Genomic DNA, 233293 nt, shown 5'->3' with positions numbered 1-233293 from the left:
GAGTTGCTAGGTTTCCAGGGAGCCCGTCTCCAAGCAGGGCTCACCTGTAAACACCCACAGCAGACAGAGCCGCCAGAGCCGCAAGAGCCGCAGCGAGGGGCACTGTGGCGTCTCCCTCCCCATGCCTCGGCACAGGGCTCCCAGAGTGTGAATGGGGACACGGGAGGCCCTGCCTACCTCCCACGCGTGCTGTCTTGGCTCACTGCTCCCTTTTCATTACTGTTTCCAGAGCCAGCAATGCCCTTTGTCCCTGCTGAGTCTCCCAGGGAAAGAAGGACTCCAAGCCCCGAGACCTGGGGGTAGGCAGCCACTGCCTTGAAAATTTCATGTCGTTGTGGGCAGTGGGGGAGGGAGAGCCCAGGAAGGGCCAGCAGACTTCAGCAGGGCTTGGAGCTGCACAGGGGCCTTCAGTGGGATCCACTCCATCATGCCCAGCCTGGAGTACTAAAGAGTGGAGGAAGTGCGAGAAGTCAGGTGGTGCACCCTTGGGTGTGCCCTGGGGACCAAGGCTTGCTGGGGACATTTGCCAGCTCCCTGCTCAGCACAGCTGACCCACAATCCTATATCCCCTTGTCAAAGCAGCCATGAGAGTCCCTGAAATCACTGCCATGCTTCAGACTTGTTCTGGCCTGAAGAATGCTGAGAACTGTGGCTGAACGTGGAAATCAAACCGTCAAGGCCAGCCCTGCTCTCCTGCTAGCTGGGATCCAGGGCCAACATACCCAGGAGTGGAGGACAACTCACTGTACAGAAAGCTGCAGCACTGCCAGACGTGGGCTCTGCTGGCATTGTGGGGCATGTCCCAGCCTTTCTTAGGAGCAAATGGGCCGGAATGATACAGTCACGTAGCTCAAAGTTGTCAGTGGGTGCTCCCCAAGTGGTATGGGTAACATATTCCAGTGGGGCATGGGTTAAGCATTTTAAAACATGTTTTGAGGGCCCAGCATGATAGCATTGTAGTTAAAATCCTCGCCTTGCACGTGCCGAGATCCCATATGGTCGCCGGTTCTAATCCCGGCAGCCCTGCTTCACATCCAGCTCTCTGCTTGTGGCCTGGGAAAGCAGTTGAGGACGGCCCAAAGCCTTGGGACCCTGCACCCACATGGGAGACCTGGAAGAGTTCCTGGCTCCTGGCTTCGCATTGGCTCAGCTCCAGCTATTGCGGTCACCTGGGGAGTGAACCATCGGATGAAAGATCTTCCTCTCTCTCTCCTCCTTTCTGTATATACGCCTTTCCAATAAAAATAAATAAATCTTTAAAAAAAGCATGTTTTAAGCAGTTTCAGATTGACAAAAAAACTAAGAAAAGTGTCCACATACAATGTCCTTGATTATAAACTGTAAGGAGTTATTCCAATATCCTTCCCTGGACGGTGCCATTCCTTCTTCCTCACAGCTCACGAAACTCCCGCCGGCCTAGCTACCCACCAATCAGATGTAACCTGGCATTCCACCTGAGAATCCACCCCAATCTTCCAGCCCCCTCCCCAACTCCGCCCACTCGCCAATCATCCCTAGGCATTCACCTGCAGGCACCAATCCCCTGGGGGCCGGGCCTCAATCCCTCCCAATCCCCACCCCCTACACCTGGAAGACAAAAAGGCCCCCCAGGTGCGGCTGGCTCTCTTATCCCTCCCTCTCTTACCCCGCTCTTATCCTGCTCTGGTCTCCCTCTTATCCCTCCTTCTCTGGTCTCTGTCTCTCTGCTCTCTCTCCTCTCCCCTCTTTTTCTCCTCCTGATTTTCACCACCTCTACCCGTTCCTGCCCCGTTGGAATAAACCTCCTAAGATACCTGGTTGCGTCTGGTGTGTTTCGGCTCACGGTAAAGAACCAGGTTGTGGGAATTAGCTGCGCGTAATAATATCGTAATATCGTATGAACTAGAACTCTGCAATCTTTTTAAATAACTAACATAACCATCTTTCATGACTTGGGGTCCTTTTGTCACTCTCCAGAAACCAATACAGAGACATTATTAACTCAAGTAGCATAGCCAGGATTCACTTTTTCCCCCAGTTGGCTTGGTTTGAAGCCTGCTGGAAGGCCTGTCCCACACACCACTAGGATTCTCCTCTGGGTCACCAAGCTGAGGTCTATGGATTGGGTTGCTTACTGCACAGCAATTCTCTTTGCCTCTTATTGTGCTTTTGGGGAGGAAGTTGCTGTGCACAACCACGTTTAAGAAATAAGGAGCTATGCTCCCTCTACATTTATTTTGAAAAAAATTTAAATTTACAAATAGATTGATTGAAACAAAACTCAGACCCAACATGTGTAGAACCTCTCTGTTTACAGATATGACTGGGGTCTGAGGGACTCCACTGAGGCAAATGGGACAATGAACCCTTCCACCCAAGGTCTAAATGCATTGTAACACAATCTAAGTTGACTGTCAAGCAAAATGTGATCCTGCAGTTGGCCAGTCCTGCTCAACTGTGTTGCCTTCCTGACCCTTGGCCTAAACATGTATTTGTCCAAACCACCCACTTCAGGAGACTCCACACAAAGAACTGTAATCTGAGAAGCAGTTAACACATGGACATGGAGATTTGTTAGGCTGTGGTTGCTTAGAATCACATGCTCTGTCCTGCTGGGCTGCAAGGTGAGCTCTGTCAGGAAGCTCTAATCCGGCAGCCTAATGGAAGGTGAGAGAGAGAGCCAAGAGAGGCACATCACTCCCTGTGATCTATCATATTCAAGAAAAGGCACAGAAATAGGTGAATGGAATAAGATCTAGAAACGCACTGTCACAAAATGAAGAACAGTTACATTGTGGGAGATTGTCCTGGATCTCTGCCTGCTACCTGGTGGGCGTGACTCACAGCTTACCTGCCCATGACCTGAGGTACGACCTGTGACATGACTAGAGAGTCTAAAGGGATAGGCGTGTCTTCCAGTGAATTAGTGTGTCACTGTTGGGAAATGCCATTCTGCCCTCCCATTTCCTAGTCTATGTAAGACTGACCCTGGTGGTTCTTTCAGGCCAATATGTGTTGCATATAAGAGTTGATCTGCATTAACTTTTCAGAAAAGGGCAAGGCCAACCTAGGCTATCTTGTCTCTTGTTATGGTCACTTGTAGACTGTCATCCTACCCAGCTTTGTATCTCAGAGCTGTGGCAGAACTTGTTTTTCTGGGCATTTGCCCTGTTTCACATGGGGAACTCAATGGAGGTGCAGCTTTTCAGTGGTTTCCTGGGTGTGTTCCTGGACGTGTAATTCCAACCATCCTCCATAATCCTGCCACTGAGATGAAGTACTCTCTATGCACAGACTGTCTGTGATCCTTTCTGTTATTTTTCAGCCACAGTTAAGTTCTTACACGCAGCTAATTTCTCGCAGCCAAGTCCCTTTCAGGATAAGTTCGCCACCATATGGCTTATGCCAGATGTAATATTTGCTGACCAGCAGAGAAGGAACACATTAGCCGAATACAGGAAGAATTTAGATGGTCTTTATTCCAGGGAATTTTGGTCACAGGCTGGCCCTCCGTGTCCAGCAGAAAGACAGATATGAAGGAGAGGGATATAGAGGAAGAGGAGCCAGGAAGAACATGCAAGGGGGTTTTAAAACCCCTTTGACAGGGAAGCTGAAGCGGGGGTCTTTTTGGCCCTTATTTGGTGGGGAGTATTGGTTTGCGTCCGTCATTGGCTCAACAGTGGCCCTGTTGCCTGAGGGGCCAGAGTTCTGCTGTCCCTTTCGGGTTGCAGCCTGAGATCAGAGTGACATACCAGGCTTGAAGTAAGCTCCAACGTCCTCCAGTAACCGGGCAACCAGGTACTTAGGAAGTCTTTTACTCTGGTAGGAACAAGAAAGGGGGTGGAGGGGGAGAGACCAGAAGAGAAATATCTGCCATGGTGGAAAGATGGGGGGACTTCTGGGGAAGGGGACAAGCCAGGTTTGGGAAGCTGCAGCAGGTACACAGAAGGAAGTGAGGGAGAAAGAGGAAGTGACTGGGAAGGCAGCCCTGAGGAATTGGTGGATGGGATTGCTGGAGCCACAGGAGAGCTGTAGCTGGATGGGAATTAGAGGGAGGGGCCACAAGACAACCAGAACAGTGAGAAATTTGCAAGTGGTGGGAAAGGGGAAGCAGATAGCTAAAATACCACAGAATCCAAGATGGTGGGGCCTTCAGGGCTGATGTGCAAGTCACTCCTAACAGTTTTTTTTTTTTTAATTGGAAAATCAGATATACAGAGAGGATCTTACCTCTACTGATTAACTCCCCAAGTGATCACAACAGTTGCGGCTGAGTCGGTCCAAAGCCAGAAGCCAGGAGCTTCTTGGTCTCCTATGCAGGTGCAGGGTCCCAAGGCTTTGGGCCGTCCTTGACTGCTTTCTCAGGCCACAAGCAGGGAGCTGGATGGGAAGCGGGGCTGCTAGTGTGAGAGGAGTTAGACTGGGTGGTAGGCAGTTAGAGTATTCTGGGTCCCCAAGTCATTTTTCTTCCCAAATATAAAGGGGTATTTTCCCCACCATGTCTTGGATTCACCAGAACACTTGTCCCAAGACAAATGCATATTTTATCAGGAGTGCTTCCCCCAGGAAACAAGGGTGACATTAACATATCTATTCCCCACCTGAAGCCTCCACCCAATTCTGTCTCCAGCCATTGCCAAGGGGGAGGGCTTCAGACTGGCCTCTTTATCATTAGAAAGGGACCAAGGAAGTTGGCCAGTGACACCTTTCTGGCCTTTTGTCCCAAGGCCAGGTACCATGGAAACCAGGAATTTCCTTTGTTTATGGAGAAACATCTTTGAGGGGAACCTTTAAAAGATGCTTTCCCCACCATTGATATGGGTTTTTTTCTCTCTAGCTTTTCCTCCTGCCACTATGGCAGGGGACTAGGGTCTTTTAGCTTTTCCTCCTGCCACTATGGCAGGGGATAAGGGTCTTTTCTATCTCAGAACCCCCTCTCGTCACTAGGACGGGAGTCTCCTTTCTCAGCTTTTCTAATAAATCTTACTTTAAAACTAAACTGCGTCCGCATGAAAATTCTTCTTTCCTGCAAGACAAGAATTTGAGGTTGCTGCAGTATTCGGGATTCAAAAACCCTACAACACTAGGACGTGAACTGGCACCCTTATGGGATCCCAGTGTGTGCAAGGACTTCAGCCACTAGGCCACCTTGCTAAACTCCACACTTTTACTTTAGTAGCGAATGGGATGCTGTTGATAAAGATAACAAAAGGCTAAAGAGGGCTGAGAAAATGAAACCCACCTAGATAAAACCCTAACAGCTACGAGCATGGTTGCTTCTGGCTGGTTCCCATGTGTGAGGAGTTAGACTGGGGGGTAGGCAGTTAGGGTATTCTGGGTCCCCAAGTCATTTTTCTTCCCAAATATAAAAGAGAATTTCCCCGCCATGTTTTAGATTCAGCAGAGCACGTCTCTTCCAAGGGACAAGAGTGCTATTAGCATATCAATTCCCCACCTGGAGCATCAGCCATTACCTCCGACCATTGTGTGGCAGGGTCTCAGCCTATCTCCTTATCGTTGAAAGGAGGGCAGGAGGAAGTAATATGTAGATGCCTAAGGCCTGGAATGTCCTGTCTAGCACCTCTCTGGTCTTTTTGTTGCAAAGGCAGATACCTGGAGACCAGGAAATTCCTTTGTCCTTGGAAAACCCCCTCTTTGAACTAAAGCTTTAAAGGGTCCCAACACCCCCCCCACCCAGGGGTCTTTTCTATCTCAGAAGCCCCTCCCGTCACTAGGACGGGAGTCTCCTTTCTTAGCTTTTCTAATAATTCTTACTTTAAAACTGTGTCCGCATGAAAATTCTTTCCTGCGAGACAAGAATTGAGGTTGCTGCCGTACTAAGGTTCAAAAACCCAACACCCACATCCAAAGGCACATCTACCCTGGCAGTCACTCTGAGAATAACTTGAGTACAAGCTGAGAATGCCGATTCGAACCCAGGAGCCTGAAACATGACTTTGCACCCACATGGGTGTGAGCAAGGTGACGGTTTAGCCACAAGTCATTGCGCTGGGCCCTTCTTTTCCTTTCTCTGAATTAGAATTTGGGTTTGTGTCCCAGCTGCTCTACTTCCCATCCAGCTCCCAGCCTGTGGCCTGGGAAGCAGTTGAGGATGGCCCACAGCTTTGGGGCCCTGCACCTGTGCGGGAGACCTGGAGGAGTCTCCTGGCTTTGGACTGGCTCAGCTCTGGCCTTTGTGACCACTTGGGGAGTGAACTAGCAGATGGAAGATCTTTCTGTGTGTGTCTCCTCCTCTTTGTGTATCTGCCTTTCCAATAAAAATAAATAAATTAAAAAAAAAGTCTGACAGACTCATAGAGGGAGATGGCCTTGGATCACTTCTACACAGCAGGGTGCCAAGTGAGGGAGATGGCCATGCAGAGGATACAGTACTGGGCCTTTATACTTTTGGGTTGACCTTTTGTGTAGACAAAGCCAGCTTGATAGCATTCCAAACATGCCTGGATGGGAGTGTCAGCAGGGTGGTAGTCACTTCTATTCTGCCCAACCTAACAGTGTGTGAACTCAAAAAAATAAAACTTAAAATATTTTATTTGAAAGGTAGAGTGACAAAGAGGGAGAGACAGACTTCATCATTTAGTTCACTTCTCATATGGCTGCAGGAAGGAGCCAAAACTTCTGGGCCTCCCACTTGAGTGTGTTGTGCTCTGATTTTGAGATTCCCAGAAATCACAGGTGTCTGATTCAAGAACACAAGGATGGTTTATTCAAGCTCAGCTCATCTGAGCCTGGGTTCTTGGTTGAGAGCAGGCAGCCGGCTGACCAACAGCCCTTATAGGAGTGTGGCCCTGAATAGCACCTTCATAGGGTTTTTATAGGGGCAGTCCAAAATAGCTTGAAAAGGGCAATTCACAATAGCCTGCAAGGTGAGGGGAAATACCACACATTCCCTACCTATCTCGGCCCAAGCCTCCAGCAAGTAAGTGAAGCATCCACTCACTTGCAGCCACCTGTGAGATAACCTGATTGTTAAGGTTTGGGTCCCATCAGTGCTAAAGGTCGCATAGGCCATTTGGTCTGCAAGCTCATAGTTTCTCAGTAGCAATCAGCCATGAGCAAATGGTTGGGATTTTGATACTGAGGTTTTTCAAGTGCAGGGGTCCAAGGACGTGGGCGTGCTCCATCACTCTCCTAGGTGCATTAGGAGGAAACTGGATCAGCAGTGGAGCAGCCAGGATTGTACTTTAGGCAACCTTAACCCATGGTGCCACTGCACCAGTTCCAAATTCTTTTTTTTTTGCCTGGCTCTTCCCAGGGAAGGAGCTGGCGTCTTTGTGACCCAGGGGGTCTCCCCTCCAGCTGCGGGCGCCCCAGGGGTTTGCTTTCCACTTCCAGGACAAGCTCCAAGAACACGTTGGAGATAAACACCATGCCAAGGGGCCCAGAGGTTAGTAAGGCTGATAAGCTATGGAGGCTCTGCCCAAGGCAGGAGTTCAGCTTCCTTCAGGGCGCTCCCCAGGCCAGCTCCATCTCAGGGCGCCCCAGGCCTGCTCCACCTCAGGGCGCGCTGCCCGCCTGCTCCACCTCAGGGTGCTCCCCAAGCCTGCTCCACCTCAGGGTGCTCCCCAGGCCTGCTCCACCTCAGGGTGCTCCCCAGGCCTGCTCCACCTCAGGGTGCTCCCCAGGCCTGCTCCACCTCAGGGTGCTCCCCAGGCCTGCTCCACCTCAGGGTGCTCCCCAGGCCTGCTCCACCTCAGGGTGCTCCCCAGGCCTGCTCCACCTCAGGGTGCTCCCCAGGCCTGCTCCACCTCAGGGCGTGCTGCCCGCCTGCTCCACCTCAGGGTGCTCCCCAGGCCAGCTCCATCTCAGGGCGCTCCAGGCCTGCTCCACCTCAGGGCGCGCTGCCCACCTGTTCCACCTCAGGGCGCCCCAGGCCTGCTCCACCTCAGGGTGCTCCCCAGGCCTGCTCCACCTCAGGGCGCCCCAGGCCTGCTCCACCTCAGGGTGCTCCCCAGGCCTGCTCCACCTCAGGGCGCTCCAGGCCTGCTCCACCTCAGGGTGCTCCCCAGGCCAGCTCCATCTCAGGGCGCTCCAGGCCTGCTCCACCCCAGGGTGCTCCCCAAGCCTGCTGCACCTCAGGGCGCCCCAGGCCTGCTCCACCTCAGGGTGCTCCCCAGGCCTGCTCCACCTCAGGGTGCTCCCCAGGCCTGCTCCACCTCAGGGTGCTCCCCAGGCCTGCTCCACCTCAGGGTGCTCCCCAGGCCAGCTCCATCTCAGGGCGCTCCAGGCCTGCTCCACCCCAGGGTGCTCCCCAAGCCTGCTGCACCTCAGGGCGCCCCAGGCCTGCTCCACCTCAGGGTGCTCCCCGAGCCAACTCCACCTCAGGGCGCCCCAGGCCTGCTCCACCTCAGGGTGCTCCCCAGGCCTGCTCCACCTCAGGGTGCTCCCCAGGCCTGCTCCACCTCAGGGTGCTCCCCAAGCCTGCTCCACCTCAGGGTGCTCCCCAAGCCTGCTGCACCTCAGGGCGCCCCAGGCCTGCTCCACCTCAGGGCGCGCTCCCCAGGCCTGCTCCACCTCAGGGCGCCCCAGGCCTGCTCCACCTCAGGGTGCTCCCCAGGCCTGCTCCACCTCAGGGTGCTCCCCAGGCCTGCTCCACCTCAGGGTGCTCCCCAAGCCTGCTCCACCTCAGGGCGCTCCCCAAGCCTGCTCCACCTCAGGGCGCCCCAGGCCTGCTCCACCTCAGGATGCTCCCCAAGCCTGCTCCACCTCAGGGTGCTCCCCAAGCCTGCTGCACCTCAGGGCGCCCCAGGCCTGCTCCACCTCAGGGTGCTCCCCGAGCCAACTCCACCTCAGGGCGCGCTCCCCACCTGCCCCACCTCGGGGAGTCCCAGGCCAGCTCGACCTGAGGGCGCGCTCCCCGACTGCCACACCTCAGGGCGGCACACCCGCCCCCGGCCGCTCACGCCTCACGCCGGAACGCAAGGCTGACCATGGAAGACCGCGCCTGGCGCCGCCGTCGGAAAGGGCGGCCACGCAGGCGCGCCAATCGGGGGGCCCCGCGCGCGGCGGGGGAGGAAGCTGTACTGACCCCGCCCCCCGCGGCCGCGCGTGCGCGGGCACGCCGCGTTCCGATTGGCGGCGCCCGGGCGGGCCCGACGTTGGGGCGGGCCCGCGTTGCGTGACAGTTGTGGCGGGGGAGGGAGTGTCAACAGAGGCGAGGCGGCGCCGCGTCTGCGCGAAGGACATGGAGGAGGACGCGCAGGAGCAGCGGCGTAGGAAGCTGGAGGCTGGCAGGGCCAAGGTAGGCAGCTGCCCCGCCGCTCCCTCGGCCCCGGCGCGGGGTCCTGCGGGCCGCATCGCGCGTTTGCCCGCGGCGGGCACCGTGAGACCGCAGCACCTGCCAGGCTTCGCCCTTCCCGCGTCTCTGTGGGAAACCGCCTCCTGGCCGCCGCCATCTTGAATCCGCCGCCCTCCGTCCGGGCCCGCCTCCGCAGCGGCTGGAGCCAATGAGCGACAGGGACGCGCGACGGCTGGCGGGTCGGCGCCACTCTGGGCGGGGCGGTGTGTGCGCCTGCGCGGTTAGGGCTGTGGGTGCTGGTTGGGCGTGGCGTGGGGCCGGTGTGCGCCTGCCCGGGGGCGTGGCGTGGGCAGGCGTGGGGCCTGTGTGCGCCTGCGCGGTAGGGTTGTGGGCGCTGGTGTGGCGTGGCGTGGGCAGTCGTGTGGCCGGTGTGCGCCTGCGCGATGTGGGTACCCGGGGGGCGCGGTCCCTCAAAGCCCCGAGTTCGTGTCTTCCTGGTGTCCCGACCGAACGTGGACGCTCCCGGCGGCGCTTCCGCGTGTTTGAAGCCCTGTCACGGCCACCATGCCGTTTTTTCCCTCACACGCACGGAAGGGTCTCGGGGACTTGCAGGCTGGGCTCAGCCTTGGAGCGCGACCGGCGATGGCCGGCCCTCACGCACTCAGGGGCACGAGTTCGAGAGCGGCGTGGGCAAAGTGGCACCGTCGGGGTTGGAGGCGCTCTGCCTGAGGCCGCTCTCGGGGCCTGCAAGGCCTCAGTCCTGCTGCCGTGGGCCTGCACTGGGTGGGCGTGCCCAGAGCTCCAGGGCGCCTTGCAGGCGGAGACCCTGCTGTGCTGCGGGACGTGGTGGAGGGCAGCCAGGGCAGCGCAGAAGGCAGCTGGGATTGGATCTGAGGCAGTCTTGGATGTTTTTCTTATGCAGTTGGCCCTGTGCAATCTTCCCGTGTCCGTAAGGTTGTTATCTCCTTCATTTATACAAGTGTTTCACTGTCACAGTTCTCATTTGAGGAAACACATCGCCTAGTGAAAGCTGGTGAGGTGTTGGTGGCAGCTGGAGGGGCAGCTTGCACGGAGACTCCGATCTGGGGCTGACAGAGCCTGTGCCTTCTGACGGACGACGTTCTCGGGAGGTCCCTGGTGCTTTAGCGAGCTGTGTCGTGAAAAATGGAACATCTGATTCCGCCAAGGAAGATGTTAGATTGACCTGGCTTAATTATTTTTTTGCTATTTCGGTATCTTGTCTCAGATTCCATTGCTAGAAGTTTTGGCTGGAATATTTCTTCAGTTGGGGGAAAAGAGCAAGGAGGGGATGAGTTAGCTTTTTATAATTTTGAACGTAAAACATGCCTTGATTAACCTGTCAGCCTTTTAAATAGATGTCTTTTGAAATATTTAATTTTTGGTAGGCTTCTGTGGGCCAGAATAGCTTTTGGGTTCTGCCCATCAGCCACATTGGTTCTTCTGTCCGTAAGGAGGCATAGTCGGTGTGCTCCTGGGTAGCCTCTGGGTGTGCGGTTCTGCACCTGGAAGGCAGTGCTTGGGGCACGGTGATCTGCCAGGCCAGGTGTGGCTGTGGGACCGAGCGCTCTAGAGCCCCATGTTCCCCAGCAGCCTGTTCACTTTGTGGTTCTGTTACTTTTTTCTCACTTACCTTTGCCTTTACTACTTCTCCACGTTTCTGCGCAGCTTGCTCACTTCCGACAGAGAAAAGCAGAAGGTGACTGTGCGTATTCGAAGAAAAAGACGGCGAAGAGGAAGGGCCCGGCTGTCGATGCGCCTGTGCAGGAGGAGAGGCCGGTAGCCGCCAAGGACAGTGGGCGTCTCGGAGGGAGGGATGATTGCAGACCCTGCGGCGATTTGCCCGTTGGGGCGACAGGCCCGTCCCAGGCTCAGGTGGGTGTCTTCAGGGCTGATTTTCTTGGTTGGCTCATCTGGTTGTCATCAGACTTTGCTTTTTGCCTTTCAAAAGTGTGGAAAGAGTTTGATTTAGTTTATGGAAGGTGAGTAAATTTCAATGACTTTACTCAATTAAGTGTTTCACCATTATGGTATGAATTTAAGACATTTTGGATTTATTTTTATTGGAAAGTCAGATTTACAGAGTGAAGGAGAGACAGAAAGATCTTCCATCTGTTGATTCACTCCCCAAGTAGTTGCAACAGCCAGAGCTCAGTCGATCTGAATCCAGGAGCCAGGAGCTTCCTTGGGGTCCCAAGGCCCTGGGCTGTCCTCCACTGCTTTCCCAGGCCACAAGCAGGGATCTGGAAGGGAAGTGGGGCAGCTGGGATACAAACTGGCATGGATATGGGATCTCAGGCGTGCAAGGCGAGGACTTTAGCCACTAGGTTGCCGCACTGGAACCTGTACCAGCGTTTTTAACAGGTGTTTATTTGGACACTGAGGATGCCCCTTCATCTACTCTCAAACCTACCTGCTTGTTAACTGTCCTTTACCTTCTGCTGGTGCACCAGGAAGGGATAGGTGTCGGTGTCAGACATGTCGTATGTCCAGAGGAGGCTTGCTGTTTCTGAGGCCTGCTGAGTAGCGGAGGTGCACCTGCCAAGGGCGGCTGTGGCAGCTGAGTGGGCACTGAGGGGGATGAGGGTGCTGGGTAGCATGACCACCCTTGTTCTCTGCACCTGCCCCTAGGTGGGCTCTATTCTCACAGGTTTCCTGTGTGAATTTGAAGTGATGACCTTGAATGTCCAGTGTCCTTGCCTTGTGCAGCAGCATGGGTGTTGCTTAGATCTTTGATAAGATGAATTGGAAGAGAATGTGGGGGATAGAATTTGGCTCAATTGGCCTGCCTTATTGCCTTATTGGCTTACTGCTTTATTGGTAAAAAAAAAAAAATAGTTCCAGGGCCTGCAATAGCCAAAGCTAAGCCTGACCAAAGCTGGGAGCTGGAAACTCCACGTGTGGCAGGAAGTGATGTTTGGTCATCTCCACGTGGACCTCCCGTGTGTGTGTGTGTGGCAGGAAGTGATGTTTGGTCATCTCCACGTGGACCTCCCGTGTGTGTGGCAGGAAGTGATGTTCGATCATCTCCACGTGGACTTCCCGTGTGTGTGTGTCAGGAAGTGATGTTCGGTCATCTCCACGTGGACCTCCTGTGTGTGTGTGTGTGGCAGGAAGTGATGTTCGGTCATCTCCATGTGGACCTCCCATGTGTGTGTGGCAGGAAGTGATGTTTGGTCATTACCTTGTGCCTGCCAAGGTACGTTCCTACGTTGTGGAATTGAAAGCACTTAGTAGCTGGGATTTACATTGGCGCTTGGACATGGCGCATGCGTGTCCCGAAGCAGTGTGCTGTGCCACAGTGCCTCCCTGCCAGTGACACTTTCTAAAAATACTAGCTTTTCTGTAGAGTACCTGTCAATTAGAGTTTATTGGATAATTTTTTGTGATTTTTTTTTTAAGATTTGTGTATTGTTTTTACTGGAAAGGCAGACATACAGAGAGAGGAGGAGATACACAGAGAGAGATCTGTCCACTGGCTCACTCTCCACTGTGTTCCGGCTCTAGGCCCAGTTTCCTGTGATTAAACTCGGGTCTTCCTCATTGTTTTGCAAGGAGTGCTGTGACAGTGCTGATGTTTTCTGTGAGTGCGTCCTGCGGGTTCTGGGGTGGATGTTTAATAATAGCTTGATCACTTAGTTACCGTGATGCCTGCTAAATTCTAGCTAACAGAAAAGTATATAGGTTCAGCGCGGTAGCCTAGTGGCTGAGGTCCTTGCCTTGCATACGCTGGGACCCCATATGGGTGCTGGTATGTGTCTTGGCAGTCCTGCTTTCCATCCAGCTCCCTGCCTCTTGCCTGGAAAAACAGTGGAGGACAGCACTGGGCCTTGGGACCTTGCACCCATGTGGGAGACCTGGAAGAAGCCCCTGACTCCTGGCTTCAGATTGGCTCAGCTCCGGCTGTTGCCCCACTTGGGGAGTGAATCAGAGAATGGGGAATCTTCCTCTCTCTCTCTCCTTCTCTGTGTATTTGATGTTCCAAGAAAAAAAAAAGGCCTTAAAAAAGTAAAAAGAACAGACGCCTTTAACAGGGGGTCTAGTTCTGATTCCTTAAAAAAAAAAAGTACAGGGCCTGACGTGGTGGCCTAGTGGCTAAAAGTCCTCACCTTGAACAAGCCGGGATCCCGTTTGGGTGCCGGTTCTAATCCCGGGAGCGCCAATTCCCATCCAGCTCCCTGCCTGTGGCCTGGGAAGGCAGTGGAGGACGGCCCAAAGACTTGGGACCCTGTACCCGTGTGGGAGACCCAGAAGAAGCTCCTGGCTCCTGGCTTCGGATCGGCACAGCACTGGCCGTTGGGCTCACCTGGGGAGTGAATCATTGGATGGAAGATCTTCCTCTCCGACTCTCCTCCTCTCTGCATGTCTGACTTTGCAATAAAAAAATAAATCTTTTAAAAAAAAGTACAGATACATTCGTGTTTCTCATATTTTGACTTTGATGAGTGATTGCTGCTTGAGGAATTGTCATGGTTGTATGGCAACTGCTGACTCGTGCTGTTGTTGCGGCCCCACGCAGTGATTGGCATTCCTTCTCTCCAGTGACTCAGTCACTGGATAACATGCACTCAGGCCGGACTCTGGCGTCTCCCTGGTTTCATTGAGACGTCCGTGCTCACTCTGTCCCTGAGACACATAGGTGTGGCCTGAGCGCTGGTTTGGATTGGCTTGTGTGTCCTGCCAGTGCTCCTTGGTTGTTTTGAAAACCGCCTTGCTTCCTAGCACAGAATCTCCGGGTTGGTTTTGCCCTTTCAGGGCTGTAGTTTTGGAGCCCACCATTTCGTGAAGCAGTCAAGCAGCCGTTCTGTTCCCTTGCATGGAGAATGGACCTAAGCAGCCAGTGTCTGGGTGTGTTTACTGTGGTCATCAGTGTACCAAAAGTTCCTTTGCTTGGTGCAGCAGTAGTCGCTCTCAAACCAGGACTGCTGCAGGCCAAAGTGGGAAGGTGTGAGTTCCTAAAGGCCTGCTTCCCAGAGCGGCTGTGGCCAGCGCTTTGCTGGCCAGGCTAGGGAGGCAGGAGCTGAGCAGCACACTTCCTGCACAGAGGGTGTCCAGAAATTCCATCCCTTGGGCATTTGGCTGGTCTTGCCCTCTTGGTAAACAGTGTGGCAAGAAAAAGGCTTTTGAATAAGGCATAAAAGCAACCAGTGAATTATTTCAGATTATTTGCTTGTTTCCAGGTTATTTGAACAGACAGAGCTAGGAAATACAAATATAAATAAATGTTATCTGCTACTTTGTCTGCATGTGTATAAAGACACTGAGTTGCTGCTGATACCTGTGATTCGACTCTGACATGGAGATCATTGCAGCTTTCCTGCTTTTTTTGAACTCCTTTTGGTGATAGAAATATAGCTGTTTTTTTTTTTTTTTTTAGATTTATTTATTTTTATGACAAAGTCAGATATACAGAGAGGAGTGCCGGAGACCAGCTCCAGCTGAGTCCGGAGCTCGAGAAGAGTGCGTGGATGAGGCGTGAAGAGAGAAAGAAAGGAGAGACGGACCACTAGGATTCTTTGATCATTGTGGACATTGCGAGAAAGCTGTCCGCTTTATTTATACAGAAGCAGTACAAGGTTTTCTTTTAGGGGCATTTTGACATAGCTTCGGGGGGCACAATTTACAGCTTCTTGAGAAATGATTGAGGAAGGATCCCACATTCCTTGCTTATCTTGGTTTGCCAGTCTTCATCCGCTCTCCTCAGGTCTGGGCTCTAACCTAGGCGCCGCCTGTGACAACCAGGCCCCTACCTTGAATTATGTATGGGTTAGTAAGTCTGGGGTCTTGGTCTGTGGGGATTACGGGCCATTGGCACTAAAGGCCATTAGGTCAGCAAGCTCACACAGTTTGTTATCTGAACAAGTAAAGCAAGAGTTATAATGGTGGAAAGAATTGTAATTAGCAATGAGCCAAGTTTACTCCATTTAAGTTTCAATTCTGCAATGGACAAGTGAGTGTTTCTAAAGACAATTCTACAAATTGTTTCACGTTAAGACAGGGCATTATCCATTCCAACGTTGCAGCCAAGAATTTCTCAGTAGACAACACATCTTATTCAGTAATACACTCTTACTACAATTCTTTTTTTTTTTTTTAAAGATTTATTCGTTTTATTACAGCCAGATATACAGAGAGGAGGAGAGACAGAGAGGAAGATCTTCCGTCCGATGTTTCACTCCCCAAGTGAGCCGCAACAGCCGGTGCTGTGCCGATCCGAAGCCAGAAACCAGGAACCTCTTCTGGGTCTCCCACGCGGGTGCAGGGTCCCAAGTCTTTGGGCCGTCCTCCACTGCCTTCCCAGGCCACAAGCAGGAAGCTGGATGGGAAGTGGAGCTGCCAGGATTAGAACTGGCACCCATATAGGATCCCAGCGAGTTCAAGGCGAGGACTTTTAGCCGCTAGGCCATGCTGCCGGGCCCAAATCTAGCTGTTTTTATAACATTCACTTGTTGTATCTCAGAGTGGCCAGTTTGGAGGTCAACGTTTTGCTTCAGCATTCCAGGGTGTCAGTAGTGGCCTTTGGTTTTTGGAATATGACCTTTCACAAGCTATCTCATCATTGCCTTTAGAGCAAGCTGTGCCCCAGACATCCTGCGGTCCCTCATTGACCCCTGTGGTGCACAAAACACAGCTGCAAACACAGTTCCTTTTCTGCCCTCTGCCTTGTTTCAACTTTTTTTTAAAAGGTTTATTTATTTTTATGACAAAGTCAGATATACAGAGAGGAGGAGAGACAGAGAGGAAGATCTTCCATCTGATGATTCACTCCCCAAGTGAGCCCAACGGCCAGTGCTGTGCCGGTCCAGAACCAGGAGCCAGGAACTTCCTCCAGGTCTCCCACACGGGTGTAGGATCCCAAAGCATTGGACCATCCTCTACTGCTTTCCCAGGCCACAGGCAGGGAGCTGGATGGAAATTGGAGCTGGCCGGGATTAGAACCAGTGCCCATATGGGATCCCGGCGCGTGCAAGGCGAAGACTTTAGCCGCTAGGCCACGCCGCCGAGCCCTCAACTTCTTTTGTTTTAAATTTTTCATAATCTGTTTTACTTTTGATGATGTGTGCACAATTGAGAAGAATACATGCCCATGTGGATCAGTGATTGGGGTGGAGAGGGCCCAGGAAGGGGGAAAGTGGATAAGACAACCTCTTTTAGTCTTCCTGTATGGGAGGGAGAGAAGGGGATAAGGCTGCTCCCAGTAACCTTATTGGACCAGTACCTGAGAATGTCATCCAAGGGACTGCACCGTGGAGCATGCTCTGAGGGTACTACTTAAGTGGTTTCAGTAGTTCTTAGATGCTGTTAATTTCGTTGCTCCAAGGTTGAGGAAATCTTTCCAAAGTCCATTGGCTAACGTAGTCTACTTCAGAGTCTTGACTTGTCCAGATACCTGTTGTTGAAGCTTGGCCAGGAGAGTTAAGTTTGTTCTGCTCTCCATGGTATTAGATGTCCTCCGAAGATCTCAGTGAGCTGCCATGTCCCCCATGTGCATCTGGGCGTGCTGTCCACTGTCTTGGACACAGGCTTCAGCGATTGAGGAGGCCCATTCTGACACGTGCTTTCCCCATGTTCGGGATTTTGAGTATAGCAGTCTAGGTGGGGACATCCCCAAAGAAACCCCACTGGAGGTGGCCCCAGGCCTGACTTCTGTGTATGCCAGCCAGTGCAGGGTCCAGCCAAGTCTGTACCCACATAAGCCTATACACAGACTGGTGGTTGCAGTTTTGTCACGAGCCCCATCTCATAAGTAAACCAGTGGGTGCGGTGGCCCAGCCTAACCCTGCCCACCACACACTTGGCCCTCATGCACACCAGTGGGAACTGCATCATATTTCGAGCCACCACCAGTAACTCCCACCGGGCCTGCCCCCAGCCATGGATCCTGCACATGCCACTATGTAACAGCAGGCTGGTCTGATCTGTCCCACATTCCACTCAGTTCTTCTGCATGTCAATGGGTATTGCAGCCTAGCTCAGCCTGACTAACCCTACTATCCAGCCCACACTTCTGTTGGTGGGTAGTGTCTTCTGTCCAGCCAATCCTGCCCCCAGCTTTGGTTCTTATGCTCAACAGTAGAGTTGCAGCCCGTCAGAGGGGTGCTCATAGTTTCCCTACTAGGCTTATTCCCAACTTCAGATGTTGCCATTTCTAGGTGGTTCTGCGGTCTAGCCTAATAGGACTTGCTCCCAGTGTTGGTATTTGCAAGCTGACATAACAGCTAAGCCAACTGGCTTGCACCTGCTCTGGCTCATACATGTACCAACATATATGGTTGCTTAACCCAGCCTGGCTCTCCCCTGATCCCAGCTCACATGCAGGCCAAGGAGTTTCGTTGTCCTATTGCCCACCTGGTCTGGTCTGTCCCCGTTCCCAGCTCTCATACTCACCAGTGGGAGCAATGGCGCAACAGGAGAGCCTCTGTGGCCCCCTTACCAGGTCTTGCGTGTGCTGGTGCGTGTGGTGGCCTAGTCTGGTACGGCATACCTCATCTCAGCATTTCCTGGTGGACTCTGCAGCCTAGCTCAGCCCAATCTGATCTCAGTTCCAGCTCATGCTGCCGGGTAATGAAGCCTGTCCCGGGCTGGACAGCCCCCAGGCTCGGCCCAAATGTTAACTGACTGGTGTTGTGTGTGGCCTAACCCAGTCTGTCCCTCAATGTCCTGGCTCTCATGTTTGCCAGTGAACGCTATGAATTGTCCTAGCCTGACCGCATGTATGTCAGTGGGTACTGTAACTGGCCTGGTCTGGGCTGCTCCTAGCCTTGGTTCTTGCGCTTAACAGTAGGGATTGTGTCCTGACAGAGGTGTTCCCCACGCTCTGTCTCAGGTCACCTCCTGGCCACAGATCTTATGCACACCAGCGGGTCCTTTGTCCAGCCTGATTTGGCCTACCTCCTGTCCCAACAGGTACAGGTGTCTTGCTTGACTGACCCACACTCATTCCGGCTCTTACCATTGGGTGCTATAGCCCAGCCCTGCCTGGCCCACACCCAGATCCAGCTCTCATGTGGTTCAATGAGTGCCAAGACCTAGCCCCACCTGTCCTGCATCCACTCTGGATCTTGTGAGTACCAGCGAGCGCTGGAGCCTTAGCTCAGTCTGGCATACCACAGACCCCGTCCACACATGCCAAGGGATGCTGCAACCGTGTCCAGTCCAGATTGCCACCTCCATTCTGGCTCTCATACTCACTAGTGGGAACTGTAGTCCAGCCAGGATGTCTGCTTAGCTCCCCAACCAGGCCTGCTGATAGTCACAGATCTTGCATGTGCTGGTGGTTGGTTGCTCATACCCAGCCTGGTATAGCCCATCCCCTGTCTTGGCCTTTGCCATTGGATACTGTAGTCTGGCTTGGCCCAGTCCACCCCCAGTCCGAATTCTTGCTGGTGGGTGCTACGGCCTAGCCCTGCCCAGTCTGCTTCCATACCCAACTTTCATGTGAACTGATAGGTGTGCGAGCCTAGCCCTGCGTGGCCCGCACCCCATCCTGCCTCCCACACATACCAGTGTACTGTGATTTGACCTGGCCCTGCCTGGTCCGCCCTTTCCTCCACACCCCTCAGAGCCAATGGACACGCCTGCCAACAGTTGGAGCAGCCTTTCCCGGCCTGACCATCACCCAGCCCTGACTCATTGTTATACCCATGGAAGTTACAGCCCACTAGGGAAGTTCCCCAGGTTCCCCAACCAGGCCCACTCCCAGACCCAGGTCTCATGTCTGCCAGCTGGTGCTAGGCCCCCCATCTTGGCTCTTGTGTGTGCTGGTGAATTGTGTGGCCTGGCCTGGCCCACACCCAAGTCTTGGGTGCGCCTGTGAATGCTGCACTCTGGACTAACAGCCTGTTTCCAACCCTGTACCCATGAGTGTTGGTGAGTTCTGTGGTCATGCCTAGTTCAGTGTGTCCTTACTTCCAGCTCTTGAGCAAGCCAGTGGATATTGCAGTCATACAGGGTGAGTCCACATGTCCCCTGTAGAATCTGCTCCCAGAGCTGGTTCTCATGTGTGCTGGTTAGTGTCATGGGCCAGCCTAACGTGATCCATCCCCTGTTCTGACACTCCCTGGCAGGTACTGTGTTCTAACCCTGCCGGCTAGGCCCTTAGCCATAGCTTTCATGGACACTGATGGTTGGTGGTTGGCAGAGGTTGATGCAGACTAGCCCAGCTCAGGCCTCCCATGTGGGCAGGTATGTCAGTTTGATTCAGAAAGGCCCTCCACCTTCCCTTTTCCAACTGCTTGGTCTCAGCCCTCTTTCTTACTGGCAAGTCTAGTGGCCTTGTTGGTGGAAGTCCCCCAGAAATCATTCTTCCCCTCAGAAATCGTACCTCCTCCTTCCCTGAGCAATCCACAATTCCCGTGTCTGTGGGCACATGGGTTTCCCAGCCTGATCTTCCAGTGGGATGGTGTGCTGGTCCTGAGCCCTGCCTGCTTGCTCAAACCCAGTCCTCCGATATGCATACTGGCCTGGGACCTTAACACTCTACCTGCCTAGGACCCAAGGATGTGCGTGAGTCCCCAGGCCCTGTCCACTACCAGCAGCAACCTTTGCATCTTACTCAGATGTTTATCAAACGCTGACTGGTTCTTGGCTACATCAGCATCAGGACCAGTTTGGTTGATCTGAGTACAGTCAGTAATCCCCACCCACTTCACCTTAAATACAAGCCATCAGAGAAGAGGATCTGCAGTCCAGAGCGTCGGGGCAGTGCACCTGTCAGTGTGGACCGCACCTCTCCCCGAGGACAGCACACCTGGTCAGTGTGGACTGCACCACTCCCCGAGGGCAGCACACCTGGTCGATGTGGACCGCACCACTGACACGTCTTGTGTGGATGATACTGGATGAAGTCACAGTGTCCCTTGATGGGCTCGTGGGTGGGGAAACAGGTTAGCACGGTGGAATGTTGCTTAGCACTGAGGAGAAATGAATGATCCAGCTGTGAAAAGGCAGAGAAACTGACTTAGGGGATTGCGCTGCCTCTTGTGATGCTGGCGTCCCAAACAGGAGCCTGTTCTAGTCCAGGCTGCTCTGCTTCTGGTCCAGCTCCCTGCTAATGTACCTGAGAACGTGTGGAGGATGGCACAGGTCCTTGGGGCCCTGCACCCATATAAGAGACACAGAGGAAGCTTCTGTCTGCTGACTTTAGCCTGGCTCAGCCCTGGCTGTTGCAGCTACCAGTGGATAGAAGTCTCTTTCTGTGGCTCTTTAAATAACAATAATAAAAAAAATGTATAGTGAGATGGCTGTGGTGGAGGGCTGGGGACTGGATTTGTGCAGCATAAGTTCCTTAAGGCATTCAGGCTGTCTCGTGGGATGTCACAGGGGTACGCACGTGTCAAAGCCTGTGGTGCGTCCCAGCACAGAGTGGGAGCGTAGGGTGGGATGCAGACTGACGGGCACTGTAAGGCATGAAGCAGCCTCTGTGAAGGAGCTGCGGGCCAAGGGCTGAACTAGGTGACTGTGGAGATGAGCTGTAAGGCCGAAGACAAACCTTATATAACACTGCTCTGGTGGGTCAATTTGCAGATGTAAGTTATAGTTACAATAAGAGTATGAGATTGGGCTCGGCGGCGTGGCCTGGTGGCTAAGGTCTTCGCCTTGATCCCATATGACCGCTGGTTCTAATCCCGGCAGCTCCACTTCCTCTCTATCTCTCCTCCTCTCAGTATATCTGACTTTGTAATAAAAATAAGATAAATCTTTAAAAAAAATGGCTAAGAGCATATTTTAAAAAAATCAATAAATGTTTAAAAAAAGATTTATTAAAAAATTAAAGTGAGAAGGGGGAGAAAGAGAAATGGCGGAGAGACGGGGAAGAGAGAGATGAGGGGAGCCGGGAGAGAAGGGGGTTAAAGTGAGTGTGTGAGTGAGCTGTGGTGTCTTCCTGCTCTTACAGGGGCATAACCTGTCACTGGGGATCCACCCTTATGTTCCTTCCAGAGACCCTACGTCCAGGGCACCATTCAAGGAATGCAGAAATGCAGTCCTTGGCAGGCTCCACAACAGGAGGGCAGGTGGGGTGGTTCTGGAGCTGTGTGCAGAGAAAGGTGTTGGCGTCTGTGTGCAGAGAAAGGTGTTGGCGTCTGTGTGCAGAGAAAGGTGTTGGCGCTGTGTGCAGAGAAAGGTGTTGGCGTCTGTGTGCAGAGAAAGGTGTTGGCGTCTGTGTGCAGAGAAAGGTGTTGGCGTCTGTGTGCAGAGAAAGGTGTTGGAGCTGTGTGCAGAGAAAGGTGTTGGAGCTGTGTGCAGAGAAAGGTGTTGGCGTCTGTGTGCAGAGAAAGGTGTTGGCGTCTGTGTGCAGAGAAAGGTGTTGGCGTCTGTGTGCAGAGAAAGGTGTTGGCGTCTGTGTGCAGAGAAAGGTGTTGGAGCTGTGTGCAGAGAAAGGTGTTGGAGCTGTGTGCAGAGAAAGGCATTGGCGTCTGTGTGCAGAGAAAGGTGTTGGAGCTGTGTGCAGAGGAAGTGGGAATGGGATGGAAGGGACTCTGAGCTCTGAGAATGTAAGTCCAACAATGACCTTTGTCTTTTTTTTCAAGGATTTGTCTATGGATCAGAATCAGCTTGAAATTAAGAAGGCTCAGGCCAGAATAACTGAATTAGAGGTGAAACTTCTGAATAGGCAAGAAACTATCAACAGGCTTGAACTGGAAGTGAAAGAATTGCAGGGTCAGCTGGCGCAGTGTCCTGGCTCTGTTCCCTGCCACCAGGTTTGTTCACACACAGCTTGTCTTGCTTGGAGGATGTGTTGACCTCTAGTGTGAGGGGTGAAAGCTGGCCGGCACCTTCTGAGTTGCCTCGTCTGAGCTGCGGCCTTTCCATCTTGCTGGACTGTGATTGTACTGTTTTATCTGTTTATTTGAAAGAGTTAGAGAGGTGGAAAAAGAACTGTTTTGTTTGGTGGTTTACTTTCCACCTCGGCTTGGACTGGGCCAGCTTGGGCCAAGCCAAAGCCAGGAGCGTGAAATTTCAGCCTGGTCTGCCCTGTGGGTGGCAGGGTCCCAAGATGTCGGGCCTCCACCCTTGCTTTTCCACCTGCCTTTGGAGGGAACTGGATCAGATGTGGAGCAGTGGGGTACTCACACTGGTGCTCACATGGGCTACTGGCATCACAGAGGCCACTTAACCCATCGTGCCATGCAGCCTCTTGTTCTGTCTGTTTAAAGGTGGGGCTGGATGGGGCTTGGCGTGGTAGCATAGCAGCTAAATTCCTCGCCTTGAATGTGCCAGGATCCCATATGGGCACAGGTTCTAAACCCAGCAGCCCAGGTTCCCATCCAGCTCCCTGCTTGTGGCCTGGGAAAGAAGTGGAGGATGGACCAAGGGGAACCTGCACCCTTGTGGGAGACCCAGTAGAGGCTCCTGGCTTTGAATTGGCTCAGCTCAGTTTTGGTCACTTGGGGAGTGATCCATCGGACGGATGATCTTCCTGTCTATGTCTCCGCCTCTCTGTATATCTGACTTTGTAATAAAAATAAATAAATCTTTAAGAAATTTTTTTTTAATTTATTTTTATTGCAAAGTCAGATATACAGAGAGGAAGATCAGTCCGCTGCTTCATTCCCCAAGTGGCGACCATGGCCAGAGTTGCACTGATCCAAATCCAGGAACCTGGAGTCTCTTCTGGTTCTCTCACATGGGTGCAGGATCTCAAGGCCATAGGCCATCCTTGACTGCTTTCCCAGGCCACAAGCAGGGAGCTGGGTGGGAAGCGGGGCTGCTGGGTTTAGAACCTGTGCCCATATGGGATCCTGGCATGTTGTAAGGTGTGGACTTTAGTGACTAGAGTACCATGCTGGGCCCTTTTTATTATTTTTTTAAAGATTCATTTTAGTTGTTTATTGGAAAGTCAGATACACAGAGAGGAGGAGAGACAGGGTGGAAGATCTTTATCCATTGATTCACTTCCCTAGTGGCCACAACAGCGGAAGCTGAGCCAATCTGAAGCCACCAGCCAGGAGCCTCTTCGAGGTCTCCCACGTGAGTGCAGGGTCCCAAGGCTTTGGCCGTCCTCGACTGCTTTTCCAGGCCACAAGCAGAGAGCTAGAAGGGAAGTGGAGTAGTCGGGATACGAACTGGTGCCCATATAGGTTCCCAGCACATGAAAGGTGAGGACTTTAGCCACTGGGTTACCATGCTGGGACACTCTGGTGAGTTTTGAAGTCTGGTACAGTTTGGGCAGATTGGGCTGTCTCCTCAGCCCAGCCCAGTTCAGCCTAGCTTTCTGTGCTTGCCAGACTGGTCAGGAGTGGGTCAGCTTCCAGTGCTGTTGGTGTCATTACAGAGCAAAGTCTGAGAGAGACAGCATTGTGGCACAGTGTGAGCTGCCCTGGCTCCTGATATTGTCAGCGTACACTGGAGCAGTGCTTAGGGCCTGCTCATCTGCTTGTACTGCAGCTTCTTGGGGCTGGAGAAGATGCCCCACGTCTCTGGGCCTCTGGTCCCATGGGGGACCTGGTCCCATGGGGCTCTGAACTTCGGCTGGCCAGGCCTTGTGAAGCCAGGAGCCAGGGACTCTGGAGCTTCCCCAGGGGTGGCAGAGGCCTCAGGGTTAGCAGGTTGCTCTGTCTAGGGGAGCAGTGAGGGCTTGAACTGGTGCTGTGATGTGGGATGCTAGTGTGAGCTGCAGTTTGATCCGCTGCATCCCAATGCCTACCTTATTCTGCTTCTTTCCTGGAGTGACTGTTCTGTGAGTTTTCTGGGCTACAGATGCCCTTTGCTTTGCTTTCCCAGGAATGTGAACATGAACAGCAGCACAAGCTTGAGGTTGCTGAGTCCATTAGCAGACAGAGAGATGAGGGAGGCTGGCAGCAGCAGACTCAGGTGACTCCTTTGTGGGGCCCTGGTGGGAAAGGCTTGTGCCAGGGTGGGGGTTTGTGTTCTGTGTGTGGGGCCCTGGTGGGAGAGGCTTGTGCCAGGGTGGGGGTTTGTGTTCTGTGTGTGGGGCCCTGGTGGGAGAGGCTTGTGCCAGGGTGGGGGTTTGTGTTCTGTGTGTGGGGCCCTGGTGGGAGAGGCTTGTGCCAGGGTGGGGGTTTGTGTTCTGTGTGTGGGGCCCTGGTGGGAGAGGCTTGTGCCAGGGTGGGGGTTTGTGTTCTGTGTGTGGGGCCCTGGTGGGAGAGGCTTGTGCCAGGGTGGGGGGCTCCGTTTTGTATGTGTTGGCTGTCCTGGGGCTGCTGGAGGGGACATGGGTGGATGCCCATGCTGAGGGCGAAGTTGTAGCAGGTAACAGACTGTGTGTGAGCCTCCCTCACGAGCTGGGAAGAGTCACACTTCAGGAGGGGATGGTTGTTGGCAGGAGCTACACCTGGGAGCCACAGAGCTCATGAGGGGAGAGGGCTAGGGGATGCCAGCTGGTGGGGGAGTGGGCAGCAGCCGGCTTACCATGTTCCTTCCTCCCATCAGGGACTCAGGCCGCTTCTCCCTCTCCTTCCTTTTCATTTTAAGCTTCTCAGCGTTCCCTTGTGTTGTTTCCGAGATCAGACGAGATCGGGCACATTCAGGGTGGTATGGCCGTAGACCCCTTGTGTTGTTGTACACGTGCGACTCATGAGAAATGCTCCTCCCACAGACGGTGCCCGGCCTGGAGCTGGAAGCATTGCGCCTCAGCCTGAGCAACATGCACACTGCGCAGCTGGAGCTGACGCAGGCCAACCTGCAGAGGGAGAAGGAGACGGCGCTGACAGAACTGCGGGAGATGCTGAACGGCCGGCGAGCCCAGGAGCTGGCGCTGCTGCAGAGCCGGCAGCAGCACGAGCTGGAGCTGATGCGAGAGCAGCATGCCCGGGAGAAGGAGGAGATGGCACTGAGGAGTGCCCAGGAGACAGGTGCTGACCGGGTGGACACGGCGCCTTGGGCTGCTGCTCATGTAGTGACCTCCGGAGAGCCAGCTGCCCACTTTCCAAGAAGCTCTTTTCAAAGAAATTTTAAAAATATTTGTTTTGTTTTTATTGGGAAGGTAGATACACAGAGAGAACAGACAGAGAGGAAGATCATCTGTCCCATGGTTCACTCTCCAAGTGGCCGCAGTGGCTGGAGCTGAGCCGATCTAAAGTGGGTACAACGTCCCAAGGCTTTGGGCCGTCCTCCACTGCTTTCCCAGGCCACGAGCAGGGAGCTGGATGGGAAGCGGGGCTTCCAGGACTAGAACTGGTGCCCATATGGGATCCTGGCACGTGCAAGGTGAGGACTTTAGCCACTAGGCTACCGTGCTGGGCCCCCAGATAGTGCTTTTCCTGCCTCTTCCCTTTGCCTCTGACCTGGATTGCAGGGAGTGCATGATGAGCTCCCTGACAGGTCTCCATGCTCAGCCCATCTCCCTGCACAAGGTGCCCAGCACCCTGAGCACAGCCTTCCTGCAATCAGTGCTGCCCAGGACCACACCCAGGCTCAGGTAGGCCAGTGTTTCTTTGCCCTGTTCTGCGAGACGTCTCCTGACAGATTCCCCCCTGGGCTTGTGCACCTGACTTTGTACCTTTGGTGCAGTTCTGTGTGTGTGGGCCATATGGAGGCATAACACACACTTGGAGGGTGATGCCCCTGCCTGACCTGGACACATTTACCTGGTGATTATCTGGCTTAATTTGAAGTTCTTATACATAATAGATAATTTTAAGAACTAATGAATTTATTTGAGAGTCAGAACTAATACAGACGAAGAGAGACAGGTTTTTCCTTTCATTTGTTTACTTCCCATATGTCTACAACTACCAGGCTGTGCCAGGAGCCAGGGGCTTCCTCTGGGCCTCCCACCTAGTGGTCGGGTCCAAGTACCTGGGCCCTCTGTTCCTGCTTTTTACGGTGATAGCAGGGAGCCGGATTAGACGTGGAGCTGCCTAGATAAGAACCAGTGCTCATATAGGATGCTGGCATTGTGGGTGGCCGCTTTACCTGCTGTGCTGCATGCAGTGCCAGCCCTTACTGGGTTTCTTCCTTCCTACCTGCCTGCCTTCCTGCCTTCCTTTCTATTTTAAAGAAAGGCTGATGGAGAAAGAGAGTCAGAAAGATCTTCTGTCTACTGGTTCACTCTCCAAGCAGTCACAACAGCTGGAGCTGAGCCAATAGCCTCCTCTGGGTTTCCCTTGAGGGTGCGGGGCCCCAAGGCTTTTGCCTGTCTCCTACTGCTTCCTCAGGCCACAAGCGGTGGAGCACAGTGGCACCCATATGGGATCCCAGTGGCTGCAGGATGAGGATTTAGCCACAGAGCCATCACAGGCCCTCAGTCTTTTTTGTTTGTTTGTTTTGGTTTCCCCCTCCTGTGTCCCGAGGAGAAGAGGAGGGGGATCTCTCCTTGCTGTCATTACATCAGCACTTGGGGAGAGGGGACAGTTCTTTGAAGATGCCCTAGAGACCCCAATGTGGGAGTAGTGTCCGAGGGAGTTCCTGGAGTGGTTTTGAGAGTCCTGAAACGTCATTTTCGTTGCTCCAGGGCTAAGAAAATCTTTCCAAGGTCCACTGGTTGACAAAGCCCACCTTAGTTCATCCACTGACCCAGCAGCATGCTGCCAGATTGGCCAAGAGCGTGGTCTAACCCGCTGTGCTCTCCATCCTCTGATGAAGCTGGCCTAGATGAGCTGGCCTCATGTCCCCATGTACAACTGGACATGCTGTCCACCACGCAGGCATCAGCAACTGAGGTGGTGATTTTTTTTACATTTATTGGAAACAGATTTACAGAGAAGAGAGACAGAAAGATCTTTCTTCCACTGGTTCATTTCCCAAGTGGCTGCAATGGCTGGAGCCAATCTGAGCCAATCTGAAGCCAGGAGCCTCTTCCGGGTCTCCCACACGGGTGCAGGGTCCCAAGGTTTTGGCCTGTTCTCGACTGCTTTCCCAGGCCACAGGCAGGGAACTGGATGGGAAGTGGCGCAGCTAGGACATGGTGCTCATATGGGATCCTGGTGGATGCAGGGCGAGAATTTAGCCATTAGGCCATTGTGCCAGGCCCTTTCCTAGTTTCCTTCACACCTTTTCTCTTGCTTCATACAGCTCCCAACAAACACAAGTGCAGCTCTTCCTTTCTTCTCTGTTTTGTTTCCAATATAACTTGTGGTCTGTTCTTTGTGCTTTCTGTGTTGTTTGTTTAGTGCAGCCCTGAGTCAAACTCCCCAGCTGTCCTGTGCTGGTGGCAGAGCCTGCTGCACACTTGCATGCTACCCTTGGAGGCTGGACCCCTGGTCCTTCTGCAGGCCTGCTCTGCTTATACTGAGGCCTCCTGTGCTTGACCAGATCTCCAGGTGTGTGCCTCCATCGCAGGGCCTCACACCTTCGTCCGCACCTGCTCTAGGTCTTGCTTTCCTGGCGCCTTCCCTTCCTTGGTCCCTGAGCCTTGACACTCACCATTCCTCAGGAGACTCTTGGACATCTGAGGGGCTGCCCATACTGTCCTTGTTAACTGCTTCTGGTGCAGCCTGTTGGAGCCTCAGACTGTCCCCTTTGCCTGGTGTCCAGCATAGTGGGGGCCTGAGCCAAAGGCCCTAGAGTTTGTTTGGGTTTCTGAGTTCTCTCACCTGCTTAGTGGCTGGGAGCTCTGAGTCCCATGTCCCATGTAAGTACAGTTAGTTAGTGAAACCAGACGTCATGGCAAGCATGTCCTTGGTGTGGTCAGTGAGTGCCAGAGCTGCCTCACCTGGCTGGGGTTCACGGAGATGCTGAGGCATAGTGTCTAAGCTGCCTTTTTTTCCCTCCTGCAGCTGAGCTGAAGGAGCAGTTACAGTCAGAAGTGGAAAAGAATGTCCAGATAATGGAGGTATGTGCTTGGTCAGAAAATGGATTTCTCCAAGCAACTTGCGTTTCTTTTCTTACTGTACACACAAAAAAGCCCTTCACTTTGATTCAAGCAAAATCCAGTTAAACCTTTTTCAGTCTGTGCTGGCAGGAAATGAATTGAATTCCTGTGTGTGTTAGAAGGCTTGTCTTGTTTCTTCCACATTGGTTTCTGTGATGAAAATGCTTGTCCCCCTTGGTGCTCACTCCCAGCCGTGCTCCGGGACACTGCACCTGCCTTTGTGGAGGGCAGGTGTCAGTCTGGGACCTGGGCTTGGACTCAGGCTCGTCCCCTAGCCCCGGACCGGAGGAACTTGTGTTTTGGGGCACTTGGGAGGGAGCCCAGTCTTTGGGCAGAGGTGGGGCAACGTTGGAAGTCTGTGACCCTTTGAGTGTCACTGGAGTTGGCTCTGATTCTATCCTCTGATTGCCGGCCTATTTGTGTTCTTTGCCTTCCTTGCAACAGCTGGGGAGGGGCCGGGTAGCCACCTGCAACCCGTGTCCTGTGTTGACCGTGTGTTGACTGTGTTCCCTAGGATGACAAGGGCCACTCCGGAGTCTGTCGTGGTTCAGATTTCTCCACCCCTTGTGATCAGCTGCTGACCACATTGTCCTCTTTCCTTTAAATTAGATGATGAAACAAGACTGCGAGTCTGAAAGAGCTTCATGCTTAGAAAATCTACGCAGAGAATTATCTGCAAAGCATCAGTTGGAGATGGAAGGTTTGCAAAGCCGGTTTCAGAAAGAATTGGCAGAGCAGAAAGCTGAGTTGCAGAAGATTTTTGAAGCCAAAGACCAGGCTGAATGTGAGCTGCTTGTTCTTCCTTTTTTAAGATTTATTTTATTGTTATTGGAAAGTCAGATATAACAGAGAGCAAACAGTCCCCAAGTGGCTGCCACGACCAGAGCTGTGCCAATCCAAAGCCAGGAGCCAGGAGCCTCCTCCAGGTCTCCCACGTGGGTACAGGGTCCCAAGTCTTTGGGCCGTCCTTGACTGCTTTCCCAGGCCACAGGCAGGGAGCTGGATGGGAAGCGAGGCTGCTGGAATTAGAACTGGTGCCCATGTGGTATCCCAGCGCATTCAAGGCAAGGACTTTAGCCACTAGGCAGGCCTCCATGCTGGGCCCTGAATGTGAGCTTCTCTCATGTGAATGACTACAGTTGGAAGGGGTCCTAGGGTTGCAGTGCAGCACTGGAATAAACACCCTTTTTCCCTCATGTTTAGATATATGTATGGTCTTCCCCTTACTTTTTAGACATTTTCTGTTATTTGAGAGATGGAGAGACCTTCTCTGCTGGTTCACTCCCCAGACATCAGGGTCAGGAACGTGGGTGGCAAGGACCCATCCATTTTTTACTCAAAGCATCCCTTTGGCCTTCCGAGTGCTCCTTAGCGGGGCCCTAGAGGACCAGAACCAAGTCTTGAAGCCTGGCCTCCACATGGCTTGGAACATCTTAAGTAGGGTCTGAGCTGTAGCACCAGAAGCCTTCCTTGTTTGCCCTGAAGTTGGCTCACTGCATGCCTGCGGCCTCTTGGCGACAAGGGCTGGGGTGCCCCTCCTTGACCTAGGGCTTGGTAGACCCTTGACCCTTTGTGACCTTGGTCCCTCACACATCCTAGTGCATCGCAAGAGCAGTTAAAGGACTTGCTCACTTCTGGGTGTCCATGGGGCTTCTCTGTGCGGTGCCTGAGCTTGTGTGGCTCTTGCTCCTCCCCAGGAGAACAGGCCATTTCCAAGAAGGAGATGTAGAGGCAGCCTGCGGGCCACACCCATGGCACGACGGCTCGAGCAGCCCCGGTTGCGGCGTGGAGCACTTTGTCCTCGTTGTCCAGGGTGATACGCTGGCCAGGGTGCCTGTGGAGGAGGACACGTGCTCTTGCCAGCAGCTGAGTGAGACCTGTGATGCCTTCTAGTTACCCTGAGGGATCTGGAGGCGCAGCATCAGGCCGCCATGGAGAAGCTGCGTGCTGACCTGCAGTTGGAGCACTGCCAGGACCTGCAGGACCTGGAGCTTGGCTTCAGGGAGAAGGAGAAAGAGAAGCAGCTGCAGGTAGGATGGAACCTGTGCGGCTTCCCTCAAGGGAAGCTTGGTAGTCTGTTATTTGCTAAAAGACAGACTGAAGTTTCTCTCAGTATTTGATAAAATGTAAGGGTAAAGCATCAGTGAATTCTGTTGGGTAATTATGCTCAGTCTTGCACTCCAAGCATGCATGTTCTTGAAAGTATCCCTGTGGCATCGTAGCATTGCGCATCCCAGGTGTGCACGGCCGTGTGCTGTGCCCGTGTCTGAGGAGGAGTGCCAGGTGTGCACGGCCGTGTGCTGTGCCCGTGTCTGAGGAGGAGTGCCAGGTGTGCACGGCCGTGTGCTGTGCCCGTGTCTGAGGAGGAGTGCCAGGTGTGCACGGCCGTGTGCTGTGCCCGTGTCTGAGGAGGAGTGCCAGGTGTGCACGGCCGTGTGCTGTGCCCGTGTCTGAGGAGGAGTGCCAGGTGTGCACGGCCGTGTGCTGTGCCCGTGTCTGAGGAGGAGCGCCAGGTGTGCACGGCCGTGTGCTGTGCCCGTGTCTGAGGAGGAGCGCCAGGCATCGTTAGCCAGCAGTGTTTGCACTGCTTTCCTGGGAGAGACATGGCCAGGATCACCTCGTAGACCAGGGCTGTCCTAAACTAGTAAGTCCAGGAATTGAAGGGAGATGAAGTAGTGCTGTGTGTGGAGATTCACAGATCTGAGGAGATTGTCTAGTCAGGGCCCCTTCTGGCTGCAGCCCCTGCACAGCCACGTCTCGCTCACTGTCCGTCCCTCACAGGAGCACTGCGAGTGTCTTGGGCCCCAGGGCCCATGATCACAGGCTGAAGGTGGGTTCCGTGCGGATGACAGGCTGCCCTCGCCACAGCTGCAGCTCGGGGCTGCACTGCTCTGTGCCTTCCTGGCTTGCCATGGCGCTGTGGTCCATGAGCACCTTGCTGCTCTGTCCAGGCACCTTTCCTGTTGGCAGTTGGAAGCTTGCATTCTTCCTCAGTGGGAGATGTGTCCAGTGCAGGGAGCAAGGCCCCTGACCTGAGTGGAAGGAAGAAATGCAGATTATTGGCAGTTGTTTTTTGTGTTGTTGCTGGTGGTGTTTTAAGAAGTCCCTTTGTTGCCAGATGCTGGGAAGTGGTGCCTGGGATTCCTGGTGGGGGTTGTTCCATAGCACCATCTGGAGATCCAGAGACCACCTTGGTATTGGTCCTCGCGCCAGGGCTGTGTCCTGAGGGTACTTGTTCTGATGTGGAGCATCTGAGACTCAGGCCCATGGCAGGGCCCAGGTCTTCAGGCTGTGCTGTGTGCTCTGTGGGCTTGTGATATGATGTCGAGTATGTAAGTATGTGATATGATGTTGAGCTGTAAAAGGGGCTGCTTCTGCTGTGTACAAGTGCAGACCCCAGCTGGTTGTGAGTGTGGCAAGGATGGTCCCTGGAGCTCCCATGTGAGCCTGTCCTGTGCTGGCTGCAGGCAGATCCTGGCTCCTGGAGCCAGGTGAGTGAGTGGAGTTGTGCTGGGAACCAGTCAGCCAGCACCTAAGTGATTGTGGTACTTTGGCTCTGACCCTGGCCTTCTTCGTGTCCAGCCCTCGTCCTGCTGTTGCTGCTGGTTCTCTGAGCTTTTACTGGTCCTGTGCTGATCTCCTGGAGGTGCTCGGCCCTGAGGGCTTCGCAGGTGCTGAAATGACGGCTGTGTGCTTTGCCTGGGGAGGGTCACACTCACAATGTTCTTTTTCAGCTGGAGACTCTCCAAGCTTCCTATGAGGACCTGAAGGCTCAGTCTCAGGAGGAAATCAGGCGTCTGTGGTCACAGCTTGATTGTGTGCAAGCCAACAGGCAGCTGGGTGGTGAGTTGCATGTGGAAATCCAGGTCCTCTGCATTTTCAGTTGCTGAAGCCCCAAACTAGTGTATAACCATGTAACCAGAACAGAAAAGAGACTCTGTGAAGACGGGTTTGTATAGCCTTCCAATGGAGATGTCTTCCTTCTTCAGCACTTTGGTGGAGTAATGACTCCATGTTGATGCTCTTAACAATTGAGATCGACTTGGGCACAGGTTTTGCTTTAGGGTGAGGTGAGAATTGACCAGAGGTGACCTAACTTGCTTTGGACGCTGCTATGAAGGTCCCATGTGATCCCCTCACAGAGGGTGCTGTTGGGTTCCTGTGGTCCTGAGTTGTTTGGGAGGCTGTCATGCAAGCCATTTTTCTGACGGTGTCCCTCTCCCAATCCTGGGGCAGCCCTGCGTGTCTGCCGCTGTGTTTCACTGAGGTCTCTTGAGTGTTGAGAGTGTAGTTGCTGCAGGGCAGCCCAGGCCTCCAGTGGACAGACAGAGTTGGTAAAACTGGAACAAACTAGAGCCTCCCCCTGTGGAACAGTGAGCTGGGGGCAGTGCTGCTGGGAGCGCCCTCTCTCTTGGGAGAATACAGCCTGAGTGCTATCCAGTGTAGGGTTCGTCTCCCTGGGGGGTCCGTCTTCACCAGAGGTTGTAGGGGAGAGAGCTTAGGAGGCCACAGGCAGAGCTGCTTCTGCCAACACTGTGGCCCTAGCCCACGTGCTGTGCACTGAGGACCTGCCCAGGGAGCACCGAGTCAGAATGGCTGGTGTGGTGCTGAGCTGGAGTCCACCGTGTCGTCGGTGCTGTAGGCCGGCTGGCAGCGTTCTCTGGCACAGAGTGGTGATGAGGAGAGGTGCTCCCGAGTGAGGCCTGCGTGACAAGTTAGCCTGTGTGTTGTCTCAGACAGCTTGACCTGGGTTCTGTGACTGGGATCTCCCCTGCCTGTGTGCTGACCTCAGCATCGCTAAGCTCACTCAGTTGATGGCAGAATTCCTTGGGTGCAGGAGTGATATCTTACTCCTTTCCAGCTGTCAGCAGGGGCTGCTCAGCAATGGAGGCTGTTGGTTCTCCCTGCCCCCCAAGTCTCACTCCCTGTGGCTCTGGGTCTCACTCAGCCTTTGGGAACTGTCCCTTGTTTTTAAGGTGCTCTTGGGATCCTAGGTGAGCCGTGGGATGGAGGGGCCGTCGTTTTCTCACAGGTTCTGGGATTCCACATCCTGCCCCTCGGGCGGTGGGTCTCGTCTGTCTGCTGTGTTTGTGTGGTCTCAGCTGCAGATGCCTGTGTTGGCTTCCAGAAGAGTTCCCCGAGCAGCTGCTGGGCCGGGCTGCTCGTGTGGAGGAGCTGGAGCACCTCCGGCAAGGCTTTGCACGGGAGCAGCAGAGGCAGAGAAGCCAGTACGAGTCTGAGCTGGAGCAGCTGAGGATTTATTTTGAGAAAAAATTAAGAGATGCTGAGAAAACTTACCAAGAGGACCTAACCCTGTTACAGCAACGGCTGCGAGAAGTGAAGGGAGATTGTCTTCTGGAGTCTGTGGAACTCAGGTAAAAGAGCATTCATTGCCTTCATTGTGTGTCTAAGATGTGGGGAGCTGAGCTGGCTTCAGGTCTGGTGCTGGTGGTGATTCCATGCCAGTGTGATCAGGATTTGCAACAAGATGACTAACCCCAGACTAGCACAGTCTTGTGCAGTGTTGTGTGGCCACCGTGCAGGTGGCTGGTGGGTGGCTCGTTGTCAGCCAGCGGTGCAGCCTGAATTCTCAGCCAGCAATGTCCAATCTTTGCATCTTTGCAAGGCTGTAGTAGGAGTGGACCTTCACGGTGTGCTGCTAGTCCTTGGGGACAGGAGTGCAGGTAGAGTGCTTTTCTTTTTAAGATGTATTTGAAAGGCAGAGTTACGTAGGAGGGATTGAAGAAGGGGGAATCATAAACGCTAGGTCCCATCCAGGAGCTTCATCATGTCTCCTGTGTGAGAACAGGCCCAGGTGCTTCACCCGTCTGCTGCTGCCTCCCAGGCATGTCAGCAGGAAGCTGAGCTAGAAATGAGGCAGCCAGGTCTTGAACTCGCGTTCATCTGGAATGTCGGGGTTGCAGTACTGATCCTGAGTGTGTATGCACTTAACACATGCTTTGCCTCTTAGTTCATCCTGTATATTTCTCGAAGAGATATCTGAAGAAGAAAGAAAAGACCACTTGGATCGACTTTACCTTCAGCCTGGACAATACGAGGTAATGGTTCAGTTGATCTTTCTTGAATCACTGAGAGAAAACTGAGTTTTCTCCATCTTCCATTGGAATTATGTGTCTTGTGTCATCAGGGCTGGGTATCTACCCTTTCCGTGATTCCTTCTTGACACATCAGGTGGAGGAGGGCCTGCTCCTGTGGCTCAGGGTACCCAAGGATTCCACAGGGGTTGGACTGTTGGGAGACATGTGGCTGGAGTCCTGCCTCTGTCCCAGGATCCTCCTGGCCCATGTCCTGCCAAGCATGCATGTTGTCAGACTGACTTTGACTGTTGTGTTGAAATTGTGTTTTTTTTTATGAGTTACACATTGGACTTTTTTTTTTAAGATTTATTTTTATTGGAAAGGCAGATTACAGAGAGGAGAGACAGAAAGATCTTTTCATCCACTGGTTCACTCCCCAAATGACTCAGCTGGAGCTGAGCCAAGCCAAAGCCAGGAGCCAGGAATTTCTTCCAGGTCTCCTACATGGGTGCAGGGTCCCAAGGCTTTAGCCCGTTCGTGACTGCTTTCCCAGGCCACTAGCAGGGAGCTGGATGGGAAGTAGGGCTGCCAGGACGTGAACTGGCACCCTTATGTGATCCCGGCACTTGCAAGGGGTGGATTCGCCAGTTGATCCATTGCGCTGGGCCTGGACATTGTTTCACTGCCTTTATCTTTTTTCTTTCTTCAGAAGGGTTGCTTGGTTGATTTGTAGGACAGGGCACTTATTTGGGCTGCTGGTGACAGTCTGTGGCTTAACTTGTGTTTTTTGTTGAACTGCCTATGTCCTGTCACTTTCTGTCACTTTCACCTTTGTGGAAAGTTCCAGACAGAACTTCCTGGAAAGAAGAAACATTCCAGATCTATCTATATGCTGTTGGCAGGGGCCATCAGCATTAGCACAGCTGCCAAAAGGCAGGTATTCACCTGCTCAGTGAGCCTCCTCTGTGCTCTGCTTCCTGTGGTTGCTTTACGGCTGCTGCAACGAAGGAACTGGCTCTCAGAAAGCCTTCGTGGCCGACATGGATGCTCTCAGGGCCAGCAGGGCTGCTGTGCTCCTCACGTCTGTCCCTCATTAGCAGTTATGGCTGCCCCTCAGCCATGTGTCGCCACTGGGTTTTTTAGTGTCCAGGTTTCTTGTCCCATGCTCTCCACCATCCTGTGATCTGTGATCTGCCTGCGCTGTCATTCCCACGGTGCTCTCCCCTCCAGCATGCCCTATGCCCCTTGTTTTGGGGGACAAGTCTCTGGTCTCCTATGCTTGCTGCTGCTGCTTCCTTATCTGACCGCCAGAGGGTGCCTGAGCAGCACACTGGCACTTACTGAGGCTGGTCAAGAAGGGTTCTGCGCCATGCCTCTTGCCTAGTGGTGTTGCAGATCTATCTTTCCCTGCCCTTCCATGCGCGCCCCCTCCATGTTTCCCTATGCTCCTTTCTTTGAGTGGACACTGAGCTGTCACAGTCATTGCATGTTTCCCGTGCTGGGGGTCAAGTAAGGCCTTTTGCTCTGAGACTCCTCTGCTGGCCTTGTTGACTGGGAGCATCTCTTTCCCCCTTGGTCCTCTCTGAGCCACTATGACAGCCATGTGGGTTTCCGGGGTGAAGTCAACAGCTGTCTCCTGTGTCCATCTTTTAACAGACAGCTCTTTAGTTATTCTCTATGATTGGGGTGAGGGATTCTCTTCCCTCTCTCCTTTAGCTGTGTTTCTTGCCCCAGGGCCGTTTTTAGTTCCTGGAATCTTTGTGTTTGTGTTCTGTACCCCTTGCTGTCCTGTCCCATGTTGGGAACACAGTGTAAGTGTTCTAGAGATGTAGGAGTGGGTCTGTGTGTGGTGTAGGAGTGGGTCTGTGTGGTATAAGAGTGGGGCTGTCTGTGATGCTGACTGGGTCTGTGTGTCGTGTGATTGGGTCTGTCTGTGGTGTAGGAGTGGGGCTGTCTGTGGTGCTTACTGGGTCTGTGGTGTGGCTGGATCTGTGTGTGGTGTAGGAGTGGGTCTGTGTGTGGTGTAGGAGTGGGTCTCTGGTGTAAGAGTGGGTCTGTCTGTGGTGTAGGAGTGGGGCTGTCTGTGGTGCTGACTGGGTCTGTGTGTGGTATGATTAGATCTGTGTGTGGTGTAGGAGTGGGTCTGTGTGGTGTGATTGGGTCTGTGTGTGGTGTAGGAGTGGGTCTGTGTGGTGTGATTGGGTCTGTGTGGTGTAGGAGTGGGTCTGTGTGGTGTGATTGGGTCTGTGTGGTGTAGGAGTAGGTCTGTGTGGTGTAGGAGTGGGTCTGTGTGTGGTGTAGGAGTGGGTCTGTGTGTGGTGTAGGAGTGGGTGTGTGGCATAGGAGTGGGTCTGTGTGGTGTGATTGGGTCTCTGTGGTGTAGGAGTGGGTCTGTGTGTGGTGTAGGAGTGGGTCTGTGTGGTGTGATTGGGTCTGTGTGGTGTAGGAGTGGGTCTGTGTGTGGTGTAGGAGTGGGTCTGTGGTGTGATTGGGTCTGTGTGTGGTGTAGGAGTGGGTCTGTGTGGTGTAGGAATGGGTCTGTGTGTGGTGTAGGAGTGGGTCTGTGTGTGGTGTAGGAGTGGGTCTGTGTGGTGTGATTGGGTCTGTGTGTGGTGTAGGAGTGGGTCTGTGTGGTGTGATTGGGTCTGTGTGGTGTAGGAGTGGGTCTGTGTGTGGTGTAGGAGTGGGTCTGTGTGGTGTGATTGGGTCTGTGTGTGGTGTAGGAGTGGGTCTGTGGTGTGATTGGGTCTGTGTGTGGTGTAGGAGTGGGTCTGTGTGGTGTAGGAATGGGTCTGTGTGTGGTGTAGGAGTGGGTCTGTGTGTGGTGTAGGAGTGGGTCTGTGTTGGTGTAGCAGTGGGTCTGTGTGTGGTGTAGGAGTGGGTCTGTGTGTGGTGTGATTGGGTCTTTGTGTGGTGTAGGAGTGGGTCTGTGTGTGGTGTAGGAGTGGGTCTGTGTTGGTGTAGCAGTGGGTCTGTGTGTGGTGTAGGAGTGGGTCTGTGTGTGGTGTAGGAGTGGGTCTGTGTGGTGTAGGAGTGGGTCTGTGCGGTGTGATTGGGTCTGTGTTGGTGTAGGAGTGGGTCTGTGTGTGGTGTAGGAGTGGGTCTGTGTGTGGTGTAGGAGTGGGTCTGTGTGGTGTAGGAGTGGGTCTGTGTGGTGTGATTGGGTCTCTGTGTGTGCTGACTGGAGGAGAGGTGGGCAGGAGCAACAGGGCTACCGCAGCTGCCTCTGCATACATCATTTCCTGGTGTGTACTGGCACTTAGTGAGGTGTCTGCCTTCTGCCTTCCAGTGTCCTGCTTAGAGCCCCACTCGCTCTGTTCCTGGTCTCCTTCAGCATCTGTGGGGCTTGCCTTCTTCCCCTTGTCAGCCTGGAAGCTTCCTGTCTTCTAGAAGTTGGTGGACATTGGCTTGTTGTAGCCTTGTCTGTATTTCTTGTTCTTGTAGGTTTACCAGTTAAATGTTTTTTTTCCTATAACTGTAGTTGAATTGTAAGAAGGTGAGATAACAAGAATGGATTGTGCATAGTTTCTTGAGGCTTTTGTGTGCCTCTGGGTGTGGGGCCTTGTCGGGGGCGTGCCAGACTCTCGGGATGACCACAGTTGACGTCTGCCCTGTCTGTGGGCTGCGGCTTCCCTCTGCTGAGTCTGTCCCCTGCCTTTGTTCTTTACATCTGGTGTCAGCTCTCTCGGGCCTCTGTGCGTCTCTGCCTCTCTGGGCTGTTTCCAGGATTTGCGCACTGGACCTGACCTCAGGCTTTATTTTATTGATTCGGAACTCAGACTTACAAGGAAGGACAGAGGCGGGTTAGGGAGAGGAGCATCTCCAGGGCTGCATCTGGGGTTCTCACTCATTCTGGGCCTCCATCTGGTGCTGGGAGCCCCATCTTCTTCTAGGGTCCCCATCTGGTTTGGGGGCTTCTGGGCTGAGGCATTTGGCCCGTTGGAAGCTGTATGGGGAGGTGGGGAAGGTCAGTCTAGTTTGAGCGCCTTGAGAAGGAGACATCTGTGACCAAGAGGTTTTGGGGAAATGGCAGAGCTGTGTCTCGGCCTCCTGGGCAGAGCTGGCCATCAGGGTGGCCTGTGGAGAGCCGCTCACTTCCCTTATGTGCTGTCTTGACCTGAGTGTGTGGGTGTGACAGGGCCGCACCTGTTAGTGGACAGCTTGGAAAGTACAGGCTTGAGTGGAAGGTGGGCTGCATGAAACCCTGAGGGGGAGGAACCCTGACCCTGAGAGTGGAAGAGGAGGAGCTGACAGCCAAGGCTGAGGGTTGGACTCTGGCTGTTGAGGGAGTACCTCTGTGTTGAGAGGCAACGGCCTTTGCTGCATGGGGTACAGGGGGTCTCTCTCAGAGCCACACCGTTGGCTTGGCACTGCCTGGGCCCTGCAGGCAGCATGAGTGTGAGGGTGGTTCGGGGAATGGACAGAAGGATGTACCTTTGGGGCAACGACAGAATCCTGCCCACGTTCCTGGTGCTGGTTTCCACAGGATAACCGGACACAGCTACATGTGGGGTTGGAAGAAGCCTGCAGGCACCAGCCAGCAGTGCTGAGTTCTTCACTGCACCTGCAGCGTGAGGATGGCACTGAAGACCTGGAGCCGGAGGAGCAGCATGAGGAGCCCCCTGAGGATGGCCACGGTGAGTGTCTGGCCAGCTCCCCTTGGCTCTCTGACCTATCAGCTGGAGTCAGTGCTGGCAGCTGTCCCTAGGCATGTGCGTCCTGTTGTGGCCAGGATGGAGCAAGAGCCCATGTGTCCTTGGGCCAGCCCTGTCTGTGGCAGTTCTGGGCTCATAGGAAATTGCTAGGTAGTGGGGGCCACTTAGCCTTGAGGGAGGACATGGGTCAGGTGGGCTGTTTTAGAAACCTGCTCTGCTCCTGGCAGGCCTAGTTGGCCCTGTGGTCACAGCTGGGCAGACTGACCGTGCCAGTGTTTCGGTTGAGCAGGATCTGGGTGGTCGAGGCAGTGTGATAGTACAGACCTCCCAGATGGGGACCCAGGAGTAGGGGCAGGTGTGGTGGCCGTGTGATGCTCTGGCTCAGCGTGACCCTGGGTGGGGAGAGCTGTGTCCATCCTGTGGTGGCAGTGAGGAGATGAGGTTGAGGGCCCCACCTGGAGAGTGGGAACCTGCTGCCTCCTGGGACGCTGTAGTGTGAGAAGCCATCTTGCTGAGTGCTTTTTGGGACTGCTTGGGGCGGGCTGAGAGGAGCCCACCTCACCTGGGAACAAGTGTCCTGCATGCATCACTGTGTGACTGGGGAGGTGGAGAGTTTGATGAGCCAGTTCACTGAACAACTCTGGGGGTGGGGACAGATGCTGTCTCCACAGGTGCTTTTAGGCCTCAAACGATAGGCGTGTGCTTATCTCCAAGGAGATGCATGAGGCTCGCTCTGGTGAGACTGATGGACATGCCATGTGGCACTTGACCTGATAGGGCAGCCTGAGTGGCCAGGTGGCTGCTATGTAGACCAGGCGTCTACAGTGACCCAGAATGAGCTGTGCCCTCCAGAGCACAAAGCTTCCCTGCCTCTGAATTTGCAGGGACTGTCCAGTTCGTGGAGTCCTGTTCTGTATGTGAGGTAGTTGCTGTCCTTCCTGTCTCCTTGCCCCCTGCAGGTCATGCTCCCTTCTGTCTCCAGACGACGCAGGACGTGGCCCTGCAGGTTGACCTGGAGGTGGCTGCCAGAGGCCTGGGTTTGGAAACGGAGAACAAGGTTGAGCTTACACTTGCTCAAGCTGATTTCAAGGAAGAAATTGAACTTTTAAAAATGGAGAACAGGAATTTACACGAGAAGCTGCAGCATGAAATCCGTCTGAAGGAGGACTTAGAGAAAGTAAGTCGTGAGTCGCAGTAAGCCACTGGGACCAGGGACAGCTCAGGATTGCACAGGACTCTGGCCCCAGCAGCAGAGTTCTTCTCACAGGGGCCCAGGAAGTGTACAGCCAGGGCAGGGAGGCACCTAGCTCCCTGTGGCACTCTTCCTTCCGGGTGCTCTGAGTTCTGCAGGCTCTTGCTGTGACAGCCTGTGAGTGTGACTGTGCTCTGTGGGCTGCAAGCACAGAGAAAGGTTTAAGACGTGAGTGTGCACAGCTTGTACTGGGCTGTCTTGTGCAGCAGGTGCCGTGGAAGATGATCAGGGCTGGGAAAATACGGTTCAAGTGGTCTGGTTTCTGACTCGTGTTTTGACTGAACTGTGTTCCCTGTGCTGTGTGACTGCACTCACCCTTTTTTTTTCCTGTGAAGGTCTTAGGTTTTTATCTCCATCAAACCAGAGTTTCACAGGGAGCGGTTACTGCCCACAGCTTGAATCACTGTGTTACGTCTTAAACAGAGGCTTTGGTGAGGACTTTGAGCAGGATCAGAGCTTTTGGAATGTGTGGGCAGTGTGAAGGCTGGCGGCTGGAACTCGCTGGCAGTCTGCCAATGAGAGCGGGCCAGACTGGGTATGAAAGCTCTGCTTTCTGCTGGTTTACTACGCAAAGGCTGCAGTGGCTGCAGCTGGGCCAGGCACAGCAACAGGCTCGAACTGTCGCGATCCTTTTTCCTGAGATCTGCTCACTCCATGAGTCTGGTTGTCCCAGCCTTCACAAACTTTTTTTTTTAAGACTTATTTATTTTTATTGCAAAGTCAGACATACAGAGGCGAGGAGAGACACAGAGGAATCTTCCGTCCAATGATTCACTCCCCAGGTGAGCACAATGGCCGGTGCTGTGCCCATCTGAAGCCAGGAGCCAGGAACTTCCTCTGGGTCTCCCACGCAGGTGCAGGTTCCCAAGGCTTTGGGCCGTCCTCGACTGCTTTCCCAGGCCACAAGCAGGGAGCTGGATGGGATCCCGGGGCTGCCAGGTTTAGAACCGGTGCCCATATGGGATCCCGGCACGTTCAAGGTGAGGATTTAACCACAAGGCTGTTATCCTAGGCCCAGAAAATGTTTTATGAGAAAACAATATATTATTTTAAAAGTTTTTGTACCAAAATTCATTCTCACTCTTGATGTTTCATATACATTTTGAAATATCTTCATGTGTGTCCTTGAGTATTGCTTTTAGTGGTCACTCTCGGGGTTAGAACGCGTATTCTGAGCGTCTCTCAGACAGTTCAGGTAAACCGCGAGGCCTTTGGTTGTGTGCGTGTGTGTTTGCTTCTCTTCACCATGCTGCTGCAGCTGTGGCCGCCCTGCTGTGGTCAGTGCTATCAGCATCCTGTGGAAGGACGTGAGGCTCGTGGTCTGGCCCTTGGCTGCTTCCTGGGCCTCAGGCTTGCTGTTGGGGCGGATTCCCTCCAGCTGAAGGAGTTCCTCACCGTTTCTCATGCACAAGCCTGCTTCTCAATCTCCTTTTTGTTCTTGAAGAACCTGTCTGAAGATGGCAGGAGATTTGGTTCAGGATTGAAAGTGTTTAAAGCCCCAGAGGTTGTTTTCATCATCTGTGTCGTCTCCAAGCAGTCTCTCTTGACCCTGTTTTCCCTTGTAGTGTGTCTTATTTCTGATTGTTTCGTATATCAGCTATTTCTCTTGAAGAGTGTTGGTGGTGGTTTGTTGTTTTGTAGGTCGTCAACTTGGGTGAACTGACGCCACATTCCATCTCCCCTGTCGTGACTGTGGTGGTGAATTAGTTGCTTTAGCCCTAACTGGCCTGCCATGTCAGTTCACCTCACCTGCGTAGATCAGAGGTCCGCTTGCACCTGGGGCAAGGTTTGTTCTTCCTTCTAGAGGCTCCCCACCACATCCCCCCTTCTACTTGTTCTGATCCATGCTAGGGTGATAGACTTCCTGTGTGTGACAGAGTTGAACTTGAGAGAAGGATGTGAGCCGCGCCACTTCATTGTTAGGCCAGTTTGTCCCCTATTTCAGGCTTTGCCTCCTTTGGCTTCTCTCCCGGGCCTCCAGTGGCTTCTTCAAGTTTATTCATCATCTGTGTCATTACTAGGTCATTTCTGCTCAGCCATTCCTGGGAGTGGATGGCCGGGCTGGACTTGAGGAGTGGGGCTGAGGCCTCTCCTACATGCCTGTTAATCACTATTAATGTTCGGTGGTTTGTAGACATATTTTCTTTTTTTTTTGAAGATACATATATTTAGTTTTTTATTGGAAAGGCAGATTTACACAGAGAAATTGACAGAGAGAGAGAAAGAGCTTCTGTCTGCTGGTTCTCTTCCCCAAGTGGCTACAACGGTTGGAGCTGAGCTGATCTGAAACCAGGAGCCAGGAGCCTCTTCTGGGTCTCCCATAGGGGTGCAGGGTCCCCAAGCTTTGAGCCATCCTCTACTGCTTTTCCATGCCATAAGCAGTGAGCAGGATGAGAAGTGGAGCAGCTGGGCACAAACAGCCACCCATACGGGATCCGAGTGGTTGCGAGGCGAGGTGCTCGGTGCTCGGCCGCTGGGCCAGACTCTCTAGCTTTCTTTGTAATAGTAAGGTACTTGCCAGCTTTTAGCATCCTTGTTTAGTTACCTTTTTATAAAATACCTTTAAAGTGACCAGTTTTCATTTATTCATCTTTTTGCTCAAGTTCCTGTGCATTTCATAGACTGGAGATGGAGACACATTACAATTGTGCTTTCCCCAGGGACGTCTGTTCTTGCTGCTGTGGGATGCGTTCCTTTCTATTGTAGGGCTTTTGGCAGAAGACCCAGAGTTCTCCTCGGTCAAGATCAGCACGCCTCCAACCCCACTTTATTGCTCCAGAGGAAAAAAGCAAATTGGTTCTAGGTGATGCGATGTGGAATTTAATGTATTTTAGCCATCTTAAGTTCCTTGCATTGCCGTTGATTTCATAATGCCCCTGTGTTGTGGACGTTTCCCTAACTTCTGAGCTGAATTGAGGTCCTTAGTTTATTTGAATGGTAGAGTTAGAGAAGAGGAAGATAGAGCCCACTGGATCACCCCCCAGATGGCCTGTCCGAAGCCAGGAGCTTCTTCCAGGTCTCCCAGACGGGTGATGGCCCAGTCACTTGGGCTGTCTTCCACTGTTCCTACAGGCCGTTAGCCAGGGAACGTGTTCAGAAAGTGGAGCAGCTGGGACGCGAACTGGCGCCCATATGCAGGCAGTGGCTTTGCTTAGTACACCATGGTGATGGCCCCCTTCAGTAATCTTTCCCATCTGTTTCTTTCCTCTTCAATGACCTTGTCATCTATAGGTAAAACATAATTTAGTTGTACACCACGAGGAAGAACTAAGTAAAGCTAAGGGGAAGATTGAACTAATGAAGGAAGAATTAAAAAAGAAAGAAACAGAATGGAAAATTACAAGTGAGCACATGGAAAGAGAAGCTGAAGCGAGATTAACACCGATGCTCCTTGAACTGAAGGAAAAGGCTGATTCTGAGAAACGCTTGCTGATGAAAACATTTGAGGTTCGAGAGGCAGAAATGAGGAGACTTCAGGATCTACAGGCAGCCCAGATTCTGGCCCTGGAGGGATCTGTGACGGAGCAGCAGGGCCGGCTGCAGCAGCTGGAGTGTGGGGTCCTGCCCGGGGAGGAGGCTGGACCATGCAGCCAGTGTAGCTGCGAGCCCGCTGTCGCCCAGGACCAGAGCCTTGTCCAGGATGGTGGGAGCGCCGTGATGTGCCGGCAAGAGGACCTCGCCCTTCAGTTGATGCTGGCCCAGAACCGGTGGGTGGCGTTGCTGCAGCAGCTGGGGTGCTGGGGCTGTCCTGGCTCCCGGCAGAGGCGGGCCTCTCAGGTGGAAAGATGTAGGAGACCTAGGTGGAGTGTGTGAGGTTGTGAGTTTCTGCCCTGAAGCCAGTATTGGACCACCTGCTTGCAGTCAAGGCCACCTTCGGCAGACGTAGGTGTGCGTGTCTCAGTTCACGTCTCCATTGCTGAAAGTTCTGCAGCAGAATCATCAGCCTCACTCCTCGTTTTTAAAACTCTTGTTCTGTGTGTGGAATCATCTCCTCACCTTCCTTCTGTTCTTCCTATTTGTGAGGAAGAAATCCTCTTCAGTTTTTTTTTTTAAACAAATTATTGTTAAAACAGACTCTCCCAACCCCCAGCAATAGACCCCTTATTTCCTGGAGCTGTAAACAGGTTTGTCCTTTGCCTGCCTCCGCCTGTGCTGGTGGCATCCCCTGCTGCACCTGCTCTGGGTTCTGCCCTTCCCAGTCCACAGGGAGGTGCAGCTAGTCCGTGCACATCTTGGTGCTCCCGCCCAGTTTGAATGTGAAGAGCTGTGGATTGCCTCTCTGCATGTGTGTGAGCTTACCCAGCACACTCCACGTACCCTCAGAGATGCAGTTCCTTGTCCTTCCTGGCTCTTCATGGGGTTTGGTCCTTCCACGGGAGTTGTCCATCTCCGCCGTGGTGTCTGATAACACCTGCAGCTCTCAGGCTGCTGGCTGCTCCCTGGGGTCACTTCCCTGCCTGGAGCTGACCTCACCTTTCCTTTTCTCTGGGCAGACAAGGGTTGTCCTCTTTGTGGTGAGAAGTTCAACCCGTGCTGCTGGGGTCCTCCTCAGTCAGTGACCCTGAGCTCCTACCTTCTTGTGGCACTTCATTCTCCCACTTAGAGCTGCCGGGGGATCTTGGACTGGGGCAGAGCGGAGAAGAATGACTAGAATCCAGAAAGGGGAGTCTAAGCCGGTTGGCAGTGCTGCTTGCTGGTTCTTCTTCTTCTTCTTTTTTTTTTGTAATTTATGTGTGTGTGTGTGTGTTTTAAATGTTTTTGTTGCTTTCTGGTTCTTTTAAAAAAGATTTATTTGTCTATTTGTGGGAGGGAGGGGGAAAGAGAGACATAGAGAGAATTTTCGGATCTTCCATTTGCTGGTTCACTCCCCAAATGACTGCAACAGCCAGAACTGGGATGGTCCAAAGCTGGAAGCTGGGAGCTTCTTCTGGGTCTTCCATGTGAGTGCAGGATTCCAAGGCTTTTGACCATCCTCCACTGCTTTCCAAAGCCATTACCAGGGAGCTGGATGCAAAGTGGAGCAGCTGAGACTCAGACTGCAGGGTCTCGGTGCAGGCCAGTGGGAGGTGGGTACGGGGTCTCAGTGAAGGCCAGTGTCCTTGGTTCCCAAGTGTCGTCTGTGTTCACTTTGGTTGTTGCCTCAGGCTGTTGGAGGAACGCAAGGAGATGATGGAGAAGTTCGCTGCCGAGCAGGATGCGTTGCTGTGTGAGGCCCAGGAGAAACACTCCCGTGAGCTCCAGGGCCTGCGGGACAGGTACCAGCAGCAGCTTCTGACTGTGCGGGCAGAGCTGGAGACCAGGCACCGGGCTGAGCTAGGCGAGCTGACGACCTCCTTGGAGAGCGAGCGGCGAGGGCTCCTAGAGGCACTTGGGGCTGAACTGCAGGCAAAACATGCTGCGGACATCAGTGCCTTGGAGACAAGACATCTGTCAAGCCTGGATTTGCTGGAGTCCCGTTACCTGTCTGAGGCGCAAGCCGTGCGGGCTGAGCACAGGAAGGCTCTGGAGCGGCTGCAGGTAGACCTGGAGGAACAGTTGCAGGACCAGGCAACTTTGACTCAGGAGTTGGAGAAGCTCCAGCTGAGGCATGACGAGGAGCTCCAGTCGGCCAAGGATAGCCTGAGGGACGAACTGAGTGCCGCCCATGCCCAGGACCTGAGAGCCCTGGCTGTGAGGCTGCAGGCAGCTCACCAGGTGAGGTGCCTCCCTCAGGACCTCTCCCTGTTGCTGTGTGTGCCACTAGTGTGTTGCAAATGCCCTTGTGTTAGTGTGCGTGTCTCAAACTGCTGCCGTCAGCCATGGCTTGATTGTGCTGTGAAGGACGCAAGCAGTGAGTGTGAAGGGCTTATTTCTTACATACTGTGACTGAGGCACTGGCCTCTGCCCACAGGCCTCCCCATCTGCTCAAGGCCCCCCCTAACTGGGTAAGCCATGGTTCTGGGGCCGTGGTAAGTGGGTCAGATTCTCCTGGGCACAGGGAGCCTCAGTCTCTCCATTAGTAATGTTTTCTGAGCAGGGATGGGTCTTGGGGCAGGTGCCAGTTTTGTGTAAGGGGCCTCTCGGGACAGTCTCTGTGCCCATCTGGAGAAGCTGCAGGCCCTGGGACTCTGATGTATTTGTCTTCCTTGACCCATTTCCCATGTTATCTTACCACAGTCTCTGGCATCTGATTTTTTCATGTGGCTTGGGCTCCTTTGTGTTGTCCAGGATGCAGCATTACAGGGTTTGGCCTTTGGGACAGGGCTGCGCCTTTGGGACAGGGCTGCCTGCTCCTGCGAGGAGGGGTGTGGCTGGGCTCGTGCCACTCCAGTAGCAGACCCTGGCTGAGGTGGGGATTGGAGCAGTGAACTGGCAGTTGGGAGGATCTCTTGTAGACATGTGTGCCTCACTTTGTCTTCTAAAGAAATAGAAGTGTGTGCACTGCCATTTACAGAAATGCTGTGTGGAGCTGTGCCCATGAGGGGTCCCTACTCTGCTGTATGGTTGGTGGTTGCTAGTTTATTCTTTATTTTCTTTCCTTTTTAAAAGATTTATTTATTGCAAAGTCAGATATGCAGAGATGAGGAGAGACCGAGAGGAAGAGTTTCAGTCCGATGGTTCACTCCCCAAGCGGCCACAGCTGGGGCTGAGCTGATCCGAAGCCAGGAGCCAGGAACTTCTTCCGGGTCTCCCATGTGGGTGCAGGGTCCCAAAGCTTTGGGCCGTCCTCAACTGCTTTCCCAGGCCACAAGCAGGGAGCTGGATGGGAAACATGGCAGCCAGGATTAGAACTGGTGCCCATATGCGATCCCGGTGCATTCAAGGTAAGGATTTTAGCTGCTAGGCCACCGTGCCGGGCCTCCCCCTTTTTTAAAAAAGATTTATTTATTTTTGTTGAAAAGTTAGATATACAGAGAGGAGAAGAGAAAGAGAGCTAGTTTATTCTTGTTCCCCATCAGCTTTGTTTGAGGTTGGAGACATAGTGACTGTGTGTGTTTTAAAGATGTATTTATTTAGAAAGAATTAAAGAGATGGAGAAACGGTGAGAGGGTAAGCTTCCACGCACTGGTTCACTCCCTAAGATGCTTGTCTTGGCTAGCGCTGGAGCAGGACAAAGCCAGGAGCTTCATCCACGTATGCCACATGGTGGCAGGCCTCTGGCCTTGGACCTTTGTCTGCTGTTATTCCGTAGTTGTTCTGATAGCTGTGAAGGCTTCACATTGTCTCCAAGGCCTCTTCTGTGGTCTGGATTCCATGCAGGCAGTCGTGTGGACCCTGATCGGGGCTGAGCAGGTGTGAGGTGAGGGTGCACACTGACCTGAGTGTTTTGACAGCTGAGAGGCCTCAGGCCACCGTCTTTGGGGTGTTTCCAGGCTCTTTCCCTGCCCAGCTGGTACACAGGCAAGCAGGGGCCCCGAGGAGTAGCAGCTGTTACCACATGGGGATTCAGACTTGTAGGTTTTCTTGGTTTACTTGATGTAAATAGAATGAAATTGCAGAAGCATGTTTAGAAAGGAGAAATTTGCGTCTCACATGGTGTAACTGTTAGTGGCAGAACTTGGTGAAAGAAGGAATGCTTACATCTTGCACACAGGGCGAGGCATGTGTGGACAGGCAGTGGTTGTGTGTGTGTGTGTGTGTGTGTGTGTGAGACATGTGGATGGGCAGTGGCGGGGTGTGTTTGTATGTGTGAGACATGTGGACGGGCAGTGGTGAGGTGTGTTTGTATGTATGTGAGACATGTGGACAGGCAGTGGTGAGGTGTGTTTGTATGTGTGTGAGACGTGTGATGTGTGCAAGGGCATGGTGAGGTGTGTGTGTGTGTGTGAGACATGTGGACGGGCAGTGGCGAGGTGTGTGTGTGTGATGTGTGCACGGGCAGTGGTGAGGTGTGTATTGTGTGTGTGATGTGTGCACGGGCAGTGGTGAGGTGTGTGTGTGTGTGTGAGACATGTGGACGGGCAGTGGCGAGGTGTGTGTGTGTGTGTGAGACGTGTGGACAGGCAGTGGTGAGGTGTGTGTGTGTGTGAGACGTGTGGACGGGCAGTGGTGAGGTGTGTGTGTGTGTGTGAGACGTGGATGGCAGTGGTGAGGTGCGTATTGTGTGTGTGAGACGTGGATGGGCAGTGGTGAGGTGTGTATTGTGTGTGTGAGACATGTGGACGGACAGTGGTGAGGTGTGTTTGTATGTGTGAGACGTGTGGACAGGCAGTGGTGAGGTGTGTATTGTGTGTGTGAGACGTGTGGACGGGCAGTGGTGAGGTGTGTGTGTGTGTGTGAGACGTGGATGGCAGTGGTGAGGTGTGTATTGTGTGTGTGAGACGTGGATGGGCAGTGGTGAGGTGTGTATTGTGTGTGTGAGACATGTGGACGGGCAGTGGTGAGGTGTGTGTGTGTGAGACATGTGGATGGCAGTGGTGAGGTGTGTATTGTGTGTGTGAGACATGTGGACGGGCAGTGGTGAGGTGTGTGTGTGTGAGACATGTGGATGGCAGTGGTGAGGTGTGTATTGTGTGTGTGAGACATGTGGATGGCAGTGGTGAGGTGTGTGTGTGTGAGACATGTGGACAGGCAGTGGTGAGGTGTGTATTGTGTGTGTGAGACATGTGGATGGCAGTGGTGAGGTGTGTGTGTGTGAGACATGTGGACAGGCAGTGGTGAGGTGTGTATTGTGTGTGTGATGTGTGCACAGGCAGTGGTGAGGTGTGTATTGTGTGTGTGAGACGTGTGGATGGGCAGTGGTGAGGTGTGTACTGTGAGTGTGAGACGTGTGGACGGGCAGTGGTGAGGTGTGTACTGTGAGTGTGAGACATGTGGATGGGCAGTGGTGAGGTGTGTATTGTGTGTGTGATGTGTGCACGGGCAGTGGTGAGGTGTGTATTGTGTGTGTGAGACATGTGGACAGGCAGTGGTGAGGTGCGTATTGTGTGTGTGAGACGTGTGGATGGGCAGTGGTGAGGTGTGTGTGTGTGTGTGAGACGTGTGGACGGGCAGTGGCGAGGTGTGTATGTATGTGAGACGTGTGGACAGGCAGTGGTGAGGTGCGTATTGTGTGTGTGATGTGTGCACGGGCAGTGGTGAGGTGTGTACTGTGAGTGTGAAGCGTGTGGACGTGCCGTGGCGAGGTGTGTGCACTGCATGAGTGGAGATGGTCACCTGCAGATGTTCTTTTGGCAGGAGGAACTGGCTACAGCCCTGCGTGATCAGAGGCGCCTGCTACAAGAGGAGTGGGTTGCAGCTCAGGACAGAATGGGCGCTGAGGTCCTGAGCCTGGATTGCCAGCACCAAGCTACTGTGCAGGAACCAGGAGCCAGGCCTGTGGCCAAGACACAGCCGCAGGAGCGAGCCGAGCAGGCTGAGTCCCAGGTGGTGCAGGCCCCGCGGGAGCAGGTTGTGAAGGTGAGCACTCGAGGCAGTGTGGTTCCCACAGTGGGGTCTGCTCTGTGGGTGCGAGGGTATGGTGGTGATGCTGGCCCAGTGAGACAAGCCAGAAGCAGGCTTCTATGACAGGAGCCACTGGCCTCCCTCGTGTGGAAGGTGGGCAGAGCCCCAGCCTTGCTTTTGGGAGATGTGTGCAGTAGATGGACCCTCAGAGCCCATCTGAACTGAGGGCAGCAAGCTGTGTCGTCCCTGTTCCTGTCCCTCCCTGCGTGACAACTACTCTCAGTGCCTGGAACATCTTGGGAGTATTTTTTTTTTATTATTATTATAAAGAATCATGGGCCCAGTGCGTTAGTCTAGTGGCTAAAGTCAATGCCATATGGGCATTGGTTCTAATCCTGGCAGCCCTGCTTCCCATCCAGCTCCCTGCTGGATGGCCTGGGAAAGCAGTCGAGAATAGCCCAAAACCTTGGGACCCTGCACCTGTGTGGGAGGCCCGGAAGAGGCTTCTGGCTCCTGTCTTCAGATCGGCTCAGCTCCGGCCATTGGGACTTCTTGGGGAGTGAATGAACAGATGGAAAATCTTCCTCTGTGTTTCTCCTCTTCTTTGTATGTCTGACTTTCCAATAAAAATATTCTTTTTTCAAAAGAAGTATTCATTTATTTATTAATTTTAAATATTTATTTATTTATTTGAGATTTGGAGCTACAGAGGGAGATGTTTCCTAATCTGATTCAATTCCCCGCATAGCTGCAATGGCCAGGGCTGGGCCTCTCAATTGGGTGATGGGCTCAAACACTGGGCCATTTTCTGCTACCTTTCCAGGCCATTAGGGAGCAGGTTCAGAGGGGAGCAAGTAGGACTAGAACTGGTGCCTATATGGGATGCCATTGCCTTAGGTGGAGGATGAGCTGGCTACACCACAGAGCTGGCCTCTCTCTTGTTAACGGCAACCCATTCTACCCAAAAGTTATATTGTTTATCTTCCGTCTGACTTGGGTTCCTGGCTTCCTGGCTGTGGTTCACATTCGGAAGCATATAGGGCCTGCTTGGCACCAGCTTACTCCTGGAAAAGATGCTGACTTGCCCCACCCACTGCCCTACTGGGCGTGTCCTGGGATGCGGGGTTAGTGTCCTGAAATAGCAGGGACAGGCAGTCCTGGGCCACAAATAGCCCGCACCTGTTGGGATCCAGTGTCGCGCATGCATGCGGAGAGGCCACCGGACACCTTCCAGGTCACTGCCCTTTGGAGTTTGGTTGTGGGAAAAGTTCTCTGAAACCGTAAGGTTGATTTTTTTTTTGATAGAAATGTTTATTCTATAAAGAATTCTTGGTGCTGTGGACGCTAAGTGAGGGTGTGGAGTGGCTGGTTTGTGTTGATTGCACAGGGAAACTTCATTTCACATTAAATAAGAAGACAGACTTGCTCATGGTTAATTTTTAAGACAGTTGAGCCTGCGGTTGGTTTGGATGGTCACCATTCTTCTGTTGCTCTCTTTCCTGTCCTGTCACTCTCTGCAGGTGGACCTGTTTCTTTTTCTGAATGATTGAAATAAATATGCCATTTCTATGTCATTCGGTGGCATTTTCTTTTAACAAAAATATTTATTTTATTTTTGTTGGAAAGTCCAATACACAGGGAGGAGGAAAGACAGAACCAAATCCTCCGTCCGCTGATTCACGACAGCTGGAACGGAGCCGATCCGAAGCCAGGAGCCTCTTCCGGGTCTCCCACGAGGGTGCAGGGTCCCAAGGCTTTGGGCCGTCCTCAACTGCTCTCCTAGGCCACAAGCAGGGAGCTGGATGGAAATGCGGCCGCCAGGATTAGAACCAATGCCCATATGGGATCCCGGCCTGTGCAAGGCAAGGAGTTTAGCCACTAGGCCATCATACCGGGGCCCCTATATTATTTTTATTTTAAAGGCGGTTACAGAGAGCAAGAAAGATAGAGGTTCTCTACCCGCTGGTTTACTCCCCAGATGGCCTCAGGGACTGAAGCCACGGTCAGGAGCTTCCTCCATGTCTCCTCTGTGGGTGCAGGGACCCAGAAACTTGAGCCATCTTCTGAAGCTGCCTTCCCAAGCCATACGAAGGGAGCTGAATTGGAAGTGGAATTGTTGGGATATGAACCAGCTCCCATATGGGGTGCTAGCACTGCAGGTGGAGGGTTAGTCTTCCGTGCCACAGTGCCAGCCCCAGGATTAACACTAACTGCATCTTAGTAATTCATAAAACTATTTGCTACAATATCTTTATTTCCTGCTCTCTCCTTTGTGCTGTAATTGCCCTTCAGAATGCGTCATTAAATAGGCAGGCACCACTTCATGACGAGAATCCCTTGTGGAATATAGTGTTGGGCAGTTTTGGTGTATGGTGATACACCTTAGTGCCGGTCCATGCCCTATGTGGCTTCTTACTGACCGGCAGACAAGCAGCCTAAGGTGCATCCTGGCAGGCTGTCCCAGCACAGTCTGCTAAGAAGTAGAGGGTGCACTTCAGACAGCCCTCAGCAGCAGGGACCATGACTCAGTGCACTGTCAAAGAGTGTCCTGGGTGCAGTGGCTGCACTTCTTACACACCTGGCAGTGCACCGCAGCAGAGTCACCCAGAGGTAGGCCCTTTTCAGCCTACGGCCAGCCCTGGGAGGCCAGCATGGTGTCCCTGGTCCTTCGTCCACTGAAGCAGCATCGCCATGTGGTGTCCAACTAGTTCATCATCATTTCTCTATGCAGCTGTCTTTTAAGTGTGTAGGAGACCAAATGTTATGAAAGCATTTATTTTGTCTGTTATTTTACATGCACAGTGGACTCACGCCGCCACATGGCATCCATTTCATTTTTATAGGAAACGGCTGCTTGTCCTCATTTTGCTTTGTTTCTTGTAGGGTCTGACTTTCACCTTTGTTTTGAGACCTAGTTCCTGCGTGTGGGGTTCTCGCTTTGGTCTTTCTCTTGGCACTTGGAGTGGCTGCTTCTCTCCATCTCAGCTGCTGGTTTGTGGGGGAGCATCAGTCTTGTCCAGTAACCCACTTGGTGGCTCTCAAGATTTAAAGTTTAATTATGATTCACGTAGATGTAGATTTCACAGTTTATCCTGTTTGGATTTCTTGAAATTCTTGAATGTGCAGATTGATGTTTTTCATCAAATTCAGGAAGTTTCTCGCTGTTCAATTCAGGTTTTTTTGCTGTCTGCTGACCTGCTGGGATTCCCGTATGTGTGTGTTGCTTTGCGTGGGAGTGGTCTACAAGACTTTGAGGCGTGGCCTGTTTTTCCTGTTTCTGTTGCCCAGACTCCCATCTCGGGTTTGGGTCTTGGCTCTGACTTAGACCTGTTGGTGGTTTGTGGGTGTCGCGGAGCAGCCAGTCCAGCTGCTGCTGTGATGCCAGTGCCATAGTGCCAGCCCTGCTCCCTGCTAGTGCTCTGGGAGAGCAACAGGCAGTGGCCACTCACGTGGGAAACCAGATTGGAATTCCAGGCTTCGGCTGGGCCCAGCTGCAGTCCTAGTAGCTGTCGGTCGTAACTGAACCAACAAATGGCGGTTTTTCTTTTCTCGCCCCCTTCCTTCTCTCTGTTGCTCTGCCTTTCGGTTCAGTAGGCAGATCTTGGGAACATTGTGCCGTCGGGTCCTTCTGCTGAGTCTTTCATGTCAGTGACATGATGATTTCTGTGTGTGTGCAGGACTGTGTTAGGGTGCCTTTGGCCTTCGGTGCTGTGGTGGGAAGTGTGTGGTTCTTGTGGGGCCTTCACTTCTTGTCTGAGGGAAGCACTAAGCACACTCAGCCCTGCACCTGCCTTGGCCTTCCGGAGTCCCAGAACATGTTGGATCTTTTCAGAGTTCCCAGGAACATGGTACATTGTCACTTTATCTGTTACGTCTGTTGCTGGAGACCAGCTCCAGCTGAGTTCGGAACTCGGGAAGGGTGCGTGGAGTCGGTGGCAAAGAAAGACACGGACACTGTCACTTGGTGCCCTCCCGCCACAACACAAGAGCCTGTCCTTTTTTATTTACTCAGACACCTCACAAGCTTCTACACAGCAACTAATTGTTCTAGTTTTACTTCAAGACTAAGGGGGCATGCACAGACATTTGATCATTCTGTCTGTGTTTCAGGGCTAAGCAGGTGCCCTTACAGAGAAGTCTGCAACATAATATATTCATATTCTTCAAAGCAAGCCTTTATTCATTCTTCAGTAGTAGCCATGGGGCGACAGCCAGGACTCCAAGGCCAAGGAACATGTAATTACCTGCTAATCAGTAATACATTCCTACCACATTTCTATTTCTACAGTTTTCCCATCATTAAATGGGAAAAATAGGTTACAAAGGAAAAAAACGTAAAAATCCAAGACAAAAGTTTCAAATGTTAAATCCCTCTACAACTATAGGCTCTACAACCCCATAAACAATGAAACAATAATTAAAAGCTTATTTCTTTAATAAAAGCATCCTTAATCCCGCTAGCTAAAAATTATAAAAGTGGCTAAAACAGTTATATTTTCTGTGCTTCAAAGAAATTGCAAAGACAGGCTAGCCTTTGAGATAACAATAACTATATTTATTGCCATAGACGTTTCAGCTCTTACTCCCCTCATTTGCATTAATATTTAGAATATTATCAAGCCCTTTCCCAGAAGGTGTGCTACATGTCTGGGCCAGATTCTGAGGCAATGGTTAATCACCCAATAAGGTGTCCAGAAATGGGATGGGCTTAATTGTGCTCCTGTGTGTAAATTGTCAGTGGCCCGTTCACCAAGACATGATCAGCAGCATTAACTCTCAAGCAAAAACCATCTCACGGGCAAACAACCATGCCTCAGTAGATTACAGAATTCTTAGTGGGGTGCTCGAGTGTCCATGCAGACGGGGTGAAACCGTGTCAAGCTGGTCAGAGAGACATCTGCTGGGCTCTGCCAAACAGCTGGAAGCTCCCCCAGACCCTGCCAAACAGCTGGAAGCTCCCCTGAGCCCTGCCAAACAGCTGGAAGCTCCCCCGGGCCCCGCCAAACAGCTGGAAGCTCCCCCGGGCCCTGCCAAACAGCTGGAAGCTCCCCGGGCCCTGCCAAACAGCGGAACTGTTCTCTTCACACCTTCGTGTCATCCACACCTACTGCATGGACCCTAGCAGTCTGTGGTTGCCCCCGTTGGAGCTATCTGACATCACAGCTTTGGCAGCTGTGCTGCTGAACAGTGGCCCCTGATTGTGTTGACATGGCCTGGGGTGGACTTGGTGCTCCGTGAGCTGTGATTCATGTTCTTGTGCATGGCTTTGCAGTGGGCTGCGTCCAGAACAGGCAGGTGGGCAACAGTTAGGGACTTGGTGCTTTGGGGGTGTTCTGTGTCCACTCTGCCCTTGTTTCCCTTCAGGGGAAACACAGTGACTGTTACTTTTTCAAGACTAACCTAGAGGAGTGGGCTAGGTCATTCCTCCTCTCATTGTCTTAGTGAAGGCTGGGCCTGTAAGGCTCTCATGGTGTCCATAGCTGTGAAAAGCGGGTTCATACGTTTTTACCATCATCGTGGTGCTATTTTGTTTTATTTTATTTATTTATTTTTTTAAGATTCATTTATTTTTATTACAAAGTCAGATATACAGAGAGGAGAGACAGAGAGGAAGATTTTCCGTCTGATGATTCACTCCCCAAGTGAGCGCAACGGCTGGTGCTGCGCCGATCTGAAGCCAGGAACCAGGAACCTCTTCCGGGTCTCCCACGCGTGTGCAGGGTCCCAAAGCTTTGAGCCGTCCTCCACTGCTTTCCCAGGCCACAAGCAGGGAGCTGGATGGGATGTGGGGCTGCCGGGATTAGAACTTGTGCCCATACGGGATCCCAGTGCTTTCAAGGTGAGGACTTTAGGCGCTAGGCAATGGCACTGGGCCCAGAAACTTTTTTTTGAAGCTTTATTTATTTTTATTGAGAAGTCAGATATACAAAGAGGAGGAGAGACAGAGAGGGAGAGCTTCAGTCCGATGGTTCACTCCCCAAGTGGCCACAGTTGGAACTGAGCCAATCAGAAGCCAAGAGTCTCTTCCAGGTCTCCCACAGGGTGCAGGGTCCCAAGGCTTTGGGCCGTCCTCTCCTGCTTTCCCAGGCCACAGGCAGGGAGCTGGATGGGAAGTGGAGCTGCCGGGATTAGAACCGGAGTCCATACGGGATCCCAGTGCTTTCAAGGCGAGGACTTTAGCCTCTAGGCCACGCCGTCGGGCCCAATTGTTCCTATATTTCAAAGCTGAAGCATTCTGGATTCTTGAGTGTCATGGATTCTCAGGACCCTGACCCCACAGTGATGGTGAACTCCTTTATAAACACGTCTTTGCTGGGGGGCGGGTTGTGCAGCAGAGGAAGCCTGGGGTGCCGCAGGCGTTGGAGGTGTTTCTCTGTCACTCTCTTTCAAGCAAATCAGTAAGTGTTCAAAAGAAAAAAAATGTTTGTGGGGCTGGTGTTGTGACACTGCAGGTTAGGTTGTTGCCTGAGCAATTTTGGGGGAGAAGGCAAACTTGCTCTTTCGTGAGGTGGACAGAGCCTTGCTCTTGGTGAGTTGAGGCTCAGTGAGTGAATGCACGCTGAATGTTTGTGCAGTGCCTGTGGTTTCCCAGCTTAATGACTTGTTGTTGTTGTTTTGGGCAGGAAGGATTTGAAGGTGAGAGGAACGCTGTTCCACATCAACCAGAGGAGGTGGGGAACTGCGACAGGGAGCAGGGCCAGCTATGCCCACAGGAGACCGCAGCATCTCTGTCGCTGCAGCTTCAGGAGAAAACCCACCAGGCCCAGCAGGTGAGTGCGAGGGTCCTTTCCTGGGTTCAGTGGCACCGGGAAGGCTGGCACGGCAGGTGTCATCATCCCACACCCCGTCTCAGCCTTGCTTCCTGTGTGAGGTCCCTCTTGCTGGGACCCTCTGGGACCCCGTACAGGTGGAGCTGTTTGCTCTTGTCCTGCCCGCTAGGTGGCAGCACACGTCAGCAGCACTCTGCCTGCCTGCCACAGCAGTCCCGTGTGTGCTTTGGGCGTGGGTTGCCGGTCCTCTGGGAGGATGCTCGGTGGTTACTGATGCTTGTTTGCAAGCGTCTGTTAGAGCTCTGCTTCCCATTGTTGGGAGAGCAGTGCCTTCTGGGTGGCTGCTCTGTTTTACCTCGACACATGCTGTTCTTTTTTTTTTTTTATTAAATATACATTTTATTGTTATTGCTATCATTTTATGATACAGCTCCATATCCCCTTATCCCCTCCCCAATTCCCTCCCCCCACCTAGTTCCGCTATATCGTTACTAAAGTATAGTTCTTCATACACAGTCTTATGTCCATCATTGCAGGCATGGACAATGGCAGAGAGTCCAGAATCCTATTGTCAAGATAGAGTAAACAGTTTCATTGTAAGTCCATTTTTGTCTGGAAACAGAAATGCATATTACACTACATCCTCACATCTGGATGTTAGTCTCCATTTCACCGCTACTGTACATCCCCTTAAATGAAAAGTCATGATACAAAATCAACAATACGAAGAAAAATAGAAATTTACGATGCCTGAAGTTAAATGACATGTTACTAGATATGACAGTCTCCATTACACAGCTACTATACATCCTGTTAAATGAAGAGCCACAAAACAAAATTAACATCAGGGAGAAAAAAGAAATTAACAACACCAAAAAGTTAAATAACATGCTACTAAATGACTAACATGTAGCTGAAGAAATGAAAATCAAGAACCTTCTTGAAGAAAATGATGCCACTGCATGATCTATGAGTCATTGAATGATTTAATCAGAAGAAAGTGTTTTGAAGAGATGAAACCAGCAGAAAACAACAAAACCCATGCGATATAGTTTCTTTTTTTTTTTTTTGGAATGATCACAGATGTCTTTATAAAGTGTTTTCATGACTTTATTCTAAATATACAGAATAAAAAATGGTGTCATGTCATTTGTGAGACACCAACCAGATTTTCCTTATACTGTCTCAAAATTTAAAGATCGCTTTCCCCAGAGGGTGTGCAATGAATCATAAAATGGCCCTTTTTGGAGAGTGGGAGAGGAAGGGTTGGGCAGGATGGCATATTAAATTGTATCATGATAGACATGCAAGGCTGTTTTCCAATCTAGACAATTTATATATATTTTATTTTATTTTATTTTATTTATTTATTTTTTTAAATGAAAGGTTTTTTTGGTTTTTTTTTAATTTTATTTTTATTACAAAGTCAGATATACTAAGAGGAGGAGAGACAGAGTGGAAGTGGAGCTGCCGGGATTAGAACCAGCGGCCATATGGGATCAAGGCGAGGACCTTAGCCACTAGGCCACGCTGCCAAGCCCAATTTATATATATTTTAATGACTTAGAAAAACGAAGCAATCATTTGTGACAAGCCTAAAAAGCTTGACATATTTAACATCTTTAGGAACTTTTTTGTGTATGGCGGGAATTCTCTAATTGTCCCCCATGGGCCTTTGGAAAGTAAGGAACAGAAGGCCAGTTACTGTTAAGTTTGAGGGTGACATCACATTTCACCCTGATAAAATACAACGTGGGCTGAATGGAGAGTGGATACCTTACCTTAACAAACCAACAACAAGCATGTCAGTGCAACATATGGGCTAAACTGCTTTCAGGAATTAAGATTTTAAAACTGATACAGGTTGGAAAAGGGAATTTTCCTTCCTGGTTTGGATTCTTCTCACTTTAAGACAGAACCCACCCATTCTACTTTCGGCAGGTAATAACTTTTTCTCTGCTTATTTAGTTTTCTCCTCTGAGTTCAAGCGTTGCTGAATTCGTTTGGCATAACTTTGTGCCATGGAATTAATGATAGGATGAAATAACACACCATCACAATGACCAACTTCTCAAACAGCCAGGACAACCAGTTTTCTCCCTGCGGTGTCCCCTCGTTGCTTCTATGGTGAAGCTTCTGCCGCTGGGCCTCCCGCTGCTCCTGGAACGGCTTCTGCAGAGACGGACCTGTGCCAGGGACAGCACCAATGAAAGCCACCATCTGTTCCACTATGTGCTTGCTGAATGTTACGATAACAAAAATTTTCTGGATATGCATTTTAATTATTGCTTTTCCAATAGGCGTTGCACCAAAGAAGGTCCAAAAAGGTACAAGAGAATGTCCACATGTTATTCCAGCCAGGTCAAATAAAGGGTTTGGAATTGAAGCACATGCCAAAATTCCAAAAAGTCCAACCTTCTGCACCAGGTTTTGAACTGCCAGTTTTGCTCGAGAGGCAAAGTCTTGTGCAGTCTCTGCATATTCCAGCATCTCTTCAAACTCCTGATTGTCTTCATCATCTGGTTCAGCACCTGAGAGGCGAGCTGCCCTTGCCATGAAATATGGCGGCAACTCTCTGATTGCTGTGCCGATTCCCCACATGCAGGCCTCAGTCCTAACTTTTGAGATGATACTCCACAAAGAAATTGTTCCTTCAATATTCTCTTTATCTGTACAAATAATCTGGTCAGGATAGGGTGGCTCAGGGAAATCAACATAATACGTAGCTATAAGCACAGCAAGCAGCAGTAAAAAAGACACCACAATGCTTTGACAATGCCATAATTTTGAGGTCCACTCCTTCAATATTATAAGGACTTCCAGAGAAAAATACTGCAAGGCAGTAAGTGGCTGTCTCCAAAGGACAATATTTTGCCTTTCTTCCCGATCCCTCCTCTTCTTTTCATTCATTGAAGAAAGATCTGTGAAATTTCCATTTTGCTGTTCCTTGCTCATTGCCACACGTCTCTGGTCACAATTTTTTCCATTCTCTGCCATTTCATATATCAGTCTTAAGGAGCCGCTCCGACCCCGGTTGCTCCGGTGATATAGTTTCTGCTGATCTTTGTTGAAGTGTCTCCTCCAGACAATAAACAGATGGGTTTTGTTTTTTAACCCAGTCTACTAATCTATGGCGTTTGATTGAGCTTAAGCCATTTACATTCAGAGTTTAATATACTTTGGTCCTGTCATTTTAGGAATGGGTTGTTCATTGGTTTAGTCTTCTGTTGTCATTTTACTGGGATGTTCTTCCCGTTTGGTTTTGGTAGGTGCTATTCCTCTTCTCTATGAAGAGAACATCTTGAAGTATCATTTGTAGGGCAGGTTTGGAAGAGGCAAATTCTTTTAGCTTTTCTTTACTGTGGAAGAATTTTATTTCATTTTGAAAAACAAAAGAAAGCTTTGCTGGATATGTTATCCTAGGCCGATAATTTTTTTCTTTTAGAATCTGGAATATGTCGCTCCATTCTCTTCTGGCCTGTAGAGTTTCCTGGGAGAGATCTCCTGTGAGCTTAATTGGCATTCCTTTCTATGTCAATTGATTTTTTTCACATGCACATTTAAGGATCTTTTCCTTATGTTCAATTGAAGAGAGCTTGATTATCATATGTTGTGGTGAAGATCGCTTTTGCTCAAGCCTGTTGGGAGTTCTGTGCCCCTCCTGGATGTTGTTTCCCAATTCTTTCTCCAGATTAGGGAAATTTTCTTTTATTATTTCATTAAGTACATTTGCAAACTCAGCTTCTCTTTCTGCACCTTCTGGGACTCCCATAACTCTTATATTTGGCCTCTTAATAGTGTCTTTCAATTCTTGAATACTGTTTTTGGCCTGATCCAGCTTCCAGCTTATTGTTTGCTTCCCCCTGGTGACAGGAAATATTTTCCAATTCTGAGATTCTTCCTTCTGTTTGCTTCATTCTATTTTGGAGACTCTCCACTGTACTTTTAATTTGCTCTACTGTGTTCTTAATTTCTGATATACCAGCCTTGATTTGCTTTGTTGCTTCCTTAAATTCTTTGAACTCTTGCATGAGCTTCTCATTTTTGATCAGAAGCTTTAAAATGAGTCTTATGGATTCTGTGTCCCCCATTTTCTCGATGTCTTCCTCAGTGAACTCTGAGGTTGGCATAGGGTTTTGCTCCTTTGCAGAGGAGTCTTCAGTAATATTCATTGTGCTTTTGTCTCTTCTTTTGCTCTTGATCATTGTATTTCTGGTTAGCAGAGTCTTCTCCTTGGGGCAGGTTTCTAAGCTGTGTCACCTACAGGTCTACAATGCAATTTTACTTATATTATATTCTTATGTTAGATTTCCACCATGGTCTCCACAGCCCAGCTCTTGGCTCACCAATCTCCACCTCCTGTGATACTGTGCTGAGGCTGCACTGTTGTCTCTGCAACCTTTCTCCCACTTCTGGTTGGAGCAGGTTCCAGGATTAGAGACTCCAGGTGTCCTCTGTAATTAGGTTGTTGGTGGCACTGATCTTGTCGGAACCTGTTGGACGTTAGGTCTGGGTGCCACACGGACCTATTTTGGCCGGCACGATGCCACAATCGGTATTATTTTCCTGTGGGACAGTGCAATCCACTGACGTCAGCAAATTCTCGCGAGCTCAACTGCACATTTCACTGTTGTCCCCTGCAGTCCTAAAGCTATTGCCACAGTGTACAAAATGGCGCCTGACGTACCACCATTACTGTTCTTGATCTGCTGGCCGTCATATCCGAGGGCTACCCAGACCTGCTCCGGGTAGAACCCGTGGAATACCATGTTGTTGCAGTTCACTGAGTCAGAAATGAGCTCACTCCCAGCTCAGTGCATGCTCCGTCCTTTCCCTTGCCCTTTGCCTCCGTAAGCAAAATGGCGCCCAATTCAGCTCTAGGGGGCTGACTGGGCTATGAAATCCACTCTGTTCTCACACTGCCCGTCTGAGATCTGCTGCTCTGCTCCTGGTCAAATCAAACAGACCAGCAGGATGGACAGGTCTTTGGGTTCACCTCCTGAGCTCCCAGTGAAAGTCCCTTCCCACCTGGTTGCTGGTGGAGTTCCGGCTTCTGTGGAGTTCAGATCGCCGTGCTGGAGTATCAGTTACTGCAACATCACACTGCTGTGACCGCTGCTTTCCTGTGTCTGTCAGTCTCCCGGTACCCCTCTGCTGTTGTTCTGTCCTTTCCTGTTTCCTGAAATATGTCCTCTCTGCTTCATACTAATTAAGTATTTTTCCATCCGTTTAAACGTGTCCTTACGCTATTCCGCAATCTTGATTGTCCGACACATGTTGTTCTGATTCTTTCCTTTTGATGGGCTCCTTGTAGTTGTGGTATGTGGTTTTGAGGGTCTCTTCATAGACCTGTTGGCTGTTGATGTGTCTTTGGAGAAACGTGTGTTTAGGTCCTTGGCTCTTTTTTTTTTATTTTGTTTTTTTTTGATTATTATTATTTTTTTTTTATTGGAAAGTCAGATTCATGGAGAGACAGAGAAAGATCCTGCATCTGCTGGCTCACTCCTTAAGTGACCACAATGACTGGAGCTGAGCTGATCGAAGCCAGGAGCTTCTTCCACGTCTCCCATGTGGCTGCAGGGTTCCAAGGCCTTGGGCTGTCCTCTACTGCTTTCCCCGGCTACAAGAAGGGGCCTAAATGGGAAGCGGGGCAGCTGAGACACGAGCAGGCACCCATATGGAATCCTGATGGTTGAATGGCAAGGATTTAGCCAGTAAGCTACTGTGCTGGGCCCAGCTATCTGTTTTTCTTAGGTCATTAACAGGGAGCTAGATCAGAAGTAGAGCAGTCAAGACTCAGATGGGAGCTGGTAAGGGCTGCTGGCCCCTGGTTGGTCTCTCTTTTCGCTCGTCACCAGCCATGTTGTGGTTCTGGTGTCTGTGTGCCTGGGGAGGCTGCACCCAGGTGCTCAGCTCTGTACCTTGTCTCCGAGAGAATGCACAGTCTTTTCTCGGCTGGGGGTACTGCTTGTTGGGTCGCAGCCATCTGCTGCAGCTTTCTCTTCTCTGCCCAGTTGTCCCGTGAGTACTGCTTTGCTGCTCGTCTCTGCCTTCTCTTTTTGCTGGTTCTCTGTCTTGTGATCATGAAGGAGATGTGGTGACAGGGAAAGCTTTGTTCACACCTGTCCTGAGCTGTTGCTTGAAGCTGCCGCGTCCACTGTTCCTGCATCGCCGAAGAATGAAGTTGTTCTGGATTGGTCAGGCTGTGTGCAGAGGAAGTGTTGATATGGGTCAGTCAGGGAACTGGCATGAGAGTACTCTATTAGTACAGAAGTTCACGGAGTGCCCACTGAGGTCTTTGTCAGACTCAGCAACTTGTGAAAATGACGTGTGTCCCCACCCTGTCTCCTCTCCCTTGGGCTCCTGGAGGGCTGTGTCGTGTGTGCTCTCTGCTGTGTTGTTCCCTGTTCAGGGACGCCCAGGGCAGCTGGTGCTGCTGAGACTCATTTTGGAGGGAATTTCTCAGAAGGGTCTCTGTCAGCTTGGCAGTGAGCAGATGCAGGGCATCAGGTGGCTCTGGGGGTCTATGCTGGCAACGCCCGCATCGCTGTGTACCCCGAGCCGAGTGGAGGGACTAGGGTTAAAAAGAAAAAAAAGAAAAAGAAAAGAAAATCACACATACACACACACTGGGTCATTCGTGTAAGAATGCCATTTATTAGAAATCCAGGCTGTCTTAATAAGCCCTGACTAGTTCCTCTTGGGGAGTTTTCCCAGCTCTTTGGGCTTTGTATGTCTCGCATGTATCAGGAAGCTTGCGGTTCGGCCTGCATGAACCCATCAGTCATGCGGGGGAACGTCGTGCCCTGTTGATGGGCCCACAGTTTCTCAAGCTTTCTCAAGCACAACTGGTATGAGAAAAAGCAAGATTAGTGCAGCAGGCATATCTGGCGAGGTTAACCCTTGGGGGCCGGGCCCTGCAGGTCTACCCATCCCCTGCCGTGGCAACGGGCAGGCTGCAGTGTCTGTCCAGTTTTCACCTTTGATTACAGGTTTTGTCCCTTTATGCCATATTTTACTCAGTGTAATCTGGGAGGTTCCTTCGAGTCGTTCACTTTTACCTCCATTGCTTTAACTCATTTCTCCCACAGCTGGAAGCCCAAGTCTTGTCCCTGAGGCAAGAGGTGGAGGGGCACCGTTCTGAGCTTGAGACACTGCGGCAGAGGCGCGAGAGGGAGAACACAGAGGGCGCACACCTCATCTCCATGCTCAGAGCTGACGTCGACCTGTGTCATAGCGAAAGGTCAGTGTGTCCTGCCCGCACTGCTAAGCTGCTGCTCCACCAGGCGCGTGGCCCTCATGGGTCTGCACACTGAAACCTGGTAGTAGGAGACCTGGGCCACGTTGTTCTCACGTAACCTGTTGGTGCCAGATCTTCGCATTTGAGCAGGAGCACACAAGCCTCCCTCATCTCCCTCAGAGCCCTGCCTTGCCCCAGGATCCCACCAGGTGTGTCAGGTGGACCCGCAGGAAGTGCATGCTTTTCTCCCTGCTCTGCACTGAGCTGCTTCATGGATCCCTCCATGGCTTGTGGAAGCAACAGAGTGTGGCAGTCTTGTCCACCCCGGGTGCCTTGGGTGCTGGGTGTGTTGTGCACCTGGCCTGTCGCAGAGCTCCGACTCCCGCTGGGTGCGGAGTGTGCTGTGCACCTGGCCTGTCGCAGAGCTCTGACTCCCCCTGGGTGCTGGGTGTGCTGCGCACCTGGCCTGTCACAGAGCTCTGACTTCCTGGGTGCTGGGTGTGTTGTGCACCTGGCCTGTCGCAGACCTCTGACTTCCTGGGTGCTGGGTGTGCTGCACACCTGGCCTGTCACAGAGCTCTGACTTCCTGGGTGCTGCCTGGCCTGTCACAGAGCTCTGACTTCCTGGGTGCTGGGTGTGCTGTGCACCTGGCCTGTCGCAGAGCTCTGACTCCCGCTGGGTGCTGGGTGTGCTGTACACCTGGCCTATTGCAGAGCTCTGACTTCCTGGGTGCTGGGTGTGCTGTACACCTAGCCTGTTGCAGAGCTCTGACTTCCTGGGTGCTGGGTGTGCTGCGCACCTGGCCTGTCACAGAGCTCTGACTTCCTGGGTGCTGGGTGTGCTGCTCACCTGGCCTGTCACAGAGCTCTGACTTCCTGGGTGCTGGGTGTGCTGTGCACCTGACCTATTGCAGAACTCTGACTCCCTCACTGGGTGCTGGGTGTGCTGTGCACCTGGCCTGTCACAGAGCTCTGACTCCCTCACTGGGTGCTGGGTGTGCTGCGCACCTGGCCTGTCGCAGAGCTCCGACTTCCTCCCAGCTGGAGGAGCAGCAGCTGCCAGTGCTGATACTCTAACATTTGGTGTGTGAAATTGTTCACTAGAGAAGCGATGGTGTGTATAAAGTTCTTTGCCTGATTGAAGAGGCAGAAGGGCAGAGGTCTGCCCTCCACTGGTTCACTCCCTGTGTGCCTGCCACAATCACGGCTGAACCAGGCGGAAGCCAGGAGCTGCCCTGTGGGAGCCATCATGCTGCCTCACAGTGTGTATGGGAATAGGAAGCTGGAGTCTCAAAGCCAGGCCATTCCACCCCAGATCCCCCTGTGTGTGGAAGTTCAGCAAGGGGGCCCTGGATGGGACTGGAGGAGGGCTGTAAGTGGGGCTTGGGTGGTTTCTGGGTGAAGCTCACTATCATTTTGCTAACATAATACCCTTGTAATGGAATCTGCTTGACCCCTTTTCCCTTCTCCATGTGTGCTGCTGTTCTGCCTTTGGTTCGGTAGCTCCTCACAGAATGGACTGTGGGTCAGGAGCAGCCGTGTGAGTGCCGACAGAGGGTAGGTCGGCTGCCACGCGCTCCTGGAGGAGTGTGGCTCAGAGGGCGAGATGGAGACTGACTTGGCCCCCTGAGCCCCTGCGTTACAGAAGCACTGCAGATGCATGTTCGTGTGGCCAGAGGGAGGCAAAGGCGACAGTCTATCCTGCCATGGGCTAGGGTAGATGCTCAGGTGGGTGTGGGCTGACCGAACAAACACCTCACAGGGTGAGGTTTATGCTGAGATGAGAGGTTGCAGGGGAGCTGGTGTGTGCTCTGCGTGGCACTGGGGGCTCGTGTCCAGGAACCAGCTTGCTTGCGTTATACAGCAGTTTGTCCTGCTGGCACCACAGTAGCTGCAGGGTTGCTCCCTTTGGAGAAAGCTGGCCTGCTCAAGTGGACTCCTCTTGGTTACCATGCTATCATCTCCATTTCCTGAACTCACCCAGGCCAGAGTGACCGCATGGCTGGATGTTTTCTAAGCACTGGGGTGCTTAGCAGTGTCCATCGCAGGGCTCCCCAGGCTGAGACTGACAGACGCATGTCGGTGTTCCTCCCAGGAGAGCCCTCCAGGATGCCCTCAGAAGACTGCTGGGATTGTTTGGAGAGACAGTGAAGGCAGCCATGGCTTTGAAGACCCGGATCAGTGAGCACGTGGGGCTGTGCCTGGATGATATGGTTACCGGAGATGGACAGGCCCTGTCAGCAGGTGTGTGGGGCTGGAGGTGCCAGGGGAGGCCTCGGGAGGTAGCAGTGCTGACCACATCCCCTGCTAGCTGGTGGGCCTCGTGCTGGCTCCTGTGTGGTGGGCCATGTGGAAGGAGCATCCGGCCAGGTCATGTGGTGGAGCCACTGGTGGCTGCAGGCTGCTCCTGAGCAGGCCACCTTTTGTTTCCAGCACTGGAAGATGAGAGCTGGCCAGACACAGTTCTGCTGGAGCTCGACCGGGCATTACCCGAGAGTGCAGACATGTCTTCTGTGGCTGACATCAGCAGCCATGTGTGCGAAAGCTTCTTCCTGAACCCAGAGAGCATGCTGGACTGTGAGCAGCCAGTGAGGCGCATCTATCAGAGTCTCCGCGTGGCTGTGGACAGCCTGCTAGAAATGACCCTGGACTCCACCCGGCAGGTGAGGACCACAGGTCAGGGCCTGGACCGAGTGGACAGAAACTGAGATGACCTGGAGCCTCACGTCAGTCCTCCAGGCACTGTGCCAGGCTCCACATGCAGCATTGCTGCTTCTTCCAGCTATTGTCTTCTGTGTGGAAGCATTTCAAGGATTTCATTCTTAAGAAACATTTAAATTTACTTTCACTTTATTTGGAAGGTAGACCTAGAGTTTGAGAGGTATGAAGAGAGCTTCCACCTGCTGTTTCTCTTCCCAGGTGCCTCTGGCAGCCAGGGTCCTGAAGCCAGGAGCCAGGCATCCCAGCGTCTCAAATGGGTGATGGGGTGCGAGCACTTGGTCATCTTTTGCCTTAAGGGAACACAGGTTTTAGAAGGACAGAGAGGAGAGACACGACAGGTCTTCCACCCATTGGTTCACCCCCCAGATGGCCACAACAGTTGGAGTTGGGCCGACATGAAGTCCAGAGCCAGCCCCTCTGCTCTGCTGTGTGGGTGGCAGGAGCTCCAGCCCTGGGTCATCTTCCCCTGCATTGGAAGCAGAGCCAGAACGCAAACATGGTCTTCCCAGGTTGGATGGCGTGTCCCAGGGCCATGTCACTGCTGCGTAAGGCTGTGCTCCTCAGGGCGTTGCCAACCCCAGCCAGACCCTGGAGCCCGAGGAGGGTAGAGAGCTGATTTCTAGGTCACCTTTGGTCTTTTCTGCTGGCTGTCTGGTTCTGCCCTATGGTTATCGGCATGTGGGGGTCCTGGGGAGGGCAGCCTTACTGTGAGCGACGAGTGGGGTGTCTGGTTATTGAGGTAGTGTGTGTATCTGCTGCCTTCACCTTGTGCACCGTGGCTCCACAGTGCATGATTTTCACCAAGATTATCACTGAGAAATGGGAGTTGCTTGTGTTAACTCTGTAGAGCTTTATAGACAGGTGAAGACATTAAATAGAATATGAGCAAAGAAGGGGTCTTGCTTTTCTCAAAGATTAAAAATAAATTTTTTGACTATTTGACAAAATTGATGTTTATCAGAACTGGCTGGCTTTTCAGAGGTGGAAATGTGGGTTTTCTCTTTCTGGCTCCTATGTGGCTGCTTGTTACTTTCTCCTTTCTTCCTTGGCCCACTGCCTTCCCTCCACCTCACCACTGCTTCTTTCAAGGCATCCTTCTGCACCAGGTGCTGTTGGTGGCCTGCCCCTGCGCCTGTGGGCACCTTGGCAGGACAGGGCCTGCCGTGACTTGGTGAGCAGGTACAGGGGACCAGAACAGAGTTTGTGTGAGTTAGAGGAGCTGTCAGAGCAGCTGGCAATGGATGGATGCTGGGATGGCAGGATGTGAGTGGAGTAGAGTCAGACGAGGTTTCCCTGGTGCCTCAGTGCTGGAAGTGACGGACAGACTGTGACCCAGGATCGTTGACAAGGAAGAATATGTTTCCTTTGAAGTCAGCCTGGACATTCCCAAGCCCCAGGAATATGAGGCTGGGCCCTGCGTGGGGTCACCCATCTCTTGGGAGCAGCTGGATGCTGGCCTCTTAATCCAGAGGGAGATCTGGACCCCAGCCTGTTGATGGTCTGAAGTTCCACACTGGACCTGCTTGCCAGGGAGTGCCAGGCCTGTGTCACCTGGAGGCTGTTGTCATCTTGGGATGCTGATAGCACTGGTGGCGGCTGAGATGTGCAGGGGGCCTTGGTCCTGCTGGGCATCCCTGGCCTAGGGTAAAGTGCAGTTCTTTGCATCAGCGTGAGCTTTGGTTGTTAATGTGCAGTTGTGATCTTTAAATGCCCCAACAGCTGGAAGAAGCACGTCAGATTCATTCTCGTTTTGAAAAAGAATTTAGTCATAAAAAGGAAGAGATGGCCCAGGCCATCAAGAAGCACAAGGAGGTGTTGGACTGCCTGCAGGAGGAGAGTGCTGCTAAGGCGTCCCTGGCCCTGGAGCTGCACAAGATGGAGGGTGAGCGGGTGCAGGTGTGGGAGGCTGGTGGCCCTGGAGCTGCACAAGATGGAGGGTGAGCGGGTGCAGGTGTGGGAGGCTGGTGGCCCTGGCCCTGGAGCTGCACAAGATGGAGGGTGAGCGGGTGCAGGTGTGGGAGGCTGGTGGCCCTGGCCCTGGGAGGAGGGTTGCACAGCAAGTGTAGAGGCGGAGTTACTGTCATTTCATTTAAAAAAAGACAAGCAGCTAAGAAGTCTTCCATCTGCTGGTTCACTCTTCCCAGGCCTGCAGCAGCTGGGGCTGGGCCAGGCCTGAGCTGGAAGCCTGGAACTCTATCGGGTCTCGCACAGGGGAGCTGTCTTCTGCATGGTGTGGATCTGGCCTGGGAGCTTACATGCTGTGGGTGTGATACCTGACCATGGACCCAGTGTGTACTTTCCTCATTTTCTACAGGCCTCCTGGAAGGGCTCAAGGTGGAGAAAGCAGGTCTTGAAGAGGCGCTGGGCCTCAGGGAGGACTCTGAGCAGCATCTCATCCTGGAGCTGGAAGGCCTGAGGCTGCAGCTGCAGCAGGAGGCCCAGGCGCATGCTGCACTGAAGGAGGGGTATGCAGTCCTGCAGGGCCTCAAGGAAGAAAGAGAAGCTGGTAAGAACAGTAGGGGCTTGGAGTGTGGCCACCACTGGCCCAGCTTCTGGGAGTGCAAGGAATCTGGGTGTGTGAAACACAGGCTGTGTTAGGATTGTGCTGGGCGCGTCCGGTAACTAGTCCTCCACTCTATGGATTCTAGTTGCATTGCTGACCTCACATCCTGAGCCCCTGTGAGGTCAGCCTGAGGACACGTGGCCCACATGAGAAATAAGCGCCTTCCACATTTTATTTGAATTAACGTGCCTAATATTAGTCCTAACTAAGGACGTTTTTATTAAATTACCTTTTCAATTCATTTTATTTTAAATTATGTTTCATTTTCAATTCAATTTAAAAGGCATAGAGACAGTTCTACCCTCTGGTTTATTTCCTGGAACTGGCTAAGCTGAATGCAGGAGTCCAGAACTCCATCTGCATCTCTCGGGGGTGGTGGGGCCCACGCCCTGTCTGCTCTTGTGCCAGCAGGAAGGTGGATTTGGAGCTGCGGGCAGGGCCACGACTTGACCCCAGGCTTTTCAGTTTAGGATGCAGGCTTCCCTCAGGGCGATGGGGCTGCCATGCCGAGTCCCCAACCCCCACCCCAGGACCATGTCTGGTTTTAGCAAGTTTGCTTGCAGAGTTTTAGGGTAATCAGCACGGTGCAGGTAGCTGGGAAACTGTGGTCTGACCCACCACAGCCTGCCCTCTTCTCCTCCCTGGGGCACTGTGGGATGTGACTGTGTGTGGCATGTGGTATAGCTGTCCAGCCAGCCAGGGAGAGAAGGGGCTCCTCTGGTTTTTCGTCCCCTTGTGTGGCTTCCCTCCAAGTCTGCATTTCATGTTGGAACTGGGTCGTCTGAGCCCCTTACAGTTCCAGAGTTTCTCTTTCAGAAGATTTTGGCCTCCTTTCTGCATGTCTGCCCCCTCTCTCCGAGGCTCACCCTCTTCTTCCTCTCCTGCTGCCATGTCTGTGAGCTCGTTACTGTGTGTGTTGGATGCTCATGGGGCGTGGGGCCCCTGGTTCGGCCAGCAGCTGTGTCGCTTGTGCTGGCTGGGCCGGCCTTAGTCTTACTGCTCTCCCACGTGCTCAGTTGTCACCTTTGTTCTGCTCTGTGATGTCCTTTGTCCTGTTTGCACTTTTTAACACTTTCTGAAGTTTGGAAGATGGAGTTACTGAGTAAGTCAGAGACAGAGGGGGCTGATGTGAGAACGCTCTTACCCACTGGTTCACTTCCCAAATGCCACCAAGACAGATTGGGCTGGGTTAAGCGAGGAGCTCCGTTCAGGTGTGATGGGTGAGTGGCAGGGACTGCCTTGGCAGGAAGCTGCAGCATCACCCTCACCCCCCGCCTCCCCAGGCAGGAGGGTGCCTTCATCACTGACTGTGGGCCTGCACTTTATTTCCAGTGTTTGGTCTGAATTTTTTTTTTTTTGAAGATTTATTGATTTTTATTACAAAGTCAGATATACATAGAGGAGGAGAGACAGAGAGGAAGATCTTCCGTCCGATGATTCATTCTCCAAGTGAGCGCAACGGCCGGTGCTGTGCCAATTCGAATCCGGGAATCAGGAACCTCTTCCGGGTCTCCCATGTGGGTGCAGGGTCCCAAAGGTTTGGCCCGTCCTCAACTGCTTTCCCAGGCTACAGGCAGGGAGTTGGATGGGAAGCAGAGCTGCAGGGATTAGAACCGGCGCCCATATGGGATCCCGGCGCATTCAAGGCGAGGACTTTAGCCTCTAGGCCACGCTGCCGGGCCCTGAATTTTGTTGTTTAGTAGCTCTGTTCTCCCTTTCTATATCTTCCATTCCTGCTCCTGTGGCTGCGTCCAGCTCTGTTGTCTCACATTGTGTGAGTCCTTCCTTTAGGCCCTCAGCACCCTCACGTCCACTGAGGTCTGTGCCTGCTCTCTTCTCCTTTCTCCTTGTGTGCATCCTCTTTCCTGCCCTGCCACAGCAGGTGCGACTTTCTGTGCTCATTCTCGGCCCCTGGCCTCTGCTGACTCGGTGCCTGCAAGAGGGAGGCCTCGTGTTTGGGTCTGGTGCTTTGTGTGGCCCCTGGCCTCTGCCGACTTGGTGCCTGCAAGAGACCTCATAAGCCTTGTCTTCAGCACCCTCATCTTTGCATGTCGTGGAGTCAGATATTCAAGATTCTGTCTCTTTTATGCTAATGCCTGCCCATTCACTGCCTTGGAGTGTTGGGATTTCAGGGTGGGAAAATGGGACCAAAGAAAGGGCTGCAGGAGCTGCTGAGCTGTGCAACAGCCTTGAGGGACTTCCAGGCTGTTCCTCTAGGTTAGGTGCTTGTGCTGGGCCTGACTGCTGCTGCTCCTGCTGGTAGTGGTATGATTTTTTTTCATGACTTATTTATTTATTTGCAAATTACAGTTGGATAGAGAGAGAGAGAGAATTTTCTGTCTGCTGATTCATTCTCTAGGTGGCTGTAACAGCCAGGGCTAGGCCGAAGCCAGGAACCAGGAACTTTATCCAGGTTTTCCATGTGGGTGACAGGCCCAGACACTTAGGCCACCCTCCCCACTGCTTTCCCAGGCCATTAGAGGGAGCAGCTGGGACACGAACTGGTGCCCACATGGGATGACACCGTGACCTACAGTGGCTCTGTCCACTAGGTCCTGGCAGTGGACCCTGGGCCTCTCCTCTGGCTGTGTCTGACCTTCCTCTTGGCCTCACGCTCACTCCTGTGGTAAGAACTGGCTCAGGGAAGTAGAGCTGGGGGTCTAACCCAAGTCTCAGGGAGCCTTCTCCCACTCTCAGACCACTGTCCTCCTTTGCTGTATTTTGTCCCTCTAAGGTTCTTTTTTCTCTGGGCTCACATTGTTTTGCGTTTGTTGTGATGCTCCTCACTGTGTCGGTCTCACCCTGGCCTCTCTCCCAGCCCTGGCCCTGCAGTGTGGTGCTGCCTTTCAGTGTTTGTGCTGCGTTTTGTCCTCTGGGCAGCCTCAGCTGTGCCAGCACTGCATCTCCCTGAAGGCCTGACCCTCCTCCAAGTCCTTGGGCTGGCTGCCTGTCCTGTTGGTGTCCTCTAGCCCCTGGGAACGAGGCAGGCTTGCAGGCAGGCGTGAGCTTGGACATGACTCGGGGCCAGTGCTGATGCTGCCTTGCACTTGTTCGTGGCTGCTGTTGCACACTGGCTGTTTCTTCTCAGTAAATGTGCACATTCTCATTGTAGGGGCTCCTGTCACTGGAGCACACGAGGACCCAGGTTTGTGGCTTCTGTGTGCTATGCTGTGGTTTCCAGCAGGTTTGGCAGGTGACATACTCAAGTGGAAAAGCACTTTAGAGCTTTTGTGCCAAAGCATAAACACAGTGACTATTTAATACCCAGGGTTTGTTCCTCGAAGTGGACAAAGGTGTCTCATTTCAGAGCTCCAGCGAGAAGCAGACACTTCTGTGGTGATGGCTGCCGCTCCTGAGCCGTCAGCACTTGTGGCAGAAATCATGTCAGTGACTGCTGTGACAGTCCTTACCCTGGTGCCGGCCTGTGTCCTCCGTGGGCGAGGGCTGGGTCTTCCCACGTGTCTGAAGGAGTCCCAGCAGGCCTTCACTCAGCACGGCTCTTGGCCCCTGTGGGCCTCGGTCCTGCTCGCAGCGACTTGTCCCCCAGAATCAGGGAGGTGCATGTCTGTCGCTGGGATGAGGGTGTGGGGTGCACGGCTGCAACAGTCACACTTGGGCCTGCTCTGTATCTTAGGGATTGTGATGGATGTTGATCAACTGCATGTTACAGCCCGTTGACTGGCGTGAAAACTTACTGAGAATGTTGTATTCATAATAATAGTTCGTCATAAAACAAGTCATAGATTTTATGACTAAAGCTTGGAAAACATGTGTGATGTAAATTAAAATGTACAAATTCATTATGTCAGTTTTTGGCTAGTTCAAATGCTCAGGAGTTTGTTAGTGAGCCCCATTTTTTCAAAGCGGTAATTGATTTTGTAGTTTCAGGCTTGTCACTCAGTGTCACAGTCCCTTTGTGCTCCTGTCCCAGGTTACCTGAGATAGGGTTCAAGGTTGAGTGCCAACAAGCTCTGTGTTCTCTAGAACACTCATGCCCCCACCGTGGCACCCTGCAGGCCCTGGCAGGAGGAAGGGCCAGCAGGAAGACCTGGACGAGCTTGGGGTCCTCGTGGCCTTTGCCTCCCCCGTTGAACTGCAGTTACAGTTCGGCCTGGATTTTGAGGGGACAGACGCTCAGATAGTTTGACATTGACCTCTGCTATTGCTGTTTTCACACGTGTTTCTTCCCTGGGACATATCAGCATTACACACTCCACACTGCAAGTAGGTGTGTTGGGAGCCTTCCCCTCCTCCTCTGAGACAGTGCCTGTGTGTGGTTTTAATTCAAGTTACATTTGAATTCCAGAAAGTTACTTGAAGTATCATCCAAGAATATCAAGATATTCTCACTTGGTTTTTTTTTTTTTTTTTTTATCCATTTTATTGTATTGTTGTTGACAATCTTTACATAGTTAACTATAGTTGAAGGAAAAACAAGAAAAAGAAAAAAAGGTTCAGGGGGATAGGGAGGTGGGCAATGCTATTATGTCAATATTGTTTCCATCATGTATCTGAGGTAGAGGGGGACAATGAGGGAGAAGCCCCACCTGGTTTCCCGCCCACCCCAAGTCCCAGATGTGGGGCATGCTCTGAGATATGTGCTCAAGTGGTGTTAATAGTTCTCCAGTTATGAATCGCTGCCAGTTTCGCTCGATGAGGTCGTCCACTGATTGATATGGTCCATCATGAAGTCTCCATTTGTCCCATATTTCGCTGCCAACATGTAGCTGAGATGAATGATTGTCCTATTCTGTCTTCTGTCTTTTCTTGGTTAGAATTCTGAGTCCAGCAGTTCAAGTGGGGAGAGCTCCAAAGATACTTTGAGGTATTCCCAGATTAGTTTCTTGTATGTTCTAGCAAGCACAGGGCCCGGCACAGTCCATCACCCTGATCAGCTGGTGGTTGCAATTGCTGTGTTGGTTCTGTTTTCAGTCCCGAGTTGCACTGGAACCAATGGGTGTTGCAGTCCAGTCTGGTTCGGCCCTTACATCAACCAGTGGGAGCTGCAGCCTAGTTGGGGCGACCCACAATAACCCCCACCAGACCGCCCCCTACCCTGGTTTGCCAGTATGTGTAGCTGAAGACCAATCTGTCCCCCATCCCATTTGGCTCTGGTACTTGTCAATGGGTATTAAAGCTTAGTTTTATCTAACCAACTCAACCATCCAGCCCTCACAGATATTGTTGAGTACCTCTCTATCTAGCCATCCCAGCCCCCGTCCTAGTTTTCATGCCCTCTCACGGGAATAGTGACCCAAGAAGGGGGAACCCACTTTTTCCCTCCCAGGTCTCTCTGTCCCGGTTTATGCACTCTTTAGGTGGTCCTGTGATTTGACTCGACAGAATTAGTCCCCAGTGCCAGCTTTTGCCAGCTGATGCTGTGGCCCTGATCTAGTCCACATGCAGCGCACAGGTGTTGTAGCCTTGCTTAGTCGTGTCTGTCTCTATCCCAGCCCACACTCTCCAGTGGGAGTGGCTGTCCAGCGAGGGGACCAGCCCCTTAACCCCCCCCGCCAGCTCTGCCCCTCCCTTCCTGGATCTCACGTGTGCTGGATGGGTGCTGCATTCATATCCAGTACAGGCAACCACGCCCTGGCGTTCCATAATGTGTACTGGTTTTGTCGCAACCAAACCTGGCCCATTCTCACTTGTTTTTGGTTATTCTGATTTTTTTCAAGATTTATTTATTTATTAACGGAAAGATTTACAGAGAGGAGAGACAGAGAGAAAGATCTTCCATCTGCTGATTTACTCTCCAAGTGGATGCAACAGCTGGAGCTGAGCCGATCCAAAGCCAGCAGCCAGGAGTCCTCTCCGGGCCTCTCATGCGAGTGCAGGGTCCCACGGCTTTGGTCCACCCTCCTGTGCCTTTTCAGGCCTCATGCAGGGAGCTGGGAGGGAAGTGGAGCAGCCTGGACATGAACTGGTACCCACATGGGATCCTGGCGCATGCAAAGTGAGGACTTCACCCACTAGGCTACCGCACCGTGCCCTCACACTTGCTTTTTAAAAATATGTTTATTGGGGCAAGCATTGTGGTGTAGCAGGTAAGACTGCTGCCTGCAGTACCAGCAGACTGCTCCATTTCTGATTCAGCTCCCCCCTGATAGTAGCCTGGGAAAGTGGTAAAGTATGACCTAGCTCTTGGACCTCTGCCCCATGGGGGAGACCTGGAAGAAGCTCCTAGCAACTGGCTTTGGCCTGGCCCAGAGGGACATTGTTTTCATCTGCAGAGTGAACCAGCAGATAAAAGATCTCTTTGTACCTTCCCTCTTTCTCTGTAACTCTGTCAAATCAATAAATTAGTGTTTCAAAGCTATGTGTGTGTGTGTGTGTGTGTGTGTGTGTATAAAATTAAATATCTTTTGAAAGGTAGAGACAGAGACCTTCCATCCAGTCTGAGTGTATACAATAGGCAAGGCTGAGCCAGGCTCAAGCCAAGAATTCACCCAGCGGGTAGTGGGGGCCCATGCAGTGTGCACGTTTGCGGGAGCTGCGTGGCGGCAGAGGTGGGGCTTGGCCCCAGGCAGTGTGCAGTGGGGTATATTGAGTGCTGTCCAGGCGTGCGCACTCTGGTGTCTAACTGAACCGTGGTGCTGGGGTGTGGGCTGGGAGTCTCCTGGGGACATGGAGAGTAGGGAGCCTGCAACGGCACCGCTGAGGTCTTCCCTGCTGCACGTGCCCCTGGCCTCTGCGGGCCATGCTGAGTCGCCCGTGTGCCCTCATGTGTTTGTGGTTTGCCTCCTCAGCTCTGCGGCAAGAGGTGGAGAATCTAAACAGGGAGCAGTTGGAGAGCAGGAGGCAGTCTGAGAAGGACCGTGCCGCCATGCTGGCCCAGATGGGGGTGCTGGAGCTGGAGCTCGAGGAGCAGCTTGCTCAGCACCGCGGCTGTGCCCGGCAGGCCGAGGAGGTGGCCGCCCTGAAGCAGGAGATGGCTGCTCTGGACAAGCATCTGCGCAGCCAACGGCAGTTCATGGATGTGAGAGTTCCGTGTGTCCCCCTCTCCTCCCGTTCTGTGTTCCCATCTGCTCTCCCCTCCTCCCTGGACCATTGGGCCAGCTCGCCTGCGTGGACTGCTGTGTCTGCTTGTCTGGTGGGGCACACTTCTTGCTTGTGGCCGGGTCTGGGGGAGTGTGTGTCGATGGCACCACTGTACTTGTTTTGTCCAGAACCGCCCACATGGCATGGAGTTTCACAAGCCTCCCATTTGGGAACTCTCAGAGTTGGCCTTTTCCCTGAATCCCATCCTGTAGAGGAGGTTGTATGTGGGTATCTGGAGCCCTCCCTGCTAGCTGCTGGAGGCGTGTGCAGGGACAGCTGCAGCCTTGCTGTGGGGGCCCTCGAGGCCAGTGAGACCAGGCTCAGCAGGCTGGTGCTGACATCCTGCCTCTGCCCTCAGGAGCAGGCCGCAGAGCGGGAGCATGAGCGTGAAGACTTCCAGCAAGAGATCAACAAGCTGCAGGAGCAGCTGCGCCAGGCTACTAGGCTGCAGCCCCAGAGCCCCCCCGGCAGCTGGGTAGGTCAGCCGTTGTGTGCCCTGCCTGTGGGTGGTCAGCCCCAGAGCCCCCCCGGCAGCTGGGTAGGTCAGCCGTTGTGTGCCCTGCCTGTGGGTGGTCAGCCCCAGAGCTCCCCCGGACAGCTGAGTAGGGCAGTCATGGTGTGCCCTACCCGTGGGTGGTCAGCCCCAGAGCTCCCCACCCCGGGTGGCTGGGTAGGTTAGCTGTGGTGTGTCTGCCTGCGGGTGGTCAGCCCCGGAGCCCCCTGGACAGCTGGGTCGATCAGCCGTTGTGTGCCCTGCCTGAGGGTGGTCAGCCCCAGAGCCCCCAGACATCTGGATCGATCAGTTATGGTATGCCTGCCTGTGGGTGGTCAGCCCCAGAGCCCCCAGACAGTTGGGTAGGTCAGCTGTGGTGTGTCCTGCCTGTGAGTGGTCAGCCCTAGAGCCCCCCCGTACTGCTGGGTAGGTCATCCGTAGTGTGTCCTGCCTGTGGATGGTCAGCCCCAGAGCCCCCTGGACAGCTGGGTAGGTCAGCCATAGTATGTCCTGCCTGTGGGTGGTCAGCCCTAGAGCCCCCCCACAGCTGGGTAGGTCATCCGTAGTGTGCCCTGCCTGTGGGTGGTTAGCTCCAGAGACCCCAAGACAGCTGGGTGGGTCAGTCATGGTTTGCCCTGCCTGTGGGTGGTCAGCCCTAGACCCCCCTGGACAGCTGGGTAGGTCATCCGTAGTGTGCGCTGCCTGTGGGTGGTCAGCCCCTGCCATGTGTCTAATTTCCTGGTTCTCTAAATTTTGCCTTCCATGCCGGTGAAAACAACCAGCGCACACGGCTGGACGAGGAGGTATGTGTGGATGGACAGCCCCGCAGTGCTCTGGCCCTCCATGCCTTCGGTGCTTGGTGCTTGCTGTGTGGCTGTGTCCCCTTACTCTGCTGGTCAGATGGGCTGTGCATGGTGCTGCCCCTTCCCCGTGTCCTGCTGGAGTTGTAGCTCTTTGCTGTTCCTTGTGTAGTTGCTTATTTTCTTTCTGAGTTAAACCTTCTGGAAGTAACATTGGGACAAGAGCCTGGGACCCCTGTGGCCCCACCATAAAGAGCTGCCAGCAGCAGACACCACCCCAATGTGTGGGGATCCCTGCATGTCCTGGGTACCCAGCCCTATGTCCCTCAGCTGTGGTCTTGCAGGAACACCTGTCCTCTTCCATCCTGGCAGCCTGCCCTCTGTGTGAGTGATGTTTTATGAGTTTATGTGATGACAAAGTGATGTTTCTTTTTTTTCTTTAAAGATGTATTTATTTTTAGTTGAAAGGCAGAATTTACAAAGAGGAGAAGAGACGGAGAGTCTCTTCCATCTGCTAGTTCACTCCTCAAACGGCTGTAATAGCTGGAGCTGAGCTGTTCTAAAACCAGGAGCCTGGAGCTTCCTCCCGGTCTCCCACATGGGTGCGTGGTCCCAAGGACCCGGGTCATCCTTTGCTGCTCTCCCAGGCCGTTAGCAGGATGTTGGATTGTAAGAGTAGCTGTCAGGACAAGAACTGGTGCCCAGTGGGATGCTGATGTTACAGGTGGAGCACGATCCCAGCCTTGCAAATGACATCTTTTCACTCGGTCCGATTCTCAGTGGGGATTCACCCGGATTCTTGCCCGTATTCATGGTTCTCTTTTTCTTTAATTGCTGTGTTCTGTTGACTCCTGTCAACGTTTTACTGACAACTTTTGCATGATTGTTATGCATGTGAGAGAAGGCCCTTCTCAGTACCTGGTCCTCGCGTGTCCCTTGCTTCCTTGTTCACTGCCAGTTGCAGTGTGCCCGGTCCTCGCGTGTCCTTCCTTGTTCACTGCCAGTTGCAGTGTACCCGGTCCTCGCGTGTCCTTCCTTGTTCACTGCCAGTTGCAGTGTGCCCGGTCCTGGCGTGTCCTTCCTTGTTCAATGCCAGTTGCAGTGTGCCCGGTCCTGGCGTGTCCTTCCTTGTTCACTGCCAGTTGCAGTGTGCCCGGTCCTCGTGTGTCCTTCCTTGTTCACTGCCAGTTGCAGTGTGCCCGGTCCTCGCGTGTCCTTCCTTGTTCACTGCCAGTTGCAGTGTGCCCGGTCCTCGCGTGTCCCTTGCTTCCTTATTCACTGCCAGTTGCAGTGTGCCCGGTCCTCGCGTGTCCCTTGCTTCCTTATTCACTGCCAGTTGCAGTGTGCACTTTCTAACTCGGAAGGTAGGTTTTCTGTTGTATTTCTCAAGCATATTTTGTTGTTCTAGGTTGAATCGTTATTAGAACAATTGAGAGAAAAATGCGATGGATTTAATGAGTTGGCTCTAAAGAAGGAGTCGGCAGACAGACAAGTGTTGATCCAGGGAGAAGAAATTAGGCGTCTGGAGGAGGTGAACGCCGGCAGCAGGAGGGAGGTCCTGCAGCTCCAGGAAGAGCTGGAGAGGCACAAGAGAGCCATCAAAGAGCTGGAGCAGGTCAGGGCCACAGCGCTGGTGCCCGTGGGTGGGGCGTGGGCAGATGGGGGCCCCCAGCCTGACTGAACACCCCGCGGGGTGGAGCAGGTCAGGGCCACAGCGCTGGTGCCCGTGGGTGGGGCGTGGGCAGATGGGGGCCCCCAACCTGTACTGAATACCCCGCGGGGTTCAGCAGGACCCCCAGCTCAGTGGCAGCTCCTTTGGGACCACTCTCTGGGAATGTGTGTGAAGACTTTATGCAAGTTTTGATACTTCTTAATCTCTTAAATACTCTGAATTAATCCTTAATAATTGCATGAATGAGCTAGTTAGGATTGTTTTGCCTTTGTACTTAGGGGCTGTGTCAGCTGCCCCGTGATAGTGTGTCACATTGCAGTGTGGAATTAGGCATCTGAGGTGTTTTGTGTATTTGCCTTTGAAGTTTAGGGATGAATGGGAGGGGACCTGCTGAGCTAGGAGAGGCTGCTGCTTTCCTGGAAAATCCTGGAAAATCCATTGAAAAGCAAGGCTCTGTGAGAGGCTCCACTTCACAGTGGTGGTTTGGCCTCAGAGGAGTCCTGCGTCAGGGGCAGACGTCCTGGATTGCTGCCCGTGCTGATGAGCTCTGTCTCTGCACAGCGTGATATGTTGTGCCCCTCCCTGAGCAGGCACCACAGCACCTGCTGTGTCTCCCCCAGCCTCGTCTGACCTCTGGAGGACCATGCCCTCCCTGCCTTCGCTCAGTAGCATGTGCTCAGCTGAACAGTGCCCACCTGAGAGTTGATTGAGTCTGGGGAACCCTCCTGCATGGAACAGCTACTATGGTTGAGTTTCTGAGGTGGAGTCAGGGACATGCACCATGGTGGTTTTCTGTGGAGAGGCTGCCTGTGCCCTCATGTGCTCGCAGTGACTGGCGTCAGAAGGACTGGGCCTCGCAAAAGTTTGAGGTACCTAATGCCTTAAATACTGATGCCTATTGTTCTTCAAAGGATAAAGAGGCACTAAAGAACCAGCAGATGAATAGCCACCTGCATCTGTCTGCGTTGCATTCTGAGCCAACTGAGGGCTGTGGTCCTGTGCCTCCTCTGGACAACCCTTCCGAAGGTCCGGGAATGCAGCTGCAGGCAGCACAGCAGGGACTCTTGCAACGTGAGAGCGAGGTGAGCGTGTAGCAGTTCATGTCTGCCGATGGCCTGGTGCACCATGGACATGGCCCACTGTGCGGGTGATTCATTCACTGTGTAGTGTTTGTAACTTTATCATTTATTGTGAGTGTAAATATAGGTCAATCCTGGTTTCAGCTTTTCATTTGTGTGTTTGTGAAATTTTAATTGGAAAGGCAGATGCAGAGAGAGGGAGATACAGAGAGAAATATCTTCTGTCCACTGGTTCACTCCTTAAGTGGCTTCAATGGCCAGAGCTGAGCTGAACCAAAGCCAGCAGCCAGGAGCCTCTTCCAGGTCTCCCATGCGGGTGCAGGGTCCCAAGGCTTTGGACTATCCTTGACAGCTTTCCCAGGCCACAGGCAGGGAGCTGGATGGGAAGTGGAGCAGCTGGGATTAGAACCGGTGTCCATGTGGGATCCCAGTGCATGCAAGACGAGGACTTTAGCCATTAGGCTACTGCTCCAGGCCTAACCTTTTTCATTCTTCCAATGTTATTTTAATAACTGTTGAGTCACTTAGAACATTTGATAATTTTTAATACTTCCCTTCTATTTTTTAACAAGGTTTTAGAATTAAAAGCACAGCTAGAGGAGATTAAAGAAGACTTAGTGAGTAAAAATGAAGAAATTCTGCATCTGAACTTACAGTTAAGTGTGCAGAATGACCGTCTTCCTGCCAGCACTGGAGAGCGTCAAGAGGAGAATTGCGACTCACAGGTAAACCACCTTGTGGAGCATAAGACTGCTGGGACCCCCAGGAGACACTTGGGGTGGCAGGCGGGTTGGTGGGTCCCCGGAAGACACTTGGGGCGGCAGGCGGGATGGTGGGTCCCCGGGAGACACTTGGGGCGGCAGGCGGGATGGTGGGTCCCCGGGAGACACTTGGGGTGGCAGGCGGGATGGTGGGTCCCCGGGAGACACTTGGGGTGGCAGGCGGGATGGTGGGTGCCCGGGAGACAATTGGGGCGTCAGGCAGGATGGTGGGCCTCCAGAGACACTTGGGTTGGCAGGTGGGATGATGGTCCCCCAGGAGACACTTGGGCATCGGGTGGGATGTTGGGCCCCTGGGAGACACTCAGGGTGGCAGGTGGGATGATCCCGGGCCATCCTCCACAGCTTTTCTAGGCCACATGCGGGCAGCAGTTGGGACATGAGCAGGCACCCATATGAGATCCTGGCAATTACAAGGCAAGGATTTAGCTGCTGGGCTACCGTGCTGGGCCTGTTTGTTTCTTATTTATTTGAAAGTCAGAGAGACATAGAGAGGTATTGCTGATGCTGACACACTCTGCAAATGGTATCAGGGAGTTGGTCTGGGCCAGACTAAAGCCCAGATCCCAGAACTTGGTTTTCCAAGAGAGTGGCAGTGGCCCAGAGCCTGGAACTTGGTCTCCCAGAAGAGTGGCTGTGGCCCAGGTGTTTCAGCCACCTTTTGTTACTTCTCAGAGTGTTCGTTAGCAGAACTTCAGGCACTGTTGTATGGGCTGCTGGCATTTTAAATGGCATCAGAACCTTTCAAAAATAGATTCATTTAGGGAGAACTAGATCTTCCTTTTGGTCCTGATGGCTGGGCTAAAGCCCAGAGCCAGTTCCCTCTGTGGGTGGCAGCGGCCCAGAGTATGGAGTTGGATGGGAAGTGGAATAGCAGTACTGGAACAAGTGCTCATATGCATGGCAGTGTTGCTCAAGTGGTTTTGACAGTTCAGCAGTATTGTTGATCTAGCCACTCCAGTCATGATGAAATCTCTCTAGACTCCACTGGCTGACATAGTCCACCTTAGAGTCTCTGTTCAGGTATTTACTGCCAACATTTGGCAGGGGTAGTTGATTAGCTTTGTCCTCCATCCCCTGTTATGGTACCAGGTGTCCTCTACAGGCTCCAATGGACTGCTATATTCTCCATGGGCTTCTGGATATGCTGTCCACTACTCCTTCCAAGCCACTGAGGAGGCCCAGCTCTGACACGTTCACTCCATGGTCAGACCGTGGAACCTGCAATTTCCTCCATGATTGGAGTTTTGAGTCCAGTGGTTCAGTTGAGTGAATTCCCAAAGAAACTTCATCTAAGGTGATCCCTGAGCTGATACTTGTATGTGCATGCCAGTACAGGGTCCAGCACAGTCTGTCCCCCAAATTGGCCTTCACACACACTGTTAGTTGCAACTGCTGTGTCAGTTGTCTCCAGCCCTATTTTCTGCATAAACTAATGGGGGCTGCAGTCCAGTCCAATCCTGCCCACTGCACACTGGGCCCCCACGCAAACCAGTGAGAGTGAGCCACAGTAACTCCCACCTGGCCCGCCCCCTGTCCTGGTTCCCATGCTTGCCAGTATGTACATGAGACTGGTCTAGTCCCACATCCTATTCAGCTCTCATACATGTCAGTGGGCACTGAAGCCTAATTCAACTCAACCAGCCCCACTGTACAACACACATGTGCTGGCAGGTACCACTCTCTTTCTAGCCATGCCTATCCCAGTCCTGGTTCTCATTCTCACCAGTCAGAGTGGCAATGGAGGTGCCCATTGTTTCCCTAATGGGCTCACTTCCATTCCTGGATTTTCTACTTTCCAGGTGGTTCTGCAGTTGAGCTCGACAGAGTTTTCCCCCCATGCCAGCATCTGCCAGCTGATGCTGTGGCAAAGCCCAATCAACCTACACCCTCTCTGGCTTATGCATGTACCAGTAGGTGTAGTTCACCTAGCCTGGCTTGTCCGTGATCCAGCTTACATGCAGGCCAATAGATGTTGTAACCCTGCCTGGTCTGGTCTGCCCCCATTCCAGCTCTCATACTCAGCAGTGGGATTAGTGGCCCAGCAGAGGAGCTCCCTGCAGCTCCCCGACCAAGTTTGCCTGCTCTCCCGGGTCTCACATGTGCTGGTTGGGCACTATGGCCCAGTCTGGCATGGTCTGCCTCACCTTGGCATTTGCCAGTGGGTGCTGTAGCCTGGCCAAGTCTGGCCCATCCCCAGTTCCAGCTCATGCTGGTGGGGACTACATCCTAGCCCAGCCCTGCCAACCCCCAGTCCCGGCCCTAGTGTGAACTGGCTGGTATTGCGGTCCGACCTGGCATGACCCACATACCATTTTGGCTCTCAGGTTTGCCAGCAGGTGATATGAATTGGCCCAGCCTGTCTCACCCCCAACCTGAGCCAGAGGTAAGCCCATGGGTGCCATAGCCTCTCCTGGTCCAGGCTGCTCCCTTTCTTAGTTCTTGTGCTCACCTGAAGGGACTGTGTCCCAACAGAGAAGTTTCCCAAATTTTTCCATCAGAAGCTCTCCCAGTGCCAGATCTTGCACACACTGGTGGGTCCATGGGCCAGCCCTACGTGGTCCACCTCCTGTCCTAGCAGGCCTTTCCTGACTGGCCCTCATCTATTCCGGTTCTTACTGCTGGGTGCTATAGTCCAGCCAAACATGTCCACACAGCTCACACATGGCTCAGCAGGGGCAGACACCTAGCCCAGCCCACCCTATACCCGCCTTAGTTCTCACAACTACCAATTGGTGCTGGAGTCTAGCCCAGTCTGGCACACTCCAGACCCATTCCACACTTGTGCCAGGGAGACTGCAGCCATGTGAGATAACCTTTTAGTTTGGATTATATTCATTGTATTAGTTTCTTAGGAGAATATGTGTCACCTTATATGTGTACTTTGTTTTTAGCCATGTGTGTCTATTTGTTGTAACAGGTTATTGGACAGTGTAGTCTTTTTCCTTGTCTGCATGCCTTTCTTGACAGGATTTATTTCTGTACTGTTTATTTGTATGTTTCTCTCTTTCCTTAATGTCATACTTGCTCTAATGTGTCTGGGAAAGCAGCGAAAGATAACCAAAGCTCTCGAGCCCCTGCACTCACCTGGGAGACCGAGGTGAAGCTCCAGGCCGTGGTCTTGCCTGGCAGTTGTCATTGGGGGAGTGAAATGGCAGGTGGAAGAGCTGTCTCTGTCTTTCCTTCTCTATAAGAGAGCAAATGAAATGGAACAGAATACTGGAGTTTAGGCATCGGTTTTGTGGCGCATGAGTTCAGCTAGCCCTTGTAGCGCTGGCATTCTATATTGCAGAATAGTCTGATCCCTGCTGCTGTATTTCCAAACCAGCTGCCTACAGATGTGCCTGGGAGAGCACTCATTCAGGCCTTCAGACCAAGCCAGCTTCTGGCAGGTGGCAGTGGTGATCGTCTGCACGCCCTTGACTGAATGTGGCCCAGTTGGTGCTTCCTAGTGTGGGCAGACAGTGAGTGAGGAGGGTGTCCTGGCGCTGTCGTGGCGCTGCTGCCTCATTTCTTCTTTAGGCTGCAAGTCCTCCGTGACAGCATGGATCCAGGCTGGACTGTTGCAAGGAAGATTGTGACGCTGCCGTATGTGAGTGACCTCTGAAATGTGCTTTATCTTCAGGTTACGTACGACAGAAGCTATGAAATTGAGGAGCTGAAGGCTGTTATTGAAAATCTGCGTGAGAACCAAGAGCGGCTGCAGAAGGATAAAGCAGAGGAAATTGAGCAGCTGCATGAAGTCATTGAGAAGCTGCAGAGAGAGCTGTCCCTCATGGGGCCTGTGGTGCATGAGGTCAGCGACAGTCAGACTGATAGTCTCCAGCGTGAGCTGCTGTGCTGTCAGGTCCAGGGTCCGCCTGGGCTCCAGGGAGAGCTGGAAGCCTCACATGCAGCCAAGGAGGCCCTGGGCCAGCTCCTGACTGAGCAGGAGCAAAGCCACAGCCAGGCCCTGGAGGCCTTGCAGCAGCATCTGCGCAGTGCGGAGGAGGCTGCCGCACGGCAGCTGGAGGAGCTTGAGTGTAGAGTGGCGCTCAGAGAAGCTGAGGCCCAGAGCATGGCCTCCCGGATCCAGGAGTTCGAGACTGTTCTCAAAGCAAAGGAGGCCACAATTGCGGAGAAGAATTCAGAGATTGAGGCCATGAGCAAGTGGAAGATGTTCCACTGCACAGAGCTGCAGGCCATCCTGCTGGCTGTGGCCCGTTTCCGTCATGCTCTGGAGCAACAACCCCTGGTGGTCCTGGATGAGCCCCTCGAGCTGCAGCGCCTGCGGGCACAGTGTGCCCGCCTCAGCCGACAGCTGCAAGTACTGAACCAGCGCTTCCTGAGGTGCCAGCGGGAGCTGGACAAGCACCATGCCCATGGCACTGGGGCCCACCCTGATTCTCATGTGAACACAGAGGCTGTATGTGATGCCATCTCCAAGCAGATAACTTCTGGCAGCCAAGGCCCAGACCATGATGCCCAGGTAGGCCTCATGTGCATGCTGGGACAGGGGATGTGGGTGTTGGTAAAGCATACAGACATTCCCTCACTTTTCCCCTGTCACTTTCAGTTTCTGTGCTGGGAAAGAGGGGAAGTGAGTAACCAACAGGGAAAGAAAACAGCCTGACTGTGTGTGCCAGTGGAGGAAGGTCTGCACCGCTCACCCCTGGCTTTCTGTAGCTCTGCTTTTCAAAGAAATGACTCTTTACATGCCAGAGGCCAGCTCCAGCCGAGTTCGGGACTCGCGAAGGGTGCGTGGATTAGGCGTAGAAAAGAATTGGACCACTACAATTTCAGGATCATAAAGGACCATGCAAGGAAGCTGTCCCCTTTACTTATACAGAAGCAGTCACAGTTCAGGCAGACATTGTGCGTCATGGTGCTGCACCCACTGGACCGCCTGGTGCGGGCCCCGAGCAGCACAACTACAAAGTTTTCTTTAGGGGCGGTTTGACACAGCTTCAAGGGGGGCACCATTTACAACAGGTGAGTGAGGAAGGATCATGCATTCCCTGCTTGTCTCGGCTTGCCAGCCCCTGCCTGCTCTCCTCAGGTCTGGGCTCCAACCTTGGCGCCACCTGTGACAACCAGACCCCGATCTTGAATTCTGTATGGGTTAATAAGGCTGGAGCCTTGATTTATGGGGATTGGGGCCATTGGCACTAAGGTCGTGTTGGCCATTAGGCCTGCAAGCTCACAGTTTGTTAGCCTGGCAAGTAAAGCAGGAGTTACAAAGGCAAAAAGAATTGCAGTTAGCAATGAACCATGTTTACTCCATTTTGATTTCAACTCTACAATGGACAAGTGGGTGCTTCCAAAGATAATTCTGCAAATTGTTTCACCTTAAGGCAAGGCGTTATCCATTCGATGTTGCAGCCAGGAATTCCTCAGTAGACAACACATATTAATCAGTAATACACTCCTATTACAATTCTCATTCTACGACTTATCAGTTAGAGGGGAAATGTATCACAGAAGGAGAAACCTAAAGATTAAGGACAGAAAACCCTAAACATAGATTCCCAACTACGGACTCAATAACCCTAAGTTAGTTTGAAAGCATGTATTACGATGTTAGTACAGACGTTCTTGAGCTCTTCCAGCCCAAGGGCCATCAGAGCACCCGGGACAGCATACATTGTTAAAGGCCCGTTCACCACGACGTTGTCGGCAGCATTACCTCCCAAGCTCACATTGGTTGTAGAAACGGTCTCGCAGGGGCAAACAACAATGCCTCAATAGATTACAGAATTAGCAGGGTGGCGGGGTGGCAGGTGTCCTTGCAAAGAGGGGTGGAATTATGTTCATTGGTTGTAGAGACATCTGCCAGGCCCTGCCGTGCAGCGGGAAGCTCCCCTGGGCCCTGCCAAACAGGGGAGCTATTCTCTTCACACCTTCGTGTCGTCCACACTACTGCATGGACACCAGCATTTACAAAAAGATAAAAGAGGAGCCCCAGCCCCTCCTAACCAAGAATGTGCTTGTGCATATGTGAGCCTCATCCTTGTTCTCCCTGTGCAGAGTGATTTGCAGCGTGCCAAAGTCCTGGTGACTTTGAAGGACACAGGCCTGTGCAGACCGGACAGCGTCATATCGGTGCTCGCCGTGTGCCAGAGGCAGCTGGAGTCAGAGCTGCTGCTGCTGAGGAACGAGATGTGCCTCGGTGGGAATGATGGCAGCCAGCTATTGGAAAGGCTGAAGGTATTTGCACCTGCAAGCTGTGGCAGAGCCACTTGTTGTGCTCGGAGCAGTGCTGAGATGCTGTGGGCACTGGGTCTTGTAAATATCCCTTATACTACATACTACGTTTCCCATGGCCACATGGCTTATGAGAGTAAACATGTAACGTTCCCCTAGAACGGGAGCAGGCGGAGGCTCTCCCTGTCTGGTTCCCCTAGAACGGGAGCAGGCGGAGGCTCTCCCTGTCTGGTTCCCCTAGAACGGGAGCAGGCGGAGGCTCTCCCTGTCTGGTTCCCCTAGAACGGGAGCAGGCGGAGGCTCTCCCTGTCTGGTTCCCCAAGAACGGGAGCAGGCGGAGGCTCTCCCTGTCTGGTTTCCCCTAGAACAGGAGCAGGCGGCGGCTCTCCCTGTCTGGTTCCCCTAGAACAGGAGCAGGCGGAGGCTCTCCCTTCTCTTCAAGGCTGCAGATTGGGTTTATGAGCTTCACTTGGTTATTCCTCTGTATTTTCACTTCTCTGTTGGGGGAATGGGTTGCGCTTTGGCAACCTCAGATCTGCGTAAGCTGGTGCTCCTGGGAACTATGTACACTGGCCCATCCCCAGGTTAGTGGAGTGCTCTGTCCAAGGGCATGACTTCCTTTTTTCTAGTTTTAACCTAGTTGAAAATCAGAATGACAGAGAAACATCTTTATCTGCTGACTCTCCAGGCAGGTGAGAGGAGCCTGACGTTTGAGCCTCCCCGCATGCACTAGCAGGGAGCTTGGTCAGGAGTAGAGCAGGTGGGATGTGGTGGACGAGGGGCAGCTTTGCCCACTGCAACTCAGGTGCTGGCCCCTCTTAGTCGGTCTCATGGCCCCCCACTGCTGTGGACACTAAGCTGTCCATGCTTCCTTCAGGTCGCCTGTAGGGTAGGGTCCACAGCTCCTTGTCTCAGATGGAGTTGTGGGTCCTAGTGTTGGCTGGCTGAGCACTGGGTTAGGCCCTGCCCCTCTCCATTTTACCCCTACCTTCAATAAGTAAAAATTAAATAGTTTTTAAAAAACCCCAAAGATGTGAGCACATTGCTTAAGTACCTAGAAGAATGGTCAGTAAGGGGGTGCAGGCAGAATAAACTCTGGCGGGAAACACAAGGCTTTCAGTTGTCTCGACTCTTCACCCCAAAAGGCTTTTAACAGAAAACTGATTGTTACTTTGTTTTCCCAACTCTGGTGTCGGCTGGTGGCAGCTGTGGCTCCCTAGTGGCCTCTCGGGCGTGAATGCTGTGCATGTTACTGGGATGTGTGAGGAGAGGGCCTACCCCAGCCCCGTGGTAACACTCCTGTCCATGCCCTGGGCCCCTCGTGCGAGATTCCGAATTGTGCAGTGCACTGGCCCATATGCTGTGAGCAAAGGCTGGGATCTGGCTCGAGGGTCCAGAGGACGTGCACTGAGTTCAGGGATCCCTTCCGCCATCTGTGCTGTAAGGGAGGCATCCCCCTCTGGCAAAGGGTGTTTGTGGTGAATTCTTCTGAATGACTCATTAACTCCTCAGCTTTGACTTATGGGCGGAAAGACAGAGTGTTGTGTCAGCTGATTGACTTCCTAGGTGTCCGTCACAGTGGTAGCTGGACCAGGCTGAAGCCAGGAGCCTGGACTCAGCATCGGAGTGTCCTCCCGAGGCTGGGCGCCATCCTTTGCCTGCTGTCTCCCAGTGCGTTGTTAAGGGGGGCTGGGTTGCTGGTGCAGCCGGGACTTGCACAAGCTTGCTGAGTGGGGTGCAGCTGTCTACGTGCTGCCTCAGCTGCTGAGCTGTGTCTGCCCAGGTCCGGAGGAGCCTGTGGCGTCATGATCTGGTACAGGCAAGCTGCTCATAGGGAAATGAGCTTCCAGTCCATTTTTTTTCACACAGTGCAAGTTTCCCTGGAATAGGTAGGTCAGTGGCATTTGTAATGAAGGGGTTTTAAGCCTTGACTGTGCTTTTCTTCTGTGAGATGGACTAAGCTTGGACTCTTAAGAGACCACAGGCTCCTGGTGCCCGAGTACCCTGGCAGCTCGGCTGCCCTGTGACACTGTGCTTCAGGCAGCTAACTCCGCCTCCCTGCTTCTTTTTGCAGGGCAAGGAAAGACGACTGGATGGCTGCCAGCTGTGGAAAGTCGACCTTGTAGCCCAGGTCAAACAGCTTCAGGAAAAATTGAACCATCTGGTGTATTCCATGGTGTTCCAGAATGTCGACGCTGAAGCTTTCAGACTTCAGCGGATGTTGACAGTGACGTGTGCGCCTGAGGACGGTTTGGGTGGTGGTTCCCACAGCCCTGAAGAAGCTGACAGATTACTCCCTGTTGATACACTTGATTTTGACAAAAACACGTGGGATCTGGTTGATGTGACTAAAGATCAGGATTCTTGGGCAGCGAATGAGATGCTAAATGGTTCCATCCATGAAAACTCCCAGGTTGGGTCCCTTGGCTTCCAAACCAGCACGCACAGTGACTGTCATGGCCCGACTCCCGTGGAGGAGGCCAAGCCCCTGACTGAGACTTCTGGAATGTTGGACTTGTCTTTCTGGAGCTCTCCCGAGGTCCTCAGGAAGGATTCAACCCTTGAGACCCAACTCCACCTCCCCCTGACGCCATGCTCAGGCACCCTGAGCCTCTGTGGTGCCGATGCCTCTCTGCTGCCTGGGCTGCTGAGCCCTCCAGGGGAGCTGGCAGGGCAGTCCCTGCGCTGGGTAGAGTCTCCACTAGCTGATCAGAGCCCTGTGCAGAGGATGGCTGCGGTAGGTGCCTCCACTCCCCTGTAAAGCGTCCGGGGTGTGTGGGCCCAAGGGGATGTGTCCACAAGGTCTGCCTGGGGTCACAGCAGCAGCCATTGTTGGCTCACCTGGCCCTGCCTGGGGACTCCCAGCCTGGAGGAGCGGCGGTCAGCAGGGCAGCTCCAGGTGACATTAGGTCATTCCAGCTACCTCTGCTGTGAGAGACACCTTGCCTCCTCCAAACCCACCTGGGCTTGCTTCTGGCTGATGCCCACTGTGAGGGGTCACCTTCTTGTGTAATTTGCATAAGTATTCTTTTCTTTGTCTTGAATATGTTTTCTTAGTTGTATTTCCAGCGATAGTTTGTATTTAATAATTTTCAGAAGTCATGATTTTTGAGTACTGATTAGTTTTGAGTGAGATGGTTGTTTTTTGTGCTAATAGGTTTTGCAGATGCTGAATAAGCTAAGTTAAGGGAATGTAGAGTGTATGTTGGCTGAGGTATCTGTGTAGAAGCATTTTGTGCAAAGCATTTTAACACCTGCAGAACCTGCAAAGTGCTGCTTAAAGATGTTCCTCAGGAGCTGTGGGTGACTGATGGAATTTGGAAGCACAGGCCTCTGGCAGTTCATTTGGAGACTCATCTGGCATCTTGGTGGGCCAGTGAAATCTCTAGCCTCGGCCAGAACTCCGGCTGGCAGGTTTTGCCTGGTGATGTGGGGATTTGCTTTTTCATGATCTTTTAAAGCTTTCCCTGTCTGGACAGGAGAAGGATGTTGAAGATTTCATCGTAACGTCTTTGGATGCTCAAGATCTTTTGAGATCACCTCCTCTTGGGTTGGAAGGGAAAAGCAGTGGAAGTGAGAACTGTGAGTCACTTAGCCTCTTGAGGCTTTCACTCCTTGGTTTGGGGATATAGAGAAGCACGTAGGATTCCTGTGTGTCCTGCCCCACCAGGTTCCCTGTGTGCTGGGTGTGAGCTGCAAATGTGAAGCTGGGCACTTCCTTATTTTCTTCTTGAAACTGGGGTTTCAGGGGACTGGCAGTTCCAACTGGCCACTAAAGCCAGGGCTATGCCAGGCCAAAGCCAGGAGCATGTCCTACATAGGTGTAGGTGCTCAAGTTATTGGGCCCGCCTCTACTGCTTTTAGCAGGGAGCTGGATTTGAAGTTGGTCAGCTGAAACTTGAACTAGCGTTCATGGGGGATGCTGGTAGGCTGCAACACTAGACCCTGAATTACATTTTATCAATGAAATAAAAACATGGCTGTATGTTTCTTTTGTGTAGGGGGTGCCTTGGCTGCTGCAACTCTGTACACCTCCCCCGTGACGCTTGCTCTGCCCTTTGGTCTGTTTAGGTGACAGCTCAGCTTCTGGAGCTATGTTGAGCACAGGACCTGGAGGGCCTGAGGCATCTGCTGCTGGCCCTGGAGCGTCTCAACCATCTCTAGGTGCCATGAGGAAGGAAGTCCACCCGAAGCAGGTGAAGGTAAGGCCTGGCAGACCAGGGACATCCTGGCCTGTGACTGCCTACGTCAGGGTCCTGAGCTCCACGCTGGCTGCTGTGTATCTCTTGTCATGCTGCTGCTGGAGGGCATTGACCATGTGGTCTAGGTGAGGCCTTGGTGTGGGCTCGCTCTGGTGCAGTCCTTGCTAGGCTGCCTGAGTGTGTTTGCTCCAGGCCCCAGAGAGACAGCAGGACTCCACTTCTTGTCGCTCGTCAGCAAGTATTATCTGTTGGATAGTGGGTGTATTCTCATCTACTGGCGTTAGGGATGCTGTCTGGGATACCCGTGGCAGGAACTGCTGGCCTGTGGGAGCACAGCTGGTGGTCCTGACTCCAACTGAGAGCTTTAGCTAAGTGGTGAGGTGTGCAACTGCCTGGGTGTGGGCCACTAGCACCGGCCAGCTTGCTCTTGGAGTACAGGGTGCACAGCAGCTTCAGGGAGGTGTGGTCCCTGTCAGGTGTCCCCACTCTGTGCCCTCTGTCTGCCCTCCCTCTGTCCTCTCTGTCCTCCCTCTGTCCTCTCTCTGTCTTCCCTCTGTCCTCCCTCTACCCTCCCTCTGTCCTCTCTCTGTCCTCTCTCTGTTTTCCCTCTGTCTTCCCTCTACCCTCCCTCTGTCCTCTCTGTCCTCCCTCTGTCCTCTCTGTCCTCCCTCTGTCCTCCCTCTACCCTCCCTCTGTCCTCCCTCTGTCCTCTCTCTGTCCTCCCTCTGTCCTCTCTGTCCTCCCTCTGTCCTCCCTCTACCCTCCCTCTGTCCTCTCTCTGTCCTCCCTCTGTCCTCTCTGTCCTCCCTCTGTCCTCCCTCTACCCTCCCTCTGTCCTCCCTCTGTCCTCTCTCTGTCCTCCCTCTGTCCTCTCTGTCCTCCCTCTGTCCTCTCTGTCCTCCCTCTGTCCTCCCTCTACCCTCCCTCTGTCCTCCCTCTACCCTCCCTCTGTCCTCCCTCTGTCCTCTCTCTGTCCTCCCTCTGTCCTCTCTGTCCTCCCTCTGTCCTCCCTCTACCCTCCCTCTGTCCTCCCTCTGTCCTCTCTCTGTCCTCCCTCTGTCCTCTCTGTCCTCTCTCTGTCCTCTCTCTGTTATCCCTCTGTCCTCCCTCTACCCTCCCTCTGTCCTCCCTCTACCCTCCCTCTGTCCTCCCTCTGTCCTCCCTCTGTCCTCCCTCTGTCCTCCCTCTACCCTCCCTCTGTCCTCTCTCTGTCCTCCCTCTGTCTTCCCTCTGTCCTCCCTCTACCCTCCCTCTGTCCTCCCTCTGTCCTCCCTCTGTCCTCTCTCTGTCCTCTCTGTCCTCTCTGTCCTCTCTCTGTCCTCCCTCTGTCCTCTCTGTCCTCTCTGTCCTCCCTCTACCCTCCCTCTGTCCTCTCTCTGTCCTCCCTCTGTCCTCCCTCTGTCCTCCCTCTGTCCTCTCTCTGTCCTCTCTGTCCTCTCTGTCCTCTCTCTGTCCTCCCTCTACCCTCCCTCTGTCCTCCCTCTGTCCTCTCTCTGTCCTCTCTGTCCTCTCTCTGTTTTCCCTCTGTCCTCCCTCTGTCCTCTCTGTCCTCCTTTTGTCCTCTCTGTCCTCCCTCTGTCCTCCCTCTACCCTCCCTCTGTCCTCCCTCTGTCCTCCCTCTACCCTCCCTCTGTCCTCTCTCTGTCCTCTCTCTGTTTTCCCTCTGTCCTCCCTCTGTCCTCTCTGTCCTCCTTTTGTCCTCTCTGTCCTCCCTCTGTCCTCCCTCTACCCTCCCTCTGTCCTCCCTCTACCCTCCCTCTACCCTCCCTCTGTCCTCCCTCTGTCCTCTCTCTGTCCTCTCTGTCCTCTCTGTCCTCCCTCTGTCCTCCCTCTGTCCTCCCTCTGTCCTCTCTCTGTCCTCCCTCTGTCTTCCCTCTGTCCTCCCTCTACCCTCCCTCTGTCCTCCCTCTGTCCTCTCTGTCCTCTCTCTGTCCTCTCTGTCCTCTCTGTCCTCTCTGTCCTCCCTCTGTCCTCCCTCTACCCTCCCTCTGTCCTCCCTCTGTCCTCTCTGTCCTCTCTCTGTTTTCCCTCTGTCCTCCCTCTGTCCTCTCTGTCCTCTCTCTGTCCTCCCTCTGTCCTCCCTCTGTCCTCTCTGTCCTCCTTTTGTCCTCTCTGTCCTCCCTCTGTCCTCCCTCTACCCTCCCTCTACCCTCCCTCTGTCCTCCCTCTGTCCTCTCTCTGTCCTCTCTGTCCTCCCTCTGTCCTCCCTCTGTCTTCCCTCTGTCCTCTCTGTCCTCCCTCTGTCCTCTCTCTGTCCTCCCTCTGTCCTCCCTCTGTCCTCCCTCTGTCCTCTCTGTCCTCCTTTTGTCCTCTCTGTCCTCCCTCTGTCCTCCCTCTACCCTCCCTCTGTCCTCCCTCTGTCCTCTCTCTGTCCTCCCTCTGTCCTCTCTCTGTCCTCTCTGTCCTCTCTGTCCTCCCTCTACCCTCTCTCTGTCCTCCCTCTGTCCTCCCTCTGTCCTCTCTCTGTCCTCCCTCTGTCCTCCCTCTACCCTCTCTCTGTCCTCTCTCTGCCCTCTCTCTGCCTTCCCTCTGTGTCTTGCTGTTGTTTCCCTTGAGGATTCTGTCGTACAACTTGGACGTTTTCTTTTGGGTGGGCTCTCCCCTCCACAGTCAGTGACACAGACAGGGAATACTGTCTGCTTCTGTCACAGTATCATGATGAAGTGGAATGCCCTCCACTTGCCTAGGCCCTCAGCCGTGTTTGCTGTTGCAGCTGTATGCCATGGCTGGCTCTGCTTTCTATAAGGAGGGCTGTGGCTCTGCTAGGACTTTGATGGGAAAGAGGTTGACGAAAGGCCCTTGATATGCACTTGCCCTGGGCTGCTCACTGATTACTGGGATAGATCCAGCACTGCCCGACTGTGTGCCATGCTGGCCCACAAGCAGCATCCTTCACCCGGAAGGTCTCGGAACCCAGTGCTGCCCAATCTGGGTCACACTCTGCCAGGCCCACCTCTCCTGTCCACTTTTGGACGGGGGAGCCAAGATTCATGTGTTTTGTTCAGAGCCAGCAGTGAAGGTACATGGAAATCATTTTATGGCAAAACATTTCACATAAACCTGCCTGGGCAGATCAGTAAATATTCTTTATTTCCCACTATTTCATTTTATTTTTAATATTATTTACATAATTGAGAGGGATGCACACCCTTGTGGGTCTCTGATTAGGGTGGGGAGAGTTAAGGGATGGAGAAGGGTGGGTGGGACAAATGTTTCAGGTTTTTTTTTTTCCTTTCCCTTGTTCACAGGGGTGAGGGGACACTCCTTGCTGTCACACTACATCAGCACCCAGGGATGGCCAACGGTCACTTGATGGCCTTAGAAGACCCCATGTGGGGATAGTGTCACCTGAGTGGTTTGCTGGTTCTGAGACATTGTCAGCTTCATTGCTCCAGGGTTGAGAAAATCTTTCTAAGGTCTATTGGCTGACCAGGTCCACCTTAGTGCGTCTCAGTCCCAAGAAGAAAGCTTGGGCAAGAGAGCTGTTGACCTGTTGTGCTTTCCATCCTCTGACGTGACATTCAGCATCCCTGCCAACCTAGATGAGCTGGCGTCATTACTTCTATGTGCATCTAGGCTTATTGTCCGGACTAATACATGCATTCCAAGGTCAGACCACATATATTGTGATTTTCCTTGTGGTTGGAGTTTGAGTCTAGTGGTCTAGCTGGGGAGCCCTGCAAGAAGCCTGTCTTTCGGTGGCTGCAGGCGATGTTTGTGTGTGTGCTGGTAGTGTAGGGTCAGGTTCAGTTCATCACCTGCACCAGCCAGCTCATATACAGGTGGATACAGTTGCTTGGGCAGTTGGGCCTCTAGCCCCATCTCTCACGCAAACTGGACTGGTGCTGCTGCTTGGCTCAGCCCAGCCCACCACAGGTGCAGTCTTCATGCACACCCCTGGGTGCTGCGGCCTAGTCCAGGGTGATCACCAGTAGCCTCCACTGGGCATGTATGGGCATGTGCTGTGGCCTAACCGAGTTCCCCTGCCAGGCCTACTCTCAGCCCTGGGTCTCACATGTGCCCCTAAGTACTGGCCCAAACTGAATGCCCAGCACTCACCAACAGGTGCTCTAGCCTAGCCCAGCATGGCCCGCCTTCAGACCCAGTTGCCACGGGAACCAGTGGGTGCCTAACTTTCCTTGTCCCATTCTGGTTTTTCTCAAGTGCTAGTGTGTACAAGAGCCTAGGCTGGTCTGGCTCATCCCTAAACCCAGCCCACATGCATGCTGATGGGTGCTGTGATCTTGCCCAGCCTGGTCTGCCCCAGCCCAGGCTTTCACACTTACCAATGGGAGCTGCTGCCCATAGGAAGGTCCCTAAAGTTCCCCTGCTAGGCCATTCCCAACCCTGGGTTTTGGACATGCTGGTGGGTTCTTCAGTCTAGCCTGGGATGGCTCACCTGCAATCTCAGCTTTCGCTGGCAGGTGTTGCATCCTAGCCCAGCCAGGCATGGCCCACACCCTGTCCTGGCTCTTATGCTTGCCTGTGGGTACAGTGGCCTGGCCCTGGCCCAGCCAAGCATACCCCTTTCCCCAACTTTGGCATGCTTCAGTGAGTAATGGGTGATACTGTTAGCCTAGCCCAATCTTCCATGTGTGCAGGTGCCTTGGTCTGACCCAGACATGCCCTCTGGATTCTCCGTCTAAACTATCTGTATCAGCTCTCTCACCTACCTGCAAGTGTCGTGGTCAGTTCCGTGAAAGCCCCTAGAAATCCATCCTTCCCTGCCAAACGTGCCCTCAGTTGTTCCCACTCCAATGTATCTCCTGACCCCCTGCTCCGGGTGGTCTGGAGCCCTCCCACCTAGGGGCCAGGGTGGTGTATCCTGTTCCAGCATTTCCTGCCTTCCCCATGTTTCTTAAAAAAACAAAAACAAAAACCGGAATAGATAACTATGCTGGCCTGCTGGGCTAGTTAGCACCAGTTTGGCCCGAAGCAGGCCCAGAATGCCCACCAGCTGTTGGCTGCCGGAGTCTAGCTCCAGCCGAGAGTTCGGAGCTCGAGAAGGGTGCGTGAGATAGGCGTAGGAAGAAGAAGAGAGAAAGAAAGGAGAGACGGACCACTAGGATTCCTTGATCATTGTGGACCCTGCAAGAAAGCTGTCCGCTTTATTTATACAGAAGCAGTACAAGGTTTTCTTTTAGGGGCATTTTGACATAGCTTCAGGGGGGCACAATTTACAGCTTCTTGAGAAATGATTGAGGAAGGATCCCACATTCCTTGCTTATCTTGGTTTGCCAGTCTTCATCCACTCTCCTCAGGTCTGGGCTCTAACCTAGGCGCCGCCTGTGACAACCAGGCCCCTACCTTGAATTATGTATGGGTTAGTAAGTCTGGGGTCTTGGTCTGTGGGGATTACGGGCCATTGGCACTAAAGGCCATTAGGTCAGCAAGCTCACACAGTTTGTTATCTGAACAAGTAAAGCAAGAGTTATAACGGTGGAAAGAATTGTAATTAGCAATGAGCCAAGTTTACTCCATTTATGTTTCAATTCTACAATTGACAAGTGAGTGTTTCCAAAGACAATTCTACAAATTGTTTCACCTCAAGACAGGGCATTATCCATTCCAACGTTGCAGCCAAGAATTTCTCAGTAGACAACACATCTTATTCAGTAATACACTCTTACTACAATTCTTATTCTGCAACTATCCATCACTTAATGTGAGGAATACATCAAAAGAGAAAAAAACAAAGATCTAAGACAAAAGGTTCCAAACATTAAGTTCCTCTACAACTGCAGGTTCTACAACCTCATAAGTGATCAAACAATAATCAAAAGTATATCTTTATGATGTTAGTGAAATCAGCCTATATTTCCTCTAGTTAGAAATTATGAAAGCAGCTAAAGCAACTACAGTTTCTATGTTCTAAAGAGTTGCAAGGACAGGCTAACCCTTAAGGTCACAGTAACTATATTTTTTGCCTTAGCAGGATAGCCTTTAGGGTCCCAGTAACAGGATAGCCTTTAGGGTCACAGTAACAAAATAACTTTTAGGGTCCCAGTAACAAGATAGCTTTTAGGGTCCCAGTAGCTATATTTTTTGTCCTGACGGTCTTAACCCATACTCCCATCATTTCCATTAGTTTGTAAAATTGTTATCAAGCCATTTCCCAGAAAGCATGCTAAATGTGCGGGCCAGATTTTATGGCAATGGGTAGGTACACAATAAGGTGTCTGGAAACAGCATGGGCTTGATTGTACTCCTGTGTGCAGTTAAAGGCCCACTCACCAAGACATTATCAGTAACATTAACTCTCAAGCTGATATTATTTGCCAAAGCCATCTCACAGGGGCAAACAATGCCTCAATAGATTACAGGATTCTTAGTGGGGTGCTTGAGTGTCCATGCAAAAGGGTGGTGAGACTGCATCAAGGTGGTCAGAGAGAAATCCGCCGGGCCCTGCCAAGTAGCTGGAAGCTCCCTGGGCCCTGCCATGCAGGGAGCTGTTCTCTTCACACCTTTGTGTCATTCACACCTACTGCACGGACCCTGGCAGTTGGCTGCTTTTCTCCCAGCTGTCTAACACTTGCCCAGGTACAGGGAGTCAATATGTAATACCACTCGAATGTCTTACTCAAATAGTAGGAGTATCCCTGAGCATAGCAATGTTGACCTTGATAAACCTCTGTCCATCTTCTCCTTTAAGAATAGAACTTGGAATATAGGGTTCCCCCAAGTGTTGCATAAAACATGAGGTACTGCAGTTAATGCTTGCTGTCCAAGAAGCCTTTGTTGGGAGCAGGTGGTGAGTGTGGCAGTTCCTCTCGATGGGGCCTAGCGCTCAGAGGAGGAGCAGCAAAGTCAGGGAAGAGCCTGGAGCCTGGGAGGAAGCTGCTGGGCAGGCTGACAACCACACATGGGCGTTTTCTGCCCCAATGTTCTCCTTTGTAGTTTGAAATTCCTGGACTGTGCTTCTTGAATGAGGGACAGTGAGGACAGCTGCGTGAATGGGCATCACTGCCAGTTCTGGGTGGAGGTGGCTGTGCCTCAGCTGTCAGTTGAAAGGAGCATGGGTGTCAGGAGGAGCCTGTGTGGTTGCCCACATGGTCAGTCTCCTGTGTGTAGTTGCATCCGCAACCCTCTGTGGTCATCTGAGTGGCCACCTTTAGGGTCACCTGTGTGAGAGTCCTCCACAGATGGCCCCCCGCCAACTTGTCTGGGAACCCATGAGCCAAGTGCGATCTATGGCTGAAGGGAGGCTACAGCAGGAAGTGCTTCCCAGGCACCCCCGGGCAGGGGGGCAGGCCACAGCAGAGACAGAGTAACCTGCTCCTTCATGCCAGCATCTTCTGTGACTGGCACCTGGTGGGCATCAGATGCCCGAGTGCTCAGGGATTTGGCTCTGCATGTATGACTCACCTGGTAGGAAGCTGAGGCACAGGGCTTCATGTCACATGATTCCCTTTTGGACACAGACTTACTTCCACATTGTTCATGAAGGACTTGGGCAGCCAGGGACTCGGCTGTGGGTAGTCCTTGGTGGCTGGTATGGAGCCACATCCCTCAGGGTCTCGGGACTATGCTGGCACCTGCACTGTGTCATGTCAAATAACGTATGTTAAAAGTAAAGTTGTTTTAATTGTTAATGATCTCTAAACCTAAGATACAGGTAGGTTTTAGCCCTTTTTTGGGTCCCACTGTTAGAATTATAGTAAAACATGTTTCAGATTAACTCAGTTATTCTCCATCACAGGCTTTGGCCTTGCTTAGTTCTGCATTCCATACTTTTGAATTTTGTTAGTTTCTAGACATAAAGTGTCCAGAGTGTGCATCTGTGTCACGCTTGGGGTAAGGCTGTCTTGGCAGCACGACCCCCTCCAGTCCTGACACCCACCTTTCCTGAGGGGCTCCCCCAGGTCCTTCTGCTGTGTCTCCAGTGTGTAGGCTGGGTGGTATGAGATCTGTGTGTGTCACTGTGACTGTCCCTGCTCCCCATGTTTGACTCGCACCTTTGGGCGGTACTGGCTGCCAGATGTGCGGAGTTCAGATTTCTGAGTAGCCCTGCATGCTTCATCACAGTGTTGTAGGAAGGCTGGTGGACATGGCCTGTTGCTGGTGGGAGCAGGGTGCAGGTGCCAAGGAGGGATGGCGTCCTGTGAGGGATCGGGGCAGATCCCTTTGGGCCTTCACTGTGGGTAGCTGACACAGAAGCCCACCCTCTGACACCCTACTCCTGTGACTGGAGGAGCTGACTGGTCAGGGTCTGCCTCCATCTGCTGTGGGATGGTGTGTGTGGGATGGTGTGTGTGGGGTGGTGTGTGTGGGATGGTGTGTGTGGGGTGGTGTGTGTGGGGTGGTGTGCTGTGGGATGGTGTGTGTGGGATGGTGTGTTTGTGGGATGGTGTGTTTGTGGGATGGTGTGCTGTGGGATGGTGTGTTTGTGGGATGGTGTGCTGTGGGATGGTGTGTGTGGGATGGTGTGTGTGGGGTGGTGTGTGTGGGGTGGTGTGTGTGGGGTGGTGTGTGTGGGGTGGTGTGTTTGTGGGATGGTGTGTTTGTGGGATGGTGTGCGTGGGGTGGTGTGCGTGGGATGGTGTGCGTGGGGTGGTGTGCGTGGGGTGGTGTGTGTGGGGTGGTATGTGTGGGATGGTGTGTGTGGGTGGTGTGTATGGGATGGTGTGTGTGGGATGGTGTGTGTGGGGTGGTGTGTGTGGGATGGTGTGTGTGGGGTGGTGTGTGTGGGATGGTGTGTGTGGGATGGTGTGTTTGTGGGATGGTGTGTTTGTGGGATGGTGTGCTGTGGGATGGTGTGTTTGTGGGATGGTGTGCTGTGGGATGGTGTGTGCGTGGGATGGTGTGCGTGGGATGGTGTGCGTGGGGTGGTGTGTGGGGGGTGGTGTGTGTGGGATGGTGTGTGTGGGATGGTGTGTTTGTGGGATGGTGTGCTGTGGGATGGTGTGTTTGTGGGATGGTGTGCTGTGGGATGGTGTGTGTGTGGGGTGGTGTGTGTGGGGTGGTGTGTGTGGGGTGGTATGTGTGGGATGGTGTGTGTGGGTGGTGTGTATGGGATGGTGTGTATGGGATGGTGTGTGTGTGGGATGGGGGGCAGTTGCCAGCTAACACTGCTTCTCTCTGACGTGATCTTCCTGCTCCAGGCTTTGCTTCAGATGGTGTGTGATGAGAGCCACCAGATCCTGGCCTTGTCGGAGAATCGTGACCCCCCCAATGCTCTAAGCAGGGGTGAGCCACGTGACCCCCTGCACCACTTGCGAAGTGATGGGCAGGGTCTGTTGGAGGTGGCCCCCGACACAGGCGAGAAGGTACAGTCTTGAGGGTTCAGTAAGTGGGAAAATGCAGCTTTCTTTCACACTTCCTCTGCCACTGAAACACTGAATGTAAGAGCCACAGAGGTCACTGCACTCGTTGGGGGACTGTACATGGAGAGTGAGCCCTGTAGGGGCCTCTAAAGCTGGCCGCATGGCAGGTCCTCAGCGTGTGCTGTGGCGGCACTCAGGAGTCTGCAGGAGATGTCCCAGGCTCTGGAGGTGATCACGTGGCCTGAGGACCTCCCTGCTGGGCCTGGGATGCCCATGGCGCTGCCTCCTGCTCCACTGACTAGCACTGCACCTCCTTCCTCCCACACTGTGCTCAAGAGGCTGATCGTTCTGGATTTGGCTTCCCTTGCCTTCCTGCCAGTCTCCTCCCAGTACCCAGGGCTATAGGCCAGGTCCCTTGCCCTCCTCCCTGGGCCTGCCAGTTCCCAGAGTTGCAAGCCAATTCCCTTGCCTATCTCCCTCAGCCCCACTCCTCACACTCGTTAATTCATGCTGAGACAGCTGTGTCTTGGCATCTCAGACTTGCTGGCATTTGGCTGGTGCCCACTGAGTTCACATGTTTCTCAACCCTGGTGTAGCATGGGCTGTAGTTGGTCATGGAGGCTCATCAGCTGTCCACAAGTGTCCACAGGGCCTGGCTCACCGCAGGGAGGGGCATGGGCTACGCCTGTGTTGTGCTTCGTTCCGTGCTGTTCATGCTTCACGGAGGTAACTCTGCATCCTGGCTGTGCCCCTGCTCAGCAGCCACAGTGAAGAGGGACTGCTGTCCAGGAGTCCTGGCATTGGGTGTGGCATGGTCAGGTTGTGATCAGGGACCTGGCCCTGGGCTTCTCGCTGTCCTCGACAAGAGAGAGGGCTCTGGTGCCAAAGACACAGAGTCCATCTCAGGGGTTCTACCCTCATGGCCTTGCAAAACTCTCACACTGAGGGGAGGCAGAGCCCCAGCACGGGCCTTTTGGGGATACACATGTTCAGCCCTCACGGCACCTGTAGCCCATGTGGGCAAAGGCACTGAACTTATCCCACACTGCAGGAATCTCTTGACTCGAGCTTTGGCTGGCGAGGAGCATTTCTTCACGCTGTCCGGGAGGTGTTGGCTGGTGAGCTGCCGCCCAGGCTTTGTGGCACAGACCCTGGGGACCACAGCTCTGTGCTGCAGAGGCTGGAGAAGGTCATCCAAGAGCAGGTGCGTGCTCGCCATGATGGGGCTGTTTCATCCTTGTTTTTCCTAGTCTTGGGGCGGTGGTGTCTGTGATCTGAGTTCTGGCAGGACAGTGATCTGAATGCAGCTGCTGCTGGGCGGGGATGCTGAGTGCCCTGGGTCAGATCAGAGGGACCTTGCTGTGGGGACACTGGAAGCCCTATTTTTCCCCTGCACTGAGGGACGCAGGCCCCGGAGCCAGGCCTTCCTCATAGAGTCAGCAGGCTCTGCCCAGGGGCTGGTCACTTGGGTGGCACAGGGTGGGCTGCAGGGAGGCCTACCTCCTGTGCTGAGTCTGCTCTTTTTGCTTCCCTCCTGTCAGGGAGACTTGCAGGAAAGGTCCTTGGAGCACCTGCGCCTTGCTGACAGGAGCAGCCTGCTGTCTGAGATCCAGGCCCTGCGTGCCCAGCTGCGCATGACGCACCTGCAGAACCAGGAGAAGCTGCAGCAGCTGTGCACAGCCCTGACAAGTGCTGAAGCCCGTGGGAGTCGGCAGGAGCACCAGCTGCGCAGGCAGGGTGGGTGTGGGCTCACTCACCTCATGCTCACCTGTGTGGGCAGTGGGCTGCAAAGCCCCTGGCTGCTCAGGGCTTGCTCTGGTCAAGCCTGAGTGCTGCACACCAGGACCACCATCCTGCGCTCATCAGCCTGAGCACGGATGGGGTAGGACTGATACCTGAAGCTCCCTCTAGCGAGGAGCTAGGTATTGCAGCTCCTGGATAGGTTTGTTGGTTTGTGAGAGGAACATAGAGACTGGTTCGCTCCCCACATCGCACCACCACCAGGGCTAGGCTGAGGCTGCAGCCAGGAGCTCCGTCCAGCCGTCGGACGTCAGTCCAGTGCTCTCCATTCTCCCCAGTGGCAGAGACCCAGTTGCTGGAGTCGTTCTTCCCCCAGGGTCTGTGTGGGCAGGAAGCTGAGTCAGGAGTGGGAGGCAGGAGTTGAACTCCAGGCCGACGGAGGAGGCAGTGTTCCAGCTGCCGGACTGAGGGTCCACCCCAGGGAGGTGCTCGCCTTCCTCATTCTCGTAAAGGACCCTTGCCTTCTGTCAGGTTCTGTTCTGGATGTGGTAACCCCAGGCCCTGGGCACATGCCCCTCCTTGTTCCCTGGCCACCAGTGCCTGTGGGGTTGGACAGGTAAAACATAAACAGAGAGAAAGATCCCCTGTCTACTGGTTCACTCCTCAAGTGGCCACAATGACTGGAGCTGAGGTGACCTGAAGCTAGGATCCAGGAGTGTGTTCTGGGTCTCCCACGCGGGTGCAGGGTCTCAAGGCCTTGGGCCGTCCTCGACTGCTTTCCTAGGCCACAGGCAGGGAGCTGGATGGGAGGGGAGCAGCGCAGCTGGGACATGAACTGGTGCCCTTATGGTATCCCAGTTCATGCAAGGTGAGGATTCAACCACTGAGTGAGCCATCGTCCTGGGCCTTCTTCCTTTGGTTTTGGGAGAATTTTCTAGTGTAAGAGGCCACAGGGATAGTCACTGATAGGCTTTGTGCTCCCAGCCAGGAGGGCAAGGGCTGACACAGAGGCAGATCAGGGAGCACTTAGGTGGGCAATGCCGTGTGAGGCTGTGTCCTGGCCCTGTGTGTGGGTGTTTCCATGATTAGCATCATTTCTAAACTAGCCATGCACAGCTCACTTTGGACTCATGAGTAACGCTATGTTTTGGTTTCTCATGTTTGTCAGTTGAATTGTTGGCGTACAAAGTGGAGCAGGAGAAGTGTATAGCCAGTGACTTACAGAAGACCCTGAGCGAGGAGCAGGAGAAAGCAAACGATGTGCGGAAACTCCTGGTGACGGAGCAGAACACGGTGACGGACCTGAAATCCGAGCTGTGTGAGTGCAAGCAGGAGAACGAGAGGCTGCTGAAATCCCTTGACGACGTGCAGAAGGACGTTGTCAAGCTCAGGTACAGCACATGGAGCTGGCCACCCTCCTGAGATGCAGTGTAGACCTAGCCAGAGTTAGCAGTCCCTGTTGCCTTGCCCTGGCTGTGACGTTTGAGGGGCAGGTCCTGGCCCCAGATGCTGGCCTGAGTCCTGGTGCCGCCTGTTGTCCCCACGCAGGTCTGCGTTGGACAGCAAGGAGAAGGACCTACAGGCTCTGCTTCAGGAGCTGGAGCGTGAGCACGCCAGGGAGCAGGCCCTGCAGACCCAGCTGGAGGAGGAGCAGCAGCAGCACCTGCAGAGGGAGGCCCAGAGCTCCAAGTCCCTGGAGGTACCCGAGCAGCTCCCAGGGCCCTGGGCGTGAAGGGTGCTCCCCTTTCCCCGCCTCTTTTTACAGCTTATGTTGGCATTTCCCGTGGGGCGGTTTTGGAGGCAGAAGTAACGGAAATGGCTGGTTTGCCACAGGATCACTGTGGCGTTCTCAAGGCCCACCGATGGCCCCAGTAGCTTGGGGTCTGCGCCCAGATCAGATGCAGGCTGGGCATGTTACCATTGTGTTCAGTAACAGATGCTCTTGAGTTCAGCCCCAAGGTAGGGTGAGCACTGTTTACCGGCGCAGTACATGGGGTCAGAGCAGGCGGGCGCTGCGTGTCTGCGTGTCCTGGGTGCTGTGATTTGGGGGAAGGGACGGAGGATGCCCCTGGATCCTTGTGCACGCTCATGTGTGTTTGCTCATTGCCACTTGTATATGCTTAGGAAAATGAGTTAGTGTGCGATGTTTGTACCTATTTGTATCTGTGGGATCCATCTCTGAAGCAGTAATTGCCGGGTCAAGATGTATATGCAGAACTTTGGGGATGAAAACGCTGAGTATCTTCCTAATGCTTGCTGTCTCACGTGCTCCCCGACACAGGAGCTGAGGCTGGCGCTGGAGAAGCAGTCTGCTCGGAACAGCCGACTGTGTGTCGCACTGAAGCATGAGCAGGCCGCCAAGGACAATCTTCAGAAGGAGTTGCAGATTGAGTCTTCCCGCTGCGAGGCCCTGCTGGCTCAGGAACGTGGCCAGCTCTGTGAGCTCCAGAAGAGCCTGGGGGCTGAGAAGAGCCGCTCGCGGGAGCTGTCGGAGGCCTTACAGCATGAGCGGCTCCTGACGGAGCAGCTGAGCCGCCGGGTGCAGGAGGGACCGGCGCAGCACGCTCTGCTGTGGAAGCTGAAGGAAGAGAAGTCGCGTGCAAGCGAGCTGCAGGCCGTGTTGGACAGAGTGCAGCAGCAGGCTGTGCAGGCGCAGCACCAGCTGCAGGCTGAGGCCCAGAAGCGCTGTGAGGAGCTCAGGCGGGAGAAGGAGGTGGGAGAACCAACCCTCTTCAGGCAGGGCCAGAGTTGAGGGTGCAAGAAGGGCACAGGGATGCTCGGGCGAGTAGGGAGGACCAAGGGGCAGAGCCCTCCCAGAGCTGTTGTGGCGGCCTGGGCAAGGCCCGGGTGTGCTCCCAAGGCCCTCAGCATGCTGGGTGTGTGTGGCTTTGCCTCTGGACTTGGACTTCCCGCAGAGCTGTAGAGTTGTCTGCCTGCCTGTGCTGCTGTGCAAGCCCCCTTGTGCAATGTCACACATGTCCATCACACACAAAGCCCGGCCTGTTTAGTAGGGATCTCATCCAGTCTGTGGCTAAGTCTTCTGACCCATGGGGAGGAGCGACCTCCCATTTCTTTAGGACTTCCTTCATTTCTTCCAGAGCACAAGCTTTGTACTTCTGATGACTTTATTACATTTTGATTGAGTTGCTTTGTTTTTACTGACACTATTCTGCTGTGATCTTGTCTCCTGTGAGCCTGCTGAACTTACTGGGTCCTGCATTTCAGTGGGATTTTCTGCCTGTGAGGTCTGGCTGCCTCCAGGTAGACAGGCCTCATTTCTGGCCTCTTGTCCGGCCTGCTTCCTCTGGCCAGTACCTTGCTGGCTAGAAGTGGTGAGAGGGGACGTCCTTGGCGTCACCTGGCATGGCGAGTGGATGTTCAGCTGCTTTCTGCTCAGGGTGGCATTAGCTGTGGGCTTGTTTTAGGTGCTGTTAGAGGCAGTTCCCTTCTGTTGCTTGTTCTTTTGCTCTTGTTGTTTTAAAATCATGAATGAGTGTTAGGTTTTATTAAGTGTTTTTTCTGGGTCTGTTGGGGCCTGTGACTTTTATCTGTTGTTGCATTGTGCATGTGTGTATTTATGTGTGGGTGTGCACATGTGTATGTGATGTAGGTGTGATGTGTGTGCATGGAGGCTTGCACATTTGGTTACATGCATACATAGTGTGCGTGCGTGTGCAGAGTTACACATGTGTACGTGCTGTGTGCATTGGTATCCACCACGTATGTGCATGCTGAATGTTTGGGTGTACATGCTGTGTCTCTCTCTTGTGGAGTATTATGTGGCATATGTCCGTATACGTGGGTACCTGTGCTGTTTGTATGATTTTTCTTTTGCTCTGAGGAGCAGGTCTCTAGCTGCCTGTCATATGATTCCTTTCTGAGAACTTCCTCAAACCTTATCTAACGATTCCAGCCAATCTTTATCATTTAATTGTGATTTTGTAAAAATAGAATTGATGACACCATGATAGCTTAAAAATAACCATGTTTAAAAATGACTGGCTATTGCTCACGATGCCCCTGGTGGGAACTGTTGGTCCTGTCGGTGATGCGGGGGGTCAGACTGTCCAGGCCACAGCTGCTGAAGCCCCCCAGGATGGGAACTGCCAGCCTCAGGTGGAAAACATGCAGCTCGTCGTCTCTGCTTGTGTGAGCTGGGGATCCTGAGGAGTGCCTGGATGCAGTGGTTTGGATCTGGTTGTGGGAGAGGGTGGGATCTTTGAAGCTGACTCCTCTGGGTCTGAGTTCAGTTCTGGGGTTATCCACCGAGAGGGAGGGGCCAGCCTAGCCATCGCATCTTACTTTCCCCACAGACAGAGCCGTCTGCATTGCTGGGGGGTACTGGGTGTCCTTGCTGAGGCCTTGCCTCTCCATGCAGCACCTCTGTGCCCGCTCACTTCTGACAAGGTCAGCTCTCTGTCTCTGCCCACTGGGCACTCCTGTACAGAGGGGCAGGCCAGGACCTGTGAGCTGGGGAATCCAGAAGGCCTGGCTCCAACAGCAAGTGCTTGGCCTGCCTGTGTCTGTTGGCACAGTGTGTGTGCGGAGGATGTGTATGTGTGTGCTTGGGGCTGCTGGCTGTATGGCTTGCTTCAGTCATGCCGGCCTGACTGACACCTTAGGAAGCACCCTGTGGATCTGAGCCGTGTGGAAGAGGCCCTTGGGCTACTGTGTGCCCAGTATGCACTTTTCCTGCCTTGCTCTGTGGGGCCTTTGGTGAGGACCGTGTGCAGAACACTGACTTACTGTTAAGGCTCCTGGTGCTGGTGTGGAGGGCCTGCCCTGGTATGTGACTGTCCTTGGGTTTCTTGGAAAACTCACGAAGGGCTCTTGTGTGTTTTACATCAATGACAGCGAGAACTGGAGCTGCAGCGGCAGCGTGATGAGCATAAGATCAGGCAGCTTCAGCAGACGGTGAGAGCCCTGGAGGCCAGAGAGGCGCCACCGCGGGCTGGGGGCCCCCGCGCGGCCGACAGCTCCGAGTTGGACCAGCTGCAGGAGCGGCACCAGAAGCTGGAGAAGATAAGGCAGCAGCTGCTCGGGGCTGCTGGGCTGCTGACCGGATTCATCAACCAGACCATGGACAGGTGGGGGCTGGCCTCTTGGCCACTTTCTGGGATCTGGGCCTCTGTCCCATTTTTCTGTAGGTTTTGTGCAGTGGTGAACAGGACTGCGGAAAGACTGGCAGGTTAGGGTGAAGGGGTGAGCAAAGCGGCCTGGGTCAGCGTCGTCCTTTTCTCCGTGTGTAGGCTTCTGGCTGAGACAGTTTTCCTGGCTGCACCCGGACTTTTTTTCTTTTTAAAGATTTATTTGTTTTTATTGGAAAGTCAGATATACAGAGAGGAGTAGAGACAGAGAGAAAGATCTTCCATCCAATGATTTAATCCCCAAGTGACTGTAACGGCCAGAGCTGAGCCAGTTCGAAGCAAGGAGGCAGGAGCTCCTCCAGGTCTTCCACACAGGTGCAGGGTCCCAAGGCTTTGGGCCATCCTCGACTGCTTTCCCAGGCCACAAGCAGGGAGCTGGATGGGAAGTGGAGCTGCCGGGATCAGAACCGGCACCCACATGGGATCCCAGCGTATTGAAGGCAGGAACTTTAGCCACTAGGCCATGCTGCCGGCCCGTGCAGTTGAACTTTGTAGGAGAGCACATGGGGAAGTGAGCATTTGTAGCACAAAGCAGCTGAGTGTGGGTGTGTAGCCACGCTCCTTGTCCCGGGGGTAAGTGGGAGGTTCTTGATTTGCACAGAAATATGTGCCCACAGGCTCTGCCACCGTGCTTTGGTTGCCAGTCCCCCATCCCCTTTTATGGAGAAAATATATCTGAGTGAAACAGTTCATGAACATGCACTGATAACCCGCACAAAATGTTCTGGAACCTAAAGAGTTATGCTAGGTAAACTATTTTTCTCTAAAACAAACAAACAAACAAACAAATTTATTTATTTGAAAGAGTGATGGGGATTTTTTTCCTCTGCTGGTTCAACTCCCCAAGTGCCTGCAACAGCTAAATTGGGCCAGTCTGAAGCCAGGAGCCTGGAACACCATCCTGCCCCCTGATGTGGATGGTAGGGTATAGCGTTTGAGCTGTCACTGGTAGGCTACCTTCCTAGGTGAAACAGCTGGGAGCTGGATCAGAAACAGTGTCAGCCTGAGCCAGCCCTCGGGCACGGAGTACCGTCGCAGGGGCAGCTGCTTGGTGCCTGCAGCTGAGCTCATTTTCTTGGCTTGTCAGCAGGGTTCTTTAGAGCTCTGTGCAGTGGTCGCTTGGGAAGTGTACCAACTTTCCTGACTCCTGGTGACTTTTCAGGACTATTAAGGACTGGACCTCCTCCAACGAGAAGGCTGTGACGTCTTTACTGCACACACTGGAAGACCTGAAGTCTGAGTTGAGCACAGCCCCTGCCTCCCAGGTAGGGCTGAGCCTCCTTCCCAGATGGGGCAGGAGCTGAGTGAAGGGCGGCCCCCTGTCTCGGGAGGTTGTTGTGGCAGCTCGGAGGCTTTATCCTGTGCATCTTGCATGGGGGGGAATACGCAAGAGCGAGCATTCTGGGCCTGGCTTCTTTTACTCGCTGTCATGTCCTCCAGTTCTGTCCATCTGATGCAGAACACGGCTTCCAATCTTTTATGGCTGAATACTAATCCCTGGTGTTTACATACCACACTGCGCTTACCCATTCGTCTGATGAAGGACATGATTGTGGTGAACGTGGTGAAACACGTGCTGTTTGATGTGATAATCTCTTGTCTTCCGGCTGTACACCCGCTTGCCCCTCTGCCCGCAGGCTCCAGGCTGATCTGCCTTGTTGGAGTAGTAGTGGACTACTCTGGTAGGAGTGGGCAGGAGTGGACTTCCTGGATCGTGCGGCAGCCCTAAAGAGCTCTGTGCTGTTGTCCAAGGTGACTGTGCATTCCCACCAGCACTGCCCGAGTCCCCCTTTCTGCACCCCCTCAACAGCACAGCCACAATCACGGGTGAATCTCATTGTGGGTTTTTTTTTTTTTTTTAAGATTATTTTTATTACAAAGTCAGATATACAGAGAGAAGGAGAAACAGAGAGGAAGATCTTCCACCTATGATTCACTCCCCAAGTGAGCTGCAACATCCGGTGCTGTGCCTATCCGATGCCGGGAACCAAGAACCTCTTCCAGGTCTCCCACAAGGGTGCAGGGTCCCAATGCATTGGGCCGTCCTCGACTGCTTTCCCAGGCCACAAGCAGGGAGCTGGATGGGAAGTGGAGCTGCCGGGATTAGAACCGGCGCCCATATGGGATCCTGGCATGTTCAAGGCAAGGACTTTAGCCACTAGGCCATGGCGCCAGGCCCCTCATTGTGGTTTTGATGGCGTTTCACTGAGGGCACTTTTTCGTATCTGTTGGCTGTTTGTGTTTCTTCTTTTGAGCTGTCTGTTCGGGTCCTTTGTCTTTTCTGAGCCGCACTGGCTTTTGGAGTCTGATATTGTGATATGATCTGTTTGTGTGATATTAGCTTGCTCATACTTCACTCTGTTGGTTGGATCTAGTATGATCTCTTGTGTCTAATTTGACTGTTGTCGTCTATGCTTTGGGGTCGTTCTGAGGAGTCTGAGACTAATGTAAGTCTTGGAGCATTATCACCTTGCAAGGTGAGAGACAGCTGTGTTGGGGAGTGTTGCCTGGCAGCTAGCGGCAGACAGGGTTCTCCACAAACTGCAGGTGAAGGCCTGTTGTTCCAGGGGTCACACACCCACAGTGGTTGTTCAAGGTGGGCAGGGCACAGGGGAGCTGCCCTCACCTCCCACAGGGCATGCCAATGTGATGATGCTGGGGCTTGTGCCCTGAAGACCAGGTCCTGCGCTAGGCGATGCAGGATCTGCTGGTGGTGCTGAGCCCCTCCAAGTTGAGAGCAGGCGGCTGGATGGTGCAGAGCAGGCGAGCATGGCTCTAGGCCACAGCTGTGGGCACAGAGACCTGCTCTCTGCCCAGCAAGGGCCCTGACTCTGGTAGCTCCTGGCAGTGGCAGGGCTGCTTGCTGTCCCTGAGTCAATATAGTTCAGCAGATACTCCTACATGGCAGATCAGCCTGGAGCCTGCAGGCAGAGGAGGCAATGTACACTCTGTTTTGAGAACAGAGTAGCTTGGTGGGATCCCAGTGTTCCCTCTAGGCTGGATTTAAAGTCAATGCGGGAAGGCTGGGGCTGTGCGTTAGTGGGTAAAGCTGAAGATTTCTTTCTGTATTTGAAATGCAGAGTTAAGCGAGAAAGGGAAAGCTTCTGCTTACTGGTTCACTGCCCAAGTGGTTGCAACAGCCATTGCAGGGCCAGGCTAGAGTCGGGCTTCATCTGGTCTCCCATGTGGGTGCAGGAGCCCAAGGAGTTGAATCATCCTTCACTGCTTTCCTAGGCCATTATCAGGGAGCTGGATCAGAAGTGGAGCTGTTGGGACTTGAACCAGCACTCGTGTGGGATGCTAACATTGTAGGTGGTGGCTTACATTGTTACATCTCAACTCTGGTCCCAGTTTTTTTTGTTACAGAGAAAGAGGGAGAGACAGAAAAAGCTCCTCCATCAGCGGGTTCATTCCCCAGGTATGCTAGGAACCTGGAACTGTATCCACGCCTCCCTCAGTGGTAGCAGGAGGCCAGGTATATTAGCAGGAAGCTGGATCGGAACTGAAGCAGCTATAATTCAAACTGGTGCATCATATGGGATGCTGGCACCACAAGAGGTGGCTTAACATGCTTTGCCACAACGCTGGCTGTTCCCCTTTTTATTGTTGATCACTTATCTTCCCCGCCCCCCATTCTCACTGCTTCATCTTACCTGGGTGAGCGCGGGGGCACTGGTCCTATGACGTGATGCCTGGTGCCCTGCACATCCTGTTGCATGTTATGTTCCCTGTGGGTTCTCAGCTCTGCTGCTAGTGGCATGTGCTGGTTGTCTGCACTCCCTTCCTCCCGGTCATTCACGCTGCATGGCCTGGGTTGTGACCTGGGTTGCTGGTCTGTAGGAGTTGTGGCTCTGCTCTGTGAGTACTGATATCCTGGTTCTGCTGGCTCTGTGGCTCCACGTCCCTGAGGGGCTGCAGGGGAAGTAGGGTGCAGCACTAGTCCACCATTCCCTGAGCCACCTGCCCTCTGACCTCACGGGGTGTTGTTGGCTGACGTGGTTGACAGAGGAGTTGTATCCTGTAGCCAGTTTGTTCCTGACTGTAGAAATAGAAGTGCTGGGTTTTAGGGGGCTTAAACATCTGCGCTTCACATCTTCATTGGAACAAGTCAGAGTCTGGACCACAGGCCTGCGTCACTGGTGTCGTGTGCTCTGGTGTGAAGCCTGTTTCCAGACTGTCGCTGGACTGCTCTGCCCAGCGTGGCAGTGTCCAGTCCCGCCCCGCTGTGCCCATGAGAGTTGGGAACAGAGCACACTCTTGCCTCGCAGCAGACGCTTCTTAGAGATTGGGGTCGTGACTTTGCTTTTTCCAGAAGAAATCGGCAGCAGAGCTCCAGGTGCAACTTGTGGACGTCCTCCTGAAAGACAACGATTCTCTGACCAAAGCCCTCAGCACCCTGACCCGGGAGAAGGCGGAGCTGTGCAGGGCCGTGTCCAGGCTGGAGAAGACCCTGAAGCAGCATCTGCACAGGGGCTGCGCCCTCAGCGTACGTACTGCCTCCTCCAGGCTGGCCCTCGGTGTCCTGCTCCGCCTCGTGTGAAGTGTGGTGTTATCTGCTGTCTTCCTTCTCAGTGTTGATATTTTACAAAGCATCTGTTTTTGATGAAGTCCATTGTCTCATGTGTTTTACTTTGCACATTTAATTCTACGATGCATTTTTTAAAAGATGTATTTATTTTTATTGGAAAATCAGATATACAAAATGGAGGAGAGACAGAGAGGAAGGTCCTCTGTCCAGTGATTCACTCCTGAAGTGACTGCAGCAGTCGGAGCTGAGCCGATCCTAAAAGTTGATTTTCATATACCTGAAAGGCAGAAAGAGTAGTCTTTTTGTTAGTTTGCCCGTCAAATGTTTGCAGTGACAGATTGTTTCAAGCCATAACTGGGAACTCTGAGCTTCATCCAGATCTCCACTGGGGAGTCAGGGACCCCAGCACAACCTCTGGATCTACACCTGAGGGTCAGGGACCCCGGGACAACCTCTGGATCTCCCACATGGTTGCAGGAGCAAAAGCACCTTGGCCGTCTCCCGCACCTTCCCAAGCACATTAGCAGGGAACTGGACTTGAAGTGGAGCAACCGGGGTTTAAACTGCTGCCCAGATGGGATGCTGGCCCTGCAGGTAGCAGCTTTACCCCACTTTCCAGTGCTGGCCCGCTGAATGTTTTTATGGTTTTAGGAGCTAAGTTGTGGCTTGTGTTGTGACACACTTGGAAGACTTCCTTTCTCCATGGAGTTGTCTGTTTCAGGTCAGCCATGTTTGTGTTTGCTTCTGTCCCGTAGCCCTGTGCTTTACTTTGGAGAGGTCAGCCATCTTCCCATATTGATGAGTGAGAATCCTCTAACTGCTCCTTTCAAATTATCTGGCTGTACTTCCTGTAACTTTTTAGAATCCTGCTTGTTTTTACACTGTGATTGTTTTAAATCGAACAAATGGTACAGTTGCTTTGAAAGTTGTTGGCACTTCCTTCAAAGGTTGGACAGTTACTGTGTTATCTGACAGTTGTAAATCTTGATCCTAGAGATATGTTTACATTAAAACTGAGATGCTGCTTCACATAGTTGTCGCTCATAATAACCAAAACATGGAAATAATCAGAATGCGATAACGTATCTACAAATAGAAGATTACATGGGAATAAGAAAATACTTGCACTTCTACACCATGTGTGAGCCCCCAAAATGTGGTGCTCAGTGCGAGATGCCAGGCACTGAGGACTCCAGTCTGTCCACTCCATGTGCAAGGGATCCAGTTAGGCAGATCTGCAGGCAGACAGACGGTACATGCAGAGTGCCTTAGGGTTGGCTGCAGAGATGGCTGCACAGCCTGGGCAGATTTGGTAGTATGTGAATTGTATGCCCATAAAGCTATTTCTTTAGAGGGCCTGGAGCAGCGGTAGCCTAGTGGCTGAAGTCCTCACCTTGGGATCCCATATGACGCTGGTTTGTATCTCAGCTGAGCCACTTCCCATCCAGCTCCCTGCTTGTGGCCTGGGAAAGTAGTGGAGGACGGCCCAAAGCTTTGGGACCCTGCACCTGCGTAGGAGAGCAGGAAGCAGTTCCTGGCTTCAGATCGACTCAGCTCCGCTCCGGCCATTGCGGCCACTTGGGGAGTGAATCAGTAGGTGGAAGATCTTCCTCTCTGTCTCTCCTCCTCTCTGTATATCTGACTTTCGAATAAAAATAAATAAATCTTAAAAAATAAATATTTTAACATAATTCCTTTTAAAAATATTTTTGGAAGAACTGTGCTGTCTTCGATACATAAACTTAACATATTTCTTCTTGTGTTTATATCTGAGTTTTTTGCTTTAGTGTTGTAAGTGAGGGAGGCAGAGTCTTAAAATGCTTCGCCCACTTACATATTGCATTTTCAGGATGCTACCATTAGTTAAAAATTCCTGGTGGCTGTTCATGACTGCTAATAGAGATACACTTAATTTTGAAAATGTATTTATTTGTTTGTTTGAAAGCCATAGTTACAAACAAAGGGAAGAGACAGGCAGAGAAGCGATTAGGCGAGCTGTGGTTGGTGAATGCAATGGATGCAAGAGACCCCTTTTCTTCCTACTTGGTAGACTTTTTATTGTGATGAACTTCATTGCATTTTTTTTTTATATATAGTCACAGGATTTTTCTTGTTCTATTAGTGGAGTGGGTTGTATTGGTTTTTGAATGTTGGGTTTACCTGGTCACTCACAACCACATCCTGGCTTGATGTGTGTTTCCAGTGTGGGTATCGCTGGGTTTGATGTGTTAGTGTGCTGTTCAGCACTTCCTGCCAGCTTTCTTGAGCCATGTGGGTTGTGTTTCCTTTCGTTGTATTGTCTTTGTAGTGATTCTGGCCTTAGAAAGAGATTGTGTAGAGCTGATGTGGTTTTTAATGTCAACAGTTATTGAAACTTAGCAGTTAAATCTTCTGGGCCTAGTATTTTTTTTGCTGGGAAGATGCTAATGAGAGATATGCTATGTGCTAGCAGGTGGAGGACAGTTAGAGTTACTTTTTCTGCTCTCTGAAATGTGAGGATTTTCCAGCCACAAGCAGTCTCTGGCAGACAGCAGTGGTGAGCCCACAGGTGAACGGCTCACTGCGCACAGCCTCCCCCACTCCAGGTGCTCCCAGGAAGTCCCGGCTGTGACCTGTGCTGCTCTGATTGGTGAGCTGTTAAGTTGGGGTTGTTGTGATCCCTTCCCAAGGAGCTGTTTGTTGGAAGAGACATTTAGGGTCAGGCAGGTGAAGAACCAGATGGAAGAGGGCGATAGGGCCAGGTCTAGTGAAGGGGCGGAGCTTCCATATGTACCCCATTACCCAAGGCCCATGTCTGGTGAAGGGGCGGAGCTTCCATATGTACGCCATTACCCAAGGCTCATGTCTGGTGAAGTGGCAGAGCTTCCATATGTACCCCATTACCCAAGGCCCATGTCTGGTGAAGGGGCGGAGCTTCCATATGTACCCCATTACCCAAGGCCCTCTCTGTAACTGCAGCTTGTGCAGACCTGGCCCTGCAGCCTGGCTGAGAAGTACGGTGTCACTCATGGAAGCGTGATCCATGGTTGGCTCCCCTGGAAGCCAACCTCTTACCCTGAGCAGGAACGTGCTTGGAGGTGCAGAAGATGCTCCTGCTTTGAGGAAATCCCAGGACCTGGAAATGAGCCCCATGTCACTCAGGAAATGACACAGCAGCTGAGGTTGAGGTGTCCTCTTGGGCCCTGTTCACAGGGTTCCAGGAGATGGACGAGAACCACAGGTCCCAGGGGTGCTGAGTTGTGGCCTCTTTGAGTGGCAGGTTGGTCAGTCTGGCTGGAATCTTCTAAATCCGGATCCTACATCCCAAACAATGAGCTTTGGTGTCAGTGAAATTCTCCCTAGATTTTCTATTTCCAAGTATCTTGATAATTATTTTTAAAATTCTTACTTAATTAGAAGGTATCCACTGGTTCCCTCTCTCAGTGCACATGAGGCTCAGGGCAGGACGAAGCCCAGAGTTCCACACCGTTCTCCCGAGACCTTGGCTCAGGGGATGCCTTAGTAGAGAGCTGGATCAGAGCTGCAGTGAGACTCCACCCCAGTGCTCCAGTATGGGCTGCAGACACCAGTGATGGCTTCACCCCACCTCACATGCCTACATACTGTTCCTCCCCCCACCCCTGCATTGATTCTTCTGCTGTAGTTACTTAAAGTGAAGCTTAAATAGTAAATTTGAGACTTCTCACATGTAAGCATTTAATACTAAAGATCGCCCTTTTAATAAGATTTATTTCATTCATGTATTTGAAAGGCTAGTTCACTTTCAGATGGTCACAGTGGCCAGAGGGTTGGGACTCGAGTGGTCTCCCACCAGGGAAGCGAGCATCACAACTTTCTCTTTTCTCTTAGGGCAACCTGTTAACCCTGGCTCATTATTAGAATGTTCAGTTTCTAGATGTCCAGGGATTCCGTCTTGCCTTTGACTTGTGTTTTAAATCCGTCACCGTGAGAAAACATTCTCTGAATAACTTCAGTACTTTTACATTTGCCAAGGTTGTTCTCACCCACTATCTAGTATGTTCTGCACACACATGTGAATGCAACTATGCAAGCCTTTAAGCTTTTGAATTTGAAGGTATTTACAAATAGTTGGATGTTCAGTTTTTATACTAAAAGGCACTTTTGGTGCAGTCCTACATTAATAAATGGCAGTAATAAGACCCTGGAGGTTAAGTAACAGGCAGACTGAGGCTCGTTTAGCTACCTGGCCCCACTTTAAGACATGCTGCGGCTGTTGAGGATGTGGCATGGTACGCAGTCCGGACAGCCCAGCCTCTCCAAGTTCTGCAGGAGTCCTGGAAGAAGACCAGGGAAGAGAGCAGGGATTTGTGTAGGCTGCAGGGCAGAGGCTGTGAATCCTAGCCTACTCTGCTCTTTGTCATTCTTCCCACAGAGTTCTTGTTGAAGTATGGCTCTGTTGTGATTCTTTACAGAGGTCAGATCGCTCTACATGGAAGCCAGAGAGGGCAGCTCTGCAGAGTTCAGCGGGACAGCCGGTGCCAGCTGCAAGCGAGGAAGCAAATACCTACAGCATTAGAGTAAGAGTTGGGGGTGGGGCGAGGAGACAGGCCTGCTATATCAGTGAGCAGGAGTGGGCAGGGCTGGGGCGAGGACACACCTGCTACATCAGTGAGCAGGAGTGGGAAGGGGTGGGGCGAGGAGACAGGCCTGCTACATCAGTGAGAGCAGGAGTGGGCAGGGCTGGGGCGAGGAGACACACCTGCTACATCAGTGAGAGCTGGAGTGGGCAGGGGTGGGGCGAGGAGACACGCCTGCTACATCAGTGAGAACAGGAGTGGGCAGGGGTGGGGCGAGGAGACACGCCTGCTACATCAGTGAGAGCTGGAGTGGGCAGGGCTGGGGCGAGGAGACAGGCCTGCTACATCAGTGAGAGCAGGAGTGGGCAGGGGTGGAGCTTGCAGGACTGTTCCTGGAACCATCCAGTTCTGAGTAGGACTTACTGTCGCCATGTATTGCAGCCGCGTTGCTGCTGTTTGTGGTGCAGCATCTTAGTCTGGTGGGATGCTGGCTCTGTACTGAGGGGCCGGGCTTGTGACCTCTCGGGCAGTGTGAATGGTCTCTAGCCTTATAACACCCTCAACATTGTTTGTTGGTCATGGGAGAAGCTGGGGAGAAGCCTGTTGGGAGTTGGACACAGATTTCCTGGCTGCACACCACCACCCCAGCTCCCATAGTGATGTCTGCTGGGGCTGAGACCTCACCCACCTCAACTAGTTGCGACTTTATTGAAGTATGTGGGCCCAGACCCAGTGCTGACTGGCACTGCTGTGGAGGAGGGGCCGGTGCTTGTGCATGTCATCGCGGAACGCAGTTCTTAGATGTGCAAAAGGATCTTTGCAGTCCTGAAGTGACGTTGGCTTCTGAATATGCTCAATTGTGCAACATCGAAATGAAACATTATCACTTCTCAACCCAGAGTCATTTCTGGCTGCAGATAGCGCTGGGAGGTTTTTCAGAGGGTCAGCCAGAGCCTTCTGTGAGAAGAGTAACCAGAGCCGTGCTCTGGGAGCCGGCCGTCAAGATGTCTGTGTTTCCTTTTTGTTTTCAGATGGAAAAGTTGTACCTGCATTATTTGAGGGCAGAGAGCTTTAGAAAAGCCCTCATCTATCAGAAGAAGTACCTGCTGCTGTTGATCGGTGGGTTCCAGGACTCGGAGCAGGAGACGCTCTCCATGATCGCACACCTCGGCGTGTTTCCCTCCAAAGCAGATAAGAAGGCGAGCGGGTCGCGCCCCTTCACCAAGTTCCGCACGGCTGTCAGGGTGGTCATCGCGGTGTCACGGTAAATCCAACTACCAGCTCAGCCAGCAGCACACTTGGGGTTCCCAGGTGATCTCACTCCTGAACCCCACTGTTTCCCATTCTGAGTGGCCTTAAAGTTATGTTGTGTCAAATTGGAAATTTTTGTTACAGAGGAATCTCCTGTCCCTTGCTGGCTTCACACAAGCGCCTTGGTCACAGAGGTGCAAACGTTTAGTAATGTGCAAACTGGCTTTCAGTCTGAATTCTGTTGGCTGTGTTTTAGGTTTGTGTTCTGGGCATGAATGTGGAGGGTGGTGATCTTGAGCCTGTGAACATGGTGGCCACACTGACTTCACGCTGTCCTGCGACTCTGTTGGGACCTGCCTGCCACCAGTGCCCCACAGTGTGTCCACCTGTATGGGTCCCAGGACCCCGTCTGTGACTCTGCTCCATTCTTTCTGTTTCTTTCTGAGCTGTTGGGAGTTTAGTTATTTCAGAATTCACAGTGATGAAAGTTCATTTCATCGTGCAGTTTTAAAATCTGTTTTTAAGATTTATTGATTGATTTGAAAGAGAGGAAGAGAGAGAGAGAGAGAGAGATCTGTCTGCTGTTTGCTCCCCAGATGGCCGCAGTGGCCCAGGCCTGAGCTAGACTGCACAACCTGGCTTTCTGCACAGGTGCTGGAGCCCAGCCACCTGGGGGCTGTTTTCTGCTTTTTCCCGGCCATCAGCTGGGAGTTGGATCAGAAGTGGAGCAGCCCAGAGTTGAATTAGCTCCCATATGGGATGTGTCTAGGTTGTCGCTTTGCCTGCTGGACTACCATTCTGTCTTCTAAAATTTGCTGAATTTGAAGATTGCACGTCCACTAAGGTGCAGCCGTGTCTGCTCAGCCCTGTCTGAGGCATGTGCTGCTTGGGTGCTGTTGTCCACTTGTGCAGTGCAGGGTGCCAGGCAGAAGATGGGGTCACCAGGACCCTTGCCCTCCCCTAGGCTCAGGGCCCTGGTCTCCACACATCCCTTTCTTGAGCCAGTTAGGTGGCACCAGTGGTGGGATGGAGACAGGGAAGAGTCATGAAAAGTTGAGGATCAGCGTTGTGTTCCCCGACACTGGTGTGTGCCTGACGTGTCTTGGGGTGTGTGGGCAGGGTGAGGGCTGGCTCACTTGGGGTCAGAGGTGCTGAGCTTGGGAGAGGTCCACGCCATGTGGGTGCTCAGAGGGCTCTCCAGGGGAGCCTGATTCTCCAGCCTGCAGCCAAGCTCAGCTGCCACAGGGCACGATGAATCTGGCAGCACAGTCCTGCTACTTCAGTCATGTTGGGATTTTACCTGTTCCTTTGGTTCCTGCTTTTCTCTGGTTTCAAATAGATGTTGTCTTCTTTTTTGTAGATTACGTTTTTTGGTCAGGAAATGGCAAGAAGTTGATCGGAAAGGAGCCCTGGCCCAAGGCAAAGCTTCCCGTCCAGGTATGCCCTCAGTTGCCCCTGCTCAGTCCTGCTCTCCTTAGGGCTTTCCTGCAAGGTTTTGGCCATCTCTGCCTTCAGTGGTTGGTTCCAGCAGTGCAGCTGGCACAGACAGGTGGAATAAGCACAGGAGGACTGAGAGTCACTGGGCACCATTGCTCGGTAGCATTGGCCCTGGAAGTGCTACTCTGGCTGTGTAGAATGGCCCTGTTACTCTCGAGAACTGGGTGGAAGTGCTGCCTTACACTGCTGCACCTGTGCCTTCAGGGCCGACCTTGAACTGACTGTAGTGCAGGGTCTGTGCCCAGAGTGCACACCGGCCACAGTGTGGCAGCAGAGGAGCCCTGTCCCAGCTGCTGGGGTGGCAGCCGGGACTGTCCTTCCCATCTGGATTGGGCACCAGGGTTCCTGTTGGCAGCCCTAAAGATGGGCTTTAAAGTTCCTCCTTCTCCTGAATCTGTTCCGTTGAATACTTTAACACGTCTGGAACCTGTTTTGTAGACTTGTTAAAGCTCATCGTTTTAAACTTTGGATTAATTGGTTCTTTTCATTATCCTTTTGGCATTGATAACTGGGAGAAGGACACCGAGCCTCCCGGCAGCAGCACTCCATCCCTGAGACCAGAGGGTTTCCTCCTGGCCACGCCAGAGACCTGGAGCCAGGCCCTGGACCTGCAGCAGCCCTTCCGGGAGGAAGGGGGAGGTAGTTGTGATGCTCTCGGGCTGTGGTTGCACCCATGTGAATGACTGCCCACCAGCCTTTGTGTTCCTCATGGAGCCACTTGAAGTGCCGGGTTGCCCAGGCTCAGCACAAACCAATATGGTTCCTTGAGGGGCCATGGAAGTCCAGTGATGGCCAGGGAGGTCAGGGGCTGTGGTGCCCCAGAGTACAGGGTGGGTGACTTAGGGCCCCTTTTACTTGTGGTGGTGTGGGTGAGCAAGGGGTGCTCCTTGCCCTGGGAGAGCCACACCACCAACACTGCTGGGCTTGACAGAGGACTAGGTGGGCATGCTGGCCGGCTGAGGGCTGATGGGGCAGGTTTACCCCAAGAGGAAAGACAGACCATTCCCACCCGGAACTGTGCTACACAGTGAGATAACAAGCACTGGTGGACTTGGAGGTCAGGGGTTTGTAGGCATTTCCCCCAGTTTTGAAAGCACTGTGTTCTTGTACCAGCCCCACAGTTTTCCCGTTCCCACATGTCCTTGCTCTGGCTCTCACCGTGGTACCGGCTGCTGACTGACCTCTTCCCCTTCTTTCTTGGTGTGGTGCTTTGTTTGAAGATGTACTCCATCTCCAAATGCAAGACTGGAAACAACCCCGAGTGCATCCCAAGATCCAGAACATTCCTTAACAGAGTATATTCAGCATTTAGAAATGATCCAGAGAAGACTGGAGGGAGTCCAGCCAGGTAAGCAGGCCCTTGGAAATCTTACTAGTGGAGGATAGATGGCTGCTCTTGAGCTTAGCAGTTCCAGCTTCCATTTCGATCTCCAGCATCATGACAGGGCGAGAATAGGTCCCTAAGGTCAGACACCCCCTGGTACGTGAGCCCATGTCCTTGCGGTCCGAGCTGGGTGCTTGCACTGACCAGACAGAAGCAGCATTTTGGCCAGGATGTTACTGACCCCCCTGTAAACTGAGTAATTCGAACTACTGTATGTTGGAACTGTGTTTCACATGTTTATCAAAGTTTAGGTGAATGCAGTAAAATATTTTAAAATTACTAAATTTCTGAAAGAGATGTGAAGCCTTATAACAAACTGCTATTTCATATTTCTTCATATTTAGATTCCACTTCAAAAGAATCCTGCTGCCAGAAGATTAAACACTGAATAAACTCCTGTGGCTCTTACCTGTAGCAGTTCTATCTGAGGAAAAGATGCTTTTCTTTCCTAAGAAGAGCTTGTGAAGTGGCACGGGGTGCTCGTCCCATGCTGTGGCAGAAGTGCCCGCATGTCACAACGTGGCTGCAAGGCCCAGGAGAGCGAGCCTTTTCTCTGACATCTCGGTGTCTCCTGGCCCCATGTGAGGAGGTAACGCCGGGCGCACACAACCACGGGCATGCTGCTATATGCATGTTGGCTGTTGGCAAAGCGGCCCTCCGCAGGAGTGGCTGCTCCTGAAAGGGTAAGCGGACATGGCTTCCTGATTATTTTTAAAGGTGTACAGATGGGAAGTTTGTCCAGAAATGAAAACACACACACAAAAAGAAGTAATAAATTTGAAGCACTGTTTTATTATTTGTTTGTAGACCATGTGTTGTATTCTGTTTATTTTTATTAGTTTGCTTTTCTTACAGGAAAAAAAGAAAAACCTTGGAGTTTATATTAAAAACTCTTAAGATTTTCAGCAGAACTGGACTCACTCTTTTTTTTTTTTAAGATTTATTTTTATTTTTATTTATTTATTTGTTTTTTTAAAGATTTATTCATTTTATTACAGCCAGATATACACAGAGGAGAGACAGAGAGGAAGATCTTCTGTCCGATGATTCACTCCCCAAGTGAGCCACAACGGCCGGTGCGCACTGATCCGAAGCCGGGAACGTGGAACCTCTTCCGGGTCTCCCACGCGGGTGCAGGGTCCCATTGGGCCGTCCTCAACTGCTTTCCCAGGCCACAAGCAGGGAGCTGGATGGGAAGTGGAGCAGCCGGGATTAGAACTGGCGCCCATATGGGATCCCAGTGTGTTCAAGGCAAGGACTTTAGCCGCTAGGCCACCAGGCTGGGCCCTGGACTCACTCTTATACCAGCAGCCACTGGACTGTTGTGAAAGTTCCTTGGTGTTGTCACACCCCATGTGCTGCTGCCAGTGACGGGCAGAACTCCCATATCTCCTCACGCACAGCACTGTGCAGCTCGCTCGCTCTCTTTCCCTCTCCCTCTCTCCCTCTCCTTCCCTCTCTCTCTCTCCCTCCCTCTCTCCTTGCTCACAGCATTGTGCGGCGCTTGCTCACTCGCTCTGCCTCCCTCCCTCTCTCCTCGCCCACAGCACTGTGCTGCTCCCTCTTAGCTCCTACCATGTCTTGGATCATCACTGTGAGCTCCTCAGCACGTGCCACCTGCCAGCACTGTGCTTGTCTGCCGCCTACCAGCTCACGGTGAGCGGCCGCTCCTGTTTAGCCAGAAGTCTGCTGTTCATTTGGAAGAGAGTCCTGTTTAGAAGGTTGAGCTAATCTCCCCGCTTGTGGCCTGGGAAAGCAGGAGAGGACGGCCCAAAGCTTTGGGACCCTGCACCCGCATGGGAGACCCGGAAGAGGTTCCTGGTCCCAGCATCGGATTGGCGCGTACTGGTCCGTTGCGGCTCACTTGGGGAGTGAAACATCGGATGGAAGATCTTCCTCTCTGTCTCTCCTCCTCTCTGTATATCCGGCTTTCCAATAATAATAAAATCTTAAAAAAAAAAAAAGAAGGTTGAGCTAATCATGAGGAGGGCTCATGTAAGGCCCACAGTGGAGGTGACTGCACAAACAGCTTGTTGCCACGGAAGCCTTTTACAGCAAGGAGGGGTAGGAGGCCATCTTCGTCAGTGAAGGAAAATTCTTCGCAGAAAAACAGCATATAAAACTCATATATACTGAATGAGTGATGGATCCGAGAGGCAGCATCTGCCACGCAGTTGAAGAAAGCATTCTGTGTTGGAGTTTCCCTTGTGCTTGGCAGTGGTGGAGGTGGTGTTCTCACAGCAGAGATACAGCTGTCTGCACCCTAACTGGGCATCCCATAGCTAATCTGCCTCCCGCTGAGGTCGCCAAGTGTAGCAGCAGCGGCTGGGGGGCAGGAGAGTTAGGTGTTTCTCACCTGGCCTCAGTTTCAAGTCAAACAAAGAAAAAGGAGCAGGAAGCACACCGGTACAGGGCTCCATGCCATCAGGTGCATGGTATCCATGGAAACAGTGGAGGGCTTGGCATGGGTCAGAGGATTGAGGAGCCAGCTGTACAGACCTGGCTTCTGAAGTGGGGCCAACTGCTGTCAGTCCACTATGTATGTCACAGTGTAGCAGGCTTAGAGAAATTACTATCAATGTTCTAGGATGTGCTAGTGGATATGGCGTCTGTATGCCGATGCTGCAACACAACTTGCTTTGAAATGGTCCCGTGTAAGTACACACGCACTATGTGTATATACACTGTACACACACACACACAGATGAATTTAGAAAACATGAGCAGTAGTTAGGAAGCATGGGGCTGCAGTGACCAGTTGCGTAGGTACATCATGATCACTCACTCTGACCCTGAGATACCTAGTAAAATACGGAATATTGCGTCAGAGTTCACCCTGGGAAAGATTTGGCTGCTGTGTTAAGATTTTTACGCTGTAGACTGCTCAAAGGAGGTCACCTGGTGAAGGAAGTGGGTGTCCACAGAGCACAGCTGGATGGCAACAGCCATGGGCGTGGCTTCTGGAGAAGCTGGGCGTGGCGGCCAGTCTCTGGAGAACAAATGACCCTGGGAGCCAGGAAGCAGAGACAGACCAGGTGTTCACAACCCAGCTCTGAGTGACCGGGTATTTACAACCCACAGCAACCCTAGAGAGCTCCCTCCTGTACAAGTGAACCTGATCGAACTATCTGCACTTTTTTTTTTAAGTTATACTTATTTTACTTGAAAGAGAAACATCATCCATCTGCTTCCAGTCCCCAAAGGGCTACAATGGCCAGAGCTGGACCATTCTGAAGTTAGGAGCCAAACCAGAAGTTTCTTCTGAGTTTGCTGTGTAGGTGCAGGGACCCAAGCACTTCGGCCATTCTCCACTGCTTCTCCAGGCCAGTAGCAGGGAGCTGGATGGGAAGTGGAGAAGTTGGGATGGAACCCTGATGCTGGCGCCTCAGATGGAGAACTAGCTGGATACACCATGGCGAAAGCTCCAACTTGTGGGTTTCTAACTATTGGCATAAATTTGGGAGTCGAAATCCAGCCCAACGAAAGCAGTTCCTCTGAGAGTGGATGTGTTTTATACAAGGTGGTATACAGGGCACCCAGGGATGGGCAGCAACTGAAACTCCCTTGAGACTGCAGAAACCATGACATTGTTGCTGGAATACCAAGGCCAGCATCCCTCCGGTGGGAGCTCAGCCTGGCAGAGGCTGCCTGTGGCCGAGGGACAAGGAGCAAAATGCACACCTTTTCCCTTCTGCTCTCCCTTCTCCCTACAACTGGAGAAGGCCTAGGACAGTGGCATTTCAGTAGGGCGGTCACGCTATCCTGCTTGTTTAGGCAGGAGTCTGGAGTACCTGTTGAGTGTGTCATGTGTGATGGGCGGGCAGTCACAGGCCAGGAGGCAAGGGCTCCTTTTGGAGCTGACCTGACCTAACAGGTGTCTCCTGTCCATTTTCTGGTGTCAGGAACAATATTGCAGCCTGAGCGAGTTGTAGAGTTTTAGGTGTGGGTGTTTGACCTGGTAGTTAGGACAGCCCTTGGTACATCAGTGTCCCTATAATGGAGGGCCTGGATTCAACTTCCCAATTTTGCTATCAAAACAAACCCTGGGAGGGCAGGTGGTGCGCCAGCCACGCGGGAGACCCAGGAGCCTGGGAGGGCAGGTGGTGCACCAGCCACGCGGGAGATCCAGATTGAGTTCTTGGTGGTTGGTTTTGGTCTGGCCCAGCCCTAGCTGTTGCAGGCTTTTGGGGGAGAGAATTAGCAGATGAGCGGTCTCCATAATGTATCTCTGCCTTTCAAACTGATTAAATGGAGAACAAAATCCAGAGGTTTCTTTTATTTTTTTTAAGATTTATTTTTATTACAAAGTCAGATATACAGAGAGAGGAGGAGAGACAGACAGGAAGATCCTCCGTTCGATGATTCATTCCTCAAGTGACCGCAACGGCCGGTGCTGCACTGATCCGAACCCGGGAACCAGGAACCTCTTTCCAGGTCTCTCACACGGGTTCAGGGTACCAATGCATTGGACCATCCTCGACTGCCTTCCCAGGCCACAAGCAGGGAGCTGGATGGGAAGTAGAGCTGCCAGGATTAGAACCGGCGCCCATATGGGATCCCAGCGAGTTCAAGGCAAGGACTTTAGCCACTAGACCACGCCGGGCCCAACCCAGAGGTTTCTTTTGGCTCATGGGTCTGACTCAGGTCTGAAAAACGGCATCCGTGGTTTCTCAGTAGTGGAGCTCTGAAGTGGTATCGGGCATTGCAATGTGAGACAGAAGAGGCTCTTGAGTGCGCTTTGGCCTCTCTTATGAAGCCACCAGGGTTTGATCATGGGGCCACACCAATGACCCTATATCTACTCCTAATCCTTTCAGGGAAACCTCACCTCTACAGACCACCTTTGGATTAAGTTTCTACTGTCATACCTCATAATGGAAATGAAACTCCACTGTGAGTTTTGGAGGGGACAGACCACAGAAGCGGCCATTCCTGCCTTCAGCTCCGGCATCACAGTCTGGATCTGCTCCCACGACTGCTCCTGTCTAGACCCAGCAGTTTTTCCAATCCCAATACTGAGGCCGGAATTGTATTCCCAGGTGTGGCATATGTTGCAGCCAGAGCCAGCTCAAAAACTGCTCCCTCTTGGTATAGGACGTACAAGACACACAATTCTTTGAATTATGAAAGGGGTTTTGTGGAGCTGTCTGACCACTGAGCCCTTGAACATCCCCAGTATCTCCAGGGTCTCCTGCATCAATTCTCACGCTGCTGTTCAGTTCAGTCTAATGCCACTGGTGCAAAGGAGCAATACTGATATCCCCAGGATTGGGCTACGACAGAGGACAGACAGGTAACCACACACAGTAAAAATGGGTTTTGTTCCGTGTCAGTATTTCTGACCTTTTCTGAAAGGAACAAATGAGTAACTGCACTTTGACTTTGGGAAAGAAACCACCAGTTTTGTCTCCGGGGTTCTGGTACGGTATGTAGCCACTGGTACCAGGTGATGCTTCAGGTGGCCCCAGTCAGCCTAGACTCCGTATCCATTCCTCTTCAAAGTGTTTGGGTAACTACTTTTCTGGGGTGCGGTCCTTGGAAGAGAACTTCAGTTCTGTGTAAACTGTAGGATGTGTGGGCCCTTCAAGGCATTTGCCTGCTGCTTCAGTAAACAGTTTGTTCTGAAAACTGGTTCGCTTGCAGAAGCCTAGGTGTTTTAATTTCAAACTCGTCTTCAGTTATCCATGCTTGATGGTTTTTCTTCTTTGCAATAACCATTCAGCCTTGAGGGCTGTAAAGGTAAGTCTGGCTTGGCTGCCCCTCAGACCTCTCGGCCTTTGTCAGTAGGTGCCGCCTCTTGGAATCACTGTCCCCGCTCAAGTTCTGGAGCAACTTTTCCTACTGTTCCTGCCCACAGGTGAACCATCACTGAGCACCTGTGTGGCACCCGCCTGTGACTCTCAGCTGTGGTGAACGATTTTATCGATGCCTTCACGCAGAACATCATTGCCTAGCCAGTCTTTACAGTTGGGAGCCTCTTACTGCCTTCCACCAGCCCACCACTCGACCCTTCCAACCTTGCCGTGATGTTTTACAGATACCTCTGTACATTGACAGTAGGCTTTAAAACTTGAACTTAAAATTTTCCCCCTTGAATATGGATGATTTTAAAACTAATTTGTAACGACCAGGGATGCTCAAAGTGCTGGTATATGACACCTGGGGCTAGTTCACAAAAGTCCCTGTCCCTGGACTTCGGGATCCAGCCATCATACTGCGAGGAGGCTGAGGCCCAGGGACATGACCACAGAGGGATGTGCTGACTGTGGAGGAGTAAATGAACCTTCACGGTTCTCTAGCCTCCATGGACACATGAGCTGTCCTTACTGATCCCTGATCTGTGCCTACAGAGATGATGCTTATGGTTTTAAGACACTAGGTGTGTAATGATTCGTGTTAAATACACGCTCATTCTTTGAGCCATCCTCGCGTGTGTAGCTGGCCAGCCAGCATTTTGCACACGGGGTCTTGCAAGCCTGCTCAAATAACTCAATTTTAGATTCCAGATGCCTTTGTGAAGCATGTATCTTGTGTGTGTGTACAGATTAGACGGTATGGCTTGCTACTGGCCAGATTGTCCCCTCTCTGACAAAGATGCTGGAGGCCTAATCCGCAGTACCTGTTGGTGTGACCTCATTCCACGTAGGTCTTTACAGATGATCAAGTTAGTGCTAGCTCTGGAACAGCTGGTAACCTTGTAAAAGGGGAGAATTTGGGTAAACAGGCACACAGGACCATGAATGTAGACACTGGGGTGACACATCTATCTGCCAAGGGACACTGAATGTTGCTTACAAAGTTGCACTTTTTTTTTTCCTGGTGAAGTTTTAGAAATGTTGCGGCTCTTTCTGTCCAGCTGGTTGTCTCCCGTCCAGAAAGATTTAGGCATATGGACAAGAAAGTGTGAGCCATGAAAGGTTAGCCGCTCGCTGGTGGAGGCCCAGCTGACGAAGCTGAAGAACAGGGCTGGAGTTTGTATAAGCTTTCCTGCCTGGTGGCTGTGTGTGCTAACAAGGTGAGAGCCTATGAATCACCTGTGAGGGAAAAAGGGCTCTTGGACTGGTCAGAGCTCTCAGGTCCCTGGCGGTCAGGAAGTGGCCTCCTCCAGTGACTGGCTTATGCTTCCTCAACACCTGGGAAGGAGACATGGTGCAGATTCTCTGCCCAGCACCCTGATCACATTCAGCTTCTGGGACCTCGAGACAATAAATCCCAAGCACTTTTGTTACTTTAGTACACAGGCCTTGAGGTGGGGAACACAGTCTCTCTCTCTTTTAAACTGTTTCCAGCTGAATTATGCTGAAAAGTAAATGTGGCTGGTGTCCAGCGGGTGAGGGGAAAGTCAGGCCCCAAAGGGTCGAGGAAGCTGGGAGGTCACAGGTTTTCAGAGCGTCCACCCAGGTATCTATTAACCACGGCCGCAGACTCAGCCTTTCCCAAGCACCATGAAGTAACATGCTGGGGTTTTACTGGATGGAGTTTGGTACCTGGTCTGTGTTAGGTTTGTGAGTGTGTGTGGTTTTTTTGATTTATTTTTATTGGGAAGTCAGACATACAGAGAGGAAAAACAAAAGAAGATCTTCCGTCCATTGAATCATTTCTCTAGTGTCCGCAAAGGCCAGAGCTGCACCCATCCGAAGCCAGGAGCCTGGAGCCCCCTTTGGATTTCCCACGGGGGTGTAGGGTCCTCGACTGCCGTCCTCGACTGCCTTCCCAGGCCACAATGTGCAAGGCGAGGATTTTAGCTGACAGGTTACCACACCGGGCCTTCCAGGATTTGCCTGTATGGCGCAACCCAAGAGAGTTACCTTTCATTTTTGAAAATTCTTACGCATTTTGAGAAAAAAAGATCTCATCACTCTTCAAACACTAGACTGAAGTGGGGGTCTGAAATTACATCCTGTGGTTCCCCAGTGGGCAGGTGAGATCTGCTGTCTGCGTCACAGCCACTGTGGTATCCTAAAGGGATCCGGGCTGCTGGGCGACCAAAGCCACCCGGTGCTGCTCCCCGCCACACGTGAAATGTCTGGCTGTCATGCTCGCAGGTGCATTCCGCTTCAGTGGTCCACCCTGCAGACCACTGGCTCACTGACGGCCACAAGCCAGTCTTCATTACCTGTTTAACTGTGGCAGGGCGGGTTCCAGCGGCAAACGCCCCAGACAGGAGGGTGCCAACACCCGTGAGAGGAAGGAGGGGACGGGGCCGGGCAGAGGACGCAGGCCACACGGCTCAAGCGTCGGGCGGCCCACGGACACACTTCGCCCACTAAGGCTGGACGCGCCCTCCGCACCACGCCGGAGCCCCTCGCCGTGGCCACCTCGCCCCGCGCTGCCCCCGGGGCCCGAGGTCCACCGGCACACCCAGGAGGCCGCGAGGGGCCGGACGCGCACGGCCAAGGACACGCCGCCCGCTGGCGGGGAGGGGCCGCGCGGAAGTGCCTCGGCGTCCACGTCGCCAAGCCGGCGGCGCCCGAGGTCAGCCAGCTGGCCGCGCGCCGGGCGCGCCGTGCAGGAAGCTCTCCGCCTTCCCCAATGAGAGCGCGCGGCGGGCCCGCTGGCCAATAGGAGCGGCGCTCCGGTGTTGCTGGGCGGGCCCGGGCGCGCTCCCGCGCAGGCCTGCGGGTCGGCGGGGGCGCGCTCGGGAGCCGGGACGGCGGGAGCCGCGGCGCAGCCTTCCCGGGCCGCCCGCACGCGCCGGCCATGGCCGAGCACGGCTGCCCGCTGGAGGAGGCGCCGCTGCCCGCCGAGGTGCGGGAGAGCCTGGCCGAGCTGGAGCTGGAGCTGTCGGAAGGTGAGCGGCCTCAGCCGCGGGCCTCCTGTCAGGGACCGGGCCCGCCGCCCCCCGGTTCCGGGGCTTGGGGTGGCCGTGGCGGGGTGACAGCATCCTGAGGAGAGGCGAGCTGCATGCTGCGTCGTGGCGACCCGGGCTGTGAGGCCGACGCTTCGGTCCGTGCAGGCGCTGACCGCGCACAGGGGTCAGGTCCTTGGCGGTAGCTGTGCAAGTGGGAAAAAGTCGTCGGTGATGGCTGGGCTGTGGGAAGCCCACGGTGAGCGGGCAGGTTGCCTTCCAGGGCCCGGCAGCCCTTGGGGAAACGCGTGTGAGCTTGCGTTTTCCTGCGGCAGGATCCAGCTTTCCTGGTCTTGGGCTGGAAGTGTGAATTCCTGAGGCGGCAGCCAGCAGCAGTGGCGCTGGTCTGCACTAGCTGGGTCAGTCCGTGCGTCCTGAGGGACGTGCATGCTGTGGTTGTGCTTGATTTACGCCATGTGCAACATCTTGCAGCTTTTGAAGCCCACCTTCCGCTTTTACAAGTCCTGTGGTGGGGCAGGGGTTGTGTTCAGTGGGTAGCACATCTGACTTGGGATGCCTGAGCTGAAGTCCTGGGGCCCCTTCTGGACTCCTGCTCCTGCACACCCAGGTGGCTCAGGGGTTGAGTCCTGCCTGGTGATGGGCCTGGGTGTGTCCCAGCCCCTACCTTGCAAGCAGTGAATCAGCGGGTGGTGTCTTTCTCTAGCCCGCCTCCTATCTCCCTTGAGAATTAGAAAAGGATTCTGTGGTACCTGGCACATTTCTAAAAATGGAGGTGAAATGAGCAGTGGAAGCCTTGGCGATCCTTGGTGACTGAGAGGCTCCTGGGAAGTTGAGCAGCTCAGTTAGGCCTGGTTCTCACGGGCCTCCCAGGACTGCGCGGAGGTTCACATTCCTTGCTGTGGTTTTGCAGATTGCTGTTAAGGTCTGTTCCCATGTGCACACAAGGTCGTGTGTGCAGGTGCTTGCTGGGAGTTGGCAAGTTGGGTCCTTAGAGAACTCCAGGATTTGAATGACACGCCTCAGGTACTTCGTTCTGGACATGGACGGGATGGATAAGTCAGGAGAGGGTGCCGGATCGTAAGCATGAAGAAGAAATGGAAGCTGGGGCTCTGAGAAGGAGATGCAGCAAGTCCAGCGGCTGGGAGCCGGGCCTCACTCAGGCACCTCTCCCGTGGGTGTGGCCCTGTTCCCAGGGACCTCCACACCTTGGATGCTGGGCGTGTGCACGTGAGCCTCCTGTTGGATTCAGAAGACTGTTCCTTGGACAAGTTTTTGGCAGCTTGCAGCAGGTTGTACCTGATACCTGAATCTACTGAAGGGTGACATCGCCAAACGTGGCTTTGGTCAGCTGCCCGAGGAGGGCTATGCCAGCCATGTCGACGTTCTAGAAATCTTGTAAAGATTCGGACAGAGTGTCTGAAAGTGCTTTCAAACTGACAAGTGACTTATTTATGTAATCAGAGGCAGCGATTACCGATGAATCATCGGCACAGAACAACTAAAGTCAGTGCTGTATGGTCTGTGTGTTGATCGACAGGTTGTATTCAGTGTGTGTGTGTGTGAGAGAGACAGGTTGTATTCAGTGTGTGTGTGAGAGAGAGAGAAAGAGAGAGAGAGAGAGAGAGAGAGAGGTTGTATTCAGTGAGCCTCTCTTGAGTTCCACTCCCCAGTGTGTGTGTATATGTGTGTGAGTGAGACAGGTTGTATTGAGTGAGCCTCTCCGAGCTCCACTCCCCAGTGTATGTGTGTGTGTGTGTGAGAGAGAGAGAGAATAAAGTGATGTCAAAATACAGCTTCCTGGATGTGAAACTCTGTAACATTTTGGAGTTGACGCTGTGCTGGGCGGCCGGAAGGAATGGGAGGTGTATGGCATGCTGGGTGCAGCCTTCATGGAAACTACTGGCCAATGTTGATGCGGCTGCGGCAGCAGTGCCTGCTCTAGGTGCCCCAGCCTTTGTGCCTGACACACCCGACCTTTCCTGGAGTCTCATGGGAGTGCCTGCAGTGCTGCTTGGCCCCCAGACACGGGCTCAGACCCTCAGATCTGCTGAAATCCCGTCCTGGATACCCAAGAGGAAATAAGGCAAAGTGGTGTTGCTCCTCAGCTTTCCCAGCTGTTCTGCCCTTGATTTATGGGTCTCATTCAGGCTAAGATGAGGGTGAAAGGTAAGGCTACATGGTTAGACCCACGTCCCCAGCATACAGAGAAAGTCACCCATGTGGCTTCTACAAGTTTGTCAGATTGTTCATGGATGAAAGTGAGACTGTTAGAGATAGAAGGGACTCCCACCTTTGTGTTTATGTGTTATTGAAGCTGGTTATCTAGGACACACCTCACAGCTGTGTGGAGACACCAGGGCTGTCCCTTATCTTGAAGTACGGCTCCTGAGCTGTTCTGGAAGCGTGGACAATGATGTGGGGATTGGCTTTTGTTTTAGCGGCCTGCAGTGAGTCTGGGAGGAAGTTTGCACAATTGGTTACGTGCGTCCCTCTGCTGTTTATGCTGGTCCATTCCATAGTCCTTAGGGTCAGTCTGTTTCTTGTTTTCTTTACTGTGGCTGCAGGCCCCTGCCTGGGGGAGCCAAATGAAAAGGTGTTGAAAAGCCCATTTTGTGTGTGGACAGGAAGGGACTTCTTTCGCAAAGCTGTTTTCCTGTTAAATTAATGCCTTTAATTTAAAATTTCTTAATTTTCATAATAGCCTGAGATTGCTTGCCTGTCAATAATTCTTTTTTGTTCTTCCTAAATATTTTGTGTTATATTAAGAAAAATTTCTCTGGTACAAATTCTCCTGCTTGTCCAAGCTTAGGCCAAATGTTGTCACTTTGAGTTTTCCCTGGTAATTTCTGATACAACCACCTTCTTGGCACTTCCCTCGCAACTTGTTCTCTCTTTTGGAGTTCTTGCAACTTTTTATAAAGTTATTTCCATTTTGTTTGAAAGACACAGAGACATCTTTCATGTTCACTCTGCAAATGCCTGCAGTGAGCTGGGCTAGGCCAGGCAGAAGGCAGGAGCCCAGAACTCTTTCTAGGCCTCCTGTGTGGCTGGCAGGGTCCCCAGTGCTTGAGCCACGAGCTTCTGCCTTCCAGGGCGTGCAGTGAGCTGGGAGCTGGAGTGAGCAATGGAGTCAGGCACTGTCCAGTGGTGCCCTGGTCATCCCAAGTGGTGCCTTGACTACCATTTTGTGCTTACATTCGCTGTGTCGATTCAGCTGTTCCTGGGTGAGGGCCTGCTGGGGTGCGCTCAGGTTAGCTTTGGCTTCGTGTTTCTGGTGATCATGGGGCTTTGCCCAGAAAGCTGTATTGACAGAGAGAGTGCATGCATACAAGACAGAGAAGAGGAGATATTCAACCAACGGGCCGTCGCGTGGCTCACCCTCACAGGGTCACCAGGAGCACCTCTTGAGTCAGTTTTTTATTTCCGTCCAACAGTTATTTGCTAGTGGTTCCCAAACTGCCTGTCAGGGACCTTTCTCAGTCCCTGAGATCCATTCTAGAAGGAAGGCGTTTTCATTAGCACTTCATGCTGCTTCTACCTTCCCTGATGGCCCAGAAGCAGACACACTGAACATACACTGTGGGGGCACTGGTGGCACACACTGTGGGGGGCCCTGGGTAGCACACTATGGGCCCCAGGTGGCACGCTATGGCAGGGCCCCAGGTGGCACACTGCAGTGGGGTTCTGGGTGGCACACTATGGTAGGGCCCCAGGTAGCACAATGCAGTGGGGGTTCTGGGTGGCACACTATGGCTGGGCCCTGGGTGGCACGCTATGGCAGGGCCCCAGGTGGCACACTGCAGCAGGGGTTCTGGGTGGCACACTGCGGCCGGTCCGTGGGGTACTTGTAGCCATGGTGTTATGATTTTCCCGCCCATAGTGAGCACATGCTGCTTTCTCGTCAATACCCTTTGTGAAGCAGTGCTTGTCTTTTTGGTGACAGTGTGTGTCAGGAGACTGGAGGTTTGCACAAAACCGTGCTCACAGGGGCAGCGTCTGCTCTGAGGAACAGCAGTCCTGCAGCTGGAGCTAGAATATCACTCTCCACTGTTGTGAAATGCCATTTTTACCTGAAGCAGGAGGTGCCTGACACACTACGGCGATTCGGACTTGGTGTGTAATGGGTGTATTTCTGGAAAATTAGTGAAAAGTTACAGCCTTCACTTAACTATCATCAGCTCCAGTTTCCCAGTAGTAAATAGATTTTTAAATAATTTTTTCTTTTTATTTATTTATTTAAAGATTGTACTTATTTTTGTTGGAAAGTCAGATATACAGAGAAGAGGAGGAGAGAGAGGAAGATCTTCCGTCCGATGATTCACTCCCCAAGTGGCCACAACTGTGGAGCTGAGCCGATCTGAAGCCAGGAGCCCAGAGCTTCCTCCAGGTCTCCCACACGGGCGCAGGATACCAAAGCTTTGGGCCGTCTTCCACTGCTTTCCCAGGCCACAAGCAGGGAGCTGGATGGGAAGTGGGATGTCTATATGGGATCCCAGCGCATTCAAAGCGAGGACTTGAGCCACTGGGCTACCGCGCTGGGCAGTTTGTTTTTCTTTTTCTTTTTTTTAAATTTAAGTTTGTTCCTTCAGTAACAGTGTGTTTGTGTTTAGGAGATGCGTGCGAGCTGCTCCAGTCAGGGCCAGACGTTTCTTTATGTCTGGAGGCTTTGAGCTTTTCTGATTATCCGTGAGAGATCATTGTGAACTGGAGTCTATCCTGTGCCATGGAATGCAACAGAATCTACCCCTCCTGCTTAACTCTGTTTTGGTAATGAAGGACTTTTGATGAGATTGGTGGCAGTATTAATGGATATTTTTCATATTAATTATGTGTCAACATTTGGAGGAGCTGAGGAGGAACCAGTATTTCCCAGTTGGCCAGTCAACCATGTTGCAAAATCCTGTGAAAGACAGATGGAGTTGAGTTCACCAGGGTGGAGAGTTCGTGCTGTGGTTGGCTTGGTGTGGTGTCTGAAGAGGCTGGAAGTGCTGCCTGTCCAGGCCCACACACCGCGAGGCTGCTTTCCCTTTCCCAGGTTAGTTAGGGGATGCACCCTATGATGGCAGTGGTTGAGCAGACGGGGCCGCTGCCTTCTGTAAGGCCAGACATTAAAGGGGCTTTCGAAGATGCGAAACAGCGTTGGCCTTCATTGGGTGTTTTTAGAAATCTACTTTTTATTTGAAAGTATTACTTTATATTAATATCTGGTAGGCTTGTTTTAAAAATTAAATGAATATTTTAAAAGATTTATTTATTTATTTTTGTTTCAATGGCAAAGTTAAAGAGAGTTAAACAGAATTCATTTGTTGGCTAATCCCCCATTTGGCTGCAAGGACTGGAGATGGGCTAGTCCTAAACCAGGAACTTCTGGGTCTCTCAGGTGGGTTCAGGGACCCAAGCACTAGGGTCATTCTCTGCTATTTTTCCAGGCTATTAACAGGGAGCTGGATTGGAAATGGAACAGCCAGAACTTGAACTAGTGCCCATATGGGATGCTGGTGCCGCAGGCAGTGACTTTACCTGCTGTGTCACAGTGCCAGCCCCAATGAATTACATATTTTTTTTAGGATTTTAAAGTTTGGGCCCAGCGTAATAGCTCAGTGATTAAATTCTGCTCTTGCATGCGCTGGGATTCTGTATGGGTGCCAGTTCGTGTCCCGGCTGCTGCATTTTCCATTCAGCTCCCTGCTTGTGGCCTGGGAAAGCAATGGAGGACGGCCCAAAGCCTTGGGACCCTGCACCTGCATGGAAGACTGGAGGAGCCTCCTGGCTCCTGACGTTGGATTGGCGCAGCTCTGGCCTTTGCGGCCGCTTGGGGATTCAGTCAACAGACGGAAGATCTTCTTCCCTGTCTTTCCTCCTCTCTGTAAATCTGACTTTTCAATAAAAAGTAAATTATTTTAAAAAAATTAAATTTAAGGTTTTTTTTTTCAATTTCATTGTTTAAGAACCCATATAAACAAAAGCTGTTTGTAGTCTTCAGTGGCTTTGTTTATTTAATATAAGGAGAACAGATGTAATGTAGTTTGTAGATCTAATCCTGATAATGTGATGTTACTTTCCTCCTTCTCCCTTTGTTTCACTTTTGATTTTTGTGATAACAGGATTTTAATTCACTAAACTTACAGTCAAAGTCTTGGCTGGATAAAGAGTGAAACAAGTACAGTGTGAAAAGGCACAGCTCAGCAGAAGTGTGGACAAGGTCTGCAGTGGGCGCCCCCGTTCACTCACAGGCGTCACGGCTTCAATGACGCTCACTTCCCTGAGCATCTGTGTTGCGTTGCATCCACTTTGACGCCCCAGTCAGGATTCCGTTCCTGTTCTGTTGTGTCTTTCTTCAGCCATCTGTGGAGGGACATCTTGGTTGCTTCCAGGTCTTGGCTTTTGTGGATTGTGCCGATTTCCTGTCTTCTGGGTGTGTTCCCAGAGGTGGGATTGCTGATCCTAAGAAAGATCTATTTTCAGTTTTCTGAGCAACCGCTGTACTGCCCTCCGTACTGTGTGCCAGCTTCCAGCCCACTGCCTTGTCCTCCACATCCTTGCCAACACTTGTTACTTTGCAATCTTGGCATGATACCGTTCTCTCTGAAGTGAGGCAATATCTCATTGTGGTTTGTATTTGCATATCTCAGATGGCTAAGTTACTGAGCATTTTTTCATTTGTCTTTGGCCATTTATATTTTATCCTTTTTGCATCTGTGTTCTTGTGGGGGAGAAAGGGGAGATGTTACACCGCTCCCTGCTGCCAGATCGCATCAGCACCAGGAGACAGGGACCCTGCTGGAGGAAGAATGTCCTGAGGGTGTGACTTGAGCAGCTCTGCCCATGCTTGCTGGCTGTCTGTCTTAAGTATGTCCATGGCCTTAGATGCTTGGAGAATTTGGCCTGTGGTGGTGTTGTACCCTCTCTTCTTTCCATCTTTTGGTGAGGCACTTAAGGCCCTCTGTCCTGTGTCTTCTGTGCTTGCCAGCCTGCCTGCTTACACAGAGTCAGCAACAGAGGCCTTTCCAACCCCCCAACCCAGACCTCCATGTGGTCTCTGAGGTTGGGGAGCAGATGGAGCAGACCCATTGACTCCTAGGCGCTCCTACTGAGTTGGTCCCCATATTTGGCTCTTGCCTGCGCCAGTGGGCACTCTTTAGCCCTGGTTCCTGTGTGAACTGGCAGGTTCTATGACTTGGCCTAGTTTGCCCGTACATCTAGCACCTACTTGTACCAGTGGGTGTTACAGCCTAGCTGTGGAGACCCCTGAAGACCTCTTGCAGGCTTGTCCCAAAACTTAGCCTCGTAGGTACTGGCAGATGCTGGCAGATATTGTCCCCTGGTCAAGGTGACCCAACTACAACCCCAACCAGCCTTTGCACCCAGATCTGCCTCCTGTGTGTGCCAGCAGGTGCTGCAGACTAGCCTGGCCTGCCCCCAGACCTGGCTCTTTCTCGTACCAGTAGATGCTGAGGCCTAGTCAGAGGGACCCCTGATGACCCCTTGTAGGCCTGCCCTCTCACATGTTCTGATGGGTGCTGCAGCCTAGCCTGCCCAACCCACCTGTAACCCCAGCTCTCGTGTGCACTGATTGGTGCTGTAGTTTGGCACACCTGCCCTCAGTCCCAGCTCTTATGCACACCAGTAGATATTGTGACCTAGCCAAGCTCACATCCAGACTTGGCTCTTTCTTGTTCTGGTGAGTGCTATGGGCTACTCAGGGAGACCCCGGTGCCCCCTTGAGAGACCTGGCTCTCATGTTTGCCAACAGGTGCTATAGCCTGGCCTGTGTGCACCAGTTGGTGCTGCAGTCTGTCCTGTGTGCCCATCCTCAGACCTGGCTGGTGTATACACCAATGGGTGCTGCATTCTCGCGGCCTGTGTGCATCAGTGGGTGCTACAGCCTGGCGTGGCCCAGTCAACCCTCAGAACTGGCTCTCATACTTTTTGTAATTCATTTCGTCTGGTATAGTAAATATTTTTCCTGTTGATATGAGTAAGGATATTCAAGTGTTTCAGTTCATCAGATATATTTGAGAAACTTTGCTTATATGTACTACTTAAGCAAAATTTGTTTATCTGCTGTTCAGAAATACTTTGGAATTTTTCCTGTAGTGAATTAACCCAGTTAGTCTCTTTTAGAATTTTGACTTACCATTTTCTGAAGAACATTGATTCTAGGATAAGTACTACATGAGACCACTTATTCGCAGAATCTAAAACAGTAAAGTTCATGGAAATAGGGAGTATCATGGTGGTTACCAGGGGCAATGAGATATTGATGGTATGGGCCAAAGGATGTACCTTTTCACTCTAGGATGAGTGGCTGCTGGAGAGCTGTAACACTAAGTGGCACATATCATTGTTTACAGTTTTCTGAAGAGATTAGATCTTATGTTATTTATAATATTGTCATTAAAAAAGGGAAGAACCTTTGTGAGGTGCTGGGTGTGTTTATGATGTTACGTTGCTGGTTTCATGGGTGTGTGCTCCACCTGTAGGCTCATCAGGATGTATGTGTTAAACATGTAGGTCAGTCTACCTCAGTATTAAAAGAATGTCAGTGGTAGGATATCAACCTTCAGATCATAAAGCTTTGCACACTCTTGTTTGCCAACTGTTCTGTACCGGTTCCAGTCCTGCCTTTGTTTTGGTGTGAACTACTTTATTTTTAGAGCTTTTGCTAACACACACTTGTACAAGTTTGTGCACACAGTGTGATCCCTGGATGCATGCATGCCGTGTGCAGTTTTAACAGGGTGGTTGGGGTCTCCATCCTCTCAAACGTCAGTCATTTCTGTGTGTTGGGGCCCTGGGCCTCATCCTTTCAAGTCATTTTGACATACGTGATAGAATGTGGTAGGTGATGGTTCCACACCAGGCGATGGACACTAGAACGACTGCCTCCTGTTTAACTCTGTTCTGGAAGCTGATCTAATTTGTCTGGGCCTGCCCTCACTCCCTCAGGCTGGCTGTCATCTCTGTTCTGCTAACCTAGTGAGATTGTTCACCAGTGAACGGGAACATGCCGTGTTTGTCTTTCTCTTAGCGTGTCGTCCTTCAGCTCTGTCTGCTTTCATTCATTACTGTTCATGACTTTCTACATTGTTATAGATATGTGCATCTATGTTTATCATATTTTCTTTATCCATTCATTTGTTGATTGATTCCTGTCTTCGTTGCTGTGAACGGACATGGTAGTGTAGGGATCCATTGGATAAAATGGCTTTATTTTCTTTAGGTGCATATCCACTTTTGTGGGATTGCTGGATCACATAGGAATTGTTTTTAATGTCCTAAAAATCACCATATCCTTTTCCGTAGTGGCTCCACTAATTTACATTCCCACCAACAGTCTGTGAGGGCTTTCTCTCCTCACAAGCATTTACAATTTTTGTCTTTCCAGTTGGAGTCACTAACAGGTGAAAAGATACCTCACCACGATTGTGACTTGTGCCCGTGTTCCTTCCTTTGACAGCGCAGCACAGAAGCTTCCTTAGTTTCATATAATCTCATTTGTCAGTTGTTACTTTGTTGCCTATGATTTTGGGGTCTTAACCAAAATCTCTGTGTATTCAGTGCCTCACAATGTCTTGTTTCTGCTTATGTTTCCTTCTGGTAGTTCCATGGTTTCATGTTTTATGCTTAGACAGTGATTAATCTTTAGGTTTTTTTTTTTTTCTGTATGGTGAAATGTAAATATTTACTTTCATTCTTTTACTGTGGTTTACTCACACCATTTTAAAAAGATTGTCTGTTCAAAGATTTATTTTATTTTTATTGCAAAGTAAGATATACAGAGAGGAGGAGAGACAGAGAGGAAGATCTTCCACCTACTGATTCACTCCCCAAGTGAGCGCAACAGCTGATGCTGCGCCATTCTGAAGCCAGGAGCCAGGAGATTCTTCCAGGTCTCCCACGCGGCTGCAGGTTCCCAAGGCCTTGGCCCGTCCTCGACTGTTTCCCCAGGCCACAAACAGGGAGCTGGATGGGAAGCAGGGCTGCCAGGATTAGAACCAGCGCGCATATGGGATCCTGGCACGTTAAAGGCAAGGACTTTATCCGCTAGGCCACGGCGCCAGGCCCAAGATGATTTGTTTTAAAGGCACAAAGGATTCAACTGTCACCTGGTTCATTATGATAACCTTAGCCCTGGTCCTCACTCCATAGGTGTGACTGCTGTGTGACTGGTCGCTCTGTAGGTGTGACTGGTCCTCACTCTGTAGGTGTGGCTGGTCCTCACTCTGTGGGTGTGACTGGTCACTCTGTAGGTGTGACTGGTTCTCACTCCGTAGGTGTGACTGGTCCTCACTCTGTGGGTGTGACTGGTCCTCACTCCGTAGGTGTGACTGGTCCTCACTCCGTAGGTGTGACTGGTCATTCTGTAGGTGTGACTGGTCCTCACTGTGTGGTTGTATCCAGATCTTATAAGATGTTTTTGAGTCATTTTGCGTAGCCCAATCTATGCTTCTCATATCAAAGAGATCAAAGAGCTTCCTCAGTACTTAACTGTGAGTGCTTCATGCAGATTCTAGCATTAATTTGACAATGTCAAGTATTATATCTAGTCAACATCCCTGTTTTTGAAATGTGACCCCTTGTATGGGTACAGTTCTGCGAAGTGTTCTGACAGTTATCATCAACAATCACAGCTAGCAACCCCTCCTTCGTAACCTCTTGGCTTTAATCACTTTGGTTTAGGGTTGACAACAGTGACTCCATCTCGATTTTCATGTCCTCCTTGCAGTTATAACCATTTTCCAAACCAGTTGTCCCTCGTTGCCAGATTGGATTTGATCTGGTTGTTGGTTCAGTACCACGTTGGGTGGGAAATACGACAAGGAGTTGGTGTCAGATACCCTTTTAGGTCACACTTAGCCACAAAAAGGTTTTAGAAGTTGTGGGCCTCATGCCAAACTCACCTGATGCTTATTGTCATCTATTCTATTGGCATGGGTTACCAGAAAGTGCCAGGCCACACTTACCTTGCTAGTAATTATGGTTCTGTATAATTCTGACAGGCAGCAGGCACAGAGCCCAAACGGAAAAAGATATACACTAAAGCCAAGAAAACAGAGTAAGTCAAGTTTGCATCTTAAAAACAAGGAGCAGGTTTACAGTCTAGTAAGTGACATAGATTGACTGTTCATGTAGGTATGGCATGGACAGTTGACTCACCATCCATAATGGGACCCAGAAAATCCTCAAGGTTAGCAAAGCTAAAAGCAACGGACAGAGTTAAATCTAAAATCAGGTGCACTGTTAATCCCAGATCTACAAACCCTCAAAGCTAAAATGTAAATCTAAGGCAGATAGGGTTTTGAATTGCAGTGTGCAGGGAATTTACAAAAGCCACCTTGGTTCTTGTCTCTCACCATTTTCATGTGGACAGTGTCAATAAACACAGAGACCATAAACCTTCTGACTCAGCTAGTTGTGAATTGCCGGGTAATTCTGATTTCAGTAAGGTTCCACTGACCATTTAGCAGCTCCTGTGGTAAGACAAGGAGCCAGGAAAGCCGAAATGGAGAGGAGAAGCAAGGTTTCACTCCTTGAGAGGAGACTCCAGGGACCAGAGACCAACAAGCTCCACGGCTTTGCTAACCTGAGCAGTGACGTCTCATCCTCTTATTGCAAGTCCAGGAACCCTGGAAGCCGGCATTCTGTGCATAATTTCAGATATGCCGATATGGCTAATTCTATCCTGCTATGACAAAGGCAAACAATCGCATTGCCAAACACACCGTCAGTCCTCAGAAAAGCAGGAGAACCAAATGGGGAGAAGGCGGACACATTCACTCACCACAGAATGTCCCAAAGTACTAAAAAAGCAACCATACAAGTTTTCCTGAAGTTTTAGGGAACATTACGTACGGAACCAGCAATATTTTCATGTATAAGATCCAACAATATTGTAAATAAAATACAAATTCAAAAATTTCATTCATTCAGTTTCATGTGACTAATTTTTTCGTCTCCATTAGCAGGTCTATGGATATCATAGTTTTCCTTGGAGTTGTAGAATTTCTTATCTAGTCCACCAACCATAAAGCTGTTAGAAACCTGGATTCAGGAACACTTGTCTCCATAAATCTGACTACAAATATTTTAGAGAATACAACACTGCAGATAACAAAAGACTTTAAATTGCTTAAACTCATTAATTGGCAAGGAAACCCGGTTTGTGCTCATTCCACACCTGAAGGATTTTGCAAAACTTTCGTCTTTTTTAGGCCTTGGGGGCTGCTTTTTATCAAGACAACCATCGTGGCTGATAGCAACACAACAGGGCCATTAAACTTGTCCAATTTTGGGGCACATTTGTGTCAGTAACATTTCTATATTCACATAATTACAACTTAGCATAATCTTATGTCTTGGCAATACTTTACATATAATCCAAATTAGTTACTAAGATGTTTTCTGACTTGTTCATTCTTCTCACTTTGAGACCACCAAGGTCCTGCCTGCATATCTCAAAGCCAGAGGAACTAAATCTATCAAATATGCCAGAAGACCTTAAAAATATCTGATCAAAACAAGATTCCTCAGCATTACAAAATAATACCTATCTATTCAGTCAGGTGATCAGATGTTCACACTTACAAAGTGATCACTTAAATATTTCTTTACTCTTTTAAAACTCAGCTCTGCCCGATCAGAACTTGACAGTTTTATCTTACTGCTTTTAATACTGTAACAAATTTAAAAGTCAGGACAAGAATACAGTTTACTGGAGCTGGCTGGGAAATCAGCAGTCACTAATTAAACTATCAAATGGAGACTTTTTTTTCTAACAGATTTACTATTTTCAGTTACTAACTGGCCTACATATTTGCATTTCAAAAACTTTGTTGCAAACAGATTTCAAAATTAGACATCAACTAATGCAGACACTTATTCTCAGGTCGTCTGTGATTTCCTGTCCTTTCCATTCCAAGGTAATGTAGCCCTTTTCTTCTAGAAAGGAAAAAGTACTTTACAAGCAATCCAACACTTTTCTTTCCTAACCTTTTTATTTTCAGGCTTGCAACCATATTGCATCTGCCAGTTTCCTGGATTTACAATTTGAAACATCCTTCCAAATAAAGAACATGCCAAATTTAACATAGTATTTGAACAATTTGTGGAAGCATAGCTCTTAACAAATCCAGATATTCTTTTCATAGAATTTAAGGGGCTAGGATTTAACATTTGCCTTATTCACCTTTGTCCAATTTATACTGATTAACTGTGCCAAGATGACCTAGGAAACATACATCAGACAAGCACATCTACCTTTTAAATAATTCCCTGTTACAGAAAACTCTGAAAGTTAGTTCACAGTAAGTAAAAGGTCTAACATTCCCCACCAGCAAATACAGGCAGTAATGCTTGCTAACAATTTTGAAATCGGGAAAAGAGTGGCAGACATCTAAGATGTATTACGATTCCATTCCTCATTCAGTATCAAGGGTCGCTGAGGCCAAGCAGTGTTAGTATAAGCAACACTTTTCCTTAATTGTGCAAAATATTCCCGAGGGGAGTAGGAGTCAGGTGCTCTGAGCACCATTGTCACCTTGGCCCTGTGCCTGTGTAACCAAATAGCTTTAAGAGGAGGAGCAGAATCAGCACTGACCCTAAGACTGACAAATAGCCACCATACTCTTACAGAAACCTGAGGGGGAAGCCAAACCTGGCAGGCACAATCCAGAAACCTGACAGGAACCCCAAGTCAATTAACTGGAGTGGCCCACGGAAGGATGCAGGAGGGATGGAGACATGCAGAGCCTCCGGAGCCCATGTCCGGAGCCGTGGTAACCCAGCAAGCCTGCCCACGGCCAGGGAGTGCTAGCTGTCACTCAGCTGCACTCCATCGCGTTGGGACCAGCATATAGGATGCCGGTGTGGCAGGGACCAGCTTACTCACTATGCCACAGTGCAGGCCCCAATTATGGTCTTTCTATAATCACTTCTTTTTTTTTTTCTTTTTTTTTAATTTCAAAGTCTAATTTTAATTCAGACTGAACAAGCAAGCAGAAAAGTGAGAAAGCTAACTATATTAGCAGACACAGATGTACCAAAGGTAAAACAGTGGGTTATTAACAGAACTATTTACATGCATATTTACAAGCAATCCTTTTTTACAGAAGTTGCCTTTAGTTGGAAAAAGATTTGACAGTCAGTTAAAATATTAAATAGAGTTGAGGTGGTACCACATTCTAGTAAAGTGTATTAGAAAAGTGATCTTCAGCGTGTCTGAAAGTGAAAATTTGAATGATCAATATCTAGTAAAATTCTCTAGTACAAAAGTTAATGCAACCCATGCTACAAAGTGCAAGTGAGAAAACCATATCGATAAAGTGGAACAATGTTCCTGGCCTTAGGGTAAGGAGTGAACATAGGTAGAGAAACAGCAATCCTGGAATTGCAATTAACCCTCGGCAGAGTGTTGGTTGCTGAGCTAGGAGGTCTCTAAGCTTTTTATTTAGTATTTTTATATTTATTATTTATTTTTAAATGACAGTTTGAAAGCCCTTGGTTATCCAACAGCATGTACAGATGTAAATCAGTTGTCAAGGATGTATTCCAAGACTTAATGAAGATTTGCATAGTTGTAATCCACACTGGAAACTCAATTACTGATACACTAAACGTCAGACTTACTATCAATCACTGATACACTAAACGTCAGACTTACTATCAATCACTGACACACTAAACGTCAGACTTACTATCAATCACTGACACACTAAACGTCAGACTTACTATCAATCACTGACACACTAAACGTCAGACTTACTATCAATCACTGACACACTAAACGTCAGACTTACTATCAATCACTGACACACTAAACGTCAGACTTACTATCAATCACTGACACACTAAACGTCAGACTTACTATCAATCACTGACACACTAAACGTCAGACTTACTATCACTGACACACTAAACGTCAGACTTACTATCAATCACTGACACACTAAACGTCAGACTTACTATCAATCACTGATACACTAAACGTCAGACTTACTATCAATCACTGATACACTAAATGTCAGACTTACTAGCTGTAATACTTGTATCTTGAGGAAAAAAAGAAAAAAGAAGGTTGCTAGGTTGCTACATTTTTGCGATTATATGTATTTCCAAGGCTAAGATTCTTTTCTCAAGAAACTAGGTTTAAGGTGTCTAATCAGCTAGCAAAATTTACTTTCAACGTTTATTTCAAAATCGATTTTATTGCAGCCAAAACAGAATTAACTGTACATAATAATCTATTTTATATATATACACATTTTAAGTTATAGGGAATAAAGTTTATTTTGGCAGATAAGTGTTAAACAAAATTAAAGTTGCATACATTAGTAACGTAACTCAAGATCCTTAATTTGATATAACAAATTTTCTTGCTGTCCTGCATTCTGCTAAATCACCATACCTAAACTGTTTTATAAAACTGATACACTGAAATTTACTTTATTGCTTTCGCTTACACTCTGATTTCAAACGAAACTTTTCATAAGCTTCTTCTATCTCTGGGTCCATCTCATCATCAATATCACCCAAGTATGGATCACCAGCCCCGGATAAATCTGTTCCATTTTCTTCATAATCTGGGAAAAAATCTTCTCGTTCAAGTAATTCTTGATATTTCTCTTGGTAATCTGGATCAGCTGCGGTGAAAGGAACACCATCGGATGTATAAAATGTTGGTTCGTTCATGAAGTAGTTAGGATCATTCTCAGGTGTTGCTTCTCTGTAGGCTGAAATTGCATGGACTCTACCCCAGCTACTTGACCAGAGCTCCACCAGCTTCGGGAGCTTTACGTCTCTGCTGCAGTTAGCATCAAGGACAACATTTTCAATTCTCTGAATAATTTCTTCCATATCAGTCTTGGCTTTTTCCTTCCAGGCATCTTCCAAAACGGATCCTGTCAACTTCAGTAATTTCACTGCACAGATTAAGTTGTCATCCATAGGATTAGAAAAAAGCGCATTCAGCAACCCTCGAAGACCAACTGGAAGAATATCTGCTCTCATAGCCTGTCCATTTGTTCCCTTGATCTCCAGGTTAAGGAAGCGCTCTCCGAGGAAGAGGACAAATGCATGAACCGTTTCCGAGTCACTTCATCCCCTTTCGCAGCTTGATCTTTCACTTCATACTCAGTCCGACACCTTTGAAGTAGCAATTGACGAAAGTTGCCACTCTGTGGGCTAATTGTCAGATGATGGGACAAGTAATTACACAGGCGAGCTCCCATGTAAGAGAAGTTTGGGATAGACGTAGCCTGTTGATAGATGAGTTCGACAAGTTCTTGCAAAGCATCATCTGTTGTAACCCAACCGTTCAGGGTCTCTGCAAACTGTTCAATTTCAGTTTCAAAACTGCCAGGCTGTTCTGTGAGATGATTCAAAAAGTCCTGAACATACTCTGATAGAGTGGGATATTCCTCACACCCATCTTCATAGGAGTCCTGATGGGTAGAATTCAGGGGCATTCGCAGACAGCTTGGACATTAACACGGGCGCTACAACCACCTGGGGTTTAGCCATTGCTGACTCCGAGTTCTGCTGTGGGATTTTCTCCTGTGAAGTAGGTGGAGCTCTCAGGGGTCTTGCTTGTTCCCTTGCGGGCCCGACCTACTTGATGGTGATTCTCCAGAGAGAAGTGCGAGCTATAATCACTTCTTGAGGTTTTGGACATAGCTGATTGCAGCTCTGTGTGCCCTGTTTACTGCTCACCGATTCCCAGACATTGTGTTTTGCTGGTGCATTGTGATGGAGGTGATGCTTGCTTCCTCGGTGGAGGGGTGACTTCCTTGAGCTAGGGTACGTGGTCCCTTTAAGCACAGGTGGAGAAAGTGATTTGCAGCTTGCTCTAGTCTTGGAAGGGCCACCCCAGGGTGCGGTGGTTCCTCACAGGACTCCGGCCTCCAGAACTCTGCTCCACTGCATGCCCTTGGCTGAGCTGCCCAGGGATGCCAACTCGAGCCCTTCACCGCACTGCTGGTTTGATAAACTTTTCTCAGTGCAGCTTATTCCCAGTGGGAGAGTTCCTCTGAGCCCCCGAATTCAGCTATTGCCACAAGTGGAATTCCATTTTGTGTGTGTTGAGTTTAAGGAATGTATTTTCCATGTTTTACTGAAAACACCAAGATCAAAGAAAGTGTTGATATTTAGAAAGTCTGTTTGCAGTTGTATGTAGTGACATGGTTTCTGTGCAGGCATCATTGGTGAGTGTGAAAACTTGCTGTGTGTTTTCCAGGATGGCCGTGGCATTTTGCCTGCCCACCAGCAGTGTGTAGAGTGGTGGCCCATGGACCTGGTCTGCACACAGTACGCTCCGTGCTTTTCGCTTTGCTTTGTTAAAACAGTCATTCTAAGAGATGTGCTGTGAATTCTCAGCATGGTTCAAATAGGACACCGGTGAGAGCAAAGCTCACCGTGGGAAACCTTCCAACGTGGGCACCGTGACTCCTGCTGCTGGCCTGCGATGGCTTAGGTGTGAGGAGGGTGCAGGAGCCCTAAGAGTAATCTGTCCCTGCATTAGAAACAACTTAGAGAAATGGACAGATTCCTTGAACACCAAGTGCTAAAATGCATCCACGATGAAGCAGGTAGCCTGACTAGTCTCATTAAAGAAAATTAACTTGTACTTTAAAAACCTTCTAGGAAAAAAAATCTACAAGCCCATAGGGTTTCACTGACACATTTTACCACTTAAAAACAAAATAACAGCAATTTTATGTAATCTCTCCCATGTATATTTAAGCCTTCTACTTTGAAATAATTTTAGATTCCTGAGAGGTTGCAAAAATGGCACACATAATTCATCACTTTCCCTGTAGTCACATCTGAGGTCATCGTGGTGTATTTTGAAGTTGCCTTGCCTCTAGTCACATCTGAGGTCGCCATGGTGTATTTTGAAGTTGCCTTGCCTCTAGTCACATCTGAGGTCGCCATGGTGTATTTTGAAACTGCCTTCCACCTGACTGATGCTGAGGATGTGTGCCGAGTGTCCTGTGATGTCTGAAGTCAAGTGCACGAAGTATGACGTGGGATGTGTCACGATCTACCAAGGCCTGACCAGCAAGAAGGCCATTGCTGGTGGTTTGCCGTGCGTCCCTCCTGGAGCTTTCCACACATACACGCGTGTACACGTGTTTTTCCCTTCACCACGTGCACGTGGCTTTCTGTCCTGTACTTAACGCTGTAGACAGGCATCCGAGTGATTGACAGTGTTGTGTGGCCAGAATGCATGGCCGCATGTTTACTGTCTTCTGATGGGCAGTCGGGCTGTTTCCTGTTCTGTGGTAGTCTGCGATGTTCCCTAGAGGGTACACTCAGTATCCTGAGAGATGGTTGAGTGCTTGGTGAGCAAGTTTTTATAGACTGTGATGGTATGCTAGGTTTTGGCTTCTGGAACCTAAGTGAGATTGTTCTGTGGCAGTGGGGTCACCCGGGGCCGTGTGCCACACCTCGACCTGGGAGCTTGGAAAAGCCCCCGAGCGTCCTGAGGAATGCGGGTATTTTCTCCCTGTCTCGAGGGGCCTTGGTTCCCAGCCAGAGCAGCCGTGGCCGAGGCTCCTGCAGGTGAGGGCTGGGGGCCGACCAGCCTCGCACTGGGAGCTTCTGATGCTAGTCTCATCATGTCAGAGAGAGGGCTGAATCCAGGGCCAACAAAACTGAGTGGACTTCCTTCTTCACTGAGTGCTGTGTGTTAGGATTCCACCTGTGCTGTTCATGCAGCTGGAGGCATCACCAATGTTCAGGTTGTTGTCTGTAGAGTTCCAAGTGTAAGGGCATGTCAGAGTCCCTGCCTGTTGCTGGCTCAGCTTGAGATGTTCAGCTTTGCAGTGGTAGAGAAGTGAGCCCCATTTGGGGGAAACGTCCCTGGTGGGCAGTCTGCGGTGGGAGTTCTCTTGTTGCACCTGCCGGTAGGGCAGATGCTTGTTCTGGGCACTGAAAGTTAGCTAGGTGCAGCCAAGATGTGTGGCAGTCATCGTGTGCACTTCCACCTGGGGTGATTTTGTCTCGGGGCGGTTGAATTGGGAGGTAACATCCCTGTAAATTGGGGGCCTGTGGAGCCGTTGACATGCAGTTTTGTTGCAGGGTGCGAGCAAGATCACACCAGACATGTCTAAGGCTTATTAAGGAGTCTTTATTAACCAAGCTTGGTGATAATAGAGCACAATAGCAAATCACAAGTCCATACAGTAATCCACCCAATCATAATCCAACCAATCATAATCCCAAAAGAAACAAATGGTCATTATCCTTAAATCCATCTGTTAAGCTGAAGACCTATTTCCCAGCTTCCCCAGCAATATAAGTTATCCTAAGAGACATGCAACAAAGAACCTGGACACACTCACAAAGAACCTGGACACACTCACAAAGAACCTGGACACTCTTACAAAGCTGCAGACATTCACCTTTGCCTGGCTTCTCTGCCCACATTCCACTACTGCTAGGCCTCACCTCTCCTGGAGCTCCTGATAGCACACAAAGCAGAAACAACATTGTAATAACCATTGCCTCATTTAAGCAGTACACACGGACCATGCTCAGGGGATTACCTGTCCTGGGTCAGCCAAGAGTCGAGGTGCTAGCGTAATGGAAGCACCTGGCCAGAAAGAGAGTGAGAGCCCCTGCTTCCTGGGCCTTTTTAAAGGGGCTTGTGAGGGGAGTGGTTACACGACAATGCAATACTGTCCCCTCTCAGTTGATAGGTGAGTCACAGGTGGGCAGGAGCGAATACCTAAGTGTTGTGGGCTAAAGAGTTGATTAGTGCTGGTTGGGATGGCAGGAACAGGAACTGGGCTGGTAGCTAAAAACACCTAGACTAACTGGACTTCCAATATTCTGGCTCATTTAGGATGTGAGGGAAGTGGTTGAGGATGGAATTAACATTCCATTGCTGTTAGGACCCACCTTCAGGACAGAGGTTGGGGGACACAGCCAAATTTCATTTGCCCACTGTCAATGGGTGTTGGCTATTACTGGCTGCACCCCATAACAGTTTCAGTTAAAATAAGACAACTTTGGAGATACTGTGAGCATCAGAAAACACACTTCCTTTCTCAGTGCTCTATGAATTCCTTCACCATCTTAACATCTACCTGAAACGGGAACTGAAGGGTTCATGTTTTTAGGAAATGAATCCTTATCTTTCAACTCTTCTAGAAAATTGACCACTCTAATCCCCACCCCACCCCCACTGCACAGAGAGAGAACATGGGATTAACTTTACATCCTGCTGGTTCACTCCCCAGCTGTTGCAACAGCAAGGGCCAGGCCGGGCTAAGGCCGGGAGCCGGGAGCTCCACCCATGCCTTGCTGATGGGTGGCAGCGTGGGTGCCAGGGGCCCAGACAGTTACCAGGGGGCTGAGTCAGGAATCAGAACTGGAACCGCAGTTGCTCCTCTGATCTTAGATGCAGCCATGCCAAGCAGCCACTCAACCCTTGATGCCACTTAACATATTTTCATGTATTTGACAAGAAATCATTTTTAAAATTGATAATACTTTAAAGAAAATGTGTGTTTTGGAACAGTTTTTGCTGTACAGAAGGTTTAGCTGCAGATTGGGGCGTCCACCGCATATCAAAGTGCCATTTCAAGTCCCAGCCACTGTATTTCCAATCCAGCTCCCTGCTAATGAGCCCAGGAAGCAGTGAGAATGGCTCAGGTTATTGGGGTCCTGTCACCCATCTGGGAGACCCCCACGTGGGGTTTCTGACCCTTGGGTTCAGCCTGGCCCAGCCCTGGCCATCTTTGTCCATTTGGAGAATGAACCAATGGATGGATGACCTCTGTTTAGATCTCTGTCATGCTACCTTCCAAATAAATGATAAATAAATAATCCTTTAAAAAATGTGTGTCTTCACGGGCCTGCTACCACGTACCTGTGGTGAGCGACTCCCAGACTTGCCGGAGCCTCAGCGGCTACCCTTTTTAGGATGAGTCCCAGGGGTCTGTGTAGCGAGTCTGGGCCTCCCCTAATGCTCGCCATGTGGCTGGAGCTGTGGGGAGGAGTCAGGAGGGGCGGGACTGGGGCCTAAAGAGTTGAACCTCCAGCAGGCAGCCACCTTGCTGCCTGCCGGGGGGCCTTGGGATGGCCACACCTCAAGCCTGGGACACATGGGCCTGCTACCACGTACCTGTGGTGAGCGGCCCCCGGGCGGCCAGTGCACCATTTGGTGCCAGGCTCCGCCTGCTGGCCGCCCGGCCGGGGAGTTGTTAAATTTTGGTTCTTTGATATGCTGCTTGGGTAGTTCGATCCTGAACCCACAGTGCTTTGGGGACGTGAACAAGTCCTAAAGATTCTCAATGGCAGTAGATCTTCCTCTGAAGAACCTGTAATCACTTTATAATGCAGATTACCGAACACCAATTCATTCAAGAGCCAAAATCTGGACTTGTCCAGCAGGATGTCTCCATTGCCTAACAGGATGAGGGATCAGCAGAGGGATCACAGTAGGCAGGATCATGACATTGACTGGCATTCGAAAACCATACCCGGGGGTAGAAGGTGTCGGGAATGTGTGGACCAAACCCTGTGGGAACTCTGACCCCACTGGATGGCTTAGGAGGGCCATTGGAGACAAAGCAGGAGACGCAACAGACTATGGGATGTGCTAAGCTGACCCAGACCAACCACTGGTATGCTTAATACTGGCTGGGAACTGGCCTGGTTGGGAAACTAGGGGGAGGCCCTGGCTGGGTGGAGTTTCCCAATAAGGGGTGCAGGAGCTGGAAGGGGGCTGAGTTCTGGCTGGGTCACAGTTGTAGTCTCCCTTGGCATAAGTGTGGACTGGGACAAGCCGCACCGTGCCAGGTTAAACCTCAGCACAGTTTGGTGCTCCAGAGGACCAGGGTGGATGCGGGACGGACCTGGCTAGGTTTCAGCCCCAACTGAGCCATATATGAGCTATATGTGGGTATGGACGAGCCGTGGCTGGGCTGAAACTTCCAACAGCAGGAACCAGAATGGGTTGAAGACGAGTTAAGAAAGGCCGCTGCTCGTACTGGGGCAAGAGATGGAATGAGTGGTGCTGGCCCATGGACCTGCTGGTATGCATGAAACATGACTCCAGGAGGGGTCTGATGGAGGAACCTGAACAGTTCCTCTGACAGGACACTGGCCCTACAAATAAGCGCAGGAAGCATGGAGGTAAACAACCCAGAAGAGGCTATGGAAAGTGTCCCACTGGCATACATCTGGCTCGGGTTGAGGGCGGACCTAGCTGAGTCAGTTCGCGTCATCCACTGGCAAGTCCGAGCGCTGGAGCTGTGTGGGGGTCTGGCCAGGTTCGGTTGTGATAAAACAGTACACAACACAAAATGCCAAGGTGAGGCTGCCTGTGCCTGTTAGGAACGCAGCACCCAACCAGCACACTTCCCACTGGTTTAGGTGAGGTTCGAGTGTGTGATGGGCAGAGCCGGGATGGACTGCAATACTCATTGGTTCCAGTGGAGGTCGGTGCTGAGAATAGAACCAACCCAGCGGTTGCAACCACCAGCTGATCGGGGTGATGGACTGAGGCGGGCACTGTGTTTGCTAATACATATAGGAACCTGATCTGGAAACACCTCAAAGTTTCTTTGGGGATCCCTTCAATCAAAATGGAGGAATCAGAACATTAACCAAGAAAAGATAGAAGATGGAGTAGATCAACCAACCACCTCAGCTATATGTTGACAGCGAAATACTGGACAAAGGGAGACTCTCTGATGGACTATGTCAATCAGTGGACTCTGCACCAGCCTCATTGTAGCCGGATTGTTGCTGATGGTATGTTGGAGCTTCTAACTGAGCGGGATGATACTCTGCTGGCTCTGCCTTCAGACCAGAGAGGGTCTCCCTAAGAAGGTGTTGAACTTGCCTGGACAATAGGACGCTGGACTATATGTTTGTTATATGCTTGCAATGAGCGAATCCCAAATGAACTTGAGCTGTGGTTATGCAACAAGGTGGAGGAATCCACCATGGGGGGAGGGTTTTGGGAGGGGTGGGGAGAATCCCAGTACCTATGAAACTGTGTCACATAATACAATGTAATTAATGAATAAATTAATTTTAAAAAATGTGTGTCTTACAATCCACAATAGCAAAGACATGGAAACAATCTAGATATGCATCCAAAGAAGAGTGGTTAAAGAAACTGTGGTACATCCACTCCAGGGAATATTACTCAGCTGTTAAGAAGAATGAAATTATGCTATTTACAATTAGGTGGTCCCAACTAGAGACCATTATGCTCAGTGAAATAGGTCAATCACAAAAGAACAAATACCATATGTTCTCTCTTATATAAGGAAACCAGCATGGAAAGAGTAACTTCAGTAATCCGACCCATACTGATTTGTTTTGTTTTGGCTGCATCCCATGTGTTGTGATGTTTTTTATTTCAGTTTTATTTATTCCAAATACTTTTTTTTCCTCTTGTTGAATTCATTGCTGGCTCATGGATTATATGGTGGCATCATTTTTCCCAAGAGATTTTTGTATCTCCTTTTTGTCACCCATGTGTTGGTTACTCAGTGGCGTGTTTTTTCATGGAGCTGTAATTTATTGTTGTTGTTGTTGAGGCTGTTTTTCTAACTCATATTAGTGGTTGACCTTATTTCATGGTTTCTCAATTATGGAAATGTATAGTGATGGAGTACTGGGGTCTACCATATCCAGATGTGGGCATATAATGCAACATGCATCCCTGATTCCAGACAAAAGATGGATTCCCAATGAAACTGTTGGACATGTGTAGACAATGGGATGCTGGACTGTCTGACTTTGTACCAGCAGTGTTGGAGTACATGTAAATAAGAGACTGATGGAATTATAATTCTTTATGAAGGATTATACCACTGTAGTAAAATGGGGAAAATCTGTCAGGAGGTAAGAGTTTGGGGGGACATCCCAGTCTATATGAAATCGTAACACATAATTCAAAAATTCAAAATAAAAAATATATATATCAAAAAACCCCTCTGTGCTTTAAAGCTATGTACCTTGAAATCTTGTAAGGGAGCTGGTGTAGTCTGGTGGTGTGTGGAGTGTAGCCTGTGTGCCTGCGGGGGGGAATGGGCTGGCCGGGGTTCTCCCTCCTTGGGGCATTGGGATCAGAGCAGTGAACTGTACTTGTGTTGAGGGTGAAGAAAACAGGAAGCTATGATTCTAGTGTGATGCCATCGAGATCAAGTGCAGATGGCTGGGCCCAAGCTTCACGTGTTCTTCACACACACTCACAGGACATGGCAGGTTGCAGAGTGTGTGTGTGTGTGTGTGTGTGTGTGTGTGTGTGTGTGAATGTGGTGGACATGAATTCCTGGGAGGCTTGGCAGGGAGAGGCCTGGCTGCCTGAGCGGTGTCAGAGCTGAGTCTGCAGGCACTGCATGGCCAAGGGCCTTGGATTGGATTTTATGGTATCCCAACTGGGAGGGGGTGGACTGGGAGCAGCGGCCCATCTGCCTGCAGGCCTGACTTCCTCTGACTTTAGGCTGCTCTGCATGTAGCATGTTGATGCCCACCCAGAATCTTCCATTCAAGGTGCTGGACACTCGGTAGTATCTCTTATGCAAGAATCCCACAGCCCAGCATCTGTTCTGGAGGAACGCTTGGTTGGGCACTCAGGGGGCAGCCCTCACTGTCAGATGCTCTGTGTGTCTGTGTGGTGTGGGACAGGCAGCCTTACACCTGATGGACAGGCTGGTAGTGGAGCTTACTGAGTTGTGTATTAGAACATCATGAATCTGCCATTAGCACTTCCACTTCCAGTCATGGGGCTGGTGCCCTGCTGGCTGGCATTCCAGTCTGCGGGCCATGTGTTACTAACTAATAATTTAAAAACTTGGAATTTGAAACAAATGTAATTTGTTGTTGTTGTTGTAGGTGACATCACTCAGAAAGGATATGAAAAGAAAAGGGCAAAATTGCTTGCCCGTTACATGCCACTTGTTGCAGGTAAGTTGGTGCTCGGCTTCCTTGATGCCAACCTGAGAACTGATTTGGGAGGCTAGCATTGGTTACGAACATTGGTTCACATTTAAACATTGGTGTCTGTTGGATGTTTTAGTCAGTACTGGTGTTTGATAATAAAATCTGCAGGTGTAGATCATAACTGTACATGGAACTTGGTTCCAGACTCATTACCTGGAAGAGCTTGTTTTATGTTTGAGCTGTGGGGTAGCTGGGACTAGAACAAGGGCTATCAGAAGGCAGTGCCTCCTACACCACACTGAAGAGTGAACGGAGCCCACTCCTCATTTCAGCACTTTCTTGTGAAACAAGCTAATTATGAAATTTATGCCAAGAGAGATGGGTGAGGAGGTCAAACTATGTTCAAAATAGAGGAGTTGGAGGGATTTCCCCGAACTTGATGCAAAGAAAAGTCCCTGGGGAGCTCTCATTGTTGGACTGGGGAATGGAGGGCTGTGTAGAGCTCGGCCAGTGGGGTAAGAGAGCAACCAAACTCAGAGGCACACACACGGGCTTGGCATGTGCAGGGCAGAGGTGCACAGGTGAGCTCGGTGTGTGCAGAGAGAAGTGTAGACTTGCACACGCAGGGCAGACATACATGTGGGCTCAGTGTGTGCATAGGGAGGTATGTACACGTGAGGATATGCACACTAAGACGTGCACACATGAGTGAACTTCACCATACCTACATCAGAAGTAGCATCATGGCATGGTACAGATGAGTTCATTTTCCTTTTTTTACTGTGTGCTTATCTGTTGATTCTCTCATATATAAACATTGCTATTATTTTTTTGAACATTTTATTATTATTGCTGTCATTTTATGATACAGTTCCATATTCCCTTATCCCCTCCCCAGTTCCCTCCCCCCCCCACCTAGTTCCTCTATATCATTACTAACATATAGTTCTTCATACACAGTCATATGTCCATCATTGCGGGCATGGACAATGGCAGAGAGTCCAGAATCCTATTGTCAAGATATACTAGACAGTTTCATTGTAAGTCCATCTTTGTCTGGAAACAGAAATGCATACTACACTACATCCTCACATCTGGATGTTAGTCTCCATTTCACAGCTACTGTACATACCCTCAAATGAAAAGTCATGATACAAAATCAACAATAGAGAGAAAAATAGAAATTTACAATGCCATGAAGTTAAATGACATGTTACTAGGCATGACAGTCTCTATTACACAACTACTGTACATCCTGTTAAATGAAGAGCCACAAAAAAAATCAACATCCGGGAGAAAAAAGAAATTAACAACACCAAGAAATTAAATAACATGCTATTAAATGTCTAAGGTGTAGCTGAAGAAATGAAAATCAAGAACCTTCTTGAAGAAAATGATGCCACTGCATGATCTACGAGTCATTGAATGATTTAATCAGAAGAAAGTGTTTTGAAGAGATGAAACCAGCAGAAAACAACAAAACCCATGTGATATCGTTTCCACTGGTCTTTGTTGAAGTGTGTCTCCTCCAGACAATAAACAGATGGGTTTTGTTTTTTAATCCAGTCTACTGATCTAGGACGTTTGATTGAGCTTAAGCCATTTACATTCAGAGTTTAATGTACATGGGTGGTACTTCGGTCTTCTCATTTTAGGAATGGGTTGTTCATTGGTTTAGTCGTCTGTTGTCATTTTACTGGGATGTACTTCCCGTTTGCCTTTGGCTTTGGTAGGTGGCAATAGCTTTGGGACTGCAGGGAACAACAGTGAACTGTGCATGTGCTGAGCTCGCGAGAACTCGCTGATGTCAGCGGATTGCACTGGTCCCGCAGGAAAATAATACTGACTGTGAAATCATACGGGTCAAAATAGGTCCGTGTGGCACCCAGACCTAACGTCCAACAGGTTCCGACAAGATCAGTGCCACCAACAACCTAATCATATAGGACAGCTGGTGTCTCTCTAATCCTGGAACCTGCTCCAACCAAAAGTGGGAGAAAGGTTGCAGAGATAATGGTGCAGCCTCAGCATGGTATCACAGGAGGTGGAGAGTGGTGAGCCAAGAGCTGGGCTGTGGAGACCATGGTGGAAATCTAACATAAGAACCCAGACCTGGAACTCACTGGAGGTTGTGTCACAAGTGGCTGCAAGCAGAGTTGTGTACCAACTGCAATAAGTAAAATCGCATTGTAGACCTGTGGGTAACACAGCTGAGAAATCTGCCCCAAGGAGAAGACTCTGCTAAATAGAAGTACAATGATCAAGAGCAAAAGAAGAGACAAAGGTACAATGAATATTACTGAAAACTCTCCTGCAAAGGAGCAAAACCCTATGCAAACCTCAGAGTTAACTGAGGAAGACATTGAGAAAATGGGACACAGAATCCATAAGACTCATTTTAAAGATTCTGATCCACAATGAGAAGCTCATGCAAGAGTTCAAAGAATTTAAGGAAGCAATAAAGCAAATCAAGGCTGGTATATCAGAAATTAAGAACACAGTAGAGCAAATTAAAAGTACAGTGGAGAGTCTCCAAAATAGAATGAAGCAAACAGAAGAAAGAATCTCAGAATTGGAAAATATTTCCTGTCATCAGGGAGAAGCAAACAAAAAGCTGGAAGCAGAGCTGGATCAGGCCAAAAACAGTATTCAAGAATTGAAAGACACTATTAAGAGGCCAAATATAAGAGTTATGGGAGTCCCAGAAGGTGCAGAAAGAGAAGCTGAGTTTGCAAATTTATTTAATGAAATAATAAAGGAAAATTTCCCTAATCTGGAGAAAGAATTGGGAAACAACATCCAGGAGGAGCACAGAACTCCCAACAGGCTTGAGCAAAAGCGATCTTCACCACGGCATATGATCATCAAGCTCTCTTCAATTGAACATAAGGAAAAGATCCTTAAATGTGCATGTGAAAAAAATCAATTGACATATAAAGGAGTGCCAATTAAGCTCACAGGAGATCTCTCACAGGAAACTCTACAGGCAAGAAGAGAATGGAGTGACATATTCCAGATTCTAAAAGAAAAAAATTGTCGGCCTAGGATAACATATCCAGCAAAGCTTTTTTTTGTGTGTGTGTTTGAAAAGGAAATAAAATTCTTCCAACGTGAAGAAAAGCTAAAAGAATTTGCCTCTTTCAAACCTGCCCTACAAATGATACTTCAAGATGTTCTCTTGGCGGAGAAGAGGAATAGCACCTACCAAAACCAAAGGCAAACGGGAAGAACATCCCAGTAAAATGATATTATTTTTGATGTTGTTTATGTAGTTGAGAAGGATATATGCCCATGTGACCACTGATTAGGGTGGGGAGAGTTGAGGTATGGGGGAAAGTGGTTGAGACAAATGATTCCTTTTTTTTTTTTCTTCTTGTATCTAGGGTAAGAGGAGAGAGAGGGAAGAGGGCCACTCCCAGCATCCTAATTGCATCAGTACTTAGTGATGTCGGACAGTCACTTCGATACCATCCTAGGGTCCCCGATGTGAGGCATTTTCTGAGGGGGCTGCTTAAGTGATGTCCATAGTTCTGAGATGCTGATGATTTCATTGCTCCAAGGTGGAGGGAATTCTTCCGAGGTCCTTTGGCTGACAGTTTACCCTAGAGTCTCAATTTGCCCAGATACTTGTTGTCAAAGCTTGGCTGGGAGAATTGTCCAATCTATTCTGCCCTCCATCTTCTCACATGATACTAGATGTCCTCTGCTGGCCTCAGTGAGCTACTATGCCCCCCATGTGCATCTGGGCATGCTGTCCACTGCCTTGGACACGGACTTCAGCAACCAAGGAGGCCCATGCTGACATGTTCACTCCATGATCAGACCCTGTGATTTTTCCCATAGTCAGAAGGCAGAATTTTGAGTCTGGTGGTCCAGTTAGGAGGATCCCCAAAGAAACCTCACCAGAGGTTACCCCAGACCTGATCCTGTATGTGCCTTCCAGTGCAGGGTCTGGCTCAGTCCATCACCCACATCAGCCCACACACACACTGGTGGTTGCAGTTGCTGGGTCAGTCCTGTCACTAGCCCCATCTCATACTCAAATCAGTGGGTGCTGTAGCCCAACCTTACCCTGCCCCCACACACTATATCCTAACGCACACCGGTTGGAACTGAAGCCTAGTCGGAGTGACCCTCAGTAACTCCCACCAGGCCTGCCCCCAGCCCTGGTTCCTGCGCATGCCAGTATGTACAGCAGACTGCATCCAGTCCGTCCCACGTGCCATTCAGCTGTTGTATACACCAATGAGTGCTGTAGCCTAGCTCAGCCCGACTGATGCCACTATCCCACCCACACTTATGCCAGTGGGTGCTATTGCTCATCCAGCCAGGCCTGCCCCAGCCCAGGTTTTCATGCTCACCAGTGGAGCTGCAGCCCACCATTTCCCTACTAGGCCCACGCCTAGCCTGGATCTTGCATTTTCCAGGAAGTACTGTGGTCTAGCCTTTTAAAACCCTAACCCTAAACTGGCACTTGCCTGCTGATGCTACAGCAAAGCCCTGTGGGCCTGCATTTACTAGTACACATGTGGACTTGTCAATATTTGACAGTGGATGTGGTCACTTAGCCCATCGTGGCTCAGCCCCTAACCCAAATCACATGCTGGCTGCATTTTGTTGCCACTGCCCTGTCCAGCCTGGTCTACCACAAGTCCCAGCTGTTACCTTCACCAGCCAGGGCCATGGCCCAATAACGAAACCCCTACAGTCCAACTCCCCTCCCCCCCACATCAGATTGACTCCCAGCTTGGGGTCTTGCATGTGTTGGTGGGTGCTGCATTCTAGTCTGGCATGGCCCACCTAACTTTGACTTTTGCTGGTGGGTCCTACAATCTTGCTCTACCCAGCCTACCTCCAGTTCCAACTCACATAGCCTCGTGCGGCCCAGCCAGCCACTAGTCCTGACCCTAATGTGAACTGACTGGTATTGCAGCCCAACCTGGCCTGTCCTGCACCCTGTCCTGGCTCTCACACTTGCCAGTGGGGATGAAGAACTGGCCCATCCCCATACCTGAGCTACATGTATGCTGGTGGGTACTATAAACTGGCCTGGTTTGGGCTGCTTCTAGCTTGGGCTGCTTCTACACTCCCCAGGAGGGACTATATCCTGACAAAGAAGTTCCTCAAGCTCCCCTATCAGTTCACCTCCCAGTTGTAGATCTCATGCACACCAGTGGGTTCTTTGCCCAGGCTGACTTGGCCCACCTCCTCTCCCAGCATTTAGCAGCAGACACAGCAGCCTTTCCTGATTGGCCCACACCCTTTCTAGTTCTTAACATTGGGTGCTATAGCCCAGCCCCTCCTGACCTACCCCAGACCTGGCTCTCATGTGACTCAGCAGGTGCTGAGACCTACCCCAGGGTATCCTACACTCACACTGACTTTTACAAGTGCCTGTGGGTGCTGGAGCCCATCCCAATCTGGCACATCCCAGTCCCTGTCCACACCCATGCTGAGGGGTGCTGCAGCCATGTATATCCCAGTTATCCACCCCATTCCAGCTCTTGTAATCACTAGTAGGAACTGCAACCCAGCTAGGTGTCCCCTTAGCTCCTCAACCAGGCCCGCTTCCAGCCACAGATCATGTGTGCCAGTGGTTGCCCCGACCCAGCCCAGCGTAGCCCTTCCCATCTTGGTCTTTGCCATCAGATGCTGGAGCCTGGCTGTGCTTCCATCCCAACTCTTGCTGATGGTGCTTCAGCCTAGGCCTGTCCGGCCTGCCCTAATCTCTGGCTTTCATACACTCAGTAAATGTGATAGTCTAGCCCTGTGTTGCCCACGCTTCATTCTGGCTCCTGCACATACCAGTGTGCGGCAGTTTGGTCCAGCCCTGCCCCCACCCCACTCCTGAGCTATCCCACACCCTGCCGACATGTAGAACAACCTTGCCCAGCCTGACTCCTGTGCTATACCAGCAGGAGCCACAGCCCACCAGGCACATTCCTCAAGTTCCCCCACTAGGCCCACTCCCAGACTTGGATCTCATTCATGGCAGCCGTTACTAGGCCCTTAGTTGGCATAGTCCACCCCCTAGTCTTGGCCTTTGTGTGCTGGTGGTTGTTGTGTGGCACACCCCACACCCAGTTCTTGGGTGTGCCTGCAGGTGCTGCAGCCTGGACTAGCCTGGCCTATTCCCAACCCCTGTTCCCATGAACATTGATAAGTTCCATGGTCATGCCTAGTTTGGCCTGTCACTACCTCCAGCTCTTGAGTATTGCAGTCCTATAGGGGCGAGCCTGCATATCCCCCATAGAATCTGCCCCCAGACCCAATTATCTTACATGTTGGTTAGTGTCATGGCCCAGCCTAATGTGACCTGTCACTGTTTCAACACTCAGTGGCGGGTACTGTTCTCTAGCCCTGCCAGATAGGCCTCCCAGTCATAGCTTTCATGTATACAGTGGCCTCATTGGTAGAAGTCCCCCAGAAGTCGTTCTTCACCTGAAATTGCTCTCACTGGCTCCCCCTCCCACACATCCCTACATCCCCTTCCCTGTGAAACATGCAACCCCATGCCCACTAGTGCATGGGTTTCCAAGCCCAGTCTTCCTGAGCCTGAACTTCCCGAGCCTGGTCTTCCAGCGGGGTGACGTGCTGGCCTGGAGCCCTGCCTGCTTGTCCAGGACCCAAGGTCATGCCCAGGTCCCCAGACCTGGTCCACTGGCACATTGTGCCAACATGCTGGACTGGGAACCTACCCCTCCATCCACCTAGGTCCCAAGCACCTGCTTGAATCCCCAGGCCTCGTGGAAGCTGGTGCCAGTGGAAACTTCACTGTCCATTTTTCAGACACATGAGATTGAACACACAGAGCTCTCAGTGATTGTCATTGTGACACAGCAAGTTAAGCTTTTCCTGCAGTTCCAGCATCTCACATGGACACAAATTCAACTCCTGGATGTTCCATTTCTGATACAGCTTCCTGCTAATGTGCCTGGAAAGCAGCAGATATGGCCCAAGTGTTTGGGTCCCTGCAGCCAAGTGGGAGGACTTGCTGTAATTTGAGACTCTGGGTTTTGGCATGGCCCAGTCCTGGCTATTGTGGCCACTGGGGAGTGAACTAGTGAATAGAAGATATTCTCACTCTCTTTCTGCCTTCCACCCTCCTCCCCCTCATTACCCGCCCTCCTTTCCTCCCGAAAGAGTAAAATAAACCTAACAGCCTATCACCTGTTGAGAGAATATGAAGAATGGGGTGCAGGCAACTGGATTGGGATAATGTTGGAGTGCAGCCATTCCCCTCAGGCACAGCTGGTCACCCCAGAGCTCCGGCCACATGGAAGCTCAGGTCGCCCCACAGCTCGGGTCACCGCAGAGCTCAGGTGGCATGGAGGCTCAGACTGCACGGAAGCAACTACAGTTGCTCTGCCACAGGTCTGTGGTGCGAGTGGGCTTGGAGGGCGCACAGGTGTGAGCGCTGGGAACAGGCTCCTCAGGGCTCCTCAGCACAGGGTATGTGGGGGTGGTTGCTCAGCTCTTGGTTTTGAGGACGTATGAAGGGATTTTGTGGTCAGCTGCTGACATAGAGACACCTGCTGTCCTGGGCCAACCACAGCAGGCCTGTGGAGCTGGAGTGTGGCTGGGTTAGCCCAGGCAGGCTGACCACATGGCCGGCATCTGCTTTGTTTGGTTGCTGAAGCTGTCAGCACTCCCACTGTTCTCTCCTTCTCTTTGCTGTGCTGTGCCCAGGCAGGACTTGGTTACTCAGTCCACACCAGGAACTGGGCCATTGAGGAAGCACATGCAGAGACCAGCCTTGGGGCAGCTAAGCCATGTTGCCTGTGGCCAGACACGCATCCCAGGGTGGTGACGGGGGCACATGGAGGTGGCCACTGCCTGCCCCCAGCCTTCAGAGAAGCAACAAGCCCTGTCACACTTATGTGGCCAGTGCGTGATGTTTGACATGAGCTTTTCATAATTGGAAAAGCACCTGCTTACGCACAGACCTTGTGTTGCAGGTGCAGACCTGCCCCCTTCCATGGGGAACAGGCTCCCTGGGCCTTCACAGACGACGGCCATGCTCAAGCCAAAGTCTCGGCCAGCCACCTCCCGGGACGAGCGCTTCCGCTCAGGTAGGTCACAGTCCTAGGGCGGCCCGCAGCCTGTGAATCCTGGCCTCTTGCACTCTGCCGCAGGGGCTTCAGTTGTTTGTTCTTTAACAAAATGTGTTCTCAAGAAATGATTTTCTCATGAGCAGCAGTTACATCATATTTTTCAAGAACAGATGTTTCACCTTCATGTGGCACAAAACCAATGTGCCAGCCACTTTGGTTGAAATGGCTCCCCGCCAGCTGCTGTGCGGTATCGATGCTACTCTGGTAGGGCACCCACTGCATGGAAAGTGCCCTTGTATTGCCTTTTTACAGTACTGCTATGAAAACAGCAGGTGTGTGTCAGGACAGGGACGCTGTGTGAAGGTGAGCAGGGAACACAGCAGGTGTGTGTCAGGACAGGGACGTTGTGTGCGGGTGAGCAGGGAGCACAGCAGGTGTGTTAGGACAGTAACACTGTGTGCAGGTGAGCAGGAGCACAGCAGGTGTGTGTTAGGATAGGGACGCTGTGTGCAGGTGAGCAGGGAACACAGCAGGTGTGTGTTAGGACAGGGACGCTGTGTGCAGGTGAGCAGGGAGCACAGCAGGTGTGTGTTAGGACAGGGACGCTGTGTGCAGGTGAGCAGGGAGCACAGCAGGTGTGTGTTAGGACAGGGATGCTGTGTGCAGGAAGCAGGGAACACAGCAGATGTGTGTTAGGACAGGGACGCTGTGTGCAGGAAGCAGGGAACACAGCAGGTGTGTGTTAGGACAGGGATGTTGTGTGCGGGTGAGCAGGGAGCACAGCAGGTGTGTTAGGACAGTAACACTGTGTGCAGGTGAGCAGGAGCACAGCAGGTGTATGTTAGGACAGGGACGCTGTGTGCAGGTGAGCAGGGAGCACAGCAGGTGTGTGTTAGGACAGGGACGCTGTGTGCAGGTGAGCAGGAACATAGCAGGTGTGTGTTAGGACAGGGACGCTGTGTGCAGGTGAGCAGGGAGCACAGCAGGTGTGTGTTAGGACAGGGACGCTGTGTGCAGGAAGCAGGAACACAGCAGGTGTGTTAGGACAGGGACGCTGTGTGCGGGTGAGCAGGAACACAGCAGGTGTGTGTTAGGACAGGGACGCTGTGTGCGGGTGAGCAGGGAGCACAGCAGCTGTGTTAGAACAGGGACGCTGTGTGCAGGTGAGCAGGGAACACAGCAGGTGTGTGTTAGGACAGGGACGCTGTGTGCAGGTGAGCAGGGAACACAGCAGGTGTGTGTTAGGACAGGGACGCTGTGTGCAGGTGAGCAGGAACATAGCAGGTGTGTGTTAGGACAGCGACACTGTGTGCAGGTGAGCAGGAGCACAGCAGCTGTGTGTTAGGACAGGGACACTGTGTGCAGGTGAGCAGGAGCACAGCAGGTGTGTATTAGGACAGGGACACTGTGTGTAGGAAGCAGGAACACAGCAGGCGTATGTTAGAACAGGGACGCTGTGTGCGGGTGAGCAGGAACATAGCAGGTTTGTGTTAGGACAGGGACGCTGTGTGCAGGTGAGCAGGGAGCACAGCAGGTGTGTGTTAGGACAGGGACACTGTGTGCAGGTGAGCAGGAACACAGCAGGTGTGTGTTAGGACAGGGACGCTGTGTGCAGGTGAGCAGGGAGCACAGCAGGTGTGTGTTAGGACAGGGACGCTGTGTGCAGGTGAGCAGGGAGCACAGCAGGTGTGTGTTAGGACAGGGACACTGTGTGCAGGTGAGCAGGAACACAGCAGGTGTGTGTTAGGACAGGGACGCTGTGTGCAGGTGAGCAGGGAGCACAGCAGGTGTGTGTTAGGACAGGGACGCTGTGTGCATGTGAGCAGGAACACAGCAGGTGTGTGTTAGGACAGGGACGCTGTGTGCAGGTGAGCAGGGAGCACAGCAGGTGTGTGTTAGGACAGGGACACTCTCTCTCGGGAGCATGGAGGATTTCCCTTAGTTTTGCTGGATGTTTTTTGCTTGCTGCTGCCTGGTAGTTCCTGTTTTCCCTCAGGATCCACCTTCCCAGGTCCTGGCTCAGTCCTAGTGCTCCCCTCTGGCTCCTCTCAAAAATGCCCAGGTTTCAGTGGTCAGGGTTGGGCATGTAGTGAAGCTGTTGGTTCTGTACTTCAGAGACGCTCTGGAGGAAGGTCTTCACTAGTGACTGCATACTTTCAGCACCAGAGACACATTTATACTGACTTGTTTCATTGTGTATTGGATTGTGTGCAATTTATTTGCTTTCATTTATAATGAAATATTTTCATGTTCCCAAGTCACATCTGTATGCAATGAAATTTTTAGAGAAATCCAAGGAAAGGAGAGGCTCCGTGGTCCCTCTTAGGACTGGGCAGAGGTTGCCTCTCTAAGCTGCCCTGTCATTCCTCCACAGATGTGCACACCGAGGCTGTCCAGGCGGCTCTGGCCAGATACAAGGAGAAGAAGATGCCCATGCCCTCCAAGAGGCGCTCGGTCCTTGCACACACGTCGGCTGGAGCTAGCACCCCCCCAGGTACCCAGAGACGCTGCAGAAGGCTCCTTGGGCTCCCAGGTTGTCCTCCTGCTGGGGCTCACAGGCTGTTGTCCTGACATGGGTGGCCACTGTGGGTTCACAGGCCGTCCTTCTGCTGGGGCTCACAGGCCGTCCTCCTTCTGGGGCTCACAGGCCACCGTCCTGTTGGGGCTCACAGGCCAGCCTCCTTCTGGGGCTCACAGGCCACTGTCCTGCTGGGGCTCACAGCCATCGTCCTGCTGGGGCTCACAGGCCACTGTCCTGCTGGGGCTCACAGCCATCGTCCTGCTGGGGCTCACAGGCCGTCCTCCTGCTGGGGCTCACAGGCCATCCTCCTGCCTGGGCTCACAGCCATCGTCCTGCTGGGGCTCACAGGCCGTCCTCCTGCTGGGACTCACAGGCCGTCGTCCTGACATGGGTGGCCACTGTGGGTTCACAGGCCGTCCTCCTGCTGGGGCTCACAGCCATTGTCCTGCTGGGGCTCACAGGCCATCGTCCTGCTGGGGCTCACAGGCCGTCCTCCTGCCTGGGCTCACAGGCCATCGTCCTGCTGGGGCTCACAGCCATCGTCCTGCTGGGGCTCACAGGCCATCTTCCTCCCGGGGCTCAAAGGCCGTCCTCCTGCCTGGGCTCACAGGCCATCGTCCTGCCGGGGCTCACAGGCCATCGTCCTGCTGGGGCTCACAGGCCATCGTCCTGTTGGGGCTCAAAGGCTATCGTCCTGCTGGGGCTCACAGGCCGTCCTCCTGCTGGGGCTCACAGGCCATCGTCCTGCTGGGGCTCACAGGCCTTCCTCCTTCTGGGGCTCACAGGCCATCCTCCTGCTGGGGCTCACAGCCATCGTCCTGCTGGGGCTCACAAGCCTTCCTCCTTCTGGGGCTCACAGGCCATCGTCCTGCTGGGGCTCACCGGCCATCTTCCTTCTGGAGCTCACTGGCCATCATCCTGCTGGGGCTCACAGGCCGTCCTCCTGCTGGGGCTCACAGGCCACTGTCCTACTGGGGCTCACAGGCCATCCTCCTGCTGGGGCTCACAGCCATCGTCCTGCTGGGGCTCACAGGCCTTCCTCCTTCTGGGGCTCACAGGCCGTCCTCCTGCTGGGGCTCACAGGCCATCCTCCTTCTGGGGCTCACAGGCTTCATCCTGCTGGAGCTCACAGGCCATCCTCCTGCTGGGGCTCACAGCCATCGCCCTGCTGGGGCTCACAGGCCGTCCTCCTGCTGGGGCTCACAGGCCGTCCTCTTGTTGAAGCTCACAGGCTTCATCCTGCTGGAGCTCACAGGCTGTCCTCCTGCTGGGGCTCACAGCCATCGTCCTGCTGAGGCTCACAGGCCGTCCTCCTGCTGGGGCTCACAGGCCGTCCTCCTGCTGGGGCTCACAGGCCATCCTCCTGCTGAGGCTCACAGGCCGTCCTCCTGCTGGGGCTCACAGGCCGTCCTCCTGCCTGGGCTCACAGGCCGTCCTCCTGCCTGGGCTCACAGGCCATCCTCCTGCTGGGGCTCACAGGCCATCCTCCTGCTGGGGCTCACAGGCCATCGTCCTGTTGGGGCTCACAGGCCATCGTCCTGCTGCGACTCGTAGGTTGTCTTCCTGACATGGACAGCTGCTGGGGCTCACAGGCCATCCTCCTGACATGGATGGCCACTGTGGGCTCACAGGCCTTCCTCCTGATGTGGACGGCTACTGTTGGCTCAGGGGCCTTCCTCCTGATGTGGACGGCTGATGGCGCTCACAGGCTGTTCCCTAACCCACTCCCCTTGGAGCTGAGCGCCCTTGCAGCAAGGAGAGTGAAGACAGATGCTTGCCAGTGTGTCCCTCAGCTGCTGGTCTGTGGCATACCCAGTGTTCTTACCCAAGAGAGTTCATGCTTTCTATTGGACTTCTTGTTATTATTTTTTAGTAAGATGTTATGTCTTTTTGTAGAGAAAACAGCCGAAATACTTAGTGGAATGTCAAAACTTCCTGAATTAGGAGTTTCTAAATTATTTAATACTTTATTTGATATATATATATATATATGTATATTCAGATATATGTATGTACAAATGTGTGTGTAAGTATGTATGCTTCTTGATAGCTCTCCTCTGACCCATGAGCTATGTGGAGGTATATTTTAAAAGTATTTGTTAGTCTATTCTAAAGATAAGAGAGAGATAGAACTTCTGTCCACTTGCTAATGTCCTAAATGGCTAGGGTTGGGCCAGGCTGAAGAGGGGAACCTGGAATTCCGTCTGATCTCCCAGGTGGGTGTCAGCAGTTCCAGTCCTTCGTGGGTCCTGGCATGAGCAGGGAGCCAGGGCAGAGGTGGGCAGGGAGGCCTGATGGTGGTCTGGTGTGGATGCCACTGTCCTGAGCTAGCTGCCTCACAGCTGGACCGCCCAGCTCACCGTGGGTCCCATCTAACTGCTGACTGAGTTGTTCTCAGGATTAGAATGGGCCAACATAAAGGTCTTTGGGGGGCTGTGGAGTTCATTCCACTGGAGCGTGTGACCTGCAGGAGCATATTTTCTGCTCCCTCTGCATCTGTGAGCTGGTGTTGGTGTCTGGGACTCCATGTCAGGCAGCTGCCACAGTTGGCCATTGTGTTCCTGAGGAATGGAGTGGCAATGGTCACTTCTGTGCAAACAAGGACACCAGACCCACAGGATGATTTGGGGATTTGGGTGGCGCTTGTTTTGGGGATTGTTGTTGAAGGAAATCTTACAGCTGACTAGTAAGTTATTGTTTGTCCTAAATACATGTAACTGTAGTCACTGCCCAATTATGGAGGAGATTTTAGTCATTGTAAACTACAATACACCAAGGTGCTGAACTGACAGGGCTCTAATTCATTGGTCATGTTTGTTGTCCTGGGGAAAGTGTTTCTTGATCTGCCCAGATATGAGAGGCCAAGTATGAACAGAACACAGCCCCGCTGACCTTACAGTACACCAAGCCCAGGACACAGCCTCCTCACACCATAACACACCAAGCCCAGGACGCAGCCTCCTCACACCACAGCACACCCGGCCCGGGATGCAGCCTCCTCACACCACAGCACACCAGGCCCAGGACACAGCCTCCTCACACCACAGCACACCCGGCCCAGGACGCAGCCTCCTCACACCACAGCACACCAGGCCCAGGATACAGGCCCTGGCTGCTTTTGGAGGTATAGGCCCAGGACACAGCCTCCTCACACCACAGCACACCAGGCCCGGGACGCAGCCTCCTCACACTACAGCACACCAGGCCCGGGACGCAGCCTCCTCACACCACAGCACACCAGGCCCAGGATACAGGCCCTGGCTGCCTTTGGAGGTATAGGCCCTGGTGCAGACTGGTCCACGTGGAGGTTCTAGGAGCCCCTGACGTGTCCAGGCTGTAGGATGCCAGTGTTGCTCTCACTCATGGTGTTGGGTTCTTGGGTGGCTGCATCCTCTCAGGGAGCAGGGGCTCCAGGGGCTGTCCCAGGACTCTGTGCCTTTCTGTGAGGGTGAGTGTACGGCGGCATGGGCTAACTGAGCGGACTGAGAACCCCGTTCCTACATCATGCCTGTCATCGTTATTTTGACCACAGACACGTCGTCTGCCTCAGAAGATGAGGGCTCTTTACGGCCTCCCGGGCAACGCGCCTGCACTCCGCTCCAGAGCCGTCCCAGCGTCGAGCCCTGGCTCGACCGGGTCATTCAGGGCTCGTCCACCTCATCCTCCGCATCCTCCACCTCATCTCACCCGGGAGCGAGACCTGCCGCTGCCCCCAGCCACGCTGCCACGCCAGGGGCTGCTGCCGTCACCGCACTTGCAGGCCTCGTGGCCCACACCCACATAGGTCAGTAATGAGCTGCTGAGGTTCCTGCACCCGCAGGGCAGGGTCAGGAGCGCCTGGGACGGAAGGACTTTGCCCCTGGTGCAGGCCAACCCGGAGAAGCAGGTAGAGGCCGTTCTGACCTGTAGACTGGGCTCTGTGAGCCGCCGGGGCCCTGCACTGGATGGCAGGGGCAGCGGGTCTGCCCGAGAGGCGCTCTGTGGCTGACACAGGATCCAGATGAACAGCCGGCCTCTTTCCCCACCCTTCTTGAGAACATGCCCTCTTGGTGATTTGGTGCTGGGCCTGGTGCACCGTGTGTGATGGCGGTGTCAGCTGGCCCATCCTGGAGGCCTGCCTGCAGGCTGCCGTTGTCACCCTGGGCAGGGGACCTCGAAGAGGAGCACTGAGCGGGCACTCTGCCAGGCGTCTCTCCCTGCACGTGCAGGTTCGGTAACCACAGGGAATCCAGTCAGAGCTGTCTGGGACGCTTCCACATCATGCAATTGTTTGACCCTAGTGAATTTTGGAAGGGAAAAAGACTAATTCATTATTCAAAACCCTATTTTGAAAATGTTATTAATTTTAAATTCACAAAACAAAAATTGTGAGGTAGTAATAGAGCTACCATACCTCATTTCCCCACCCCCTCTTTGTGAAAATGTATTGGAAAGTCAGATTTGGGGAGGGAGAAAAGACAGAGGGAGAGATCTTGCACTGGCTGGTTCACTGCCCAAATGGCCACAATAGCCTGGCACTCAGAGATTCTTCTGGGTCTCCCACATGGGTGCAGAGGCCCAAGCACCTGCTTTCCCAGGCCGTTAGCAGGGGGCTGGATGGGTAGTGGAGCAGCCAGGATTTGCACCTGTACCCATGTGGGAAGCCGGCTCTGTAGGTAGCCACTTAATCTACTGCACCACAGTCGTCTCCCCACCCCCAATTTCTTTTTAAATTTTAATAGATATGATGTAATTTTTAGATACAATTTTTATTGATTTATTTATTATTGGAAAGTCAGATTTACAGAGAGGAGAGACAGAAAGATCATCTGTCTGCGGGTTCACTCTCCAAGTGGCTGCAATGGCCAGAGCTGAGCTGATCTGAAGGCAGGAGCCTCTTCAAGGTCTCCCATGTGGGAGCAGGGTCCTAAGGCTTTGGCCCGTCCTGTGCTGCTTTCCCAGGCTACAGACAGGGAGCTGGATAGGAAGTGGAGTAGCCAGGACACAAATCAGTACCCATATGGGATTCTGGTGTGTGCAAGCCAAGGACTTTAGCCACCAGGCTACCGTGCCAGCCACCCCCGTGTTTTTAAAAATCCCCGATGTTCTCGCCCCTGCCACCCCTTCCAGCTTCTAGCAGTCATCAGTGTGTTCAGACGGAGCCACTCCCGCGTGTGAGGAAGACCACGTGGTGTTTGTCTTTCTCTGGCTGACCTCACCATGACGCCCTGCAGTCCCACCCTTTGCTTCTGAGCGGGGCCCTCATGCCTGTTGCTCTCGCAGGGGGAGGGAGTCAGGAATGTTGATGTGCACCTTAGGTCAGCATTCTCCCCTCTTTTTTACCGTTTGTGTGCTTTCCTCTGCTTCAGTGGCAACCCACAGGCTGTGAGACCATGAAATCACTCCCTCCGGCCCTGTCCAGGCAGCGGCGGGCAGAACTTGAAGTGCAGTGGATCTGTAGCAGGCTAATTTTGTTTTTGTTTTTGTTTTAGCCGGCTAATTTTTAAGTGAATAATTGTGTGTGGGTCATGAATGATGTGATAAACATTCAAATGACCTTTGGCAGGACAGTGCATCCTTAGTCCTGATCTACACAAAAGGCAGAGGGGCGTCTTGTCCATGCTGGTCCTCTCCCACAAGGCCCACAGCAGCCGGAAGCAGGAGCACAGGCTCATCTGTATCCTCTACACGGCGGTGAGGACCCACACGCCAAAGCCGTGTTGCCACCAGCACACCTGCCCCCTCCTTTCCTCTCTGTGCATGAGGAGGGAAGCAGGAAGCTGCGTGAGCTGGTTCAGTGGGGAGCCCAGGATGAACACCAGCTTTCTTGAATACTGTTCATTTTCTTACTCAGGCTGGGTGAACACCTTCAGTGTCCTCAGGGCACAGCAGAAGGCTGGGCTCCTTGACTGTCCACGTGCTGTCAGTGTGCTTGCCCGTCTTCTCAATCTGCCAACACTAGCCTTCTTAGAAACGCGGCGAGGGCCAGTGTGCAGAGGCAGTGGGCTTTCAAATGCTCTGTGACCCGATTTCTGCTTCCTGCAGCTCTCTCCTAGAAAGCCGCAAGTGGCCAAGCTGTCCTGGTTAGGGTGAGCCCTTAGCCAGCAGCTGCAGCCTGCCACCACAGCGCAGCCCCCGGTGGGGAGGGCTGTTCTGACAAAGTCCTCAGCTCCACGTGTCTCAGTCAGGGATTTGCAAGCCTCTGCTTGTTCCAAACAGCTCCTGACCGTGCATGTGTGACTGTGCTGATATTTGTAAAAAGTGATTTATTTACTTATTTGAAAGACAGTGGGAGAGAGAGGGACCCAGAACTATCCCATCTGCGTGTTCCCTTCCTGCATGGTCACAGTAGCCAGGACTGGGCAGCACTCTAGCCAGGAGACAGGAACTGCATCTTGATCCCGCCCGAGGGTAGCAGGAACTCACCTGCTGCCTGCCAGGTGTGTGAGCAGGGAGCTGGATCAGATATCCAGGCTGCAGCCTGGACTCTGCTGGGCCACAGTGCCAGACGCGGTCTTGTTGGCTTAGCCAAGCAAAGACAGTTCATGATTAAATCTTGTAGATTTCGAGAATATCTTGGGCTTTATTTCATACCTTTACTGTGCTTTATACTTTCCATGTGCTAAATGTCTGCTGCACAGAGTTGGCTTGAATTTCCAAATCTCAAATTACTGAACGTCTGTTTCCCTGTGAAGTCACTCTTTGCCTTGGTCTCTAACACTGCATAATGACTCGATTACAATTAATATGGAAAGAGGAGCAATATATTAAGTGAAACTTTGAGGCAGAACCTGTGGTTAAAGCCAGTTATAAATATGTCAATTTCAGTTTGGGTCAGGAATATCAAGTACATTGAATATATGGATGCAAATATAAATGCCTGTAATTAAAAGGCACTACTTTATTTTTATTTTGAATGCCACTTCAGTTAATTTTTTTGCAAATATTTAAAAACTACTTTGTAGTGTGGTACCATGTATTCCTTTTTTCCATGTGAACTTTTTTTTTTAGATTTTAAAATTTATTTTTATTGGAAAGTCAGATATACAGAGGAAGATCTTCTGTCCTATGAGTCACTCCTCAAGTGACTACAACAGAACTGAGCCAATCGGAAGCCAGGAGCCAGGAACTTCCTCCAGGTCTCCCACGCGGGTACAGGGTCCCAAGGTTTTGGGCCGTCCTCGGCTGTTTTCCCAGACCACAAGCAGGGAGCTGGATAGGAAGTGGGGCTGCTGGGATTAGAACTGGCATCCATGTGGGATTCCAGCACGTTCAAGGCAAAGACTAGCCACTAGGCTACTGTGCCAGGCCCCATCTGTACTTTTAAAATCATTTATATTTTTTACTGGGTTGGAAAAGTAAGGAGTGTTTCTTTTTTTAAACTGAAAGAACTTTCTCATCAGTATACTTTCAGATGCTAATTTGATCAACATTAGGCTCATTTAGAGTTGTGATAATTCTGTGTAAATAACGAGTGAATGTCTTACTATGAAACCACTTCAACTTTGACATGTCTAAAAATCTTGTTTTATGTTGTATCCAGGTTACTGGAACCACAGATGATAAGAATTTAAATATTTAGGGTGCCAGGGTAACTGTAAGACTGGCAGCTGTACTGATTAAAGTATTAACAGTGCCCATCATCACCCAGCACACACGTCGTGTGGTGGGCAGTTTCTGAGCCATCTAGATCAGCCGCAGCGGCATCCTGCGGCCACCTGCGAAGGGTGATGTTCAGTCGCCGGATGCTGTGGTCCTTCCACATTGCTTGCTTCTGGTGTCGTCGGCCTTTAAGGGTGTCACGGATACGTCCTAGTTTGAGACCTGGCTGATGGTCACTTTGTGTTACAGGTCTCATGGCCAGCATTTGAGGTAGTTTAGTTTTTGTAACTTATTTTCAGGCCTTGCACAGGGGTTGGGGTTGTTTACAGAGTCTAAAAGGAGCATGTTGCAGCGATGGCCAACTTCAGGGTTGCCTGTACTTCTTTGAGGGAGGGTCTCTAAAGTCGTGGACGACAGGTATCTGCCTATCCCTTCTATAGTCTGAAGTCTGGCCCTGGACACGTGATGTGTGTGGGAGCTTGTAGCGCAGACAGGATTCATGAGCCAGAGCCCTTGCACAGGGTATAGCTGCTGACCCCTCGCACCAGTGGGAGGTGCATGTGAATTAATGGCCCCTTTCATCTTGGGTGTGTTTCTCCAACACAGATCTGCAGTCCGCCCCTCCTGACGTCACCACAGGCCTGCTGGGGCACCTGCACTGTGAGCGTCCACAAGTGGCCTCTGTGAGAGGCGTTCCCCGGGGGCCCAGCACAAGAGTCCTGGAAACAGCTGATGGTGAGCAACCCCCTCTCTCCACTGAAACTCAGGACAGATTCAGGCCAGCCATCTGTAGCAAACCACTCCGGCACATAGACACCAGCGTGGATGTTACAGGGAATGTCTAGAGATGTGTTGCGGTGTGGTGTGTCTGTGGACTTGGGATATTGGCCACGGGAGATTTAGGGACAGAAAAATCCCCAAATTTAGATCAGGTGCCAGAGGAGACGCAGCCACAGAGCAGAACTGGAAAGCCACTGGACATGTCTGTGCTGGGCTCGGTGAGGCGCACAGAGCAGGCCTCGTGTGACCAGCACGCACCTGCCAATCGCAGGGCCCTGCCCTCTCCACTGGCCTGTGAGGTAGGTACCACAGCTTCCCTTCCCTCAGAGACATAAATGGGCCTTCCATGGTCACTAGTTCCGTAGTGTCTGGAATTTCCATGGTGTCCCTGTTTATGCCCTTCCTGTTGAATTGGTTCCCTCTCTCTTTTATGTAAAATCATGTCCGTTTCTTCCTCAAAGCATCTAAAATATATTTATTTTCTTTTTTAAAGGACTTATTTCTTGGACCCGGCCTGGTGGCCTAGTGGCTAAGGTCTTTGACTTGAACGCCCCGGGATCCCATATGGGTGCCGGTTCTAATCCCGGCAGCTCCACCTCCCATCCAGCTCCCTGCTTGTGGCCTGGGAAAGCAGTCGAGGATGGCCCAATGCATTGGGACCCTGCACCCACGTGGGAGACCTGGAAGAAGTTCCTGGCTCCTGGCTTCGGATCGGCGCAGCTCCAGCTATTACAGCCGCTTGGGGAGTGAAGCATCGGACAGAATATCTTCCTCTCTATTTGCCTTTCCAATAAAAAGAAATAAGTCTTTTTTTTTAAAGATTTATTTATTTTTATTACAAAGTCAGATATACAGAGAGGAGAGACAGAGAGGCAGATCTTCCGTCCGATGCTTCACTCCCCAAGTGGCTGTAATAGCTGGAGCTGCGCCGATCCGAAGCCAGGAGCCAGGAACTTCTTCCAGGTCTCCCACGTGGGTGCAGGGTCCCAATGCATTGGGCCATCCTCGACTGCCTCCCCAGGCCACAAGTAAGGAACTGGATGGGAAGCAGGGCAGCTGGGATTAGAACCGGCGCCCATATGGGATCCCAGCATTTTCAAGGCGAGGACTTTAGCCGCTACGCTGTTGTGCCAGGCCCAAAATATATTTATTTTCGTTTTACTTGAAAGGGAGAGATGGAGACAAGAAGGTGGGATTGCAAGTGGACCGAGGACTTGAACCTGGATGCCTGGTATGGGTGCAGAAACAGAGCTCTGGTCTGTGGTGGCCAAGGCTGAAGCCAGTGGTCATGGGTGGAAGACTCAAACACTTGAGCCATTGTCTGCTGCCCCCCCAAGGTCTGCCTTAGCCGGGGGCTGTGATGAGATGTGAGCCTAGACACTGAGGTGGGAAATGGGCTGATCCCTAAGTATGTTTCTAATTTAGTTAATTAGTTTATCTAGTCGGCTAAAAAAAGGAAGTTGGATTAGTGTAGGACTGACACTCCGCAGCTTTATGCGTATTACAGTTATCTGTGCACCCGCGAAGGCATCAGTGTGGGCGAGTTCTTGGCAGGATCCCTCACTGCCCGTCAGGAGGTCACCGATTATTCCTGACACTTACAGAGTGCTTTGCATTTCTAGAATTTTATGCAGACTGAATCATACACTATCTACTCATTTTTAAACTCATCGTCTGGCTTTATGCACTCAGCATGATTTTTGGAGAGTCACAGAAATTGTTATTTCAGCTGCGTGCTGCTTGTGTGTGTCAGTCATTTGTTTTCCTGGTCTCGTTGATGGTAGTTGAGCTGTTTCTAGCTGGGGACTTTACCAGGTGGGCGCAGTGTGGACAGACTGTGTGTGCAGACGCGTGGATCAGCACCTGGGACTGTTCTTCCAGGGTGGCTGCCCATCTTGGGTTCCTCTGCGTGCTCTGCGTCAGCTGTCTTCCTGTTCACACTTTCCCACCGGACACGCTTGTAAACGTGTGTAATAGATTCAATATGCATTTCCCTGAAGAGTAATGTGTTCATCTCATCATCTTTTTTTTTTCAAAAAAGTAATATATATATTTTTGTATTTGAAAGGCAGATTTTTCAGAGAAGGAAGGAGAGATAGAGCTAGGCTAGTCCAAAGCCAGCAGCCAGGAGCCTCTTACGGGTCTCCCACGCAGGTGCAGTGTCCCAAGGCTTTGGGCCATCCTCGACTGCTTTCCCAGGCCACCAGCAAGGAGCTGGCTGGGAAGTGGAGCAGCCGGATTAGAACCAGCACCCATATGGGATCCTGGCACATGCAAGGCGAGAATTTAGCCACTAGGCTACAGCGCTGGGCCCAAGCCTATCTGAAATTCTGTTTTCCACAGACTTTGGGAAGTCATCACTGTAACCATATTTTATAAATTTCTGGAAATTGTGTATTTGGTAGGGTTCCAACACCCTCTTCCATTTCAAGTTACTTTGACTTACCTAACTCCTTGAATTGTAGCATGTATTCTGAATTTATGACAATTCCTGATAGGATTTAGCTGGCATTCAATGACTCTAGATTGGTTTGGAGAGAATTGACACAACATTGTGTGTGCCAGTCAGTGAAGAGAGCAGGTCCTTCCACTTACTTTAACCTCTAAGAAGTTTTCAATGTATAGATACTGCGTGATTTTTTCGAGATTATTGTATTTCTCGCCTTCCAGTGTCTGGGAGTTCCAGTGTTTGTCAGAGGTGCTGAGGTGGGAGTCGTGCCTTGTCCCACAGTCGGTGGTGGTGGTTTCAGCCAAGTTCTCAGTGGAGGTTTTTTTTTTTTTTTTTTTTTATAAGGACAATGACCAATGAGGCAGACACATGGTCTTTCTTTCTTTCTTTTTTTTGTTTTAAAGATTTTATTTAGTTTATTACAAAGTCAGATGTACAGAGAGGAGGAGAGACAGAGAGGAAGATCTTCCGTCCGATGATTCACTCCCCAAGTAAGCTGCAACGGCCAGTGCACGCCAATCTGAAGCCGGGAACCAGGAATCTCTTCCAGGTCTCCCACGTGGGTGCAGGGTCCCAAAGCATTGGGCCGTCCTCTACTGCCCCCCCCAGGCCACAAGCAGGGAGCTGGATGGGAAGTGGAGCTGCCGGGATTAGAACCGGCGCCCATATGGGATCCCAGTGCGTTCAAGGCGAGGACTTTAGCCGCTAGGCCACCAGGCCGGGTCCTCAGTGGAGGTTTTGTATAGCTGTCCTTCATCAAGTGTAGGGCGTTCCCTTTTTTATCTTTAATTTCCTGAAGGCTGGTCCTGTGATTTTTGTGAAATGATTTTTTAATCTAATGAAATGACCATGTAGTTTTTCTGTTGTAGATTCTGAATATTGTGATTAATTTTTCCCATTTTTTAAATTGTAAAACATATGTTCAGCATGACTGGAAGCTTCTTCCTTATTTAAAGACTAAATGATGTCCTGCTGTCCATATGTGCCCCATGCTGGTTGTCCATTCCTCACCCAGGCACGTTTAGGTGGTGTCCACTGTGAGTGAGGCTGCTGGGACACAGGGCACACGCTCTGGTGACATTGTGGGGCCACGGGTGCCTTATGTCTGGCACTGTCAGGAAGCACACTTTGGCTTCCGTGGTGGGTTGTACCATTCACGTTCTCACCACAGAGCGCAGGGCTCCGGGTTCTCCGCCTCCTCACTGCTGGCCGCTCGGTGTGTTTTCAGTAGTCGTGGTCATGGCGCATGGGAGCTGGTGCCGTCTTGATTGGCATTTCGGTAATGACTGGCACTGTGGGGCGTTTTCTCACTTGCTGGTGAAAGGTCTATTCGAGTTCTTGGACCAGAGTGCTTCATTTGTTGTTGTTGCTGAGCTTTAGACGTTGGCTATTTTGTGGATATTAATCCTTTATTGTGAGTATGATTTGCAGATTTTTTCCTCCATTATGTGGGACACCTTTTTACTCTTGTTGGTAGTGTTTTTGGTGTAAAACGTTTTTACAGTTTTCATGAGGTCCAATGTCTGTTTTCTTTTTGTTGCCAGTGCATTTGGTGTCATTCCCCAAGAATTCTCTGCCAGGTCCTGCGGGCAGCCTTTGCCCATGCTTCCCCCGGGAGTGCGGAGCCAGCAGCTCTCGGGTTTAGGGCTCTGTGTCCGGTCTGTGTGTCCAGCTGCATTCTGCAGCCGGATATCCAGATCTGCCGAGGAAGTACAGTTCTTTGGGAATTTTTCTCTTCTCCATTGACTAGTCCTGAACCACATATGGTCAATTCCTGTGACTATGAGGGTTTGTTTCTGGGCTCTCTGTAAGTCTGTCAGTGCCACATTCTGGATTACTATAGAATTAGGAAGTGTGAGAGTCCTCTAGCTTTTAAAAAAGGTAGTTTGTTAGTTTTGTTTATGTAAAAGGCCAAATGAAAGGAAGATGCAGGGATCTCCAAGTCCTGGTTCCTTCCCCAAGTGGTCAGCGGTGGCCCGAGAGGGGCTGGGCTAGCACATGACAGCTCAGGCCAGGTCAGCCACGTGGATGCAGGGACCCATCTGAGCCATCCTCGATCTTCCAAGAGTGGTTTTTATTTAGTTGCTTCATTCATTTTATCTTGTGACTTTCTCTTCCTTCTTTTTCCAGATTCTTCAGGTGACTCTGAGGTCACTAGCTTAGCCCTTGCGTGGTTCCCAGCGCCAGTATGCAAAGCTGTCAGGGTTTTCTAAGGGTGTTTGTAACCCCTCAGCTGCCCACAGCCTAGGCCTCCATCAGAGAGCAAGGGCTTCTGGGAAGCATGGCTGGATCCCAGGGCTGGGACTGGCAGCAGGACATGCTCGGAACATCTTTTTCTGACAGAACAAGGTCTTCTAAAAACTATTTGGATGACCAAACAGTAGGGACTTCCACTGGCTAAACTGGGACTATTTGTGTATTAAATTAAAAACCATATTAGGAGCTGGCACAATAGCCTAGTGGAGAAAGCCTTGCCTTGCATCTGCCAGGAGTCAGTAATGGGTGTCACTTCATATCCCGGCAGCCCCACTTCCCATCCAGCTCCCTGCTTGTGGCTTGGGAAAGCAATGGAGGACCGCCCAAAGCCTTGGGATCCTGCATCCATGTGGGAGACCCGGAAGAAGCTCCTGGCTTCAAATCAGTTCAGCTCTGGCCAACGTGGCCCCTTGGGGAATGAACCAGCAGATGGAAGATCTTTCTCTCTGTTCTTCTCTCCATAGATCTGGCTTTCTATTAAAAAATAAAATAAATCATTTCTTTTAAGATTTATTTATTTCCATTACAAAGTCGGATATACAGAGAGAGTAGGAGAGACAGAGAGGAAGATCTTCTGTCTGATGATTCACTCTCCAAGTTAGCTGCAATGGCCGGTGCTGCGCCGATCCGAAGCCGGGAACCAGGAACCTCTTCCAGGTCTCCCACAAGGGTGCAGGGTCCCAAAGCTTTGGGCCGTCCTCGACTGCTTTCCCAGGCCACAAGCAGGGAGCTGGATGGGAAGTGGAGCAGCCGGGATTAGAACCGGCGCCCATATGGGATCCCAGTGCGTTCAAGGCGAGGACTTTAGCCTCTAGGCCACCATGCCGTGCACAAAAAAAAAAATAAATCTTAAAAAAAAAAAAAAAAAAGAACTGTAGTTAAGAACCATAGTAGTTCATCATCAACTAAAGAATCCATTAAATCTGTGAGTTCTGACAGCTGGATCAATCCATCAGTAGAGACGAGTGGCAGGTGTTGGTTTGAAAATGCCATCAGTGCAGATCTGTGATCCATGTCTCATGTTGGGGTGCCTCAGCTTTCTGTCCAGTTTCTGCCACTTGTACCCTGGGAAGGCAACAGGTTTCTGCCACACAAAGGGGAGACCCATTGCGTTGACAACTTCTGGCTACAGCCTGGTCTGTGGCTGTTGCGGACCTGTCGGGAGTGAACCAGGGCATAGAAGATCTCTCTGTGTCTTTGGCTGTTCATTCTTTTCCTTCAAAATAAAGTAGAAATAGCCTTTTTTAAAAAAAAAAAAAAAAAAGCTGCATGGGGCCCAGCCTGGTGGCCTAGCGGCTAAAGTCCTTGCCTTGAACGCCCCGGGATCCCATATGGGCGCCGGTTCTAATCCCGGCTGCTCCACTTCCCATCCAGCTCCCTGCTTGTGGCCTGGGAAAGCAGTCGAGGACGGCCCAATGCTTTGGGACCCTGCACCCTTGTGGGAGACCTGGAAGAGGTTCCTGGTTCCCGGCTTCAGATTGGCGTAGCACCGGTTGTTGTGCTCACTTGGGGAGTGAATCATCGGACGGAAGATCTTCCTCTCTGTCTCTGCTCTCTGTATATCTGACTTTGTAATAAAAAATAAATAAATCTTTAAAGAAAAAAAGCTGCCTGCAAGAAGAATCCCATGACTGTTCAGATGAAGTATAAAGTTTCATGAGGCTCAGAATACAGTCCTGAGGCGTCTCTTCCCGCGTTGCTTGTAAACACTCAGAAAGGCAGGCAGCCCAGCAGAGAACCCAGTCAGTCCCTCGAGGGGCAGGTCAACTCAGACTGCAGACATGGCTCCCGTGCTTGAGGACACCAGGGCTGTGGAGGACAGAGACTTCAGCGTGTGGCGGGTCAGGTGCAGACAAGCCAGGCTGGTGCCTGTGGTGTTTCTTGGGCCTCTGGTCCACTCATTTGTAGCACTTCTGCTTCTCCATGGGTGGGCACCATGTGAGGGTCATCTCTTCTCTTCTCTTTGTTGCTGACTTTCCATCCTCAAAGCAATCTGTCTTAAAATTATTGAGGATACCTAAGAACCTATTAGCCTGATATGTACAGGGCAGAAATTAGAACAAAAATATAAAATGTGTATTAACCTAAAAATAAGCATGAACTTGTTATATATCAGCATAAATAGCACATACTTAGGAAATAGTAACTGTAAAATTATGTCCGCTTCAGTGAACTGCATGTCCATTTTGCCATTTCTGTGTCTAGAGTTTCTGCCTTAGTTGGCTGTGATGTCACTTACACAACACATGGCCTCCTGAGACCACTTGAGGGGATGCTGAATATTGCCAGTGGGCCTTCATCTCATAGATCTCAGGTCCCTGAGGACTGCCCAGGAGGGTCTCAGCCCCCCAGGTCCCTGAGGACTGCCAAGGAAGGTCTCAGCCCCCCAGGTCCTGGTGTGTCTTGAGGACTCCCTGAGAAGGTCTCAGCAGCATTCCCACCCCTCACTACACACACACACACACACACACACACACACACACACACTCTCTGAGAATCTCGATCTGCTCTGAGCCAGTCCACAAGAGGTCCTGGTTGTGGAAGGGTTCTGGAAGTGTTCATAGACAGTGTTATTGGGATTAAAAATGGCCATGTGCTCAAGCTGTGTGTGACTGGTTCTGCCAGTTCTGGAGTCTTTTCTCCCACGTGTGCAGTGTGATGTCACCTCACCCTTTCGTTTTCTCCCCAACAGGGGTCCCTGTGAACAGCAGAGTGTCTTCCAAGATCCAGCAGCTTCTCAACACACTGAAGAGGCCCAAGCGCCCTCCACTGAAGGAGTTCTTTGTGGATGATTTTGAGGAGCTGCTGGAAGGTGAAAGTTCTCGTTCCTGCACCGTGGCGTTTGTGGGGTGCAGCGGTGTCAGTGTGGGACGTGTGGGTGAAGAATGGGACGTGTGGGTGTCAGTGTGGGACGTGTGGGTGTCAGTGTGGGACGTGTGGGTGTCAGTGTGGGATGTGTGAGTGTTAGTGTGGGGTGAAGTGGTGTCTGTGTGGGACGTGTGGTGTTAGTGTGGGACGTGTGGGTGTCAGTATAGGACGTGTGGGTGTCAGTGTGGGACGTGTGGATGTCAGTGTGGGACGTGTGGGTGTCAGTGTGGGACATGTGGTGTCAGTGTGGGATGTGTGGGTGTCAGTGTGGGACGTGTGGTGTCAGTGTGGGACGTGTGGTGTCAGTGTGGAACGTGTGGGTGTCAGTGTGGAACGTGTGGGTGTCAGTGTGGGACGTGTGAGTGTTAGTGTGGGACGTGTGGGTGTCTGTGGGACGTGTGGGTGTCAGTGTGGGACGTGTGGGTGTCAGTGTGGGACGTGTGGTGTTAGTGTGGGACGTGTGGGTGTCTGTGGGATGTGTGGGTGTCTGGGACGTGTGGGTGTCAGTGTGGGACGTGTGGGTGTCAGTGGTGGGACGTGTGGTGTCAGTGGTGGGACGTGTGAGTGTTAGTGTGGGACGTGTGGGTGTCGATGTGGGACATGTGAGTGTTAGTGTGGGACGTGTGGGTGTCGGTGTGGGACGTGTGGGTGTCAGTGTGGGATGTGTGAGTGTTAGTGTGGGGTGAAGTGGTGTCTGTGTGGGACGTGTGAGTGTTAGTGTGGGACGTGTGGGTGTCATTGTAGGACGTGTGAGTGTTAGTGTGGGACGTGTGGGTGTCAGTGTGGGATGTGTGAGTGTTAGTGTGGGACGTGTGGGTGTCGGTGTGGGACATGTGAGTGTTAGTGTGGGACGTGTGGGTGTCGGTGTGGGACATATGAGGTCAGTGGTGGGACATGTGAGGTCAGTGGTGGGACATGTGAGTGTCAGTGTGGGACGTGTGGGTGTCGGTATGGGACGTGTGGGTGTCAGTGTGGGACATGTGGTGTCAGTGTGGGACGTGTGGTGTCAGTGGTGGGACGTGTGAGGTCAGTGGTGGGAACATGGCTGGCCCGCTGCATGGCCTGTTGCACCATGACTGGGAAGGTGCCAACTGCTCACCCCGTGACACCTTACCATCCAACTCAAGGAGTGACCTAGGTGTCACTAAAGTAATTTTGAGAGTCCATTGAGCTCGTATTATTAAATTTTAAACTTAAACTTCAAATATGAGATGCTTTTCATTCCATGGTTTTAGCATACTCACAGTTTCAAGTGCACATTTGGCTCCTTTTTACAATGTTAACCTCTTATATGTGAGTCAGATGTGTTTCTAGAAAAGGATATAGGTTAATTTGATTTTGAAAGGAAAATTAGAAAGAGCCAGAAGGGGCAAATGAAGACTCTGTGATGGACTATGTCAATCAGTGGATTCTTCAACGACCTCATAGTGCTTGGACTGGCGAGATTGGCAGCGATTCATAACTGGTGAACTGTCACAACCACTTGAGCAAGAATCTCAGAGCATGCCCCACATCCGGGACCTGGGGTGGGTGGGAAACTGGGTGGGGCTTCTCCCTCAATATCCCCCTTTACCTCAGATACAAGAAGGAAACAATATGGACATAATAGTCTTACCCACCTCCCTATAGCCCCTGAATCTTTTTACCGTAATTAACTATGTAAAGATTGTCAACAATATAATTTAAAAAATTAAAAAAAGGAAAAGAAACAGCCAGAAGGATGGGAAAGGCAGCAGAGAGAGTCAATCAGCCAGGTGTGTGTGTGGCATGGAGCCAGTGGCACCTCTGGCCGTGGCCCCCAGCCCATTGTGCAGAGTCCTGGCTCAGATCAGCCCGGGGGTAGCCCCAGACCTGTGGGGACCGTGGCAGGAGGTTGTTCTTGCCCTTTTGTCACCAGATGTGCCTCTCCAGTTCAGAGAGCGGTCTGCCTTCATGCTTGAGGCAGTGGGCTTCACTGTGTCCTTGCAGAGAGCAGAGGCTGTTGTGGGGCCAGACTGAAGTGCCGTCGCTGCTTGCATCCCTGAGCGCAGGTCCCTAGGCACCAGCCTTTAGCACTGCAGACATGGGGTTGGACATGGACATTAGAGGGGCCACATTGCAACCCACAGGATGGGAAAGTAGGTCGCAATGTCATGTGGGGCTGCAGTTGGCAGGATGGTGGACCATTTTTAACTTTGTTTCAAATCCATCATTACCCATGTCCAGTCTCTGTCCTTTGACTGTTACTAGGAGATATTGAGATTAATGAGAGAAACCAAGAAATCTGTTGTAAGCTGTACGGTTGATAGTAAGGGATACAATTAAAATGGTAAGCTGTGAATGCTGCAAAGCACAGTGTGTGCCTGGTCGTCTGCAGTGTTGACATAGAGATTTTGATTTTCCTTCTAGTTCAGCAACCAGATCCGAGTCAGCCCAAGCCGGAGGGGAGTCAGACGGTGGTGCTGAAGGGGGAACCTCTGTCGGCGGGCACACCCTGGCCACCGTCCCTGCTGGCTGCGCTGCGGCACTGGGGAGTGACGCAGCCCAAAGCCCCCTGCCTGACTGCACTGGACACAGCGGGGAAGGCCGTCTGCACCCTAACCTACGGCAAGTGTGCTTCCCGTTCCACAACCAGCGATGCAGACACCCCGCTGATAGACCAGCCAGCCACTCCCGCTTCCCGAGCGGTAGCCACTGTCTGGATGACTTTGTGCGTGCATCCTGAACTGCGTAGTCGAGTTGTGTTGCGTTTTGGCCCTTGCGTAGGTGGAGTCCTGCAGTATTGCTTCCTGTTGGGTTTTGATGTAGCTTGTGTGTATGGCTTGGTATATATGAACATGTCCCTCTGTACAGCCCTGGAGCAGAAGCATGACCAGTCCATGCCCTTGGGCTCTGTGTCCCCTCCACACACAGAGCCATTGTCCTGGTGCTCACATGCTGGCTGCGTGGGGCCACAATTCTAAGTGAACAGGATTCTATGAGAGGTGTTGTCTTGTTTCTGCGTTTGTCTACTATGTGTGTGAGACCCATCGTGGTCCTGTTTGAGGTTGTGTCGTATTCTGGTCGATGATATTTTCTTGGATAAATGTTCCAGAGCTTACTTGGTGGGTGGCCATCTGGGCAATGTCCAGCCTGAGGCTGTTGTGGGTGGGCTTTGTGTAGGCGGAAGAGCAGGTCTACCATGCGTTCTGCAGGATGGTCCATTCCCACAGCTCTGCCGGAAGAGTTGGTGGTTCCACACCCTCTCCAGCAGTGGGTGTGGGCTGTTCCATTTTGGTGGTTTTTGATGTCAGTTTATGGCTCCCATTTGCATTTCCTTATGGGAAATGTTTGTATGCTTGTTGGTTTGTGAACTAATGAACTCTTTGGCTGATTTTTTTTCTGGTTGCCTGCTCTTGTCTTCTGACTGCTGTGTTTCAGGCACGGGCATCCGGTCATATTGTTTGTAGCCATCTTTTCTAGGTGACTTGCCTTTTAACGCTTCTCACTGTGGCTTTTGGTGAATGAAATCTTCATTTACTGCAATCTGGTTCACATGTTTGTCTTTATCATGGTTACGTTTGGTCCTGTTGGGATGTCTTGGCCACACTTAAGGCCGCACAGCTGTTCCACATGCTCGGCCTGGACTTGTGGTGCGGCTGTGTGCGGTGGCTTTTCCTGTGTGGGATGTGAGCTTCCCGGGTCTCTTTCTGCTAGGCTATCCTAGACTCTGGCTTCTCACCCTCTCCCAGGAGCTCAGTATCCGGTTGGTGATTCCCCCCCCCCATCTCTGTGATGGCTCCCCAAGCTTGCCTTCACTTTTCCAAAACTTTTTTTAAAGTTTCCAAGTTTTTCAAATAAACTTTGGAATCAGCATATCTGTTTCCATAATGTCCCTGCTGGGATGTCGGTTGGCATTGCACTGGCTTCGTAGTTCAGTGTGTCTTCACACTTGGCACTGAGTTGCGGGCGCTTCCGGTTCATGACTGGGATGATGCCTTTGTTTCAGGCCTTCTTTCATTTCTCTTGATAATGCTTTCATGCTTGTGAATGGTGAAATGTTGGCCGTCTTCGAGTAGATGTGTTTCTGTTGTAAATGGTGTGATTAGACAGACAGAAGGGTGTGCTCTATCCGCTGGTCAGTCTTCAGATATTTGTGGCAGCTAGATCTGGACCAAGCTGAAGCTGGGAGCTAAGAACTCCACAAGTCTCCTCCTGGGGCTGGCAGGGACCAAGAACTTGGGCGTTTTCTGCTGCTGTCCATGGTACATTGGCAGGGAATTGCATAGGATGTGGAGGAGCCGGGACTTAAATCTGGCTGTGGGGTGCTGGCATTGCAGACGGTAGTTTAACTTGCTGTGCTATGGTGCCAGCATAGTCAGTTTTTAGAAATACAGATCATACCAGGTGTCTTTCAGACCACAAAGGAATAGAAGTGGTAGTCCACAGTAAGAACAAGAAGAAATTCCTACGTGCATAGAAATGGAACATGTTGCTGAATGACCAATGGGTTGCTGAAGAAAATCCAAACAGCATGAACAACTCTAGTTTAGTTTTATTGGCAGGCCTGGCTATTCAGCCACATGTCCCTATGCCACAGCAGTTGGGGAAGGACGGGGGAGCTGGTGTCACTTTGTGGAACAACCCCATGTCATGATGCAGCTTTGGTGTGAGGCTTGGGATTGATGCAGTTAAGTGACCCTTTGCTCTGTCCACTGGCCCTGACCCCTTCAGGCTGCCCTTCCTCTCCTGTCTTTCTCAGTGGGGCTGTCCTTGGCATGCACTGGCCAGGCAGGTGGTCAGGGTGACTGCAGCTCTTCCAAGTCGCTGTGGAGGCCTAATGTGCCCCACCCCACGGTGTGCCGTGCTGACCCCCTGTGTCCTGTCCATCACTCCTCAACCATGACAGGCTTCCCCAGGGCACTGACTTGTTTTGTTTGGCTTTTCTTTATTCTAAATGTTCTGTGATAAAATGCTATTTGCTTTTCATCTGTGAAAGAGAAATGTGTAAGTTGTTTTCTAGAGACCATTCTGGTGTTCCTCACAGCATTACGTAGCATAGTTATCATAGGGACGCCCCGGAGTCCCAGTAACTGAGTAATGCTGTGTCATAGAGTGTTGTGATTGCTGCATTGAAATGTTGACTGTCCAACCCATCAATTTTACATCGCTTAGCATTTTTGTTTTTTTGTAGGAAAACTTTGGAGTCGGAGTTTAAAACTAGCTTATACTCTACTTAATAAACTGACAAGTAGGAACGAGCCACTACTCAAACCTGGAGACAGAGTAAGTGACGAGAATGTGACTTTATTGAAATGAGCAACACCAGACACTTGAACAGTTGCTGAAACCAGTGTTGGCTCAGCAGGCATTAATAGAACAATTTAAGGTCAGCAGTGAGAAAACATGGGACCTGGTCAGTCTCACCGCCCCCTTGTTGTTGCTGACTCCTCGTGTTGTTTCTCTTGGACTTTGTGTTGACATGAATAAATGGTAACTTTCCAGAGAGGAGTTTTTGGGTTGACATTGCCCTCACTTTAAATTGTGAGTTTTGTTGTGTGTGTGTGGTAAGTTAGCTGTGCACGGGGCTCCTGCCTTTACCACAGCCTAGCCACAGGACTGTTTAAGGGAGCAATGATTAGATGAAGTGTCTCAGGCTGATGCAGGCTGCTGGGGCAACAGAGGGTACTGTGGGAGTCAGTGCTGCCCTGTGGGGTCCAGGGCTGGGTCCCCCACAAGAAGATCCCAAGTTAGCAAGTTGGTAGGGAGCCCTGGCAATGGGCTTGGTGTCTCTTTCTTTGGTGTGAACTAAGTAGCTGCAAAGAAGAATGGTCCAGTGTGAAGAAAAACACCCAGAAGACAAGTGAAGAGACAGAGAGGAAGTCAAGCTGGAGAAAAGCTCAAATCTAACAATCTCCTGAAGTGTGACACCCCTGGAGACTGAGCTCAGAGCGTTAGTCCACGATGAGATGAAGGTTAGCAGCTCAGAGCGTTAGTCCATGATGAGATGAAGGTTAGCAGCTCAGAGCGTTAGTCCACGATGAGATGAAGGTTAGCAGCTCAGAGCGTTAGTCCATGATGAGATGAAGGTTAGCAGCTCAGAGCGTTAGTCCACGATGAGATGAAGGTTAGCAGCTCAGAGCATTAGTCCACGATGAGCCGGGGGGGTAGCAGCTCAGCATTAGTCCACAATGAGCCAGGGGTTAACAGCTCGGAGCATTAGTCCATGATGAGCCGGGGGTTGGCAGTGCAGAGCGTTAGTCCACGATGACCGAGGGTCAGCAGCAAAGATGAGAAGGGAACCCAGAATGATTAAAGTTGATCCCCAGGGAGGGTGGAGAGAGGAGGTTGGCAGCACATGGCACAGCTTTCAGGGCAGAGCAGGCTGTGACCAAGGGCCAACGGTCATAGCAGCTTTGGGCCTTCTCCACAGTGAACCGGATGGCAAGTGGCATGATGCTTCCAAAGGGGGTGTTTACAGTATTTCTCTGAAAGGCAGAATGGTTCACTCCCCCAGTGGCCACCACACCCAGGTCTGGGCCAAGCCAAAGCCAGGAATCAGGAAGTCCATCTTGGTCTTCCAAGTGTTTGGGCCAATATCAGCTGCTTTCTGGGGCTGGTTCAGAAGTGCAGTAGCCAGGGTCCAAACTTATGCTCTGCTGGGATGCCAGCATTGCCAGTGGCCACTTAACCCACTGTGCCATAGCAACTCCAGCCCCGGGAATACGATTTTTTTTTGTTTTGAATATTTTTTTTTGTTATTTATTTGAAAGGCAGAGCATTACAGAGAGAGGGAGAGAGAGAGATCTTCCATGCACTGATTCGCTCCCCAAATACCCGCAATGGCTGAGGCTTGTCCAGGCTGAAGTCAGGAGCCAGGAGCTTCTTCTGGGTCTCCCATGTGGGTGTAGAGGCCTAGGCACATGAGAGAGCTTGCACTGCTTTCCCAGGTGTGTTAATAGGGAACTAGGCTGAAAGTAGAATAGCTGGGACTTGAAACCACACCCACGTGGGTGGCAGCTTTAGGTGCTGTGCCACAGTAATGGCCTGAGAGTTTTATTTTTAGCTTACAGTTCTGTCACAGAGATTAAACAAGTGTGAGAAAGGTATAGCCAGTTTCAGGCTTGTAGGACTCAACAAACTGGTTGTAGTACAGGGTAGGACTATGTGCCCTTTGGCCATTTGAAGTTCTTTCTTAAGTGGCTTTTGATAAAATGTAAGAGGAAGAAAGTAGAGCTGCCCCTTTAGACAGCACGGCGGCCCAGGCAGCAGAGGGTGCCCCGGAGGAAAGGGCGTGTCTCCCTGAAGTCTTCCCTGGAGACTGCTCCTTTATGACCCTGGGTCAGGCCACTTCCGCTTAGACGCTGTTGTTTTAGATGCATTCTGATTCATGTCCTTTTTCCTGTTGGTAAAGGTGTTTTCTTACCGGGCTAGTTGATGGATGACAGGCAGCATCTTGGGGGAACTGGGTGTGGGCACTCCAGCCAGACTCATGTTGGGTTGCCTGTAAATCCAGAAGTGTAATTTTTTTTTTCTGCATGTGAAGTGAAACTTCATCTTAAAGACTTACCTAGGGCCCGGCATGGTGGCCTAGTGGCTAAAGTCCTTGCCTTGAATGTGCCAGGATCCCATATGTGCGCCAGTTCTAATCCCGGCAGCTCCACTTCCCATCCAGCTTCCTGCTGGTGACCTGGGAAAGCAGTTGAGGATGGCCCAAAGCCTTGGGACCCTGCACCTGCTAGGGGGACCCGGAAGAGGCTCCAGGCTCCAAATCGATGCAGCACCGGCCATTGTGGTTACTTGGAGAGTAAAGCATCAGATGGAAGATCGTTCTCACTGTCTGTGGGACATTGTGACAAAAAAAAAATCTAAAAAAAAAAATTTACCAAAATAATACAAGGGAATACAAGAGTCAAGTATTAATTCCAAAATTAAATCTTCTAAACTGAATTTGGAAAACCATAAGGAAATCCAGAATGTATGAGTTTCATCTCATCAACAGAAATTCTAGACAGTGAATGACTCAATTGTGTACCCTGGTTTCTCTTTATGTCTGTAGGTGGCCCTTGTATTTCCAAACAGTGACCCAGTGATGTTCATGGTTGCGTTTTACGGTTGTCTCCTGGCCGAGCTGGTTCCTGTGCCCATAGAGGTGCCACTGACAAGAAAGGTAGTGACGGGCAGGCCCTGAGGCTCCCGGTGGGTGTGGGCTGGCCTCAGGGGCCATTCCCCAGACGATGGCTGTGGCTGTCAGCGGGCTGACCAGAGAGGTGCCTTCTGCGCAGACCCCGTTGCCCCCAGTCTCACTGCGCACAGCGGCCCTCTGGCCAGCTGAGCTGTGGGTGCTTGGTAAGATTTTGTTAAACTTTTCCTCAAAACCAAAGGCTGAGTTGTCATAGTTGTCCCTCCTTAGGGGTCAGTACATCATTATAGTGCTGTGTTTGTAGTACACTGGTCTGTGACAAACCAGATGTTGACTGTTATGATTGGTGCTGGCAAGCCACCAGTGAGGGCAACTCGCTGGAAGATTGTAGATGCGGATGTCCGTGATCCGGTCAGTGGAGCCGGCACGTGTTCTGGGGCGGGGGGGTTCTGTCACTGCTCTCCGCGGTTAGACAGTTGTCAGTGTGAGCATATTCAACAATACATGTTCGCAAATCTAAGAAGTAAACTGACATGACAGTCAGGTATTTGAATAGAGATCTGTCAAACAATAAAGCTTAGTGTTTAAAAGCCTTGCCTGAAAATAGGTATTAAATTTATAGATTTCAGACATGAATTTAGAGGTTTTTAAAACTGCTTCTAAGTGCTACTTGTAAGAATAAACTTTTGCAGGTTGGCTCATTAATCAGAACTTTATATTATAGTTCAAAAACAAACCAAAACTATCTTATAAATTTGAAAGCAGTCGTTTTTTGTGATCTGTGTTGTGAAAACATAATGGGAGTGAATTGCCCGGCAGCTGTGTTCCCTGGGCCTGGCTAGAGCTGAGTCCTAAAAGCCCACCTTTGAACCATTGCTGTCCCTGCAGGATGCGGGCAGCCAGCAGGTGGGGTTCCTGCTGGGCAGCTGTGGAGTCACGCTGGCCCTGACTACGGATGCCTGTCAGAAGGGCTTGCCCAAGGCACAGACGGGAGAAGTGGTGGCGTTCAAAGGTGAGGCACCCTGGAACCGGCAGTCGGCGCTCACATCTCACATTGCGGTGTTTGTTAAACCATACCCAGCAGATGGGCGCTGCAGGGGCCAAGGCTGTGGAGAAGCTGGACCTGTGTCCACTTCAGGCTGCCCAATGTGATACCCTTGGCTGGAGCTGCTGGAGTTAATCAGTTAGCTAAGTAATTAATCTGAGAGATGGAGAGAGCAAGAGATTCGCCCCTCTGCTGGCTGACTCCCCACATCCCTGCAGCCAGGAGCCTGGAGCTCCATGCGCGTGTCCCATCACCTGACCGTCACCACTGCCTCCCAGCTGTGCTTTGGCTGCTCCTGGAAACGACTGGATGGAGCAAATGAGAGTTAGACTTGGGCCCTTGGCTGCTCACCAACTGTGGGGCTGGTCCCCTGTCTGCTGTCACAGGTTGGCCCCCCCTCTCCTGGCTGGTGATTGACGGGAAGCATCTGACCAAGCCCCCCAAGGACTGGCACCCAGCGGCCCTGGATGCCGGGGTAGGGACTGCCTACATCGAGGTAACTAGAGGAGGCAGGCCCTCCGCTCGGGTCTTACCGTCTACTTTATAACCTTCCAGGCTGGGAGGGTTCCTGTTTCAGCTCTGCCCCAGAACCCCTCGCTCTAGGCTGTTCCCCCAGCACTTGCAGTGGGGCCACAGGGGCCAGCAACCTCGGGCAGCTGTGCTGGGAGCCCCTCAAAGAGCAGGCAGGCCAGGGGCTCCACCTGCAGTGGGCAAGCAGCTGCTCTGGGCTCCACTGTCCCTCCTGCTCTGGGTTCTGGAAATATTAGATAATGTTGTTTACCCTGGAATCTTTCAGTACAAAACCAGCAAGGACGGCAGCACTGTGGGCATCACCGTGTCCCACGCATCCCTGCTGGCGCAGTGTCGGGCTCTGACCCAGGCGTGTGGGTACTCAGAAGGTAAGTGATGCTTGGTACGCCTGACTGTGCCCCAGGAGTGGTCAGCACACACCACACACATCCTTCCTCCTGCTGATACCTCTGCCCACTCACATGGGCGGGACCACCTGAGGAGACAGCCCCCCTGGCCCATCCTGGGTTTCTTGCAGTGCTGGGCTGGGAGTACAGGGTCTCTCAGCAGCCCCTCCTGGGTGGGCTTTGTGAATTCACTTGCACTGGTTTCTTATAGCATGAACCTGGTTTAGTGGCATAGGGCTGCAAGGGGTGCAGGTCCCCCGGTGCCTGGCTCGGTCTGCGGTGTGCTGGACAGTGCGTCTGTGCTGACAGAAAGGGATCCACTGGGACCAGTGTTCAGTGACTAGTGTTTAAGTTTTCATGTGTCTGAATATACAAATGGAGTCTTGAAGGTCACAGTATCAACAACCTCCGATTGACAAATATCTGACATTTAATTTAGACATTTAACCTTTTCTTTCAAATTTTGTTAATTTCTTTTCCAAGTCAGAAAAGGAGAGAGCCTCATCCCTATTGTTTTAAGCTAGTATTGCTTTTATGTGATAGATCATAGAGATTATATATAAAGATAGGAGCAACTCCTCTCCAAACTATGGAAATGGACTCATGGCCTAAAGTTTCCTCATCCTGAGGCCTAGAGTGAAGTGGAACAGCATGTGTGCTAAGGACAGGTGTGCGGGCGGGGCTCGCTGACCAAGCCGGATGGTCATGGCCAGGTGCAGCCTGTTCATGGTAGTCTGGCTGTTTCTTTAATCAGCTGCACATGGGGTGTAGGCCTTGATGACACCCTCAGGGTTTCTCTAGAAAGGATGCAGGGCTGGGGGTTGCTGAGTCGTCTTTGTCCACTTTCAGCAGAGACTGTGACGAATGTGTTGGATTTCAAAAGGGATGCTGGACTGTGGCATGGAGTGCTGACGGTGAGTACAAGCTGCTGCCCAGTGACCCAGGCTGGGGCCAGCTGCTGTGGGTGTGCTGGCCGTGGGTGCTGCTGTGAGGTGCTGGTTCTGGGTGCTACTGTGAGGTGCTGGCTCTGGGTGCTACTGTGAGGTGCTGGTTCTGGGTGCTGCTGTGAGGTTCTGGCTCTGGGTGCTGCTGTGAGGTGCTGGTTCTGGGTGCTGCTGTGAGGTGCTGGCTCTGGGTGCTGCTGTGAGGTATTGGTTCTGGGTGCTGCTGTGAGGTGCTGGTTCCGGGTGCTACTGTGAGGTGCTGGTTCTGGGTGCTGCTGGGAGGTGCTGGCTCTGGGTGCTGCTGTGAGGTGCTGGCTCTGGGTGCTGCTGTGAGGTGCTGGCTCTGGGTGCTGCTGTGAGGTGCTGGTTCTGGGTGCTGCTGTGAGGTGCTGGCTCTGGGTGCTGCTGTGAGGTGCTGGTTCTGGGTACTGCTGTGAGGTGCTTGCTCTGGGTGCTACTGTGAGGTGCTGGTTCTGGGTGCTGCTGTGAGGTGCTGGCTCTGGGTGCTACTGTGAGGTGCTGGTTCTGGGTGCTGCTGTGAGGTGCTGGCTCTGGGTACTGCTGTGAGGTATTGGTTCTGGGTGCTGCTGTGAGGTGCTGGCTCTGGGTGCTGCTGTGAGGTGCTGGTGCTGGGTGCTGCTGAGAGGGACCTCTGGTTGCTACTCTGGCTTCCTTTCCCCCGTGGGGTGTGTCCTGGCCTGTCTGACCCAGTGACCTGGCCTGATGACTGGGGCTGTCCCTGCAGAGCGTCATGAACAGGCTGCATGTGGTCAGCATACCGTACGCGCTGATGAAGGTGAACCCGCTCTCCTGGATTCAGAAAGTCTGCTTCTACAAAGGTAAGCTGGTGGTCCTCACTGACCCCTTCCTTCAGGAGGCCCCTTGAAGCCACTCCTTAGTGATGAGGAAGAAGTAAAACTGCCATGTGACTTGTGGCATGGGCCCAGGAGCCTCAGGGTGCCTGCCGAGGTCCTGCCCTGGATGGCCCCACGGGCACTTGTGTGGTGTTTTCTGTGGCTAGGCTGGGGCGGCCACTTGCAAAGAACCCTGGGTCCTAGTTGTGCAGTCACCTCCATCCTCCTGTTAGTATTGGGGGTGACTTTGATTTGAGGTTAAGCCCAGCTACTTGTACAGGGTAAGAGGCCACCCCATCCGGCCTGATTATCTAGATGTCTCCTGAAACGGGTCCACATGGTCAGGGGGTCAGTCCATCCCTGCCCCACTGTGCTGGGAGGACCTTCCCTTGGGGCCACCTGTGCATGTATGTGCTGATGGGCAGCAACTGTCAGAGCAGGTCAGGGGACAGCTGGCTGCCATTGATTTCATGGAGGAAAGCTGTGGGCTAGGGTCACACGGTCAGGACCAAGGGCTGGATCCACCAGCAAACTCTTGGCTCCTCTGGTTTTTGCTCATGGCAGCCAGCAGTTAGGGGAGGGACAGTGGAAGGGCAGATGGGCAGGTGTGAAAATAGGATGAAGAGCTTCTGAGAAAAGCATGGAGCATGGATCTGAGTTCACTGCATCTAAATGACGTGTCATGAATGCTGTGTGAGAGCATGTGAGAGCGTGCGTCTCCCTCCCGTGGTGACACAATAGTGAGGTCACCCACCAGTCTGGCCCCTGCTCTGCTGCCCCTCCCCACAGCCCAGGCCGCCCTGGTGAAGTCGCGAGACATGCACTGGTCCCTGCTGGCTCAGCGAGGGCAGAGAGACGTCAGTCTCAGCTCTCTGCGCATGCTCCTTGTGGCTGATGGCGCCAACCCCTGTGAGTAGCCCCTGTGGCTGGGTGGTGTCCCAGGTGGGGCGTCCTGCTCACCTGCCTTGTCTGCCTTGCCTGGGGCAGGCAGGGGTGGGGGTGTGGCTGCTGGAATGTAGACACTTCTGTGCCAGCTGAGGTAAGATGCCAGGCCCAGTACCATTCTGGTGTGCACCTCTCGCCTCAGGGGAGTCACATGCATCTGTGTGTGCTGCGGATGTCCCCACTGCCTGCCCTGCTGCCCTGCCCAGTGTGCTTGTGGCCGGACTCCAGCCCCTTGCACTGTCCCTCCATTCTCCTATTGTGCTGCGATCACCTCCACAGGGTCCATATCCTCCTGCGATGCCTTCCTCAATGTCTTCCAGTCCAGGGGCCTGAGGCCGGAGGTCATCTGTCCTTGCGCCAGCTCTCCTGAGGCACTGACGGTCGCCTTGCGCAGGTAATAGAACTGTTCACTTTGTCCACCATCTGGGCATCTGGCTCCCACTGGGGTGCAGATGCAGTGCCATCCTGGGTCACATCCAGGCATGCCTACTCAGCCTTAAGGCTGCCCTCAGGCCCCACGCTGGCCCCTGGTCATGTCCTGTGTTTCTGTGGGAGGCCAGCTGGTTGTCTTCCACCTCCTCCTCGGCCAGATGAGTGTCCCACAGCCGTGGCCAGCCTGGTCCTGAGATAGGTGGGTGTCCCCCGTGCCTTGCCACACTGACCTCGGCTCTACCTCCACAGGGAGACCCAGTTGTGCGTTTCCCCACTGGTCACCCCTCCTCTTTCACTGTTGAGGGGTCTTTGTGGTAAAGGCAGGGCTCACCTTGAGGGGGGTTCTGTGTCGCTCCTTTTCGGTTCTCCCTGATGACAGGCTTAATCCAGCTGTGGCCCTGTGCTGTGTTGTCTTCACACCCACGCTCAGGGAAGCAGTGTGTGTTTACATCTGTGCAGATGCTAATAGCTCGAAACTTTTATCATTGTGTCCTTCAAAGTCAGTAAGGCCCATTGGTGCCTGAGTTCCATTGTGATTTGTGTTCTCAGCAGCACAGTTGTCTTAAGAGAAAAGATATGGCTTGTATGGTTGTATCATATGAACAGAAAAGCCATGGTTTGGATATAAACCCTTTCCCAGCTGGGCAGCCTGGGTAGTAGCAGCTCTGTCATCTCTCCCACCTCTGTCACTCGGCTCTTCGGGAAGGGCTCCATTGCTGTCTGGCTGCAGGGACATGCTCACTCACTGGACAGTGGGCTTTTGGGGGGCTCTCTGGGCTCCTCACTCTGTCTCTGGGGATGGGTTGGTCAAACTCCCTCAATGCACAGCATGGCCAGCACAGCCCTCCTCTACTGCCTGCCCAGGTTCCAGGTGAGTTTCAGCACAGCAGGTAGAAGCCAAACCCTTGTGTGACTTTCCTGGGAAGTCACATAACCTTCCGCATGGTCCCAGCTGGGGCCCCTGGAAGGAGTGCTCACACCGCCACAGGAGTGTCCTTAAAGCATGCAGTTCTCCAGTAGAGTGCGTGCAGTGGTTGGTGTAGCCTCTACTGCAGCCAGGGCAGATCATGGCCCCTTCTGCCCTCAAGTCCCTCTTCTCTACTCACCTGTGTTGGTTTTGTTTCTAGGCCACCTGACCTAGGAGGACCCCCTGCGCAGAAAGCTGTCCTGTCGATGAGTGGTCTGAGTTACGGCGTAATTAGGGTCGACACTGAAGAGAAGCTGTCGGTGCTCACAGTCCAGGACGTCGGCCAGGTGATGCCAGGAGGTGAGGGTGCAGTGAGCACTCCTTCGGCCTCACAGGCCAGTCACAGTGGGAAGGGTCACATCGGTGGCGTATCACTGGTGTGAGCTGAGGGGAGCTCTGGGAGGCATGTGGGAATGTGCGTGCCCAGTGCTCCCCGTGTGTGTGTACAGTGATTCCATAAGTGTGTGTGTGTGTGTATAGGCTTCACAGGTGGCTGTGTCCTTGGTGCTCGGAGGCCTGTGTGTGGTCCCTCACTTACCCTGTCTCTTGCACCCAGGCCCTCCCTAGCCTTGTGTGTGTGGGTATCAGGATGGTCTCACATACAGAGCCCATGGTGATTTGTTTCCCATGGGCATGCAGCCTTCCCACTGTCAGTCCCCTGTCGTCTTGAGTGTGTGGCATGCTTCGTTCTCTGTAGTCTGAGCCTTCACTGCTTGCCCATGTTGTTGGCAGGCTTTCCCACAATGCCAACCAGCCTTTCCCCCATCTCTGCTCCCACCAGACACCACCGGCCTCTCAATTGGGTGGAGCATGGGTCACTTGGTTGTAAACTCCTCAGGAATTCACTGCAGGGTCCCAGGCATGTTCTTGGTGTGTGACATGAGGCCTGCCTCTCTTGTAGCAAGCATGTGTGTCGTGAAGCTGGAGGGGACCCCTTACCTCTGCAAGGCAGATGAAGTTGGGGAGATCTGTGTGGACTCCAGGGCCACTGCGACTGCGTACTATGGGCTGCTCGGGATCACAAGGAACGTATTTGAGGTCTGAATCCTACCCTGGCCTTTCAGCCGAAGTGGACCCCACAGCCACTGAGGAGGCTCTGGTGCCTGACCCAACATCTGCCAGCAGCTGCTACAGCACAGCCTGTGGCCAGGGAACCTCTAAGAGTGGGGAGGCATGCAGAATACCTTGGGGTCCTGGGCCAGCAGGAGGAGCAGCCGTCTACTGGGGTCACCGCCTTGTGTCCAGAATAAGCCTCGGGTCTGGGCGGCATGGCTGAAGGGAACACTGTGTCTGGGAGATGGGGCAGCTGAGCCCAGTAGTCTGCTGAGCAGCATACATGACCAGCAGGCAGTGTGGGCAGCACCAGGCTCCTAGCTGGTCAGCTGGTATCGCTGCCTGACCATCTGTCTTCTCTGTGCAGACCATGCCAGTCACTGCAGCAGGAGTCCCTGTCTCTGACCGGCCTTTCACCAGGACTGGCCTGCTGGGCTTCATTGGGCCTGTGAGTACATCCCCTGATTCCAGGAGGCTGTACTCTCCTGTCTCCACTGCCCCGACCCTGCCATGGCATTGGCTGCTGCCTGTCTCCATGCAGGCACAGGGACCACAGGGTGGATGAGGGCGTCCTGCTTCCCATAGCGTGACGTGTACTAGGAATCTTTCTCTATTGCTCCACGACCCACGATGTTTAGAAATAAGCCCTTGGCCCAGGTTCTCAGCTGTAAGACTATATACCCTCACCAGGGAGCCTTTTGCAAGTTGGGAACACTTGAGAAGGAAATGAGAGCCTGTGGCATCCAGTGGAACCCTTGCACTCAGGTTAGCTGCTTGGGGCTGACGGACAAGGCCGCAGTGCTGGGCTCTGTGCTCTCACCACAAGGCTGCAGTGCTGGGCTCTGTGCTCACACCACAAGGCCTCAGTGCTGGGCTCAGTGCTCACACCACAAGGCCGCAGTGCTGGGCTCTGTGCTCACACCACAAGGCCACAGTGCTGGGCTCAGTGCTAACACCACAAGACCTCAGTGCTGGGCTCAGTTCATTCACACCACAAGGCCTCAGTGCTGGGCTCAGTGCTCACACCACAAGGCCGCAGTGCTGGGCTCACTGCTCACACCACAAGGCCGCAGTGCTGGGCTCAGTGCTCACACCACAGGGCTGCAGTGCTGGGCTATGTTCACTCACACCACAAGGCCATAGTGCTGGGCTCTGTTCGCTCACACCACAAGGCCGCAGTGCTGGGCTCAGTGCTCACACCACAAGGCCGCAGTGCTGGGCTATGTTCGCTCACACCACAAGGCCTCAGTGCTGGGCTCTGTTCACTCACACCACAAGGCCGCAGTGCTGGGCTCTGTTCACTTACACCATAAGGCCGCAGTGCTGGGCTCTGTGCTCACACCACAAGACCGCAGTGCTGGGCTCTGTTCGCTCACACCACAAGGCCGCAGTGCTGGGCTCTGTTCACTCACCCCACAAGGCCACAGTGCTGGGCTCTGTTCACTCACACCACAAGGCCGCAGTGCTGGGCTCAGTGCTCACACCACAAGGCCGCAGTGCTGGGCTCTGTGCTCACACCACAAGGCCACAGTGCTGGGCCCTGTTCACTTACACCACAAGGCCACAGTGCTGGGCTCAGTGCTCACACCACAAGGCTGCAGTGCTGGGCCCTGTTCGCTCACACCACAAGGCTGCAGTGCTGGGCCCTGTTCGCTCACACCACAAGGCTGCAGTGCTGGGCTATGTTCACTCACACCACAAGGCCTCAGTGCTGGGCTCTGTTCGCTCACACCACAAGGCCTCAGTGCTGGGCTCAGTGCTCACACCACAAGGCCGCAGTGCTGGGCTCAGTGCTCACACCACAAGGCCGCAGTGCTGGGCTCAATGCTCACACCACAAGGCCGCAGTGCTGGGCTCTGTTCACTTACACCACAAGGCTGCAGTGCTGGGCTCTGTTCACTCACACCACAAGGCCGCAGTGCTGGGCTCTGTTCACTTATACCACAAGGCCTCAGTGCTGGGCTCTGTTCACTCACACCACAAGGCTGCAGTGCTGGGCTCTGTTCACTCACACCACAAGGCCACAGTGCTGGGCTCAGTGCTCACACCACAAGGCTGCAGTGCTGGGCTCAGTGCTCACACCACAAGGCTGCAGTGCTGGGCCCTGTTCGCTCACACCACAAGGCTGCAGTGCTGGGCTCTGTTCACTCACACCACAAGGCCACAGTGCTGGGCTCAGTACTCACACCACAAGGCTGCAGTGCTGGGCCCTGTTCGCTCACACCACAAGGCCGCAGTGCTGGGCTCTGCTCGCTCACACCACAAGGCTGCAGTGCTGGGCTCAGTGCTGACACCACAAGGCCGCAGTGCTGGGCTCAGTGCTCACACCACAAGGCTGCAGTGCTGGGCTCAGTGCTCACACCACAAGGCCACAGTGCTGGGCTCAATGCTCACACCACAAGGCTGCAATGCTGGGCTCAGTGCTCACACCACAAGGCCGCAGTGCTGGGCTCAGTGCTGTCAACACAAGGCCACAGTGCTGGGCTCAATGCTCACACCACAAGGCCGCAGTGCTGGGCTCAGTGCTCACACCACAAGGCCGCAGTGCTGGGCTCAGTGCTCACACCACAAGGCCACAGTGCTGGGCTCTGTTCGCTCACACCACAAGGCTGCAGTGCTGGGCTCTGTTCACTCACACCACAAGGCTACAGTGCTGGGCTCTGCTCGCTCACACCACAAGGCTGCAGTGCTGGGCTCAGTGCTGACAGCACAAGGCCGCAGTGCTGGGCTCAGTGCTCACACCACAAGGCCTCAGTGCTGGGCTCAGTTCTCACACCACAAGGCTGCAGTGCTGGGCTCAGTGGTCACACCACAAGGCCATAGTGCTGGGCTCAGTGCCGTCAACACAGGCCACAGTGCTCTCACCAGGACCAGCTCTCAGCCAAGGAGTTTGCAGAGCCCCTCCCTGAGCTCAGTTGGCACCATGTCCCTTAGCCCTGCCTGCCCAATCCCTCCTTGCATGCAGTCTGTGTCCTGAATGTGGCTTGTTCCAGTGTGTGTAGTTCCTGTGGCCCTGGGCGGTGACCCTCCTCTGGAGGCCCCTGACGCCTGACAGTGCCCTTCCGCAGGATAGCCTGGTGTTTGTCGTGGGCAAGCTGGACGGGCTGATGGTCGTTGGGGTACGCAGGCACAATGCAGACGACGTTGTGGCCACTGCACTGGCCGTGGAGCCCATGAAGTTTGTCTACAGAGGCAGGTGATGTGCTGTAGGTCCCTTTTCCCCACACTGTGAGGCTTTGCCCCTGAGGAGGACTCAGAAAACCAGTTTTGAAGGGAGACTTGGCTCCAGGCTCTGCGCCAGGTTCCTGGCTGTCCATAGATTTCATTGATTTCCTCAAGGGAACAAGGTCGAAACCAAGCTGTGATGAACAGAGGGATGGAGGAGGGAGGTGGATGACATGGAGCCAGGGCACTCTCCTGTGACCCAAGAGCTGCGGCCCCAGTGTGTGCCTTGTCTGGAGAGTCCTTGTCTCCTAGTGAGGCTTAATGAGACACAGGGCGCATGTACCTGTGACAACTGCTCTGCTCCTCTGTGTGACACAAGAGCCTGGAGACAGAGCGAGCAAGTAATTGGACTTTGCTGTGCTGAGTGGGTGAGGCAGCTCGTGTGTTAGTGGGGTGAGGCACCTCGTGTGTTAGTGGGATGAGGCACCCTGTGGGTTAGTGGGTGAGACAGCTCATGTGTGAGTGGGATGAGGCAGCTCGTGTTAGTGGGGTGAGGCACCCTGTGTGTTAGTGGGGTGAGGCAGCTCGTGTTAGTGGGGTGAGGCAGCTCGTGTGTGAGTGGGGTGAGGCACCTCATGTGTTAGTGGGGTGAGGCAGCTTGTGTGTTAGTGGGGTGAGGCACCCTGTGTGTTCGTGGGATGAGGCAGCTCGTGTGTTAGTGGGGTGAGGCAGCTCGTGTGTTAGTGGGGTGAGGCACCCTGTGTGTTAGTGGGGTGAGGCACCCTGTGTGTTAGTGGGGTGAGGCAGCTCGTGTGATGTGGGATAAAGCAGCTCGTGTGTTAGTGGGGTGAGGCAGCTCGTGTGTGAGTGGGGTGAGGCACCTCATGTGTTAGTGGGGTGAGGCAGCTTGTGTGTTAGTGGGGTGAGGCACCCTGTGTGTTCGTGGGATGAGGCAGCTCGTGTGTTAGTGGGGTGAGACACCCTGTGTGTTAGTGGGGTGAGGCAGCTTGTGTGTTAGTGGGGTGAGGCACCCTGTGTGTTCGTGGGATGAGGCAGCTTGTGTGTGAGTGGGGTGGGACACCCTGTGTGTGAGTAGGGTGAGGCACCCTGTGTGTTAGTGGGGTGAGGCAGCTCGTGTGTTAGTGGGGTGGGACACCCTGTGTGTTAGTAGGGTGAGGCACCCCATGTGGTGTGGGGTGAAGCACCCTGTGTGTTAGTGGGGTGAGGCACCTCATGTGATGTGGGATAAAGTAGCTCGTGTGTTAGTGGGGTGAGACGTCTCGTGTGATGTTGGGATGAGAGGCGCCTTGTGTGTTAATGGGGTCCGATACCTTGTGTGCTCTAGTGGTGTGGGCTTTTTTGTGTGTACCTGGTCTTTTGCCAATGCTGCAGTGCTGTTCTGAATTCCCTCATGTTCTGACCACATTTGTGGAATTTGGGCCTCAGGCTGCTCTAGGAAGTGCCCCAGGTAGTCCACTTGGGAGAATTTAGGTGAGGCAGCCTTCTGCCTGTGTGGTTATGCCGGCCACCTCGTCTCCCTCAGGATTGCTGTGTTTTCGGTGACTGTGCTGCACGATGACCGCATTGTCCTGGTGGCCGAGCAGCGGCCTGATGCCTCAGAGGAGGACAGCTTCCAGTGGATGAGCCGCGTGCTGCAGGTACGTGCCCGTTCACAGAGCTATCTCTGCAGCCCCGTTTTCCGGCACCCCAGAAACAGCCCTGGCAGTCCCAGGACAACAGCAGTGACTGATGTGGCTTTGAAGGTCCCAGCCGTGTCCCGACCTGCCTGGTTTTCCAGTGACTCCTGGTATTATCAGACGTGGGGCTGCTTGGCCTGACCTTCTCACTGTGTCCACCTTGTTGAACATTTGTCAGAGAAAGCAGGGCATGTGGGGTGTTAACCTGCGCCTGCTCTACCTCCTGGCTGCACTTGGCAGTCTTCTCCGCACTGGCCCAGGTGCTGCCTGGCCTCCCCATGCAGCTGGCTTTGGGACAGGACTGCACAGCAGCAAGACTGGCTTTGTTACAGACCGAGGCAGGGCTGGCAGGTTGGAGAGCCATCTGTGCAGGCAGGCATGGGGTGGATTCATTCGGAATCCCGGCTTCACCTTGTTCCCATTATTATCCACCAGTGGCTTTAAACCCTGTAGCTGTTTCCATCTGTGCTGCCATGTTTAGTTTTCAGCCATCAGCAGGGATGTTAAGCTGGCTCTGGCATTTGGTTCACACACCCAGAGTCCCTGGGCCATAGCAGAAGAAGGAAGCTAAGGGGTGGAGCAAGTGGTACCTTCCAGGGCCAGTGCCGGTGGAAACCTGTGTGGGCATCTCTCAGAGGACAAGGGGAAGGGTGTCTGTCCTTTCCTCTGTAAGATGACTTGTGTCCCCAGTTCATGATCACAGAGCCAGCTGAGTGGAAGCCTACCGCCTTTCCCCTGACCTGCTAACTGTCCTGCCTCAGCAGTGACCCCAGAAGGCTGGACTGAGCTGCAGCTTGCTCTAGTGGGGTCATCGGTTGTGTCTGCTAACCCTGGGATTTGTTGTCTGTAAAATACTCAGCTCCAGAGTGCAGCTGGAAGCAGAGATGGAGACAGCAGCTCTGGTGCCCACCCTCATCCTCTGGGAGGCCATGAAGCACGCTGCTGGGCTGGTAGCTCTGTGTCCTTGGTGGGCATGGGAACTGGTGTGTGGACACATGTTCACACACTGTGCATGTTCAGTGTGCCCAAGGGCACGTGTTCACATGCAGCACATGTATGTACAGTACTCACACAGTGTTTCTGTACATGTATTCACAGCATGTACGTATATCCTGTGCTCACACACTGGATTCTCCCTTTCCTTACTTAATGGTAGGAAAGTGCACACACACTTTTCCCCCTCTTGTTTTCTCATTCTACAAAGCAACCTGGAGCTTCCATACCTCTAAAGCTCTGGCAAGGCTGTGTCTGTGCTGCCTTGCCTCCTCTCTAGTGTCACACCAGGTCCCTTCCTCCCAGGCCATCGACAGCATCCACCAGGTGGGCGTGTACTGCCTGGCTCTGGTTCCTGCCAACACACTGCCCAAGGCTCCGCTTGGAGGGATTCACATCTCTGAAACCAGACAGCGCTTCCTGGAAGGGACACTGCATCCATGCAACGTGCTGATGTGCCCCCACACCTGCGTCACCAACCTCCCCAGGCCACGCCAGAAGCAGCCAGGTCAGCAGCCCTGACCCTTTGGGGAAGTTAGGGGGTGAGAGGCAGAGCAGATGTGTTCACACCTGCCATCATGGAGGTGGAGGAGCTCAGTGAACTGCCTCACCCCTCGCTGCTGGGATGGAACGGCCTCTGCCTGCCACTGCCCAGCTCAGTACTCCTGCCAGAGCACAGGCTGTATACACTTTCCGATGGACTTGCCTGATGCTAGACCCTTAAAACTAACTTGAAAGACTGTCTTGACCTCCATGCAGTTTTTAGTTGCTTTGGGTATGCTAGTTGTTTTGCTAATTGCTGGGTAATTGGCATAAGATACCCAAGAGGTTTAATTTCCCGACTTACACATCAAATGCAATAAAGTAGTGAGATCTTACTAAGAGCAAATCATGTCCCTCCACACACGTGAGGAGACTTCATTGTGGACATTTTAACTGAGAGATGCTTGTTTGGTGTTTTCCTGACCTTGGGAGACCTCTGTCCCAGTGTTGCATGGTTTGTGGTGAGGCTGCTGACCACTTGACGCAAACCACCTCAGTGACTCCAATGTGCTGCAGAGTAGGGTGGGGGAGCGAGCCAGTGCGGCCGTCAGCTTCCTGCAGTTTCCCTTGCAGAGGTTGGACCGGCCTCCATGGTCGTTGGGAACCTGGTGTCAGGGAAGAGGATCGCGCAGGCCTCGGGGAGAGAGCTGGCCCACATGGAGGACAGCGACCAGGCACGCAAGGTACCAGTGCTCCTGGGGGCGGCCCTGCGCCTGGGTGCCTGCTGCCTCCGCTGAGGGCCCCTCTCTGCCCAGTTCCTGTTCCTGGCTGACGTGCTGCAGTGGCGGGCCCACACCACACCCGACCACCCGCTGTTCCTGCTGCTCAATGCTAAGGTGAGGGCGGAGCGTCACCTGGCAGCACCCTGTCAGTCTTGCTGGGAAAGTAGGCAGGTAGAGGCAGGTAGGCTTCAGAGTGCAGGTGCTCACTGTGGTCCCAACCCACTGTGTGGTGGAGACCCCCTGTCTGTCAGGTGGGTCAGACTGCACAGCAGGCACTGTGACCCCACTTCCCACTCCCCACACCGTGTATGGCAGGAGAAAACCTGGAAACACAGGATGTTCAGTAGCGGTGAGACCCCAAGGGGGCACCCCTCCAGCTGTCAGGACAGGGAGAGCCCCGTGTGCTTGGAAGATGGCAGGTGTGGATGTGTTTATGACTGTTGCAGTTGGGCACAGAGGGCCCTGGGAGGATGCAGCCCACGCCATGCCCCCGTGCACGCTGACCTGTCATTGCTTCCCAGGGCACAGTCACCAGCACAGCCACCTGCGTCCAGCTGCACAAGAGGGCCGAGCGGGTGGCCGCGGTCCTGATGGAGAAGGGGAGGCTGCGTGTCGGGGACCACGTGGCTCTGGTGTATCCCCCAGGTAAGTGGCTGCAATGTGCATTGCCATCCTCACCTGCCCCTACCATTCCCTAGGAGCCTGGCTCTGATTTTACATAGCAAATTGGGCCCTGGACAAACCCTTGGCTGCTGGGCTGCCTGCTGTTTGTGGGTAATCGTGGACATCTCTGCTCAGAGGTGCTGTCATGCACAGATCATGCTGCTGCACACATGCAGACCCGGGTCACGGATCACACTGCTGCACACATGGAGACCTGGGTCCTGGATCACGCTGCTGCCACGTGCAGACCTGGGTCATGGATCATGCTGCTGCACACATGCAGACCCGGGTCATGGATCATGCTGCTGCACACATGCAGACCCGGGTCACGGATCACGCTGCTGCCATGTGCAGACCCGGGTCACAGATCACGCTGCTGCCACGTGCAGACCCGGGTCACGGATCATGCTGCTGCACACGTGCAGACCCGGGTCACGGATCATGCTGCTGCACACATGCAGACCCGGGTCACGGATCACACTGCTGCACACATGCAGACCTGGGTCCTGGATCACGCTGCTGCCACGTGCAGACCCGGGTCATGGATCACGCTGCTGCACACATTCAGACCTGGGTCACACAGATCTGGCTGCTGCTGTGACCCAATTCACACACACTTTCCACTTCTGCCGTATGCACCTGTCCCTTGGGTTCTAATTGTTGAGACATCAAGGTTGTAAGGAAGCATGAGAGGGCTACAGTAGTCACTTTGGCCTGGTGTGAATGAGGAGGTGGATCGCCAAGGCCGGTGCTAGCCCACTATAGCCCCAGGTCCCTTGGGCATTTCTTTCTGAGTCTTGCAAGTTGGAGGCAGCTAATCCCACTGCGTTCTGACATATCTCTTGGTAGGTGGTGTTCTCATATGGAATTATGTGATGGATGGTGATGTCACTTGGACTGTGTGGTAAGAGTGATGTCATGTGGGACTGTGTGGTAGATGGTAAGGTCATATGGGACCGTGTGGTAGAGTGTTCTCACGTGGAATTGTGTGGTGAAAGGTGATGTCATGTGGAACCATGTGTTACAGATGTCACGTGGGACCGTGTGGTAGAGTGTTCTCACGTGGAATCGTGTGGTGCAAAGTGATGTCACGAGGGACCACGTGGCAGATAGTGTGGTACCTGGCACTCTTGAAGGCTCTTCTCCAGGGACAAGTCTTTGTACAGACCCACCCCACCCTTGGCAACATCACACATACAACCTGGGGCTGCACAGGCCTCTTCCTGCCAGCCTGAGCCTAGGCAGCCTGTGCCCTTGCTGTCAGGGCTTTTGTCACTTGGGACTGTGGTGGGGAAGCCGTTGTCGTCCCTTATCTGTGTACTTTGCTGACTGTTCCATACCATCCCTAGGGGTGGACCTCATTGCTGCCTTCTACGGCTGCCTGTACTGTGGCTGTGTGCCAGTCACCGTGCGGCCCCCACACCCCCAGAACCTCGGCACCACACTGCCCACCGTCAGGATGATTGTGGAGGTGCGCTTGGCCCTTGGGTAGGCCTGGGACCCCCTTACACAGGAGAGGTGCCAGGCTCACTGGGCTGGACTGTCGGCATTGCAGGTCAGCAAGTCTGCATGCGTCCTCACCACCCAGGCCATCACACGGCTGCTCAGGTCCAAGGAGGCAGCCGCTGCTGTGGACATCAGGACCTGGCCAACCATCCTTGACACAGGTGCGTATGCCCAGCAGCTGCCCAGCAGGATGCCCCCTTTCCTGTCTGTGCTGGGACTGCGGGGGGTTGGGGGGGACACACTGTCACCCAGGAACAGGCATATCACATTAGAGCAGGGTGAGTCCATAGGAGAGGCCGTGGCCACCCTGGAGAATGGGTGGGAAGGGGTCCCTGTCAGGCCAGTACTCCCTGCCAGGCCAGTACTCCCTGCCACCCTCTCCACTGTGTGGGGCCATGCCTCCTGCCAACATGGGGCAGGGGAGTGGTCCTCCAAGGCCATTTGTGGGCCCTGGTGATGCCTAGGCCGAGGAGCTTGGCCCATCCAGTCCAGCATGCTCCAGCACCAACCCGAAACAGCCCAGGGTCCCTCCTCTGCAGTCGCAGCCTGGGGCCCAGTGCTGCCCTGAGTGACAACACCTGCCTGTGAGCCACAGCGGGCTTTTTGAGGGGTACCAGACAACTGCTGAGGGGAGGGGTGGGCTCACTGCAGGGGACCCTGATTGGCCTCTGTCCACTTGTATCTAGGGGCAGTGGCAGCCTTAATCATGTCCATAACTGCCCTGCTATGGTTGGGGCCCTATCCTCTGTCCCATGTCACACACCAACAGAGGGACCTACTGAGCAGCTTCAGGGCCCGCTGCCCACCTCACCCCAATGTCCATCGCCCTGTGTTCTGCTCAGCTGCTCTGTGCCCCCTGACAGCCCCCAGGCTGCTCCAGTGGCATCCTGCTGTGACAGTGAGCATGTGGGCGTGCTGATCCATTCATGTCTGTCAGCAGATGATGTGCCCAAGAAGAGGGTGGCCAGCATATTCAGACCCGCCTCCCCAGATGTGCTGGCATACTTGGACTTCAGCGTGTCAACCACGGGGATATTAGCAGGCGTGAAGGTAGGCTGCTGCCTCAGCCCAGGGTTGCCGGAGGAGTGGATGGACAGGCCCAGTCAGGCCTCCTGGCCCGGCAAGCCTGACATTGGGAGGAGTAGGAATGATGTGCACCCAGGCACTTGCTGCCAGTGGCCATCCTCAGCTGTGGCTTCGTTACCATTTGCTGCCAAGGGACCAAGAGCCTGGTGAACCTGCTCCTCTGTCTCAGAAATGCCCAAGAGTCTCTAGTCACACAGGTTGAATGAGGCCACCTCCGCAGGAAGTAGATGAGATGATGGACAGATGGGGTGTGAGCCGGCCATGGCCCCAGGAAGTAGATGAGGTGATGGACAGATGGGGTGTGAGCCGGCCATGGCCCCAGGAAGTAGATGAGGTGATGGGCAGATGGGGTGTGAGCCGGCCATGGTCCCAGGAAGTAGATGAGGTTATGGACATATGGGGTGTGAGCCGGCCATGGCCCCAGGAAGTAGGTGAGGTATACTCGCTTAACGCACCTCTTGTTTCCTCCAAGATGTCGCATGCGGCCACCAGTGCTTTGTGTCGCTCCATCAAGCTCCAGTGTGAGCTGTACCCCTCGCGGCAGGTTGCCATCTGCCTGGACCCCTACTGTGGCCTGGGCTTGGCCCTGTGGTGCCTGTGCAGGTGAGTGTCCTGGCACACACTGTCTCCCGAGGCTGGAGAGAACATGGGTAGGGTGAGGTGGTTGGCACCTCTCCATGCGTCCACCCCCGGCTTCTATTGGGAGTGGGGAGACTTCCCTCTTTTCTTTCATGCTAGAGAAGGGGGACATCTGTGTACAAGCGGTCCCAAGTGGAGGGGGGATGCAGATCCCGGCCCTTCCCAGCTGAGCCCCTCCTACAGTGTCTACTCAGGACATCAGTCAGTGCTGGTGCCCCCACTGGAGCTGGAGAGCAACGTGGCACTGTGGCTGTCAGCCGTCAGCCAATACAAGGCACGTGTCACCTTCTGCTCCTACTCGGTGATGGAGATGTGCACCAAGGGACTGGGCACACAGACAGCCACGCTCAGGGTGAGTGTTGTACCAGGCTGGACACGGGTTTCCCTGGGGTGGGACAGTGGGCATGGTGCCAGGCCCCACCCTGCTCAGCATCCTGCCAGGCCCTGTCCACTCAGTATCCTGCCCGGCCCCATCCCCTCAGGACCCCACCAGGCCCTATCCCCTCAGCACCCCGCCAGGCCCCATCCCCTCAGCACCCCACCAGGCCCCATCCCCTCAGCACCCCGCCAGGCCTCATCCTCTCAGGACCCCACTAGGCCCCATCCCCTCAGCACCCCGCCAGGCCCCATCCCCTCAGCACCCCGCCAGGCCTCATCCTCTCAGGACCCCACCCGGCCCCATACCCTCAGGACCTTCCTGCCTGTACCGCAGATGAAGGGTGTGAACCTGTCCTGTGTGCGAACCTGCATGGTGGTGGCAGAGGAGCGGCCCCGCATCGCGCTCACACAGTCCTTCTCCAAGCTCTTCAAGGACCTGGGTCTGCCTGCGCGTGCTGTGAGCACCACCTTTGGGTGCAGGGTCAATGTGGCCATCTGCCTCCAGGTAGGGCACTGGCTCCAGGCTGCTGGAGCTTCCCAGTGCGGTGCCTAGGGCAGCCATGGCCCTGAGCCCCAGCGTTCCTGTATGCCCCCACCCTTGCCGAGGGGCAGAACAGCCATTGGTGCTCCATGTCACTGAGTGTCACAGGCCAACACTAGCACTCACGGTGCCCCAGGCCACTGCTGCAGCCGCGAGCCGGGCTGTGGCTGCAGGGAGCCGACAGAGGCTCAGGGCTCTGTGCTGCCTGGGATTTTTTGTGAGACTCCTGCTGGTACTTGGCTGTGAACCCACCCCAAAGCCAGCTGCCCATCAACTAACCTTCATGATGAGGCCGGAGAACAGCCAACAGAGGCCTGGGGGGACTGCATCTGGTCCCCAGCCCAGGGCCTGTTTACCTCCTTCCTAGTGTTTCTTTCCTCGAGTCCCTCCTGTTGTAGCTGCGGGCCACAGGAGGACCTGTCCACCCTGCCAGGGTCCCCTCGCAGAGCCAGAGGGCCTGTGTCCCGTGGGTCGACATGTGGATGCCACGTGTAGCGGCCGTGGCCTAAGGGGGTGTCCGTGTTTGCTTGTAAGATGTGCTGCCGCCCTCTGCTCTCTTACCCTGTGTTCTTACGTGGCCTGTGGCCTTCTGTTTGTGTCTCCTGTGGCTGTCTTCTTGCCTCTGTCAGCCCAACCGGCTGGGAAAGCTGGCTGAGCAGGTAGGACCTGGGCCTGACCTCCACTTCATTGCAGCCCTGTGCTCCATGCCCCTGTCTGTGTGACATCCCTGTCAGTTTCAGAGCAACACGCATGTCTTCGCTGTCTTACTGTGTTACAAAAACTACTCTGTAGCCAACTTGATGTCACTGAGGCCTTCATGTTCTCAGCAGTGCAGGGGGTCTGGGACCCTGGGGAGTGACCGTGGGAGTGCCGGGGTGCTTGCGTGTGATGTTCCCTGCCCAATGGCACAGCCACCAGGGCCCCTCCCCGGGCCGCCTCAGGTGTAAGTTACAGGTCAGGAGGGAGTCGCTCAGGCCCTGGCGGGAGCCTCAGCACACAGGCCCATCAGCCCCCATGGGGTCAGCATTCAGAGCTGGCCCGCTGAATTGTATGACTGGCTGTTTCTGTTCAGTGATGTCGCGTGTGTTGCTCATGCCTGCCAGTGTGGTTGTGTGGGTGGATGGTGGTGGCCCTGGCCCCTGGGTGGACTCACTCCTCGGAGAAGAGCTGCATCCTCCCTGGAGGATCGGTCACATGGCTATGGTGTGACCCAGAGAGGCGCAGGGTCCTGAATGGGAGTCTCTGCACTGTCTCCTTCCAGGGCACGGCTGGCCCGGACCCTACGACCGTGTACGTGGACATGCGGGCCCTGCGCCATGACAGGTACAATCTGGCCTGCCTGGCCCCCAGTGTGGCTGGGCTCTGTGCTGACTGTGCCCCTCCAGACCCAAGGCGGGGCCTCAGCTGGCACCCAGATGCTAGACTAGCCAAGGTGGGGTGCCAGCTGGGCGCCTGGACATTAGGCTCCCGTGTGGTCCACCGTATCCTCAGCTGCAGCTGTCCCTTGTCCCTCTGTACGGCCAAAAAGCATGATGAGAGTGGCCAGTCACCCAAGTGCTGTGAGCGCTCTCCCAGCTGACACCAGTTCAGCTGCCTCAGTGTGCATGCCAGAGCACTGTGCACGTTCAGGGTCCTTCCAGGCACTCCTAGCTTTGGTGCTTTGGTCTAGGTCTTGGGCCAGGCATGGACAGTAGGTGGAGCCCTGGGCCCAGGAGCCAGTCTGGATGACCTGACAGATGGACACAGCACGCCGCTATCGGAGCAGGCAGAGCCAGGTGCCTGGGCTGCCCTGGTTGCCCAGGACAGTGTTAGGCCAACTGACTGACCAACTGATGGACCCTCTGTGATGATCCTCCATTTCCGCATGGGCTTCATGCTTTGCCTTCTTAGAACTCACCTTCTCAGCAAGTTTTATTCTGAAACTTTTCTCTTGTTGATTTTTAGAGTGCGTTTGGTGGAACGGGGTTCTCCACACAGCCTGCCGTTGATGGAGTCTGGAAAGGTAGTGGCAGCTGGGTTGAGGGACAAGGCTGATCCTGCTTTGCTCTGTGAGCCCGAGCGGACTGGCTGGGGCTTGTGGGTGCACATGCGGAGACCAGAGCTGGGCGGATCTTAACCCCTGAGAAAGGACCCCAGCACAGAAACATGTGTGGCCCACTGGGCAGGTACAGGACGTCTGGGGTGGCAGCCAGAAGCGAGGAGCTTGGCCTTGCCCTAGAGGAAGCAGCTTAAGCCCAGAAAGGAGGCAGCCAGGAAGAGACCACACAGGGCTGGAGGCGAGAGGGCATGTTTCAGTTCCCCTCCTGGCCCAGGGAGGTCCCCAGGGGCTGCTGGGGGACAAGGGTGTCCCGAGGACATCTGGGTGGTAACTGGACTACTCCTTGCAAGATGCTGGCAAGGAAAGGAGGAGTCCTGGGACCAGAGAAAGCTCAGAGCAAGGAAGCAATGCACACGCCCCTTGGGTGGTCTGAGACAGGCTGGATGGAAGCCCTTTCCCTACACCTTCACAGTCCCAGAGGCAAGAAACAGAGCTCAGCTACCTGGCTCTCGCTCTGCAGGGCGAGCGCAAGCAGAGCTTGACCATGCTGGGACTGGCATGCTGGCACCCATGAGGCAGAATGTAGCCGTAGGAGAGGTCCCGGGTGGAGCCACAGGGACACCTCTGGCTGCACTTGGGCGAGAGGATGCACAGAGCTGGGTGATGGGTAGGTAGGTGGCACATGGATGCTTAGATTTTTGGATGAGTATATGCTCAGATGGGTGAGTACATGCCATGGGTGGGATGTGTGGATGAATGGGTGGATAGACGGTTAGATGGACAGATGGGTGCGTGCGGGGTGTGTGGATGAGTGGTGTCACAATAATTTGTTCCTGGCCTCAAAGCATGAGGTGGTGACTAGTAGCCCCAGGCAGACAGCAGCCCCACTGGGGGCTGTGGTGGGGGCAACATGGGCTCCTCCAGGAGACCCTGCTAGTATGTGCCATCCTGGGGGCCATCACCCTGAGGAGGCCCTGAGAGCATGCGCCATCCTGAGGGACCATCACCCTGAGGAGACCCTGACAGCATGCGCCATCCTGAGGGACCGTCACCCTGAGGAGACCCTTAGAGCATGCGCCGTCCTGAGGGACCGTCACCCTGAGGAGACCCTGAGAGCATGTGCCATCCTGTGGGGCCGTCACCCTGAGGAGACCCTGAGAGCATGCGCCATCCTGAGGGACCATCACCCTGAGGAGACCCTGACAGCATGCGCCATCCTGAGGGACTGTCACCCTGAGGAGACCCTTAGAGCATGCGCCGTCCTGAGGGACCGTCACCCTGAGGAGACCCTGAGAGCATGTGCCATCCTGTGGGGCCGTCACCCTGAGGAGACCCTGAGATTATGCGCTGTCCTTCAGGGCCGTCAGCTTGAGGAGACCCTGAGGGCAGTGTCTGACGCAGACCCCTGTTCCTCCACAACTCCCACGTGGGGCATGTTCTGGGATCCCTGGCCTTCTCCCTCCTGCCTTCACGTGGGCCTAACAGTCCTGTGGGCAACTTTTTCCTTGAACCACTCTCCCTGCAGATTCTCCCCGGAGTGAAGGTCATCATCGCACACACCGAGACCAAGGGGCCCCTGGGAGACTCGCACCTGGGAGAGGTGAGCTGGGTCAGGTACCCGGGAGCAGCAGCACGCCCAGCTCTCCAGTGACACCCCTCCAGCCCAGATGTGGACATTGTACACCCTCAAGGTCACACTGTCTAGGAAAGTCCCAGACACCATGGAGCCCTTCCCCCAGAAACCATGGCAGTGTGGAAACCAGTGGCTGCTACCTGACCCAAGTGTGGACTCTGTCCCAGCAGGCAGGGCAGTGCTGTGGTGTGTACACCCCACGCAAAGCCAGGAACGGTCCTAGGGTAGAGCATTCAATGGACCCTCCTTCAGCCACCCCAGTCCCTGGTTCGCTGGCCCAGGTCTAAGCAGACAAGGGCATGCCCCTCGGTGGGGCCTGGCCGACCGCTCCTGCTTGTAGCTGGGGGGAGGTGTGAGCACATCCTGGGGCAGCACCATGTGTGGGTGGACCTGCCCCCATGTGTGGTTCACTCCAGTGTGAGTGAGCAGCACCATGTGTGGGTGGACCTGCCCCCCATGTGTGGTCCACTCCAGTGTGAGTGAGCAGCACCATGTGTGGATGGACCTGCCCCCATGTGTGGTCCACTCCAGTGTGAGTGAGCAGCACCATGTGTGTGGACGGACCTGCCCCCATGTGTGGTTCACTCCAGTGTGAGTGAGCAGCACCATGTGTGGGTGGACCTGCCCCCCATGTGTGGTTCACTCCAGTGTGAGTGAGCAGCACCATGTGTGGATGGACCTGCCCCCATGTGTGGTCCACTCCAGTGTGAGTGAGCAGCACCATGTGTGGGTGGACCTGCCCCCATGTGTGGTCCACTCCAGTGTGAGTGAGCAGCATAGGCCTCATGCTTGGGTCCCTGTTGAGGATGCTGGGATCGCCCCTGGCTCTTGTCGTGAGCAACCTGGAGTTGCGTCTATACCTACCAATTGCCAGAGGCCTACAGGGTCAGTGCTGGACCACAGGGACATGATCTGTCAGTGTTGGCATGCAGGGACGTGGTCTGAGGCCAGTGCTGGCTGCAGGGGCATGGTCAGTCAGTTCTGGGCTCAGGGACGTGGTCTGAGGTCAGTACTGGCCTGCAGGGACTTTGCTGAGGTCAGTGCTGAACCATAGGAACGTGTTATGAGGTTTGTTCTGGGTTGCCCACAGGGACGTGACTTCAGGAGAGGAAGGTTGCTGCACTGTGTTAAATGGGGGCTCTGAGACTATCCCCCTGGGTCAGTTTCCTGAGGTGATGCTTGGTTAGCGGATATCTGGTGACAGGTTTTACTCTCCATGTGTCATGTGTCCCTCTCCTGCCTTCTGGTCCCCTAGATCTGGGTGAGCAGCCCCCACAACGCCACTGGGTACTACACTGTCTATGGGGAGGAGGCACTTCATGCTGACCACTTCAGTGCCCGGCTGAGCTTTGGGGACAGCCAGACCATCTGGGCCAGGACTGGGTACCTTGGCTTCCTTCGAAGGACGGAGCTTACTGATGCCAGTGGAGGTGAGGGGTTTAGCAGTCCTGGGAACTGCGGCATTCCAGCCAGCTTCTGGGTCTTATAACTGCCCTCAGTGACCATGGCAAGCGTGCAGGTGAAGGTGCTGCCGGTGGATGAGAGGGTCAAACCCATCTTTACAACCACTGCTGGGCATGATTCAGAGCGAGTGGCACCCACGTGCCCCTGTGTCTCCAGTGCAGGACAGCATGAGCCTATGGCTTGTGAGGTGCCCTTCGGCCCTGTGCAGGTGGGACAGGCTGAGCCACAGTGGGCTCCGTGCTGAATGTGTGCCTGTGCCATTCACAGAGCCACATGATGCGCTGTACGTGGTCGGGTCCCTGGATGAAACGCTGGAGCTGAGGGGTATGCGCTACCACCCCATCGACATTGAGACTTCTGTTATCCGAGCCCACAGGAGCATCGCCGAGTGGTGAGCACCGCCAGGGCAGGGCCTGCGGCTGGAGCCAGGTCCTACCCGTGGGTGGGAGCTGCAGCTGGGTGGGTCTTGTGGCAGGACAGGGCCTGTGGCTGGGGAGGGGAGCTGCCCCTGGGCAGCCCGGGCTCTGCTCACTCTGCAGGAGGGCAGCTCCTCAGGTGCACCTCTGCCAACATCACCAGAGTGCACTCACTGCCTTGCCCAGGCTGGCCTGTGCGCACTGCAGGTGCTTCCGTTTTCCGTGTGAACCATGTGACTCATGCCTCCTTCACCTTCTAGAGAGCTTGCTTTGGGGTGGGTGACGCTCTTTCCTCCTGGCAGGGATGTTGGAGTGGACCCAATAGTGACAGACAGCCTGACCTGACTGTGGATGGCATGGGCTCACACACAATCACTCCCCTGCACCCCTGTGACTTGGGCGACCTTCTGTCTCCCCACAGTGCTGTCTTCACCTGGACCAACCTGCTGGTGGTAGTGGTGGAGCTGGATGGTCTGGAACAAGAAGCACTGGACCTGGTGGCACTGGTGACCAACGTAGTGCTGGAGGAGCACTACCTGGTGGTGGGCGTAGTGGTCCTGGTGGACCCGGGCGTCATTCCCATCAACTCCCGTGGTGAGAAGCAGCGCATGCACTTGCGGGATGGCTTCCTGGCCGACCAGCTGGACCCTATCTACGTGGCCTACAACATGTGAGCACTATGCACATGCGACGTGGCCTACAATATGTGAGCACTGTGCCACATGCGACGTGGCCTACAACATGTGAACACCGTGCCCCATGTGACACAGCCTACCTAGTATGAGCACTGCGCCGAATGCGGCATGAACACGTGAGACCACGTGCTGCCCAGGGCCTGGATGTGGTCCACGTGGTATATAACACATGAGCGTGTGTGCCGCATAGGCCCAGTGGGTGTGCCCACAGGAAGAGATGTGTAGAATGGGGGGGAGGGTGCAGGCTTTGCCATCCCATAGCCCCACAGCTCCCAGCTTAAAGCACTCCCTGGATCCTTACACATTCCAGGTCTGACAGAAACGTTCTTGGAGGCGGGTGCCCATATCTTGGCAGTTTAGGAAAGGCAGTGCCTGCAGTGGCCGTGCGTGGCAGACATTGGCACTGTTCTCTGCTGTATACAAGTTTGCACTTTGAGGCTATAAAACTTGAGGACGTGTGCCCACTCCACAGGACAGGTCCCTGTGGGGCATTCTAAGTCCACGTCCAGAGGGTGCCGGGGAAACACCCTGGCTGGAGAAAGGCCACCACCCACCTGCCCTGCCCAGCCTTGCCAGGCCGCACGGCAGCTTTGCCTGCTTCTTCAGCCAGTTTTTGTTGACACCTGAGTGCCCAGTTGTCTGCATTCTTGGTCGCTGCCACTTGCTGAGTGCCACTGACCATCGCTTTCCTGTCTGCGGGGCGACAGTGGGATGTTTCTACTCGTCACCATGGCGCTTCTGGTGTCCTGCTGTGAGTGGCCTTGAGGGGAGATCAGTTACATGTCACTGGCTTATGTTGTGAGTTTTACGTTTACAAACTTTGGTCAAACTATTTTCAGCTGAGTTAATTGAACTTAGGAGGGAGAATGTAAAAACTTTTAGATAATTCTCAGAGTTTGAAGTCCAGCGTGAATCTAAGAGATTATTTTTATATCACTGGTTATGTGTGTTGTGAGTCACACATGCTTCTGAGAAGCAGGTGGGCTTTGGGATGCCTGGCGGGAGGCAGAGCTGCTTCAGTGCCTGGAGAGATGTCTGGCTGCAGGGCCTGCTCCACCTCCCCGCAAGGGGCGGCCCTGGTGGCAGCCCTGGTAGCCAGGGGCAGTGTCAGAGCCTGGCCTTCCTGGTGTAGCTGTGTGCCAAGCATGTGCAGCTGGGGGCCAGGAGCATCCTCACCTTGATGAGGACATGAGAACTACCTAACCCCATCTCAGAATGGTTTTATAGCAAACAAAAACTGTCAACGTTTTGTACTAAAGGATCAGTGGCAGTTAAACAAGGTAGCTTATAAATTAAGATTTTTAAAAATTTATTAAAATGTTTTAAAATTGCACTCTGGGAATCCTGTATATTACACTAAAATTTTATATTATTATGTTAATAAAAGTTATTGGATTTGTAATTCTGCATTTTGAAATGTGTGAAAAGGTTTTTGAAATTAGTTCGTGTTTTATGACGCATTATGCTGCTGAATAGAAAAGCCTTTTGCTTGCAGCAGAAGACCCAACCGTGGCACCGAGGTCGGCAGAAATCTCAGGGAGGTAAAAATTTTTTTTTACAAAAATAGGATCACATACTTGTTTTATAGTCTGCTTTTGTACTTAATAAACCACAGCCTTTTAAATCGATTCCGTAGATTCCACGTTTCGATGACTGTGTCATGTGTCGGGAATTAGTGTGTGCGGACGGCTGCACCAGCCAGCAGCCCCGTGCACAGCTCCCCGAGGGGCAGAGGCCAGCCTGGGGCGAAGGCAGAGTGTCGGGGAAGTAGTCTACGTCGGCTGTGCCCAGCGTGAGCCTTCTGTGTTCCTCTCAGGCCGGCAGCTCCTGCCCTGCTCAGCCTTTGCCCTACTGATCAGTAGGAACCGTTTTCTGCTGCTAATCAGACCCTCCTTGTAGTTTATGCTTTTTCCAGTGGGCCATTTGTATCTTTTAATTCAGGTTGTTTTAAAACTGTATTTACTTTATTTACATATGTAATGCAGTGCTTCGTTTCTGACTGTGGCTATAGCTGCCTGATTCCAGCTTTCTTCTGGCCAGTGCTCGTCACAGGGATGCCGTGCGCTGTCTGCCTGCTGCTGGCGGTAGAGCCCAGCAGAGCCATTCCCTTGTCTGCCGGTACGGAGACAGGGTAAAGTGTTCTGTCCTCTCTGGATCATTAATAATTCAAGGAAGAAATATTTTCTCTTTGAATTGAGTGCCCCAGACGTATGACTGTGTAATGTTCACTCTCTTGTATTTTCTGTCTCAACAGTGGGGAATTCTTATAAAGGTGAGTCCATGCTCAGTTTTCCAAAGATCTTTTCATGTTTATTGGAAAGGCAGATCCACAGAGACAAAGATCTTCAATTCATTGATTCATTGGTTTGCTAGTTTTGTTGGTCTTTTCAAATAATCGACCTTTGGTTTCATCTCTTTTAAGATTTATTTTTTTTTTTACTGGAATTTACGGACTTACGGAGGTAAGGAGAGGCAGAGAGAAAGATTTTAGAAAGATCTTCCATCTGCTGGTTCATTCCCCAAGCGGCCGCAGTGCCCAGAACTGAGTTGATTGAAAGGCAGGAGCTTCCTCCTGGTCTCTCATGCGGTGCAGGGTCCCAAAGCTTTTGGCCGTCCTCGACTGCTTTCCCAGGCCACAAGCAGGGTGCTGAATGAAAGAGGAGCAGCCAGGATGTGAACTGGTGGCCTAATGGGGTCCCAGTGCTTGAAGGAAGAGGATTAGCCAAACAAGCCATTGCATCAGGCCCCCTGCTAAATTTCAAAAACCAATTGTCTTCACACCTCCTCACCTGCCCATGGGGTGTGAACACCACATTCTCCCTCTCGTCCTCACCCCGTCTTCCTGTGGCAGCTAACTCACCCCTCAAGAACTGTAGGAGGGAACTTCCCATTGTGAGCCCCTGAGATTTCCGAAGGTTGGTGGGTGAACTGGCGAGGGGAGAGGCAGTTGTTAACTAACAGGTGCAGGTACTTAGTGCAGACTCACAGGACACGTGTGTGCTGTGGATGCCACATGAAGCGGAAAGGAAGGGTGGACCCAACCCTGCAGGAGGTTCTGTGCCCGGACCCAGTGTAGGGTGGTTTTAGCACTGCCTTCACATCCAAGTAGGGGAGGAGGAATCCAGGAAGATCACAGAGCAGGAGGCACCAGCGACAGCTGCAGACAGAGTTTGTAATTTTAAGGCTTGTGACCACCAGAAGAAAAGGAATGCTTCGATGGTCAAAAGGGCATCAGTTTGGGTCAGTTTCTGCTCAGCCCTTGGCTGCAGGTGAGCAGGTATGCAATGTGCAGCCAGGGTATGTGCTGGCTGCTGCTGTAACTGAGTGCCAGATCCCACTGCCTGTGACACCGGTTCATGTCCTGGCTGCTCTGTTCCCCCCTTTCTCTCTCTCTCTCAAGATTTACTTATTTTTATTGGAAAGGCCAGATATACAGAGCAAAGGAGATACAAAGATCCTCTGTCCACTGGTTCTCCAAGTGGCCACAATGGCCAGAGGGGAGCTGATCTGAAGCCAGAAGTGTTTTCTGGGTCCCAAGACTTTGAGCCGTCCTCGACTGCCTTCCCAGGCCACAAGCAGGGAGCTGGATGGGAAGTGGAGCAGCCGGGACATGAACTGGTGCCCGTACGGGATCTGCATGTGCCAGGTGCAGGCTGCTGTGCTGCTGTCCAGCTCCCTGGTAAGTGCTTGGGCTCCTACCAGCCCACATGGGAGACCTGGAAGGAGTTTTAGGTTCCCGGCTTCAGCCCGCCCAGCTCCCTGCTGTTGCAGCTATCTTGGGAGTGAGCCAGCAGGTCTCCCTGCTGTTGCAGCTATCTTGGGAGTGAGCCAGCAGGTAGAAGGTTTCTCTCTTAGTCTCTTGCTGTCTTTACCCTTTCTAACTCTGCCTTTTAAATAAAGCTTTTTTTTTTTTTTTAAGTGTCAGCACTCCTTTGCTCCCTTCCTTTTTTTTTTTTTCTCTTTTCTCTTTGGGAACCAGACATTAAGGAGCATGTCACCCGAAAGTAAGGCTCACAAAACATCTGACAGGACCTCAAGTTTATACCCCAGGCTGAATCTTGGCACAGAGGCAGCCTACGGCAGTAAAAATAAAACAGATCCAACAAGCCCTGGGTAAAAGGGAAAACAGATCTCCCTGATTATCACGGTATTGAAGTCAAATGCTCAATTTTCAACAAACTGACATGGCAAATAAATAAAACACGACCCATCCAAGGAAAAACTAGTCACAGAGACTATTAACTAAAAAAGACCTTGCCCTTAAAGATGCCCAGAGAACTAGAAATGTGGAAAAACTAAGTATCAGTAATGTATGAAGAAAATGGTTATATCAATAAAGAGAAAACTTAAAAGGAAACCACAACTTCTTTTTCTGGAACTGAAAGCACAGTGATGAAACGAAAAATGCATGAGAGTGATTAAAAGTCAGATTCCAGCAGGCAGAAAAAAGAACCAATGGGCATGGAATGAACAGAGAAGGGGCCTGTGCGTTTTCATCCAACAGATGCCTTCTGGGAGTCCTAGCAGGTGGAAAAGCAGAGGAAGATTAAGAGATAAATTCTGAATAAATAAAGGCTGAAACATCCAGAGAGCTCAAGGAGGTCCCATTGAGATGCAGTCGAACTTTGGAAATCCAGGAAGAATCCTGAAGCAGCAAGAGGAAGCAACTTACCACGTGCAAGAGCTTCATTGAGACTGTCAGTAGATTTCTCATGCAAAGCCGGAGGCCAGAAGAGTGGACTGATGCATTAAAACAACAAAGCCAACAACCTGCTGGGGAGGAGTGCTGGATCTGGAAAGTTAGAGGGGCCGGCACTATGGCACTGCGGGGTCGGTCACTGCTCAATGCTGGCACCCCATGTCACAGCACCAGGGTGACTCCCAACTACTTGTGATGTCGTCATGTTGATGGCCCCTGCGCCCATGTGGGAGGCCTGGAAGAAGCTGCTGGCCTGGGCCTCACCCAGCCTGGCTGTCGTCCATTAAGGAGTGAACCAGCAGATGACAGGTGAACCAGCAGATGACAGGTGGACCAGCAGATGACAGGTGGACCAGCGGATGAAAGGTGGACCAGCAGATGACAGGTGGACCAGCAGATGACAGGTGGCCTGCCTCCAGCTCTGCCTTTTGTTTTCTTTTCGAAGGACGGCTGAGAGGAGTCGTGAAAGCTTGTTCGCTCAGCATTCCAGGAGACAGATCTCAAGGCAGGTGACCTTACCAGCAGTTACAAAAGCTGGATTAGGATAGTGGTGGCTCGTGACTGTGCTGCTTTCCACATGGAAGACATTGTATTAAAACTTAGTATGAAATGTATCAAAACTTAGTGTAAGTGGGCCCGGTGGCGTGGCCTAGAGGCTAAAGTCCTCACCTTGAACGCCCTGGGATCCCATATGGGCGCCGGTTCTAATCCCGGCAGCTCCACTTCCCATCCAGCTCCCTGCTTGTGGCCTGGGAAAGCAGTTGAGGACGGCCCAAAGCTTTGGGACCCTGCACCCACGTGGGAGACCCAGAAGAGGTTCCGGATTCCCGGGTTCGGATCAGTGCGCACCGGCCGTTGTGGCTCACTTGGGGAGTGAATCATCGGACAGAAGATCTTCTCTGTCTCTCCTCCTCTCTGTATATCTGACTTTGTAATAAAAATAAATAAATATTTAAAAAAAAACTTAGTGTAAGTACATGCCAGAGTAGATGCTTCGCACGGCTGTTAAGACTACTTAGTCACACATCCATGTCAGAAGTTCTAGCTTTCAGTCCCAGTTTCGCTTCCCCACTATTGGGCACCTGAAAGGCAGCAGTCAATGGCTCAGGTGACATTATCCCAGCCCCCCACCAGGACACCTGCTTCAGCCTAGCGCCACCTCACTGTTGCATTGATTTGAAGAGTGAGCCAACAGACAGTAGATTGCAGAATGGGAGAGCTCCGTCTTCTATTCCAAATACATAGATATATCATTAAAAAGAGTAACACAAGAAGTGAGGACACAAACCTACAAAGGTTGTAAAATATAAGAAGCAAAATGACAGAAATAAGTTCCTTCTTACCAATATATTGTCTCACACGGGAGCTGATTGCTATATCTACACACAGAAAAAGAGATTCAAAACATCAATTAAAAAAATCCAACAACAAACTACAAAACTCCTTCGAGACTCACACCCAAGTATGTTGAATATGGAAAAGTGTATTTCAGATGGTGGTTATAACATAATCAGATAAAAAACTTCAAATCATAAAAGGCTACAAGAAAATGTACATTATATATTAATTCAGCTTTGCAAGACACGACAATGATAAAAATTACATATGTGATAAGAAATCATGAAAATGCATTAAAAGAATTGAAGTTCTATAATAATTGGGGACCTTAATACCCCATTCAGTAATGGATTGACCAGACAGAAAACAAGGGAATAGCAGTTTAAGCAGTACAGTGAACTGATGAAATTGACCAGACATCACAGTACCCAGCAAGAATAGAGCTTATCGGGCTTTTCTGGATGAGACCATATGGGCCACAGGTTAACAGATTTTTTTTAAAAAAAAAGATTTATTTTTAATTTTTTATTAGATTTGCAGAGAGGAGAGACAGAAAGATCTTTCATCAGCTGGTTTACTCCCCAAATGTCTGCAAAAGGGTGGAAGCTACCTCGGCTGCTTTCCCAGGCAATAGGCAGAGAGTGGGATCGGAAGTGGAGCAGCTGGGACACGAACCAAGGCCCATATGGGATGTTGGTGCTTGAAGGTAGAGCGTTAAACTGTTGAGCCATGGCACTGACCTGAAGTCAACAGATTTCTTTTTTTTTTTTTTTTTTTTTTACAGTTACATAGATACTTGGGTTCTCCCCACCCCTCCCCAAACCCTCCCACCATGGTGGATTCCTCCACCTTGTTGTATAACCACAGCTCAAGTTCAGTTGAGATTTCCCTATTGCAAGCGTATACCAAACATAGAGTCCAGCATCTTATTGTCCCGTCAAGTTCAACGGCTTCTTAGGTATACCCTCTCTGGTCTGAAGACAGAGCCAGCAGAGTATCATCCCAGTCAATTGAAAGCTCCAACATACCATCAGCAAAAATTTACATCATTATGGAATTAATTGACATAGTAATGAATAACCAATATGTTAAAAGTAAATGCGAGTTCCCAGCCACCTTCTGTGACCACCTCACCTATACTTCAATTTTAGTTTATACACAACTTATAACATTCAAAACATAACATGTTATACATAACATCATATCATCTTAAATTAAGGCAAACATGTGGTATTTAACCTTTTGGGATTGGCTCATTTCCCTTAGCATTATGGTTTCCAGTTTGGCCCATTTGGCCACAAAGAACTGCATTTTGTTTTTTTTAATAGCTGAGTAGTATTCCATGGAGTAGATGAACCATAGCTTTCTTATCCAATCCTCTGTTGATGGGCATTTTGGTTGTTTCCATGTTTTTGCAATTACTGATTGTGCTGCTATGAACATAGGAGTGCATGTTGGTTTCTCATAGAACAAGTGTTCTGGATATATTCCTAGGAGTGCTATTGCTGGATCATACGGTATGTTGAATTTGAGTTGTTTGAATATTCTCCATACTGATTTCCATAGAGGCTGTACCAGCCTGCAGCCCCACCAGCAGTGGAGTAGGGTTCCCTTTTCCCCGCAACCTCGCCAACAAGTGTCGTTGGTGCTTTTATTCATGTGGGCCAGTCTTACTGGCGTTAGGTGGTACCTCATTGATGTTTTAATTTGGATTTCCCTTATTGCCAGGGAACTTGAGCATTTTTTCATATGTTTATTTGCCATTTGGGTTTGTTCCTTTGTGAAGTGTTTGCCCATTTCCCGTGCCCATTTCTTGAGTGGCTTGTTTGTTTTGACATTTTGGTTGTTTTGTAGCTCTTTGTATATTCTGGAGATCAGCCCTCTATCACCTATGTCGTGTGCGAAGATCTTCTCCCATTCTGTGGGTTGCCTTTTTACTTTGTTGATTGTTTCTCTAGCTGTACAGAAGCTTCTTAGTTTGATGAGGTCCCAATTGTTTATTTTGGTCTTGATTTCTACTGCATTTGGAAGTCTTTTTTAGGAAGTGAGGGCCTACCCCTAAGTGTTCCAGTGTGTTTCCAACATTTTCTTCCAAAAGTTTGAAGGTTTCTGGATGTAGGTTTAGATCTGTTATCCATTTAGATCTGATCTTAGTGTATGTGAGAGATGTGAGTCAACAGATTTCTAAAAGACTGATGCACAGAGTAGCTTCTTGAACCACCCTGGATCAAGTTGGAAATTCACAAGGGAAGGAATACTGAAAAGCACAAATTTGTGGAAATTAAGAAATACACTCAAATAACCAAATGATCAAAGAATACATCTCGAGGAAAATTAGAAAGCACTTAAATATGAGTAAAACCAAAAATAATGTACCAAAACCATGGTGTCTGGTAAGAGAAATTTGCAGCTATAAATGCTTACATTAGAGATGAGACGGGATGGCAGCACGGTACTATGGATGAAGCTAATGCCAGCACTTCACATCAGAGCTGTGCCCTGTGGCTCCTGTGAGCTGGGCTCCTGTGCCCACATGACAGGGGGAGCTCCAGTGTCACCCGGGCTCCTGTGCCCACGTGACAGATGGAGCTCCAGTGTCACCCGGGCTCCTGTGCCCACGTGACAGGTGGAGCTCCAGTGTCACCCGGGCTCCTGTGCCCCTCACAGCATCAGAGCAGCTGCTTTGCTGATCCAGCTCCCTCTGATATGACAATGTTGCCCAGGAAAGCAGCAGTAGATGGCCCAAGAATCTGGGTCCCACCGCTCAAGTGGGAGACGGGTGGTTTCAACCTGAACCACTTCCAGTTACTGAGGCGTTTTAGGGAGTGAACTAGTAGACATGAGTCATGTTTATTCGTTCTCACTCTCTCCCTCTCCCACCTGCCCCATCTCTGTTTTTCAAGTTAGTAAATCTTTAGAAGAGCTCAAAACAACAACTTTATTTAAGCAACCAGAAAAAGAACTAAGCCCAAAGCTAAAAGAAGGAAAGAAATATTACAGAAGTAAATGAAATGGAACAATAGAGAAAAATCAGTGAGGCCCAGCATGATAGCTCATGGCTACATCTTTACTCTATAGGTGCCAGGATCCCATATGGGCACTGGCTCATGTCCTGGTTGTTCCATTTCCCATCCGGCTCCCTGTTTGTGGCTGTGAAAGCAGTAGAATATGTCCCACAGTCTTGGGACCCTGCACCCATGTGGGAGGCCTAGAAGAAGCTCCTGGCTCTTGGCTTTGGATTGGCTCAGTTCCGGCCATTGCAGTCACTTGGGTAGTGAACCAGCAGACAGAATATCTTTCTCCCTGTCTCTCCTCTGTGTGAATCTGTAATTTCCAATAAAAATAGCTTTTTTTTTTTTTACAAAAAGGAAAAACCAGTGAAACCAAAGGTTGATGATTTAAAAAAAAATCTAAACTGGCAAACCTTTAGCTAAATTAAGAAGATACAATTACTAAAATCAGAAATGAAAATGGGAACATTACTACTGAGTCAAAAAAAAGAGTTACAAACACTGCAAACAATTGTATGCTAAAAAATCAAATAACCTAGATAAAATGGGGGAAAAAAATCTTAGAAAGGCAAAAAACAGACCATACCATAAAGAAATAGAGAATCTGATTAGACCTATAACTAGTAAGGAAATCGATTAGTCAAAAAATCCCAGCCAAAAGCCCTGACCTGCTGGCTTTCCTGGTGGACGTTACCAAGCAGTTAAAGAATCAGCTCTAACCCCTTTGCACAGTTTTCCAGGAAACTGAAGGGGGGCCAGCACTGCCGTGAGTCCAGTGTCATGCTGAAGCAAGAGTAGAGAAGAGGAAGCCACAAGCCATGTCCCCTCTTAACACTGATGCAGAAATCCTTTGCACACCAGGCTGGGTCTGTGTGGCAGCCACAACACCCACCTACCGTCACACTGTTGGAGTCAGTCCTGGATCTTATTCCTGCCTCCAGCTTCCTGCGAATGCAGACTTGGGCAAATGGCAGTGACACCCAGGCTCCTGTGCCCACATGAAAGATGGAGATGGACTTCCTGCAGCAGTTAGGTGCAAAAAAGAGAAGAAGCCACACCGGAAAGAAGGAATCATAACACTCTCTGCTTACAGATGATATAATATGTTAAATGCACACAGACATGGACTCCAAGGTCACCACTCAAAAACCAGAACTAATCTAGAGCAACTGCAGCACACAAGTGAAACACCAAAGGTCAGCTGCATTTCTATATACTGACAATGCAGGGTCTGAATATTAGGACATTGTTCAGATCTTCAAATGTATGTATGTATTTGTGGGGGCTTTTGCCTTTTTTTACATTTTATTATTATTGCTATCATTTTATGATACAGTTCCATATTCCCTTATCCCCTCCCCAGTTCCCTCCCCCCATCTAGTTCCTCTATATCATTACTAACGTATAGTTCTTCGTACTCAGTCATATGTCCCTCATTGCAGGCATGGACAATGGCAGAGAGTCCAGAATCCTATTGTCAAGATATACTAGACAGTTTCATTGTAAGTCCATCTTTGGAAGCAGAAATGCATACCACACCACATCCTCACATCTGGATGTTAGTCTCCATTTCACAGCTACTGTACATACCCTCAAATGAAAAGTCATGATACAAAATCAACAATACGAAGAAAAATAGAAATTTACAATGCCCTGAAGTTAAATGACATGTTACTAGATATGACAGTCTCCATTACACAGCTACTATACATCCCCTTAAATGAAGAGCCACAAAAAAAATCAACATCCGGGAGAAAAAAGAAATTAACAACACTAATAAGTTAAATAACATGCTGTTAAATGACTAATGTGTAGCTGAAGAAATGAAAATCAAGAACCTTCTTGAAGAAAACGATGCCACTGCATGATCTATGAGAATTGGAAGGTATTTCCTGTCATCAGGGGGAAGCAAACAAAAAGCTGGAAGCAGAGCTGGATCAGGCCAAAAATGTATTCAAGAATTGAAAGACACTATTACGAGGCCAAATACAAGAGTTATGGGAGTCCCAGAAGGTGCAGAAAGAGAAGCTGAGTTTGCAAATGTATTTAATGAAATAATACAGGAAAATTTCCCTAATCTGGAGAAAGAATTGGGAAACAACATCCAGGAGGGGCACAGAACTCCCAACAGGCTTGAGCAAAAGCGATCTTCACCACGACATATGATTATCAAGCTCTCTTCAATTGAACATAAGGAAAAGATCCTTAAATGTGCACGTGAAAAAAATCAATTGATATATAAAGGAGTGCCAATTAAGCTCACAGGAGATCTCTCACAGGAAACTCTACAGGCCAGAAGAGAATGGAGTGACATATTCCAGATTCTAAAAGAAAAAAATTGTCGGCCTAGGATAACATATCCAGCAAAGCTTTTTTTGTGTGTGTGTTTGAAAAGGAAATAAAATTCTTCCACAGTAAAGAAAAGTTACAAGAATTTGCCTCTTCCAAACCTGCCCTACAAATGATACTTCAAGATGTTCTCTTGACAGAGAAGAGGAATAGCACCTACCAAAACCAAAGGCAAACGGGAAGAACATCCCAGTAAAATGACAACAGAAGACTAAACCAATGAACAACCCATTCCTAAAATGACAGGACCAAAGTACCACCCATGTATATTAAACTCTGAATGTAAATAGCTTAAGCTCAATCAAACGTCATAGATTAGTAGACTGGATTAAAAAATAAAACCCATCTGTTTATTGTCTGGAGGAGACACACTTCAACAAAGATCAGCGGAAACTATATCGCATGGGTTTTGTTGTTTTCTGTTGGTTTCATTTCTTCAAAACACTTTCTTCTGATTAAATCATTCAGTGACTCGTAGATCATGCAAATGTATGTATGTATTTGAAAAACAAGAGTTACAAAGGAGGGAGAGAGATCTTCACTGGTTCACTCGCAAAATGGCCACAATGGCTGGGGCTACCCCCATCCAAAGCCAAGAACCTAGAACTCCCTCAGGGTCTCCCACACCGGTAGAGGCCTAAGGCCTTGGGCCATCCCCCACTGCTTTCCCAGGTGCAATAGGCAGCTGAAGTGTAATTGCAGTAACATGAACTCAAACAGGTGCCAACATGGGTGCGAGCATTGCAGGTAACAGCGAAGCCCCCTGCACCATAATGCCACCCCCAGGAAGACAGCTTGAGAAAGAAGAAAATGCTCAAGAATTAACCAAGGAAGGAAGTTAGAGATTTATACAATGAAACCTATAAAATCTTTCTTAAGTACAGATCCCATTTCAAAATGCCAACACTACCAGGGTGATATACAGAGTCGTTGTAATCACTGGCAAACTCAAAACAGTGACACTGAGCTCATGAGTCATCAGGGGAACGACACATCACCTTCTATCAGGATGGCTGCAAGCCATGGCTGCGGGCCTGACTCAGTGAGTGACGTGCCACTTTGCAAGCCCGAATCCCAGACTGCCCACCAGGGCCACACCGATGGGTGCAGATGCCTGGCCCAGCCGGCCCACAGCTCCAGTTTCTGGACTTAAATCAAGTGGGGTCTGAGATTTAGATGCTCACCTGTGATGGACCGGCTCGGCCGGGAGCAATCAGTCCCACGGGAACAGGACCCCGGCAACGGTGGGCAAGGATTCGGTGAGTGACAAACAGACACAAGGCAGTTGTATCTGAGTGCATTTTGCAAAAGCAAGGCGTCAGCTTATATACAATAGATTATTGCAAAGGGACATTTTCTTTGTTTATTCATGTGGTTACATTTCTGCAATTATTCCAGGGAGGTAAGCGGGTCTGTCGAGAAAAGATTGTTCTCTAATAGCCTGGTGACAGACTGCAGTTGCTGTTTCTTGTGGATGCAGTTTGGCACCAGCTGCAGTTTTAATCATTAAGCGGTTAGCTCTCATTGTGTTTTGTGCCTTACATTGGTGTTAGTATTAACCTGTCTATTATTCTTAGTTTTTCTTCCTGTATGGCTTTTTAAGCTATAGATTTTTACTATAATCTTTTTAGGAATTCTCAAAAATAGTCCCAGGTAGATTTGTTAAAGCTAGTGACTTAATGGTTTTTATCCCATACTGCTTGCTGTCCTTGTCCAGTCTCCTGTCAGAAGGCTTCATAGAACTATAAAGAAACATTGAGCCTTTGCCGCACATAAACAGCATTATTCCAGCCATAAAGATAAGAGCAAAGAGAGTACAGCCAGGAATGCCAAGACCACTAGAGATGCAGCCGAATCCAGGAGGTATCCTTCCTTGAAGCTTCTGCCTTGGCCCGGCGATTTCTCACGCAGGCCCCACTGGAGGTGGCGTGACGCTAACCTGTATGAGGTCCTCAATGAAACCAACCCCAGCTGGTGGACGATTGTTGGCCTTAGTTATCACTAGAGGCTGCACCTGGACCCACAGAAACATAATCTTTATGATGTCCCCACACCAAACGTCCCTAGTTAAGACCAGCGATGCAGGGAATAAAGCTGACCCAAAAGGCTTCTGCAAGCATTGCCAACGAAGTGGAGACAATGGTGACAGGGGACAGTAAATGGCCAATGTGAATGGATGTGTGAAGGGATGAGCTTTCCAATCTGCCTTCCCTGTCTCCCCAGCCAGGTGTGTTCGTGGTCTGGTTCTGCATCTGTAAGCCTGCCCCTTACCTGGAATGGCGTTTGCTCTTGGCTTTCCTCGCTCCCCAAGTGGACCTCATTTCCAGAGATCAAACTCCTCCTATCCTGGCAGCCAAGCAAGTCAGACTGAAAAGAGCTATTCAGGTCACACCCCTTCCAGTGGAAAGAACAGCTGGCGTGGATACTAGAACTGGAGTAATGCTTAAACAGCTGCCCAAGGACCTGACAGATGTTGTACAGTGAGTTGCTAAGCCATAAGTTCTCTATAAGGTCAGACTTCTTTGCAGCTGTGGTCCTACACAACAGGGGACAGGACCCTGTTCATTGCAGAAAAGGGGGAGTTGGCCTTTTCCCAAAGGCAAGGTGCTTGCACGTCAGTCAGTATGTCAGGACTGCCAGAGATTCAGCCCAATAAGAATTAGCTGATTCTTCTCCTCCTGCTGGCTGGTCCTCTCTTCACTGCTCATGGCACTGCTTAGTCCCTGCATTCTTAACATACTAACATTCTTAACATACTAGCTGCTTGGAGGGTGTAAAGCTTAGAATCTCACCCCAAACCACCAGCCAGTGAATGTAGAAGACATAACAGAGAATGGTGCCCCATTTGGCTTGTTACAAGGGCACCGATGTGGGGGTGATAAAGGGAGAAGGACCATCAAGACAACCTTCACCAGGGTCTGCCAGTGGTGATCTGGTCAAAGAGCTGGCAGTGATGATCTGCATGTGGAAAACAATCATCCTCCCTCCTCTCTGCATCTCCTCTACAAGCCCGCGTAACTAACAGACCACTGGGTAACTTCCCCAAGTGTGGTCTCAAGTCTGGCAGACTGGCTCCCCGTATTGGTCTTAAGTCACAGAGCTTGCTGTCTGAGCCCAGCAACTCTGCGATGGCTAAGGTGATGCTGAGGAAGAGCCTTGGCTCATGGCTCTGTCCTTTGGAGGGACAACTACTGAGCCCACCAGTGAACCAACCACTTCTGATTCTCTGCTCCATCACTGGTGCCTGAGTGAGGAGGGGCGATCCCACCTCGGGACCCCAAAACATTCCCTCACGTGGGATTTTCTGTGAGGGAGGGGCTGTACCACCTTGTGTCCTAATAGCAACCTCCCTCATGCATGATTTCCTGTGAGGGCTGTCCCATCTCAGGTCACAGTAACATTCTCTTATGCATGATCTCCTGTGCCTGGGACAACTCCTGTATCTCGGGTCACCATAACATTCCATCCCACACGCAATTTCTTTTCGTGTGAAGATAAGAGCCTTTATTCCAGCCAAATCTGGTACCATTATCAGTGATTGTCTGCCCACAGATCTGATGACCCTGAGGAAATGGGCACATTCCCAACCGAGAGAACATAAACTATCAAACCTGACCCGACTCAAGAAGCGAAAGAACATCTGTATAAAAGACAAACCAACCAAACACACAAAAAATCCCAACACAACTGAAGACATGTAATAAATGGTGGAAATTCTACTTGCCTACTGGGTTTTGCCACTAAATTCTACTGAATAGTTAATGATAGTTAACACCAAGCCATTCCCAAGAAGAGATTAGTATTACCAAGTACCCAAACCAAGGAGACACCTACGGGGCAACATTTTTCATGGATACTACTAAGTACTAATAAACTGAGTTCAGCAACATACAAAATAATTATACACAATCAAGTGGAGTTGTTGAAGTGCAGTGTTGGCTTAACATGTGAAAATCAATACACAGGACCTACCATCTCAACAGAATACAGACTACATGATTACATCAATAAACCCCCAAAATGCTTTAACATCTAACACCCTGGAAGAGAAGTTACTCAACTTGCTATGGGACATCTGAAAACCCACACAGCAAGCATACTACCTCCCAACCTCTTCCCCCTGTGGTCAGACACTTGGGTTAGGCAGGGGGAGCACCACCAACTGCACAGATTGAGTGCCCAGAGTGGCTTTAGGACACACGGGGTCCCTCTGCATCCCACCCAGCATCAGGGTAAGTCAGTCCTGCGCTGACCACCATGGATAAGGGAAGCCAGGGCAGGTGATAGTGGGTCATGTCTACAGAGGCCTTTCCTGCTGAGCCAGGGAGGGTACTCAGCGTCTCCCAAGCTGGAGCCAACACAGCTGGTTTGAGGGGCCTCCTGGAGAGGGTGAGCAGACATGGTGAGGAGCGGCTTCTTCCCGGGGCCAGGGGTGGGCACAGTGAACCAGGACTTGAACCAGTTTCTCTGGAGTCGGATTCCAGGGTCCAGGGACCCGCATAATGCAGAAGCAGAAATGATGTCTGGGAGGGTCACTAGTGGATGCTTGTTTATTAGGAGCAAAGTAGGCCTGGTGGTGACTGTCCTCTGGTGGTGAATTAGAAACTAGGGCAACCCAGAATCCTCCAGTGCTCCACCCATTGGGGATAGGGCCATGCAGCTCCTGAGATTGTTAAAGAGCACCCCCAAAACTGATGAGAGAGATCACTACAGAACCCTAAGCTGAATTTCCTTGTCTGACAGAGCAAGCTAATTCAGGTGGAGGAACGCAGGTATTCGGCTGCAAGTCACAGAGCTTAGAAGCAACCATGGATTCCAATCCCCTGGGGACTAACGACAGTGAACCTTGCAATTTAAAGCGGGGGCTGAGCAGCGCATGGCCAGCTTGTGTGTGGGCATCTGGCTGACCCACAGTGCGCATGGCCTTGCTTGGACTGGTCAGCCTTCCTTCAATGCGTCAAAAGACATTTGTCAGTATCTTCTAAAATGGCCAAAGAGGAGTAGGTCAGTCAGTGTCTCAGGTGGAGTGAGTGTTACCCTGTCTGATCAGGGCCAAGGGTCCAGATGTCTGGTCTGCGGGCTGTTTAAGGTCCATGGAGTCATTTGGTGTGGTCCTGTCAAGGCAACACATCTGTGGCAAGCTAATTTTTGGGTAGAAAATACTGTATGGCCTGGGAATAATGTTACATATATCCAAATGACCCACCTATACTAAACTCTCAACAGAGGCTAATATAGACAGTAACTTTAGGGAGAATGGAGTCTTAGCGATTTGAGGTCTGGATTCTTCGTCACTCCTGTAACAGGTGTCACTCTTCACAGAGCAGCTGCAGGTTGAGGGAGCACCCGGGGCTGACAAAGTCTAATCAAAGGCGCCAGGGTAGACGCCGCCAGGCTGAGCCAGAGGTGTAGTCACCTCCTGGGACCCAGCCCTACTCACTTTCCCATGTTCCCAGAGTCCAGTAGTCCCCATTGCTGCCCAGCTCCAGGACCCCAAAGCAAACGCCAAGCCCTTCATCCAAGAGTACGGCAGAACAGTGGGGCAGGAATGAGTATACAGAGCATATGTAAGGTATTTACAAGCATGTATTATTAAGCTATTTTAAGAGATAGAATTGGTTTGACATCATTGAGGCCAGTTTGAAGAAGATGATATAGTTACAATGAAGTGCTATTTGACTGCAAATTCTTAGAAAGTTAACTTGTAACCTCCCTTGGGTAGGACTGACAAGGGGGAAAGAGCCAAGCTGTTTTGACCAAAACTGTGTTTTGACAACAGTGTTAAAGGAGGGGGTACAAGCACCGACAAAAAGGCTTGCTCCATGTGGGTCAGAGGAGGCACTGGTCTCCCCTGGTCTCTCTTGTGGTCTAAAGGGCAGCCAAGCAGGAAGTCCAGCACCAGAGCCAGAGTGTGTGAAGTAAGCAGTGTCCTGCCTGGCCAGCCCACCTTGCCCGGCTTTGAAAGTGCACTACAGCATGTCCGAGCTCCAGGACCAGGACTGTGTCCTTCATGCAAGCCGGCTTGGTGGGGCTGCACACATCCTTAGCAAGACTCTGTGACCAGGAGCCCTCTCTGTAACTCTCCTTTCCTGTGAATAACCATGTGACAATATTGCCTTAGATCATGGAACCCAGTGTGTAGTATCTTGCTATAAATAAAAGGCCTGATACAGCATGGGAAGGAACGCCCCCTTGTGGAGATTCCTGTCTGGACACCTTTGCAGGCCTGACAGGTCTGGGTTCCACTAACTTCAGGAAGAGGCATTTTTGCACAGTGGAGACACGCGGACTGAGGCTGGCAGCTTGTCCCCATGCCTGCTCCCTGTGGGGTTCCCCCAAGGCCCTGGCCCACCTTGCCCAATTCCTGCTGCTCAGCCTCATCTCTCCACTGGGTTCTGTCTCCCACATGCCTTGCCCTATTGAGAGAACTTTCTGAAGCATTCACAGGTTGGGGGGCCCCTGCTGGCAACCTGCCACTTGACCATCCCTGTGACGTCCCAGAATTGGCTTCCTTCTCAGACGTTCTGCTGGCAGGAAGTGGGGCATTCACTTTCCTCTTGGGGCTAATGCAGGTGTCTCCCCAGAGAACAAACTCCCCTAAAAGGCCTGCAAAGCGTTCCAGGGCAGCAGCTAGAAAGGCCTGTCAGAGAAGCAGTTGTTCGGAGCATTCATCCCATGCTGCTACAGGGCAAGGGGAACAGAAGAGCTGTGAGGATTCCTGCAGTTCCGGCCCTTGGCTCTGCACCCCCTTGCGAGCCAACTCAGTACCCTCACTTTCCTGTGAAAGTGGATGTGGGAGTGTATGAAAGCCAAGCAACATGTAGAGATGCCATAAGAGTTTCCCGGGGACCCCTACTCCTGTGTGTGTGTGCATATCTGAGCAGGGCACCACCCCATGCCCCACAGAGGGTCCTCTGGACCGTGGCTGCAGCCCGTCCCTCCTCTTGTCTCCTTTCCTCTTTAAAGGACCTTAGGCTGCTCTCCCACTCTCTAAGTCCTGCACGCCTGTCTCACCCATGGCGAGGGCCTGCGGTGAAACCAGGAGCCGCTCCCCCGTCCTCAGCAGTGGCCATTTCCTCAGCCTCTGGGTGCCAGGGCCCTCCCTCTTCTCTGTGTAGGTCCCTTCTTGAAGTTGTCCCGCCGTGTGAGCCGTGCTCCCCCTGCACCCGCACCCACCTCTGCAGGCCTCGCCAAGGTGCTCAAGCTGAGAAGAAGAAGAAGAGAATAGCCCGTGTGGGGACAGCAAGTCCAGCAAGTCCAGCCTGACTGCTCTGTGCCACTTCTGCCTGGCTGCGGCCTGGGCAGTCGCTTTCACTCATCCTGCAGGGCTGTGCTGGAAAATCTGCCTAGGCTCCCACGGGACCCTGGGGAGGTGGGGACAGCCTGGCACGCACCCAGGATCCCCTCCAGCCCAGACCCCACTCACCACAGGCCCCTGGCCTGAGAGGCCAGGCCACTGCAGCCCCCCACATTGGGTTCGGGCTGCCCACAGGGAGGTGGGCATAGGCTGGTGCTGGGCCGACTGCAGCCCCTCCCTCTGGTGACTGGCCCAGGGATAGGCACGTGCCCCAAGGTGGCGGGAAGCTCCCTGCTCCAGGACCAGCTGGCCAGGCCTGGCCTGGGAGTCCGGTCCAGCCTGCAGGACACCCCAGCCCTGTCCTGGCTGTCGGTTCCGCGCCAGCATCCTGCAGGTGTTTTATTATGTGATGGCATGGGCAGGGAGGGAATGGGGCCTCAGCTGTGCCCACCCGCAGGCTGAAGCGCAACCCAGAGGGGCTGCAATGCCAGAACTGTGTGGACCTGTGAGGCTCGGCCTCCACCGTGAACCACTGCACTGCGTGTTTCCCTGGTCATGGTGGCTCACCGTGGGCAACGGAGTTGGCATGCGCAGCGATGGCACATTCAGACTAACTATGCTCAGCTTTATTTGCACTGAGACATTGCTAAGGCAGCGAGCTTTTTAAGTGGCAGGTGCAGCCTGTCTGGTTTTAGATGCAGTTGA

General features: G+C 52.0%; 6 protein-coding genes across 10 annotated transcripts in view; 3 read left to right on the top strand and 3 right to left on the bottom strand.

Annotated features, from left to right (window-relative positions):
- Window positions 1-9059: 9059 nt before the first annotated feature.
- Window positions 9060-24587, top strand: LOC131479799 (pericentrin-like). The gene is made up of 5 exons (XM_058661225.1): window positions 9060-9241; window positions 10925-11131; window positions 21787-21957; window positions 23981-24070; window positions 24543-24587. Exons 1-5 carry the CDS (start codon window positions 9185-9187, stop codon window positions 24585-24587), a joined length of 570 nt encoding a protein of 189 aa, XP_058517208.1. The 5' UTR covers window positions 9060-9184.
- On the top strand, window positions 24037-120638 carry PCNT (pericentrin). The gene is made up of 45 exons (XM_058661523.1): window positions 24037-24070; window positions 24816-25071; window positions 27937-27992; window positions 28641-28815; window positions 29925-30061; window positions 31766-31874; window positions 33160-33406; window positions 34003-34090; window positions 38556-38706; window positions 39684-39901; window positions 43208-43683; window positions 45121-45670; window positions 49133-49354; window positions 55963-56109; window positions 63201-63352; window positions 65445-65593; window positions 65783-66012; window positions 67790-67952; window positions 68385-68576; window positions 75383-75612; window positions 76033-76149; window positions 76950-76970; window positions 78376-78582; window positions 79551-79721; window positions 80291-80443; window positions 84123-84965; window positions 86504-86683; window positions 88755-89417; window positions 90160-90262; window positions 90752-90882; window positions 99984-100148; window positions 101197-101349; window positions 101687-101882; window positions 103054-103276; window positions 103434-103584; window positions 104167-104598; window positions 106740-106972; window positions 108195-108297; window positions 111345-111518; window positions 115994-116098; window positions 117130-117362; window positions 118710-118786; window positions 119365-119485; window positions 120067-120194; window positions 120575-120638. Exons 2-45 carry the CDS (start codon window positions 24864-24866, stop codon window positions 120616-120618), a joined length of 9027 nt encoding a protein of 3008 aa, XP_058517506.1. The 5' UTR covers window positions 24037-24070; window positions 24816-24863; the 3' UTR covers window positions 120619-120638.
- On the bottom strand, window positions 57656-59146 carry LOC131479884 (vacuole membrane protein 1-like). The gene is given in 2 exon segments (XM_058661524.1): window positions 57656-58146; window positions 58149-59146. Coding segments are annotated over 2 exon segments (1035 nt in total). The 5' UTR covers window positions 59107-59146; the 3' UTR covers window positions 57656-58069.
- An 8215-nt stretch (window positions 120639-128853) lies between the features above and the next one.
- DIP2A (disco interacting protein 2 homolog A) lies at window positions 128854-213896 on the top strand. 5 transcript variants are annotated; one of them, XM_058661518.1, is made up of 38 exons: window positions 128854-129021; window positions 153901-153972; window positions 161907-162020; window positions 164377-164496; window positions 168056-168307; window positions 172711-172839; window positions 180282-180401; window positions 182846-183043; window positions 185610-185701; window positions 188475-188585; window positions 189447-189570; window positions 189990-190099; window positions 190400-190502; window positions 191370-191434; window positions 192210-192303; window positions 193108-193227; window positions 193543-193657; window positions 194823-194962; window positions 195564-195700; window positions 196083-196163; window positions 198784-198911; window positions 200424-200538; window positions 201877-202078; window positions 202687-202796; window positions 202869-202949; window positions 203357-203480; window positions 204848-204969; window positions 205054-205165; window positions 205945-206054; window positions 206563-206693; window positions 206913-207081; window positions 207442-207612; window positions 208910-208971; window positions 209593-209650; window positions 211212-211286; window positions 212575-212749; window positions 213051-213174; window positions 213621-213896. In XM_058661518.1, exons 1-38 carry the CDS (start codon window positions 128931-128933, stop codon window positions 213871-213873), a joined length of 4710 nt encoding a protein of 1569 aa, XP_058517501.1. In that variant the 5' UTR covers window positions 128854-128930; the 3' UTR covers window positions 213874-213896. The 5 variants fall into 5 exon arrangements, 4 of the variants coding, with proteins under 4 accessions (XP_058517501.1, XP_058517504.1, XP_058517502.1 ...); XM_058661521.1 differs by lacking the exon at window positions 168056-168307; XM_058661519.1 differs by lacking the exon at window positions 202869-202949.
- Window positions 144226-145676, bottom strand: LOC101532572 (polyadenylate-binding protein-interacting protein 1). The gene is given in 3 exon segments (XM_012930439.3): window positions 144226-145118; window positions 145121-145479; window positions 145481-145676. Coding segments are annotated over 3 exon segments (1074 nt in total). The 5' UTR covers window positions 145561-145676; the 3' UTR covers window positions 144226-144483.
- A 19303-nt stretch (window positions 213897-233199) lies between the features above and the next one.
- S100B (S100 calcium binding protein B) overlaps window positions 233200-233293 on the bottom strand; it is a 4513-nt gene continuing 4419 nt past the window's right edge. Inside the window, exon 3 of the mRNA XM_004594076.3 lies at window positions 233200-233293. This exon is cut by the window's right edge and continues 467 nt beyond it. The gene's annotated coding sequence lies outside the window, so the exon portion shown is untranslated.

This window comes from Ochotona princeps, chromosome 3, assembly GCF_030435755.1.
Source record: "Ochotona princeps isolate mOchPri1 chromosome 3, mOchPri1.hap1, whole genome shotgun sequence".
Classification (NCBI taxonomy): Eukaryota; Metazoa; Chordata; class Mammalia; order Lagomorpha; family Ochotonidae; genus Ochotona; species Ochotona princeps.
This window is presented reverse-complemented; position numbering and strand designations above follow the sequence as displayed.

Coding starts and splice junctions, on each gene's coding strand:
- DIP2A (XM_058661518.1), top strand. CDS start 128,931: ATGGCCGAGCACGGCTGCCCGCTGGAGGAGGCGCCGCTGCCCGCCGAG. Junction 188,586..189,446: donor AGGTGCCACTGACAAGAAAG/GTAGTGACGGGC, acceptor CTGTCCCTGCAG/GATGCGGGCAGCCAGCAGGT. Junction 193,228..193,542: donor GGCTGATGGCGCCAACCCCT/GTGAGTAGCCCC, acceptor TCACCTCCACAG/GGTCCATATCCTCCTGCGAT.
- PCNT (XM_058661523.1), top strand. CDS start 24,864: ATGCACACTGCGCAGCTGGAGCTGACGCAGGCCAACCTGCAGAGGGAG. Junction 76,971..78,375: donor GCACACGGCTGGACGAGGAG/GTATGTGTGGAT, acceptor TTGTTGTTCTAG/GTTGAATCGTTATTAGAACA. Junction 90,883..99,983: donor TCCACCCGAAGCAGGTGAAG/GTAAGGCCTGGC, acceptor TTCCTGCTCCAG/GCTTTGCTTCAGATGGTGTG.
- LOC131479799 (XM_058661225.1), top strand. CDS start 9,185: ATGGAGGAGGACGCGCAGGAGCAGCGGCGTAGGAAGCTGGAGGCTGGC. Junction 11,132..21,786: donor CAGGCCCGTCCCAGGCTCAG/GTGGGTGTCTTC, acceptor TTTTTTTTCAAG/GATTTGTCTATGGATCAGAA. Junction 21,958..23,980: donor GCTCTGTTCCCTGCCACCAG/GTTTGTTCACAC, acceptor TTGCTTTCCCAG/GAATGTGAACATGAACAGCA.